General features: G+C 43.5%; 8 protein-coding genes across 16 annotated transcripts in view; 3 read left to right on the top strand and 5 right to left on the bottom strand.

The window, feature by feature from the left end:
* SLC30A4 (solute carrier family 30 member 4) overlaps positions 1-19,644 on the top strand; it is a 23,104-nt gene extending 3,460 nt beyond the window's left edge. For all 3 annotated transcript variants that reach the window (XM_035131842.2, XM_035131843.2, XM_060282924.1), the window contains exons 3-8: positions 6,971-7,117; positions 12,044-12,197; positions 13,055-13,265; positions 15,231-15,336; positions 17,862-17,996; positions 18,560-19,644. In XM_035131842.2, the coding sequence (XP_034987733.2) occupies positions 6,971-7,117; positions 12,044-12,197; positions 13,055-13,265; positions 15,231-15,336; positions 17,862-17,996; positions 18,560-18,714 (908 nt within the window). In that variant the 3' untranslated portion in view covers positions 18,715-19,644. The remainder of the gene's footprint in view (positions 1-6,970; positions 7,118-12,043; positions 12,198-13,054; positions 13,266-15,230; positions 15,337-17,861; positions 17,997-18,559) is intronic.
* Positions 19,645-40,036: 20,392 nt separating this feature from the next.
* On the bottom strand, positions 40,037-44,719 carry LOC118093308 (normal mucosa of esophagus-specific gene 1 protein). Its single transcript, XM_035132335.2, has 5 exons — positions 44,641-44,719; positions 44,440-44,504; positions 44,056-44,141; positions 43,817-43,874; positions 40,037-42,156 (listed from the first exon to the last, which is right to left on the bottom strand). Exons 2-5 carry the CDS (start codon positions 44,482-44,484, stop codon positions 42,085-42,087), a joined length of 261 nt encoding a protein of 86 aa, XP_034988226.1. The 5' UTR covers positions 44,485-44,504; positions 44,641-44,719; the 3' UTR covers positions 40,037-42,084.
* An 8,427-nt stretch (positions 44,720-53,146) lies between these two features.
* Positions 53,147-56,073, bottom strand: LOC132593189 (normal mucosa of esophagus-specific gene 1 protein-like). The gene is made up of 3 exons (XM_060282753.1): positions 56,029-56,073; positions 54,405-54,482; positions 53,147-53,753 (listed from the first exon to the last, which is right to left on the bottom strand). The coding sequence occupies exons 1-3, from the start codon at positions 56,071-56,073 to the stop codon at positions 53,682-53,684; spliced, it is 195 nt and encodes a 64-aa protein (XP_060138736.1). The 3' UTR covers positions 53,147-53,681.
* Positions 56,074-61,539: 5,466 nt separating this feature from the next.
* Positions 61,540-77,321, bottom strand: AFG2B (AFG2 AAA ATPase homolog B). 2 transcript variants are annotated; one of them, XM_035132179.2, is made up of 9 exons: positions 77,185-77,321; positions 74,121-75,241; positions 72,414-72,599; positions 71,582-71,737; positions 70,068-70,277; positions 68,126-68,353; positions 66,622-66,756; positions 65,438-65,563; positions 61,541-63,012 (listed from the first exon to the last, which is right to left on the bottom strand). In XM_035132179.2, exons 2-9 carry the CDS (start codon positions 75,192-75,194, stop codon positions 62,866-62,868), a joined length of 2,262 nt encoding a protein of 753 aa, XP_034988070.2. In that variant the 5' UTR covers positions 75,195-75,241; positions 77,185-77,321; the 3' UTR covers positions 61,541-62,865. The 2 variants fall into 2 exon arrangements, with proteins under 2 accessions (XP_034988071.2, XP_034988070.2); XM_035132180.2 differs by lacking the exon at positions 70,068-70,277 and having other exon boundaries at positions 61,540-63,012.
* Positions 77,322-90,661: 13,340 nt separating this feature from the next.
* ATP8B4 (ATPase phospholipid transporting 8B4 (putative)) lies at positions 90,662-201,943 on the top strand. 2 transcript variants are annotated; one of them, XM_035132046.2, is made up of 29 exons: positions 90,662-90,863; positions 97,063-97,165; positions 106,320-106,388; positions 110,097-110,155; positions 115,353-115,466; positions 117,710-117,808; positions 123,928-123,989; positions 133,402-133,474; positions 134,605-134,675; positions 138,368-138,450; positions 149,985-150,143; positions 151,385-151,473; positions 156,726-156,922; positions 158,426-158,634; positions 159,940-159,971; positions 163,365-163,530; positions 172,787-172,975; positions 175,704-175,819; positions 177,526-177,690; positions 180,130-180,241; positions 182,659-182,764; positions 185,407-185,548; positions 188,797-188,980; positions 191,881-192,104; positions 194,343-194,426; positions 195,807-196,052; positions 196,231-196,369; positions 199,071-199,201; positions 200,136-201,943. In XM_035132046.2, exons 3-29 carry the CDS (start codon positions 106,361-106,363, stop codon positions 200,412-200,414), a joined length of 3,558 nt encoding a protein of 1,185 aa, XP_034987937.2. In that variant the 5' UTR covers positions 90,662-90,863; positions 97,063-97,165; positions 106,320-106,360; the 3' UTR covers positions 200,415-201,943. The 2 variants fall into 2 exon arrangements, with proteins under 2 accessions (XP_034987937.2, XP_034987940.2); XM_035132049.2 differs by lacking the exons at positions 90,662-90,863; positions 97,063-97,165; positions 106,320-106,388; ... (1 more) ...; positions 115,353-115,466; positions 117,710-117,808 and adding an exon at positions 130,175-130,332 and having other exon boundaries at positions 123,937-123,989.
* Positions 98,134-100,199, bottom strand: LOC132593172 (uncharacterized protein K02A2.6-like). Its single transcript, XM_060282555.1, has one exon. It carries the CDS (start codon positions 99,983-99,985, stop codon positions 98,474-98,476), a length of 1,512 nt encoding a protein of 503 aa, XP_060138538.1. The 5' UTR covers positions 99,986-100,199; the 3' UTR covers positions 98,134-98,473.
* A 5,499-nt stretch (positions 201,944-207,442) lies between the features above and the next one.
* LOC118092866 (NAD(P) transhydrogenase, mitochondrial) lies at positions 207,443-269,937 on the top strand. The gene is made up of 22 exons (XM_035131505.2): positions 207,443-207,566; positions 210,548-210,732; positions 221,436-221,665; positions 223,603-223,820; positions 231,695-231,782; positions 233,262-233,350; positions 234,301-234,488; positions 236,784-236,917; positions 238,236-238,427; positions 239,354-239,507; positions 240,879-241,040; positions 243,657-243,767; positions 245,222-245,367; positions 249,861-250,056; positions 254,467-254,700; positions 255,331-255,491; positions 258,554-258,733; positions 260,461-260,620; positions 263,797-263,878; positions 266,636-266,754; positions 267,733-267,848; positions 268,795-269,937. Exons 2-22 carry the CDS (start codon positions 210,594-210,596, stop codon positions 268,945-268,947), a joined length of 3,252 nt encoding a protein of 1,083 aa, XP_034987396.2. The 5' UTR covers positions 207,443-207,566; positions 210,548-210,593; the 3' UTR covers positions 268,948-269,937.
* Positions 269,938-274,164: 4,227 nt separating this feature from the next.
* On the bottom strand, positions 274,165-287,636 carry DTWD1 (DTW domain containing 1). Of its 5 annotated transcripts, none has more exons than XM_035131689.2 (5): positions 287,561-287,636; positions 283,107-283,411; positions 277,041-277,184; positions 275,900-276,176; positions 274,165-274,515 (listed from the first exon to the last, which is right to left on the bottom strand). In XM_035131689.2, the coding sequence occupies exons 2-5, from the start codon at positions 283,383-283,385 to the stop codon at positions 274,289-274,291; spliced, it is 927 nt and encodes a 308-aa protein (XP_034987580.1). In that variant the 5' UTR covers positions 283,386-283,411; positions 287,561-287,636; the 3' UTR covers positions 274,165-274,288. The 5 variants fall into 5 exon arrangements, with proteins under 5 accessions (XP_034987580.1, XP_060138379.1, XP_034987576.1 ...); XM_060282396.1 differs by lacking the exon at positions 287,561-287,636 and adding an exon at positions 287,356-287,535 and having other exon boundaries at positions 283,107-287,070; XM_035131685.2 differs by lacking the exon at positions 287,561-287,636 and adding an exon at positions 287,356-287,535.
* Positions 287,637-288,358: the final 722 nt, after the last annotated feature.

The raw sequence follows: 288,358 nt of genomic DNA, 5'->3' as shown, positions 1-288,358 counted from the left end.
GACATTCATCCTGTATAAAATCGTGCGGTTATTCTGGAGCATGTGCTTTTGTTTTTGTTTCAAAACCACAATGTTTTCCCCACCAGCTACTTCTTATGTTGAATGTTCCACCCACCCCAGTTGGATTTATGCCAACTGTGAACATTAATAAGTGTTTGTTTGTGTAATACTTGCATAAATACATGTCAAGATTTAATCACATGGATAAAATCACATGGTTAGGTTAAAATCCCAGGATAAAATCACATGGTTAGGTTTTTTCATTTTGATAGAACAAATTCATCAAATCATCAAATTTACCGGCCATAATCTAGCATACATACCGTAGGCATTCTTAAACTCCATTCATATGGACGGCATTCAAAGACTGCACAATACTGCAGGTACAGATATTACAACAGCCTTAAGTAGCTGCAAATTATACTGTAATCTATAGAATTTGTTCATATAATTGTAGAGTTGGAAGGGACCGCAAGGGTCATCTAGTCCAACCCCTTGCAATGCAGGAAACTTTTTGCCCAACGTGGGACTCGGACCCATGGCCCATGAGATTAAGAGTCTCATGCTGTACCAACTGAGCTATCTCTTCAGTCAGTGCGCTCATCTCACTTTACTGGCATATAGCTTCAGTCAGTGTGATTACTTGGACGTATATAATTTGTATTCCTGGACATTCCGTTTAGATTAGATATTCTGAGTTCTCGCAGCTAGCAGCACCCTTTTTAAGGCGGCCAGTCATGGGCGTACCCAGGATCAAAACTAGGGGGGGGGCAAGGGGAGGGGCCAAGGCACGGAAGGGGAGGGGCCACAAAGTGGGCGGGAACAGTGAACTCGCGCTCCGCCGGGCTGTGCCCCTCCCTAGAAGCAGGGCTGGTGGGCGGAGGCGGAGCCCAGCCCAGCGGAGCGCGAGTTCAGCGTTCCCGCCCGCCGCGCCGCGCCGCGCTCTCTGGTTCCCCGCCGCGCTTGGCCTTGCCAGAGGGCGCGACGGGGAGCTGGAGGGAGGGCGCAGCGCGGCGGGCGGGAACGGCGAACTCGCGCTCCGCCGGGCTGTGCCCCTCCCTAGCAGCAGGGCTGGTGGGCAGAGGCGGAGCCCAGCCCAGCGGAGCGCGAGTTCGGTGTTCCTGCCCACTGCGCCGCGCTCCCTGGTTCCCCGCCGCGCTTGGCCTTGCCTGAGGGCGGGCCGGGGAGCTGGAGGGAGGGTGCGGCGCGGTGCGGCGGGAATGGCGAACTCGCGCTCCGCCGGGCTGTGCTCCGCCTCTGCCCACCAGCCCTGCTTCTAGAGTAGGGCAGCTGCCCTAACTTGCCGCATGGTGGGTACGCCCTTGCGGCCAGTAGGTATTGGTAACTAAGCAATGAAACTTTTCAGAAAAATTACAAAAAAACAAGAGGACTTATTTAAGCAGTGTTTGGATTTTTTAAAAAACTTTATTCTTTGCCCTGCAGCCCAGCGACTGGATCTGTGCTACTTTTCTCCGTATGTTTCTAAAAGTCATGTGAAAAGTTTTGTTGTATAAAGTTCCCTGTATAAAGTTGCAATTTGGTCAATGATGGCAAATGAGGGTTGTTTCCAGCCAACCCAAACTTCGTTGATGTGGTTTTGAATATGGTTTCAAAGGCCTGTGTTTCACCATGGCAGAAATTAAGAGAGACTCCGCAGTCTGGAAACCCTCAGACAGTCAAGTTAAACAAAGCAAACGCAGTTGTTGTGTTCAAAAAGATAGTTTTTATTAATTTTTTCTAATTTACATTTCAAGATAGTCATTTAGACAACCTTAAATCAATGACTCCCCTTCTTCTCTTTCCGTGGTTCATTTTGCATACAATAAAGGTAAAGGGTTAGGGACCCCTGACCGTTAGGTCCAGTCGTGAACAACTCTGGGGTTGCGTCGCTCATCTCACTTTACTGGCCGAGGGAGCCGGCATATAGCTTCCAGGTCATGTGGCCAGCATGACTAAGCCGCACGGAAACGCTGTTTATCTTCTTGCCGGAGCGGTACCTATTTATCTACTTGCATTTTGACGTGCTTTTGAACTGCTAGGTTGGTAGGAGCAGGGACTGAGCAACGGAGCTCACCCCGTCATGGGGATTCGAACCGCCGACCTTCTGATCGGCAAGCCCTAGGCTCTGTGGTTTAGACCACAGCGCCACCCGCGTCCCTATTTTGCATACTATACATCCCTGCATATTTTACATGAACTAAACCATTCAGTAATCCATTGTTACACACCAGCAAAACTTATTTACACTGCTGAATTTATCTTAATGCTACCAGTGTTTTTAAATGAACACAATTTTCACCCAAATAATCAGTAAACATATATTCTTCTTGTTCTCTTATTCTGTATGTTAAATCTGCAAGTTGTGCATATTCTATCAGTTTCAGTTGCCATTCTTCTTTGGTTGGGACCTCGCTCATTTTCCATTTTTGGGCTAGCAAAACACGGGCCGCAGTAGTAGCATACATAAATAATATTTTTGGATACCTGGGTGCAGTGGCTGACTTTTCAATCTCCACAGGAAAAATAGCCACCTGGCTTATTATTTCCCCCCACGCCGCACCAGTTTTCAGCTCTGAACCTCCTAAGCTGCTTGCACAAAGATTTGTGATCAGCCAGCCATGAGACGGGCCTTTGTCCTTCATGGCTCATTGAAGGTGGCAATGAGACATCAGGCTCATTATTGACTGGGATGTTAACATGCCCTTTTTGAAATCTCTTCTACAAAGGCGGCAATAAGGAGACTTTCTTTTTTCTTACTCTCCTATGGTGATTGGGTTGCTGCGGACACCCCTCACCCCGCCGCTTCCATTGGCAGAGAAGTGCCTCTGGGATTTTGGGCAACATCGTGCCCATCGTGCCCATTGGGGGCAAGATCTCACCCAAAATTGGCGCCGATGGCGACGGGGTGCATAGCGGTGGCAAAGTGGGCAGCGACAGGAGCAGGGAGGTAGTGGCAGGGCGGAGAGGCACTTCCCGGTGGAGGAAGGGGGGACAGGAAGAATAGTTTGTGAGCCAAGCACTTATTCAGAGCAGTGCTAAAGACCTAGAGGAGGAGGAGAAACTTTATTTTAGGATCTGTACCTCGTTTTCCTGGTACTATGCATATGCCCACACTCTTCCTCCATGCCCAGGTTTAGCCATCTAATCACAGGGACAGGAGAGGCACATTAATCCCGCACAATAGATCGGGACATGTGATTATTGTTGGTACTGGAAAAAAAGCCATGGAAAAGGTTTGTCTGTTTTTCAGTGTAGTTCAAGGCTACAATGGTTGTGTCCCCGCACTGCAAGTACAGTCATACCTCCGTTTACGACCACAATTGGTTCCGGGGAGCCAGTCGCTCCCCGAGGCACGCTTCTGTGTGTGCGCGAAGCGCCGATAGAGCGCTTCTGCGCACACACACGCTGCGCAGATCGCTTCTGTACATGCGCGAGCTGTGCAGATCGCTTCTGCGCATCCGAGCGCCGCAGAACCCAGATGTAAACACTTCCGGGTCCGCGGTGGTCGGAAACGGAAGCAGTCGCAAATGGAGGCGGTCGCAAACCGAGGTTTGACTGTAGCGCTTCTTTATTTGAAATTGTTTTTATTTGTTTTTAGAAGTATAACATTATAACAATACATACATACACACACACATTTACAGATTCCTCCGAATCTCTGGACCTCCCACCTCCCCTTCATGGGTCCTTATTATTAAACCTTTTCTACTGAGTCTTTCCCAATAATCTGAGTTTTATATAACTCCATTGTCTCCATAGTACTTGTTGCAACCCTGCTAGTGTTTTCACCTGCTTACAGCGGTCTCCAAGATAAATTATGAATTTCCCCCATGCTTTGTTAAAGTTCCGGTCTTCTTGGTTCATGAGCTTTCCAGTAAACTTTGCCATTTCGGCATAGTCCAATCAGGGGCGGAGCAAGGTGGGGGTGGGGAGGGCCGCCCTGGGTGTCATCACCAAGGGGGGCGACATTTGGCGCGCTGCCCGCCCGCGACTCCTGCCTACCCCGAGCCGTGGGGAGGGGGGGAAAGGGGGGTAGTTTCGCTGCTCTGTTTTGACACCCCCGCTCTCCCGGACTGCTGGAAGAGGCATGCAGGGAGAAGACAGGAAGGAGGCAGGCGAGCAAACAAGTGGAGGGTAGATGCAAGGAGAGCAGCAGAAGGCCTGCAACCCCCCCAAAAGCTCAACAACTCCTGGCAATGACAATGGGTAGATCACAAACAGTCTTTTTACACTGTGAGTAGATCGCAGTCTCTTGGGAGTCCAAGATTTCAATGAAATTTCAACTTGGGAGTCCAAGATTTCAATGAGTGTGGGGGTGACAAGAAATTTTCCGCACCAGGTACCACCTGACCTTGCTACGCCACTGATTCCGATAGCTTGATTTGTCATTCTTGTCTGGTAGGGACTTTTTCTTCTTTCTATCTCTGGGCTAATAGCATCCTAGACGGCTGTCGTCGAATACATAAAAAGTCTTTTCTGCTCCCTTGGAATATCGGCACCTATAATTCCTGATAAAAAAGGCCTCTGGTGGTTGTTGTTTTTAAACAAAAGTTCATTTAAACATTTTTTTATGTATCATTTCCCAGAATGCTTTTATTACCTTACAATACCACTACATATAATAAAAGGTGCCTTCTTTTTCTTTACATTTCTAACAGATGTTTGTACCTTACTGGGAGTATGTAATAATAATAATGATAATAATGATAATAATGATAATAATGATAATAATAATAATAATAATTTATACCCCGCCCATCTGGCTGGGTTTCCCCAGCCACTCTGGGCGGCTTCCAACAGAAAAATAAAACACAGTAATCTATTAAACACTAAAAGCCTCCCTGAACAGGGCTGCCTTCAGATGTCTTCTAAAAGTCTGGTAGTTGTTTTCCTCTTTGACATCTGTTGGGAGGGCATTCCGCAGGGCAGGTGCCACCACCGAGAAGGCCCTCTGCCTAGTTCCCTGCAACTTGGCTTCTTGCAACGAGGGAACCGCCAGAAGGCCCTTGGTGCTTGACCTCAGTGTCCGGGCAGAATGATGGAGGTGGAGACGCTCCTTCAGGTATACTGGACCGAGGCCATTTAGGGCTTTAAAGGTCAGCACCAACACTTTGAATTGTGCTCGGAAACGTACTGGGAGCCAATGTAGATCTTTCAGGACCGGTGTTATGTGGTCTCGGTGGCCGCTCCCAGACACCAGTCTAGCTGCCGCATTCTGGATTAATTGCAGTTTCCGAGTCACCTTCAAAGGTAGCCCCACATAGAGTGCATTGCAATAGTCCAAGCGGGAGATAACTAGAGCATGCACCACTCTGGCTAGACAGTCTGCAGGCAGGTAGGGTCTCAGCCTGCGTACCAGATGGAGCTGATAGACAGCTGCCCTGGACACAGAATTGACCTGCGCCTCCAGGACAGCTGTGAGTCCAAAATGACTCCCAGGCTGCGCACTTGGTCCTTCAGGGGCACAGTTACCCCATTCAGAACCAGGGAATCCTCCACACCTGCCCGCCTCCTGTCCCCCACGAACAGTACTTCTGTCTTGTCAGGATCCAACCTCAATCTGTTAGCCACCATCCATCCTCCAACTGCTTCCAGGCACTCACGCAGGACCTTCACCGCCTTCACTGGTTCTGATTTGAAAGAGAGGTAGAGCTGGGTACCATCCGCATACTGATGAACACCCAGCCCAAACCCCCTGATGATCTCTCCCAGCGGCTGCATGTAGATGTTAAAAAGCATGGGGGAGAGGACAGAACCCTGAGGCACCCCACAAGTGAGAGCCCAGGGGTCTGAACACTCATCCCCCCCACCACTTTCTGAACACGGCCCAGGAGGAAGGAGTGGAACCACTGTATAACAGTGCCCCCAGCTCCCAACCCCTCTAGACGGTCCAGAAGGATGTTATGGTTGATGGTGTCAAAAGCCACTGAGAGATCCAGCAGGACTAGGAAAACAGCTCTCTCAATTACTGTTTCAATTATTGGAGGTGGGGATGACATAGGAGGATGCTTGATAAAACCCACAAACCTCTTCCCCTTCTCCCAATTTTAGCAAAACATTTTGGCTTTCCAGAAACAGCGGCTAAGTGGGCTAAATTACAGATTAAGCTGTAACAATAGATAAGGATCCCTTAATTGGAGGTGAACCTGCAACGCAGAGATTGAAAACTACAGCTGCCTTAAGTTATGAAAATGGTATCAATCCTTTGAAACAGCGTTCACCAACCTGGTGGCCCCGGATACTTTGGACTCCGATTCCCATCAGTCCCCAGCCAGCAGTTGCCGCTGATGGGAGTTGTGGTTGAAAACATGGAGGGCGCCAGGTTGGGGAAGGCTGCGTTCGGAGATGGCTTATTTGAGTAAAGGTTCGCAGGCAGATGTTGCTGCCTAATACAGTGGAACCTCACTTTTCGAATGTAATCCATTCCGGAAGACCTCTGTTCGACTTCTGAAAACTGAGGATCAATGGGCGGTCAGCAAAATCCTTTTAAAAAATGGAAAAACACGCAGTGGAAGCCGTTCGATTTCCGAAAACGCGTCCGAAAACGCAAGCAATTACTTCCGGGTTTTCAGTGTTCAGATTCCGAATTGTTCGGCTTCTGAGATGCTTGAAAACCGAGGTTCCACTTGTGCTTGTTGCTACAGGTCCTTTTAAAACACACCCTAGCATATTTACACCAGGGCTATAAACCATGTTTAGTATATGTGCATTGTACGAGAAGTTTTTTTTCCCTGCTAAGGACTTAATATGCTGTAATGGCCTGGAATTATTACGACCCTGGAGCAGCTGCATTTATTCATTTGTTGATATACACTTTAAATTGTAATGTGTGAATATGGCAAATGATGTGATTGTGTGTGACTGGCAGCTGCTCCCTTTTGCGGGCACACTTGGTTTTACTTCTCTCTAGCATAGACCCCTCAGTATTATAGACCTAACATATATTTTCCCTCTAAATTTGCACGTCAAGGTGGATACGTTGCCAACAGCCTAGCAATCATGACTGATGCGCTTCATATGTTAACTGACCTCAGTGGCATTATTTTGACCCTGCTTGCTTTGTGGCTATCTGCAAAATCACCGACCAAAAAATTCACCTTCGGATTTCACCGCTTAGGTACGTAATCTTTTTTAATTATTATTGTTGTCGTTCTAATCGAGCTGCATGTACCAATATATGTAAGTGCTGAATCTCTAAACAGTGTGAACTCTTACTTCAGGGGCTTGTAGCCTGTGAGGACTATGTTTAAAAGTTGATTTAAGAAGTTAAAGTAGGCGGTATGGGTGGGGGGAGGAATATAAAGCCACTTTTACCTGTATATAGGAGACACATTTTTGCAAACACTTTGTTGTGTTCATGCATCCCCCCCTCTTCTTTTTGCTTTCCCGTATATCTTCAAAATAGAATCATAGAGTTGGAAGAGACCACAAGGGCCATCCAGTCCAACCCCCTGCCGAGCAGGAAACACCATCAAAGCATTCTTGACATATGCCTGTCAAGCCTCTGCTTAAAGACCTCCAAAGAAGGAGACTCCACCACACTCCTTGGTAGCAAATTCCACTGCCGAACAGCTCTTACTGTCAGGAAGTTCTTGCTAATGTTTAGGTGGAATATTCTTTCTTGTAGTTTGAATCCATTGCTCCGTGTCCGCCTTCTCTGGAGCAGCAGAAAACAACCTTTCACCCTCCTCTGTATGTCATCCTTTTATATATTTGAACATGGCAATCATATCACCCCTTAACCTTCTCTTCTCCAGGCTAAACATACCCAGCTCCCTAAGACGTTCCTCATAAGCTTGTCAGTATCCTTCTTGAACTGTGGTGCCCAGAACTGGACACCCAGAACTGGAAATATCTTCAGTGTTCAACGTTATTTGCATCGGGACCCTTATTGCAGTGTGAGGTTCCATAGGCAGAAGCTACTTCATCATGTGCACAAAAAAAGAGGGCAAGGTCAAGCCCTGTAGCTCAGTGGTTAGAGAATCTGCTTTGCATGCAGAAGGTCCCAGGTTCAATCCTCAGCATCTCGAGGTAGGGGACGCGGGTAGTGCTATAGTTTAAACAACTGAGCCTCTCGGGCTTGCTGATCAGAAAGTCGCCGGTTTGAATCCCTGCAACGGAGTGAGCTCCTGTTGCTCTGTCCCAGCTCCTGCCAACCTAGCAGTTCGAAAGCACGCCAGTGCAAGTAGATAAACAGGTACCGCTGCGGTGGGAAGGTAAACGGCATTTCTGTGCGCTCTCGTTTCCATCACGGTGTCCTGTTGCGCCTGAAGCAGTTTAGTCCTGCTGGCCACATGACCCGGAAAGCTGTCTGTGCACAAACACCAGCTCTCTTGGCCTGAAAGCGAGATGAGCGCCACAACCTCATAGTCGCCTTTGACTGGACTCAACCATCTAGGGGTCCTTTACTTTTTACCTTTTTTACCAGGTAGGGCTGGGAGAGAACAGTCTGATGTCCTGGAAAGCTGTTGCCAGTCATTGTTGTGGTTTAGGGCAGCTTCCCGTGCTCTGAAGATATAAGGCAGCAATCCCATATTCGCTTCCCTGTGTTTAAGGCAGGCATCCCCAAACTTTGGCCCTCCAGATGTTTTGGACTACAATTCCCATCTTCCCTGACCACTGGTCCTGTTAGCTAGGGATGATGGGAGTTGTAGGCCAAAACATCTGGAGGGCCGCAGTTTGGGGATGCCTGGTTTAAGGCATCCCTTTTAAGACAGCTGCTGTGGTGCAGTGGTTAGAGCAGGGCTGGGGAACCTGTGGTCCGTCAGCTGTTACTGGATTACAAGTCCCATTCTTCTTGAACTTCGGCCATGCTGACTCCCACATCATCTGGAGGGCCACAGGTTTCCCCCATTGCCAGGTCAGAGCATCAATCTTAGAACCATAGCTGCCAAGTCTCCTGTTTTTCGCGGGAAACCCCCGGATTTTAATCCGTTTCCCGCTGTTATCCCGAATAGAAAAAATCCCGGAAATCCCCCGGATTTCCTACCTGCCAGGGAGGCTCCATTTCGGAAATCAGGCAGCGCCGGCACCGGAAGTTGCTTCTACGCATGTTCAGACATGCGTAGAAGTGACTTCCGGTGCTGCGCTGCTGCTGATCCCACATTTTTCAGTGGGAGACTTGGCAGCTGTGTAATTTAGAACTGGATCGCACCCCCACCCAGCCTTCAAGCCCACTGGGAGATCTTGGGCCAGTCACACACAACTCCTCCTTCTGACTTGCAACCTAAGAACATAACAAAGGTCTGCCCAGTTTAGCATTCTGTTCCAGTGGCATAGCGTGGGATGCCAGAACCCTGGGCCGTATGGAGGGTGGTGGGAGGGAAATGAACAGAGTATGCATGCGTGTTCAATTGCCTAATGGTGTCTGCGTCACCCAGGAGATCACAGCCACAGATATAAGAAAAGAAGAGGTGTTAAGTTGTATGGTGCAGTCACTTCCTGGTTTGCATGGAGAAGCCGTTTTCAGATTTCCACCCCCTAACAAATCTGCGCAAGGGACCTCCTCATGCTACAGCACTGTTCTGTTTGCACAGCGACCAACCAAATACCTGTGGGAAGCCCATAATCATGTGTAGCTTTGTGCTTCTTGGTTAGAATGTCAGATTAGGACTTGAGAGACCAGGGTTCAAATCCCCGCTTGGCCATGAAGCTCACTGAGTTACCTTGGGCCAGTCACTGCCTCTTAGCTTAGCCTGTTGAGATTAAATGAGGAGGGGGAGAATCGTGTCTGCCACCACACGGAAGAAAAAAAAAGTGGGATATAAATGTAACAAATGAACAAGCAAACAATATAACTTTCTTAATAATAAATGCTGACTTAGGCCCATTGATTTCAGAGGAGCTGTGTATTGGATTGTGGGTAAATTAACAGACGTGTCTTTAGAAACTATTACAGTTTATCTCCTAAAGCCAGGGCAGCATCCACCAAAAGTTTCCAAGAACATTTACCAACTCTTAGAAAGGAAAGTTGCGAAACAAAAAAAAGTGTGTTGCAATTAAAAAATGCACAGGCTCAGCTCTGCTTCATGTCTGTGTTAGGTTAGTCTCTGATCAGATTATTCAATTCGCTGTTTATTTGACTTCTTTTTTTTAAAGCTATAATTAGATTTTTTCCCCCAGTCGTGCTTTTTGTTTTTAGTTCCAAATTGTAATGGGGGCCTCATGGGAGATGCATAATAACCCTAAGTGCTGGGGTGTATTTAAATGCCTTTGAAAACGACTCCTGGCCCTGGTGGGTTATATTTCAGTCATAAGGATACTCATGCCACAAAATTAAAAACTATTGAAAGAAAAGGTTTGTTGCTGCCAAACTCCTTATCGCTGGAGCTGGAGGAAGACTTGCTACTGTACAGTACAGTACAGTATGGCTTTATAATGAATTGATGGGCTGATACTGTAAGCCCAGTGTGCAGGAAAATGTCTCTATCTAGGAATAAAAGCTTGGCAGCCTGAGTTATGAAATCTAACCCTCCTCCTAGATGAAGTAAAAGGAGACTTTGGAAATATTTCTTCCCTCGCAGGCCTGTTAATAGTTTCTTCAATGTTTATGCTGCTTTTACATTCTGTTTGCATGTATTACATGGTTTTCTTTCTCTTTTTTCCATTTTTTGCTTTTATTGTTTTGTTTTTATTGTTTTTATTGCATTACAACAACTTTAGAAAAGTACCAGTAATTAAAACCAAATTGAAGACAAATTGCTTTGAGAATACTCAGGCATTATTATATGACAGCACCAGTTACTTTTATTCTAATGTTTCTTTTCTTTTGTATCACATGGTTTTACCACACTGTCCTGTGTATGATTACTCGGAAGTAACTCCCAAGTATTCAATAGGACTTTCCCCTGGGAAATCTACTTGGATTACTGCCTTAATATTTGTTCATTTTTATTTATTTAAAACAATTTATAAATCTCTCAGTATTGGAAATGTATTTAAGTGGTGTACAAAAATACAAAATCAGAAACAGCAAAACAATATAGCAAAATCAGAAATCGATAAATTACAGTATTATTGTATTTTTTAATGTATGCATGTCCTCTAAGTCACCCTGGTTGTTTATTTTTTAAGGTAGTAGAGAAAATAGCTTATATTGGGCTCATAAGACTGGGAAGAAGTTGAAAGTTTTTAAGTTCAGTTTCTCCTAAGAAGCTAGCCTATTGATGGTGTGTTTTTTTTTTTAAAAAAAGAACCTGTGACAGCTTTGCAGAGTAGCTGTCTTGCGGCCAGCTAATCTGTGGTGCGGTTTTTGCTAATTAAAAAAGCTTGTGATGTACGACCAGGACTTTCGAAACTGGGGGTTCCAGGGAATCTTTAGATTCCTCAAAAGCTTAAGTGGGATTGCTCCATAGTTTATCTGAGATTTCTCAATGATAAAAACAGGGTGGCCGCCCTCAAGAGCTTATTGGGGATTGCTTAAGGAGGAATGAAAGGGGTGGTAAGAAAATAGGGTTACCTATTTAATTGGTTTGTTTTAATGATTTGCACTTATTGTGTGTTTTTAATTGAATCCTGTTTCAATTTATCCCATGAGTCACTTGGTGGTCCTGCACTAGGAGAAAGGTGGGAATGTAAATAAAATGAAATAAAATAGATGGAAAAAGAAAACGGGGCTCTTGCACTTTGGGTAGCTTGTTGTGGAAGTTACAACTAAAGGTGTAAGAGCTCTGCCTTTTGCATCTGACCTCTTTCCCCTGCTGCCCTAAGCATGTGTTGTTGGGTAATCTCCCCTATGAAGAAAGGTGGCAGCATTTTTGGGTCTTTATATTTTAGGGAGATGGCGAGTAAAAAGTTACATGATTTTGTAAAATCATATGTGGAGAAGGTGGATAGAAGCGGGGGGCGGATTCCTTTCATAACACTAGAATTCATGGACAACAAAAGTTATTTTAAACATTTTTTTCAACTCCTTATATTTTATTTTCTTAACCCAGCCCGGATTCAGTGTAACGAAAAGTACCGTAGAAATAGTAAACGTTGTAGGGTATTTGTGCGCAGGTGCTCTTGTAACAGTGCTGCTGTTTTTCTTTCTCTCTTCCAGAGGTGTTGTCTGCCATGTTCAGCGTCTTGCTGATTTATATCCTCATGGTTTTCCTCTTGTACGAAGCTGTTCAAAGGACCATCCACATGGACTACGAAATCAATGGGGATATTATGCTGATTACAGCAGCCATTGGGGTAGCGGTCAACCTTATGTAAGTGTTCCGTTTCCTTCTGTCGAATGTTTGCCAGCAAGGGACTCCTGTGAAGAAAGTCCCAGAACCGCCTCACTGTTTCTCTCTCTCTTTTTAAATTTAAGCTTTTATTTGTACTTTTCAAGTTTAAACATTTCATTAGTTTTACAAGCACTTTATCAATTCAATATTTGACTTCCTTCCCCCTCTTTCTGCGGTTCCTTAATTTTTTTTGCTTTTAAAAATATCTTCTGCATATCCAAATTCATTTAATTTGCTCCTTTGCCCCATCATTTCTTTATGCCGGTCTGTCACATATCTCCTGTCAATCCTCTTCAAATGCCCCAAAGGGTACCAACTGGATCTCATTTGTCAGAAAGACCCAGAAGTCACTCCTTTCAGAAGAGAGGTTCAAAAAGCCTCAGCTGCCCTCAATGTTCCCCTGCCACCATCAGGGATTCAGAATGGACATTCTATGATGCTGACTATCCTCACGACTATGGTGTAGTCAAGAGGCTAGAATTAGTCCAGTTTGGACTAATTCTTTTACCTTTACCTGTAGTAATAGTCACGGATATATCTACAGTAATAGCTAGTGATGGAACACCATGTTCATTCTGAGGCAGCCTTAACATTTGAGACAAAAATGAATTTTCAAAAAATGTTTTAATATATATGTGTCCACGGGTCCTTTACTTTACTAGCAGCTCGCATTTGTGGTTTGCTCTCTTCATGCTTACGGAAATGGGGGTTAAAATATTGCAACCTTGGGATGAAACATGTGCTTGGGATGAAACCTTGGGATGAAACATTTTTTTGGGTCTTTCTCCTTATCTCTGTTTTATTCTCAACTTGTTTCCTTCTGCTTTCCCTTTCAGCATGGGCTTTCTGCTGAACCAGTCTGGCCACCTGCACTCCCATTCACATTCCCCTGCCTCTGTTCCTCCCTCCAATTCCTCTTCTGCCACAACTCTTGGGCACGGTCACGGTCACGGCAGCCTGGCAGTGAGAGCCGCCTTTGTTCATGCCCTGGGAGACCTGGTGCAAAGTATAGGCGTTCTTGTAGCTGCATACATCATTCGTTTCAAGGTAGGGCTTTTCACTTGCAAACAAAGACATTTCTCACCTTGGGCAGGTCAGCTCTTGAACTCCACAAGAGTATGTGCTCTCAACTTTTTTTTTCCAGCGGAGGGTGCATGCAAGGGATTTGCGTGCAAAACTGTTGTTCTGCTTAGCTCAGTGGGGAAATTATTGTGGAGCATCAATACCTTCCAGGAGCTGTAGCGTTGGACAAATTAGGATCTGGGGGCTAGGTGCTTGTGATATAATAGGCCAGGGGTCCCCAAACTAAGGCCCGTGGGCTGGATGCGGCCCAATCACCTTCTCAATCCGGCCCACGGATGGTCCGGGAATCAGCATGTTTTTACATGAGTAGAATGTGTCCTTTTATTTAAAATGTATCTCTGGGTTATTTGTGGGGCATAGGAATTCGTTCATATTTTTTTTAAAAAAATATAGTCCGGCCCCCCACATGGTCTGAGGGACAGTGGACTGGCCCCCTGCTGAAAAAGTTTGCTGACCCCTGTAATAGGCGATGCATTTCAGCAGCATGCTGTTACATATTTAATTTTGGGCGGTGGGGAGGGGGAGTGTGTCAACAACAACAACAACAACAACAACAACAACAACAACTTATTTATACCCCACCCATCTGGCTGGGTTTCCGCATCCACTCTGGGTGGTTCCCAAAAAATTACTAAAAACACGACAAAACACCAAACATTAAAAACAGGGGTCAGCAAACTTTTTCAGCAGGGGGCCGGTCCACTGTCCCTCAGACCTGGGGGAGGGGCGGACCATATTTGGAAAGCAAAAATGAATGAATTCCTATGCCCCACAAATAACCCAGAGATCCATTTTAAATAAAAGGACACATTCTACTCATGTAAAAACACCAGGCAGGCCCCACAAATAACCCAGAGGTGCATTTTAAATAAAAGGACACATACGCATGTAAAAACACACTGACCCCCGGACCGTCTGCAGACCAGAGTTAGAAGGTGATTGGGACAGATCTGCCCCCCCCTCCGGGCCTTAGTTTGCCTTCCCATGATTAAAAACTTCCCTAAACAGGGCTGCCTTCATATGTCTTCTAAAAGTCAGGTAGTTGTTTATTTCCTTGGCATCTGATGGGAGGGCATTCCACAGGGCAGGCGCCACCACCGAGAATGCCCTCTGCCTGGTTCCCTATAGGATATGGCAAATTTGGACAGCTTGCCTTGCTTAAATCAGCCTAGCGGCACAAGAAATATCAGATTCTCTGTTCTGTATACAGTATAGAATCATAGAACTGTAGAGTTGGAAGGAACCCTGTGGATCATCTAGTCCAACCCCCTGCAATGCAGGAATAAGCTGCTGTGCCATACAGGAATCGAACCTGCAACCTTGGCGTTACCAGCACCATGCTCTAACCAACTGAGCTGAGTACCCCCCACTACATTTTCTAGGCTTAGCATGGTGTATGTCCTCTGGGTGCAGTGCTCTGATGGGAGAGTGCCTAGCTTAAAAATCCTTTGCGCCATACCTGCTTACTGAAATTGGCAAGGAAAGCTCTCCCTTTTGTTTGGGAACCACAGGAAATGTCATCTGCAGGGATGAGAGGCAGGTCCTTTTTTCCTTTTGGCCCAGTTCAGTGGAGCTTTTTCCAAGGGAAGCCTGTGAATGCTCAAAACAATTGATGTGTAGAATCATTGTCAACTTACCTTTCTATGCATTGTAGTACTCGATACATATTTATATTTTAAAACCAGCGTAGATTTTTAAAATGTTATAAGCCACTTAATCAAAAATGGTTTCCATATAGATATGTTTTTTAATGTTTGATGTTTTGTTGTGTTTTATAATGTTGTAAGTTCGCCCAGAGTGGCTGGGGAAACCCAGCCAGATGGGCGGGATATAAATTAAAAATTATATTATTATTATTATTATTATTATTATTATTATTATTATTTATGCAGATGTAATCTTACCAGGCTTTAACCTCCTTTGTTTCAGCCAGAATACAAGATTGCTGACCCTATATGCACATATGTATTCTCAGTCCTGGTGGCTTTCACAACATTTCGGATTATACGGGACACCGGAATAATTGTACTTGAAGGTAATGACTCCTCGAACTTTTATATTCGAGATGCCCCTTCAAGAGCACGTAGAAGCAACGAGCAAGTGGAAGCAACAATGGCTGTATTACTTACTTTGATTTTCTAAATAACTTTCAAAATCTTGATCAATAGTTTTGAAAGATTGATACATTTCACTGTATGTGGTTGTCTTAAGGGGTGATTTGTCACTGAATCTCAGCCGGACACCTGAGGTTTACTCAAAATCTGTGTTGATCATTTCAGTTGTGCTCAGGGCTCCCCCCCTCCCCAGCCAGAACTCAGTGAAATTCAGTTCTGGCACCTCTCAGGTGGGTGCCATTGCCATGCTAAGAGAATGAGGGAGGTGTGGAAAGAAGAAAGACTCCTTACCAGAGAGGAATGGCAAACTAAGCTGTTGGATTGCGCCGAAATGGCAAAATTGACCGGAAAGCTCAGGATCCCAGAAGACAAAATCTTCAAGAAAGAATGGGGGGAAACATTATAATTTACTGTGTTTAGGAAACCACTGTAAGCAGATGAAAACATTAGCAGGATTTTAATAACACTTGTAATGTAACGAATAATATGGACAGATACAACATGTAGATTAGAAAATAATATGCAGTTGAAAATGTTGACAATAGGACCCAGGGAGGGGATGGTGGGAAGCCTCGTGATTCAGAGAAATCTCTATATATGAATATGTATTTGGTATTGTTATAACTTTATATTTGTAAAATTAAATAAAAACGATTTCAGAGAATGAGGGAGGTGTTCATGGTGAGTTCTGGCACCTCTTTTTCTAGAAAAATAGCACTGGTGGTACTTCACCCAGAGGACTTAAACTTTTTATTATGCTATCAACTGAAACATGTGTTTATCTGGGAGATTCCACAAGTTACCAGTTATCAGCCAACAGTGTCAGAAGCTGTGCTAGCTGTTGTGGACAGAAAACCCTAATAAGGCAATTCCAAATGGCTCTCCCATTCTGCTTTATTGAATGTTGGTTCCCTTTAATACTGCAGATTTACAAGAACTCACCCATCAAATTCCTAGCCACCTGCCATGAACTGTTTTCATGCAGGTCTTTTGCAATCTCAGCCCAATCCTAGATTTGCCTTCTTGTGTTTACTCAGGTGTAGGACTGTGTGATAAATCACCATATCATGGTATTGAAATCAAATCCTGATAAGTGTTTCAACAAAGCAATATACCTGTAAACAAAAGGTGGACACTTAACAAATTCCCAGGGCTTTTTTTTTTTTTAAATTAATTTTTCTGTTTTACAATTTAGAATACTCATTTAAACATCCTTAAAGTATCAGTGATCTCCCTTCTTCTCTTTCCACGCATATCATAAATCTCTGCATATTTTACAAAAACCATTCAGTATTCCATTATTGCATCCATCAAAACTTAATTACACTGTTGAATTTATCTTAATGCTGCCAATGTTTTCACGTTTGGCCTTTGGACTGATGCAGTTACCCTCCCCTAAGGTTTTATCTCATAATGGTTTTATCTTACTTGTAGATTTTTAATTTTAAAATTGAATTTTAACATTGTATTAATCTGCATTTTAACTGAATTGTTTCTTTTATACTTGTGTTGATATTTTTGTTGTTAGCTGCCCTGAGCCCGGTCTTGACTGGGAAGGGCGGGATATAAATAAAATTATTATTATTATTATTATTATTATTATTATTATTATTATTATTAAGTGTACACAATTCCCCCCCATATATTCAATAAACATTTTCTAATCTTCTCTAAACGTACCGTATTGGCCCGAATATAAGCCACAGCTGACTATAAGTCGCACCTTTAAAATTAAAGGTGGGGGAAAAAAAGACAATACCCGAATATAAGCCGCTCCCTTAAAATTCCGCAGGCACTCACACCTGTTCGTTTTACCGTATGTCTGTTTCAGCAGCGGCATCGTAAAAGCCAGTTTTTGTAAGGTCGTGAATTTAAGTTGCACTTTAACTTTTCACGGTCAGAATTTGGTAAATAAAATAAAATGAGGCTTATATTCAGGCCAATACGGTATGTTCTTCTTGTTCTTTTATTCTGTATATTAAGTCTGCAAGCTGCACATATTTTGTCAGCTTAAGTTGCCATTCTTCTTTAGTTGGGACAGCTTCCAGGGCTTGTTAAGAAAAGCCCGCTTTATAACATTATTGTAGAAGGAGTCTTGCTTCAACAAACTTTAATTAAGATTAGCCACAGTTTAGTTTTCTCATCTCCCACTAGATGGGAGGAGCAACTGTGGCTTCTTCAGTGCTAAGTGAAAACGGGGCCAATTTGTCAATGGTTCCCCAAAATTGTTGAGAACCAGTGCAGTACTATCTTCGAATAAGTGTTATCACTAGAAATGCAGAAGATGAAAATGTTTACACAAGTGTTTTCCCTTGAGGCACTTTCACAATGTGACCAAATGCCTGCTTTTCATCCTTTTTTAATACTCTACTCAAGTTTAATATAATGGTATCACATAATAATAAATAATAATTCTAAACATCTGAAACTCATGTCCTCCTTTTAGGAGTTCCAAGGCATTTGAATGTGGATCGCATTAAAGAAGAGCTAATGAAAATTGAAGATGTGTTTTCAGTGGAAAGCTTGAATATTTGGTCATTGACTGCAGGAAAAACCATTGCCGTAGTCCACTTGCAATTAGGTAAAACTGGGAATCATGCAGAGCAAACGGTTGTGTTAATGAAGCAGAGTCATGTGATTAAATTCAATCAATAATTTTTTGGGGGAGGTGTCATATTTGTGGTTTGCTAACCATAAATTAGGGATGCGGGTGGCGCTGTGGGTTAAACCACTGAGCCTAGGGCTTGCCGATCAGAAGGTCGGCGGTTCGAATCCCTGTGACGGGGTGAGCTCCCGTTGCTCGGTCCCAGCTCCTGCCAACCTAGTAGTTCAAAAACGCGTCAAAGTGCAAGTAGATAAATAGGAACCGCTACAGCGGGAAGGTAAACGGCGTTTCCATGTGCTGCTCCGGTTTCGCCAGAAGCGGCTTTGTCATGCTGTCCACATGACCTGGAAGCCGTCACTCTTGAAAGTGGCATCCCAGTGCTTTAGATGCGCGGTGTGAAAGTAGCCTCTCTTCCCACAGCTCCCTGCCCAGAAGTGCCTTGGATATCTCTGCCATTTTCCTCCCCTGTCCCCCCCCACTGATAACGATCGTTCTACTCATGTTTTGGTGGTACTTACTGTGTCTTCCTTGCTTTCCAGTTCCTGGCAGTTCATCAAAGTGGGAGGAAATCCAGTTGAAGGCCAGGCGGTTGTTGCTGAGCACATTCGGAGTCTATCAATGTTCAATCCAGCTTCAGAGTTACATGCGAGAAGAGAACAAATCGTGTGCAAACTGTCAGAATTCCAGTGCCTAATTTTTCCACGCTTTTTTTCTTTTTGGGAGGACTCGCTGCCTTATTCTTCTTAACCTTTGCAGCCAAAAGACCACGAAGCAATAAATGCAAGATTTGCAAATGGAATGGAATCCCTTAGGGCTGGACTAGTATTGGCAATCCTCTTGCAACAAGAAGGGTTTGGAACGGGGTCAGAATTACCCTTTCCATGACAACGTATTGTAACTTTCTCGCTCGCCGTTCCTTTTGGCCAGGGTTTTCATGCCAATATATATACATATCCAACAAATTGTTTACAGATCACGTTGCGGTTGGCGGATACCTCGTAGAGCACACTTCCTCGTTGCCATTTGTGACTTCCAACAGTGCTTGCCTGTTTTCCTAAAGGGCGCCAAGAATTAACTACTTGAGTTGAAAAAGAGTTGCCAAGCTGGATCATGTCTGTGATCAAAAAGGTTAATGATCCCTGAACTGGTTACACCATATTTTATCTCTCTCCAACAGCTATGTTTTTTTACTACCTTGCCTAAAACAAAAACAAAAAACGATGCTGCAGGGATAGCAGAACATTTTTTATAAGTTGTCTCTCTTCATTCAAACTTGAATACAAATTGAGAAGTATAGCTTTTGCAGTAACCAGTCCTGGAAATTTTAGCTTTAACCTACGATCCAAACCAGAAAAGGTCTTTTCCTGGGACAAGCTATCGGTTGTTTATCTGAAGACTTTGGGGCTGGACCCACTACGTTTGTAAGGAATAGTTGTCTCTTGTATCTTTCGGCGTAGGACTTTTACCATAGAAAAGCATATTTAAATTTCTTTTCAAATATATATAATTTACTTTGAGACGATTCTTATTGATCATCTTGGATATCTAACGTTTTAGCCTGCTTCAAGAGGCTGTTTGGTTAAGCATGAACCTTAATTCTAGTCAATAAACATGTCGTAGGGGACTTTTTGTGATTGATTTGCCTCTTGCAAGAGAGGGAGGCCTTATAGAAACCACATTTAAAGCAGAGATCCAATTGTTAGGTGTACTGTAGAATAGCCTGTACCAACTCTGTGCCCTGCAGATATTGTACAGCTGCCACCATCCCCAGCCAGCACAGAATTGTGGTCCTTCTGCATCTGAAGGGTACTGGGTTGGTGGAAGTTGTAGACATTCAGGAAATAAAGAGAACGAAGGCTTCAGATACACTGCAGCCCCCGAAACTTACAATTGTGAGCATATGGTTTCCATTTCACCTTTCCATTTCCTCCCAATAAATATTGATTTTGCATGGCAATGTATGCTAACGTGTGCCAGTGAAATGTTAGTGATTTGGTGAACTGTACTGCCTTTTAATCAAACGGAAGGACACCCACTGTCCATTATTTTTAGGTTGTCGTTCTTCTCCTAGCAGTCTAAAAGTAAAATGTTCAGTTGTTTTGACCTGTGTTGAATTGCAGGCCTTCAGAACTGTTTTCCAGGCACCAAATTATTACTGGATTCTTCCTAAAACTTTTGAATATAGAGAAGGTGAAATCAGGAGAAGGAACTGCAAGACAAGACATGTTGCTTCTGGAGCATAGCTAATTCAAAGCCAGATACCACGTGAATTAATGGTGTAGAAATTTATATTTTGAAAATGCCAGGGATTTGACCTCTGATTCTTTACATCTAAACAGAACTATCGGTGTGAATAAGATTGCGGTGTAACAAATACATGGTATAATCTCCTGGAAAGGTTTGATCTTCAACTCTGAAATCCGAAGCAATCAATATTTTAAAGCTTAACTTGCCACATTTTATTTTCCTCCATAGTTTTTGTATCACCTGTAAATAGGGCTAAAGAAACCAAAAAAGAAAATAAGCCCACTTAATTCCAACGAACAACAGAAATAAGTATCAACGTTAACAATTGCCAGCATGTTTTGACTAATTGGATAACTATTTCCTTGTTTGGAGCATAATAGTTTGAAATCTGTTCTTTTTCCTTCACGGAAGAGATACTTGTTATTGTTTTTAAGGACCAGTATCTTATGATGAATGGTGACTTTTAAAATTAACTTTCCATGAAAGCAATATGCATAGTTATTTAACTTTAAATTATTATTCAAATGCTTCATGTAAAGAAAGGATGACTTCAGATTTTAGTGGACTCTAGTGCCCATTGACAATTGGCTAAAACTGATGGAATCTGGAGTTCAGCAGGATCTAGAGAGCAAGCGATTCCTTGAAGAGCAAACTATCTCCAAGTATCTTAGGAGATGGCACACTGTTGGATTTATTTTTATGCCCATTTGCTGGATTTTATGTCGCTCGGGACTAGCCAACTTTCCCCCCTTCTGCTCAACCCCAAGACAAAATTTCAGTATTAGAATGAGCAAACTGCACTAAATGATATCGAAATGAAGAACTGGCATATTTGGGACCCTGTTGTTTTGATAACACGACAATAGAAACACAAAGCCATATCTCAGTTTGTGAAACTTTTTGTGTATCCCTTCTTTATGAACTTTTCGGAAGTCAGGTATTTTTGCACACAAATGGATATTCATAAAGGATATTTCATTAAACTGGGGTTTACGGTACACCTAATTGGAAACGGGGGGGGGGGGTTGTTAGATCTGTACTGTATTTGGAGTTTTTTAAAAAATTGTAATTACATACTATATATTTGTTTAATGAAAGAAATGTGTTGCTTTACTGTGGATTTATTAAATTGATTATTATACTGCCCACTTATGAGTTATTCTTACTACTCTTTTGTGAACTCTGAGCTCACTGGATTGCAGATGATTTCATTTTAAATTTTTTGCTTGCCTGGCCAAGAGCAGACTTTAAAGTGCCTGGGCAAATAGAGTTAAGTTTTGACCTGGCACCGAAACGGTTGTAGAGTCAGTGCCAGATATAGCTCCGTAGGGAGGGCATTCCAAAGGTATCGTACCGTCTCTTGGAAGAATGAGCCCTGTTTCTTCATCTCAATGGTATGTGTGCATTTGTGCAATGAGAGTTAACTGCTGTTTTCAATCTATGTACAATATTTCTATATTTTATTCAAAGGACAGGTGAGGCAATTGTGGAAAACTTTTGGGGAAAGTGTATTTCTGAGGCTTGATGGCTCAGAACACCACTTTTTTTTGGAGTAATACCATAATATTATATATCAATGGAAAGATAATTTCATGAAGAATGTAATGCAACAACGTTTGTTCAATAACTGTATTCTGTCAAAAGTTATAGCCAAATAACCAGAAAAAGGAAGCACAACTTGCTTAGGTTGATATGCAGTAGCTTTCCTTCATTTGAATGTAGCCAATGAGCATGAGTGTTTAGAGAGCCAATCAGGTGTTATGAGCCATCAAACCTCGGAAATACACTTTCTCCAAAAGGTTTCCACAATTTTGGCCACTAGTGTATAGAAGTTTGGGTTCCTCCACAGTAGCACCTTAGAGACCAACTATGGTAAGTTTGTCATTGGTATGAGCTTTTGTGTGCATGAACACTTCTTCAGAAATAGAAAAATTCCTTCCAGTAGCACCTTAGAGACCAAGTAAGTTTGTCATTGGTATGAGCTTTTGTGTGCATGCACATTTCTTCAGAATTTTAACAGTGAGTCTGTAAGTGACTGTGGAGGCCAATTCTGGATCCACATGTCCTTCCACAGTGGGGACATAGGCTTCTGGGCAGGAGTTGATCACGGCGAGAGTTTGCCAAGCGTGCCTTCCTCTTAGCGAGTTTCTCTCTTTTGTCCTGAGTTTGAGTGTCTTCAAAGCCCATGACACTTTTGGTAAAGGCTGTTCTCCAATTGGAGCGCTCGCAGGCCAGTGTTTCCCAGTTGTTGGTGTTTATAATACATTTTTAAAGATTTGCCTTGAGAGAGTCTTTAAAGCTCTTTTGTTGACCACTAGGCATTACGCTTTCCATTTTTCAGTTTGGAATAGAGTACTGTAGTTGCTTTGGAAGACGATAATCAGGCACCCGTACAACATAACCAGTCCAAAAAAGTTGAAAAATCACTGCTTTGCCACTGGTGATCTTTGCTTCTTCCAGTACACTGGTGTTAGTTTGCCAGTCTTCCCAAGTGATCTGTAAAATTCTATACAGGCATACTGCCTCTGACGATAATGTACGATGCTATTGTAATGTGTGATTGCCACTTAACGGTGGCAAAAAATATTCCTCCTTGCCTCTCTGTGCGTTTGGAGCCACCCAGAGGAAATCCTCTGCTGTTCCTGAAAATAGATAATCCACACCGTCCGAAATGGTGAATTCATTCTGTTAGGAGAGCTAAAAGGCAAAATCCTGAGGAAGTTAATAATTTCTTACGGAATTGCTGATCGCAGGAAAACAGGACTGAACTTGTTTTGCAAGTGAATTGTTTCAAAAACCACATTACAGGACGTTCTTCACACTGCATTGAGGGCTTGGTTTTTTTTGCCTACCTGGAAACGCGGCATTTGCACCGCCAAACGTTGCAGGGGGCACTTTGCAGGTGTTTGGCACAGTTTTAGAGTGAATCGGAGGATGTCAGAATTTTGGCAAAAACCGTGACTACTGTGGGGACAGCCTGAGTGCTACCGAGGGTGCCTGGCCAGCTGACCAAGGGAAGGAGGGGGGCAGAACAAGCACCCCTGCCATGCTGCCCATGTCCACGTCGCCACTAACTGCTGATGCTCGCTGCTCCTGCCTGGCTCGGAAGAAGGGGGTCAAGGGGCTGGGGCTAGACGGACCTGCTCCCCCACCCCACCCCACCAAAATAAAAACTTAGTTGGTCTTTAAGGTGCTACTGAAGGATTTTTTTTATTTTGCTTCGACTCAGACCAACACGGCTACCTACCTGTAACCCACCCCACTTGTTTCGCTCAGGTTGGCACCACAACCTCCTGGCACATGTGGGGAATGGATTCCCCGTGGAATTAACATACCACATCTTCTATGATGCCATTCTTAAACATGGCGGCCTCCCCTTCTTTCATTTGCTCGTGAAGCCACAATAGCCTCTGAGGCCTACCTGTCTTGGGAGCTAGGAGATAGAAAGGAAAATAAAAACAGAGGAAGACATTACAAATGGGAAATGTCCAGGAATCCAAAAGTCTAAACTCGAAGACCAAGGCTTAATCTCGCAGCAGGAGTCAGGATCCACCCTGGACCTCAACCTTCACGGTTGCCCCCCTGTGTCAAATTAAAGATTGTAAGCCCCTCGGGGCAGGAACCTCTTTCTCAAGGGTCACATGCAGGCTTGTTTTTAAACTTCTCAGGTTGCTGCCTGATTCTTTCTGAATTGGGTAGGAAGAGGGAAGGTGCAACATTAATGTTTAATGCTGTATTGTGTTTTTAATATTTGGTTGGGAGCTGCCCAGAGTGGCTGGAGAAGCCCAGCCAGATGGGTGGGGTATAAAGATATTATTATTATTATTATTATTATTATTATTATTATTATTATTATTATTATTAACACAATGGCACGCTCTCTCCCTGGCGCCGCTGCACCATCCCTCTGTTTCCCTCTCTCTCAGGTGAAATCTCCCAATGGAGAATAAATCATGAGCCACAGTGGGTTTTTCTTTTGCGAAAACAGATTGCAAGCAAACTTTATTATACCAGATGTAAACAAGGAGTTTTTGGTTCTTCTTCTTTCACAGAAATGTAACAAAGAGTGCTGTTGCTTATTGTTAACGTATACTGTCTCAGGTTATACGCTGTATCCTGTTCAGGTTCAAGGCTACTTTCTTTTACACAACTTTCATAGATAAGACTTCTCCACACACACTTCAGGAATTTAGGATTTCAACTGGACTGTTTCCTTACAGACCCCCAAATCCTTCTTGGCCTCGGAATCACTATTGCCCTTTCCTGTCATTCCCTCTGAGGACCCTTTTTCCTGCGAAATACCGTGTGGGACTGTGTCTTGTCTATTTTAACAGTGTTCTGCGATTCAGAACCTTAAAGCATATACTGAGAGCCCTTGGCACTCCTCTCAGCTCTACCACCTGTCAGACTAGAGATGGGAAAGCCTGGAAAAAACCCCGGGAAAATTGGGGGGAAAACAGTCCCCCCCATTTTCCCCAGGCCTGCCCATCTCTAGTCAGAACCCCCCTCACAGACCGAATGAATCTCTCACACAGTCTCTCACTCCACTCCAACTGCCTCCCTTGGAACTCTGGCCAATCAGAAGCTGTTGCTAGGTAACTGTTTGCTGGCAGGGGAAAGAAAAAAAAACACTCGGTGACTCAACAAACCTTTCTGTCACAGAAGGCAGCTGACTTCATAGCTGGACTTGCTCAAAACAAGGTTTTGCAGCCTCATTCCTAAGCTTTTTAGTTTTGCTGTCAAGGAGGGTTTTTTAAAACCCTGTTCAGCTCTGTTCAGGAGCAAATGCCAATTGAGTGCCCTATATTATAGGAATGCTTCCTTTCCATATCCCCCACCCTCATGTGCCACTAGTGCTAGCATGGCTGGGGGCCAGGCGCCTGCTGATGTCTCTGTTTTCTTTGCAAGGATGGAGCCTTTCCCCAGCGTTTAACTTGCTCTGGCCAAATCCCTGGAGAGACGTGACAACCCTCAGGTACTTGGGCGAGAGGGAAGGAAGGGGTCCTTGTGAAACGTGTTTGGGGAGTTGTAGGAACACTCTCCCCACCTGTGGCTTCCAGGGAGTGCTTTTCAGAAGCAATGCTCCCTCCAACTGTGGAAGCTGAGCATAGCGATCATGGATACAGTGGTACCTTGACTTACGAAGACGATCCGTTCCGCGGCGCTCTTCGGAAGTCGAATCCTTTGTAAGTCGAAGCGTCCATTTTGCGCGTGTGCAAAGCATGATTTTGTGCTTTGTGCATGCACAGACCGCGCGCATGGCGAAAATACTTCCAGGTTAGCGGACTTCGTAAGTCGAAACCTTCATAAGTCGAGGTACCACTGTAGTTGCCTTGGATAGGCCTCTCCTCCATGCAATTGTCTCACCCTCTTTGAAAGTCACCTCATCCAAGATGCTCTTGTAGGGCACCTATTTCTCCTTGGCTTCCTTACTCCTGCAAGGAGGCGGCTCTGCTGAGAATGGCTGTGTGTTGTTGTCCTCGCACCCTCAACACACTAGAGCAGGGACGTCCAACTCCCAAGGGACTGCGATCTATTTACAGAAAAAAATACTGCCAGTGATCTACCATTTTTTTTGGGGGGGGGGAGAGTCAAAGTTGTTCACCTTTTTTTAGGGGGGCAGGTCGAAGTTGTTGACGGCAGGGCAAAAAAGGCAGCTAAAGCTCCGTCTTCTGTTCTAGCGATCTTGCAAAAATGAAAAACACCACTAGGGGGCGGGGGGCAGATAAATTCCTTCTACAGCTCTTCTTCCCTCCACCGCAACTCAACATCTTTCATGCTATTAGTTATTTAACATTGTGCCTTGTATTAATCAATATATAATCATTTCTAATTTTGCCTTTAGTTTGAATCCTCTTTTCATACTTCTTCTATGCATATCCATATGTTATCCTTAGAACAGTGCTTTTTCATATAATCTTCAAAACATTGCCATTCCTTCCTTAAATTCTGGTTGGACTGATTTCTTATGGCTGCCGTTAATTTAGCCAGTTTTATAAATTCGCATAATTTACTTATCCAATCTTCTTTGGTGGGGATGATATCTCCTTTCCAATTTCTAGCAAGTAATAATTTGGCTGCGGCTGTGGTGTATAAAAATTCTGTAACCTTTTCTTATCCTGAATGCCCAATAAAATGCCCAATAAAAATGCCTCAGGTTTCTTTTCTATAGAAATTTTGAACATCTTTTTTATTTTTTCGTGGAGACCCCCCAAAAAAACTCTTAACTTTCTCACAGCCCCACCATGCATGAAACATTGTCCCCTCTGCTTTATTACATTTCCATCATAGATTGGATTTTAGTTTATAAAACTAAAACATTTTCATCAGGATTTCCTTGAATTACAAGTGGTAAATCTGGAGGTGAAAACACCGTGTTTCCAGGTAGGCCAAAAAATGAGCCTTAATCAACGCCGCGACCCGCGGGTCACGATTTTTCCAAAATTCCAACATTGAGATTCACTCGAAAACTGTGCCAATCACCTGCAAATTGGATATTTCTAATCTATGTTTTCATCTTTTTTTTAAAAAAAAACAACAACCTTGTATTTCATGTCAATCCTTTGGAACTTTTAAAAGTTATGATTGATATGGCTGTTCTTAAGGATCTGTCAATAAAATACCAAGGTTTTACAACAACAACAACAACAACAACAACAACAACAACAACAACAACAACAACAACCCAATAGTATGATGGGCATAGGTGCTCTTAATGTTCCGAACTGCCAATTCTTAAAAGTGTAGGGAAACAGGACCAATTCCATGTTCAGAAACAGCATGTGAATACCAGACTAGGAACCTCTAAAACTGTAGCTTCCTTCCCCTGTCTCATTTCCTCGTTTCAAGTTCAAGAAGTTGAGCAACCCTGGATTTCACCCCGCTGCAGAAATCCAAGGCTGTCACAGGAAAAAAACACCTTGCACACAAGAATCGAATTGCACAATCTATGCACTGGGCTTGACCATGTGAAACGGGTTGCGGTTTTCTTTTCCTTGTGATCAGGGCGGAGTAAAATCATTCTGTCTTAAATGACTTGAGTAGGATTGACATGTTAAATATGGCTTCTTCCACATTTGACATCATAATAGCCTTCTGAATGATCTCAAATTTCAGATCCGCCTATGTTGCAAGGCTTCCAGAAACACTTTTGTCAAAATCTAGATGCCACTAGATCCCAGAAGCCAAACCTCTGTTGTTTCATGAACTGAACTGGAACAACAACACTCCTTCTCTGCCCTAAACCCTTCCTGTTCTTTGCTTGTAGGTTATTTTCACTAATATCTACATTTTTAAATGCACCCCCCCAATATATGCATTATTGTGAACATTGTTTGGAGAGGTGTGTTGCAAAATTTGGAAAAGTGTGGATTTCAAAGGAAAGCTTTGTTTTAGTTCACATAGTGTTTCAGAAAGGGCAAAGTCAACAGATTTGGCTTCAAATGTGTACTGGACTGAATTTCTCCTCCATTTCAGTAACTATTATTTAGTCTAATAGCTGATCATTTATATATTGTGAGCTGTAAAAATGTGGTGTATTCAAAAATTGCCAATTCACTGTGTCTGTAATTTCCCCCAGGCTTCTTTTGCTGCTGTGACTGTTTTTATCAGGCAAATAATGCAATATTTTCAGAGCCATATGCTCTCTGAGAATTGGCCGTAATACTCATCTTTCTCCAATTTGTTTTTAAAAGTACAGATAACGCCACAGGATGGGGAGCGTAGTAGCAGAAAAAACAGGCACTGGACTATAAAGCTGAGAGAGTATAATAGATCTTTCAAAACGTTAAAATAAAAAGGTTCTATCAAACCTTCGGACCTCCCTCCTCCCTCTTTTACCGGTGTCTATCTGTTATATATTAATAGTTTCCAAAGTTCTTTTCACATTGCAAGTGTCATTGCATCCCTGCCAATGATTTTAACAGTTTACAGTGGTCTTTTAAGTATGTTAAAAAGTTATTCCAGTCTTTTAGAAATACTTGATCTTCCTGGTTTCTGATCTTTCCCGTCAGTCTCTCCATCATTATTCTTCTTCTTCTTCTTCTTCTTCTTCTTCTTCTTCTTCTTCTTCTTCTTCTTCTTCTTCTTCTTCTTCTTCTTCTTCTTCTTCTTCTTCTTCTTCTTCTTCTCTCTCTCTCTCTCTCTCTCTCTCTCCCCCCCTCTCTCTTAAAAATCCTACAACTCCTCTAAACATTTCCAAAATTGCCCACAGTCATTGGAAAAATACGTGGTTGCATTCTTTATCTGTCTTTGCATTCTTTATCTGTCTTTCTTTCTGTACATCAGTTGCTACCAACTTGCATTGATTGGTACAAAGAGTCATTTGGAACCAAAAACATTGTGATGGGAACATTGTATTGACCATCTGGATATGAAAATATTGCTCCATAATCATGCATTTGTTGAAATGCAGGGCGTTTCCTTATATAAGGGCTTGGTACACACTTCCATTATTTCTTCACCCAGTGTGTACTCTGACAGCTGGTTTGGGAAGAGAGCAGCATTCAAAATTCCCATTGTTCTGGGCGCATTTTGCGACGGGGAATTTCATTAGCGCAAGCCATTTCTGAGCTCTGGGCGTAGTACTGCACCTAAGATTTCTGATTAAAACTGCAGAGTAGAAGGAAAGGAGGACCTTTTTCTGCCTCCCCATTCCCAGCTACTCTCTGAAGACCCTCTTAAGCAGGCATCCCCAAATTTCGGCCCTCCAGATGTTTTGGACTACAATTCCCATCTTCCCTGACCACTGGTCCTGTTAGCTAGGGATCATGGGAGTTGTAGGCCAAAACATCTGGAGGGCCGCAGTTTGGGGGTGCCTGCTCTTAAGAATATTAGGGGGTTGGACAGGGGAAGGACTAGACCATTTGATAGATGCACCGCATAAATATCTCTGCCATTTCGATGCTTTTTGCAGATACTCTGCTGGCTCTGATGTGTGCTGTTGCTATGACAAGACTGGGTAGTATATTAGAAGCCTCTGGTTGATCGATGAACCAAACCATCTGAGAGCAGCGAGTTGGGAGGAGATGTATTTATTTAACGTCAAAGCTTTCCTGGGCATTGTCCAAGAGCCGCCAGCTGCCAGAATCAATTAATCATTTCCATAACTGCTATCGGTGTGCTGCGGCTCGTCCGAGGGCAACAAGTGTGCTTTAAAAATAGGACCAGTGGTAGCTGTGTTACCGGTATAAGGAAAACTGCTCCCTATACCTTAAGGGTTATTTCAGAGCCCATATAGGGTCGTTGAGGGTAGGAGGAAATAACAGAAGCCAACCAGAGTATATTTGAGAAGCAAAGCGGCCAGTAAGCCTGATCTTTATTCGAAGAACTGTTGCAACGGGGTCCTAATAATAATAATAATAATAATAATAATAATAATAATAATAATAATTTTTTATTTATACTCCGCCCATCTGGCTGGGTTTCTCCAGCCACTCTGGGTGGCTCCCAGCAGAATATTAAAAACACAATAAAACACCAAACTTTAAAAACATCCCTAAACAGGACTGCCTTCAGATGTCTTCTAAAAGTCAGATAGTTGTTTATTTCCTTGACATCTCATGGGAGGGCATTCCACAGGGCGGGCACCACTACCGAGAAGGCCCTCTGCCTGGTTCCCTGTAACCTCACTTCTCACAGGGAGGGAACCACCAGAAGGTCCTCAGGGCTGAATGATGGGGGTGGAGACGCTCCTTCAGGTATACTGGGTCGAGGCCGTTTGCTTTAAAGGTCAGCACCAACACTTTGAATTATGCTCAGAAACGTACTGGGAGCCAATGTAGGTCTTTAAGAGAGTGGAGCAATGGGTGTGACCCTTACCTTTGTACAGCAGGTTACCTTCCAGCCCTGAAAAAGTCAGAAGCGTCTGCAAACACACATGACCCCCCTCTCTCCATCCTCTTTCCAGGAAAGCAAAAGTATCCAGGGAGGTTGTGGTCTGTTGGAAGGGTGTATGGCTTGCAGAGAGTCCCGAGGGCCAAACAGGGTCACATTTGGCCCCCGACCCTGAGGTTCCCCACCCCTCTGATATAGATATGTATCTCAGCTACATCTTCTCTATCTCTATTCTTTTATTGAACTTCGTGTTCAGTAGAAATCTGTGTGTGTTGCTACCAACAATGTCTTATCTGTATTTTGTAGTTAATTATTGAACAAGATTTCATTTATCCTAGGTGTATTTGGTTTTACTGATGTTTTTATAGAATTATTGCCTTGGGTGGATACGCTGCTGACAACTTATGTTCTCCAGTTTAACCTTTGAAGTTCTCATTTATTTATTTTTTGGTCACGCAAAGATTTTCATTTATTTTTTATTTTTACTGAGAACACAACACGGAAGCAATCTCATTTTGGCAGGGCTCAATCACAAATCCGTCATCCACATGGAAACTTCAACTATGGAGGTACAGTGATACCTCAGGTTAAGAACTTAATTCGTTCTGGAGCTCCGTTCTTAACCTGAAACTGTTCTTAACCTGAGGTACCACTTTAGTTAATGGGACCTCCCGCTGCTGCTGCGTGGTTTCTGTTCTCATCCTGAAGCAAAGTTATTAACCCGAGGTACTATTTCTGGGTTAGCGGAGTCTGTAACCTGAAGCGTCTGTAATCTGAAGCGTCTGTAACCCGAGGTACCACTGTACTGTAAATGGCGATAGGAACCAAAGTGTTTGTTTTGAGTCCCACGGGGGGAAACAATCTGGAGAGAATCAGAGCATGAAGCTAGAACCCTAAGCAACAGCTGATATGTATGGGCTAATAATAATAATAATAATATTCTAGGCTACAGTGTTGATCATTTCCATAGTTCGCAGCAGCAAATGTTTTGAACTGATAGCAATAATAATTGAATGAAGAGAGATTAAGAGCCATTTCTACTGAACGAAATTTGGATCAGGTGAGCATGGCTTGGGGAAAATGGCTTCAAGGGTTAAATTTGAATCCGAAATGGGCAAAGTTTGGCCCATGGGCTAGAAGTACCCCACCCTTGTGCTGCCTGATCCTTTTAGCCAGAGATGACAGAATATGGGTCCATCCTCATGCAGATCATGTGTTCCACCACTGAACAATGACCCCTTTTCAGAAAGGATCAAATTCAGTGAGTTTAGATCCTAATGGATCCTATGTCCTACAGAAAGGGGAGCCATTTAAATTATTATTATTTTAAATAAATTTATTTATTTGGTTTTTCAAATTAGAATTTTACAATCCCATATACAACATACAAACAAGCTTCCAAAGAATCTCCTGGACTTCCCTCCTCCCTTTTGTGGGTCCTATTGTTAATCATTTCCTCCTGCATCTTTTATAATAATCCAAATCTTTTACATCTCCATTATATCTAAAATTCACCATTAAACTACAAGTATTATTCCAATCCTACTAACGATTTTAACTATTTGCAATGGTTTTTATGATAAATTATAATTCCCCCCATTCTTTAATAACATTTTATATTCTTCCTGATTTCTGATTCTTCCAGTCATTTTTTGCCATTTTGGCATAATCCACCAACTTAATCTGCCATTCTTCTCTGCTCAGGACTTTATATTATTTGCATCTCTGGGCCAATAACATCTGGGCAGCCGTAGTCACATACATAAATAGTCTTTTCTGCACCACTGAGATTTCGGCACCTACAATTCCTAAAAGAAACGCTTTGGATATTTTTTTTAAGAAAAAGTTATTTTAAACATTTTTTTCCAATTTTAGACCCATTTAAATTACGGAACCTAATTTAGTTAGTCGTGTCATTAACATCCATGGGTCTACTTTGAGTAGGACTAGCGCTGAATATCACCCAGAATTTCCACAGCAGAAAGGTCTCCCCACCCCACCCCAATTTAAAATAGCTTCTTCTGCTTTGCCCATTTGGACATTTCTGTTTCGAAATTAATTACCAGTGTATTTTCTCTACAGCAAAGAAGTAGAATCTATTATGCATGACTATATCTATAGCCCATCCAATTGTTAATGGAGTTGGGCAGACTTGATTCCTTTTTTTCGTAAGGTCTCTGGATGGAAAAGTACAAATGCAGCAATTAATGGCTTGCATTAGTGCCCTCCCAAGGAGACATATCAGAAGTCCTTTGAAGTTTGCCAAGGAAGCAAGCCTCGACACTTCTAAAAATGGACCCCATCTAATGTCTGGAGACAGTGTAAGATTTATCTGCAGAAGTCTGGGCACTGAGCGATTGTGGCTGCAACCCAGTTTTATCCTAGCTAATTGCACCATCATATCTGCACGAAGAAACGGAGACGGCACAGAGGCAAAAAAGCTGGTGTTTGGAGATCTGACAGTCTGCACAACTACCTTCTGCACAGATAAGCCTCTGGGGAGTTAGTTAGATCAAGACTTGAGTCCACCTCCAACAGGAAATGTGAGACTTCCTGAGTGCAACTTTTTGCTGCTTCAAGAGCTACCGTGATGCTGTACATGCACATGCAAATAGAGAGCAGATTTCACAGATGGGTGCAACCGTCCAGCAAACTAGGAAAAAGAACAAATGCAGCTTTCCAAGCATTTTTAAATTTTGTTTCGACTCAGACCAACACGGCTACCTACCTGTAACTAGAACTAGAACTATGGAAGGCACCACATTGAGCCGCATGAAATGGAAGTCCATCATCCTCACCAAGAATACATAAGGGTCTGGTGACTTCTGTTTCAGTGTATCTGATGAAGTGTGCATGCACACGAAAGCTCATACCAAAATAAAAACTTAGTTGGTCTTTAAGGTGCTACTGAAGGAATTATTTTATTTAGCTTCCCAATAGTGGGCCTCCCTCCATGATGTGAGCTCTGCTTTGCAGCTTGTGGTTTTTTTCCCATTTATTAATGTTTATGCCCAGTTTTCAGCCAATATTGCTTTCTGCAGCAGTTTACAGCAATTAAAACCATAAAAATACAGTACTGTATTAGAACCTAGGGGACCACATGGGTATGTGTGTTCACAGCCGTCTCTTTTGTTCTAGACATGTATGTCTAGACGACCATTTTTACCACTGTCATCATTTTACAAAGGTCTATGCTCAAGGCAATGCAGCCGCAAATATTCATATAACCAGGTTTTAAATCTGGCCTAACCCTGATGGACCAGAGCAAAGATCTGTTTAATACAGGATTCTGTTCCTCAGACCTTAGTTGTTGGCTGGCATCTTTCTGTCTTGCGAGAAGCCAAGAGGTTGCAGTGCCTGCTGTGGCTGCAGAGACTGTTAAGGGAGATACATGTTTTGTTGCAGCTGGGGCAGATGAAGGTGTCCGGTTGTGCAGACGTTTCTTCTTCTCTGCATTTCTCCCAGTCATTCCTCCTTTGGTCACTGCTATGGATGCACGATCAGAATGTCTGGGACCCAGGTGGCGCTGTGGTTAAACCACTGAGCCTAGGGCTTGCTGATCAGAAGGTCGGCGGTTCGAATCCCTGTGACGGGGTGAGCTCCCGTTGCTTGGTCCCAGCTCCTGCCAACCTAGCAGTTCGAAAGCACGTCAAAATGCAAGTAGATAAATAGGAACCGCTACAGCGGGAAGGTAAACGGCGTTTCCATGTGCTGCTCTGGTTTGCCAGAAGCGGCTTTGTCATGCTGGCCACATGACCTGGAAGCTATACGTCGGCTCCCTCGGCCAATAATGTGAGATGAGCGCGCAACCCCAGAGTCGGTCACGACTGGACCTAATGGTCAGGGGTCCCTTTACCTTTACCTTTATGGATGCACGATCAGAATGTCTGTCTCCCGGCACTGAAGCCGCCTGCCAGGGATTCCCGCACAGCGAGCTTAATGTTGCCATCCTTCATGTCACAATTGCAGACATGCACAGTCGGTCTGCCAACGGGCCTGGCGCCTGGACCCATCTCCTTGTACATCCTTGGGGATCCTGCCATCTTCCATTCCATTCCAAGCCAGTGTAGACATCACTGAGACAGGAGTGCAAACATGCTGGGAATGTGTTCCCCAAACCAGCCATATGCCTCTGGGAGGCTCAGAAGCAGGACATGCAAGCAACAGGTTCCCCCGGCCACTTGTCATTTGCCACCAGCATTTGTATTCAGAGATAGAACTTCTTTCTTCAGATGCAGTCCATTTAGTTTTCATGGCCAATTGTTGTACCTGCCATTAAGTTAACTTTTTTTTTTAAAAAAAATTGGAGCCAGCCACCCATCACCACATATTGTGGTAGCCAATTCTGCAAATTCATTGTGCGCTGTATAAAGGAGCACTTTCTTTTGCGTATCTAGAATCTACTGCCAATCAATTTTATTGTGTAGTCTTCAGATTGGGTGCTATGAGAGAATGAAAGAAAACCCCAGACCTCTCTCCCATTATTTTCACATGATTCATAATTTTATGGCCATGGATCATCTTCTCCTTCGCATTAGGACATAGTTTGGTTCAGATCCCACTCTTCTACAGTATATTTTTTCACAATATTTTCACCTATGGGTGAACCAACTACAGTGTTACCTCGACTTACGAACGACTCGACAACCGAATTTTTCGACTTACGGATGGGGCAAATGGCCGCACGCTTACGAATTTCTCGACATCTGAACGGAAACCATGGCGGTTTTAGATAGGGTTTTTTCGACTTACGAATTTTTCCGTTTCCAATGTATTCCTATGGGAAATCGCGTTTCCAATGGCGCTTTTCGACTTACAAATTTTTCAACCTACGAAGGTGCCTTCGGAACGGATTAAATTTGTAAGTCTGTATACCGTTCTTCTTTTAAAATGATGTTAAATATTCTAAAGAGGTTGGGGTTATGGTTAGACCAGTGGTTCCCAACCCTTCTTTTTTTTGGCCATGCCCCACCTAAGCATCTCTAATATCCTGATGCCACTCTCCCCGGTGACATATATTTTTTATTATTCAAAAAGGGAATTCCTATTCACGTGGAAGAAGCCTAAAAGGCCACTCGCTGTTAATAACTCATTCTCGAATTGCCCCCCTTAAAAATCAAATTGCCCCCTGTGGGGCGTGTGCCTCACGTTGGGAACCACGGGGTTAGACTGAATGGGCTTTGGGATCTTCTGCAATCCTGTGATTTTATAGCTGTAAAATGGAATTCTGTTGGATAAAGGGGACTGCCAAAATGGTCAAACCAGTTAGTTTGTGAAGGAAGTAGCCTCCCCAGGTTTGTGACACATCTGCTTTGTAATGTAAGCTAGGGCAAAGTGTTGCCGCAGAAACTGATTATCTTTCTGCAAGGTGAGTGGAAAGGAACATGCCTTTCTCTCCCCTACCTTCCCTAGGTGGAGGTGATGTCAGCGGGAAATCTAAAGAAGACAATAGAACTCACCTGGAGCAAGCCTCATCTTGATCTGGGAAGAGAAATACAGAGGCTTTCTTGCTATGGCCTTGATGCCCCCCCCCCTAGAAACCCTAAAATCTGTTAATGTTTGCACCCTTTCATCTTATGTTCAGCCTGCATAAATGTAAAAATATACCTTATATCAGTCTCCAGGGACCTCCATGCTAAAGAAACCAAGCCCAAGGTATGTATTGGCACCCCGAAACCTCCTAAATCAATAGATCTCCCCACACACTGTCAATTACAAAAAGTTTGTGAGGTTATTTCCTCCCCTGCAGCACGTAGGCAAACGAAACTCTCATGAGTCATTAGGCTAGCAGTGTGACAAGGGCACAGTTCCTTTAAGCACGCAGAGGAGGAAATGAAGTCTTGCTGAATTATAGTTGCTTTTACAAAAGCACACAGACATGGGGCAGCTGCAGCCTCGAACACCTGCCCCATAAAAGTGGTGCTGTGCACCCATATGATTACAAGTGTTCCTGGGGCTATTGGCCAAAGGACATTTTGCCCCATGGCTGCAGCCAGATAGGGGACGATAAGGTGCCTGTTTTTCCTGCCTCCCACATTGATCCTGTTTAATAATCCCAGGAGTGTGACAAACCACAAGCAATATGCTGCTCCAAACCATGACTTAGCTCATGGCAACATGGAAGGTTGGAGGAGAAGGGCAGCAACTGCCACCTCTTCTCCAGAAACCAGTCTGCCTGTGTATTCGCAGGGAGCCATGACTTGGCTTAGTGCGACATGCAAAACAGCCCATTGTCTCTCATATCTATTTATGTCTGTGCAACTTCTGTGACATTTATCCAGATCACCTTTATTTACAGCACCTGCATTTCAGTACAAGGAAGCTTTTCAGTCAAATTCTATGCATGGCAACATGAAATTAAGTCTGCATTCAATAGGACGCACCCCCAGGTTGCAGCAACCAGGTTGCAACCTGATATATTTCCCCAAAAAAGCCTGGAAAAAAACCTTTAGACCTTGCAGTGAGCTGCTCTTGAATTGCAGTAAGAATACTAAATTTAGAAACAATAAATCCCTTCCCAAACTACTTCTTCAGAAAGTGGTTCACTTTGAGTAGAGAAACCAATTGATTTTGGACCGAAAGGTCAACCAAGGATAATGGATAGTGTCAAGTCACATAGTTGTGATGCTCAGCTAGCTTTTAACGTTTTTCCTTTTTTATGAAAATGAAGAGTTGGTTCACCTAGCATGCTGGCAATTTAGCAATACCATAAGTGTGTTTGTCCACGTGGGAACATAAAATGTAACATATGAGACAAGATCCCATGTCTATGTCCTTACATGTGATATACCAGAGTATCAACTTGACTAAAATATTAGGGGGGGTGGGAGGTAAGCCCCACCCCACATAATTGATCACATGACACAGTGCACACACCCTATTTGAATGGCAATGCCCATTAACTGGGGGGCTGGCCCCCTCTAATATTTTATGGGGGGGGGTTGAAGACCCCTCGCCCCCTAGGACTTGGCTCCCATCACATACTCAATTCCTGTTTTAGGTCTAATTTACATTGCAAGTATAAATTATACGCCTGCATTTTCTGAGTTCCAATCGGGTATGAAACCTTGTACTCTTAGTTAAGGGAACTGTGTTCAGGTGATCTATTTTCACTTTAAATAAGCATAAAAGAAGAATCCTATTGTACCAAGCCAATGGCTTGTCTAGACTAGCATCCGGACAGTATAATGGGCTATAATGAAGCACACAAACAGGACCAGAGTGCAACAGCTATCTCCCTCCAGCAGTTTCCAGCAACTGAGATTCGGAAGCATACTGTCTCTGGCAGTGGAGGAAGAACATTGCCCTTATGGCTAGTATGCACTCATAGCCTTATCGTGCATCGTGCAGAATAATATGCTCTATTCTGATGCAGGTCTAATCTGCTCCGTCAATCCAGCTGCAAGCTGATCGTTACAACCTAATTCCCACGAAGGTGTCATCTTGTGCTGAGCAACCGCCAGGGGACTTTGGGATAACTGTCCCACTCAAACTGTTTACAACTGTGAGCTTGGACTTGCAAACTGACTTTCCAGAAATCAGAATATGAGCCTGGCCTTGTAAGCAAACTCATTCAGGGTGGTGTGTTATCTACAGCTGTGCAGTGCCTCAATTCTGTTGAGTCATGCTTGCTTTTTTTTTTAATGAACCCTAATGTTAATGCTGCAGCTGTAGACGATAAACAGATAACATGTCACCAGCAACGTTCTCTCCCCCCCCCCCGAAAATTAAAACATTGCAGTGGGGCAGGGAAGTACCTAAATAGAAGCCTGGAGGGGAAGGGAGCAGCATTGTCAGTTTGCAATTTTTAGTACAGAAAGTATTGATCTGATTTGTAGAGATCGTACCTCTTCTACTTAGCTCAAGAGTGTTCTGGAAGGTTTCTTTCTATGTGTAAGAAACTTCCCTAAACAGGGTTGCCTTCAGATGTCTTCTAAGAGTCAGATAGTTGTTTATTTCCTTGACATTTGATGGGAGGGTGTTCCACAGGGCGGGCGCCACTACCAAGAAGGCCCTCTGCCAGGTTCCCTGTAACCTCACTTCTCGCAGGGAGGGAACCACCAGAAGGTCCTCAGGGCTGAATGATGGGGGTGGAGACGCTCCTTCAGGTATACTGGGCTGAGGCTGTTGAGGGCTTTAAAGGTCAGCACCAACACTTCGAATTGTGCTCGGAACCCTACTGGGAGCCAATGTAGGTCTTTCAGGACTAGTGTTATGTGGTCTTGGCAGGAACTCTGCAACATGTTTTAAGTTTTTTCCTCCACACACATGAAAATAACCTCACCCAACCAGTCCACAGTTACCTGCCTTCTTACTGCTTGCCAGTCCAGGGGGGTAGTACTGCCTATCAGCTCCTTCTTCCTCAGTATCTGTTGCTCAGCTTGCTGCCCTTCCAGTCCCAGTGGGAACGAGTTACCACTGCAAGCCAGAGTTCTCTCTACTTCCGAATCAGAACTATTATTTAGTGCCTGCTTTGCTTGTGCTTCAGACATGCAACCTACAGCATGACACAAAGATCTAATTCTCTTAGTGACTTAGGGCTTACGTAATGGTTCTGCCAGACTTCTCCAATTTACAAGGAAGCCCCTTTCTTTTGCAAGGCAATGTTCTACCGGGTTTTTTTTTCTTTTGCAAAGCTGAATCTCCTTTGCCATTCCGTGCTAAAGTGGGAGGGTCGCACAACATGGAAAGTGGGTGGTGCTTGAAAGGTCACATTCTTCTAAAAATCATGTATATGCATGTGCAGCTTCACAGCTCTGCAGGCAGCCATCTCACCATTAACTTTCATAGGCACATATTTCCACTAATGGTGGGAATGTCAACCAGCGGCAGAATTTTAGAAGATGCCGTTCCTAGAAAGTACCATATTTTATTTTATTTTTAAGCAATTTATTAGATTTTCCAATTAAACACATTTAAACAAAAACAAACCACACATACAGTCACAAACACAACAACAACATAATAAACATAATGAACACAAAATTTCTCTTCTTAGCATCTTATCAATCATTACAATTTTCTTTGCTCTGCCGAGCTTTGACTTCCCTCCTTCCCCCCATTCAGTTTTCTTATTCACTCCTATCTCACAGTTCCTTTATTTCATCTACTTAAAGTCAGTTCGTAGGATTTATTTCAGTCCTGCAAGTGTCTTTAAATTTCTACAGTTCTCCTCCATATAGTCCACAAATTTACTCCAGTCCTTTTGGAACCTTGACTCTCCCTGGTTTCGGATCCTGTTAGTCAGTCTTGCTAATTCCGCATAGTCCATCATTTTCGTCTGCCACTCTTCAATCGTCGGTAACTCCTGAGTTTTCCATTTTTGGGCTAACAAAGTCCTAGCCGCAGTTGTCGCGTAGAAAGTACCATATTTTTCTGTGTATAAGACTCGCTCATGTATAAGACGGCGCCTATTTTTTTGAACCCAAAATTAAGAAAGCAACATTTTAAACGTCAAACAGGGCTGCGGGTGGGGTGAAACGTCAAACGGCGGCGGGTGGGGTGGGAGATCGCCAAAGTTTTTTGACTAATTATTTTAGCAAAAATACATTGTCTTATACATGGAAAAATACGGTGATTTAATAACAGAACAAGAAATTATACCAATCATTTCATTAGCATTAGTGGGTACATGGGGTGAGCCAAATGAATAAGATTTTGATTTTTTTTTTTTAAAAAAATGGCTGTGTTTAATGTCACCTGCCAGGATGGTTATCACAAGAAAACAGAAATATCCACAGGGATGGGAAAAAAAGATTATGGTATATAATTGTTTTAATTAAAAACAAATTAGGTATACCATGGTTTGCTGCTCTTGGGGCATACTGTATGTAACACAATGCTGTTTCTCCTTTGTGTATAATGTCATTCTGTGCTAAATGCCTGTGTGAGGTGCAGTAAAAAGTGGGAAGGTCACACAACACGTTATTTTTAAATTCACGTACAGCTTCCCACCTGTGACAACAGTTAAAGCACCTTAATGGAAAGGGCAAACTCTCTGCTGACTTTCATAGGTGGAGGAATAATGAAGATCGCAGGAAATGCCTGGGAGGGGGGAAATTTCACCCTGCCTGCAAGAACTCTGTTAGCCCAAGGGACTTTGTTCATGTGCATCTGTGACATTTTGCTCCCGCTGTTTTTCCTAGGAATATAGTCTTCCCCTTCTCATGCAGGTTAATGAAGGGATCGCTTTCTTCCAATGAAAGTTCATCAAAGGAGTTAGAAGAGACTGGATCCAGAGAAATGGCTGTCCCAGAACTCCTGCTGCTCTGATCAAATGGGGGCATTCCCTATATTTGCTTTGAAGCAAGACCAACACGTTAGGAGATAAGGAGCATAGATCTCCTGCACATAACCTGTAGTTTGGCTCCCAAGTGTATGACTATCCCACTAACATGCTATGAACTGGATTTAAAACAAGTGAATAGAATCAGAACGGAGAAGAATGACAAATAGACTGGGGAGATTATCACCGAAAATGAATAAAATAAAATAAAAACCAGGTGCCAATAATTACACCATTCAAAATGCTGGGTATTATTGATGCAATCAAAATATTATTATTTATTAAATTTGTACACTGCCCTTCATCCAAAGATCACAGGGCACTTCGTAACATAAAAATAAAAAATGCGAACACAAAATGCCATAATAAAACAAAAACAAAAAACCTCACTCCTACATTTAAAAAGCCATAGACCAGGCATCTCCAAACTGCAGCCCTCCAGATGTTTCGGCCTACAACTCCCATGATCCCTAGCTAACAGGACCAGCGGTCAGGGATGATGGGGATTGTAGTCCAAAACATCTGGAGGGCCGAAGTTTGGGGGTGCCTGCCATAGACTGTTAAACAGCCCAATGCCTGGTTGAAGAGAGACGTTTTCGCCTGGCACCGAATGTAAGGAAGGTGCCAAGCAAGCCTCCCAGGAGAGAGCATTTCACAAATGGGGAGCCACCACAGAAAAGGCCTGTTATTCTGTTGCCAGTTTCCAAACCTCTCTTGAAGGGCTTCAGATGATGATTGCAGGCAATGTTTTTTTCCTGGAGGGTACACATACTCCTAAACATTTTGTGAATCTTTGTACTTTTGTCCATTTACTGTTTCCCCTCCGATTTGAACTATACAATGGTGATTTTCTTGAGTCAAAATGAGAGTACCCCTAAACATTTTTGAGAGACAAAAGCACTGATTGCAGGGTCCTGGTTAGTTCAAATGCAGAGAGGCAATCTTTGAGTACAGCAGTTCCAAATATGAAGTCAAAATATGAAGGAAACATTTATGTTGTGGAACCAGTGCTTTAAAAATGTTTAGGGGGCACTCTCATTTTGACCCAAGAAAATCACCATTTTATAGTTCAAATTGGGGGAAATAAATACAGTAAATGGACAAAAGTACAAAGATGCACAAAATGTTTAGGGGTATGCGCACCCCTGCATCCCCCCAGAAAAAAAGCACTGGTTGGAACACATTTCCGGGTAAGTGTGCTTAGCTTCCTAGCTGTGTTTGCATGACCAATGGAAACAGTGTAAGAGCTATCAGAACACATCCTGAACTTAAGCATATTATGGTATGTTTGCTCAAGGTGAAAGCTATGTATACCCCTACAAACCCAAAAGGAAATTCCGTTTACTGTACTAACTTCACATTTCGATTCCAGGTTTATTGAAAATATATATTACAGTATTATTTCGGAGAAAAATAAGACAACACTTTTCAAAGTTCACATATAGATCGTCGGACACCGTGCTTCAGAGCAAACGTGGCTGTCGCAAGTGTGAGCCAACCTCTATTTTTGGACTGTGTGGATGTATGCACGGCAACTTACTAAGGCCAACAGCAAAGTCCTTAATCCAGAGTCCAAAAAATTGGAGGGAGACCCTAAAAATGTAGCAGAAGCATTTCCGCACACTGGTTTCGATAATCTAGTTTGTGCAGAAATGATTCCACTAGATTCATAGAGTGTCGCTTGGAGGGGGTGACACCTCATCGCTTCGTCATTTCTCGAACTGTCTCCAGCTCTTCGATGGGCTTCCATTGCTGGTTGATTGTTAGATGCTACCAGGCATTTTAAGACAAAAGGGGGGGGGAGAGCAAAGTGTTAAAACAAACTCAACCCAAACTCAAAGCTTATCACGTAGCAATTTCTCCCCAAATACTGGTTATGTTGTAATAATATTAAAAATTTATTATTTATACCCCGCCCATCTGGCCGGGTTTCCCCAGCCACTCTGGGCGGCTTCCAACAAAACATTAAAATACAATCTATTAAACATTAAAAGTTCCCTAATTAAAAGCTTTCATTAATAAATAACAAAATAAAATAAAAAATCTCTAAGCTGTGTACAATGTAAAACCAACCAGTATCATTAGAACCAAAACCCAGTATCATTACAACAAAAAGACAACATGAACCCAGTGAAAATGCAGCAGTATAAAAGCATGCCCTGTCATCTGGAGCTGATGGGAGTTGCAGTCCAGCAAGATCTGCATTCATAATTTTCATAATCTACATTCATAATTTTCATTACACGGGCAGCTAACTGTAGAAGCAATTGTCCTTATTATATTGTTCAGATGAGCAGTTGAGCGTTTTGTATACCGTAGTACTCCTTTAAAAATATGGATTTTAATTTATTTTACCTGTTTCTATTTTATCTTGCTGCTAAGTCACTTTGAGACTATTTTTATTAAGGGACAAATAAATGCACTTAATCGTCATCATATAAACTACATATTTACTAAATGCAAAGCTTTTTTTCAGCCATTGCCATTATAAGAGCAAGGGAGGTGTTCATGGTGAGTTCTGGCACCTGATTTTCTAGAAAAATAGCACGGGAATGTAAATCTTTGTCGTAATTATGAGCATAATTTATCGCACTTTGAAACTGCCCTTCATCAAGAACGATCACATTGCAGTACACAAACATTAAAAGTGGCATTGGGCCCAGATCTTTATTATTTAGCCAAAAGCAATCAATTGTACAAAATAAAAGAATAAATTGCTCAGAGCATGATACAAACAAAAGTGTATATTTGGCTGAAGGGTGATTTCCACCTAGGTCATACAAGTAGATCCACTGACATAAATGAATCTATTCTGAGCAGCATTAATATTAGAGAGCATTCTATCCTTGTCTATGCAGAAGTACCGGTATGTCTTATTGCATTTTAATGAGGTTTACTCTCATGTAAGAGGGATTGGGATTGCAGCCTTAATAAAATAAAAGAATGGGACAAAGGAGGAAGGAGTGGGCACCCTGGTCATTTTCTTCATGGAGAAGTGACTCAAATTTTTTGAAAGCTGATAGAATACTAAATTATATTACAAAAAAATATTATATTGCCAGAGCAGTTTAAATTTTATGAGAAAAATTGAATAAAAGCAATAAAAAACAATTCCAATCAATTTTAATGTTCTTTTTGTTTTCGGCAGGTACAAGATTCCTTTGCTCAAACAAGGCTTATGGAAAAATGATTGCAAGGGTAGTAATTTACAAATTAGCTACTCTTTCCATAACCAAAATTTCCACTTGAAATAAGTTGCAGAATTTTGAAATACAGGTGCAAATAGTGCCTAATTCTGTCAACACATTAGCAATGATGAAAAAAACAAACAAACAAACACCCTGCTAATAGTTCTGTATAAAACCCCACCATTTATTTAGGGGCTAATTATTCTATAATAATTCATTTCTTGGTCAAGTATTTTCATTACCTTCTGGGGTTTGGTAGGGTCCACATATTGCCACGGCTCTGGGTCAGACTTGCTTAAACTAAAAATGAAATGATCAGAAATGACATCCTGTAATTGTATTTTTAAAGGTTTCTTTAAATAAAAAATTTGTTCATTTCTACGAAACAGGATCTTATAGCCCCGTTTTAAAAAAAACATCTACTTGGAAATAAAACTCCCGAATAAAAAGTTCAGCTAAGCTGAAGGAAGGATGCGCTTACATCACGTCGGGTTTTCTCAGCGCGTTCCAGCAAGCGAAGGTGGCTCCGACTCCAGCAAGACTCACAAACCCGATTAGAGGAATAAGCTGGAAGACAGAAGAAAGTCAGGTTTGCTTCCCCCCCTCCCCCCTTAGCAAGGTCTGGGCGATCCATAAGCAAATCCTTAAAAGTTAAGCCCCGTCTCTGCTCTCCAAAGATGCGCTTGGAAGAGATGGCGAGGGAGGAGGGGGAGATGCCTGGCCAAAAGCCTCTTTTCCCAGCGCCTCCTTAAAGACTTCTCCGTCCATCCCAAGGATGCTCCTGCTTCTCCTTGGCTCGATGCAGAGGACAAGCCAGACTCCATCCGTCTGGCACCACCATCCCTGCGTCTGCTCTTAAACTTACTTCCTTCTTCTTCATCAGCAGCTGGAAGAATCCATTGTTCGCCATGGTGACAAGCAGGCGCACACCTGGGAGTAAAACCAAGGTCCATCATCATCAGTCAGCATCCTGGGTACCACTCAGGGGGAGAGGGACCCGCATCCCTTGGCACTCCCCCTTCCCAATTTAATTCAGTACGTCCGTTCAGGTGCCACCCATACACACCCGCAATGATAACCCGGCTGTCTGGATCCGCACTGGAGTTCAGCAGGACGCAGCTTCCCCTTTATATAGCCCGCTAACGCCCAAAGGGCTGGATGTGTCCCAAGTCACGTAGTCCGGACGCGCAGGAACCGCACCGGGATCCTGCCAATAGGTTGCGCGTTGCGCAAGGGTGGGGCGCCCCCTGCTGGATTCGCGCTGCTGCGCTACTGGAGGAGGTAGCCTGGTTCCCACCCCGGTAACCGGAGGGAGATGAAGTGTCTTTCGTTGCAGGAAGGGATGGGGCACTTAGATTACCTGCCCCTCCCTTAAATTAATAGGCACGTTGGTTTTGGTTTTGTTTATATTGTGATTTTACATTTGTGAACCAGCCTGAGATCTAGGGTTGTCAAATAATCATAATAATAAATGTGCATTACTTCAACAAGTGGGGTTGCTCTTGCTGCTTCCGCCCCCTAAGTCTTGCTATGCTGGCACCACTCGCTGCACATGATAAGGGATGCGGGTGGTGCTGTGGTCTAAACCACTGAGCCTCTTGGGCTTGCCGATCAGAAGGCTGGTGCTTCGAATCCCCGCAACAGAGTGAGCTTCCGTTGCTCTGTCCCAGCTCCTGCCAACCTAGCAGTTCGAAAGCACATCAGTGCAAGCAGATAAATAGGTACCACTGCGGAAGGAAGGTAAATGGCGTTTCCATGTGCTCTGGCTTCTATCACGGTGTCCCGTTGCGCCCGAAGGGGTTTAGTCCTGCTGGCCACATGACCAGGAAAGCTGTCTGTGGACAAACGCCGGCTCCCTCGGCCTGAAAGCGGGATGAGCGCCACAACCCCATAGTCACCTTTGACTGGACTTAACCATCCAGGGGTCCTTTACCTTTTACCTACAGAATACAATGCTATATCTCCTTTGTTTATAATGCCATTTTGTGATAAATGCCCCTGCAAGGTGCGGTAAAAGGTGTGGGGTCACACAATGTGAAAAGTGGGTGGTGCGTGCGTGAGAGCTTACATTATTTTCTAAGATCATGTACGTGCATCAGCAGCTCCACACCAGTACACAGCTAATGTACATTAATGGAGAGAGCACATTTTCCTAGGTGGAGCGAGAATGAAGCCGCCCCCCCCCCCCAGAAATGGCCAGGTGGGAAATCTCACCTTGACAGATAGGATGAGATAAACCTCTTGTGGTCAAGCGGTTGTTGCTGGAAGGGGGGGGGAGATTCCTCCCTTCTCCGATCAAATGTTGATGCCCTGTATATTTGCTTTGAGGTTGGATGGCGGCTAACAGATTGAGGTTGAATCCTGACAAGACAGAAGTACTGTTTGTGGGGGACAGGAGGCGGGCAGGTGTGGAGGATTCCCTGGTCCTGAATGGGGTAACTGTGCCCCTGAAGGACCAGGTGCGCAGCCTGGGAGTCATTTTGGACGCACAGTTGTCCATGAAGGTGCAGGTCAGTTCTGTGTCCAGGGCAGCTGTTTATCAGCTCCATCTGGTACGCAGGCTGAGACCCTATCTGCCCGCGGACTGTCTCACCAGAGTGGTGCATGCTCTGGTTATCTCTTGCTTGGACTACTGCAATGTGCTCTACGTGGGGCTACCTTTGAAGGTGACCCAGAAACTACAACTAATCCAGAATGCGGCAGCTAGACTGGTGACTGGGAGCAGCTGCCGAGACCACATAACACCGGTCTTGAAAGATCTACATTGGCTCCCAATACATTTCCGAGCACAATTCAAAGTGCTGGTGCTGACCTTTAAAACCCTAAATGGCCTCGGTCCGGTATACCTGAAGGAGCGTCTCCACCTCCATTGTTCTGCCCGGACACTGAGATCCAGCACCGAGGGACTTCTGGCGGTTCCCTCACTGCGAGAAGCAAAGTTACAGGGAACCAGGCAGAGGGCCTTTTCGGTAGTGGCACCTGCCCTGTGGAACGCCCTCCTATCAGAGGTCAGAGAGATAAACAACTACCTGACATTTAGAAAATCCCTAAAGGCAGCCCTGTTTAGGGAAGTTTTTAATCTGTGATATTTAATGTATTTTAATGTTTGTGGAAGCCGCCCAGAGTGGCAGGGGAAACCCAGCCAGATGGGAGGGGTATAAATAATAAATTATTATTATTATTATTATTATTATTATTATTATTATTATTTAAAAATCAACCTGTCAGGAGAATAGATCTCCCACAAATAACATGTCATTCTGCTCTCAAGCCTGTGACTATCCCACTAACATGCTCTGAACTGCATAAAAATATACATGAGAATAAAAACAAGAGTGCAGAAAAATGAGCAATGTATTGGGGAAATTACCACCTAGAAAGAAGACAGCGAAAAAATAAAAATAAAAACCAGGTGCCAAGAATTCCCTGATTCAAAATGTACACCTGCTGAATTTGTTGAATATTTTCTGTATGTTTGGATTACTGGTATGTTTTTTTCCTCAGCACTGACTTGATGTTGCTGTTGAATATGAGCTCTGAGCCACAAGGACATCTTTGTTTCTAATCTCAATTCAGCTATGTGCTCAATAAATAGGCTTAGGATCCATTTAAACTAAATACCAGTAGTGATGGGCAAGGCAGTTTGAGTCAAAGCAGTGATCAAGATTGGGCAGTGTGGTTGTGGTTAGGATGTTTGACTAGGACCTGGCAGACCAGGGTGTGAATCCCCATGCAGAGCTCACCCAGACTTCAGCCTTTCCCATCAATTTGCCCAGGGGAAATCGGAGCGAACATCAATCTGTGGAAAAAGCAGTCGACATTGGCTCCGATTTAGCACTAAAGAGCAGGTTTTCCTGTGGTGGGGCAAACAGAAAACCATGGGAGAAGCAGGAAATCACTTGGACTTATTATTAGAATTTATATACCGCCCTATACCCGGAGGTCTCATAGGTGGTTCACAGAATAAAATTAAAATATAAAACAAACCAATTCCCCCCCCCCCGCAAAACCCCCACACATTTAAAAAGGGCATAGGATGTCAAATCAAATCAACCAAATGCCTGGTTTAAAAGGAATATTTTTGCCTGGTTGGTTCTAAATGTGCTTCTGATGCATTTTGATTATTGTTTGAAACTAGCTTGTTTTTTTTTAAAAAAATACTTTGTATGATGCTTTAAACACTGGGAGCTGCCTTGAATCCCAATTTGGGGGAAAGGTGGGATATAAAATTATAGAATCATTGAGTTGGAAGGGACCTCGGGAGTTCATGTAGTCCAACCTCTTGCGATGCAGATATCTCAACACATGGTTCCACATCCAATCTGAAACCATACCAGACCCTGCTTAGCTTTGCTAAATAAATGAAGTGCACTTAGGACTTACAAGAAAGGGAGCGGGGTGTGCGTGAACTAATTCCATTCTGCCCATGCATCACATTTCTTTGGGCTGTTTTAATAGCTTCTGCAGGGAGGACTGAGCCAGTTTTTCTTATTAAACAGAAGGACTCCTGAAAGGCTAATTTTCCAGCTGGTTATGTGGTTTGCTTTCAAGGCATGGAACAAGTGGAACTGTGCATGAGCCATCAGCCGTACATCATCCTGGGTTGGTTGTGGTGTCTCAGCCTAGCCTACCTGGCAGGGTTGTTGTGAGGATAAAATGTGGAGAGGGAGAATTCTGAGCAACTAAGAGGAACAGCAGACCACGAAAACAACGCCTTTCCTTAGCTCTTGCAGTCCTGACAAAAGTCGTCCCTATCTTTCATTTTTTTTTTAAAATAATTTTTTATTGATTTTCCAACATACAAACATACAAGAAAAAAAAAACATTATATACATCAAGATTGACAGCACGACTTCCTTCCTTCCAGTAGATGGTAAGTTATTTCAATCTCATATCGTATTATTTAATTCATTATATATGTATCATTGTGGGAGTTATGTTATTACCACTAACGTTTTCATACCTTTATAATTAATTTTTGCATATTCAACAAATTTACTCCATTGCAATTTGAGTTTTCCTTCATCCTGATCCCGGATTCTGTTGGTGAGTACGGCCATTTCCATATATTCTAGAAGTTTCGACTGCCACTCATTAATTGATGGCATTTCGTTAATTTTCCATTTCTGGGCTATTAGAATTCTCGCCGCCGTGGTGGCGTACAAAAAGAAATTTTTATCAGTTTTTGCTATTTCTTTATCTAAAAGTCCCAACAAAAAAATCTCCGGCTTTTTGGGAAAGGTGTATCTCAGAATTTTCTTTAATTCATTGTAAACCAAATCCCAAAACTTTTTAACTTTTTTGCACTCCCACCACATGTGGTAAAATTCTCCCACCGATGTTTCGCATTTCCAGCACCACTTATTTTGATTTCTGTATATTTTAGATAATTTTACTGGTGTTAGGTACCAACGGTGTACTAACTTCATTACATTTTCTTTAAGAGAAGTACATGCCGTAAAGTTTAGGTGTTCTTTCCATAATTTGGTCCAGCTATCGGTGGGTATATTGTGCCCGAAATCTCTCGCCCATTTGATCATACAATCCTTTGTCAACTCATCCAACGTGTACCAATCCAGTAATAAGTTGTACATTTTTGATAATAATTTTTGACTATTTTCCAATAATTCGATTTGAAATTTCGACTTTTTTGCTTCAAAACCAATTTCTCTTCTATCCTTATTAAATAAATCATTAACTTGATAATATTGTAGCCAACCGGCGAATTTATCCTTAATCTGGTCATAAATTTTTAATTTAAAATCATCTTTCGTTTTTACAACAATATCCTCATACATAATTCCTTTCTTATCCATGTTCACTTTTCGTATAGCTAAAACATTTAAGGGAGCAACCCACCATGGTGTTTTCCTTTCTAATAGAGCTTTGTTGCGGTTCCATACTTCCAAAATTGGACCCCTGAATACATGACTTTTAAAGCCAGTATGGATTTTATTATAGCACAGATAGGCATGCCAGCCGAATCTATTTGTATATCCCTCAAGGTCTAACAAATCCGTATTTTGTAACATAATCCAATCCTTGATCCATACAAGGCAAGCTGCCTCATAGTATAGCTTTAACTCAGGCATGGCAAACCCTCCTCTCTCTTTTTTATCTACAAGAATTTTTTGCTTAATTCTGGGCTTCTTTCCTAGCCACACAAATTTAGATAATGCTCTTTGCCACTCCTTAAATTGGGAAGTCCCTTTTATTATAGGAATATTTTGGAATAGGAATAAGAGCCGTGGCAGAACATTCATTTTCACCGCCGCAATCCTTCCCCAGAAAGATAATTTAAGTTTCTTCCAGCATTCCATATCTTTGTTGATTTCTTTCCAGACTGCTTTGTAATTATCGTTGAACAGATTAATATTTTTCGCCGTTAGCCACACTCCTAAATATTTTATCTTTTTGGCACATGAAATTCCTAATTGTTCTTCTAATTTCTCACTTTCTTCTTTTTTTAGATTTTTCAGAATCATCTTGGTCTTTGTTTTATTGAGCTTGAAACCCGCCACCTTGCCGAATTCTTCCAAAATTTTCAAGACTTCCGGTAAGCTTGTGTCTGGTTGTTCTACAGTTACTGCGAGGTCATCGGCGAAAGCCTTGACTTTATATTCTTTTTTCCCTAATTTAATGCCCTTTACTTCTGTATCATTTCTCAAACGATTATTCAAGATTTCCATAACCATGATAAATAACAAGGGGGAGATAGGGCAGCCCTGTCTAGTCCCCTTAGAGATATCGAATTTTTCTGTCAAGTTGTTATTTATTATTAGCCTTGCGTTCTGCTCTGTGTAGATTGCTTCGATGCCTCTCCTAAATTGTTCTCCTATTTCCATCTTTTTTAGATTGTACGACATGAATTGCCAAGAGACATTGTCGAACGCCTTTTCAGCGTCGACGAATAAAAGCGCCGCTTGCTTTTCGTTTCTCACCTCAAGATAATCGATTATGTTGACAATATTTCTCACATTTTCCCGCATCTGACGACCTGGGAGGAACCCCGCCTGATCTTTATGAATTATTATGTTTAAAACTTGTTTTAATCTGTCTGCCAAAATATCTGTGAATAATTTGTAGTCATTGTTAAGTAAAGAGATTGGCCGAAAATTTTTAACATTTTGTGTGTCAGTATCTTTTTTGGGGATCAGGGTAATGTGGGCTTCCTTCCAGGTATTAGGGATTATCCCTTCTTTAAGGATGTTATTCATAACTTCACAGAGTACGGGTGTGATTTCTTTTACTAGGACCTTATAGTACTTTGCGGATATACCATCTGGCCCAGGGGCCTTGCCCAATTTCATTTTGTTAATGGCTTTCTCAATTTCCTGATTAGTGATATCTTTGTTAAGGAGGTCTTTTTGGTCTGGAGATATTTTCTGGAGGCCATATTTTTGAATGTATGTTTCGATTTTGGTCTTGTCTTCTTTTCCCTTCTTATATAACTCTCGATAGTATCTTAAGAAGACCTTCCTTATCTCTTTAGGATCTTCTATTTCTAATCCTTCATCCTTAATCTTAGTGATTGTACTCTGTTTTTGCCGTGCTTTTAGCTGCCAGGCCAAAAATCTACCCGATTTGTTTGCAAATTCAAAGTTTTTTTGTCTTAGCCATTTGATTTTCCATTCGACCTCGTAGTTTACTTGTATGGAAAGCTGTGTCTGGAGTCTTTTGATAGTTTGTTTCAGAGTTTCGTCTGTCGGTATTGATGTTAACTGTTTTTCACAATCCATTATTTGTGTCAAGATTTCTTCTTTTATTTTCCCTCTTTCTTTTCTTTTGTGACTATTTTTTTGTATGAGGAACCCCCTCATGACGGCTTTGCTAGCGTCCCATACAATATGGGTTGATGTCTCCTTATGCATATTTAAATTGAAATATTCCCGAATTGTATCTTTAGCTTTCCCAATTATCTGCTTATCATAGAAGAGATTCTCATTCATTCTCCATCTAAAATTGACTTTATCTTTTAATTTCAATTCCAAATACACTGCGTTATGATCAGAGAAAGTTCTGGGGAGGATGTCTATTTTCGCAACTCTGGGGATTAGATCATTAGAAGCCCAAATATAATCTATTCTTCCCCAGCTATTATTGGGTCCTGAGAAGAAGGTATACTGTTTAGTAGTGGGATATTTAAATCTCCATAAATCTGTAACTCCTATGTCTTCTACCAAATCGAAAAAGGATCTCGGGAGTTTGCCTTCGTTTCTATCTTTTCTTCTTTCCGATCGATCGATTTCTGGCATCACTACCCCGTTACAATCTCCCATAAGGATAATTCTAGCATCAAGGTGGTCTAGCATAATTTCTTTTAATTTAGAATAAAATTCAGCCTTTCTTTCATTAGGTGCATAAATACCTACAAGAATTATCCTTTCCCCTTGTAAAGTAACTTGTACAATCAAAATTCTACCTTCTTCATCTTTATAAATTAATTCAGATTCATACTTATTTTTAACATAGATAACCACTCCCCTTTTTTTACTCTGATCCGATGCTATAAATTCATTGCCCAATCTTTTGTTACTCAGAATTTTTTTATGTTTGTTTGCAATATGAGTTTCCTGTAAACAAATTACATCGAGATTTTTCTTTTTCAGAACATGTTCAATTTTATTTCTCTTGTTTTTGTCATTAAGGCCATTTACATTCCAGGATATTACTTTTAATGTCATTTCGGTAGTTGAGTTTAAAATCAATTTAAGATTGCGTTTCAATGTTAATGTCTATGGGTGGTTCGGTTTCTTCTTCTTGCTCTCCCTCTTCTTCGTCTGTACCTTCCTTCTTTTCCTCTTCTTGGTCTTGGTCTGTTCTTGGATTCGACGATTCTGGTTTTCCGAGGAATTTATAATATTTCCTGGCAAATTTATCTACATCATTTTCATTAGTCAACGTAAATCTTTTATTCTTGTAATAGAAGATCAGCCCTCGTGGGTACTCCCACCTATAGGAGATCCCATTTTTATTTAGCAAGCCAGCGAGTTCCTTAAACGGTTCTCTTTTTTTCAAAAATCTAGTCGGGACCTCTTTAAAAAGGATGATCGTCTTTCCCTCTATCTTAAGGTTGTTGCTGTAACTCTCTCGCATGATCCTGTTCTTAAAATCCATCGAGGTAAATGATACTAAGCAGTCCCCAGGTAATTTTTTGGCTTTTGCCTTAACTGATCTTACTTTTATCCTGAAGGCATTGCTTATTTTGCTATCTACTTCTTCCTCTTGCAAGCCAAGCCACATTGCTAGATTTGTCACTATTTTCGGCCGGATGTTTTCGTTGATCTCTTCTGGGATCCCCCTGAACTTCAAATTTAGTTGTTTTTGTCTCATTTCTAGCATAGCGATGCTATCCAGTATGTCTTCTTGTAATTTACTCATATCAGACATGTCTTCTCTCATTTTTTCCGTCTCCTTCATGATTTCTTTGAAGTCTTTTTGAGTTTTTTTAATATTGTCTTCCATTGTTTTGGACCTTACTGCTAAGTCATTTACTTCTGATACTAAGCCTTCGAGTTTTTTATCCAATGTCTCTTGGACTTCTGATAGCTTCTTGTCAATGTATCGTCCCTATCTTTCATGGCTGTTATCAAACTCCTCAAGGAAAGTTTCCATGGGTTGAAACAACAGAAAGCTCCTTCCGGGGACTAGAAGCAGTTTGGGGGTAAATCGATTTTCGTGCATTTTGTGATTGTGCATTTTCTTATCTTACGTGGAAAAAAACTGGGAGAATGGAATTTGTTCTTTTTAAGTATTTTCCAAAAATGAAAGTGTATCAGCACAAAGGCAGGTGGAAAGAAACCCAGATATTCCCCACGAAGAAAAGATTAAAGACACTCAATAAGCTGAAGTTAGAGAACTAATTTAAGAGCTCCTGCTCCACAGTATAATAATAATAGAGGATTGCAACCATGCTAGGATTTATCTTTGCCCCTATTAGCCAAAAAGGACATTCTGTTTGCTGACCTAACTTTAAACTGAAACTCCAAGTTTATTGAAAAGCTAAGTTACAGTATTATTTCAGAGAAAAACAAGCCAAGTCTTTTTAAAGTTCACAAATGGATAGAATATAGCTCACTGAACTCCATGCTTCAAAGCAATGACATCTCATCCCTTTGTTATTTTTCTTACTTTCTCCAGCTCTTCTATGGGCTTCCATTGCTGGTTCAATGTTATATGCTACCAGGCATTTCAAGACAAAGAGACAAAAAAGAGCAACATGTTAAAAAATGCAAATAACCCCCCCCCAAATCATCTAGTAGCAATTTCTCCCAAAATATTGGGTAATTTGTACATTAATGATTTTTATTACATAGGAAGCTATACCTGTATATGGAGCAAGCCATTCCTCTTCATACTGTATTGTTGGATGAGCAATTTAGGAATTTTGTAATGTATAGTTTGTTTGTTTTTTAAAAAAAGACTTTTAATACATTTTTCCTGTTTGCATTTTACCTTCTTATTAAGTCACTTGGATACTTTTTTATATACAGTATATAAAATGACCAACAAATGCAGTAATTAAAACATTATAAACTAGATCTTTACTACGTAAACCATTCAAATGATATTGGCCATGAGACAGCCAAAGTCAAGCCCTTCTTCACTTTATCACCCGAAAACCACCCGTCGTCAAGAGAGATCGCACTGCAGTTCACAAACATTAAAGGTGGCATTGTGTCCAAAGCTCTATTATTTAGCAAAAGTGCATCAGTTGTACAGCTATTAACACATTATCCTATATGAAAAGTCACTAATATTTCTGAATGAAACCCCACAATATACTTAGGAACTATAACAATTTGTTTCTTGGTCAAGTATTTTCATTACCTTCTGGGGCTTGGTAAAATCCACATCTTGCCATGGTTCTTGGTTGCCAGACTTATTAAAACTAAAAATGAAATGTATTGATGATCAGATATGCTGAAATGACATCTTGTATTTGACTGTATTATTACAGGTCTCACCCCCCCCTAATCACTTTTACAAAACTGGTTCTTATAGCCCAGTTTAAAATACATCTACTTAGAAATAAGCTCCCAACCCCAAAATGACCGTTTCCCCAACATAAAAGGGGAGGCGCATTTTTCGCAGTCGCGTGCAGCCCCCCCCCCCCCGAGATCCCTGAGGCAGCTCTGGAAGTTTGGAAGCCGGCACTGCCTACCTGAGGCTGGAGGCTGGTGTCACCGCCCACTCAGTTAGCCGACCAATCCAGCCAAGGGGAGGCGTGCCGGGGGGGGGGATTGGCCAGGTAGGAACAGGTAGCCTTACCTGCACACAGAGAAGAGGAGCCATTCTTGGGAAGCAGCCGACGGATTGGATGCAGGCCTTGGGCGGAATCCTTTAGTCATTTACATAAATGGGAGGGGCGTGGGGGGCGGTGACCCCCCGCCCCATTGCGGCGGCGATAACAGGGTTCCCGTAAATGGGGCAAAAGGGGGGGTATTTGGCAATGCCAATTGGCCGTCATTGCCCTCCCCCTCCAGCGGCTATCTGCTTGAACATATGTTCTCCAGAGTTAGCCCAACCCCCACACATGCTGGACAACCCTGAAGATCACCCCACCCCCAGCTGGGGGCTGGGAGGGATATACGCCCAATGCCTGAGCCAAGGGCTTCCTACATCTGAATTTTAATAAAGTTGTGGTCAATTTTAATCTCATAAAACGTGGTCTTGTGTCATTAATCCGCTCGGGGATGCCCGGGTTTTTTTTGGGGGGGGGGGCTTGCACAATAAAAAATCCTGTAGCTGATTTAAGATGAAAGAAGGGCTGTGTTGCTTACACTACGTCAGGTTTTCTCAGAGCGTGCACGCTCTGATAGACTGCGAAGCATCCAGCAAGTCCCGCAAATCCAATCAGAGGAATCAGCTGGAAGACAGAAGGAAGACTCTTAGCAACATCAAGATGATGTATGGGTGTTACTTAAATTAAGCGCCACCCCTCCTCTAAAGATGAGTTTGAAACGATGACAAGTGAGGAGGAGATGATGACTCTCAGAAAATCTCTCTCCCCAGTGTTTCTGTTCTCCTTGCTTGGCTCAATGAAGAACCTTAAACAGTGGTACCTTGGTTTTCAAACTTAATCCGTTCTGGAAATCCGTTCCAAAACCAAGGTGCGCTTTCCCATAGAAAGTAATGCGAAATGGGTTAATCAATTCCAGAAAATAAATAGCAAAAGCAAAAGCGCCAAACTTAATCCGTTCTGGAAGTCTGTTTGACTTCCGAAATGTTCGAAAACCAAGGCGCAGCTTCTGATTGGTGCAGGCGCTCCGGAAACAATAGCCGACAGCCGGATCTGACATTCGGCTTCTGAAAAATGTTCGCAAACCGGAACACTTACTTCTGGGTTTTCACCGTTTGGGAACCAAGGTACCACTGCTTATATGCAGAGGAACGGATGATAACCCAGACTCCATCCATCTGGCATCAGTCCTGCACCTGCTCTAAAACTTACCTCCTTCTTCTTCATCAGCAGCTCAAAGAATCCCAAGTTCGCCATGGTAACAAGCAGGGGCAGACCTGGGGAGGGGGGAAAAACCAAATTCCAGCGATACCTTTAGTAAGCATCCTTGGGTACCACCCAAGGAAGAGGGATGCACCGTTTGGCACTTCAGCTTTTTATATATATACTTCTCCTTCCCAAGAAGAATGTGTTTGGATCTGCTCTGAAATTTAGCAGGAGGCAGTTTCCCCTTTATATAGCCTGCTAACACCTGACAGCTGGCTGTGTCCCAAGTCACATAGCCTGGAGGAGACACACAGTAGAGGAACTCCACCTGGAACCTGCCAATGTGTTCTGCATTATGCAGGGGTGAGGTGCCCCCTGCTGGATTTACACAGCTTCTGGAGAAAGGAGTCCAGCCTGGATTATGAGGGGGGGGGGAATAAGTGCCTCTTGTTAGAGGAAGGGGTTGGAAACTCAGATCTGATCGCCTGGTCTAGGAAGAGGGCTTTGGAGAAAGGGTTTATACCAGGGGTCAGCAAACTTTTTCAGCAGGGGGCCTGTCCCTGGTTTAGACAGTGGTACCTCGGTTGTTGAACGTAATCCGTTCCGGAAGACCATTCGACTTCCGAAACGTTTGACAACCAAGGCGCAAATGGCAGTCTCCAAAGTCAATGGAGAAAAGTGAAAAATATGCAGCGGAAGCCGTTCGACTTTCGAGGCGCGTTCGAAAACGGAAGCAATGACACCCGGGTTTTCGACGTTCGAAAAGCAAAACGTTTGACTTCCAAGACGCTCAAAAACCGAGGTACCACTGTCTTTTTGGATGAGTACTTATGGTTTTTTTGTTTTTGTTTTTAAAGGCTCAGGTGTCACCTCTCCATCATATACTGGGAACTGTAGTTTGCCCTTCATAAAGCTAAAATTCCCAGCACTGTTAAAACTACAAAGGAAAGCCATGGACTTTAACTGTATGGTGTGGCTGTGTCATTGTTGAAGACAATCCACCTTTTGCACATTTGGGATTAGGGGGTTTGGGGGACAGTGGTGTAGTGATAAATCTGAAGTGGAAGAGAGCACCATGAGAGCCTCTATAGCAGGCATAAGCAAACTCGGCCCTCCAGATGTTTTGGGACTACAACTCCCATCACCCCTGACCACTGGTCCTGTTAGCTAGGGATGATGGGAGTTGTAGTCTCAAAACATCTGGAGGGCCGAGTTTGCCTATGCCTGCTCTATAGCCATGCCCCCAAGGAAAGTCCAAAAATGCAGGCGGCTGTGTTGATGGCTTGTTATACATAGACACAGGCACATCATAGAGCAGCAATTCATAGCAAAACACTATTAGGTGCACTATATATTGACTGATTCAGGGCTGGTATAGTTTGGGGCAGGGGTGTAATGAAGTCCAAAAGCCTTGCTCTCTGATTTCTCTCAGTTATGTAGTATTCTAAAACACCAGTTTAAGTAGACTATCACAAAAGGGGGCCTTCCATCCCTCCTGAACTTCTGCATATACCAATAATTTAAGGTACTTCTGCATAAACCGATTGCTCATGGATGACTTTTGAATTAGTCATCGATTAGACAAATTCACGAAAAATAAAGCTATCAACTTAGCCACGATGGCTGTGTTCTACTCCCATCTACTTCCTCTACCAGTTGTTGGGAATCACAAGTGAGGAGAGTGTGGGCTGGCTCAGCTGCTGCTTGCGGGCTTCCCATAGGCATCCCATAATAGACCGTTGGAAAAGGATGCTGGACCAGATGGGCATACCCTTCAACATTTCTCTGATGAAAATAGGGATGTCATATTCCTATCTATCTATCTATCTATCTATCTATCTATCTATCTATCTCTCTATCTATCTATCTATCTATCATCTATCTATCTATCTATCTATCTATCTATCTATCTATCTATCTATCTAATCTTTTTATTTATACCCCACCCATCTGACTGTGTTGCCCCAGCCACTCTGGGCGGCTTCCAACATATATAAAAACATAACCTCAAACATTAAGAAGCTTCCCTATACAGTTTCCCTGTATAGTTCCTTATCTCCTTGGCTCGGAGGGGTGTGTGTGTGTCACATAACTGCATACCCTCCAACATCTCTCTGATGAAAATAAGGATGTCCTAAGGAAAAGCGGGACATTTGGGGATCAAATCAGAAACCGGGATGGCTTCTGTTAATCCGGGACTGTTCCTGGAAAATAGGGACACTTGGAGGGTCTGGATGGGCCCTGATCCAGCAAGGCTCTTCTTCTGTCCAAGGCAATTAATTCAAAACGATATCGGGCCTTCTCTGCAGTGGCTCCCCGTTCCTTTTTAACTAGGCTTTGGTTGATCTGTTTGACATCATGTACCCTTTTAAAAGTGGCTCTTTTTTGGGGGGGTGTTATAGGGTACAGTATAGGGCAGTCAGTAAACAAACAAACAAACAAACAAACAAACAAATACAAATCAACGGGGTCTAAAATCATCTCTTCACACATCGAAGGGGAGGCAAATACACTCCCTTAAATCTCAACAACACCCCTATATGTGTGTGTGTGTGTGTGTGTGTGTGTGTGTGTGTGTACACACACACACATATAGGCCTATATGGCTGTAACGACATACAAGTTCACGGAATAGTAAATAAAGCCACGTAATTGTGAGCGTGCCTCGGGCACCGAGGACGAAAAGGTTTGCAGAAAAGGATGTTTTAGGAAGGGGAATGTAGGACAACGAGTACCCGCCCCTTCTCTTCAACAGAGGTCTCTTGGCTTAAAAACAGACCCCTCCAAGATCTGGGAGGGCAGAGCAACTACACAGCCAGACCCCAACTTAGTGCCATCCCAGCGACGCCAGGCTGCACCTTCCACTAGGCCAGTGGTTCCCAATCTTTTTTTGGGGGGTGGGGGGCATGCCCCACCTAAGCGTCTCTAAAATCCTGATGCCTCCCCCCCGCCATGACATCTAATTCTTATTAATTCAAAATTGCCCCCCGGTGGCGCGTGTGCCCAACATGGGGAACCCCAGCGCTAGGCCCAAAGCAGGCTGGAAATAACTGGCGCCCGGCGTCTCTTTGCTTCTTTAGCACTGCTTGGATGATGGCACGCCAGGCTTTTGAACCCGGATGTGTGGTGTAGGACTAGGCCAGGAGCCCTAAACAACACAGGCTGTTGTTGGTGCTTAACAGGTGCCCCCCTCTTGCCATGTTTAATCCCTGCCTCCACCCTCCCATTTTGCAGATGCCATCCACTCCACTAGGCCTGCCAGGCCGCCTTTCAATCTCAATCCCCCCCCCCCCCCCGGTTCTCCTCACTTCTCTCACTGGTGGTTTATTTTTATGACCCTTGACAACCAGGAGTGGTGGGAAATGATGGGGTGGAATGGTCCGCCTCTCTTTCCCGCCTGCAACGCAAAGAGCAATACGCAAAGGTGGGCAAGGCTGTTTGTCCCAAGGCAGGTCTCTGATGTTGCAAGCGACAACTGCAGAGGCAGCGTTCCATAGGCTGAAAGGAAGCCAACCAGTTGCTGCAGGGTGCTAGCCTGGGTTCTTCAAGATGTGGACCCTTCTATTACTCTACAGGTTGCTAAATTCCTAACAGCCGTCCTCTCGTACAAGAGACGGAATGGAATGTTAGCTGATTATTGATAGTTATAAGAATTTTTTTTAAATGACATCAGATATTGATTTTAGTTTAGCGCCTTAATTTTTAATCTTAATCTTAAACCTTCAAGATATGTTTTTTGAATTGTTAATATTTGTCCTTGTGAGCTGTGAATTGTATTATATTATCTGTGGTTTGTACAAGTCCGCGGTTTTTATTTGATTTGTTTTGTTGTGTTGTGTTTTATGATGGGCGTGAAGCCGAATAAACATCTTTACTTACTTTGCTGCAGGGGGAGGATAATATTTTAAGGGGTGGGGGCTGCAGAGTATGGGGCGCCCGTTTTCGAGTGGCTTTGAAAAAGCACGAGCTTTTTCTAATTTTATCATCATCATCATCATCATCGTTCCACTTCCTGTCCAAAAGCAATTTACAGTATAAAGAAACATAACAACAACAACAACAAACTTTTATTTGTATCCCGCCCCCGCCCCCCCCCGGCCGAAACCGGGCTCAGGGCGGCTAACATCAAATATATAACATTGGTAAAAAATCAAACAAGAATTAAATCACCTCCTAAAAACAAGTCGGGATCAAATTAAAATGAGAGCAGTTTTATATACAAATCAGCTACAAAAACGTTTTGGCATATATCAGTACACGATTTACACGTGTATATAAACATATACATGCACTACTGCCCCCCCCCCATTAAAAAAAACAGTTTTAAACAGTAGCAGCGCATACATAAAATTAATTGCGTCCTCCCCGTAGAACGCCCTCCCATCAGATGTCAAGGAAATAAAGAACTATCTGACTTTTAGAAGACATCTGAAGGCAGCCCTATTTAGGGAAGTTTTTAATGTTTGATGTTTTATCGCTTTCTTCTTCTTCTTCTTCTTCTTCTTCTTCTTCTTCGAGCCGGCCAGAGTGGCTGAGGAAACTCAGGCAGATGGGCAGGGCATAAATAATACATTGTTGTGAATAAATTGTTGTTGTTTTTGTTATTCAAATGCAATACATATGCCAGCTGAGAAAATGATCTCCCTTTATGTAGGTTTGTCTTTAGCGGGCACAGAAAATACGAGAGAGAATGTGCTTGTCTGATATGTAACGGAAGTCCCAATTCTGACCGCAGGATGCAGCAATCAGTTGGGTACATAGTGAGACAATCCTTCAGGTATTCTGGTCCCAAGCAGTACAGTATAGAGCTTTGTATCCCAGCACCAGCACTTTGCGATTCACTTTGGCCTTGGTAAAAGTCCATACACATATTGCACCAATCTTAATATTGTAAACCCAATATTTGTACCATTATATACTTTTTATTCCCAACCCACAAATCTCTGTTAGTGATAATGAAATAAATAACATTAGTTTTATTATTTATACCCTGCCCATCTGGCTGGGTTTCGCCAGCCACATAGCATATATAAAAAAATTGTAAAACTTTGGACAGTAAAAAATTCCCCATACATACCTAATGAAATCAAACCACAAACCTCCTTTCCAATTACATTTCCAGCAAAAGGGATTATAATTGTTTCCTTTGTTCAAAATAAATGGAGAAAGTTCTCCAACATCAAATTGAAGAACGCCCCCAGAAATCCACCCCAAACTGATAAAGTCCTATTTCTCCTATGTGCTAAGTGCACCTTATCATATACTGGTACTGTACTCCTTTACACAAAAGTCCAATATAATCTTATAAATCTTATAGAACAGTTATCAGAGACAAGGGGAAATTATATCAGATTAATTCATGGTTGTTCTTTCAAAGTTTTTAGTTATACTTTTCAAATTTATACATTTCATTAATTTTACAATCATTTTAACATTTCAAAGTTAGACTTCCTTCCTCTTTCTGCAGTTCCTTAATTTTTTTTTATCTTCTGCATATCCAAATTTATTTAATTTGCTCATTTAATTATCCACTTTAAACGTAAACTCTTATGAAACTGCAGGTTATTAAAATAATCCTGCCAATGTTTTTATCTGTTTGCAATTTATCTGTAAATATTCAATAAACCATTTCCATTCTTTTATATAAAAAAATGTTATCTTGATTTCTTATTCTTCCACTGAATTTCACCATTTCTGCATATTCCGTAAGTTTTCGTATCCATTCTTCCTTTGCTGGGACAGGCTAATTAATGGTTTAAGATAGGGGACCGTATCAGAGTGGCACAGCCAATAAGCAGTGAAATAATGAAAAAGGAAATATCCACACTTCATTACAAAATTGGATACCTTTATTGAATATTACGATACAAATCAGCTATATTCAGTTATAAATCACATTTCACCTTATTATGAGATGATTAAATTGTTTATGTAAAAAAAGAGCAGACATGTGACTGTAATTGACTCTTGGAAGAATTTTTCATTTTATAAATATGTAGGATTTAACAGCACGGTGGTACGTATTCCAGAGCAGTTCAACAGCACTTCAAATTCTGGGCACCACTCAGCATTAAGTCACTCAGCATTAAGCCAATCTCCATGGCTACAGTCTTTATTGGAACCGGAAAAGCTGATCGAATAGGCACAAGGTAGGCACATTAAAAAAACAAATTTTCAGACCACTCTGAAAATATACTCACAGCATTTTCTTTATACGCACAAGGGGGAAACTGGTCCCGCCAGTTTGCTTGGCTGTTGTCAATAATCTCACCAAGAAACCTCTCCCCACAGCATAGGATCTATTTTTTTTTTTAATTCAGTTTCACTTCCCTGAATCCTTGGACTCCCCCCCATGGATTCTATTATTAATCCGTTTTGCCCTGCATCTCATATTATCCTCCCATTTTTTCTTAAAATTCTCATTATACCCTAGTTCTTACTACATTACAAGCCTTATTCCAATCCTGTCAAGGTTTTTAATTGTTTGCAGTGTTCTCCTAAGTAGCTTATAAATTTCCCCTGCTCTGTATTAAAGCTTTTGTCTTCTTGGTTTCTAATTCTCCCGGTCATTTTCCCCATTTTGGCATAGTCCAACAACTTTATCAGCCAATCTTCTCTGGTAGGGACTTTGTCTTCCTTCCATCGCTGTAAGCCCAAGAGAAACCCCTGTGATGCATATGCCTTGAAAAAGTTTGATGAGGCGATGAGAAATTTACACTCTAAATAAATGAACAAACAGCCACATCCCCTCTGTTCTCTTTAGAGATGTGCTGAATTCATTACTAAGAGTTGTTGGTTATGTCAATGTGGATAACAGTCCCCCCGCCACTGTTTTCACAAGAATCATTCTCGATTTCTAAATGTTTTTTCATAAAATTCCAGCTCTTCATTGGTTAGTGATGGTTTGACGATCTCCAAGGATTTTTCAAAATGTTTCTGCTTCACGGGTGTTGCTTCAACTTTGTTCTCTTGCAATGCCAATAAAGCGGCCTAAGGGGAAGGGGAGGAGAAACCAACATGAACGAAACTTAATTAATGAACACGACTAAGTTAGGGCCAATCACTTCCATAAGCCGACTCTGAGAATAAAACTTAATTGACTACCATCCATTATTTCTACTCCAGGTGTGGGATACCTCCAGCTCATGGACCTACTCAGGGTTTCAATTTGGCCTATGAGGCTGTTTGCCCCAAACCAGACCCACCTGCCCTGCACCTGATGCCATGTGTGAAATCAGATGTGGGAGAGATAAACCTGCAGTTGATAATAATAAATAAATAAATAAATAAATAATAATAATAATAATAATTTATTTATACCCCTGCCACTCTGGGCGGCTCCCAACAGAATATTAAAAATACAATAAAGCATCAAACATTAAAAACTTCCCTAAACAGGGCTGCCTTGTCTTCTAAAAGTCAGATAGTTGTTTATTTCCTTGGCATCTGATGGGAGGGCATTCCACAGGGCAGGTGCCACCACCGAGAAGGCCCTCTGCCTGGTTCCCTATGGGATATGGCAAATTTGGACAGCTTGCCTTGCTTAAATCAGCCTAGCAGCACAAGAAATATCATATTCTCTGTTCTGTATATAGAATCATAGAACTGTAGAGTTGGAAGCGACCCTGTGGATCATCTAGTCCAACCCCCTGCAATGCAGGAATATGCGGTTGTCCCATACAGGAATCGAACCTGCAACCTTGGCGTTACCAGCACCATGCTCTAACCCACTGAGCTGAGCACCCCCCGCTACATTTTCTAGGCTTAGCATGATGTATGTCCTCTGGGTGCAGTGCTCTGAAGGGAGAGTGTCTAGCTTAAAAATGCTGGTCCTTCAGGGGCACAGTTACCCCAACTCATGGACCTACTTAGGGTTTCAATTTGGCCCATGAGGCTGTTTCCCCCAAACCACACCCACCTGCCCTGCACCTGATTCCACGGGTGAAATCAGACATGGGAGAGACAGGCCTACGGTTGCCAATGCACAATTGGGAGCCTTAAAATGTGCTTCTGATTGTGCATTGGCAAAGGAGCCTTGCTTTCCCCGGGGATCAGCTGACTGGTGGTCAGAGCAAGCCTGCTGGGATCTGCCAGGATACTGCGTTCAGAGGGAACTCAGTAGTGCAGATGACCTCTGTCCAAAGCGGGGCATGGAGAAGTCCAGCAGGTTTGAATTACAGTGCTACCTCAGTTTACAAACACAACTGGTTCCGGAAGTCTGTACTTAACCTGAAGCGTACTTAACCTGAAGCGAACTTTCCCATTGAAAGTAATGGAAAGTGGATTAATCCGTTCCACACGGTCCGTGGAGTACTTAACCTGAAGCGAACTTTCCCATTGAAAGTAATGGAAAGTGGATTAATCTGTTCCAGACGGGTCCGCGGAGTACTCAACCTGAAGCGTACTCAACCCGAGGTATGAGTGTAATTGGTTCCGGAAGTCCGTACTTAACCTGAAGCGAACTTCCCCATTGAAAGTAATGGAAAGTGGATTAATCCGTTCCAGACAGGTCCGTGGAGTACTTAAACTGAAAATACTCAAACCGAGGCGTACTTAAACCGAGGTATGACTGTACCTTCTATCAGCCAATAGGTGATGACTCCAAGCCTGCTGGATTGGCAGTGTGACCTATTTGCCTGAGGGAATATCCCTCTGGTTAGGTGGTAACTCCAGGCCTTGCTTGACTTTTCTTTTGGCCATGCTGCGAAGGGAAAACTGGTCGCCTGATGTCAGTAAGACAGGTGGCAAAGTGGGGGATCCATTTACCCACTCCTGACCCAAGTAATCTTACCATCGGGGGCTTTAATGACCATTGACATGATCCTGTAAGATCTTCTTAGATTAGGAATGGAACACCAGAACGATCTGGGAGCCATTTCAATATACATTGCCCGTGTATATCCTCATGGAAAGCAGCGGCCCTCATGCTCTTCAAAGTGCCATGGAATGCCAAGAATGCCCAACCTCCACAAGGTTGTTATGAGAATAAAGTGCGTGTTGGGGAAGGAGACCCATGCGGTAGACTGAACTTCTTGGTGGAAGAACGCAACCAAAATGTAGACGAGTCCAACACAAATGGGCCTACTCCGAATACAATCCAGTTGGATTTCACCACTGTATCTGCCCCTTTTGAGTTTGCTGATATACTGTATTCTTAATTTGTACCAGATACTAAATTAAATTAAGAAGCCATTTGCATTTCCCAGTTGAGATCTTCCAAGGCAAAAACAATCAAATAGCATGCAAGTATTTGCAATGCTAGATTTTGTCTCTTCTTTACAAACGCAAACTTGATTTCAAGTTGAGATTTTACTTCTCTCTCAAGCTTACATGAAGCCTTTCCCCCTTAATTAGGAAAAATTAGAACATTTCAGAAAACTCTCCCAAGACTAATTAGGAAAATTAAAAGCCTTACCTCCTTGCAAAGATTCTCAAGGTCAGCTCCAGAGAACAGATTAGCACGAGCTGCTATATCCTCTAGAGAAACACCAGGATCAATGGGAATTTTTCCAGTGCAGATTTTCAAAATAGAAAGCTTTCCCTAATACAAAATAGAAAAGAAAGGATCAGAGTTATTTGTAAGTAAGAAGGCAGTCAGTTGGGGAGGCTAGCTGAGAGCAGAATGTTTTCCTTAATGGATCATTACACATCAGATTTCAGGAACGGCATAAAATAAATACACCCTCCCAAAGCAGATAAACCATTTACTCATTTTAGACAGCTTCCCAAATTCCCTTATAGTGGCACACTGCTGGGCAAAAAGAGCAATGGCAAACAAACTTCCTATAAGGCAGGCATCCCCAAACTGTGGCCCTCCAGATGTTTTGGCCTACAACTCCCATGATCCCTAGCTAACAGGACCAGTGGTCGGGGAAGATGGGAATTATAGTCCAAAACATCTGGAGGGCTGAAGTTTGGGGATGCCTGCTATAAGGGACATTTAATCCCTGTTATTGATCTTTTCACCATGACACCTCTGAAAAGTTTCTAAGCAACCCCAGACCTCCCTGGAACACAGTTTGAAAGCCAGTATTCTGGAGCACTGTACAAGTCCACAGTCCACTCTGAAACAAGTTTAACAATTTTTTTTAAAAAAAAGAACAATTATGATATACACTGTTGCGTTCAGACATAGCACCGAACCATGGACTGGCATTATATCTAAACCTAGGTCAACTTTCAAACTATGGTTTGCAAAGGGCTGCCAAACTGGGAACTCACAGCTATTATTTTATTATTTATTTCAGAAAATTTATGCACCACTTAATTGATTATTATTTTTTTACAAAGTAGCATGCTAACTGCAGCCTGCAGTTGTGTGTCTCAATTTATAAGCCATTGACAAACCAGGGCCACAGAAATGCCTTAAAAGGGAGAGATGCATTAATAGAATGGCACAAACTTAGGAAGCTAAGTTCTAAGCAGATGGAATACAAAAGCAGACAATCAGCTCTAAACCATGGCTTGCCTGCTATATAACTGGAAGTTTAAACCAAAGTCTCAACTGGCTTCATATACCCCTCTTTGCAAACAAACCCCGGAATGTTTGTAATTACCGATCTCTGCGGTTTAAAATTCACCTCTGGATTTGTGCCCTACCTTCTGATCTGGAGGTGGAATATAGATGATCTTGTCAAACCGTCCAGGACGCAACAAGGCATCGTCCAACATGTCTGGTCTGTTGGTTGCAGCAACGACGATGACATCTTTATTAAAAACCTCCTGAAATTCCAGCTAGAAAGTTGGCAAAAATTAAACGCTTGAAAAATAAGCATTTGCACATTAACTGTCTGTCTGTCTGTCTGTCTACCGTATCTATCATCTATCTAAATAATTTTTATTAAATTTTCTGTTTTACAATTTAAAATATTCATTTTACACCCTTAAGATATCAATGACTTCCGTTCTCTTTCCATGGTTCCTTTTACATATCATAAATCCCTGCATATTTTACAAAAACTATACCATTCAGTATTCCATTATTGCATCCATCAAAACTTATTTACACTGTTGAATTTATCTAAATGCTGCCAACATTTCCAGCTGTACACAATTATTTCCAATATATTCAATAAACGTTTTCCAATCTTCTCTAAACGTATGTTCTTCTTGTTCTCTTAGTCTATATGTTAAGTCTGCAAGCTTCACATATTCTGTCAACTTAACTGCCATTCTTTGGTTGGGACCTCACTCGTTTTCCATTTTTGGGCTAACAAAACGCGGGCTGCAGTAGTAGCATACATAAATAACCTTTATTAATTCAATCATTCTGGAAGACATCCATGCAAGAAATTTGTAACATAACTAAGCAAGTGCTAGAAATTACCCCAGAATTGGTTTTACTAAATATCTTTCAAGATAACAACGCTCACGCAAATCATAAAGAACTTATAATCCATCTGTTGTCAGCAACCAGAAACATCATAGCCAGGCACTGGAGGGACCTATCGGGAGTGGGCATGGACCAATGGTACCAAGTTGTATGGGAAACAGCCCTACTACAACCTTTGTAGACATAAAATGCAAAGTAAGCAAACTTATGGAAAAGGTTTCAAAGAAACCCATTTGTAATATTTTCTCCGTGCGTCCTTCTATTTATCTGTTTATATCTAACATATTTCATTTTGCCAGTGGTGGTATTTATGAATTTAAGGGAAAATGCATTCAAGGATAACCATGCAGAAAACAAATTTAATAGAGTAGCTGGGGAAACCCAGAAAGATGGGTGGGGTATAAATTATTATTATTATTATTATTATTATTATTAATAATAATAACAACAACAACAACTTAAGAACTGACTACTGACAGAGTTCCCTGGGGAAATGGACTGATTATTAAACCACTCTGGGAATGGTATCTCTGTTGTCTCCTAACAACTCTCAGGACCCTTAGCAAACTACAGTTCCCAGAATTCCTTGCAAGAAGCCATGACTGTTTAAAGTGGTATGATACTGCTTTAATTACACAGTGCGTAAGGGGCCTGGGCCCGTTGTTGCAACCTAAGTTTCTGTGTTTATGCCATAACAGATTCAGCAGATAGAAATGAACTCATCTATGAAAGCAAAAGGATTGGAAACATCTCGTTATGAGAATTAGATACCTCTCTATCATTTTCTGTTTGTTCTCGACTGTCGTTTTCCAGCTCGGCTTTATTTCCTCTCCTCTCTGTTAACTTCAACCCAACACCATCCAATTCATTAAGGAGGACAGAAAGAACTCTCTCCTGGACGCCATGTCCTGTTTTACTGACTGACCGAGATCCCAGGATAGAGTCGATCTCATCAAGGAACACAATTGCAGGCGTATTGGCTCTTGCTTGACGAAATACCTTGAATAATTAAAATTAAGTGGGGGGGAGGGGGAGATAGGTAGAAATCATATATCTGTGCAGAACGCATAATTTAAGACCAATAGGGGGAAAGACATGCATTTTTTCTATGTTCAAATGAAGTGTAAATTCTACTTTGTACAGGGATACCTTGGTTCTCAAACAACGTGGAACCCAAACACTGCAAACATGGAAATAAGTGTTCCGGGTTGCAAACTTTTTTTGGAAGCCGAACGCGCTCCGTTTTGAGTGCTACGCTTCCGATTGGAGTGTTACGCTGAGGCCTGTCTGTTTTTCCTATTTATTTTGAATTTTTGCGGCTTTTTTGTTTTGTTTCTGTGACTGTGTAGAACCCAGTTCAGCTACTGATTGATTGTGTGACTGCAGTACATTGTTTATTGCTTTCGTTTTATGGATCAACGGTCTCGTTAGGTAGTAAAATTCATGTTAAATTTCTGTTTTAGGGTTTAGGTTGTTTTTATAAGTCTGGAACGGATTAATCCATTTTGGATTACTTTTTATGGGAAAGTGCGCCTTGGTTTTGGAATGCTTTGGTTTCGGAACTTAATCCAGAATGGATTAAGTTTGAGAACCAAGGTACCACTATACTTGCTGAAGCCAACTATATACCCAGCAGATCACTCTGATTTGTAGGAGAGCTTCTTTTGCATGATACAAAGATCTTAGAAGCTTGCTCCGCAGTAACTCAGAGCAGGGCTTTTGGTGTGGCTGTCTCTTGTTTCTGTTGACTTTCAACAGGCAACCACAATCTGCACTTTCACAAAACAACTGAAGAATTTATGTTTCTGACAGGCTTTCCCTGCTGGATAAATAGGCATTTACCATGAGCGTCTATTTTGTTATGGCTTTATTTATTTAGCTTTTTATTTGTTCTTTTCAAATTTATACATTTCATTAGTTTTACGATCAATTTCACGTTTCAAAATTTGATTTCCTCCCCCCTCTTCCTGCAGTTCCTTAAATTTATTTTTTGATATCTTCTGCATACCCAAATTCATTTGACTTGCTCATATAATTACCTACTGTAAATATATACTCTTGTTAGACTGCAGGTTATTACAACAATCCTGCTCATGTTTTTATCTGTTTATGTTTAACTGTTTTTAATTCTCTTACGTGCAAATCGCCTTGAGGTAGTTGTTTGGAAGGCGATTAATAAACTACCACCACTACCAACAACAACTATTATTATTATTATTAATAATAATAAAAGATAAAACATTAAAATTTTTCGTAAACAGGGCTGCCTTCAGGTATCTTCTAAAATTCAGACAGTTGTTTATTTCCTTGACATCTGATTTGAGGGCGTTCCACATGGTGGGTGCCACTACTGAAAAGGCCCTCTGCCTGGTTTTTATGTTTAACTGTTTTCAATTATCTTAAATTATCTTATTCTATGGACATACTGTCACCTCAGATGCAATAAAGTTGACATAATAAAATGAGTTTTGTGCCTGTGTGCTCTTTCCTCCCTTCTCTAGCACACCGTAACAGAAAACTGTAACCATTTCTGAAACCACCATTTCTTCTTGTACCAAAACCAGGAAACAATAGTTTAATCTCAGTCTACCAGCCAACAATATAAAACTAGAATCTAGCTATAGGTTATTAAAGCAGGATGGCTAGGTCTGAACCGGCCAACTATTTAACGTGGTCTATTTTCACCCAAGGACTACGGGAATAAAAGACAAACCTGAGACAAAATCTTCTCCGAATCTCCAACGTAAGGTGAGAAAAGGTCGGCGCCACTCACAGACAGAAACGAACAGTGACAGCTTGTGGCTGCTGCTTTTACAAGCGTAGTTTTGGCGCAACCTGACGGTCCGTACAAAAGGATGCCCTTTGGGCGGGCAAGCCCCATTCTCACAAAGGCCTCTGGGAATTTTATAGGCCATTCAATGCTCTGCAAATACAAAAAAGCCATAGAAACTTCCATTAATTCCTTATAGCATTAGATCATGCAAGGCAACACATGGACTCATGGCTCTTCATGGAGGCGCAGGTCAATTCTGTGTCCGGGGTAGCTGTCTACCAGCTCCATCTGGTATGCAGACTGAGACCCCACCTGCCTGCGAACTGCCTCGCCAGAGTCAGTTCTAGTTACCTCCCGCTTGGACTACTGCAATGCGCTCTACGTGGGGCTACCTTTGAAGGTAACCCAGAAACTGCAATTCATCCAGAATGCGACAGCTAGACTGGTGACTGGGAGTGGCCACCGAGACTGTATAACAGCAGTCCTGAAAGACCTACATTGGCTCCCAGTACATTTCCGAGCAAAATTCAAAGTGTTGGTGCTGACCTTTAAAGCCCTAAACGTACTCGGCCCAGCCAGATGGGTGGGGTAGAAAGAATAAATTATTATTATAACTGAAGGAGCGTCTCCACTCCCATTGTTGAGTCTGGACACTGAGGTCCAGCTCCAAGGGCCTTCTGGCGGTTCCCTCCCTGCGAGAAGTGAGGTTACAGGGAACCAGGCAGAGGGCCTTCTCGGTAGTGGCACCCGCCCTGTGGAACGCCCTCCCATCAGATGTCAAGGAAATAAAGAACTGACTTTTAGAAGACACCTGAAGGCAGCCCTGTTTTTAGGGATGTTTTTAATATTTGATGTTTGTTTCTGCTAAACAAACATCATTCCTGGTTTTGAGTTTCCTTTAAGACTTTGAGTTGATAAGTTTCTCTGCATTCAACACTCAACTGCACTGAGCGTAGGGGCCTTCTCTGCAGTGGCTCCCCATTTGCGGAATGGCCTCCTCAGGGAAGTTCGCCTGGTGCCTTCATTATATACACCTTTAGGCGCCAGGCAAAAACGTTTCTCTTTAACCAGGCCATTGGCTGATTGATATCTGGTGCCCTTTTAAAATGTGTTCGAGGGTGTTAATTGGTTTGTTTTTGTTTTTATTACACATTTTGTGTTTTTATATTGTGGTTTTATGTTGTAACCACCCCGAGACCTGTGCATATAGGGCAGTGTACAAAAATTTAATAAATAATAATAATAATAATAATAATTGCTCCTTATGACATTTCTATTCTGCTGCCATCTTACATGTTATGTTGTCTCATGGGGCTAGCATCAGCAGTGCTATAAACATCTCCCCAAGCTCCATACGGGGAGAGAGCTGAAAATGTGATAAATAAAGTAATAATTGCAGAATCCAAGAGCTGTGAGAGCACAGCCGCCCTTGAAATTCGTCTCTGTGACCCTACCTGTTTTAACTTGAGTTTCACATCTTCAAGGCCCCCAATCTGATCCCAGGCGACGGGCCTGAAGTCTGCCAGCCCAACTCCACTTCGAACAGAGGACGGCTGAATCTTTTTCAACGCTTCACGGAAGTCCGACATGTGCACTGTGTCAATTGAATCCTGAAGAAATGTATGTACAAGCAGAGAAAAAAAAAGGTCTGTTTGCTTTTAATCTCCCAAACCCTGAAGTCACTCACTCGTGAGAAGTCTTAGCAGTCCTGCCAATGAACAATCAGTTCGTATATCTGGGTCTACAAATCACATTTATATACTGCTTTCTGACATGCCACCCAGAGCAGTTTACAGTGGCAAAACACTAAAGCAAATAAATGATATAAATTGTAGGTAAAGAGGTAAAGGTAAAGGACCTCTGGACGGTTAAGTCGAGTCAAAGGTGACTATGGGCTTGCGGCGCTCATCTTGTTTTCAGGCTGTGGGAGCCGGAATTTGTCCGCAGACAGCTTTCCGGGTCATGTGGCCAGCAAATTGCTTTGGCGCAACGGGACACCGTGACAGAAGCAAGAGCGCACAGAAACGCTGATTACCTTTTGCATCCCAGGTGTGTGAATCATTGCTATCTAGTCAATGTGGGTAACACACTGACACAGACACTCAATTGCACCTATATAACAGACACAAGTCCCCCCAAGCTATGTCTATTTGCAGCCACAATGTCACACAGGATAAAGCTGCTGAGCATTTAACACAAAGCGGGGGCAGGAGAAAGAGTGCAAGGGGGGAGGACCCCCCCCATGCACAAAAATATTCTGCGCTGACATCTGAAATAGTTCCTTACCGAAGAGGCACGAAACACAGCCTTCGTTGCAGCCTCTCTGCAGAGCGCCGTGAGGTCAGCTCCAACATAACCGACTGTTATTTCTGCAAGTTCAAACAAATTGACATCGTTTGACACAGGCATGCCAGCAGTAATCAGCTGTAGAATAGACCTCCTTTGCTTCACGGTCGGCGTCCCAATTATAACCTAAGAAAAAGAGCAAATGTAAAGAAACGTCTTGCTTTCTTGGTGTATCCTGGCAATTCTCAACCGGCTGTATTAACCGTAGGGCAACACAGGGCTGATCCGAAGCAAATCTCATGCCAATTTCGAGTGCAAAGGTTTTGATCAGGAATGGACAATCTCTAGCCTGACAGCTGCTGTGGGACTCCAACTCCCATCACCCCTCCTCGCTGCACAGACTGACTGGGGCAGATGGGAATTGTAGTCCAGGAAAATATGGAGGACCGACAGTTCTGCCACCCTGCGCTAGATGGGCTGAACTAAACCCCAGTCCTGAGCTTCTTCAGAATGTTCTTCTCCAACCAACTCGGATGGCTTTAAAAGGGAATTGGACATATTCATTGTCCCACCCTCCAATGTCCACATGATGAACAAATTCTACAAAGGAACCCTGATGTGTGAGCGTCAGCGTAAAATTATGTATTGCCCTGTTTTCCATCATTCCAACTATCAGGGCCGGAGTGGAACTGCCCATTTCTAAATATTACCACTTAGAACAAAAGAAGTCTGCGAAATGTACTTCTGCAAATGAGCCAGGTGATAAAAGAGTTCTCTTGCCGGAACTACAACTCTATAGTCCTTTGAGGAGAGTCATGGCACCCCAAGGTCATTGACAGGGCTCCCCCTCCCCCCCCTATAATTCTAATCAAATTTTCTGTTTTACATTTTAGAATACAGTGGTACCTTGGTTTTCAAGCATCTCGGAAGCCGAACGTTTCAGTTTCCGCACGCTGAAAACCCGGAAGGAAATGCTCCCGTTTTCGAACGCTCCTTGGAAGTCAAACGGCTTCCGCTGAGTTCCCCCCCCCCAATTTTCTTCACTGAATTTGTAGGCCGCCCTTTGCGCCTCGGTTTTCAAACATTTCAGCAGTCAAACGGTCTTCTGGAATGGATTACGTTCAAAAACCGAGGTACCACTGTATTCATTTAAACAACCTTAAAATATCAATGACTTCCCTTTCTCTCTTTGCATGGTTTATTTTGCCTAACATAAATCCCTGCATATTTTACATAAACTAAACCACTCATATTTTACATAAACTAAACCTGGCGTGCTCTGGTCCATGGGGTCACGAAGAGTCGGACACGACTAAATGATTAAACAACAACAACAAACCACTCAGTATTCCATTATTACCTCCATCAAAACTTATTTTCACAGTTGAATTTATCCTAACGCTGCCAACGTTTTCAAGTGTACACATTTCCCCCCCCCCATATAATCAACAAACGTTTTCCAGTCTTCTTTAAACCTATGTTCTTTTTGTTCTCTTATTCTACATGTTAGGTCCAGAAGCTGCGCATATTCCATCGGTTAAAGTTGTCATTCTTCTTTAGTTGGGACCTCGCTCGTTTTCCATTTTTGGGCTCAGAAAACAAGGACCGCAGTAGTAGCAAAAAATAAAAATAAAAGGGGCTCCCCCTTCCTAAATGAAGCAGTAAGCAGCAATCAGAAGTAACAAATAAGATATAATTTACAATCACCTCTCGGTCCAGTCTGCCTGGCCTCCTAAGTGCAGGGTCCAGGGCATCGGGTCTATTTGTCGCTGCCACAATCACTACGTGATTTTCTCCCCCGAAGCCATCTAGAAGAGTTAGCAATTGAGCCACCAGACGATTTTCCGGGGCATTACTCGAACTTCCCCGTTTAGGACACAACGAGTCGATCTCGTCAATAAAAAGAACAACCGGTCCTTCGCGGGACAATTCTCTAGCTTGTTCAAAAACTCGCCGCAAGTTCTCCTCGCTTTCGCCGGGCCTTGAACCGTAGATAATAGGGCCGTCGATGCAAAGCAGGCTGGCACCAATTCCCCTGGCGACCGATTTCACCAGAAGAGTTTTGCCCACTCCTGGAGGCCCCACCAAAAGCACTCCTCTAGGGACAGAAAGGCCCAGCTTCTGGAAGGTTTTCGGAAAGCGCAAGGGCAAGTCGATCATCTCTTTTAAGGAGGTGCTGACGTCGTTCATGCCCGCCACCAAGATTTTGGTGCCACCCTCCGTCGAACGGTTGTGCCAGTCTAGTGTGACTGCCTCTTTAACAGTTACACCAGTTTTGAGGGTTACCAAACCGGCTTCTTCTGCGGTGGCAGGCTCCATGGACAATATTTCAACACATGCCAATGGATTGCCCGGAATTGGCGCAAAGGTAACGACGTAATGGGGAGAAACGTAGGCCTTTCTCAGAAGTTCCTTGACCATGTCCTGCACTGTGGTTTTCGGAGTGGATTTTTTCAAGGCACGGTTCTTAAAGATGACTTTGACTGTCACTCTCTTGAGCTTGCAAGAAGGCAGCAGCTTCAAGTGGTTCATGCTCACGGTGAGATTTTGGGACAGGCACTCCTTCAAACCCCACGTTCTGCACTTGAGATCGACCTGCAAATAGCCGTCAGTCAAATCATGCCTTGGCCAGGCGGTACAGAGACAGCTGCCCGCAGGGAGGGTGATCTTCACTGGGGAGCCCAGTGTGGCACCCAGGGTAGAGAATACAGCAGGCCCCAGCCGGCACCTTTGGGTACCTTCATCTTCGGGAACCTGCGGCAACAGCTTTAACAAAGCCATCTTCACGATGAGCCGCTGGGTTGCAAATCATACACGCAGATGTTTCTCTGAACAGTTTAGAATGGAGAGGAAAAAAAGAAAAGAAAATTAGCTGATTTTATTTAACAATAGTGTGTGCAGGTTTTAGGAAGGGGGGGGGAGTAGATTTCAGGGAGAGGTGCAAGTTTCATAGAAAGGTTCAAAGTTCTCAGATGCGTTCAAGAGTAAATTACAAGACAGCCGTATATCTGAAGAGCCTTTCTGTTATCATTCCATACATAAAATTTGCCTGAAAAAGAAATACTTTTCTGAATCACAGGCTGTGGAGGGGTCTGCCTTCTCTGAATAGTTTATCTAACACATGGATGGAGAAACTCAAACTGAGAGGACCAACATGCCCCCCCTCCAAGCCTCTTTATATGGCCCTCAGACAATTCCCCCTAGCCCTACTCCTTCTCCCCAGGCCACATCCTTCACCTGCTTTGCAGCCTCCCCAAGTTCTTTTGCCTGGCTAGAATGTATCCTTGACCTCAAGTATATTTTTTGCTTTCCTGGACGCAGGATAAAGAGGAAACTAAGAATGTATGTAGAAACAGGCCTACTGTAACAACAACAATTTAATTTATATCCCGCCCATCTGGCTGGGTCTCACCAGCCATTCTGGGTGGCTTGCAACATACAAAACACAAAACATCAAACATTAAAAAAAACAAGATATCTTATACAAGCAACATGCAAACCAATAAATCAATAAAAGTCAGTAATAATAATAATAACAACCAGTTTACAGTTATACCCAAATTAAAGTAACCGCCAACCCCAACTAAACATTTAACCAACACCAACCGGACAAAAATGAAACAGAGGAACCAAAATTACCTTTTATAAATGTAAAAATTATATACTGCACTTTTCCTCTACCAACATAACCAACGTACTGTAAGAGGCGCTCAGTTTGAATCTGCCCTCTGCCCTGAAACCCTTTTAAACTACCAATTCACAATTCACAAACAAGAAAAGCTGGTCCTTGGATACATGCATTGTATGTTGTTATAGGCAGCCAGCTGCCACAATATGGGGAGCAAGAGGCCACCATTTCTAGGTAGCCTTGAGCATCAGCAGACCTTTTGTTGACTAGCTCTCAACCCAACAAGTAGTTGTAGGAAGCCCATAAAAAGCCCATTGCTAGAGCCTAGGCTTTTCATACAGAAGGTTACAAGTTCAATCCCAACTAAAAGCATCAAGCAGCTGGAGAAGCATCAGATGAAGCTGCTGCCAGTCAGAGTAGGCAATGCTGTCCTAGATGGAGCAATAGCCTGACAATGGCTTAAGCGGCTTCCTGTACCCTGTCTTCCCAACACACAAACTCAATTCTGAAAGCAAAATGCTCAAGGACAGGTACGCAATTATTTCATCCAATTTATATCCTGCTTTATTGTTGTTGTTGTTTTTAAAACCCAGTAAACACAAAGGAATAAACACAAAAGAAACCATTCCCAGAGACAGGCATTCCAAGCCATACATGAAACACATAGCCACAATAAGCCACATTTCTCAGTTTAATTTCTAAAAGCATGAGCATCTGCAGGATTTCTCCCCAGGTGGGAGATAAACACACACACACCCGTAACTGAACTAAGACTTTCTTTAAAAAAATTATTATGCATTTTATATTCTCATTTTGCTTTTTTTTCTTCCTGTCGTGAGCTGCCCTGGGCTCTTCGGATGAAGGGCAGTATACAAACTTAATACCTAATTAAGATACGACCATTGCTCTAGCCGGCATTTTAGGGCAACATTCGGATTAATGATAATTATTTTCCATTTTCTTGCTGCCCCATTTATCTGATGGGATTTATGGATGCGGCTGAGAAATGTGAATAATTAAGCATTATTTCAGAAAGAATAAAATAAAGATGAAAGGCATGCAAGTTTCTGATGAAACAAATGAGAAAAGCGCCTGCATATCTCAGGTACGCAGGTATAATAAGACAGCAGCCTAAACACTCACCAGCGATTTTTTCTTGCATGCAAAAGCATTTTCTCCTTCTTTGCAAGCAAGCAAAGCGAAAAGGGGGGGGGGATGGTACAGTGCAGCCCGCTAATTGGCTAACAGGCCTGCCAATCAATTCTCCCCGCAAAAGAAGGCAATCAGACGAACCCTTGGAGCGAGTCGCTTTTCCTCCTGTCCCATCGAAAGCGGATGTGAAGTGAAAGGTTCCAATCAGAGAACGGGGTGGTGGTAGTGGGTGGGACAAAGGAAAGACGAACAGGCTTCTGGTTGGACGCTAGGTGGAGCATGTTGCAAAAAGGGAGGTCTCTATTTTATTCAGAGAGGCGTGGGAGCAGCTGTGTTAGGAAGCTGTGTGAGGTTTGCTTCTGAAGCTTACAAGAGAGTGTCATTTTTTTGGGGGGGGGGTAATGCTTAATTTTTGCAACTTTATTCAGTGAAAATATGTTTTTGGGTGTGAGAAATTCAAATTTGCTATTATTTTCCTGATTGCACAGCATTTAGCTTGGTAAACCTAGGTCGGATTAAAAAGCACGTAAACCAAATAATTTTAATTTTACCTTGTGAAAATGTCAGGTAATGCTTAATAATAAGAAGACATACTCTTATGGAAGTGCAGGTTATTACAATAATCCTGCCAATGTTCTTACCTGTTTATAATTTATCTGTAAATATTAAACAAATCATTTCCATTCTTTTTTTTTTAAAGTTATATTGATTTCTTATTATTCCGGTAAGTTTCACCATTTCTGCATACTCCATAGGTTTTCATATCCATTCTTCCTTTGCTGGGACTTCTGCTTCTTTCCATTTTTGGGCTAGTGACATTCTTGCCGCTGTAGCATATAAGAATATATATTTAAAGTAGATGAATAAATGAGCAAATTAAGTTAATTTGGATATGCAGACGGTATTAAAAAGAAATTTAAGGAACCACAGAAAGAGTGGGAAGGAAGTCAAGTTTTTAAATGTTAAAATGATTGTAAATTCAGTGAAATGTATAGACCTGAAATGTAGAAAAAATTTAAAATAATAATATAAAAAACTGCAAGTACTTGGCAATAATTTTTAATGATTTCTATGCAATTTTTGCATAGATTTTACATACTAAGCAAAATAAATTATATTAATTATAATATATTAATTAATTAATTGCACCAAAATATCTTTTGAATTCCCAAGTCATGTTAAAACGTTTAAGTACCCTTCATTTTTGGCATTTGAAAAATTCAACATGCCCTATCAAGGGAGCAAGTCCTGTTGGTCTCAGTAGGACTTTAAATAAATGTCATTAAGATTTTTATACACACAAGTTAATTTATTTTACAGTGCAATGCTAACCGGACCTGTTCAGAAGTGAGTAAATTCATGGGAGCTTACTCCAGGTATGCTCAAGTTAGGATTTTAGCTTTATAAATAGAAAAATACTCACCTTTTTCTCCAAGGAGCTCAAGGTGACATGCATACGGTAGTTCTCTTCCTTCTCATTTAATCCCCACTCTAACCACTACACCACACAGGAGCTCCTAATAATATGTTATCTCATCTGTCTCTTAGATTATAAAGGGAAGTTATATTGATTTATTATTATCACAGAATATAATGGAAGGGACTGCGAGGGAGATCTAGTCCAACCCTCTGCAATGCAGGAATCTTTTGCCCCACGTGGGTCTTGAACTCACAACCCTGAGATTAAGAGTCTCATGCTTTATCATCCCAGCTACTCACAAAGACCCAAAGACTTTAATAAAGCATGGGGGGGGGGAATTCATTTGAGAGACCACTGTAAGCAGGTGGGAATATTAGCAGGATTGCAACAACACTGGTAATATAGAAACTACTATGGAGCAAATGGAGAGACATAAAACTTGTTGGATGATGAAGTAATATGCAGTTGCAAAGGTTGATAATAGGATTCATGGAGGGGAATGTGGAAAGTCTAGTGATTCAGAGAAATCTCTAAATATGGATAATGTATTTGGTATTGTTATAATCTTAAAGGTAAAGATAAAGGGACCCCTGACCATTAGGCCCAGTCGTGACCGACTCTGGGGTTGCGCGCTCATCTTGCATTATTGGCCGAGGGAGCCGGCGTATAGCTTCCAGGTCATGTGTCCAGCATGACAAAGCCGCTTCTGGCAAACCAGAGCAGCACATGGAAACGCCGTTTACCTTCCCGCTGTAGCAGTTCCTATTTATCTACTTGCACTTTGATGTGCTTTCGAACTGCTAGGTTGGCAGGAGCTGGGACCAAGCAACGGGAGCTCACCCCGTCACAGGGATTCGAACCGCCGACCTTCTGATCAGCAAGCCCTAGGCTCAGTGGTTTAACCACAGCGCCACCTGGGTCCTTACACTTGTAAAATCAAAAATTATCTCCCCCCCCCCCAAAGCAATCCCAGCTACAGTACAGTACTTTTATTATTAAGGATGGAGAGGCGTAGCAAAGTGGCTGTTGGCTGGTAATGGTTTTGAGGCACACTTTGCTCTCACACTCATGCAGAGTAAAACGACAGGGCTAGATCCGTGAGGAACAGTACAGGAAAAGAGAGCAGAGAGGGTGTTTTTTGTTCTGCTTAAGATACTTCTAGGGTCCCAACCAGAGAGGAATGGCAAACTTAGCTGATGGACTATGCTGAAATGGCAAAACTGACCGGAAAGCTCAGGAACCAAGAAGACAAAAACTTTAAGAAATAATGGGAAAAATTTAAAATATACAGTGGTACCTTGGAAGTCTGATGGAATCTGTTCCGGAAGTCTGTTCGACTTCCAAAACGTTCGGGAATCAAGGCGCGGCTTCTGATTGGCTGCAGGAGCTTCCTGACATTCGGGTTCCAAAGAACATTAGAAAACTGGAACACTCACTTCCGGTTTTTGATCGCCCGGGAGCCAAAACGTTTGACTCCCAAGGCGTTTGAAAACCAAGGTACAACTGTACTTAGGAGACCACTGTAAGCAGATGAAAACATTAGCAGGATTTTAATAACACTTGTAATGTAACAGTTACAGTCAAACCTTGGTTCCCAAACGCTTCTGTTTTGGAACGTTTCGGCTCCGGAACACCAAAAACCCGGAAGTAAGTGTTCTGATTTTTGAACGTTTTTCGGAAGCTGAACATCGGACGCAGTTTCTGCTTGAGTGCAGGAAGCTTCTGCAGCCAATCAGAAGCCGTGCCTCAGTTGTCGAACATTTCGGAAGCCAAATGGGCTTCTGGAATGGATTACGTTGGACAGCCGAGGTTTGACTGTACAGTGGTACCTCTGGTTGCAAGTGGGATCTATTCCGGAGGCCCATTCACAATGTGAAAAGGCTGCAACCTGAATGCCGTATCTGCGCAGGTGCGTGGCGCAATTTGGCGCTTGTGCGCATGCGTGAAGCGCAATTTAGCGCTACTGCACATGCGCGGTACTTCCGGGTCGCCACGGGACGCAATCTGAAAAAACATAACATGAAGCAAACGTAACATGAGGTATGACTGTACTATGGACAATATGGACAGATGCAAAACATAGATTACGAAACAATATGCAGTTGAAAACATTGTCAATAAGACCCAAGGAGGGGATGGGGGGAAGTCAGGAGATTCAGAGAAATCTCAGTGTGTGGATATTTCTTTGGTATTGTTATAACTTTACCCTTGTAAAACCAAATAACAATTATTTTCAAAAAGAGAGAGAAAAGACACTTCTAGGAGCCACAGCCAGTGCTGCAGTTGGGAAATGAAATAATAACTTCTGGCTTTGGCTGCCAGAGGTCAGGCGTGAGCTTGCCTCATATTCCAAATGCACAAGTCTGGCTGCAGACAGTCTCTGCGATCTTTCCGTTGAGCTGAGCTTCAGCGACATGGCACATATTTGCATGCATAAGGTGTGGCTTTCACTTAAAAGGATTTCAAGGAGCAAACCTTAGAAAGACCTCACTGTGAGCCCTTGGAGAGCCAGCATGGTATAGTGGTTAAGAGCGGTAGACTCCTAATCTGGGGAACCCGGTAATCTGGGGAACTGGGTTCGCGTCTCCGCTCCTCCACATGCAGCTGCTGGGTGACCTTGGGCTAGTCACACTTCTCTGAAGTCTCTCAGCCCCACTCACCTCACAGAGTGTTTGTTGTGGGAGAGGGAGGGAAAGGAGAATGTTAGCCGCTTTGAGACTCCTTAGGGTAGTGATAAAGTGGGAAATCAAATCCAAACTCTTCTTCTTCTTCTGTTAGACGGATCAGACAACATGAGGCAAATGGGCCTCTGTGTGATTAAATGGAAACAATTTTTACTCATCATGTGCTACCAGGCGAGTGGCTATTTGCAAGCCTGCTCTTGTATACAGTACATGCAATATCCTTATTCTCATGCTTCCGCCCTGTTATTGCACATTGTTGAAAGGTCTTGGCATAGCCCAATGCTTCCTAACAATTTGGGATAACAGCACAAAATATTGCACAAGGACTACCAAAAAGATTTCAGCTACTGGGCGCATGAAATTATGAGATGTACCTAAGCTCTGCTCAGAGTAGACACAATGAAATTAATGGACCTACGTTAGACACAATCTGCACTGTGTATTTATAGCAGTACTGTACCACTTTTAAACAGCCACAGCTTCCCTCAAGGAATCCTGGGAAGTGTAGTTTGTGATGGGTGCTGACAGTGGTTTTTTTTTAAAGTTTACCCTTAAACATTTTGTGAATCTTTGTACTTTTGTCCATTTACTGTATTTATTTCCCCCGATTTGAACTATAAAATGGTGATTTTCTTGCGTCAAAATGAGATTATCCCAAAACATTTTTTAAGGAAAAAAAAGCACTGGGTGCCGAGAGTTGTTATGAGATTCCACCTTGGGGCGTTAGTCATGACCACCAATTTCAAGGGGTCTACTTTGAGTAGGACTCACACTGGATACAGCCCCAAGTTTCTATGCACATTCGCAAAAAGGTTTCATACTGCATATCTGTTTTGATTAGAAAGCCTATCGTAGGAAGAAAATCCCATCATTAAATGCTGACATTGTTCTGGGCTTCATGTGTGACAGAAGGATTTGCTTTTCCTGCTCTTCTTTGAGTGACTCCTCAGTCTGGATCTTTCCAGCCTGTCGCTTTGTATTTACACATCACACGTATTTATGCTGCAATCCTACACACACTTACCTGGCAGACTCATGCAACTCAAAATGGGCCTTATTTCTGAGTAGACATGCATAGGATTATGTGGTCGTGCTGGTGGGCATTATCTTTCATAAAGAAAAAAATATTTATTTTGGTGTTTTTAATATCCACTAGATGGCAGAGAAACATCAGTGATGAATACTTCTCTCCTCAGAGAAGAGTGGTTTTAAGGGGAGTAGTTTTAAAGGGAGAATAATCAAAATATGATCCAGTATTTCTCTTTGGAGTAGATTGTTCCTCAAATCCACCTATATAATTTGGCAAATGTTTTGATAGTATTCAGGAGCTGCACCACTAAACCAGCTCTGCTTCTTCATAACTTTTTTTTTTAGCAGAATACTGCAAAATGCAGTGCCGTTCCAGACCAATCCTATACTCATATTTTGAAAAGAGCAGAGCTATAGCACCACTATGCCAGCAAAATGTTCACTGTATCCGGTACAATAACCAGCCTGGGAAGGAAAGGGGAAAACACGCAAGCAGTAGAAAATACAAAAGCTGCAGAAAAATGATGATCATTATTTGTTAAATTTGTATACCACCCTTCACGCGTGGATCTCAGGGTGGTTCAAACCATAAAATTGCACTTAAAAAACCTGAAAATACATAATAAAAATCAGAACACAAACCGATAATCCCCCCCTCCCACAACACATTTAAAAGGGCATCAGATATCAATCAGCCTAAGGCCTGGTTGAAGAGGAATCTTTTTGCCTGGTGCCTGAAGGTGTATATAATGAAGGCACCAGGCGAACTTCCCTGGGGAGAGCATTCTACAAATGGGGAGCCACTGCAGATATCCCCACAAGATATCAGGAGTGCCTGGCAACAATGCCCACATGCCGACCACACACAGAGTTACCAGCTGCATCTGGTATGCCGACTGAGACCCTACCTGCCTGCAGACTGTCCCAACAGAGGGGCGCATGCTCTGGTTATCTCCTGCTTGGACTACTGCAATGCGCGCTCTACATGGGACTACCTTTGAAGGTGACTCGGAAACCACAACTCATCGAGAATGTGGCAGCTAGACTGGTGACTGGGAGTGGCCGCCGAGACCACATAATACCAGTCCTGAAAGACCCACATTGGCTTACAGTACGTTTCCGGGCACAATTCAAAGTGTTGGTGCTGACCGTTAAAGCCCTCAATGGCCTCGGCCCGGTATACCTGAGGGAGCGTCTCCGTCCCCATCATTCAGCCCGGACACTGAGGTCCAGCGCTGAGGGCCTTCTGGCAGTTCCCTCACTGCGAGAAGCGAAGTTTCAGGGAACCAGACAGAGGGCCTTCTCGGTAGTGGCGTCCACCCTGTGGAACGCCCTCCCACCAGATGCCAGGGAAATAAACAACTATCTGACTTTGAGAAGACATCTGAAGGCAACCCTGTTTAGGGAAGTTTTTAATGTTTGATGTTTTATTGTATTTGTAATATTTTGTTGGGAGCCACCCAGAGTGGCTGGGGAGGCCTGGCCAGATGGGCGCGGTATAAGTAATAAATAGTAATAATTATTATTAATCAATTAACTCACCATGATGGAACATGTTCCGAGCACATATTCCTGCATCGTGCATGCAATGATGCCACAGTGTCTCTATGGGATCAATACATTTAATAGGTCTATGGGCCAGGGCATTATGTTCTATTGATTTAAAATGGAGGCAGCCATTGCATATGGGAGCTCCTCTGAATGCCACCCCCCCCGCTGCTGTACAGCATATGGGGGCCTGAGAGGGGGGGGCAGTGAATGGCAGTCTGGTAAAGGTAAAGGGGCCCCTGACCATCAGGTCCAGTCGTGTCCGACTCTGGGGTTGCGGCGCTCATCTCGCTCTATAGGCTGAGGGAGCCGGCGTTTGTCCGCAGACAGCTTCCGGGTCATGTGGCCAGCATGACAAAGCTGCTTCTGGAGAACCAGAGCAGCGCACGGAAACGCCGTTTACCTTCCTGCCGGAGCGGTCCCTGTTTATCTGCTTGCACTATGATGTGCTTTCGAACTGCTAGGTTGGCAGGAGCTGGGACCGAGCAACGGGAGCTCACCCCGTTGCAGGGATTCAAACCGCCGACCTCCTGATCAGCAAGCCCTAGACTCTGTAGTTTAACCCACAGCGCCACCTGGGTCCCTAATGGCAGTCTGACCGCTTGCCAAATTGTGTCCCTTCTGCATGGCTCCCTCCTATGGGCTTCAAACTCCCCCCCCTTTTTTTTACTTGTTGACTGACTTAACTACCATGCTTGCCAGGAAAGAGGGTGGCAGCCTTAGCAATAACTGCTTTTCTCTCTCTCCCTTTTGTAATTTATTATACTGAGTGCCAGACACATGGTTTCTATAAGCACTACTGTAAAAGCAGAGGGGGTGGTCCTATTTACTTAAACTCAAAGAATGAGCATGCATGGTTAGCATCATAATAATCAGGACAATGTGAAAAAATTCCAGACTGGATTATTTTATAGTTTGTGTAGGTATTGTGCTTGTGCGAAGCGTGCACCGGGGGGGGGGGGGGAAGCATGGGTGAAAAAAAAGCATGCCTTCCTGGTCTGTAGAAACAGTAATCTTCAGAATGGAAATGAATATCCTGATTTTTTGAAACTGGGAGATCTTAATCTCGACACCCTGCTTGCACGGCTGCCAAACTTGCTTATTGCCTTGGTGTTTTGTCACTGGGGGTACCCTGTTACTCTTAGAGTGGGCTCTCTTACTAGCTTGTCCTAAATTTATAGACCCCCCCCCCCGGCTGCCGAAGCCAATTAAATCGGTTCCTTCCATTCACGCAGAAATCCAGCAGGAAAAATCTTCAACTGTAATAGGAGCTGCAAACCCAACAGCACGCTTGTGGCACAAAAATGTCGTTTCCTCTCAGTCCAGAATCATTCATGCTTATCCTCAACATGCTGCTTTCAATCTAGATTGATTGCATTTATTATTATTAAAAGTTTTATTCATTTTCCATTTATTTGTTAACATTCTCACCAAACATAAATAAGAAAACAAACAACAAACAAAAAAACCCAAAACCCAGATACAAGATTCTTTCGAATCTTTGGACCTCCCTCCACCTTTCCATGGGTTCCATGTTTATCATTTTCTGCTGCATATTTTATGTCCTCCATTTATCATAATTATCTTAAGTCTCTGTTAACTCACAAGTGCTACTTAAGTCCTATTAAAGAGCTCAGTTGTTTACAGTGGTCTTCTAAGTACAATATAAATTTCCTCCAGTCTTTATTAAAGTCTTGGTCTTCCTGGTTTCTGATTTTCCCAGTCATTTTCGCCTCAATCTAGATTGATTCTAGATTACTTGATGCTCATTTGAAATCCTTCCACCTTGATCAGGTTGGCCGTGCCTTTTCCTCCCTGTAGATGCCCCAGGTGAAAGAGGAAGAAAGTGGTGGTTGCGATCTTGGCATATGCCCACCCACAATGTCATTGGGCAGGGGTGGATACAGCCCGCCCGCCCCCACCAATTGCCTGGATTTATTTTCAGCCATTTTCAAACGGACACACTGTGGCGTAATTAATGCAGTATCAATCACCATTGACCTTTTATTTCTCAAGAAGTGCTTTCCCGGGCCCAAAAATATGCAATAGATGTAGATTGTGTGTGGGCTATGCAGAAAAAGACAAGTAAGGTAAAGGTAAAGGGACCCCTGACCATTAGGTCCAGTCGTGACCGACTCTGGGTTTGCGTGCTCATCTCACATTATTGGCCGAGGGAGCCGGCGTATAGCTTCCAGGTCATGTGGCCAGCATGACAAAGCCGCTTCTGGCAAACCAGAGCAGCACATGGAAATGCCGTTTACCTTCCTGCTGTAGCGGTTCCTATTTATCTACTTGCATTTTGACGTGCTCACGAACTGCTAGGTTGGCAGGAGCTGGGACCAAGCAACAGGAGCTCACCCTGTCACAGGGATTCGAACTGCCGACCTTCTGATCAGCAAGCCCTAGGCTCAGTGGTTTAACCACAGCGCCACCTGGGTCCCTACTCTCAATTCTGGAATAAAATGTTGGATGTATGCAGCCAGAAGCAGCCCAGAAATACAACTTCTTCTATTAGTGAATACTGTCCTTCTACTGATAGGAGAAATTTGGGGAAAGATGCTCTGGATTCAGATGGTCTCTGCTAAGAGGGTCCTCATCTTGTTGGCGGGTCTCTGTCTTAGTGCCTTTGTAATACATAAGTTTGTCATTGCACACGAAAGCTCATACCAATGACAAACTTAGTTGGTCTCTAAGGTGCTACTGGAAGGAATTTTTTTGTTTCGTTTCAACTACGCCAGACCAACACGGCTACCTCCCTGTAACTTGTAATACGTAAGTTTTACATACCTGGAAGTGAAAGGGAAAGGTTTATTTATCTATATAGCTCAGCTTTCAAAAGTGTGAGAAGCAGAGCCTCTTCTAGGTTACTTTGGTTTGCACCAAATTCCATAAACATCACCCAAAAGCAAGAGAGTTTCGAAGCCTCCCCCCCTCCTCCTCCTCCTTCTTCCTCTTCCTCTCCCTTCTCCCTTCTCCTTTCTCCCTTCTCCTTCCTTCCTCCCCCTAAAAACAACAACAGTCCCCTGTATCACTTCTCCCTTCAACACTTATTGGATGCTCAGCCAAAACATACATTTTAGCAGATTTGACTCCCTTCGGCTAATAAATCATTCCCTTTCACCACAAAAGGCATCGCTCCTCTCTGAATGGGGTCCAGTTTTTCCATCTCTGATGCTGAATACAATGCAGAGTTCTGACCATGAGGCCCTTGCCAAAACCACATTTCTTAACAGCAAAAGCAGCCGCCTCCCAGATTTGCGTTCGCAAACCCAAGCTGCACTAGCTTGTGCCGCCCTAAATAAATACCATTTTGGAACCCCCTAGCTAATTTGCAGTCTACCGTTAACCTCAAAAATTATTGGCACTGTACTTCCCCCCCCCCTCCTGTCCTTTCAGTACCCCTATTATTTTGCATAGGTAGAGGTATTTTTTTAATAAAAAAATGAGGGGTAGATTATTAGGAAAATAATGTTTGCTGTGTAGACAAGTAACAGCTGCAAAATGGAAGGAAGAGAAAAGTATTGCCCCATGCTGGGTGAGTTGAACATTGTATGGTTCTCAAACTTAATCCGTTTCGGAAGTCAGTTCCAAAACCAAAGTGTTCCAAAACCAAGGCACGCTTTCCTATAGAAAGTAATGCAAAACGGGTCAATCCGTTCCAGGCTTATAAAAATAACTCCTAAAACAGACATTTAACATGAATTTTACTATTTAACGAGACCATTGATCCATAAAATGAAAGCAATAAATAATGTACTGCAGTCACACAACCAACCAACCAACCAATCAATCAATAGCTGAACTGGGTTCCACAGAGTCACAAAAACAAAACAAAAAAGCCGCAAAACCACAAAATAAATAGCAAAAACAGACCTCAGTGTAACAATCAAAATGGAGCATGTTCGGCTTCTGGAAAAAGTTCGCAGACCGGAACACTGTTTGGAGTGTTTGGGTTCCAAGTTGTTTTGAGTACCAAGGCGTTTGAGAACCAAGGTAGCACTGTAGTCACATTGACACATTGGAGCCATACCGCAACAAACATTGATACTGCTCTTATAAGCAGTCATGGTTCCCCCCAAAGAATCCTGGGAAATCTTTTTTCATGGTGGAATGGGAATTTGGACATTGGTCTCGCAGGTCCAACCCTGACACTCTCACTAGTACACTTGTTTACAAGAAAAATAATGTAAAAATGAGTAATGAACGAAATGCTTGAGCATCTCTTGTGAGTGCATGAATGTGTTTGCGTTTAAAGTTATGCTTTCTCATTTCACATTTTGGATTCTATCCTTTTCAGAAAGAAACCTATATCTGTGGTTTACATCAGGCAGTTTGCATTCACCCATCTAGCGCATATAGTGGTCTTGCTCTTCGGTATGGCCTTTGTTCTACAAAACTGGGACCTACGTACAATTGCTGCCAGATGTAAATACTCGGATTATTACCTCATTCTATTGGCATAGGCAAAGCCTCATTCCTTCTGCAGTCCATAAAAGTCGCATTAGAATATTGCCATTATTAAATCTTAATAATAGGAAATTTCAGAAAGCGTTTAGCAAAGCTGCTCAAATGGTCTCTGCCCTTTTCATTTTGGGAAGGGAGAGGACCGTGGCTCGGAGGCTGAGCACCTGCTTTACATGAAAAAGGTTGCAGGTTAAATTCCCCAGCATCTCCAGACTCTTGCCTGAAACCCTAGACAGTTGCTGCTGATCAGTGTCTACAATATGGAGCTAGACCAGGCATCCCCAAACTGCGGCCCTCCAGATGTTTTGGACTACAATTCCCATCTTCCCCAACCACTGGTCCTGTTAGCTAGGGATCATGGGAGTTGTAGGCCAAAACATCTGGAGGGCCGCAGTTTGGGGATGCCTGAGCTAGACGAACCAGTGGTTTTAGTAGAAGGCAGCTTCCTATATTCCTACGTCAGGAGGTTAGGTTCAGATGCTTTTTGGCACAGTGTCCTGGCTCCCTCCTTTCGACACTGGACTCCCCAGTTGAGGAAACCTGAAAGTTTTACTGAAGATGTTGGCACATGGTCTAAGCATTAGGACGCAGGTTACAGGTAAAGCAGGTGGTGCTGTGATCTAAACCACTGAGTTTCTTGAGCTTGCCGATCGGAAGGTCTGTGGTTTGTATTCCCATGACAGAGTGAGCTCCCATTGCTCTTTCTCAGCTCCTGCCAACCTAGCATTGGAAAGCACACCAGTGCAAGCAGATAAATAGGTACCACTGTGGTGGGAAGGTAAATAGCGTTTCCGTGCACTCTAGTTTCCGTCACGGTGTCCTGTTGCGCCAGAAGCGGTTTAGTCATGCTGGCCACATGACCCGGAAAGCTGTCTGTGGACAAACGCTGGTTCTCTCGGCCAGAAAGCGAGATGAGCGCTGCAACCCCATAGTCGCCTTTGACTGGACTTAACTGTGCAGGGATCCTTTACCTTTACCTTTTACAGGTAACACAATTCACAAGTCTAAGGCAGAGCATGCCTTGAGTACTCCCAGAATAAAATACTGGTTAAGACATTGTCCCAAAACCTACCATGTCCCCCACTCTGCTTTTACAGAGCGGGATGAGGCCAGTCATTTGTATGGTTCCTGACCCAAGAGAGAAGTAGAAGTCTCTCCAAGTACTACCTGGATGTGCCAGGGATTGAACCTGGAACTTTCTGCATGCAAAACCGATACTTCACCACTGCACCACACCCCTCCCTCTGTGTCTAGGACATTATTATTATTATTATTATTATTATTATTATTATTATTATTATTATACTGCCCTATAGCCGGGGGTCTCAGGGTGGTTCACAGAATCAAATCAAGGTATAAAACCACAAAATACCCAATGAAAACAAAAACAACCCAATAGCTCCCTCCCCACAAAAAAACACATTTTAAAGGGGCATAGGATGCAAATCGGATCAACCAAAGGTCTGGTTAAAAAGGAACGTTTTTGCCTGCCATGTAAAGGTGTATAATGAAGGCGCCTGGCAAACTTCCCCGGGGAGAGCATTCCACAGATGGGGAGCTGCTGCAGAGAAGGCCTGTTCTTGTGTTGCCACCCTCTGGACCTCTCGAGGACGTGGCCTCAGAAGATGATCCAGCACTTTGGATTGGGCCCGGAAACTAATTGGTAGCCAGTGCAGTCGGACCAGGATCAGTGTAATATGCTCAAACTGTCTTGCTCCAGTGAGCAACCTGCCTGCTGAATTCTGCACCAGCTGAAGTTTCCAAACCGTCATCAGAGGCAGCCCTACGTATAACGCATTGCAGTGATCTTTTAGCAGTGAATGAGCCGGGCTGTGGACAGAAAGAGGGCTTATTATTATCACTGACTTGGTGGGCCCAGGCGGACGGCTCTTCTACACTCAAAGCAGGCAGCAATTCCTTAATATTTCAGTTCAGTTCAGCGGTCTCCTTATTGAATGGCTTTCAGCAGAATAAACAGGACTGATAAATCCAGGTCTGAGAGTATTGCTGAAAATGGTGCCAGAGAAAAGGATTAATGCCTCCCTCTGCGAGAGTTGGCGTAATTCAATTAGTTTGCTGCACATCATTATTGCCTTTGTTCCTGGTTGCAATTTCTCCGTTTGCTCTGGTGAACACTTTCTTTGGATGGGAGAAAATAGGGTTGACGTCCCCACCCATCTGCATCCCTAGCTTCTTATCTTTCGGCTGAGTTTCTTCCGGATTCTGTGCAGAAAAGCTGTGCTGTGGGCGATATACCGAGCGCTTGGCATCGGAACAAAAGAAACTCCCAGGGCATGCTTCCTGAAACACTCTGTGGGTTGTTAGCAGCAGGTGAGGCACTACGAGCAACAGCCGAGTGCCAACCGCAGCTGCGTGGGAAACAGCAGCCGCTCCAGGCTCGGCACATCTGCCCTTTTCTAATCTCACATCCAGCATTGTACTGTCCTGTTGTTGTTGCTCTCTTGCAATCAAATCCATTGGTCTGTTGATAGGTGAGGATGCTTCCTGCACACGCTTCTCCAGTGGTAAGTGGCAAAAACAACCCACACATCTCTTATAAGGGTTATTTTAAAGTTATTTATGCCTTCCAGACTCAGAATTTGTGGGAGAGAGACAGAAAGACAGAGAGAGAGAGAGAGATGTTTTCTTTTTATTTTATGAAGCCACTTTGATGTGCCCATATATCTATATATTAAAACTGACCCCCATACTTCTTGATAGCAATTTAGACTGATTGTGTAGGAGACTGCCTCATTCCATACCAGATTTGGCCATCTTCTGGACAAATACGGCCAGTCTTGTGGTCTTCAATCGGCAGTCTCAGGCAAAGGGTCTTTCTTGTAACTTGCGACGTGATCTTTTAATTGGAGATGCCAGCGTTTCCCCTGGATAGATGCCACGGACCAGGAGATGCCAAGGATCTTCTGGATCGAGGGCATGAGCTTTCCTACCAAGTTACAATATCTCTTCTTATTAAGTTTCCGGAGGAATTGCTACATTGTCCTCCACCCAGCTTGGTTTTGATTACAGTTTAAGGGGAAGGGCTAAAACTCAGTGGGAAACCAACCGCTTCCACATGTAGAAAATCCCATGTTTTGATCCCTGGCAGCTCCAAGTAGAGATTGGAGAGAACCCTGTCTAAAGGCCTAAAGGGAGAGCTGCTGCCAGTCAAAGTTGACAATATTGAAATCGTTGGGCCAGTGGTCGAAGGCAACTTCCTTTGTTTGTCCTATGCTCCCAGTTTTTAAATGTTATTTTAAGGTGTAGAAAGGTAATTTAAGGTGGGCTAAGAATAAAAGTGGAGAAACAGATATTTGCAGCACACACTTTTACTTTGAAAGCACCTTTTCTCCCTCAAAGAAATCTGGCACTGTAAAGGTAAAAAGGTAAAGGACCCCTGGACAGTTAAGTCCAGCCAAAGGCGATTATGGGGTTGCAGCGCTCATCTCGCTTTTCAGGCCGAGGGAGCCGGTATTTGTCCTCAGACAGCTTTCCGGGTCATGTGGCCAACATGACAAAACTGCTTCTGGCGCAACGGGACACCGTGATGGAAGCCAGAGCGCACGGAAACACTGTTTACCTTCCCATCGCAGCATTATCTATTTATCTACTTGCACTAGCGTGCTTTTGAACTGCTAGGTTGGCAGGAGCTGGGACAGAGCAATGGGAGCTCACCCTGTCGCGAGGATTCGAACTGCCGACCTTCTGATCAGCAAGCCCAAGAGGCCCAGTGGTTTAGACCACAGTGCTACCTGCGTCTCGGAGCTGGGCACTGTAGTTTGCTTGGAATGGTAACTCTGTGAACTGCATTGCCCAGAATTCTTAAAGGGGGTACATGTGCTTTAGAGACACAGTGCGTACACAGCCATTGCCCTAGTGGGAACTCTCAGTAGGGATGAGCAGGGTAGGTTTTCGAAACCCTAAAGAGCAGCTGCGAGTCTGTGTGGATAAAACCTGAGCTAGATGGTGCACGGGGCAGTTTCCTGTACATTCACAAACCACTACCAATCCTGGTTTTCATCATGAAATATTTTTTGATAGGGGGAGAAATGAAGCCCATGTGTTGCTGCAATCGACCACGCCTCTGTTTACTTATTCCAGCTCTTCTAGAAACCATGGTCTGTAGGTATATCTACCCTACAGGCAGAAACAATTTAATAGTCACCAGGGCAACATGGGAACAGTGCTTCTGTAAATAGGGCTTGAAATGTCATGGAAAGGTCTTGACATGATTATTGCTGTCTAAACTACAATTCCCAAGATGTTAGGTAAAGGTAAAGGGACCCCTGACCATTAGGTCCAGTCATGACCGACTGGGGTTGCAGCGCTCATCTCGCTTTATTGGCTGAGGGAGCCGGCGTACAGCTTCCAGGTCATGTGGCCAGCATGACAAAGCCACTTCTGGCGAACCAGAGCAGCAAACGGAAACACCATTTACCTTCCCGCTGTAGCGGTACCTATTTATCTACTTGCACTTTGACATGCTTTCGAACTGCTAGGTTGGCAAGATGTTACCTGATGTTAAAGTGGAATGAATCTGATAAAAGGTTCTAAGTGAGGTTACAGGGGACCAGGCAGAGGTTCTTGGTAGTGGCACCCACCCTTCTTGGTAGTGGCACCCGCCCTGTGAAACACCCTCCCATCACAACTATCTGACTTTTAGAAGACATCTGAAGGCAGCCCTGTTTAGGGAAGTTTTTAATGTTTTACTGTGTTTTTAATATTCTGTTGGGAGCCGCCCAGAGTGGCTGGGTTAGAAATAATAAATTAAATATAATTAAATTATTATTATTATTATTATTATTATTATTATTATTATTATTATAGATGATCACATCATCACCATACATTTTAATCCCATTTAAAGCACTTGGCTTCCCCCAGTGAATCCTGGGATCTGTAGTTTGTCCCTGCAAAGCTACAATTCCTAGCACCCTTAACAAACCACTGTGGCTGGGTGACATAGTCATACTCAATAAAAAAGCAATTATTACTCAGGGACACCTGTAGTTCTGGTTAGTAAAAGGTGTGAAAAAAGATAAGAAAGATAAGAAAAAAGTAACCAATCTGAGTTGGAGGCAGGTGTGTGTGTGTGTGGAAAAGGTGGGTGGATGTGATTTAATCTCAGATATATACAGGAACAGGACTTTGAATCTTGCTTGGGATTCTTCCCTTCCACTTGCTTCCGGAAATCTCTTTGTTTTTTGTTTTTCTGAAATATTTTTTATTTGCTTTCACAAATACAACTTTTTATCAAAATTGTTTATACATTCATTTACTGAGGTTCTCTCAATCTCCAGACTCCGCCCCCCCCTTACATGCGTCCTAAGGACAGTGTTTGCAACTTCATACCAGTCCACTATCCACATTTTTTATCCTTCTAGATTACCCATAATTTTTGTTACCATACAAGTGAGGTTACAGTCCAGCTAAAGTTTTAATTGGCTTACAATGGTCTCCTAAGTAAATTATAATTTCCCCGCATTCTTTTTCAAAGCTCTTGTCTTCTTGGTCCCTGAGTCTCCCAGTTAGTTTTGCCATTTCGGCAGAATCTAGCCCAGGGGTCAGCAAACTTTTTCAGCAGGGGGCCAGTCCACTGTCCCTCAGACCTTGTGGGGGGCCGGACTATATTTGGAAAAAAAATATATGAACGAATTCCTATGCCCCACAAATAACCCAGAGATGCATTTTAAATAAAAGCACACATTCTACTCATGTAAAAAACCACGTTGATTCCTGGACCGTCTGTGGGCCGGATTCAGAAGGTGATTGGGCCTTAGGTTGCCTACCCATGATCTAGCATTTTAGCTTGCTATTCTTCCCTGGTTGGAATTGTTTCTTACTTCCTGAAATCTCTTTGTTGCCCCCCTCCCCAAACCCTGAAATGAGACCTCTGGGTCTAACACCTGCTGCCTTGTAGTCAATTCAAGTTAATTGCTCTGCCTCCAATCCCCATGGCAGCCTAGCTTACAGCTGCTCCTTCTCACCTGTAATTACTTGACTGTATTTGCACAGGACTGTGTCGTCCAGATTGGGTTGATTAATTCTCGGTGAGTTATAATTGTAACGGGCAGCCTTTGTTGGCGTAGGCTGCAGTCCTAGCCCTGTTTACCTGGGAGTAATCCCTAATGTATTCAGTGGGACATCCTTATGAGTAGGCATGGTTAAGGTCGCGCTGTTAGTCACCTGTTGAAAAACAGAAGAGATGTGGGAGTTGGAAAACTCTTGCAAAGGGCAGCAACGGAGCTCAGCATATTGCAGGATTATTGTAATAACCTGCAGCTTCATAAAAGTTAATAATAATAATAATAATAATTTATTTATACCCCGCCCATGGTTTCCCCAGCTACTCTGGGGGGCGTCCAACAGAGAAATGAAATAAAATAATCTATTAAACATTAAAAGCCTCCCTAAACAGGGCTGCCTTCAGATGTCTTCTAAGAATCTGGTAGCTGTTTTTTCTCTTTGACGTCTGATGGGAGGGCGTATTTAAAGTAGATAATTAAATGAGCAAATTGAATGAATTTGGATATGCAGAAAGTATTAAAAAATAAATTTAAGGATCCCACAGAAAGAGGGGGAAGGAAGTCAAACTTTGAAATGTTAAAATGATGGTAAAATTGATGAAATGTATAAATTTGAAAAGTATAAATAAAAACTTAAACAAACAAACAAACAAACAAACAATGGAGCTTGGTGTAGCTTGTCCGTGAAGCTGATGGCAGACTGAGCAGGTGAAAAAGTTTGAGAGTTGTCTCACAGTCAAAATACAGCACGTGTTATCTCAGGTGTGTGCATGCAGGGAACCCTCATTTCATCAAATGTATATATTCCACTTATTCTGTCACATGTAAGCAGGGATGTCTTATGCATATGCGGTGCCGGGGTGCAAAGATCTGCCCAGGGCCCCCCGCCTAGGTTGACCAGTCCCAGGTGCGCAGGAGGGTGGAGCCAGCCGCCCACCTCAGCGTCTCGCTGGCTCGGTCGCTCCCAAACTTGTGACGCAGAGCCGCCCGCAGCAGAAGAGCCCGCCGCGGTGCTCCAACCAACAGGCTGGCTCTTCGCCGGACTCAACTCTTGGGCTCCAGACTCTCGGCCTGGCGCCCCTGAGAGCCCAGCGCCCGGGTGACCCGCACCCCTAGCGCCTATGGGTAAGATGGCCCTGCATGTAAGCCCTGTTGGGTTCAACAAGACTTGCTCCCAGGGAAATGTCTATAGGATGGCACTTGTGCGGAGCAATCCTGTAGAGGTGGTGGGGAGAGATTCACTGGCAGAGAAACTGACAATTGCCCCCAGCTCTTGTTCAGATTGGAAGGTACAGGAATAGCTTGCCCCCCCCCCCTACTGACAAGTGTCTCCCAATTTTCTTCCCACCGACTGCAGTGGTGTGTGGGGAATTTGCTGTGTTAGCTCTACGGCTGGTATAGTTGTTCAGCCATTGGAGTGGGGGCTTTGGTTCCTAGGTCCCCACGCCTAGGCCATTCTGTGACCTGACCATGACAGGTCCCATTTCAGTGACCCATGGCAGAGAACCAATGGCAGAGTCGCCATGTTGACTTGCTGCCACACACAGCAAGGAGGCTTCTTCTGACTGAGTGCAGGGCCGGCTCTACGGCCAGGCTGGGTGGCTCAGGGCACCACGGCACCAGCCCGCCAGGGGGGGGGGCGCCACCAGCCGCGCCTGCCTGCCTGCCCGCCCGCCGGCCGCTCTGCCACGCAGCAAGCCCGCCTGCCCGTCGCGCAGCAGCACCCGCCCGCCCGCCGCGCTGGAAAATGGGGCGGCGGGATCCGTCGCACCAGGGCGCCAATGGTGCTTAAGACGGCCCTGACTAAGTGCCTCCTCCAACCACAGAAAGGGAGTTCTGAAACATCATACAGACCTTAGTCGTTCTCTTAGGAAACATGATGGCATCCAAATTTTTGAAAAGTGAAAAGAAAAGGGAAGGGAAGGGAAGGGAAGGGAAGGGAAGGAAGAAAGCAAATGTGGAACGGCACATTTAAACTTTGTCAGGGATCAAAGTAAAATTAACAAACAGTTTTGAGTTCTATCCCAATTGGTATTGTCAGTGCTTTTTTTCTGGGGAGACGCATGGGTACGCATACCCCTAAACATTTTGTGAATCTAAGTTTGGCCTTATGGAAGGGCAGTATGTCAATATGAGTAGGAGAAGGAGAGTACCCCTACACACACACACACACACACACACACACACACACACACACACACACAGAGTATATATATATATATATAAAGAAAAAAGCACTGGGTAATGTCATTTGAAAAAATATGGTTGATCATTTAAAAACTAGTGGCCAAGGCAATCTCTCGATGAAAAGGCACCGCAGGCAGAGAGCATCCTTTGTACCACATATGTATATTAAACTTCTGAATATCAAAAGTCAACTGCAATCCTGGTCTATCTTGAAGTATTGCTTTGTGGTTTATTGAGATAAAAATATGCAAAGTGTTCTGGACACAGAAGGGTGGCATAGAGATGCTGAATTGTGTGTGTTTAAGCCTTAATGCCATTTTTTGTGTGTGCATTTTGTGGAAGGACAATTCAGAAATGATTTATTTTGGAGCAGGGCACCACAACATGCTTTGCGCTCTCTCTCTCCCTCTCCAGTAGCACTTTCAGTTTTAATACTGCAGAAATGTAAGAAGTAGAAGCAGGGCTTTTACTGAACAGATAGTACTAACTTTGCTTCTCACTCCTTGTTTAGGGTGGACCTTTTGGAAACGAGAAGATCTCTGAAAAGTAAAAAACGATGTCCTCATGGCATGGCATTGGAGAGCTTTCTCTACAGAGCCATCTAGATTGCTTTGGTAAGCTGTTTATTTATTATTTGTTTACTTATTTATTTTAAATGCCTGTTGTCTTTGTCCATGGAGTTTTCTTGGCAGGGATACTGGAGTGGCTTGCCAGTTCCTTCTCCAGGTGGATCACATTTAGTCAAAACTCTCCACTCTGACCTGTCCATCTTGGGTGGCCCTGCATGGCATAGCTCATAGCTTCTCTGAGTTATTCAAGCCCCTTCGCCACGGCAAGGCATTGATCCATGAAGGATCCGCCGAAGAATTGATGCTTTTGAATTATGGTGCTGGAGGAGACTCTTGAGAGTCCCATGGACTGCAAGAAGATCAAACCTATCCATTCTGAAGGAAATCAGCCCTGAGTGCTCATTGGAAGGACAGATCCAGAAGCTGAGGCTCCAATACTTTGGCCACCTCATGAGAAGAGAAGACCCTGATGTTGGGAAAGATGGAGGGCACTAGGAGAAGGGGACGACAGAGGACGAGATGGTTGGACAGTGTTCTCGAAGCTACCAACATGAGTCTGACCAAACTGCGGGAGGCAGTGGAAGACAGGAGTGCCTAGTCTTAACCGTTATGCCACACTGGCTCTATTCACAGAAATTGAAGCATTCTGCCTCGATCCAAAGAGTTCGTGCTGAAAATGAGTTTGCCTCTATGCCACTCAGGAACATAAGAAAAGCTCTGCTGGATCAGAACAAAAGCCCACTCAGCCTAGCTAGCATCCTCTTCTCACGGTGGCCAACCAGATGTAGTTGGTGAATAATTGGAATGATCAATATATACCGGTATAAATATTTTGCTATCCTGGAGGAGTAACAGTGTGTGTGTGGTGTTATGAGATGGGTTAAGTTAGCCTGGTGTATATCTAAATGCTAAGTGCTTTGCAGCAAATGAACTTATTATCTGGATTGAGGTTTGAATAGAAGCTAACTGAAATGTACTCGGAGTCGAGAGTGAATTTCATGCTCTTTATTCAGCTCATAGTCATCAAGGAGAAGAGGAGAAGAAGAATGGCTCTTTTCCCAAAACCATCTGCTTATATACATTATTTACACAATGGGCCTTGCGTGATTGGCTACTTCAGGGCTACACCTGTGGGCCAATTATATTGTGGATTGACTTCTGCCTGCAGCCTGATTGGCTGCTCCTACAGGCCAATCAGGTAGCAGATTCACTTCTGCCCGCCGCCTGATTGGCTGCTCCAGCAGGCCAATCAGGTTGCGGATTCACTTCCACCTGGAGTTGGATTGGGTAGCTCCCGCTGTTTCTGAATCCTATTGTTCTAGGATTCAGCTCAGTACATAACACCCCTCCCCTCTAAGTTCCAGTCCTGCCCGGGAAGTTGCATTCGTAGTCCCCAAGGTCTGCTGGCCGCCTCCGTGTGCGTTGTGGCCTGGGGTGTTCCTTGGTCAGGGGTTCTGGTTCTGGCTCGTGTTCCGAGGCTGCTGGCTGTGCCGGGGCTGTCTGGTCTGGCGCCACTGAACCACTAGGTTGTGGCTCTGGTTCCGGTGTCCTTCCAGCCTCGGGGCGCCCCTCTGTGCCTACTGCTTCTGCTTCTGCTTCCCCTGCCCACCCCTCTCGCTCTACAGGCCTCACTGCCCTGCTGTCCCCTTGGGACCCCTCTGTCCCGCTCTCCTCCCGGGTTCCTCCTGGGAATCGTCGCCGTAGCTGGTCGCAGTGGCGGCGCCAACATTGCCCCCCTTCCGTTAGTACCTCGTACGACACGGGACCGGTCACCTTGGTGACTGTGGCGGGTACCCATGCTGGGCCTGCCCCAAAATTCTTTGCGTACACTGCGTCCTGGGCCACAAATGTCCGGGGGTTCCTGCCTTTCCCCACCACTACCTCATCCTGAGCTCTGTCGGGGTGAAGTCGGTCCAGTCTAGTTGCAAGGCGCCGGCCCATTAGTAGTTCAGCTGGGCTCCGGCCCGTCGTTGTGCTTGGGGTGCTGTGCTGTGCTAGAAGAAATGCGGCAAGGCGGTATTCCCAGTCCCCTTGTGTCATGCGGCGGAGGCTGTCCTTGGTGGTCCGCACCATGCGCTCCGCTTGGCCATTGGTGGCAGGGTGGAATGGTGCTGAGCGGATGTGGCGGATGGCGTTCTGTGCTGTGAAGGTCTGGAACTCCTCTGACGTGAATGCGGTTCCATTGTCCGAGACGAGGGTGTCAGGGAGCCCGTGGGTTGCAAAAAGCTTACGTAGTACCCGGATGGCTGCCGCCGTAGAAGTAGACGGTACCAGTGCGACCTCCAGCCATTTGGTGTAGGAATCCACCACTATGAAGAATGTTTTTCCCTGGAAGGGTCCAGCGAAGTCCACGTGCAAGCGTGACCATGGATGTCGGGCGGACTCCCAGGGCTGGACTGGGGCCCTTGGGGGATCCGGGCGGGATTCTTGGCAGGTCTGGCAGTGTTGGACCCAGGCCTCTATCTCTCTGTCAATCCCCGGCCACCACACATAACTCCTGGCAAGGGCCTTCATCCTCACTACCCCTGGGTGTGTCTCGTGTAGGGCTGTGAGGACCCTTTTGCGGAGGGGCTGGGGAACAACAACCCTGCTTCCCCATAACAAGCACCCCTTGTGGGCCGACAGTTCATGTTTGCGGTTTGTGTAGCCAGCGAATTCTGGCCCGGGGCTGCTGCTGGGCCATCCTCGCCACACCCAGTCCAGGACCCGGGAGATGACCCTATCTTTTGTGGAATGGTGCGCAACTTCTTGTGCCTGAATGGGTCGGTCGGGAAGCAGCTCCAGGGTCATAACCTCTTGCGCAGGCGCTGGGTCGGGGCCTGTTTCTGGTAGTGGTAGCCTGCTGAGGGCGTCTGCGTGGCCCATCGCCTTCCCAGGGCGGTGGATTAGTGCATACTGGTAGCCGGCAAGGAAAATTGACCACCTGAGGACACGTGGAGACAACACTTGGGGGGTCTGCTTCTCGGGGGCAAACAGGCCAAGCAACGGCTTGTGGTCAGTCACTATGGTAAAGGGCCGCCCGTACAAGAAATCATGGAATTTTTTTACGCCCTTCACGATTGCCAGACCCTCCTTGTCAATCTGTGAGTAGTTTCGTCCGGCTGCAGCAAGCGTCTGGGAGAAGTATGCCACCGGCACCTCTCTTCCATCTGGGAGTTGGTGTCCCAGGACAGCGCCGATGCCATAGGGAGAGGCGTCGCATGCCAGCACCACTGGCAGCCTCTCGTCGAAGTGTGCCAAGACCGAGTTCGAGACGAGCAAGTCCTTGACTGCCTGGAATGCGGCCCTTTGTCGCTGGCCCCACACCCAAGGGGCCCTTTTATCTAGGAGTCTGTGTAGGGGCTCCGCTACCGCTGCCTTATGCGGAAGAAAGGCATGGTAAAAGTTCAATAGTCCCAAGAATGACTGAAGTTCGGGCTTGCTCTTGGGCGCTGGGGCCTCACAAATGGCCCGTACCTTGTCACCGGTTGGATGGACCCCTTCTGCGTCCACCTTAAATCCCAGAAAGTCCACCTGCGGCACTCCCAGTAAACACTTTTCCCGCTTCACCTTGAGGCCCGCCGTCTGGAAACGGTGCAGGACGGAGCGGAGGCGGTCCTCAAATTCCTCTGGTGTGGGCCCGGCGATCAGTACATCATCGAAGAAGGGGGTGACGCCAGGAATCCCTTTAAGGAGAGAGTCCATTAGATTCTGGAATATGCCTGGTGCCACGCTAACGCCAAATTGCAGCCGCTTTACTCTGAATGCCCCTCTGTGCGTCACAATCGTCTGAGCCTCTGCTGTGGCTTCGTCCACAGGCAACTGTTGATACGCTTGGGCCAAGTCCAGTTTGCCAAAGATTTTTGACCCAGCCAGGGTGGCGAGGACATGGCTGACCACTGGCACTGGGTATGCATGGGCCGTGAGAGCCTTGTTTATGGTGCATTTGTAGTCTGCACAGATGCGGACCGAACCGTTAGGCTTGACGGGTGTGACAATTGGAGTTTCCCAGGGGGCGTTGGGCACCGGCTCCAGCACTCCTTGCTCCACGAGTCGGTCCAATTCCTCGTCTATGCGGGGTTTCAGGGCGAACGGGACCCGGCGGGCCTTGTGCCTGATGGGTCGTACAGCGGGGTCTAGCTGTAGGGCAATGGGGGGTCCTGTATATCGTCCCAATGCCCCATCGAAAACCCCTGGAAACTCTTTGCATATGGCGTCCACGTCCACTTGTAAGCTAGTGCGGTTCACCCCGGTAACGGCTAGCCCCAGAGGTCCAAACCATGCCAGTCCCAGTAAGCTAACGTAGGGGCCCTTAACTACCAGCAAGTCCAATTGTTGCTTTCGCCCTCGATATTGCACCCTGAAGGTCCCCACCCCCATTGTAGGGACCTTACGTTTCTGGAAGTCCCGGAGGGTGAATGGGGCCGGCCTTAGTTTGGGACCCCCATTAGGGCACAGTTCCCTTAATGTTCGGGCCGAGATTATGGATAGAGTTGAACCCGTGTCCAGCTCCATGCGGCATGGGGCTCCCTCTATCTGTACCTCTATATAAATTTTCTCTGTGCTGGGATGGGGCAACTGGAATACCTGGTAGTCCGTGATCTCCGTCGAGTTGCCTTGGTGCATGGTGCCATGTGACCTGGGGCTCCTGGGTCGGTCATCTGATGCTTGTCGACGGGTGAGTCGAGCCCGACACACCCGGGCGATGTGTCCCAATTTTCTGCACTGCCTGCACTCTGCGTTGCGGAAACGACAGGTCCTCCTCTCGTGGTTCTCCCCGCAGCTTGCACAGTTCCCTCCTTCTCGTCGAGGCTGCTGTGGTGTGTGTGCTGCTTGAGTGCGCCGCTGTACTCGGTGTACTTCCTCCCTGTCAGATTCGGATTCGTCGGTGAGGTCTTCGTGGTAGACCCTCGGTTGGGATGGCGGGGCCGGTCGTGCCTCTTGCGTTGACCTCTCGGCGGCTTCGGTTGCCAGGGCTTCCTCCAGAGCAATCTGGAACGTGAGGTCTTTTTTGGCGTAGAGGCGTCGTTGCAACATCTCGTCCCTCAGGCCACCGACGAGGCGGTCACGAAGCATGTTCTCCAACTCTGAGAAGTTGCATAGCCGGGCGGCTTGGCGGAGGGAGGTCACAAACCCAGTTATGGTTTCCCCCGGGGCTTGTCGCTTTGCGTAGAAGGCATTTCGGCAAGCTACCACCGAGGGCTGTGGTGAGAAGTGCTCCTTCAGCCGTTCCATTATTGTTTTGTACGAGACGGTAGCGACATCTCTAGGTGCAAGGAGAGCCCGGGCGATTTCAAACGTCTCCTCTCCACAGACGCTGAAGAATGTCGCCCTCTTCATGGCATCGTTGGTGACTTCTTTCGCTTGCAGGAGGAAGTTGAAACGGGCAGCGTACCCTTCCCAGTCTCCTGATGCTGGTTTGAATGGCGAGAAGCTGCTGTCGGTTGCCATTCTGGGTTCCTTGGGTCCTGGAGCTGAAGCCTGGATGCACGGTGCGATGCAGCGGTGCAGCAGGTGGCGGTGCTGCGGTGCAGTGCGTGGTGGCGGTCAGCTCAGCAGGATCCCATCCTCGTCGCCAGTGAAATGTACTCGGAGTCGAGAGTGAATTTCATGCTCTTTATTCAGCTCATAGTCATCAAGGAGAAGAGGAGAAGAAGAATGGCTCTTTTCCCAAAACCATCTGCTTATATACATTATTTACACAATGGGCCTTGCGTGATTGGCTACTTCAGGGCTACACCTGTGGGCCAATTATATTGTGGATTGACTTCTGCCTGCAGCCTGATTGGCTGCTCCTACAGGCCAATCAGGTAGCAGATTCACTTCTGCCCGCCGCCTGATTGGCTGCTCCAGCAGGCCAATCAGGTTGCGGATTCACTTCCACCTGGAGTTGGATTGGGTAGCTCCCGCTGTTTCTGAATCCTATTGTTCTAGGATTCAGCTCAGTACATAACACCAACTTTGATCTCGCAGCCAGAAAATTATATTATAAATGTTTCCTAAGAAATAAACTTATTACATGCTAGCTGACCATGATTAAACGCCTAAATGTTGAAGGTTTGGGGAAAAGCTCTCAATAAAAACCCTCACTAATAACCATGAACTGTTAAAAAAATGTTTCAAAGAGGAGTCAAGCTGAACTGTGAAAAATCGGATGAGGTCACCCACAGACCAGAACTGTTTCTTTACCACAATTCTGAATATCTTCTGATGGAATGACCCATCTTGAAAACACATTGGCTTGCTCTATTAAAAGGATCTCACTGCACACACACTGAACACTTTTGGTCATTTCTGGTTATTTTCTATTAAAAAAACAAAACAAGCCAAGCAGTTCATAAATAGTGAGGAACTTTCTTTAGCGCGGTGGCTAAACACGGGTGGCGCTGTGGTCTAAACCACAGAGCCTAGGGCTTGCCGATCAGAAGGTTGGCGGTTCAAATCCCTACAACGGGGTGAGCTCCCGTTGCTTGGTCCCAGCTCCTGTCAACCTAGCAGTTCTAAAGCATGAAGTGCAAGTAGATAAATAGGTACTGCTCCGGCGGGAAGGTAAATGGCGTTTCCGTGCGCTGCTCTGGTTCGCCAGAAGCGGCTTAGTCATGCTGGCCACATGACCCAGAAGCTGTACACTGGCTCCCTTGGCCAGTAAAGTGAGATGAAAGTCGCAACCCCAGAGTCATCCACGACTGGACCTAACGGTCAGGGGTCCCTTTACCTTTACCTTCTTTAGCCCAATGGGCTAATGATTGCAGATTTTACCATTGTACCATTGTACAGTAGGCTAGTTTACACACACACACACAGAGACACACACACACACAGACACACACACACACAGGTACATAACCCCCACTGCCCTCCTAACACGCAAGATGGTGGTGATGATGATGAAGAAGATGGTGATGATAATTTATCATTTATACCCCACCCATCTGGCTGGGTTTCCCCAGCTACTCTGGGCAGTTCCCAACAGAATATTTAAATCATGGCAAAACATTAAAACATTAAAAACTTCAGGGCTGCCTTCAGATGTCATCTAAAAGTTAGATAGTTGTTTATTTCCTTGATATCTGATGGGAGGGCGTTCCACAGGGAGGGCGCCACTACCGAGAAGGCCCTCTGCCTGGTTCCCTGTGACCTCACTTCTCACAGGGAGGGAACCGCCAGAAGGCACTTGGTGCTGGACCTCAGCGTCCGGGCAGAATGATGGAGGTGGAGATGCTCCTTCAGGTATACATACTCAGAGTTCCAGGGTGCATTTCAACCAGGCAAAAACACCCAAGGAGGGTGCGGTAGAGAGGGTACAGCAGGGCCACTTGGGAGTGTGGCTGGGCAGGGTGTCTGGCTTGGGGAGAGTCCCAGGGGCCAGGTAAAGTGGCTCTGAGGGCCACATTTGGGAGTGTTGTTCGTTGATCCTCAAGTTGGTGAGGCTCATTTGACATCAGCACGAAACAGAGCCTTTAAGGTCATCAGCCCAGTCCTGTGGAATGCTCTACCAACAGAGTGGCACCCAATTTTCGTCTTACACCCCTTCTTCATGCACTGATATTAACACTTGTCAATAGGATTGATTGGTAAAGCGGGTTCCCCTTCATGGAGAGCCCGAGTTGTGGTGGGGGCTATCAGGACACCCTCCCTCCTGTTGGGTGGGATCGTTTAGATGACCAGGGCTGCAATTGGTGGATGCGAGTTGTTGGGAAGATTTGTTTGTTGCAATATTGGGGACAGCCCACTGGCTTTATATTCCGTGGGCTTTCTCTTTCCCTTCTGCTGCAAGGTTCGGATCACCCACCCACCCTCCCTTTAATTAGGCTGTTGCGTTTGACCTTGCTATGCCTGTCATGGGGTCGTCTGCTTTTGGGGCAGGGGGCCTGGTAGGAATTTTGCCATTTGGCTGATTGGCTGGTGCCACTTAGTTTTCGCCTACTGCGTAGCAATTCGTCACAACTTGTAAGGCTGCGGTTAGGCATAGGTTCATAAATTGGTTGGTGGAGGGATCACGATTGGTTGTGCTGGCCCCTCCAATGCTGTTGCTGCATGGGTGAATTCCGTTAAAGGAATCCAGGGGCTCGACATGCTTTCGTCCGTACCCCCGACAAGGGGCTAGGGCCACGCAAGAGCCCCTGGGAGCATTTGGCGGAGAGGCGAAGGGTCAGACCTCCAGCTCCACTCTCTCCCCAAAATGCTTTCCCCACACTGACTTCAGGAAGCGGGGAAGTCAGTTAGTTCTGTCTTAGAGACAGATGTCTCTATGGAACCAATGCCTAAGCAACCACTCACATTTTGTATTTAAATAAATTTGTGGCCAAAATTATGCCAAAAACCTTAAACTTAATTTCTGTGTGAAGTGTGATTTATTGGGGGGTGGGTGTATTGGGGGCCTCTACATGCAACTGATTTACCAGTTAACTTCTTGGGTAACTGCTCCCAGACTTTGGAATTCCCTTCCTAGAGAAGCTAAGTTCCTTCCTTTCCCTTCCTAGAACTGATTGTTTATATGGAAAGGGCTGGGAGTTTTTTTTGTGTGTGTGTTACTTGTATTTTTAATATATTGCTTTAATTATAGTGGTATTTAATAACTTTTTAATTATTATCCTTTCTATGACTTTAGCTTTTCTATTTTATCTGTAAGCCGCCTTGAGTCCCAGTCTGGGAAAAAGGCAGGATATAAATAAATATAATTATTATTAATATAATTATAATTATAAACCCATGCAGGCTGTCTCTTGCCACTGATTCACTGCTTGTAGGATTGTGTCCAATTCTAGCCATCCTTGGCTGTTAAGAAACCCTGCGAAAGATCCAGCAGTTACTCTATGCATGCCAAGATAACCACTAAAAGAACAATTAAAAAGTTCTTTCAGTAGCACCTTAAAGACCAACTAAGTTTTTATATTTGCATGCACACGAAAGCTCATACCAAAAGAAAAACTTAGTTGGTCTTTAAGGTGCTACTGAAGGAACTTTTTTATTTTGCTTCGACTCAGACCAACACAGCTACCTACCTGTCACTAAAAGAACAAAAGCTGGAGATTTTGGAATCCATGTTAATGGTGCCCATTTAAGAAAACAGGCAAAATTCAAAGTAGCTAATGTGCTAGTTTTGATTCTCAAAAAGCAAATAACTTTTCAAGGTAGTCTCATTGAACAGAACTCCGGCGTTATAGTCCCCCCCCCCCCGGAATACTGCCAGCCTCTGAAATTTTCCTGTTTTCTTCAGGGCAGGTACTGGGACCCTGTGGAAACTAAGCTGGTGTTATAATGCTCTGTAGAAAGAAGAAGTTTGTAGGTATGTAATTTGTTCAATATGTTTGTGCGTGTGGTATATGAAACTGTATAGCTGTCGGCAGAAGAACTGTGACTTAAATGACATATTGCCAGTGCTTTTGTCCATTTACTGTTTTTATTTCCCCCGATTTGAACTATAAAATGGCAATTTCCCTGAGTCAAAATGAGAGTACCCCTAAACATTGAGATTGACTGCATAAATGTGGTTAACATGTAACTTTGAGGTTATGCAAGTATTATTATTTTTATTGAATTTATATAGCGCCCTATACCCGGGGGGTCCCAGGGCGGCTCACACAATAAAATCAAGATATAAAATCACAAAATACACAATAAAAATAAAAGCAACAACCCAACAGACCCCCCATTTATATATTTTTTAAAAAAGGGTATCAGATGTAAATTGGATCAACCAAAGGCCTGGTTAAAAAATGAACGTTTTTGCCTGGCGCCTAAAGCTGTATAGTGAAGGCGCCTGGCAAACTTCCCCTGGAGAGCATTCCCCAGGGAGCCACTGCAGAGAAGGCCCATTCTTGTGTTGCCACCCTCTGGGCCTCTTGAGAAAGGAGGAACACAAAGAAGGGCCTAAGAAGATGATCTCAGAGTCTGAGTTGGTTCATAGGGAAAGAGGCGGTCCTTGAGGTATTGCAGTCCTGAGCCGTTTAAGGCTTTATAGGTCAATACCAGCACTTTGAATTGGGCCCATAAACTAATTGGTAGCTAGTGCGGTCTGACCAGGATCAGTGCAATATGCTCAAACCATCTTGCTCCGGTGAGCAACCTGGCCACTGAATTTTGCACCAATTGAAGTTTCCAAACCCTCTTCAGAGTAGCAGCCAAGGGGAGCCCAAGCTTATCTTAAAATGCAAATGGAAACTTCTGGGCCCATGGCAAGGAGAGGGAGAGTTCAAGCCCCCCTCCCCAAAGGCCAATGGTTGATTAGGCTTCTTCCAGTTGTTCTCTACACAACAAAAATTACAATGTTCATTGCATTAGCACAATTTGGCACAGGATCCCTGTCCGTTCAGCACCTCCTACGGGCATGTTGTATTATATAGTCTTATGCTAGAGGGAAGTGAGATCTTTTGTCTCAAGAAGACACAGCAGTGCTTAAGGAGGTAAGCAGTCCTGTGTAGGAAACTCCAGATACACAAACACAAGTAAAATGAGTGGCTCTAATAATGTCAGTTTAAAATGGAAGGCGTTTGGATAAGTAAGTGCAGAATGTTGCAGCTGAGAAGAATTTCCTACCATGAGCATGCAACAATGTTCTTACCAAACTGCCATTGGAGCCAGTTTGGAACTGGACTGGGTTTAGGGTTTTGGTATCAAACTGCAAAGTCCTAAACGTCTTGGGACCAGGTTATCTGAAGGAACACCTTCTCCTGTATAGATCTGCCCAGTCACTAATATCTCCTACCAAGGTCCTCCTGTTTGCACTGCAGCTTGTGAAAACCCTGTGAAAATTCAGGGCCGTCTTAAGCATGCCTGGCGCCCTGGCGCCGTGGTGCGACAGATCCCTCCGGCGCCCCCGCCCCATTTCCCAGCACGGCAGGCAGGTGCAGCGCGGCTGCCGCCTGCAGGGGCGGAGCCCTGCGCAACCCAGCCTGGCCGTAGGGCCGGCCCTGGGCCAGGGGGCGCTGCCCGCCCCCTGTTGCGACGCCCCTGCGCACGGCGGAGGCGGCCCCAGACCCGCGCGCCTCCGGAGAGCGGCCTGAAGCCGCTGAACAGCTGAGAGGTGCGCCTGGGGCGGCCTCCGCTGCGCCTCTCAGTGGGCGCAGCGGCGCTCCTGGTGGCCTGGCGCCCCGCGCCACCAGACCCGGGCCTAGAGACGGCCCTGTGAAAATTCTTTCATTTATATTTTATGCATTTATTTACATTTTATACATTTTTTATTTGGACAAACTAATAAGAATAAATAAATAAGAATAAAAATGTGCACTCCACCACCCAGACCATTCCATTGTAACTATCCAACCTCCCAAAATTTCAACACCTCTCGCGATGGTTTGACTCCTTTCTGTTTTAACAGTACAAATTCTCCTCAAAATCATTTCTCCTGCATATTCCCCGTCTTACCTTAATAGCACATGTTAATTTATCGGGTGGTGCTGTGGTCTAAATCACTGAGCCTAGGGCTTGCCAATCGGAAGGTCAGCGGTTCGAATCCCCATGATGGGGTGAGCTCCCATTGCTCTGTCCCAGCTCCTGCCAACCTAGCAGTTCAAAAGCACGTCAAAGTGCAAGTAGATTACCGGCAGGAAGGTAAACGGCGTTTCCGTGTGCTGCTCTGGTTTTGCCAGAAGCGGCTTAGTCATGCTGGCCACATGACCCGGAAAAACTGTCTGTGGACCAACGTCAGCTCCCTCGGCCAGTAAAGCGAGATGAGTGCCGCAACCCCAGAGTCGTTCGCAACTGGACTTAACCGTCAGGGGCCTTTACCTTTACCTTTAATTTATCATTAATCATTAATCGTTTATCATTAATAGCTATGTCCCACACCTCTTTATACCATTCTTCCATTTTGTATTCTGCTTGCCCCTTCCACTTCCTAGCTATAATAATTCGTGCTGTCAATAAATTTGTGAGCAAGTCCTTCATAGCCTGCAAACCTTCCACCCCATCAAAACTCCACTTCTGGGGACAAGGAGAAGGGCCATTTCTGTAGTGGTGTCCAGTCTGTAGGATGCTCTCCCACATCCCATAATAAGGGAGGTGCTGACAGTGATGTTGTCTCAGTGCCAACTAAAAACATGGAGGCAACATCATTGTCAGCACCTGCCTTCTAGCGAGACCATCAGTCCTGAGCATTGGGGCTGATAGGAACTGTAGACTGATTAATATAAAGGGCCCCAGGTTCCCAACTCCACTTCTGTCTCTATGACAATGGAAGGCAGGAATGGAGGGCAAAACTACAAGTAAAGAAACACTGACCAGGGTTGATGGTACCACATGGCTCCCTTGGGCAACAGCCTATTAGAGCCCAAGGCTAATGCTTTCTTTTGGCCTCAAAGCACGTTGAAGCCAGAACATCTTAAACATGGGAAAAGGTAGTGCTCAGGGTTGATGGGAGTTTTAGTCCAACCACATCTGGAGGGCGCACAGGTTAAAAGCGGTGATCATTTTGTTATAAAATTCAATATTTATTATAACATCTAAGACAATTAAATGTTTCAAAAATTATATAACTACCACTACAGTATTTATATATTCTGGCTGCGCTGAAATTATCAGCCACAAACCCAGTCCCTCGGAGGTTATTTCATCTAGACATTCATTTTCAACTTGTGAAATTATCTCCCATGTCCTTCAGACCTTTCACCGCAATGTTTCTTCCCACAAGTTTGGCAAGATGTGTGTGGTTTTTTCTTCTTCTTCCCCCACTCATAGTTTTAGCTTTCATTTCTTTACATTTCCCTTTATCGTCTCCTGGTGCACATGAGAAATGAAAACCGAAACCATTTTTGCAGAGCAATTTGAGCTTTTAAATCAGCCTTCCCAAACCAGGTGCCCTTCAGTCGCAGTGGACTACAACTCCCATCAGCGCCAGCCAGCATGGAACTGGCTGAGGTTGATGGAAGTGGCAGCCCAGCAACCGACAAAGTTATTTAAAAGGAAGGAAGAATAGGAAACAATAAAGAAAGCTGGTCTTTACAGAAACTGTAATCTGGTTTGCCTTCTTATGCTTTCATGGGTTTTAATTTTTCAGAGGAGAAGCGGAGAGTGAAAGCCAATAATCGTGAATATAATGAGAAATTTCAGTACGCAGTGAGTACAGTGTGTTTTGATAGTGGAAACATCCACCAATCAGTGGTTTCCAATTAGCTAAGTATTGCAGACCCCCCGTTTTTCAAGCTACTTTTGAAAATGTTGATATCTTTATGGGAGCTTATGTTATGTGCAGTGCTTTTTTCTTGGAGGTACGCAGGGGTATGCATACCCCTAAACATTTTGTGAGCCTTTGTACTTTTGTCCATTTGCTGTATTTATTTTCCCCAATTTGAACTATAAAATGGTGATTTTATTGAGTCAAAATGAGAGTACCCCTAAACAATTTTTTTCCCCGGAAAAAAGCACTGGTTATGTGCATGGTGCCACGGACCTTCTGAGTGGGTTACCAAGATCTCCTAGGGTCCGTGGACCACCAGTTGGGAACTGCTGCATTAATGGTTCTCTTTTTATTGGGTTTTGTAAGTGGACTGGCAAGACATTTTAAGAGTCAAGGCGTTTTTTAGATTTATTCTAATGTTATCTTATTGAAAGTCTTGTAGACCGAAGGTGAACTGCTAAGGTCAGCTAGCTTTTCTACCGAAAAAACGTTCCCCTCTTGCTGATCAAAAGCATCATAGAATTGCAGAGGTGGAAGGGACCCTGAGGATCATCTAGAACCATGGTTCCCCACGTGGGACAATTTCATTTTTAAGGGGGGGGGAGTTCAAGATTGAGTTTTTAACAGTTACATTGGTACCTCTACTTACGAACACGATCCATCCAGGGTGCCGTTCGCACCCCGAAAAGTCCATAAGTAGAGTGTCGCTACTGCGCGTGCGCGAAGCACACAGATCACTTCTGCGCATGTGTGAAACACTTCCGGGTTTGTTGCGTTCGTAACTGAAAGTTACGTAACCAGAGCAGTACATAACTAGAGGTATGACTGTAATGGCCTTTTAGGCTTCCTGCACATGAATAGGAGTTCACTTTTGAAATAATAAGAATTATATGCCATTGGGGGGGGGCACACCAGGATTTTAGAGATGCTTAGGTGGGGCATGGCCAAAAAAAGGTTGGGAACCACTGATCTAGAATAACAGGAATATGCATCTGTCCCATACGGGGATTGAAGCTGCAATCAGCGGGAGATAACCAGGGCATGTACCACTTTCTCCAAGCCATGAATAAACTTATAAACTTCTGTCATCTCACCTCTTGCTCACTTTTTCTCTGAAGCCCCAAGTGCTGCAACATCTTTTCAAAGGGAAGTCGCTTCAAGTTTAGTAAGGCGAATGTTCACAACACTTCGGGGGGAAACCACAAACCTGGCCTCTTGGAAGTTATTTCATCTAGACGTTCATTCTCTAGATGAGAATCCTGAAAAAACGGAATCTATTCCCAGTCACAGTGTATTTTATTTATTCGCTTCTCTCTTTAAAAGTCATGTTGGCTGCCTGTGCCTGTTCCCATCAGGGGTGTGCAGTCATACTGAGCGAGAGGATGAGTGCATGAGTTAAATCCTGCTCTGTTCATCAGGATTCGATGCAGACCCCTCCTAATTCAGGAAGAGATTTTCCTTGGAATCCCCTGCTAAAATGAAGGTGGAAGGAACTTTTATCTTAGCAGCACCTTGCAAGCCCTGAAGTCCTGGCTTTGGGACCTGAAACTACTTTGCCTCTTATGTAGGGATGTGGGTGGTGCTGAAGTCTAAACCACTGAGCCTCTTGGGCTTGCTGATCGGAAGGTCAGTGGTTTGAATACCCACGATGGGGAGAGCTCCTGTTGCTTTGTCCCAGCTCCTGCCAGCCTAGCTGTTTGAAAGCACATCAGGGCAAGTAGATAAATAGGTACCACTGTGGCGGGAAGGTAAACAGCATTTCCGTGCGCTCTGGCTTCCATCGTGGTGTCCTGTTGCATCAGAAGCAGTTTAGTCATGCTGGCCACATGACCCGGAAAGCAGTCTGTGGACAAATGCCGGCTCCCTCGGCCTGAAAGCGAGATGAGCACTGCACTCATAGTCGCCTTTGACTGGACTTAACTGTCCAGGGGTCCTTTACCTATTCATTACATTTGCAGCAACCCAATATGTACAGCCCCCTCCTGCCCCACTACATGACATAGTTTGTGGCTGAGAGACACCAATGTACCCAGTAAGCTTCATCGCTGAGCGAGGATTGGAACCAAGTCCATAGAGTCTGAAGTCTGTTATGCAACACACCATACTAGGCAGCTTGTAAAAACAGTTCATGCAACATCACTACATTCCCATTAAAAGACCAGATGTCCAAAAGGAAATTAAATCACTGTGCTGACTCTGGAGACAGGGGCTACCCTGAGCACGTATAACATGTGCAGATTTCTTTGTACTATCGCTTGAGCCAATGCCAGATTTCAGTGTTTGTTCCTGACAAATCCCGAAGTGAGTCTGTAAGGCCAATTATCTGTGTACTTTGCTAGGTCTAGACATTTATTTCAGCTGCGGAAGCTTTGCGTAACTGTAAGTCCGATATAGTCTGATATATGGATATAGTCTTTTTAATTTGCTAAAAGTGCTTTTGATTATTTAGATGAGAAACAGCATCAAGATAGTATAGTCTGAAAATAGTGGTTGGGTGGATTTATTATGAGCTACCAGGGAGTAGATTTGGCTTCGGGATATATTTTCCTAATAAAATCTGTTATTGGTTACCTTTATATTCCCTTCATCTTTGACAGGTAAAGGTAAAGGTACCCCTGACCGTTAGGTCCAGTCGCGGACGACTCTGGGGTTGTGCGCTCATCTCGCTCTATAGGCCGAGGGAGCCGGAGTTTGTCCGCAGACAGCTTCCGGGTCTTGTGGCCAGCAGGACTAAGCCGCTTCTGGCGAACCAGAGCAGCGCACGGAAACGCCGTTTACCTTACCGCCGGAGCGGTACCTATTTATCTACTTGCACTGGAGTCCTTTCGAATTGCTAGGTTGGCAGGAGCTGGGACCAAACAATGGGCCACAGCGCTCGCCCAGCAGGGGTGCAGAAGGGGCGCTGAATATTGTCAGCTGCGTCCCTCCTGCCCACCTGCCTGCCTGGGCTGGGCTGCAGTGGGGAGAGAAGCGCTTCGCACTGCCAGCGAGGCCAGGCCTGAGGGAGGAGGTGGATCATGGCCGCCTCCATGATGGGCGCCCGGGAGGCGGCGGCGAAGCAGCTGCTAGGCTGGGGCTGTGCGGAGCAGAGCGCCGCTGCCAAGCTGAGCAGGGCTCGGTCTCCCCCTGCTCGCCACGCCCGTGGAGGGACAGAGCGAGGGAGACAGGCAGGCAGAGACGGGGGCAGGGGCAGGGAGGGAAGGTCACCAGCCGCCCCACCGACAGGCCTCCGGGGCAGAGCTAGCAGGGAGAACGGGAGGGCGCTGGGTGCGGGGCAGGGGATGCTGGGTGCGGGGTCCTTCCACGGCCCCGTGGGGAAGGCAGGGGTATTGCTGCAATGCGCCCTTCAGTCCATGGGGGAAGCCGGTCAATGTGGTGGTGTCATGTATATATAAGTGCATTGTTATATATGCACTTATATATACGGGGGGCGCCGGAGGGATCTTTGCACCACGGCGCCAGGTATGCTTAAGACGGCCCTGAATGGGAGCTCACCCCGTCACAGGGATTCGAACCGCCGACCTTCCGATTGGCAAGCCCTAGGCTCAGTGGTTTAGACCACAGCGCCACCTGTGTACCTCATCTTTGACAATCAGTGCAGCACATAGGCAAGGCAAGGGATAAAAGGGACAGCAGGTGGAATGTGTTTGGCTAGGATTGCTAAGATGCTGGTGCGACAAGCAATGTGCCTCTGGCCTCTTGGGACTCAGTTTTAGCACATCAAAAGCGAGAGGAATCCCTGGACTGGGCAAACAAACAGCCACTCATCCAAGGGGTTTGGGTCTAAGCGGTCTGTGCTGGCTCAACACACACAAACCCTCCAAGTGTTCCTACTTTCTTTTCTTCTTCTTCTTAAAATAATTTTTATTTGATTTTAAAAAGAAATAAATATACACAAATTCAACTGCAAATCCATAGAAAGAGACTGCTCTGAATCGCAAGACTTCTCCCCCCCATCTCTTTCGTGGGTCCTAATATCGACATTTACAACTGCATATCTTTGCGTTAGCCACGGGTTTTTTTTATCCATCTCAGTTATCCACAATTTTTGTTACCTTACAAGTGAGATTAAAATCCTGCTAATGCTTTCATCTGCTTACAGTGGTCTCCTAAATAAATTATAATTTTCCCCATTCTTTTTTTAAAAGTTCTTTTCTTCTTGGTTCCTGAGCTTTCCAGTTAACTTTGAGATTTCGGCATAGTCCATCAACTTGGTTTGCCATTCTTCCTGGGTCGGGTTTGTTTATTCTTTCCATTTCTGGGCTATTTTCCAGAGACAGTCCCAGATTTACAGAAGCCGTCCCGGTTTCTGATTTGATCCTGGGATGTCCCGCTTTTCCTTAGGATGGCCCTATTTTCATCGGAGAAATGTTGGGGGGGTCTGTGCACGGCTTGTTGTCCGGTGCCTTCTCTGAGAGCAGAGGCTTGCCAACAGGAGGAAAAGGAGGCAGCTTTAGTAAGGAAGGGTCCATCGGGAAGGGTCTGGTGATACAGGAATCAGGTTTTCTTCTGACAATTGACCTCTGGTATCTGGGGGAATGGTGCTGGACTCGTAATTAGGGATGTTGGAGAGCTCTGTCGGAAACCGAAGCAGAAATTGCCACAAATCACATGTTTGTCTGAGGTCCGGGATGGAAATCACACAAGAGAATACAAGCAGTTTCTGCTACTGTTCCTCCCCCCCCACATTTTTTAATCAAAACCACAGCAGGAGGGGGACATTTAACCCTTCCCTATCTTGCTGCAGTCTTGATACCAGCACCCTGCACTGAATTTACACCTTGGAAAAAAAGCTCTTGACCTTTATATTTAGCTGTTAAGGGGCTTTATAAATGATGATAATGATGATGATTAATGTTTATATATTATATATTTTGTAAATTTTGCATAGCTCAGTGCTTTGGCTTTTTATATGCAAAACAGTATTAAGAATAAATGAAGAATCACATTTTTATTATGTTTATCGTTAAGTCTATAGCCATTAGCCAGTTGCCAAACTTTGGTGCAGAATCATAAAAATGGTAGAGTCAGATGAGGGTCAATTTTCCGGCTTTTCTGTTTAATGTATACATTTTTTGCTCTCCCATGTTAATGCGTTTTAAATCTCCCCCACCCCCATTCTTGTGTATTTTTCAGAACAATCGCATCCAAACATCCAAGTACAACATTCTGACCTTTTTGCCCATCAACTTGTTTGAGCAGTTCAAGCGGGTTGCCAATGCCTACTTCGTGTTCCTCCTGATTTTACAGGTTATTTTCAATATCTGTTTTTATTTTAAAGGCAAATTGAATGGAAATGGTTATAAAAGAAAAAACTGTGTACAGTCGTACCTCGGCTCCCAAACGCCTTGGGTGTCGAATGTTCTGGCTCCTGAACGATTGAAAACCGGAAGTGAGTGTTCCGGTTTTCTAATGTTCTTTTGGAAGCTGAACATCCGACAGGGTTTCCGTGGCTTCCGATTGGCTGCAGGAGCTTCTTGCAGCCAATCAGAAGCTGCGCTTTGGAAGTCGAAAGTTTCAGAAGTCAAATGGACTACCGGAACGGATTCTGTTCGACTTCCAAGGTACGACTGTATATTGTTACGCGCCACCCTGATCTCTGAGTGATGAGACTCAAGAGCAGGGGTCCCCAAACTTGGGTCTCCCGCTGTTTTCGGACTACAACTCCCATCATTCCTAGCTAGTAGGACCAGTGGCCAGGGATGATGGGAATTGTAGTCCAAAAACAGCGGGAGACCCAAGTTTGGGAAACACTGCTTCAGAGGTTCCAGTTCCTTATCCAGGGTTCAGTTTGCTTGGAATGAAGGTCAGCAAAGACTGGTGTCTTCAGTACATACGGTTTTATTTACAACCTGAGGGTGGAGTGGCTTACAACATTAATACCCCAAAAGATATTGCATCTCCATTAGTCACAGCTTAGGATCCAGCACAGAACAAGACATATCTCTCTGTCCCCAGCTTCCAGCTTGCCTCTTCCATCCCACTCCCACCTCTCCCTACGCCAAGCTTTGGCCTATTGCTCTCCATCACTTACCTGTGGCTATTGCAACCTAGCTCACTCTTTTAGATGCTGATGATCCCCCAAAGGACCCGGGTATTGTAGTTTGTTAAGGGTGATGGGAATTGTAGCTCTGTGAGGGGTCAATTGTGTTCCAAGGCACCCGAGCCACAAAGTTCCCAGGAGAACAATAAATCACACTGACAGTGTATTTTGGTTTGTGGGTTCAAATAGGCCACAACTTCATTGGTTACAGATGTGAGCGGTTTGGTTTGGGCATTGGGGTGAAGACGGGCTATATCTTGACTCCTGCCCGTCTACAGGGAGTCCACTTAAGGGTAAACCACTAATAAGGGGTGCCCTATGAGTTACATCAAATAGGGGCATCCCGAGGGGTCCCCGTAGGGGCTGTGATATGGCCCTAGCTCAAAGTTGTGACGACTGCTACTAGGTAGGCGATAACCAAATGGCCGGTGACAATTTGCCAAGTGGAAAAAATTCCTACCTGGCACCAACAACATGGCAACTGACTATTGCCATAGCGAGGTCCTATCAGAGCAGGCATCCCCAACCTGCGGCCCTCCAGATGTTTTGGCCGACAACTCCCACCATCCCTAGCTAACAGGACCATGTGTCGGGGAAGATGGAAATTGTAGTCCAAAACATCTGGAGGGCCGAACTTTGGGAATGCCTGTATCAGAGTAAAGCATGAAAAGAGGGTGGGTGAGTAGGGCGATCCGGCGAAGGGGCGAGAAAGAGGGTGCCGGCTGACCATGCCACCATTAAGTGGCCCGCAGCCAAACTCACCCTGGCAGCAGATTGGCTGGGGCTGTCCCCAGCACAGATGACATGGCTGGCTGTGACGTGGGGCGGAGGGAGGCAGCGTACCTCCACCCCTACGCTGGAAAACTGTTGAGGCTCGACTGACTGGGCGCAATGCCACCCACCGGATAAAAAGTGAGCAGACCTAAAGTAACCATTATTCTTTTGGGTGTGTGGCGTGCTTTAAATGTACAGTGTGTGCTCAGGCTCACACTCTAGGTGAAACTTGACATTTCACGTGGGATTTCTATGAAACTATAGGAGGCTTTCTTAATATTACTTGCATACCTGCCAAGTTCCGGCCTGAGAAATAAGGGACTGGACCGGAAGTAGCAGACCGGAAGTAGCGCTGTCGCCATTTTGGAACTGGGCGGAGCATGCTCAGAAGCGACTTTTGATGCTGCTCTGCCCTGTTCCAAAATGGCCACCGCACCAGAAGTCACGCTGCAGCCATTTTGGAACTGGGCAAAGCAGCATCAAAAGTCGCTTCTGAGCATGCTCCGCCCAGTTCCAAAATGGCTGCCACGCCAGAATAAACCGGGGAAAAACAAAAAAATCCGTTTTTTTTGCTGGGAACAGCTGGAAAAACGGGGGTTTCCTGGGGAATACGGGAGACTTGGCAGCTATGATTACTTGTCCTCACCAAAAAAATCCTTTACTCGTTCTCTTACAGTTGATTCCAGATGTATCCTCTTTATCATGGTTTGCTACCATTGTTCCTTTAGCGCTGGTTTTAACCATTACAGCTGCCAAAGATGCCACAGACGACTACGTAAGTCTTTGCAGTAATTTACTGGTGCCCCCCTTTTTTGGTACACTATCACAAGATGGCTGCCTAAAAGATATAGCACCTCTGTATCTGTACCCTAACCATTTTATACAGATTTTGGCAGTGGGATTCACAGCAAGGTTTTGGTTTGCAATGTTATGCAGTCTTTCCCCCCTCTGTATATTTTTATTTTATTTTAAGAAGAGTTAAACATCTCAAAAACTTTCTGCTTTTGCACAAAAAATGATACTGATGAAAAAATGGTTATGACGTATCATAGAGTATGTTTCCCTCTTGACATCTTTTTAATTGTGCAGTTGTGATTATTTGTGCACCTGATGCTATCAGGGTGGTCACACACAAGCCTACTTTCAATATTGTTTCTGCAAATGTTTTGGGGCAGTCAGACTGCTTCACTTTTAGTCAGTAGATCTCTTGTAACTTCCTGCTGAAATCCTGTGTGCGTGTGTTTCAAATTACAGTTTTACAATCCCATATCCAACATACAACCTTTGTGGGTCCTATTGTTAGTCATTTCCTCCTGCATCTTTTACAATAATCCAAATCTTTTACAGCTCCATTATGTCCAAAGATTCACCATTAAACTACAAGTGTTTAATGTAACTTCTTATGCCGTAAATGTTGTGGTTTATTTTGGGCCGGCTTTTGTTGTGCTATAGCACCTCCAGGCAACACTAACATTGCAGAACAAAGTGAAGCAGAATAAATCTACCACAAAGGTACTACTGTTGTGTAAAGAACATATTGCAGAATATACCCACAATGAAATACCAGCCTGGTCCTTCCTTCCTTTTTACACAAACCCCCCACCGTGTGTGTGTGGGGGGGGGGGGCTGTGTTGGTCTTTAAAAAAAAGCGGAATACGGTAGGTTATTTGTCTCACTTCAAGGAAGGCAGTCTGTAAGGGCTTGTTCAGATAAATTCAACCGTTTTGATGGATGTAATAATGGAATAATAATAATAATAATAATAATAATAATAATAATAATAATAATAATATATTATTTATACCCCGCCCATCTGGCTGGATTTCCCCAGCCACTCTGGGCGGCTTCCAACAGAAAAATAAAACACAGTGATCTATTAAACATTAAAAGCCTCCCTAAACAGGGCTGCCTTCAGATGTCTTCTAATGGAATACTGAATGGTAAAGTTTTTATAAAATATGCAGGGATTTATGATATGTAAAATGAACCATGGAAAGAGAAGAAGGGAAGTCATTGATATCTTAAGGATGTAAAATGAATATTTTAAATCATAAAACAGAAAGTTAAATAAACATTATATATATAAACTGAATCTCGCAACTCAGGAAAGCAACTTAGGGTTCAACCCCTATACATTAAACCTTTAGTGGTGCTTTCATCTCAGTGAAATGAGTATTAAAGACTGTTGCTTATTCCAACAAAACACCCAGGGAGTCTTGTGGCATCTTTGAGACGAACACATTTACTGTGGCATAAGCTTTGTAGACTCAAACCACCTTTGTCAGATGCGTGAAGTGAAATCTTAGTTGGGAAAGGTATAAGGGAAAAATTATAAGGGGGCAGTAGAATGGCAAGCAGGTGCAGAATTACAGCCAGTGAAAATTGGAGTTTAAAGATGTTAATCCTTTTACCGGAGCAGGCTGGTCATAATTATGGTGATTATATATAAACTGATTATGGATCAATTAAACTTGTGGCTCCTCCATCTACTACAATAGCATGAAAGCAGACTACAGGGAAGACGCTCCCATTGTAGGGAAAGGCCATGGTTTAGTGGGGGAGCAGATGCTTTGCATGCAGAAGAAAATCCTGGGTTTGATCCTCAGCATCTCCAGACAGGGTTGCTGGAAAGTGCCTTTCTGAATACCTAGAAATACCAAAGGATAATAATAATAATAATAATAATAATAATAATAATAATAATAAATTCACTTATACCCTACCCATCTGGCTGGGTTTCCCCAGCCACCCTGGGCGGCTCCCAACAGAATATAAAAACACGATAAAGCATCAAACATTAAAAACTTCCTGAAACAGGGCTGCCTTCAGATGCCTTCTAAAAATCAGATAGTTGTTTATTTCCTTGACATCTGATGAGAGGGAGTTCCACAGGGTGGGCACCACTACCGAGAAGGCCCTCTGCCTGGTTCCCTGTAACCTCATTTCTCGCAGGGAGGGAACCGCCAGAAGGCCCTCGGCGCTGGACCTCAGTGTCCGGGCTGAATGATGGGGGTGGAGACGCTCCTTCAGGTATACTGGGTCGAGGCCGTTTGCTTTAAAGGTCAGCACCAACACTTTGAATTGTGCTCGAAAGCATACTGGGAGCCAATGTAGGTCTTTCAGGACCAGTGTTATTTGGTCCTGGTGGCCACTCCCAGTGGCCAGTCTAGCTGCCGCATTCTGGATTAGTTGCAGTTTCTGGGTCACCTTCAAAGGTAGCCCCACATAGAGCACATTGCAGTAGTCCAAGCGGGAGATAACCAGAGCATGCACTACTATGCCTAGACAGTCTGCGGGCAGGTAGGGTCTCAGCCTGGACCATATTAAGCTCAGATGGACTTATAGTCTCTAGCAGGTGTGGGTAACCTTTGGTCTTCCAGTTGTTGCTGAATTACAACTCTTAAGCCATTGGCCAAGCTTGCTGGGGCTGGTGGGAGCTGTAGTTCAGGAAGTTTCTGGGTTTGTTTGGTTTTTTGCACCAGGGTAGGAGTTCTGGGGAGATTTCTCTGGGAGTTTTTGAATGTTGTGAAACAGTTCAATGGGAGATGAAGAAACTTGAATTCTTCAGTGAATCCTCCCCGGGGCTTTGAGGATTCCATTAATAAACATACGTTACATCAAATTGAAGTGAGTTAGAGGAAACCATTAAAAGTAAAAAAATAATTGAGGACGGGGGAAAATCCTTGGTCTTTTTCTTTGCCAGAGCTTTTCCAGACAACAGTGGGTAGTGGAAGAAACACATGTTTGGTATGGTTTTTAAGAAAATTCTTAAATGTCTTTCTTTTAAAAAAGATCTTGCATCATATTCTGATCATATTTAGTGAGGTTCTAGTGCAGATGAGCAACGTGGAGCTAAAACTGAGGAAGGTGGGGTTATTTTTCTTTCACATCCACTGGCTTGACTCCAGTGGGAAACAGTTCTGTGGTTTTGCGAAATATTCTCTGGCATTGCAACAGGGCAAACCTTTGATCTTGCAAAGCAATAGAAATGAAGGCCTTGCAGTCAACAACTAAACTGGCGGCTGCTTGAGTGATTAGTGTCTCAATGGCTCATCAGCCTGCATCTGTCCATCAATTCTTACTTCTAAGAAGACTTTACATTGTGCCTGAGCAATTCTTGGTTACCTTGTGGGTCCTTTCCCCCCATTATTTCTGGAGAGGGTACATATCAGGCACCCACTAAAGGAGTCTTCTTCAGAAGAGGACCTCATCCTTCCTGAAGAGAACCATATGGAACTGGTACAGGTAAACTTTGGTCCTTCAGATCAAAGTTGGTGAGCGTTTTTTAGGATTGAAGATTAGGCCCCCGAAACAGACTACTTGCACTGGCATGTTTTTGAACTGCTAGGCTGGCAGACAACTTCCACAATCTTTGGGCCTTGGCCATGCTTGCTGAAGTTAATGGGAGCTGTAGTTAAGCAATATCTGGAGGGCCAAAAATTCCCTACACATGATACAGAGGGACAGGTGAGGTTAGGCAACAAGCCCAAGAGAGCACTGGAACATGAAGGTTTAGCATCAGGCTGTAGAGTGTTTGAGGACCAGGACATTCACAAGGAAACCAAAATACTTGTTTACCTATTGTACTACCTATGGTGCCTTAATGTATGCTTGTGAAATGTGGACCACTTATAAACGCCATCTGCAATTCCTCAAAAGATTCAATCAACAGTGTCTCCGAATAATTTTGCACATCGCTTGGGAAGACAGGCGAACTAATGCCAGTGTACTGGAAGAAGCAAAGATCACGAGTGTTGAGTGCTGATGTTCTTCAACATCAACTTCATTGGACTGGCCATGTTGTGCGGATGCCTGATTATCGCCTTCCAAAGTAACTACTCTATTCCGAACTTAAAAATGAAAAGCGTAATGCTGGTGGTCAACAAAAGAGGTTTAAAGACTCTCTCAAGGCAAATCTAAAAAAAAAAGTAGTATAAACACTGACAACTTGGAAACACTGGCCTGCGAGCGCTCCAATTGGAGAACAGCCTTCACTGTTCTTTTTTTAAAGGGATTTTCCCTTATGCTGAATAGGCTTCCTCATGAGAAAAGGGAAAACTTGGCAGCTATGACCAAAGGTGTCATGGGCTGTGAAGACGCTCGAACTCAAGACAAAAGGGAGAAACATGCTAAGAGGAAGGCACACTTGGCAAACCCTCACTGTGATCAGCTCCTGCCTGGAAACCCATGCCCCCACTGTGGAAGGACGTGTGGATCCAGAACTGGCCTCCACAGTCACTTACGGACTCACTGTTAAAACCGTGTTTATGGAAGACAATCTTATTCGGCTGCGAGGGATCGCCAAAGAAGATTCTTCTTCTTCTTCTTCTTCTTCTTCTTCTTCTTCTTCTTCTTCTTCTTCTTCTTCTTCTTCTTCTTCTTCTTCTTCTTCTTCTTCTTCCTCCTCCTCCTCCTCCTCCTCCTCCTCCTCCTCCTCCTGTAGTTAGGTACTAGAGTGCCTGTCCAAAAGCTAAGACTTCATTCAGAGTAACAAACTACACATGAGGAATCACACACACCGGGTTCTGCCCAACTTGGGGGGTGGGGCGGTGTGTGTGTGTATGACATCTCATGGCAGGAGGAGGTCCGATGGGACCCTCCACAGCCATGGGGAGGCCTGAGGGGGCCTGCTGTGACTGTGGGTAGGCCCAGTGGGTCTGTCACAGCTACAGGAGGGCCCCCAACGGGGCCGGTCACAGCTGTGGGTAGGTCCAATGGAGCCTGCCATGGCTCTGGGATATTGAGAGGTCCCGTCTCCCTCCTTGAATTTTTTTTGGGGGACCTCGTGTCCCCACCTGTTAGATGGTGCCCTTGTGAGGAGTAGTGTCCTCATGAGTAGACCTTACTCCATAGCTAGCAAAGATGCCTGGTTATAATTGTTTTCTGCATTAGGTGCCCAAATACCTTGACCTACTTTGGGTACCATGCTCCATGATAGAGGAGGCTGCCAATTTTTGCCTGGCCTCAGGCAGCAAAAAGCCTTGAACTGGCCCTGAGGATTATTGTTGCTGACGGTTGACCACAAGCTGGCCAGTTTGACCTGGCTGTATATGCAATTGTTTTAGCTGTTTTTAACATTTGTAAGTGTTTTGTATGTGTTTTTGTTATATTGCAAATTGCTTTGGGATGCCTCATGGGAAGTGATTCATAGATGAAATAAATGTGTCTAAAAGTTCAAGTTTAGAAAAGGGAAGCCGCTAGAGTTTGCCCACTCTGGAAACAGCACTTTGGGGAACAATTTTCTCCCCGATCTTTTCCCATTTAACTTCTTAAAGCTTTAAGTAGCAGCTCTGCAATATATCACGAGGGCAAAAGCCTCTAATTTTCAGGATGGTCCCTAAATTGCGGGACTCCTTTACCACAGAAGTGCATCTGCCATCTTCCTTGTACAAATTCTGCCATATGCTGAAGACATACCTTTTTTGGGTATGGGGAAGAATTTACAGTATATTGTTCTGCTTCGTTTGGAAAGGGTATATGCATTTTAGAATTGTAATGCTGTTATCTGTGTTTTTAACCCTGTTTTCTATTCCTTTATCCGACCCTGGTATCTTATGGTGAAGTGTGGATAAGAGATATTGTAGATAAATAAACAGATAAAGAAATATGCCGTGCAGCTCCTAATTTTGTGCTCCTGAGCTATGGGCTTTCCCGGCATTCTTTCCTTGATGTCGCTTCCTCACTTCAACCCTCAGTCTCGCTCATCAAAACAGCAATGTGGAAATCTGCAAATGGAACCCCTAGCTAAGTCCATTTTACTTTCCTGTTCCAAGCAACTTGTTTACATTCTGGCTGGAACCGAATTGCAGAGTACTGTGTGTGTGTGTGTGTACCACACTTACCTGGGCATTTACAGGCCTGTTTTTTCTTCTTCCTCCTTTTAACCCTTTGCAGTTTCGCCACAAAAGTGACAACCAGGTGAACAACCGGCAGGCTGAAGTACTCATTGATGGCAAGTAAGAAGCACGCCTTTATAATTTTCTGCATGCAATATACAGTATACAGTTACGGAAATCACTAGGCATTTGCCAAAATGCAGAATCCTGACGCTGAAGTATTAAAACGGGGGGGGGGGGGGAGCTGCACATTGCCTTCCAGTCTTTTCTGCCCTCAGCCGCAACTTCTTTCCCTAGGCACGTACCAACCTGTTATAAGAAAAACTGCTCCCTTTCCCTTATGGGGTATTCCAGAGCCCATATAGAGTCCTTAAGTGGGTTCCCTGTTGGTAGAAGAAAGTAACAGAGGCCAACCAGAGTAGAAGCAAAGCTGCTAGTAAGCCTGATCTTTATTCAAGGAACTGTTGCAACAGGGTCCCCACTCACCACACACAGGAGGGAGGAGAACCCTGAACAATGGTGCACAAGCACCAAGACTTTTGAAATTGCCCACCCTCTAGCCCAAGACCACCACCCCAAAACAGCATACAAACACGACAGAGGGAGGTGGTCTACAGCAGAAATCCTGCCTGCCAGGATACCTGATAATGGTCACTGATTACATTACCTGGGCAGTCTGGCTATTCTTTTGTGATGGTAAATACTTTAGTTCCTGAATGCAGGTCACAGGGTCACCCTATTCAAGAGCTTCCTGCAGCCAATTGGAAGCCACGGAAGCCCCACCGGACTTCCGGCTTCCAAAAATAGTTTGCAAACTGGAACACTCACTTCTGGGGTTGCAGTGGTTCAGGAGCCAAAACATTCGACTGCTAAGGCGTTTGTCAACCAAGGTACAACTGTATACCCATGGCTAAATTGGATGATGGTCTGTAGTGATAGAATTCTGGATTATACCAGTACAAAATGCAGGGCTTACCTATGTAAAAACAAACACAGATCCCTAAAAGCCAAAGATAAAAATTAGAACATCACTGTGGAGGATATGCTAGAACTTTTTCCCTGATATGCTAGCTTTCTACATGCATGGAGCTTTTGCTATATGGTAGCATTCTAATATGTGACTCTACCCCAGTGATACAGTGACATCACTTTCAGCCTTTTAGCTTTCAACAAAGACACATTCTCACAGTTCAGTTGAATGTTGGAATACAATGTTGAGTGTTGAAATCATGAGCGATATACATACACATGTTAATCAGCCTAAAGAATATTAACACCAAATGTGTGGGTAAATGACAAACCGAGGGGCGGCCAAAGATTCCCTTTCAGAACTCTACTCAAGAACGCCTTGGCAATTGGTGCCACAGTAAATATCATCATGTTTTTATTAGTGACACATGCAAGTCACACATGGAGCAATAATGAGAAGCAGTCCGTTCGTAACTTTTTAATGTTGTCATAACTGCAATTATATCTTATGCATCATACAAGTGAAATTTGAAGTAAATGGGATGCATGCTGGGGAGATCATTATGAACAATCTTCTTTCTTGTACTTTTCCTTCTTTGGGAATAGAAAATATCTCCCTGCAAGTTGACAAATGACATTATGCACAACTTTTTTTATGAGCAATGGGCAACTTTATTAGCCTGAGAAATCTGTGAAAGGCAAGCGGCTTGACCCACTTTTATTCTGTAGTGAGCTATGAGGATTATTTCCTATTTAGCTTAGCCATGGCGTAGCCTGGCTGGTTCTGTACGTCCACAACAGGTGTGGGGCATCCGTGGCTCTCTGCCTTGTTGAACTACAACTCCCATCATCCCTGGCCATGCTTGCTGTGGTTGATGGGAGTTGTAGTTCAGAGACCTCTGGAGGACCAAAGATTCCCCACACCTGATCTACAGGCGTGTAAATCTCTGTGCATTTGTACGGTGCTAACGGGTCTCCTTTGCAGTGTGTCTGCTTGTAGCTGGTGACACCAAAATTTCTGCACATTTTTTCTGCTCCTCTATGCTTTGTGAAGCTAACATAGAAGTGAGGAATGTTGATCCCAGAGATGATCTTTCTTTAAACTGAACTCTAAGCTTCTATTTTAGGTTGTTTTGAATAGAATGTTTAGCAATAAACATCATTTTCTGAGATTTCATTTGTTTGAAATGGGATTTAAGATTGTAAATATAGCATTAACATACTGCAGCTGTAACAAACACAGATTCTTTTTTTTATTTTTAAGAATCTGTTAATGGCTGTGATGATCCACTATATCCACTATACTTCATTGTGCAATGTCTAATATGCTTTCTGGCAGCAAAGTTTTTCAAAGATCGTCAGAGTATGGGTGAATTAAGGCACGGCCTTTTTTAGGTGTACACTTAATTTTGTGTTGATAGTACACTTAAAGATGTCATGTGTGAATGAGAACATTATGAATGTGAAATCCCTATATGAGTTTGACCAAACTACGGGAGGCAGTGGAAGACAGGAGTGCCTGGCGTGCTCTGGTCCATGGGGTCACGAAGAGTCGGACACGACTAAACGACTACACAACAACAACAATGCTCATAAATGCAGCCATGATTGGCTACACTCCCCTGTCAACTGTCAACTCAGCTGCAAATCTGTAATTCCTGCCATGAAATGTGAAAAGTTTTCAGATTACACAAGCCCCCGCCCCCCAAAAGGAACTTATTGGAGCTTTCCTGGGTATAGAAAATGGCCCTGTTTTCTTGGTCACTTTTGGCACAGCAAGGTAAATAGCAAGGAGAATTGACTCATTGGCATTTTTTCAGACATTCATTTTCTTTTATTTATGTATTACGATACTACCCTCTCAATCATATTCTCAAGATGGTTTGCAAAATGAATAAAACAATTAACATCATTATTAAAAAATTAAGCTAAAAGCCACAAAATTATAAAAGCAGCAAGAAGCAAACATAACAATCTTGTTCTATTAGACTATTATGTTGCTGTGCTCCCTGTCTGTCTGTTGCCATAACATTAAATCACAGTTTCCTGCTATATCTGAACTGGGAAACCATGGTTTGGTATTTTACCACAAACCCGTATATCAATCAAACCAGGATGTGATTTTCGTTTCATAGTCAGCAGTTTATTAGGCAGATATCACTATTCTCCCCCCCCCCCACACTTTTAAAACATCTTTATTGAAAGTTCAAAAAGTACAAAATTATATGTGCACTAAAAATGGTGAAGCGTAAATAAAAGAGAGAAAAAGAGAAACAGAACCCATGCAGAAGGGAAAATAAAGGGGGAGGGGGAGGACACACAAAACTGTGTATTTTACAAGGTTGTTATTGTACTTCACCAGATTTTAACCTATTACAGTATTTGTAAGAAAGGATTCCAAATGTCATTGAATTTGTCCATGGCAAGTCTGCATTTATATGCAAGTTGTTCATATGTTGTGAGTTTGTATAAGTCTTCAATCCAATTGTGGAAGCATAGCTGCCAAGTTTTCCCTTTTCTTGTGAGGAAGCCTATTCAGCATAAGGGAAAATCCCTTAAAAAAAGGGATAACTTGGCAGCTATGTGTGGAAGGGAGCCACATTTTTATTTTTCCAATTCATCAGTATCAGTCTTTTTGCTGTGGTAAGGGCACGGAGGGTCCACTTGTATTGTCCTTTGGTAAGGTTCTGTTGTGACGTGGGGTTTGTGATTTCAGCTCTCTTGACATAACATGCTGGAGACAGTTCTCTAGTAACAGCTCTTTATTAAAGTGAACAAGACTGACTCTGAGGGCAGGAAGGCTACATTTATAGGGACAGGGAACTAGCTAGAAAGGGATACATTTTGAAGGGAACAATATCGGGCAATCACAGTGCTGCCTTTTGGAGGAAACCAATAAGACAGAGGATCCAAATACAGCAGCTTAAATGAACCAATAGTAGCTGTACCCTCTGGAACCAAAAGGCAGTTACTTTATCCTAATGCAAATACAGACAACAATAATACAGATATAAAATCCTTTGACTCAATACACAACAGGTTCCATGTGCTGGGCATATCCTGGTAATTCAAGAGGATAGTTTGCTCTGTAAATATAGGGTTGTTCTGTACAGTTCTGTTGATAGTTTCAGTTACCTTCTGCCAAAACTCTTTAAATATAGGCAGAGATCATCACTCTTTGCAATAGGATGAAATATTCTTGTGATAGCATCATTGGCAGGTAAGACTAATAAACAAAACAACCTCAAAGTACTCATGGCCCAAGAGTCACTAGAAAACAAGAGTCCTCTAGCTCAAGACGTGTTTTCAAGAATTCAGGACTTCAAAAACACTAGCACAGAACAATATTACTCCCTACGGAAGGGAATTCTCTGACCAGGCCTGGTACCAATACACAAGGCTACATTAGTTTAGCCTTCAGAAGTCCCAGGTGAACCTTTTACCCAATCATCCTGGGCTAGAGAAGGTCAAGAGAGAGCACACTGTTTGTAGAGTCTCTAAAAAACAACAGCCCTACTGCAGCACACCAATATCATGTTGAGTGTTACTACAAAACAAACTCACTGTACTTCCAAACATCACTGGAACTTTTATTTGTTTTATATGCACTTGGTATGCATCCTACGTTTGGGGGTGTGTGGAGGGGTGATTATTGATGTTTTGAGCTGATTCCTCCATACACTTGCTTTCCCTCCTTGAAGCACTTCCCCAACGGGAAAGAAACTTATCACCAAACGAATGAATGAATTGATTTATTACGGTAACAGACCAGAGATGTTACCACCAAGTTTCTTCACAGGCTGTATTTGGAGAGCCCAGTTTCTTGTATCCAAGCGTAAGATGAAAACCTGTTCCTTGATCTCGGAAACCATCGTGCAAAATTTGGTTGCAATAAGTTTCGGAAGAAGTGTCAAAATGCAATTAGAAATCAAAGAACTTTCCACAATCTATAGTAGATTTAAGCTGCAGTACAGCTAAAAGTTTACCTTGGAGCAAAGATCATTGACTGTTTCCTCTCTACCTGTATGTCATTAACCTTTTTCCTTCTATGAAAATGGTTAAGCCTGCTGCTGTCCTCCTTCAGAGCCTGGCTACCATAGCCATGGGGTTTTCACTGTTTTAAGTTTGTATGAAATAATGTGTTTGATCTACTGTACACCATACATTTTGATATCTGGGAATTGTAGTCTACTGAACTTACAGAGCTACAGTTCTAACGCCCTTAACAAATTACTGTTTCCAGGATTCGTTTGGGGAGCAGTGGGAGCAGAGATGTGCTTTAAATGTGCTTTGAAAGTATGTTGTGTGCATAGTCATAATCAATCCTGGATGCCTATTTTCTTTAAACTGTTTGCTTCGTGTTGCACACACAGCTGTTTAGATGCCAGGAACTAGGCTATGTGTCTGCTGCCACTAATACCGTTTTCTGCACTGGGTGAGATAAAATGCAGAAGAGAATAGGCATGGAAGAATAGGGGCATTCTGGCTCTAGATGAAAATGCTGCCGTTGAAAACTTTCCAGGACAACATGTACTTGGATTGAAATAAAAGCGAAAGTCTGATGTATAAGCCAAATGACCGGGCCAATCGCCTTCTAAATCTGGCCTACAGAATGTGTCCTTTTATTTAAAATGTATCCCTGGGTTATTTGTGGGGCATAGGAATTCGTTTGCCCCCCCCTATAGTCCGGTCCCCCACAAGGTCTGAGGGACGGTGGACCGGCCCACGGCTGAAAAAGGTTGCTGACCCCTGGTGTCATGGAGCATTTCGCATGGTTGTATAAATATGTACCGGTAAGCTGCTTTTCTAGCTGCTTTTCTATAGAACAAGTGGATTAAAAGAACAAACAAACTAAAAATAAATGACCCTGATCACCTTTTTATAGAGTAACCCACATCATGAAATTTATTGTAGTCACTTACCAATACAGTAGTACCTCCGGTTACGTAACCCTCTGGCAGGGCCAGCTCTAAGGCAAGGCTGGGTGGTGCAATGCGCCAGGCCGCTGGGCCGCCAGGGGGCGCCACGTTGCTGTGCCCGCGGCAGCCGTGCTGCACCCGCCAGACAACCGCGCTGTGAAGCGGGGGGGGGGCCTGCCGGAGGGATCTGCGCACCACGGTGCCAGGGCGCCAGATACGCTTAAGACGGCCCTGCCCTCTGGTTACGTAAACTCTGGGATCCAAGGTACAGAGGTACCACTGTATACAGGTGCCAAGATGCATGCTATTTAATGCTATATCATCTTAATTAAAAAGAAAATTCAATAGGCTGATGATATAAGGTGGCTTGGTTTTTTTCATGTAGTACTTTTGTATCCTGCCTTTCCCCCATCACAGGAACATGGGAAGCTCCCTAATACCAAGTCAGACACTGGTGCACCTAGCTCAATATTGCACCTGTCCAGGGTTTCAGACAGGGGCCTTTCACAGCCTTAGCTGGAGATGTCGGGGATTGAAACTGGGACCTTTTGTATGCAGAGCACCCGCTCAAGTCAGTAAGTGTCAGGCTTCCTCCCCCCTTTAGCAGTAGATAAGGATAACAAAGCAAAAGGAGCCTCTTACCAGTTAGAAATTTAAACGATCACAGCGAGAGAACAAAGAATCCGTTCCTGGGAATGAAGATGCTCCCAATTAAGGGTTCTGCCCACTTCCTCCCTACTGCATCTTGCAACCTGATCTCGCTACCACTGTGCTTTCTGTGCTGCCACCTTATCTGTTTTCCTTGACCTTGGCCTGAGTGGATGGACGCTTTCTCTCTCCCGGTGTTTCTTCTCCTAGCTGCTCCCCATCCAGTATTTCCTAGCTTCTGCCTTCTGAACTATGTCCCTCTGCAAACCACTGTTCCAAATCTATACAGTGGTACCTCTAGATAAGTACCTGATCCGTTCTGGGGTGCCATTCGCGCCCTGAAAAGTATGTATCGTGTGGTGCTTCCGTGCACGCGTGAAGCGCACAGGACGCTTCTGTGCGTGGGGGGGAGGGCGGAACCTGGAAGTAAACACTTCCGGGTCTGCCGCATACTTAACCTGAAAGTAGACAACCTGAAGCATACATAACTAGAGGTATGACTGTACTGTCCTGCGAAGATTCAGGATCCTGATCAGGGGAAGGGGGAGGCTCCCACCATTCCTCCTCAGAGCAGCCCTCCTCAGCACGGTCCCTGACAGTAAGCGACTGCCCTCAAGGCAAAGCTCATGGACTTCCAGGTTGCCTTGCAGACCCAGGATAGTTGAGCTTAGCAAAACGATTTGGCCATTGCCCTCCGACAGTGCTGTTCGGGCCAATCTTTCTGTGCCAATCTACAGCTTTGGAGAGGTCTCTCAGAAGCATTGACGGGATCCCATTAGAGTTTTGTACGTTACACTTAAGGCTGTGTGCCTTTTGCTTTCTTGAAAATTGTGGTGTTATGGCCATGAGAAGAAAGGGGCACAAGCAAAATGAGCCAAACTAACCCTTCCTCCTTCCTAAGCTCACTGCAGCCAAATTTATCTCTTTCTCTGGCTGTCTCCACGAAGCAGACCCGCAGAGTTAGTGACTTGCTTAAGCTCACTTGGCAGGGCCCTGACAGAGATGAGATTTGAACCCAGGATGTTTCGCCACTATGCTGTCCCAGCTCTGTCATAACTTTACTATTCAAACTTTCCCTCTACTAAACTTCTAGGCCTGTGTAGCTGCTTTATAAATAGCTTGCTTGCAATACTGGAACAATGTGCCCACTTGCCTCATCATAAATATTTATTCCCTAGCTTATTTTTATCCTCCATTCCCATCTGAAGTAATAAACCATTTCTTAAATCATAAAACAATGTTATGTCCTTTTCTTTTCCCATTTTTATTTGAGTGGCCCAACAGCAGACCCCCCTCTCCCGTAGCCGGACCTCAGATCAAGGAAAACACATGGCAACCTATTTGAGATTAAAATGGCCACAACTTTTTAAAATTTGAAATGTAGGGAACCTTGGTTTAGGCATTGGGTGTATATCCCTCTTGGCACCCAGCTGGGAGTCTGAGGCAAGACAGGGTCCTGCAGGAATATGGGGACACTGCAAAACATAGAGGGAAGCTCTATGGCCCACTGCCGAGCTCTCCCCTCAGGACCCCTCTAATGGGAAACCCTGATATCTCTGCCGCAGAAAGGAGTGAGCCACCACAACACCCCTTCCTCGATTGTTGGACTAAAGGATTCCGCCCAAGGTCCAAAACCACCAAAGTTGTGACCAATTGCTATGGGGAAGGCAAAACTTGCAGGGCAGGGGGAATTCCTTCCCGGCTGTGAAAAACAGCAACCATCATCTGACCGTAGCAATGCCCATGAACCTGGAAAGGAAAAGGTTGGCCTGGAAGAAAAGATACATCTTCTTCTTCTCTGGTGATCACTTGTAGCCAAGTAAGATTGTCTTCCATAAACATGGTCTTAACAGTGAGTCCGTAAGTGACTGTGGAGGCCAATTCTGGACCCACATGTCCTTCCACAGTGGGGACATAGGTTTCCAGGTGGGAGTTGGTCACGGTGAGGGTTTGCCAAGCATGCCCTCCTATTAGCATGTTTCTCTCTTTCGTCCTGAGTTCGAGTGTATTCAAAGCCCATGACACCTTTGGTAAAGGCTGTCCTCCAACTGGAGCGCTCGCAGGCCAGTGTTTCCCAGTTGTCTGTGTTTATCCTACATTTTTAAAGATTTGCCTTGAGAGAGTCTTTAAACCTCTTTTATTGACCACCAGCATTATGCTTCCCATTTTTAAGTTTGGAATAGACACAACATGACCAGTCCAATGAAGTTGATGTTGAAGAACCATCACTTCAACACATGTGATCTTTGCTTCTTCCAGTACCCTGGCATTAGTCTGCCTGTCTTCCCAAGTGATGTGCAACATTTTCCAGAGACAACGTTGATGGAGTCTTTTGAGGAGTTGGAGATGATACAATTAGAGGGAGGGCTAGCTGGGTGACGCTCTGGGGCCAACTGCGCCGCTGGCATCAGCGCAGGCCCCTTTTTTATCCTTTAGGAGCAGACCGGAGTGAAGACTGCAGATTCCCGGTCCTCTACTCTTGCCCCACCCCACAGGCCACTGGGGATAGGGTGATTTGAACAAGGGGGGTTGGCAGGGAACCCAAAACAACTCCGCTGCAATCATTGGGGGGGGGCAGAGCCAATGGTCAGTGGAGCGGAGTGGCTGCTGGAGGACGATGGGGCCGCACACCGGGCCATAAACCTTGCCCACCGCCAGACCCGGTGAGCGGTTATTTCCCCCCATTATTTAATTTCTCTACAAATTAATCTAGAATCAGTGGAGGCCAGTCCATTAAGGGAAATGGGCCACTGCCCACCTCCCAGCTTCAGCCTGCTCTCTTTCTTGCAACCAGTCAGGGAGCGGCTCTGAATATCATTGGCTATGGCTCTACTCTTCAGTTCCACCAGCCCCAAAGAACACAGCCACCAATGTCGATAAGATACCGCTACTTATTAATAAAGGATTATGTTTCAGTAAGGAATTTCGAGAGACCCCCCCTCTCCCACAACAGATAAATGTTAAAAACGTATAATGCATATTCTACTTCACTGTAGATTGCAGAAAGAAAAATGGATGAATGTGAGAGCTGGAGACATCATTAAATTGGAAAATGACCAGTTTGTGGTGGTAAGTGCCTATAACTTTACTTCTTTAGAATATGTATCACTGAGAATGATATCTTGTCCTAAACATGGTTAGGAAATAGGAAGCAGGTCATCCCTATTTCTTGCCTAAATCGCCTCTCCTTTGGTTAGCTTTAATTATGTCTGCATGGGTGTTGAGCAGGGTGTGCGAAACAGCTTCTACCCTGATTTCAAACTATTCTTCTAAAGGTGAACATGGTTCGTTCATGATTGACACTGCATCATTATTAATTAGCTGAATATGAGCTCTGGATAAGTCGGTGGAAAGCATTATTAGAAATAAAATGATCAAATATAGGTGTCCTAGGTTTTTTTTTTGGGGGGGGGTGTCCTCTAGGTGTTGTTGGACTCCAACTCCCATCGCTGGTGGCCATTATAGCCTGTTAAGGGACGATGGGAGCTGCAGTTCAAAAACATCACCACCACACTACTCTTGAAAGAGAAGAATGCGTCTTGCTGAAGAAGGCTCAGCATGGCTCCTGGAATGGTTAGTCTGGTTTCAATGAGCTTCAAGAGTTCTTTGTGAGTCTTATCAAGCATGTGGATAGGGCTTATCTGAGCAGGTATTATTTACTTGAACTTTCGGAAAGCTTTATATTCCTTCACCAAAAACTCACGAGAAAGCTTAGCGGTCACAGAAGAAATAGATGGTTCCTTATTACTGAATGGCTAAAGAACATGGCAATTCACCAGCTTTTTACTGTGAATTTCACCATTATTGAACGCTGTGCGATATATACATTTTTGGAAGCAATTTCCCCTATTAAAATGCATTTTTGTATGTTATCGTCACTAATATATGCATCTGGTGCACCTGTCCCGCTAATATATGCATTTTTGTACAAACCTTTGGGTTGGATAACTTCATTGCAGAGAAGTGTGAAGGACAGCAGTGCTTTGGTTCATATATTTTGTGCCAAAAACTACAGATTAGGTGGTTTTTCACAGAAATGCAAACAAAATTCAGTTTCTCCCCTGGCCTTAACCTGCAACCCACCCCCTATGTCCTAATCATAGGTGTTTGCTAACATTTCAAAGATGATAGGAATATGCAAATAAAATACGGTTGTGCAGTTACTTTAACAGTGCTGAAAATGTTCCTTCCCTTTATAGGCTGATCTGTTACTCCTTTCTAGCAGTGAACCACATGGACTATGTTACATCGAGACCGCAGAGCTTGATGGGTATGCATGTTTTCAATCTATTTTGCCTTTAACATAGTAAAGTGCTGGTCCATCCAGCAGTAATTATAATAATAAAGGTAAAGGTAAAGGGACCCCTGACCATTAGGTCCAGTCGTGACTGACTCTGGGGTTGCGCGCTCATCTCGCATTATTGGCCGAGGGAGCCGGCGTATAGCTTCCAGGTCATGTGGCCAGCATGACAAAGCCGCTTCTGGCAAACCAGAGCAGCACATGGAAACGGCGTTTACCTTCCCACTGTAGCGGTTCCTATTTATCTACTTGCATTTTGACGTGCTTTCGAACTGCTAGGTTGGCAGGAGCTGGGACCAAGCAACGGGAGCTCACCCCGTCACAGGGATTCGAACTGCCGACCTTCTGATCAGCAAGCCCTAGGCTCAGTGGTTTAACCACAGCGCCACCTGGGTCCCAATAATAATAATAATAATAATAATAGTTTATTATTTATACCCCACCCATCTGGCTGGGTGGCTCCCAACAAAATATTAAAAAAAAAATACGATAAAACATGAGACATTAAAAACTTCCCTAAACAGGGCTGCCTTCAGATGCCTTCTAAAAGTCAGATAGTTGTTTATTTCCTAGACATCTGATGGGAGGGCGTTCCACAGGGCGGGCGCCACTACCGAGAAGGCTCTCTGCCTGGTTCCCTGTAACCACACTTCTCGCAGGGAGGGGACCACCAGAAGGCCTTTAAAGGTCACCACCAACACTTTGAATTGTGCTCGGAAACGTACTGGGAGCCAATGTAGGTCTTTCAGGAGTGGTGTTATATGGTCTCGGCGGTCACTCCCAGTCACCAGTCTAGCTGCCGCATTCTGGATTAATTGCAGTTTCCGGGTCACCTTCAAAAGTAGCCCCACATAGAGCGCATTGCAGTAGTCCAAGCGGGAGATAACTAGAGCATGCACCACTCTGGCGAGATAGTCTGCAGGCCTGCCATTTTCCTAGGTAATCACAATAGCCACATCATGCATGTTTTGTGGAGATGAATACCAAGTTTGAACTAAGGAATCCCTGTTTTTTCAAGTAGTCCTCCACAATGTGAAGTTGCAGGAGGTCTTTCTGTAGCTCTTCGTTCTTTTGCATGTCATTTCTTCTGGCACCTTCGCAGAAGTTATTTTCCAGTGAGACTTTTCTGTGGGCTTTTCTTGCTAAAGAGCAATGAAGTGACCGGGGGACCCTGTTGTCTGAATCCACTCTGTGCCTACAAATCTGCACCACGAATGCTTTCAAACGTTAAAAAACATGGCAACATGCACTAAACACGTACTTACTTTTTAAGACAGACATTTGATATTTGGCGCTAAAGAGTTCTTTCAAGGGCCTCTTGGCGGGGGGAATAACTATTTCAAATTCCCTGTTTCACAGTTTGGTTGCTGCTACTGTAAAATGATATTAATTTCCCTCCGAAGTACAAAAAACAACAACAACCTCAGCATGAACATCTGTGTTTGTTGTGAACTCCTTTCCGATGGCAGTGGTTTTGCCCTTCCCGTTATACTTAGTAACCTGTGTGTGGGATGTCTAGATGTGGCCTGACTAAATCATATTTGTTGTTTTCTTTCTTCAGAGTCTCAAAACAAATAATTGCTGTGCAGATGTTCAACCTTTACAATGCCAGCTTTTTAATCGAAACAAAACCAAAGCCTATAGCTCTTTCATTATAGTGCAATTCCAGTTAGTCCGGTGGGAAGTGAGTTTGCATCCTGCCGGGGGGGGGGGGAGCCTGTCCAGCAGACTTGGCCCCTTTTCACTGGTCATTAGCGGCCACAGTTCTCACTGGGCTGATGAGTTAATTAGTTTTTCTGCGACTGAAACCAAGGGCATACACGTAAACACTGTGCTACTACAGTACATTAAACAATCTGCTGGATCTCTGCACCACCTGTGGGTGGAAGAAGGTAAAAAAGGTAAAGGACCTTTCAGGCCGAGGGAGCCAGAGTTTGTCCACAGACCGCTTTCCGGGTCATGTGGCCAGCAGGACCAAACCGCTTCTGGCGCAATCCATCCAGATGGATGGAAACCAGAGCGCACAGAAACACTGTTTACCTTCCCACTGCAGTGGTACCTACAGTTGTACCTCGAGTTACAAACGTCTCAGGTTGCAAACTTCACTATCCTGGAAGAGTTACCTCGAGTTGAGAACTTTGCCCCAGAATGAGAACGGAAATTATGTGCCGGTGGAGCAGCGGCAGCAAGAGGCTCCATTAGTGAAAACATGCCTCTGGTTAAGAACAGTTTCAGGTTAAGAACGGACCTCCGGAACAAATTAGGTTTGTAACTAGAGGTACCACTGTATTTATCTACTTGCACTGGCATGCTTTCGAACCAGCAGGAGCTGGGACAGAGCAACGGGAGCTCACTCCGTTGCGGGGATTCAAACCGCCGAGCTTACGATCGGCAAGCCCAAGAGGCTAAGTGGTTTAGACCACAGCGAAGCCTCTGGTCGCAAACTGCAAGTTAAGATCCAAACAAGTGTTCCTAAAATGAGCACTCCGAGTAATTGTCAGAGAAACCTACGTTTCAAGGGTTTGAACACCTAGCCCCTTATAACTGCACACTGTTGTTTGCAGAGTAAGATGCAGCAATCCAATGCAAAATGTCTGATGTGATGTCATTGCATTGCACAGACATGCCATGCAGTGACATCACATCCTGTTTTGCTGATTGTTACCAGGGAAGAGGGGAAGAGATGCAGCTACAAGTGTGTCATTATGGGTGGTATTCAACTAGTCTATTTTTAAAAAAATTATATTTATGCTTTTCAGGTTTATACATTTCACTAATTTTACAGTCAGTTTAACATTTCAAAACTTCCTTCCTCCTCTTTCTGCGGTTCCTTAAATTTATTTTTAATATCTTCTGCATATCCAAATTAACTTAATTTGCTCATTTATTCATCTACTTTAAATATATACTCCTATAAAACTGCAGGTTATTACAACAATCTTGCCAATCTTGTCTGTTTACAGTTTATCTATAAATATTCAATAAACCATTTCCATTCTTTTATAAAAAAAGTTTGTTATCTTGATTTCTTATTGTTCCAGTAAGTTTCGCCATTTCTGCATATTCTATAAGTTTTTGTATCCATTTTTCTTTTGCTGGGACTTCAGCTTCTTTCCATTTTTGAGCGAGTAACATTCTTGCTGCTGTAGTAGCATACGTGAATAAGTTTCTATAATTCGACTAGTCTAGGGACTCAGCTATACAGCTGCAAATGTAACGTTTTAAGAGTGTTTTAAGTTCATTATACAAATGTGACACTAGATGGCGATGGTGAGCTAATACCAAATTCAATATATATTTTAAAACTTTTTGTAAAAAAAGCATTTTCACAGTGGTCACCACTGATCTAGTTCAAGCCTGGGTTACTTAAACTAGGGAACCTCCTGTAATTTTTAAGAGTGGTTGAAGGTGGTAAGCTGGAGACATCATGTGCACATTAATTTCTTTTGCTGTTCTATAACTTTTTTGCTCCGCTATTGCAAAAACAATTTCACCAGGAGTTACAACAGAGCAGGGGAGAAAATACATATCTGTGTTGGCACTCTTTTGTTTCTTGCGGGGGGACACACCTTTATTGTCTACTTCCAGTCAATATGCAAGATCATGGGATTTAGTTCCAGAGAGATGTGTGATGTGTAAATAGTATACTACAAATTTTACAGCGAAACCAACCTAAAAGTGCGACAGGCTTTACCCGTGACCTCAGAACTTGGAGATGACATTACCAGGCTTGCAGAATTTGATGGTAAGTAACTGAAGCAATAGCCAAAGTTTAAGTTTTGGAAACTTAATCGGTTAACTTTTATTTTAACTTTTATTTTGCTGTGTCAGAAATTCCCGGTGGAAATTCCTGTGTATGAAATCAGGTACTACCTGAAAAGTAACTGTGTTATTGTCGTCATGCCATATGATTCATGTTTTCATACATTACCAGACTAGTCTGTCGGACTAGATCACAAAAAAAAATCAGCTGCTGTCATGCTTACTGTTTGATCCTGATGTCTCTTTGATCCTTATTCTTGGCTTGTTCTCTGGTCCCAATTGCTCATTAGTCTTGACTTGGGGCTTGATCTCCAATCCTGCCTTTGGGTTGCCTTCAGATCCTGATTTACCTTGATCTAGGCTCCCGGTTCCTGCTTCTCTCCAGACTGCTGTTTGAGGCCCAGCCCTAACACAGAGCAAGAGGCATCCAGCTCCCAATTCAGGAAAGTCAGATTATTTCCCAGGCAAATGAATTGCTGTGTGCCACCCTGATTTTTGAGATTGCTGTAATGGGATGCAATCTCAAAAATGACAGAATGATCTCGATACGAATCCAAGGCAGACCTTTTAACATCACAGTAATCCAAGTTTATGCACCAACTACCGGTGCTGAAGAAAGTGAAATTGACCAATTCTATGAAGACCTACAACACCTTCTAGAAATGACACCAAAGAAGGATGTTCTTCTCATTACAGGGGATTGGAATGCTAAAGTAGGGAATCAAGAGATAAAAGGAATAACTGGCAAGTTTGGCCTTGGAGTTCAAAATGAAGCAGGGCAAAGGCTAATAGAGTTCTGTCAAGAGAACAAGCTGGTCATCACAAACACTCTCTTCCAACAACACAAGAGACGACTCTACACATGGATATCACCAAATGGGCAGCATCGAAATCAGATTGATTATATTCTCTGCAGCCAAAGATGGAGAAGCTCTATACAGTCAGCAAAAACAAGACCTGGAGCTGACTGTAACTCAGATCATCAGCTTCTTATAGCAAAATTCCAGCTTAAACTGAAGAAAGTAGGAAAAACCACTGGGCCAGTAAGATACAATCTGAATCAAATCCCTTATGAATACACAGTGGAAGTGAGGAACAGGTTTAAGGATTTAGATTTGGTGGACAGAGTGCCTGAAGAACTATGGATGGAGGCTCGTAACATTATACAGGAGGCAGCAACGAAAACCATCCCAAGGAAAAGGAAATGCAAGAAAGCAAAATGGCTATCCAACGAGGCCTTACAAATAGCGGAGGAGAGGAGGCAAGCAAAATGCAAGGGAGATAGGGAAAGATACAGGAAACTGAATGCAGATTTCCAAAAAGCAGCAAGGAGAGACAAGAGGGTCTTCTTAAATGAGCAATGCAAAGAAATAGAGGAAAACAATAGAATGGGGAAAACCAGAGATCTGTTCAAGAAAATTGGAGATATGAAAGGAACATTTCGTACAAAGATTACCATAATCAAGGACAAAAGTGGTAAGGACCTAACAGAAGCAGAAGACATCAAGAAGAGGTGGCAAGAATACACAGAGGAATTATACCAGAAAGATATGGAGGTCTCGTACACCCCAGGTAGTGTGGTTGCTGACCTTGAGCCAGACATCTTGGAGAGTGAAGTCAAATGGGCCTTAGAAAGCACTGCTAATAACAAGGCCAGTGGAAGTGATGATATTCCAGCTGAACTATTTAAAATTTTAAAAGATGATGCTGTTAAGGTGCTACACCCAATATGCCAGCAAGTTTGGAAAACTCAGCAATGGCCAGAGGATTGGAGAAGATCAGTCTACATCCCAATTCCAAAGAAGGGCAGTGCCAAAGAATGCTCCAACTACCGCACAATTGCGCTCATTTCACACGCTAGCAAGGTTATGCTCAAAATTCTACAAGGCAGGCTTAGGCAGTATGTGGACCGAGAACTCCCAGAAGTGCAAGCTGGATTTCGAAAGGGCAGAGGAACCAGAGACCAAATAGCAAACATGTGCTGGATTATGGAGAAAGCTAGAGAGTTCCAGAAAAACGTCTACTTCTGCTTCATTGACTATGCAAAAGCCTTTGACTGTGTCGACCACAGCAAACTATGGCAAGTTCTTAAAGAAATGGGAGTGCCTGATCACCTCATCTGTCTCCTGAGAAATCTCTATGTGGGACAAGAAGCTACAGTTAGAACTGGATATGGAACAACTGATTGGTTCAAAATTGGGAAAGGAGTACGACAAGGTTGTATATTGTCTCCCTGCTTATTTAACTTATATGCAGAATTCATCATGCGAAAGGCTGGACTATATGAATCCCAAGCCGGAATTAAGATTGCCGGAAGAAATATCAACAACCTCAGATATGCAGATGACACAACCTTGATGGCAGAAAGCGAGGAGGAATTAAAGAACCTTTTAATGAGGGTGAAAGAGGAGAGCGCAAAATATGGTCTGAAGCTCAACATCAAAAAAACCAAGATCATGGCCACCGGTCCCATCACCTCCTGGCAAATACAAGGGGAAGAAATGGAGGCAGTGAGAGATTTTACTTTCTTGGGCTCCTTGATCACTGCAGATGGTGACAGCAGTCACGAAATTAAAAGACGCCTGCTTCTTGGGAGAAAAGCAATGACAAACCTAGACAGCATCTTAAAAAGCAGAGACATCACCTTGCCTACAAAGGTCCGTATAGTTAAAGCTATGGTTTTCCCAGTAGTGATGTATGGAAGTGAGAGCTGGACCATAAAGAAGGCTGATCGCCGAAGAATTGATGCTTTTGAATTATGGTGCTGGAGGAGACTCTTGAGAGTCCCATGGACTGCTAGAAGATCAAACCTATCCATTCTTAAGGAAATCAGCCCTGAGTGCTCCCTGGAAGGACAGATCGTGAAGCTGAGGCTCCAATACTTTGGCCACCTCATGAGAAGAGAAGAATCCTTGGAAAAGACCCTGATGTTGGGAAAGATTGAGGGCACTAGGAGAAGGGGACAACAGAGGACAAGATGGTTGGACAGTGTTCTCGAAGCTACGAACATGAGTTTGACCAAACTGCGGGAGGCAGTGGAAGACAGGAGTGCCTGGCGTGCTATGGTCCATGGGGTCACGAAGAGTCGGACACGACTAAATGACTAAACAACAACAACCCTGATATTTTGTGGGAGAGTGGTATATAAAAATTTGAATACAGTTTTATATGTATAGTCATACATTGGAAGTCAAACAGAATCCGTTCCGGAAGTCCGTTCAATTTCCAAAACGTTTGGCATGAAGCTCTGAAATTGACTTCCGGAACAAATTCAGTTCATAACCAGAGGTACCACTGTACAAAAGTAGGGCCACAAGGAGCCTGGGTTTCACTTCTCTCTCTCTCTCTCTCTCTCTCTCTCTCTCTCTCTCTCTCTCTCTCTCTCTCTCTCTCCCTCCCTCCCTCCCTCCCTCCCTCCCTCCCTTCTGTTGTGGTGTTCTGTATATAGTGTTAAGGTTTAGTTTTATTATAAGCTATTGTAAGTTTAAGTTAAGTCTGCTGCAACTGGATTTCTTATAGGCAGTGTCAATCCTGAATGTATTGGATTTGCGACCATTATGCTCATTTGCCTTCAGTAGCAGTAAAGCTCTGCTGGTCTATTTTTGGAGAATCCTGCAACGTGTTTAAGTTTTTGCTCCGCTAACTATCCATCAGAGTTCTCCTCTGGCTCAATATTGAGTAGAATCTCAATGACAATCATCACTATCTCCCCCACATATCAGCAACCTGCTCCCTCTTCTGCCCAGTGCATGCTTAATGCTGACCGAATTCCTCCCTCTGATACCTTTGGCCAGACCTTTATGTCATAACAGCAGATTTGTTTCATCAGTGGACAAACCAAAATGCTTGTTTACAAAGCTATTGTACTACCAACCTTACTGTATGCTTGTGAAACGTGGACCACATATAAATGCCATCTCCAACTCCTGGAAAGATTCCATCAACGGTGTCTCCGAAAATTTTTGCACATCGCTTGGGAAGACAGGCGAACTAATGTCAGTGTACTGGAAGTGTACTGGAAGAAGCAAAGATCACCAGTCTCAAAGTGATGATTCTTCAACATCAACTTCGTTGAAGTGGTCATGTTGTGCGGATGCCTGATTATCATCTTCCAAAAGAACTACTCTATTCCGAACTTAAAAACGGAAAGCGTAATGCTAATGCTGGGGCAAAAACAGAAGAGGTTTAAAGACTCTCTCAAGGCAAATCTTTAAAAATGTAGTATAAACACTGACAACTGGGAAACACTGGCCTGCGAGCACTCCAGTTGGAGAACAGCCTTTACCAAAGGTGTCATGGGCTTTGAAGAAACTCGATCTCAGGACGCAAGGGAGAAACGTGCCAAGAGGAAGGCACACTTGGCAAATCCACACAGTGATCAACTCCCGCCTGGAAACCTATGTCCCCCATTGGGGAGGGACGTGTGGATCCAGAATTGGCCTCCACAGTTACTTATGGACTCACTGTTAAAACTGTGTTCATGGAAGACAATCTTACCGGGCTAGGAGTGATCGAAGAAGAAGAAGAAGAAGAAGAAGAAGAAGAAGAAGAAGAAGAAGAAGAAGACAAGTAGGACATGAGCACAACAGCACTTTCCCCACTTGCAATTCCTAGCAACTGACATTTGGAGGTGAATCATAGCCTTCATGCCTCCTGAGATTTCTAAAAACCTCCAAGGATACCGCATAGACTTCAGCAACGCAAGAAAAAGAGCAAATTTTCTTGGCTGTTCTCAATATTCCAATCGGGCTGGTGTGCAAATTTTCGTTGTTGACCAGGTTTGTGTGTTATAGTTCTAGTTTCATTTGTCTTTCTAGAACCTGTTAATATTTTTGGTACTTTTTGTTAACAGAAATACTTAATACAGCTAGCGTTCATGTTCAGAAATTGAATTCTTCCAGATTGAGAAGGATTAGGTTGTTTAGGCCGGAGGAATAGCCAGGAAACTTTAAATGGATGGGCCAAGTGATATTTTGGTTTGGCCGCGACAAACGGCATTTTTTCCACACAATGTAGTTTATATATATATATATATATATATATATATATATATATATATGCACATAAATTATCGTTTGTAAGTAAATAGCATATGAAGCCAGCAAATGTTTGTTTAAAATAAAGAGTGGAATATTTATAGCGCCAATTTTCCACATGTAATAGAATGGAATGATGAGAACGCATCAAAGGATTTTGATGTTATTTGCAGTTCACTGCGCCATTTGAATATATTCTGCACATCTTTCCCCATCAGGATATCTTTGGTTTTAAAGGTCACAAGGCAGCATTATGAGGAGGTAACATAAGCTGAACTGCTCAATTGTTCAATACAATGGGAAAAGGGCATAGTCTTCTGTAGACACAAAATGAAGCATAAAACTAAGCAGGCCTGGGTTCTTGTCAGTGTTGGGATAGAAAACCACCTTTGAAAATGTGTGTATACAGCCTTGAGTCCCCTGATGGAGGAAAAGAGAGATTTAAATGCTTTTTAGACCAGCAGGTGATGCCTTATGTATGTGGGGTGGGGGCTTTTTAGTGGTGGCTCCTCGCATGATGAACTACTTCACTACTTAGATGCACCTGGCCTCTTATTTTCTTTTAGGTTAGGAGGGAGGAACATGGGGCCAGTCTTGGCTTTCCAGGGGGTCCAATTCAGCCTGTGAGGCCGTTTTCCCCAAACTATAGACACCTGTCAATCAGCTGATGTCACCGGATTATGTCAGCAGATAGGGTTCAGACCTGCTGGGTGCTGCTTTACCAGTGTGTTTCCTTGCCTTCATAGTTTGGCTTAGCATTACTTGTGAATAAAGCCATAGCATTCAGTGCCTTCTCCTCTGTTGCATCACGACACATCGCTAGCTTGGACACAGAGTCTTCTCTCTTGCATTTATTTATTGCAGCTTCTTGGGCTAGGAATGGATTAATGTCAATTTCGGTTTGTTATTTTTCCAGTCTTACATTCAGTTCTCAACATTTCTGCAGCAATTTGCTTTAAACACACACACACACACACACACACACCTCTCATTGGCATTTTACTGCATATTCCACCCCCACCCCCCAAACATACATTTTTTGTTTGACTAATACACGCATTTACAACAAGCAATTATAACATTTTGCAGCATAACAACTTAAGTTCTTAATACCACATGCACCTTTTAAGTTTCCCTGCCATTTTTAGGTGAGGATGTGTTTATTAACTTTCAGTAATTGTCAAAATAAGTCAACTTATAGACCTTGATCTTTGTCCCCCACCCCCTCAGAAAGGGCTGACCCGATTAAAGAGTTTGAGATTTTATATAGGAATTGCTAGCATTGCTTAACTCCTGCAACTCTATATTTGCAACCTGTTTAAGATTTAGCTTGCAGTTGTTTTAAATTTGTTATTTAGCCTTCTTAGACATAAAAATGTTTTCCAGAGGGGATATATATATCTATAATCAGCCAGGCAACTCAATCAGCTGCAATTCCAATTATAGTTGATGAAAAAATTGCAGTCTATTTTTTCATATTTAATACTAGGTTATTTTTTTATTGTTGTTGTATCTTCAGTTTTTGACTGTTGCGGTGGTCTGGTTCTTGCTACTTCTGACAAGTTTACATATTTTGCATGACTGTTAATCCTCAGGGTGGCACAGCGTTTAGTAACAGGAGTCCTTATAGGAAACATCCCATATCTTGTGGTCATCCTGACAGAACATCTTGCAACTGAAAAGCAGAAATATAAAACATGAATGGTTGTGTGGCAAGTTCCCGACCCACCCCCTTAGGTGGGTGACACAATCATTTAAGGTTAATGGGCTGGAAAAGGCCACAACTTTATTGATTACAGGTGATAACCGGTATTGGCTTAGGCATTGGATCTAACCGGCTATATCTGACTCCAGCCCATCTGCTGGGAGTCCGGGAAGGGTTAACCACCAGTAGGGGGAGCCCTGCTGATGCACATCAATTAGGAGCTCCCCCGGGGGTCACCGCTAGGGGCGTGCATTAGGCCCTAGCCTCCCCAGGCTTCGGACAGGGCCACGCCCCCCAGGAATCCTTTAACGCAGGCATGTCAAACCTGCGGCCCTCCAGATGTTTTGGCCTACAACTCCCATGATCCCTAGCTAGCAGGACCAGTGGTTGGGGAAGATGGGAATTGTAGTCCAAAACATCTGGAGGGCCGCATGTTTGACATGCCTGCTTTAACGGAATACCCTTCAAGGAGAAAAACACCTGCCAGACTTTTAGAAGACACCTGAATTTTAATATTGTATTTTAATATCTTGTTGGAAGCTACCCAGAGTAGCTGGGGGAACCCAGCCAGATGGGCGGGGTATAAATAATAAATTATTATTATTATTATTATTATTATTATTATTATTATTATTATTATTATTATTAGAAAAAACCCACAGCTCCAGCATGATCACCATTGGAGGCAATGTTGCCGTCCCACAACAGGGTAAGCCAAAAACAGTCACTGTTTGGGCGGTAAGCCAAAAACAGATGAAACACGTACAAATGGTTTTTCAAAATGTCATTCTTTTTTATGCTTCCACCCACCCTCCCACCCTGTTTTTAACACTCTCAATTGCACCTGAGCATCCTACCACCCCCCTGGATCGTTCCAGCTCACCCCCAGGGGGCAGTATCGCCCACTTTGGGAAACATAGTCCAAAACTCAAGATACAGCAGCAGCAAAAATGAACCTAGTATTAAATATGAAAAAATGGTCTGTAATTTTTCATCGACTATAATTGGAATGGCAGCTGATTGAGTTACCTGGCTGATTATATATATAGACATATATACCCCCCTGGAAAACACTTTTCATGTCTAAAAATGCCAAATAACAAATCCAAAAGAACTGCAAGTTAAATCTAAACAGGTTGCAAATATACAGTTGCAGGAGTTAAGTTATGCTACCGTAGCAATTCCTATATAAAATATGAAACTCTTTAATCGGGTCAGTCATTTCTTGGTTGGGGGGGGCAGAGATCAAGGTCTATAACAGGGTTAGGCAACCTAAGGCCCGTGGGCCGGATGCGGCCCAATCGCCTTCTCAATCCAGCCCACGGATGGTCCAGGAATCGGCGTGTTTTTTACATGAGTAGAATGTGTCCTTTTATTTATAGTGCATCTCTGGGTTATTTGTGGGGCACAGGAATTTGTTCATTCCCTCCCCCCAAAAATATAGTCTGTCCCACCACATGGTCTGAGGGATAGTGGACCGGCCCATGGCTGAAAAAGGTTGCTGACCCCTGGTCTATAAGTTGATTGACTTATTTTGATAAATACTGAAAGTTAATAAGTACACCATTACCTAAAAACGGCAGGGAAACTTAAAAGGTGCATATGGTATTAAGAACTTGTTTTTATTCAACACTCCCAGTTGCACCCAAGCATATTACCACCCCCCTGGATAGTTCCAGCGCCTCCATCGTCCACTTTGGGAAACCCTGATCTAGGTCATTTTCAGCAATCTTATGCTTTATTCCGGTGGCAGTGGTCTTTAAAATTGCAGTGGTGCCCTTTGCGAAATTCGGTGCCCCCTTGTCCCTCGCCTTCCGCTCTGCTCAATTCACTACTCTATGGTTGCAAAACCCTGCAGTGCCCTCTAGTGTTGGCACCCAGTGGGGCTGAACTGGTTTCACTGGCTGTCTCCGTTTATTCCAGCTTCAGTAACAGTGATCAGTAAACACGGAGCAATTCTTCCCCCCCCCCCCATAGGTTTGATCGGTCTTGGAAAATGCACCTATTTAAAGGGTCCCTGTGTGTCCAACAAAAGCATTTAAAACATAGTGCGCAACGCTGAACATGTGATCTCTATTAATGGCATTTCGTACATCGGGATAAAGCAAAACAAGTCCCATTGCAGCCAACTGAGATCAGTGTGTTTAGATTAAAAACAGGAATGGCATCCTATAGACGCAGACACAAAAGGGATGCAGAGGAGGCCACATATATTCAAAAGTAGCACACGCGCCCCTGGTTTTGGCCATGTCTTTTAAATCTGTAGTCCATCTGTGCTTAATCTGCATGACCTCAGGGTTGAAAGCTTGGCTGAGCTCAAGTTGCAGAAGCTGAACTCCACAAGACAATGTTAAGATTGCTAAACTTTAGCAAGGTTAACACATAAAGAAAGCAGTTCTACCTTGCTGCATTATATACTGAGTGCATTTCGCTCCCCCCCCCCCCCACAGTTGTAGATAGTGCAGAGCCATTTGACGCCCAAGTTTTTTTCCTTGACAGTTTCTAGCATTACTTGAACAAAAGTCATACCATAAAACCTTCTCAACAAACAAAAATGGAAAGCGAGCGAGGTCCCAGCTAAAGAAGAATGGCAACTTCAACTGATGTAATATGCACAGCTTGCGGAACTGACATATAGAATAAGAGAATAATAATAATACACAATGGAAGAAGATTGGGAAATGTTTATTGGATATATGGGGGGGGGATTGTGTACACTTGAAAACGTTGGCAGCATTAAGATACTGTAAATTCAACAGTGTAAATAAGTTTTGATGGATGTAATAATGACCGTTCCCCACATAAAAGGGAGGCGCATTTTGCGCGGTCGTGCGCAGCCCCCTGGGATCCCTGAGGCATCCCTGGAAGTTCAGAGGCTGGCGCTGCCTTCCTGGGCTGGATACTGGTGGACTCCGCCCACACAGTTACCTGTCCAATCCAGCTCGGGGAGGCGTTGCCGGGGGGATTGGCCAGGGAGGAGGAGGTAACCTTACCGTGCACACGGCTGAAGCAGAGTCATTCCTGGGAAGCAGTTGACAGCTCCAGAGCTTCCCCACCCTCTACTCCCCCCCCCAAAAATAATGATTGCATTACAGGTTATTTTCTTCCACAGGCGTACACGCATGCAGGCGCTGCTACAACAAGGCTGCTGTTGAAGGGCCGGAAAGGAATTTCCCTGCATTGGCAGGTTTCGCCTTTCCCGTAGCAATTCGTCACAACTTTGGCGTATGCAGGCCTTGGGCGGAATCCTTTAGTCATCTACATAAATGGGGGCATGGGGCAGTGACCCCCCGCCCCCATTGCGGTGGTGATAACAGGGTTCCTGTAAATGGGACTAAGGGGGAGGCATTGACCATACACAATAGGCTGTCATTGCCCTCCCCCTCCAGTGGCTGCAATCGAGGGGGGCAGGCTATCTGCTTGAACATATGTTCTCCAGAGCTAGCCCAACCCCCACACATGCTGGATAACCCTGAAATTACCCAGATCCCCAGCTGGGGGCTGGGAAGGATATACACCCAATGCCTGAGCCAAGGTCTCCCTACATCTGAATTCTTAATAAAGTTGTGGCCAATTTTAATCCCATAGAACGTGGTCTTGTGTCATCATTCTGCTCGGGGCTGCCTGACGCTTTGGGGGACTCCGCCTGACTGCGCAATGGAATACTGAATGGTTTGGTTTCCAGTATATAAAATATGCAGGGATTTATGTTATGCAAAATGAACCATGGAAGGAGAAGAAGGGAAGTCATTGATATGTGAAGGTTGTTTAAATGAGTATTCTAAATTGTAAAACAGAAAAATTAATAAAAATTATATATATTTATATAAAACAAACAAACAAAAATAGGTATTACAACTGGGACTCACAAGATAATGTTGAAGTGTATCCTCATTGCCTAGCAATTGCCAAACAAACTACGAATAGCATTGATTTGGGCATACAGTGGTAGCTTGGCTTCCGAACAGCTTAATTGCCGAACAAATCGGCTCCTGAACGGCTCAAACCTGGAGGTAAGTGTTTCAGTTTGAGAACGTTTTTCGGAAGCCGAACATCCGATGTGGCTTCTGATTGAGTGCAGGAAGCTCCTGCAGCCAATTGGAAGCTGCTCCTTGGTTTTCGAACGGTTCTGGGAATCAAACGGACTTCCTGAACGGATTAAGTTTGACAAGCAAGGTACCACTGTATGGCTCATATTATTATTATTATTTTCAGATGACTTGGCAATCTGGATTGTGGCTTATTGTTTTCGCAATGTGGCAGGAGCAGGGGAGGAGTCCGGTGGGAACTAAGAGCATGCACCAGCAACCTTCATTTAAAACAAGCTATGGTTTAATAGGAACAAGCAGACTGCTGGTAACGATCATCACATTGAACCACAGTTTGTTTTAAGCTATGGTTTAATGTGACGTGAACTGCACCCAAGCATCACAGCCATGTTTTACCACATCAAATTAAAACAACAATGAATAATCATGTGAATCGAGGCTTCAGACAGTATCTATAGTATGTCTAAGCAATATTAGGGCCTTAGAGGGTTGAATATGCTGTTTTTAAAAAGAAGGTCATTTTATGACACTGTGTCACATTGAACTGAACTGTTAATGTATGTAGACATTTAATGTTGCTTGTTGTACAAGGCGTTTTTCCCTCCAGTGCAGGGGTGGGGTGGGGAATCAGTCCTAGGAAGTCCTTGTTAAAATGTGGAACACTTGAGATGCTTGCAGATAGTATCTAAAACACAATAAAGCAACCTATTTGATTTTCATTTCATAGGAGAAGTTGAGTGTGAACCTCCTAATGGAAAACTGAATAGATACGCAGGAGTTCTTTCCTGGGATGTGAACAAATACTGCCTTAATAATGAAATGCTGCTGTTACGAGGTTGTATGTTGAGAAACACTGAGTGGTGCTTCGGAATGGTTATTTTTGCAGGTAAATATGAACTTTTTATGATGTCTAAGCTTACTAACAAAAACAGGACGCGGGTGGCACTGTGGGTTAAACCAGAGAGCCTAGGGCTTGCCGATCAGAAGATTGGCGGTTTGAATCCCCGCGACGGGGTGAACTCCCGTTGTTCAGTCCCAGCTCCTGCCAACCTAGCAGCTCAAAAGCACATCAGAGTGCAAGTAGGTAAATAGGAACCGCTATAGCGGGAAGGTAAACGGCGTTTCCGTGTGCTGCTCTGGTTCGCCAGAAGCGGCTTTGTCATGCTGGCCACATGACCTGGAAGCTGTACGCCGGCTCCCTCGGCCAATAATGCGAGATGAGCGCGCAACCCCAGAGTCGGTCACAACTGGACCTAATGGTCAGGGGTCCCTTTACCTTTACCTTAAGCTTACCAACAAAAACAGTTGCCCCCAGGCCTTATATGCAGTACTTAATATTGATAGTACTGCATATAAGGCTGAGGGACGTGGGTGGCGCTGTGGGTTAAACCACAGAGCCTAGGCCTAGGGCTTGCTGATCAGAAGGTCATTGGTTCAAATCCCCGCAATGGGGTGAGCTCCTGTTGCTCAGTCCCTGCTCCTGCCAACCTAGCAGTTCGAAAGCACGTCAAAGTACAAGTAGATAAATAGGTACCGCTACAGCGGGAAGGTAAATGGCGTTTCCGTGTGCTGCTCTGGTTTGCCAGAAGCGGCTTTGTCATGCTGGCCACATGACCTGGAAGCTGTACGCCGGCTCCCTCGGCCAATAACGCGAGATGAGCGCCGCAACCCCAGAGTTGGTTAAGACTGGACCTAATGGTCAGGGGTCCCTTTACCTTTAATATTGATACTATGTAAAATCAACTAATAATAGTGAATGCTAATAACTAAAATGGCTAATCTACTATATATTTTGGAGAATTGTCTGTCGGCTTTGTATTTGGATGCCTTAAGATATTGTAATCAAATTTTGCATGGTGGCTCCTCTGATCAAGAAACATATCTTGCATCCAGAGGGGTGGACCCAACTTTTGAAAGCTGCACTGATTCTTTTGGTTTCCTGTAGTTCGGTATGAGATTGCAAGTAATATACAGCCTAAAATATGATAAAAACAGGAGAACTGAGTAAAAATAAGATATTGATGGATAGAAAAGTTTGAACCTGATGGGTGAAATCAGTGGCAAAGTAATCTACATATATAGTGTGCTGGAGGTTTAAAAAGAATATTAATTCCTTTTTTTATATAGGCCCTGACACCAAGTTAATGCAGAACAGTGGCAAAACTGAATTGAAACGAACAAGCATTGATCGCCTGATGAATACTTTGGTATTGTGGGTAAGTGACTACAGTAGGACCACAAGACTTAATCTGGCATCTCAAATACAGTTTCCGTGAGCATTATGTATAAAGGTATAATTCCTTAAAATAAGATGAGGGATGCCTGTACTTTCATCAGCATCAGTAGGGATGTTGGATAATTCTGACAGAAAGGGAAACGGAAGTGGAAGTTGTTGATGTTGACTTATTTGTCCCATGTCTGGATTGAAGATCAATCCATTGCTTTTTTCAGTCTGCAAAGGATACGTAATTGAATACCCCCCCTTGAGTATAGCATCTAGATCAAGGGAAGTAATAGTACCACTGTATTCTGCTCTGGTCAGACCTCACCTGGAGTATTGTGTCCAGTTCTGGGCACCACAGTTCAAGAAGGATACTGATAAGCTGGAACGTGTCCAGAAGAGGGCAACCAAAATGGTCAAAGGCCTGGAAACGATGCCTTATGAGGAACGGCTTAGGGAGCTGGGTATGTTTAGCCTGGAGAAGAGAAGGTTAAGGGGTGATATGATAACCATGTTCAAATATATAAAAGGATGTCATATAGAGGAGGGAGAAAGGTTGTTTTCTGCTGCTCCAGAGAAGCGGACACGGAGCAACGGATTCAAACTACAAGAAAGAAAATTCCACCTAAACATTAGGAAGAACTTCCTGACAGTAAGAGCTGTTCGGCAGTGGAATTTGCTGCCAAGGAGTGTGGTGGAGTCTCCTTCTTTGGAGGTCTTTAAGCAGAGGCTTGACAGCCATCTGTCAGGAATGCTTTGATGGTGTTTCCTGCTTGGCAGGGGGTTGGACTGGATGGCCCTTGTGGTCTCTTCCAACTCTATGATTCTATGATTCTATGATTCTATGAATTTGTGTTTCCTATGCACTGGAACAAAGGATGTGGAAATAATTGTGTTATGAATTATGTTAAGTTCATAACTTACCTAAGTAGTTATAAGTCAACTACATTAAACAGCAGGCAGCGAAGAAAATAACTTAGTATTTGGTGGAACCTGAACTGCAGCAGAACAGAAACAGTGCCAACTGAGAGCCAATGGGGTATAGTGGTTAAAGTGTTAGACTAGGACCTGGGAGACCAGGGTTTGAATCCCCACTCAGCCATGAAACTCACTGGGTAGCCTCGGGGTAGTCACTCAATCTCAGCCTAACCCACCTCACAGGGCTGTTGTAAGGAACCTCCTGGACCCAATCGGAAGCTGCAGAAGCCACATTGGATGTTCGGCTTCTGAAAAACATTCGCAAACCGGAACACTTACTTCTGGGTTTGCAGCGTTCGGGAGCCGATTTCTTTGATAACTAAGCCGTTCGGGAACCAAGGTACCACTGTACTTCTCTTCAATTTTGAAAGCCGTCCCTTGCATGCTTTTGCGGGGGCAGGATGGTGGGAGTGGGGTGAAATGAGACCATGGAGCATTGCAACCTTTCACGCGAATCGAATTGAGAAATAGGGCATTGTATGTAGAGAGAGGTCCTAATGAGAGGGAAAGCAAACTATGTCCTGCTTGGGCAAAAATAAATTCAACTTGCATTTTCAGAGCTATCTGAAGACTTTCCAGACCATTAGTCCAATCAATAAAGATAGAAAAATGCAACTTGAACCAGACATTGGTAAGAATATTTGCAATAAGTACTGGCTGTGGTTTTTAATTAGCTACTAAAACAATAGAAAGTTGGGTGGTGTGCGGTCGTTGTTTTGTCAGCATTTGACTTATTTGCTTAATATAGGATTACACTGATGTTGGGCCAAATTCTGAAATCTGTGCCATGGATTGAGATCTGCCACAAGGCCCGTGCCTTTAGTAGGTGGCTACAAGGCGTTGCATCACCCCAGAGGGAATTTAAGGAGACAGTTTGTCTTAGGAATGTATCCCAGAACATTCTGGCAAGCACAGCGAATATGTAGTGCCAATCCCATATAAGGAACCAGTAGAGAAAGAGTGGGAAAGCTTCTATTCAGAGCAAAGAACACAGTGACTTTTTAATTCTCCTGCCTGGCCTTTGAACACTGTGCAAAAAATGGCGAGGGGAGGCTCCTTCTTTAGACCCTCCAGATATTTTGGAGCACAGCTGGAGGGCGCCAGGTTGACGAAGGCTTTTGTAGGGTCCGTAAGCAGGCAGTGGGAACACCAGGTGGGGGGGGGCACTAACAGGCAAGCGGCAGCACAGGAGGTGTAAACAAATGTCTTTGAAAAGCTGGTATCACCAGATTGAGTTCATCAGTGTTGTTTTAATTGGATCTTAAATAAATGGTTACTGTTTTAAAATTTTATTGCACTGTTATATTTCATAGTGGGTTCTGCAAAGCATGATTTTGAATAATGCTTTTTATAGGGTAAGGGTCACTGGGGATGCCTTCATGGTGGCCCAATAAGGTTTTGCAACTAATGTTTTTGCAATGTTTTATTACGTTTTTATATATGTTAGAAGCCGCCCGGAGGGGATGGGGCAACCCAGTAAGATGTGCGGGGTACAATTATTATTATTATTATTATTATTATTATTATTATTATTATTTAGGATCCATAAAATACTCCCAATATTCACAGTGCATTTTGTGAATTTCAAATACAGACATACCTTGGTTTTCGAACAGCTTAGTTCTCAAACGTTTTGGCTCCTGAACGCCGCAAACCCGGAAGTGACTGTTCTGGTTTGCAAACTATTTTTGTAAACGGAACGTCTGATGGGGCTTCCACGGCTTCTGGGGACCCTGTTGCAACAGTTCCTTGAATAAAGATCAGACTTAATAGCTGCTTTGCTTCTCAATATTCTCTGGTTGGCCTCTGTTATTTTCTCCTACCGATAGGGAACCCACTTAACAACTCTGTTGTCTCTTGGATACCCCATAAGGCAGGGGTCTGCAACCTTTAAGACAAAAAGAGCCACTTGGACCCGTTTCCGAAGGAAAAAAATAAACTGGGAGCCGCAAAACAGGGATGTAATTAGAAATCAGAGGGCCCCATAGCAAAATTTGCTATGCCCAATAATCAATGCCCCAAAATGCCATAGAAAATTAATCAGGGCCCCAGTGTACCATAAATCATAATCAGTGCCTGATGTAAATAATAATTAATAATGAGGGCCCAATGTCATCCTCGTCATTATAAAAATAACTTTGAGTTTGGGCTGCCTTGATTACTGGGAATAGGCACCAGCAACCACTGCCTTATGAGTTTGGGCTGCCTTGATTACTGGGAACATAGCTGCCAAGTTCTCCCTTTTCTTAAGAGAAATTCCCTTATGCTGAATAGGCTTCCTCGTGAGAAAAGGGAAAACTTGGCAGCTATGACTGGGAATGGGCACCAGCAACCACTGCCTTATGAGTTTGGGCTGCCTTGATTACTGGGAACATAGCTGCCAAGTTCTCCCTTTTCTTAAGAGAAATTCCCTTATGCTGAATAGGCTTCCTCGTGAGAAAAGGGAAAACTTGGCAGCTATGACTGGGAATGGGCACCAGCAACCACTGCCTTATGAGTTTGGGCTGCCTTGATTACAGTGGTACCTCGGTTTATGAACACAATTGGTTCCGGAAGTCTGTTCATAAACTGAAGCGTTCATAAACTGAAGCGAACTTTCCCATTGAAAGTAATGGAAAGTGGATTAATCCGTTCCAGACGTGTCCGCGGAGTACTTAAACTGAAAACTGAAGCATGGGTGTAATTGGTTCCGGAAGTCTGTTCATAAACTGAAGCGTTCATAAACTGAAGCAAACTTTCCCATTGAAAGTAATGGAAAATGAATTAATCCGTTCCAGATGGGTCTGCGGCATTCGTAAACCGAAAATTCATAAACCGAGGTGTTCATAAACCGAGGTTCCACTGTACTGGGAATGGGCACCAGCAACCACTGCCTTATGAGTTTGGGCTGCCTTGATTACTGGGAATGGGCAGAACTCTGACTCCCTTATTAGGACACCTGTATGGTTTCATGTGTGTTGCTCCCATCAAGTGAACTTAGGCGGGTGCCGCCGCATGGCTCAGGCAGCGCATGGCTCGGACGCCTCCTCCCCTCGTATCCGCTCCGGAGCCGCAGCAAAGGTGTAAAAGAGCCACATGCGGCTCCGGAGCCGCAGGTTGCAGACCCCTGCCATAAGGGAAAAGGAGCCGTTTTTTCTTATAACACTTATACCTCTACCTCTCTTTCAAATCAGAGCCAGTGAAGGCAGTGAATGTCCTGTGTGAGTGTCTGGAGGCGGTTGGAGGATGGATGGCGGCTAACAGATTGAGGTTGAATCCTGACAAGACAGAAGTACTGTTTCTGGGGGACAGGGGGCGGGCGGATGTGGGGGACTCCCTGGTCCTGAATGGGATAACTGTGCCCTTGAAGGACCAGGTGGGCAGCCTGGGAGTCATTTTGGACTCACAGCTGTCCATGGAGGCACAGGTCAATTCTGTGTCCAGGGCGGCTGTCTACCAGCTCCATCTGGTACACAGGCTGAGACCCTACCTGCCCGCAGACTGTCTCGCCAGAGTGGTGCATGCTCTAGTTATCTCCTGCTTGGACTACTGCAATGCGCTCTACGTGGGGCTACCTTTGAAGGTGATCCGGAAACTGCAATTAATCCAGAATGCGGCAGCTAGACTGGTGACTGGGAGCGGCCGCCGAGACCACATAACACCGGTCCTGAGAGATCTACATTGGCTCCCAGTACTTTTCTGAGCACAATTCAAAGTGTTGCTGCTGACCTTTAAAGCCCTAAACGGCCTCTGTCCTGTATACCTGAAGGAGCGTTTCCACCCCCATTGTTCAGCCCGGACACTGAGATCCAGCGCCGAGGGCCTTCTGGCGGTTCCCTCATTGCGAGTAGTGAGATTACAGGGAACCAGACAGAGGGCCTTCTTGGTAGTGGCACCCGCCCTGTGGAACACCCTTCCATCGGAGGTCAGGGAGATGAACAACTACCTGACATTTAGAAAACACCTAAAGGCAGCCCTGTTTAAGGAAGTTTTTAATCTGTGATTTTAAAGTTTTTTTGTATTTGTTGGAAGCCGCCCAGGGTGGCGGGGGAAACCCAGCCAGATGGGCGGGGTATAAATAATAAATAATAATAAAAGAATGTTTATAATGCAATCATAATGTTCTGAAGCTCTGTTAAGCTTAGACAATAGCTCTATTCATAGTCATGCATACACAATGTAGAAAGGTGAGTTTGTATCCAAGTACTGCACATAAACATTCAAGGCAAAACAGTAGTGTTGAGAGATGAAGAGGAACTACTCTAACCTCCTCTCATGCTCTGATTTCAGATCTTTGGACTATTAGTATTCATGGGAATCATTCTGGCAATAGGAAATTCAATTTGGGAGCATCAGATTGGAATCCATTTCAGAATTTACCTGTCTTGGAGTGCAGTGGTGAAAAGTCCTATATTTTCAGGATTTCTGACGTTTTGGTCATACGTTATCATACTAAATTCGGTTGTACCCATTTCCTTATATGTAAGGTAAGGTGTCAGATTCTGTTGCATGATGTATAGCAGGGGTCAGCAAACTTTTTCAGCAGGGGGCCGGTCCACTGTCCCTCAGACCTTGTGGGGGGCTGGACTGTATTTTTGGGGGGGAGGGGATGAACAAATTTCTATGCCCCACAAATAACCCATGTAAAAACATGCTCATTCCCGGACTGTCTGCGGGCTGGATTTAGAAGGCGATTGGGCCGGATCTGGCCCCTGGGCCTTAGTTTGCCTACCCATGATGTATAAAAAGGTAAAGGTAAAGGTAAAGGTACCCCCTAAAGGTAAAGGTAAAGGTAAAGGCCAAGGGAGCCGGCGTTTGTCCACAGACAGCTTCTGGGTCATGTGGCCAGCATGACTAAGCCGCTTCTGGCGAACCAGAGCAACGCACAGAAACGCCACTTACCTTCCCGCTACTTACCTTTAAATTGTTAAGTTAGAATTGCCAGATTATAATATCTAGCACAATGTTATATTTGTTTTATATTAGATTTGACTTTTAAAATCAGCTGCATGGCAGAATAAACCCCGTATAAGTTTCTCCCCTTTTATGCCTGTTCAAACTCTGAAAATGTCAAACAGTGAATAATGCTGCTTCCTGCAACGGTGTTTGGCATCAGTAATCCCCACCACAAATTGCTATGGGTGTGGCAAGAATAGGCTATTTTGAAGCAACTATGTGGATATAGGAGGATCTGGAGCAAAAGGAAGGGTGTTGCCAGTTAACATGGCATATTAAGTGCTACACTGAACCTCCCTATTTTATTCCATTTCTGGCTAGTTGAAACATAATGCCTCGGCAGTGCTTAAGGGCTTATGCGGGAAGGTAAACGGCATTTCTGTGCGCTGCTCTGGTTTCACCAGAAGCGGCTTAGTCATGCTGGCCACATGACCCGGAAAAACTGTCTGCGGACAAATGTCGGCTCCCTCGGCCTGAAAAGCAAGATGAGCACTGCAACCCCATAGTCATTCGTGACTGGACTTAACTGTCAGGGGTACTTTACCTTTACCTTTTAGCAGTCCTATACCTGATGTTGCTCAGAAATTTAAAAAAGAATCCAAAAAAGTCGGTGCAGATTTTAATAAGTGGTTAAAAGGGGTGCAGTTTTGAATGGTCCAGTCCACCAACTTGATTCAAAATGATACCCCGTTGTATCTAAACATAGGCAAAAGCTGCTAGGTCTCAGCAATGAGGTGTTCAAATTGCATAATAAGCAGACAAACAACTTTCTAAAACACATAGTAGATTCTTTTTCCCCTGCTTTTTTATTTAGATGTTCAGGGCCGCTAACAAGCAATAAACCACAGGATTACAATAAAATAACATCTGTCCAACAACCAAAGAGATAAAATAGCTGTCAGTTAAAAGCTCCCCACGAAAAGCACTTCAAATATTAGCAATGATGGAAATCAACTGCTTGCTTGACCTTTTTTGTGTTTGCGTAAGTTTTATAACCTCCTGAACAGCACTTTCTGTCTGCATTGCTTTCAAAGTGTGGAAGTGATTCGGCTTGGACATAGCTACTTCGTCAACTGGGATAATAAAATGTATTATTCCAAAGAAAACACACCCGCTGAAGTTCGGACCACAACTCTCAGCGAAGAACTGGGGCAGATTGAATACATTTTTTCAGACAAAACAGGGACCCTCACTCAAAACATAATGACTTTTAATAAGTGCTCTATCAATGGGAAAGTATATGGTAAGTTAGTGTTTCCTGATTCTGGCAACTTTTTTGTTTTAATGGCATTTCTATCAAATTCAGGCTCATATTATTGAGATGACTTTGAGTTTGACCCAAAGACCACAAGTGGAAAGGAAAATAATCACAAACATTTGTGCAAAGGGTTCATATGGTGTAACAGTAATAAGACAGTGATGATGTTATAATAAAATTTAAAGGTTGAAATATAAAATGTCCTAATACCCAATGCAGGGTCAGTATATATATACCGTATATACACAGTGGTGCCTCGCTAGACGAATTTAATTCGTTCCACGGGTCTTTTCTTATAACGAAAAATTCGTCTAGTGAATCCCATAGGAATGCATTGATTTTTTTTTTGCCCATAGGAACGCATTAATTGAATTTCAATGCATTCCTATGGGAAACCGCGATTCGCTAGACGAATTTTTCATAAAAACGAATTCGTCTAGCAAGACAACCTCCACTAGAAAAAACCTTTCGTTAAGCGGAAATTTCGTTAAGCAGGGCATTCGTTAAGCAAGGCACCACTGGAGAGAGAGAGAGAGAGAGATGAGAGAGAGAGAGAGAGAGAGAGAGAGAGAGAGAGAGAGAGAGAGAGTGAGAGTAGTTCACAACAGGGACAGTTTTTTCAGTTACCAAAAGGGGGACAAGACCATCAAAGTATTGACAGGTGCCTCTTTATTGGGGATTTATCAATAATCTAGTACAGTGGTACCTCAGGTTACAGACACTTCAGGTTACAGACTCCGCTAAACTGGAAGTAGTACTTCGGGTTAAGAACTTTACCTCAGGACGAGAACAGAAATCGCACAGCGGCAGCGGGAGGCCCCATTAGCTGAAGTGGTACCTCAGGTTAAGAACAGTTTCAGGTTAAGAATGGACCTCCGGAACGAATTAAGTTCTTAATCAGAGGTACCACTGTACTAGTCTGAGGGCATTTTTTTTGAATGTGCAACTTTGATCTTGAAGCTCTGTGTGTGATGAGGTGCTTAAGCCTGTCTCGTAGGAACCCTCCTGAACCCCCCCCCCTTTCAGGAAAGCTATTCACAGTGCAATCCTATACATGTATACTCAGAAATAAGTCCCATTTGGTTTAATGGTCCTCACCTCCAAATAAGTAGACACAGGATTGCAGCCTTAGGTGCAACCCTAACCTCATCTACCTGAGAGCAGACCCTGTTGAATTAAATGAGACTTACTTCTCAGTAGACGTGACTAGGGTTGGGCTTTTAGTTGGGACACTTTGAAATTAAATTGAATGTTCTCTGGCTTTTGCTAATTTAATTTGGGGTTTTTCAGGTGCAGTCGGCCAGAAAACACTAATCGATGAGGTACAGTGTACAATATTTTATTTGCCTTATTTGTGAAAATTTTGCTGATATGTGAAAAGAGCAAGAAAAATATTATTTTGCTAGCTACTTAAATAATATAGTAAAAATGAACTTTCATTTCTATCTCAGCAACACCAGAAACAGTTGCCCTAATGTTGATGATGATAACAACAACAACAACAACAACAACAACAATTTGTACCCTGCCCATCTGGCTGAGTCTCCCCAGCCACTCTGGGCGGCTCCCAATCAAATATTAAAACAATACAGCATTAAATATTAAAAAAAAAACTTCCCTAAACAGGGCTGCCTTCAGATGTCGTTTAAAAATAGGATAGCTGCTTATTTTCTTGACATCTGTTGGAAGGGCATTCCACAGGGCGGGTGCCACTACCGAGAAGGTCCTCTGTCTGGTTCCCTGTAACCTCACTTCTCGCAATGAGGGAACCGCCAGAAGGCCCTCAGTGCTGGATCTCAGTGTCCGGGCTGAATGATGGGGGTGGAGACGCTCCTTCAGGTATACAGATATGGAAAGGCTTTGTATTTTTGTTTCCTAAAGCACCAACTTCCGTTTCTCTCCCTGTTGCCCCTGCCGCATCTCAATATGATTTTAAAACCCTCTCTTTTTGTATGCAATTTCACTTAATGTACACATTTTTGCACAGCAAATTCCCCTAAAATAATGCATCTTTGTATGTTCTTTTCACAAATACAATGCATTTTTATGGACACTTTGCCCTAGTATTTTGCACATATTACTTGACTGGCGAATTGCATTGCAAAACTTGGAGAAGTGCAAATTTCGAATGGTGCCTGTGTTTCGGTCCTCATATTGTTTCAGAAACTGTAAATTAGGTAGATTTGCCCTCAATTCTGAACTCGGTCAGATTTCTCCCTTATCCCTAGGTAGAACTCACCACCTTCCCAGCTAATTTGTTCCAGTGTCAAACTACTCTTACCATCACGATGTTTCTCTTAATGTTCAGTGGAAATCTACCTTCTCATAAGTCCATTATATCTAGTTGTACCCTCTGGACCAACAGAAAAGAAATATTTGGTCTTTTCTATGCATGACCCCTCCAGGGACTTGAAGAGTGCTTGAATCAATCTCCTTATCTTCTTCCCGGTCAAACATACCCAGTTCCTTCAACCTTCCCACATAGGTGTGGGAATGTTGAGGATAGTAGGATGAAACTTACTGTAAAAGATATGCTCCCAGGGCACCCTTTCCCCCTCAAAATCCAGGGTGAAAACTGCCAAGTAAAAGAGACTTGTATACTTCTAGGGCTAATGGAATAAGTTGTCACTGCTGATGCAATTTGTACAGGCTTTCAGGCTAAATGTTAAAAGGCAAGACAATAACAAACACTTGATCTTTTTCATCAAGTGAAGTGCACCGACACGCATGCCAAGACTCTGCAGCCGGCCACATCACCAATGATTAGTTTTCCTGGATTTGTAGACACAGAGGAAAGAAAAACTCCCAAGTCTTGTTTGCTTTTTGCAAAATTACTGTAATTTTTCAGTTGCTTACTCAGTCATTCCCAAACTGTGTGCTGGGAAAGAACTGCTGGTGCTCCATGTTACCCAGGCACAGCATGTATGAGGCCTCCTGCTGCATCTCTGTATGATTTACTGTTCTTCTTTTTATTACTAATTTTTATTACTTTTCCAGATTTTAACAAATCAATCCAAATTATTTAAATTTAATACATTTTTAAAATTAAAAAAAAAGTAATTAGGTTTCCCACTCCTGTTACAAACATATGTCCATCTCTTCCTGGTGGTGTTGTTACTTCATTCTTCTTCTTTAATCACCTTCTCATCCTTCTATTGATTTTAATCCGTTTTCATTGCTAGCCTTTGTTCTCTGTATGTTTAACTATTCTGACCTGGTCACCCTCTAATCATCCCCTGCCAGGGCAGGTTATTCTTCTGTGCAGGCCCAGTAGCAAAAACCATCTTTCTCCGTTTATTTTATTTGTTTATTTAATGTTTAGTTTTGGTTTTAAAAACCACTTTAATAAAATATGGTGAGGTGGTTTATAACCTGCAAAATGTAATAAAACCAATCCATAAATATCCATTTAAAATAATTGAAAACAACAGTAAATATTGGTTGGTTAAACAGATAATTTCATCTTGTGGCCTGTCTAAACAGTACAGTTTTCTGAAGACTTCTGAAAGAAGGAAGGGGTGGTTCATGTGGAAGGGCTTTCCACATGAAAGTACCCAGTGAAGGGCAAATTAACCTTGGGGGAAAGTGGGGGGGAACCACGAGAAATGCCCCTTCTCCATTATTGAGGTGGACGTGGGTGGCGCTGTGGTCTAAATGACTGAGTCTCTTGATCGGAAGGTCAGCGATTCGAATCCCCGTGACAGGGTGAGCTCCCGTTGCTCTGTCCAAGCTCCTGCCAACCTAGCAGTTTGAAAGCACGCTAGTGCAAGTAGATAAATAGGTACCACTCCGGCGGGAAGGTAAACGGCATTTCCGTGCACTCTGGCTTCTGTCACGGTGTTCTGTTGCACCAGAAGCGTTGCTGGCCACAACACCCAGAAAGCTGTCTGTGGACAAACACCGGCTCCCTTGGCCTGAAAAGCGAGATGAGCGCCACACCCCATAGTTGCCTTTGACTGGACTCAACCATCCAGGGGTCCTTTACCTTTTTTAACCTACACCCAATGTCATTGTAGTATCAATTAACTGCCGCTGTCCAATTTGGTTGATTCTTATAAGGATCTGGCCTGCAGAACCAAAAAGGTTCCTCGCCCTTTCTTTAGAGGATTGCTAAGGACTCTTGGTGAATCAAAATTCGACTCAATTGTCTGTGGACAAACACTGGCTCCCTCTGCCTGGAAGCGAGATGAGTGCCACAACCCTATAGTCACCTTTGACTGGACTTAGCCATCCGGGGGTCCTTTACTTTTACCTTTTTACCTATTGAGGTGGAGCACAAGGAATCAGGCGCTCCTTAAGGTACCCTGGGCACAGGACCTTGTGAATTAACACAAGGACATTGAACCCAACCTAATAGCAAATGGGCAACTAGTGCTGCTCTCTCGGCAGTGGAGTGACATGTTACTAGTAATGCGCTCCTTTGAGCAGTCTGGCCTCATTCTGCACTTATTGCAGCTTCCTGACCAGATACAATGGGCAGCTCCACATAAATTGTTTTACAGTTGCTGGGAGTCCTGCTTGCTTGCATGCCCCATCAGTGGCACCTGCCAAAAAGGTAGGTTTAGTCTGATCAGGACTTAGTTGATCAGAATCCCTAGATATTTTATATCTTTCTGTGCAACTTCCACTGTATTGCTGAGATATTTCAATTTCCGGCAAGAAAGATCCCCAACCTTGCTTTCTTATCGTTTTTGCATGTGCTTTTTCATTTACAGAAGAAAACGCCTGTGGATTTCTCGTTCAATCGGCTAGCCGACAGAAAATTTCACTTTTATGACCACAGCCTAGTTGAATCCATTACAATGGGAGACCCAGAAGTCCATGAATTCTTTAGGCTGCTTTCTCTCTGCCATACAGTCATGTCTGAAGAGAAAACCCCAGGTAACCTGAATAAATATTCATGCTTTAATTTATTTAGGAAAATTGTATATCACTTGGTGATTCAGATTTTGAAGCGGTGTTATGTAAAGACAACCCACAGAAAATGGAATGAAACAATAAATGTTTATCATGAAAACTGAACATTGAAAGAGCCAGCTGGATCAGGGTAATGACCCATCATGTCCTACAACGTCTTCTCGCAATGTCAATCTTGCAAGCTGAACTGGGGCACAATGACATTCCACTTGTGATCCCCGCACCTGCTATTCAGAGGTATACTACCCCTTGATCAGGCACCCCCAAACTTCGGCCCTCCAGATGTTTTGGACTACAATTCCCATCTTCCCCGACCACTGGTCCTGTTAGCTAGGGATCATGGGAGTTGTAGGCCAAAACATCTGGAGGGCCGCAGTTTGGGGATGCCTGCCCTTGATTATGGAGGCAGGCCATAGTTATTGTGGCTTGTAATGACTGATAGCCTTGTCCTCCAAGATTCTTAATTCTTCTTAATTCTTAATTAAATTTGTATGCCGCCCTTAATCAGCAGATCTCAGGGCGGTTCACAGCATAAAATACAACATAAAAACACAAAATACGTAATAAAAGCAAGAACAAAACAAAACAAAAATCACCCCTTCCTCCTCTCTCACAAACATATTAATCAGCCAAAGGCTTGGTTGAAGAGGAACCTTTTCACCTGTTGTCTAAAGGTGTATAATGAAGGCGTCAGTCCATCCTCCCTGGGGAGAGCATTCCATAAATGGGGAGCTGCTGCTGAAAAGGCCCACCCACCTCTTATAGAGAAGGTACACAAAGAGCAGCCTCAAATAAGGGGTTTGCTCAGATCTTTGGAGTCTGGCTCACGGGAGCAAATGAGGACTATATCACCAAACTCAGTCTGCCATCAGTCAGCCTCCACCTGTCTTCCACCTTACTTACATCCCGTCCAGGTGTTGGTGTTGGCTGTCAGTCACCATCTCCTCCTGCGTTACCTTTTGGACAGAAATTTTATTAGTTTTCAATGACAATAATTCAATGGTAGCCTCATTATAACAATGCCAGATTAGAATACACTTACTAATCCCAATCATTCGGATGCTAAATTATATAATATAGGTGGCCTCCCGCGTGCTAGAATTGATGGTTTGATGATTTACTTTGTTTCTGTGTCCCAAAATCTCTCAATTACATTCCATTCAAAATAACAATCCTTTATACAACAACTGCAATATCAACGGCATCCATTCGTCTTGACACATTAAATGATTTATAAAGCTATAGGTGAAGCATTCAAACCATATCCTTATTCCTCTTGCGTGTGACAACTATTCTGTCCATGGTGTTCCTTCCTGTCCTTGTAAAATATTATGTCTATCTATTCCCAGTTGTTGCTGCTCTCCATCATGCCTTGGGCGGAGCTAATATCCTATTGTTGTTTCAGAAGTTCTCCATTGCTCAGTCCCATGGTTCATTGTTTTGCAACTTCAACAGCAGCTGCAAAAATCACACTGTTCCAGTAAATATCGCTGTGTTACCTTTGTAGAGCTCAGCTAGGAGAAGAATGGAACGAAACCAGAATTAGTTGGCTCTCTGGTGCCACCTAATGTTCACTTCCTAGCCTTCTGCTCCAATAGCCTCAAAGGGCCCCAGCCTCTGCTGGCTTAGATGATGCTCCTAGGATTCTGTTGTGGGTCCCCCTCAGCTTCTTGGCTTACTCCATACCTATCCTACTCCATTCATCATGGAGAGAAGGTACCAAGTGAATGTGGGGAAGCCTGTGCTTGAATGAACACCATATTTCACAGCCCTGCTAGAAAGTAGGCTTCCTCCAGCAGGTCCAGAGAACCTCTGAGCTCAAATGAAAAACGAGAAGGGTGTTGAAGAGGCAGTATGAAAACCCCGAATCTGCTCTTAACCTGTAACCACTGTACAAGTGGCCCAAAAGCATTTCAGAGAAAGAAGGGGGAAGAGAACGAGACTCTCAAAAGGGGGGGGGAATACTATAATATAAGATGGTTACGGATTTTTGTATTCTTTTCGGAACCCACACAATGTCTGCATTACTAATAATTATAAATTGTCATTAAATTTATAGACCTTCATTAGAGGATCACAGGGCAGTTCACAGTATAAAAACACAAAAAATGCATAACATAATAACAAAGAAAACACACACACACACACACCAGTTTAAAAGGTCATAGATTGTTTAATTAGCCAAAGGCCTGCAAGAAGATGAAGTCATTAGCTAAATGCAAAACCTAACATAGTTTGGTGCTTGAATATGGCGGATATATTTCCATGCGTTGTGGGATTGTTGCTGGCGATGGTGATTGAAGCTTGCCTACAAAGGAATATTTTGCTTTTGCTGGATCATATTGTGCAGTTCGCTGCTATGACGAGATTTGACAATAAATAAATGGGCCATACTCTAGTGATTAACTCAGATACAACACGTCTTGGCTTGCCCTTGCCCATATCTCTTTTGAGACATGATCTCATAATGTGTAATTGTCTTGCTTTGGTTTGTATGGATGCAGATTTTTAAACTTCAAACAGCGCAAAGTCTTCCACTCATGGTTAAAAGCCTTCTTGCCGATTTGAAGTTGATTGAAGTTGATGAATATGTTTGGCTACAACAAAAGTCAGGGTCTTTGAGTTTGAAAAAACTGAGCCATTATAAATGAGCTGTGCTGGCAAGTAGTAGTTCTTTGGTGTTATATCTCTTTTTAAAACACTCATTGGAGATCAGACTTTTTGGAGATCAGACTCATATTCTTTGTCCGTGGAAGGTTGGTGCAAATTTCTTCTCTATAGTCACTCTTCAAAATACAGCATGGTCAATATGGTGTAGAGCTTAGACCAGACATGGCCAAACTTGGCCCTCCAGATGTTTTGGAACTACAATTCCCATCATCCCTGACCACTGGTCCTGTTAGCTAGGGATGATGGGCTTTGTCCCAAAACATCTGGAGGGCCAAGTTTGGCCACGCCTGGCTTGACCATGGGTAGGCAAACTAAGGCCCCGGGGCTGGATCTGGCCCAATCACCTTCTAAATCTGGCCTGCAGACCGTCCGGGAATCTGTGTGTTTTTACAGGACTAGAATGTGTCCTTTTATTTAAAATGCATCTCTGGGTTATTTGTGGGGCATAGGAATTTGTTCACACACCCACCCCCAAATAGTCTGGCCCCCCACAAGGTCTGAGGGACAATGGACCAGCCCCCTGCTGAAAAAGTTTGCTGACCCCTGGCTTAGACCAAGGAAACCTGCATTCAAATGTCTACACATTCATGATGCTCAAAGGGGTAAATTGAGACATTTCCCTGTAACCAGTCTTGGGCATTTTGGATATAAAGGTAACAAAATAATGGTAATAATTACCAAAAATCATTGAGCCTCCATGTCAGTTGGTAACAATAAGATACCTATTCTTTAGAAGGAGAAACAGTACTTACATGGGATTCATCCTGACTCGTTTGCAGAGAGAGTTTAGGCAAAGTCAGCTATTTAGTCAGCTATTTAGTGAGCATTCATTTTTCTTTGTTTGGGGGGAGTTAGATGATTTTGTGTCAAAGTGTGTGGTCTCACACTTTCCAGTGTATTTTCCTCAGCATTTTGGGGGCACGGGTGGTGCTGTGGTCTAAACCACTGAACCTCTTGTGCTTGCCGATCGGAAGGTTGGTGGTTCAAATCCCCATGATGGAGTGAGTTCCCGTTGCTCTGTCCCAGCTCCTGCCAGCCTAGCAGTTCGAAAACACTCCAGTGCAAGTAGATAAATAGGTACTGCTGTGGCAGGTAGGTAAAATGGCGTTTCCATGTGCTCTGGTTTCCGTCACGATGTTCTGTTGTGCCAGAAGCAGTTTAGTCCTGCTGGCCACATGACCCGGAAAGCTGTCTGTGGACAAATGCCAGCTCCCTCGGCCTGAAAGCGAGATGAGCGACACAACCCCATAGTCACCTTTGACTGGACTTAACCGTCCAGGGGCCCTTTACCTTTACCTCAGCATTTTCCTTCTTGCAAAAACTCTCACCTTTTGGAGAAGTTGGTCTGTTGCACAAGAGCTCCCAATCAAGTGTAATAGTGCAACCTGAATTTGCTGCTATGGTCAGTTCCTTTTTGAAACTGTCCATAGTCTGGAAGCACCTATGCGACTGTATTGCCCGTTACTGCCAGGGCTTGCTGGGAGCAGTTCTTGCAACCTCAGCACGGCCATGGCGGAGCTTCCTCTCTCGGCTTTGGCACTTCCAGCTCCTCTCACCTTGCTGACTGTCAATGTCACACCTGCAAGGCTCACCAGATAATTGCATGTGGGCAAGGAGGCTTGGCTTGGAAGTGGACCTGAGTGAGAACCTATTCCATCTGGTTATTTAAAGCCGGCCACACTGGGGCCTCGGCATTTAGCCAGCACTGGGTTACTCACCTTCCCTCTCTTGATTCTATTGTTTGGGGCTGCCTGATGGTCACTGGGCATGCCCTGCTTGACCTTGCTACAGAAAACATTGCTTGCTGTGTTTGGGGCCAGGGTGGAATTTTCCTTGCAGACTAACTGGGCCTGTCTGCGGGTTTTGCCTACCTCATCGCAATCGTGGGCAGAATAGGCATTGAGCTGGATCCTTAGTCCAGGCGAGTAGGACACACACACACACACACACACCCCGCTTCATTGTGATGGAATATCCCCTTCAGGGAGCCTGGGGGGATGCTTCATGTCCAGATGTCCAGCTCAGGGGTTGATGGGCCTTACCTGAAGGTGCATATCCACCACCATCGTTTAGCCCAGACACTGAGGTCCAGCTCCAAAGGCCTTCTGGTGGTTCCCTCACTGCGAGAATTGAAGTGACAGGGAACCAGGCAGAGGGCCTTCTCGGTGGTGGCCCCCGCCCTATGGAATGCCCTCCCATCAGATGTCAAGGAGATAAACAACTATCTGACTTTAGAAGACATCTGTTTAGGGAAGTTTTTAATGTATGCTGTTTTATCGTGTTTTTAATATTCTGTTGGAAGCCACCCAAAGTGGCTGGGGAAACCCAGCCAGATCATGTCACAAGGTGACCCTTAACCTTGGTCAACCCCATTCAACCAACAACCAGCAGTCAGGCTAATTGATTTCAGAATACACACCTGATGCCTACGCCCAAACCATCTGACATCTGTAGTCAATGAAGTTGTGACTTTAAATCAGTAATACAATGGTTCAGGAGGCAGTTGTCTTTCCCTGCTCTGTCTGCCTCTACTGTTAGTGCTCCTTCCATTCCAGTAGCCCATTGAGACTTGGAAAGAAAGGGGAATCCAGCTGTGGGTGCATGCCCTTGTCTCAGTGTTGCCAGCATCGCCATGCATCACATCCATACATGCCTTTGCTTCTCTCGCCCTGTCTTTTAGCTGGAAGAGTGCAGGTGCCATTTGCTGCTTGAGTGCTCGCCTGGGCAACGTGTCCTTCTCACCCTAGGCGAGCTGTATGAAACAAAAACTCATTTATATTTCATTTGACATGTACCGAGGTTAAATTAAGCCCTGGCAACAAAATAAGTTTCAGGGTTGAGCCCTGCCGAGCCCATCACATGAATGTGCTTGAGAACGACATTTTATATTACTATGACTAAACTTTGATACTGAGGAAATTACTCATTTTTATCTGTTTATTGGCGAGATCTCATACGAAATCTCCTGACCTTTCAACAGATGCAGTTTCTCAGCCGTAAAAGGATATCTTTTTACGCTTATTTACTGAATCACTTCAGTAGAACCAGAGTGCGTGGTTTCAAAAATCTTGCTCTGCCTCTTGCAGCAACACATGCCTGGTTTATTGCCACATTGCAAGACGCCCACATGTGGGGTTTGGAACTGTCCTAGTTCCCGCACATTGAATATCAGCCAGATACTCTTTTTGTGCTTTGTACTCTTAAGCAGCTAAATTTAAATTAAAAGACCACGACTTTGGTCACATATGCACCATGCGTTTAGAACACTATTGTACAACATTAACAGTCATTTCTTCCTCCAACCTTTGTGCAAACAGATCAGGACGAATGCTTAATGAACAGGTCCTCTGGTCATTTCCAGTCATTTCCCTCAAAGCCTCTGGCTGGAAGCAACTGCAGTTCTCTCATAGTGACATGCCCTTGAAGTGATTGTAACATGTGGAAATGTCACCATTTGTTGTTGTTTAGTCGTTTCGTCGCGTCCGACCCTTTGTGACCCCATGGACCAGAGCACGCCAGGCACTCCTGTCTTCCACTGCTTCCCGCAGTTTGGTCCAACTTTATGTGACCATAAAGGTGGACTTTAGCCGACTGAAGCCCCATCTCCATCAACACTATTATTATTTTAATGTATATCCTGCCTTTTCTCCTGGAGGGACTCTAAGGTGGCACTTCAAACAGTCACAGCTTCCCTCAAAGAATCCTGGGAACTGTCATTTGTGAAGGGTGCTGAAAGTTGTGAGGAGACCCCCCCCTATTCCCCTTGCAGGGCTACAATTCCCAGAGTGCTTTAATAACCAGTCCCTCACCCCAGGTAACTCTGCCAGTAGTAGGTTCTTAAGTCCATTTTTTATCTATTAAATAGTTTGGAGGTTTGGGGGGAAAATGTTTCATTTCTTGAATGCATTTTCCCTTAACCAATAAATACCACCACTGGCAAAATGAAATCTGTTAGATATAAACAGATAAATAGAACAATACAGTGGTACCTCTGGTTACGAACTTAATTCATTTCAGAGGTCCGTTCTTAACCTGAAACTGTTCTTAACCTGAGGTCCCACTTTAGCTAATGGGGCCTCCCGCTGCTGGTGCCGCGCTGCCACCGCATGATTTCTGTTCTCATCCTGAGGTAAAGTTCTTAACCTGGTTAGCGGAGTCTGTAACCTGAAGTGTTTGTAACCCAAGGCATTTGTAACCTGAGGTACCACTGTACATGGGGGGAAAAGGTCTGCAAAAGGATGTCCTTGGAACCTGGCAACTATCATTTGTGAAGGGTGCAGAGAGGACCACTCACCTTCTGTGGTGGACGGCTTTGTGGCTGGGCATCTGGGCCCGGATGGTGACCCAGCTCAGGGGAGGGGAATTGATGCCCCCGCCGTGCCTACCCTGGCCGTGTCAACTCTGCCCGGTCAATCTGCAGCCGGGGGTATTTTAAACCATGGCACAGCCTTCTCTCACCTCCTTGCTGGTGAAGGGTGCAGAGAGTTGTTAGGAAACCCCCCTATTCCCCTCGCAAAGTGTCATGGACATGGTTGAATTGAATGCCTGGGAAGAGTCTGACTCTGGAGATGAAGGAATGCCAGTACAGAGGGAGCCAGAGTCTGACTCTGGAGACAAGGGAATGCAGCCACAGACAGGGCAGGAGTGGATTAACTTTGCCCCCCTTCACCAAGAGTTCTCAGATTCAGACAGAGCAGTAGACTCAGACTCAGACAGTGAGCAGGCAGGCAGGGAGAGGAGAGGAGATAGATGGCATTGAGGGGGTTGCTATGCAACCAGGAGAGAAACAGCATTTAGAGGGCTCTTCTTTTGACGTGGGGGGGGATTCCACCCACCTTCTCCCTAAACCAGAAGAGCTGAAAGGGTTAAAACGCAAAGGAAGTGCAAGAGAGGAAAGACTGGACTTTGGCGCTCTTCGTGCTGTGACGGGGCAGAGACTCAGAGTGACCAACTCGTAGCTAAGGGCAGAAGGCTTGGAGCCACTCTCTGTATGTTAGTTGTAAAAAAATGTCCATAAAACTGCCAGAAACTCGTTAATTCTTATCAGAGCTTGCTTGCCTGCCTGAGAGCATTACACAGAGCTACAATTCCCAGGGTTCGGTGGGAAGAAGGATTGACTGTTAAACACTCTGGGAATTGTAGCTCTGTGAGGGAAGCAGCGTTCTCCTAAGAAGCCCCAGAGTCACTAGCTAAGGAGACATAGCACAGGGCCTGTAAATTCAGGATGCTCACAGGTAGCTTCTTCGAAGCCTGAGGAACCAAACACCTTCCACTGTACTTCACTGGTCCAGCAGTGCATGGAGCTCACCAGGCCAGAGATCATGGGAAGTATAAGGAACGTCTCTCTTCAGGCCAGAGGTTTGACCCTTTAAGCTTAAGTTATCCAGAAGGGGGCAGAGCCTGGGACAGGTGGTCTAGGGGCAGAGGCTTTGAAAGGCCCAGCTTGCATTTGACTTTTGTTGGAGCATGTGGCTCACTGGGAGCTTTCCATGGTCCTGCAACTCCTGACACAACAACAACAACAACAACAACAACAACAACAACAACAACAACAACAACAATTTATTTATACCCAACCCATCTGGCTGGGTTTCCCCATCCACTCTGGGCGGCTTCCAACAAAAAATTAAAATACAACGGCCTGTTAAACATTAAAAGCCTTCCGATGTCTTCTAAAAGTCTGATAGATGTTTTTCTCTTTTACATCTGTTGGGAGGGCGTTCCACAGGGCAGGTGCCACTACCAAGAAGGCCCTCTGCCTGGTTCCCTGTAACTTGGCTTCTCGCAGCGAGGGAACCGCCAGAAGGCCCTCGGCGCTGGACCTCAGTGTCCAGGCAGAACGATGGGGGGTGGAGACGCTACTTCAGGTATACTGAGCTGAGGCCGTTTAGGGCTTTAAAGGTCAGCACCAACACTTTGAATTGTGTTGAATAGCATACTGTTGCTATTTAGTTGTTTCGTTAATTAATAGCTTCCCATGAGGCATCCTCAAGCAATTTAGGATATTTTATCATTTATTACAACTCTGTAAAGTAGGTTAGGCCGAGAGACATAGCTGCCAAGTTTTCCCTTTTCTCGCGAGGAAGCCTACTCAGCATAAGGGAATTTCCCTTAAAAAAAGGGAGAACTTGGCAGCTATGCCGAGAGATGGTGGCTGGCCCAGTGAGTTTCATGGCTGTCTGGTCTCCCAGGTCATAGTCCAACACTCTAACCACTATACCATACTGGCTGTCCTATGTTAAACATATCTTAATAACAGTTGCATATGTCAAAACAGTTACATAATTGCATATATAAAAAACAGTTTAAAACATCAGCACATGCCTAAAATCAATTCTGTTACAAGATAGATACCAACTGGGATACATTTTTTACAAGGCAGTTTGAAAGGAATGTCAGCGAAACAGCAAAACAGCAATAGAGAAGATGCCATGTTGATATTTAACGATATAGCAGTATATAAATAATTTTTAAAATTTATTTTTTTAAAAAACACACACGTCTTTTGTGTTCTTTAACAGTGTCTGGGTTTTCTTTCTATTTCTTTTAGATGAATTGATTTACCAAGCACAATCGCCAGACGAAGGCGCTCTGGTGACGGCTGCCAGGAACTTTGGCTTCATCTTCAAGTCTCGAACGCCTAAGACCATCACAGTGGAAGAAATGGGCAAAGTTGTCACTTACCAGCTGCTGGCAATTTTGGATTTCAATAACACCAGGAAAAGGATGTCTGTGATAGGTACCGAATGCAAATCCCCCTTCCCCCTTGTTTTATATTTGTATTTCGAAAGCATCTTGGCAAAAACAGAGCATTGGCTTCCCCGGGATTGATTCCCCCGCTCATGAGAGCTGTGTGATCCTAGTTTGTATGAAAGAGGTTGGGAAGGGCTTGACTTGGTTGGGAACTGTTGGTATCCGTCTGTCTCGAGAGACAAAGGAGCGGGGCTGCCATGATTGGAGTAGCATTACTTGGTGGCAGCAGAGGCAGGAACAAGACAGGGCCGTGTTGTTGTTATTATAGATCACTCTCCAACAAGTGTTCTCATAGTAGTCAGCATTTGAATATGAAATAGGGCCATGGGTCTTACCTTCCAAGTTCCGGACTGCGGAATCCGGGACCGGCAGCCATTTTACACTGGAAGTTGCGTCGATGTAACTTCCGGTGTTGCTTTGCCCTTCTATGGGCACCCAAAATGGCCGCCGCCAGCTTCAAAAGTCGCTTGTACGCATGTCAGGAAGTGTGCCGACGCAACTTCCTGTGTCGCTTCGCCCATCTATGGGCACCAAAATGGCCGTCGCCAACACCGGAAGTCACGTCTATGCACTTCCGGACATCCGTAGATGCGACTTTTGAAGCTGGCGGTGGCCATTTTTGGTGCCCATAGAAGGGCAAATCGGAAAGAAAAAAATGGCCGCCGGCAGGAGAAAATAATGGAGAAAAACGGGAGACGAAGTGATACGGGGGACCACCGGGAAAAGGTAAGAAAAAAGGGGTTTTCCCGGGGAAAACGGGAGACTTGGCAGCTATGCCATGGGTGGCGCTGTGGTCTAAACTGTGGTCTAAACTCTTAGGCTTGCCGATCAGAAGGTCTATGGTTTGAATCCCCACAACGGGGCGAGCTCCTGTTGCTTTGTCCCAGCTCCTGCCAACCTAGCAGTTTGAAAGCATGCCAATGCAAGTAGATAAATAGGTACCACTGCGACGGGAAGGTAAATGGTGTTTTCGTGCGCTCTGGTTTCTGTCACAGTGTTCCGTTGTGCCAGAAGCGGTTTAGTCCTGCTGGGCCATAGCTGCCAAGTACCCCGTATTCCCGGGGAAACCCCCATTTTTCCTTACCATTTCCTGGCGGTCTCCTGTTTGAGCTCCTCTCCCGTAAATCTCCCTTAAATCTGCTCCTGCCGGCAGCCATTTTTCTGGTGCCGGTTTGCCCATCTATGGGCACCAGAAAATGGCCCCCACTGGCACCGGAAATAGCTTCTACACATGCCCGGTGGCCATCTTAGGGGTGGCCACATGGCGACAGCCATTTTGGAGGTGGCCGCCGGACGACTTCCAGTGCAACTTCCGGTGCCGCTGCTGCTGCTGATCCCGTATTTTTCTGCAGGAGACTTGGCAGGTATGTGCTGGGCACATCACCTGGAAGCCATTTGTGGACAAACACTAGCTCCCTCAGCCTGAAAAGCGAGATGAGCGCCACAACCCCATAGTCACTTTTGACTGGACATAACTGTCCTGGGGTCCTTTGCCTTTTTTTTACCTTATAAAATACAAAATAAAGCCTCAGGAATTAAACCATGTAGTTGCTGTTTCTGGAGAAGGCCTAGCCAATTGCCATGGACCTCCATTTTAAATATTTTGATCCCTTTTAATAATATAAGCCATAGTTGGACCCAAAGACGCTCTTGAGGTGCCCTCGATTTTTACTGCTTTCCCTTTAACTGCACAACAGATTGTTGCACATTAGGCATCACAAAGTTACCAGAAACCTGCTTATGGATTCTCTTGCGCAACAATGTTTGGCTGGTGCAAATAGTTTGTATACAATTAAATGACTTTAATTTAGCATTACACTGAATAAAACCCAACGACTTTTTGGCTACAAAAAGGCGACACATCAGATGTTTCTTATCCCACCATTGGGATCATGGAACCCTTTGAACATCAGCATGGCAAACATCATTCACATGAGTTAAATAATAATACAGTATAAGACATTTTACTTTCTTTAGCAATATGCTGGAAGCTTTTATCGGCTAGCCAAATTGTGATAGCAAAGAAGTGACAGGCATCTCTTATGGATAATAAATACACAATAAAACCTCTCACAGTTGTTGTCGTTGTTTCCATTAAAAAAAAGAGAGAGAAAGTTTGGATAAGGGCAAGTTTGGATAAGGACAAGGGAACTGTCATGGCTGAGAAATCTTCCTTTCAAATTGATGGCTGATGGTGTTTAAAGAACAAAGTGTAAAAATAGCCTATAGAGTGAAAACTGCCGTACTGAGCCAGGCTCTGACTCTTCTGTATAAACCAACCGCTGCTTTGTTTATCCTGACAAGGGGGAAGCATCCTTGTACACTGGCCTGGCTCAAAATATACCCCCCCCCTTTCTTCGTGTCTTCTCTTCGCCCGACGTCAAGAAAGTTCCGTTAACAGCAGTAAATTAGCACCGCGTAAAACTACAACATTGCACAACATTGCACCATATCAAACTACAATGGTGCAGTTAGGTAATTTTAGTTTCTGAACTGAACTTTCTTTTTGGGGGGGGGTTTGTTCCTTTAGATAGTAGCGTACCCACCCCTGCCTTACAGTAACCCCTTGTGGGAATTGATTACTGTTCTTAGAAGGAAAATTAAGAATAGAAGATGGTGAGTTTTTAAGTCGTCTTTATGAACTGATCAATGCAATATTCTGCACACCGCGGTAATAATAAAGTTATTTTTGTTGTCCTCTCTTCATTTTCCAGTTCAAAACCCTGATGGACAGATAAAGCTTTACTCAAAGGGAGCAGATACTATTTTATATGAAAGGCTTCATCCATCTAGCAAAGCTCTCATGTCTTTAATGTCAGACCATCTTGCGGTAGGTCCATATTGTTTAAAAGCCAATGCAAGGGATTTATTAAGTATAAATGAAAGAGACTTTGGCATGCTTCACCCAAACTGATGGTAAAATATTTTTGAGTTGTATTACTTCTGAACAAGGTGAGAAGGCACTTGATTGAATGATGTCCCCTTCAGTCCTACCCTGCCTGTAAAACCTAGCATAGTATGGAGAAGGCTAGCCTAGAATTCTTCTCCCAGAAATCCTTCCTAGATGCATGATTCCTTTGTGGGAGAACATTAAATCATACAATTATTTGCCTTCAGCTCAAAGTGGCATAGACCAGACTTAGTTTCGCTGCATTCTCAGGTAAAGTAGAGTAAGCCATAAGCACAGTTTTGAATATTTTCTGGAGTAGGAATTTTTCATTTGTAATTATTGCTTTTCAGTATTCTCTTAAAGGAAAAATGATTCTTTTTTTTAAAAAAAGTGTCTACATTTAACATGAACCATTCTACAATTCTATAACCAAAATAAGCATTTGACATTTAGTATACAATATGTGGATTTAGTAATATTGGTTACAAACAGAACCATTTTTTCCTTTGTAATGGAGCTCTTTTGGCTTTATTTTAATCTTCTCCAGGATTTTTTTAAATGAAGGTTAAAATCACAAACATTTGGAATCTTGCATTTAAAATGTAGAGACCTTGAATTTTGTTACACTGACCCAGCAAAGTTTATGGAATAGATTTATGTGAAAACATAACAACTCTTCCAGACATCTCATGTTTTCATAGTCAGCTACATTGATTCTGTGGCTTTTATATTTTACCTTGTTCAGATTCCTCTTTTCTTATAATTATTAATTTTGAATACTACAAGAAGAAATGCTAAAAATGTTAATAGAGTGTTATGAACCATTCACATTTTCAGCTCGGCAAGGTCAAAATCCAATGTGTTTGCAATTTTCATAGCAAAAGCCAAATTTGCTGGGTTTTGAAAGAAATTCATACTGTTTATATCTAAATTAGCCAAAATATATTTTGGATAATAAAACAAAATGACTTGCTATTTGCAGTTTATAAGATGGCTCCAAGTGAAATTACTGTTGTCAGAACAATAAACCTCAGCGTTCGAGAAATAAGGAATGGGTGTTTATGGGAATTCATAATTTTATAATGGAAATACAATAGAAGGAGGTCTAAATTAGCTGGCATGCATCTCTGAGCATTTAGTGCACCAGATGTTCAGATTTTTGACATTTGTTTGCATGACTTTGCTTTGTGTGTGCGTGTGTTTTGCTTCGTGTAGTCTTCGCATACTATTTGTCAAGCTCAGAGTAAGTTTCTTCTTACGTTTAGGAAATAGTAATAGTAATAATGATAATGATAAGTGGTATTCAATACCACCATTCTGTTAACACAAGGGTTTATGCTTGCACAATGGAGACTTTACCCTCTCTCATTGCCCTGCATGCACTGTGGACCCTCCCCAAATCTGCTCCCAAGGCTTTGCTGATACCAGATTTAGGGGGCAAAGAGAGGGAGGAGAGGTGGAGGAAGGGGGCGGGTCTTTGCAGTTTCACGTCAAAATAACTTAAACCAGGGTATTGCATTGAAATTTAGCATCTTTTGTGACTTCATAACTTAAAAGGAGGGTATGGCAGAGTGTGGAATAAAAGGCTGTTTTTATTAGCACACATCTTACAACATGTTTGTATTTTTGTTCTGGACAAATAATAGGAGTTTGCTGGAGAAGGCCTTCGGACTTTAGTTCTGGCTTACAAAAATGTGGAAGAAGAGCAATTTCAGGAGTGGCTTGAAGTTTATCAGAAGGCCAGCAGTTTGCAAGATAATAGGGATGAACTGCTCACTTCGGCATATGAAAGCATTGAGAGAGACCTGAAGGTATGCAAATCAGCTTGGAGGGGAAAATATTTTGTGTATTTACTTGAGTTAACTATTCTATTCGCCTGATGCCTTTCCATTAGAAAAATTGATCGATCGAGGTGACATTTCTTTTAGATAAATGAAACAACTAAAATACATTTTTTTAAAAATCAAACAACAATAAATATCCAAAACACTGAACTATCACTTTAAAGTCCTCAATGGGCATGACCTATTAGCATAGCTGCCAAGTTTTCCCTTTTCTTGCGAGGAAGCCTATTCAGCATAAGGGAAAATCCCTTTTAAAAAGGGATAATTTGGCAGCTATGCCTATTAGGCAAACCTTGGACTGGAAAATATTTAACAAATAAAAAGGACACCAGATTTACATAGGGCATCACAGGTTATTTCCAAGTTGGGTTAAGAAAGTAAGAAGGTATGGGTAAAAAAAAAAGGTAAATGACCCCTGGATGGTTAAGTCCAGTCAAAGGTGACTATTGGGTTGTGGCGCTCATCTTGCTTTTCAGGCCGAGGGATGAGAACAGAAATCGCGCGGCGGCAGCGGGAGGCCCCATTAGCTAAAGTGGTACCTCAGGTTAAGAACAGTTTCAGGTTAAGAACGGACCTCCAAAATGAATTAAGTTCTTAACCCGAGGTACCACTGTATAGGGTTTTAAAACCCAAGACGAGCAGTCTGGCACTTTCTGCTAGGGATGGGAAAATCTGTCCATTTTGGGTTATTTTGTTTTTACAACCTTAAAGTTCAACCCTCCATATTTCTACATCAGTTTGCGAAATATCTTTTTAAAAGTCCTTGAAAAGATTCATCAGTTGACCCTCAGGGGCCCTTCCAACTCTACGGTTTTCTGATTCAATAATAAATAAATAAATAAATAAATAAATAAATATATAATAATGATATGATATGATATGATATGATATCATTATTTATACCCTGCCCATCTGGCTGGGTTTCCCCAGCCACTCTGGCCGGCTCCCAACAGAATTAAAAGCACAATACAACATCAAACATTAAAACTTCCTGAAACAGGGCTGCCTTCAGATGTCTTCTAAAAGTCAGATAGTTGTTTATTTCCTTGACATCTGGTGGGAGGGCATTCCACAGGGTGGACACCACTACCAAAAAGGCCCTCTGCCTGGTTCCCTGTAACCTCACACTGAGGGAACCGTCAGAAGGCCCTTGGAGCTGGACCTCAGTGTCTGGGCTGAACGATGGGGGTGGAGACACTCCTTCAGGTATACTGGGCCGAGGCAGTTGAGGGCTTTAAAGGTCAGCACCAACACTTTGAAATGTGCTCGGAAACGTACTAGGAGCCAATGTAGATCTTTAAGGACCAGGGTTATATGGTCTCGTCGGCCGCTTCCAGTCACCAGTCTAGCTGCCGCATTCTGGATTAGTTGTAGTTTCCGGGTCACCTTCAAAGGTAGCCCCACGCAGAGTGCGTTGCAGTAGTCCAAGCGGGAGATAACTAGAGCATGCACCACTCTGGCGAGATAGTCTGCGAGAAGGTAGGGTCTCAGGCTGCGTACCAGATGGAGCTGATAAACAGTGCCCTGGACACAGAATTGACCTGTGCCTCCATGAACTCCAAAATGACTCCCAGGCTGCACACCCTGTCCTCCATTGAGGACTAAAAGCACTGAGTGGGCAACATTTCCCTTTCTTCAACCCCCATCCCTAATCATCTTAAATGAATAGAGAAGGGGTATTATTTTGGTAGTTTACCAAAGAATCTTAGAAAGCAGCAGCAACCATATAGCAGGGATTGTCCAACCAGTTGATCAAGGGCTCTTTTGTCCAACCAGTTGATCAAGGGATCCGGCCCCGGCCCCTCGCCCTGCCCTCCATTCGTGCATGATCGCTAGAACGGAAGACTGAGTTTCCGTTGTGAAACTGTGACCTAAACCACTGCCAGTTTTTTATTCTGTGAATAGATCGCAGTCTCTTGTGCAGGCATCCCCAAACTTTGGCCCTCCAGATGTTTTGGACTACAATCCCCATCATCCCTGACCACTGGTCCTGTTAGCTAGGGATCATGGGAGGCCAAAACATCTGGAGGGCCGCAGTTTGGGGATGCCTGCTCTTGTGAGTTGGACGTTCCTGGTGTATAGGAAGCTTTCTTGTACTGAGTCGAACCTTTGCTCCATCTAGCTCAGAATTATCTAAACCAGGAGGTGCCAACCTTCTTAGGCCCATCGACATATTTGGATTTTTGAGTGAGTGCCATAGGTGTCACCTCCTCTGATCATTTCCCCCACCGCATATAGAGACAAGGGACTTGGGTAAAATGTCCCTGTAAGACTCAAGGTGTTGTTATGGGAGTTTACATTATGCTGAGAAGTTTGAAATTATATCAGGAATGAAAGACATGTCGCCCAGAGCTCATGCTTGTCTGTTAACATTTTTCAACTGATCTATTCTGCTTCCTCACGAAGCTATTGGGAGCCACAGCTATAGAAGATAAATTGCAAGAAGGAGTTTCAGAAACCATTGAACGCTTATCGCTAGCAAACATTAAGATCTGGGTACTAACAGGAGACAAACAAGGTAGGTTTTCAGTTTTATGTATCAACTGATTCTCTATGGAAGGATATCAGAAGGGCTTCAATCCAGTGAACATGGTTATTTTCCAATGTGGTGCAATGGTTAGAGTCCCAACCTTTTTTTGGCCATGCCCCACCTAAGCATCTCTAAAATCCTGATGCCCTACCCCACCCTGTGACATATAATTCTTATTATTCAAAAAGTGAACTCCTATTCACGTGGATGAAGCCTAAAAGGCCATTAACTGTGAATAGCTCATTCTTGAATTGCCCCCCCCAAAATAAAATTGCCCCCCTGTGGGGCGTGTGCCCCCACATTGGGAATCACAGGGTTAAGTGTATCTTAATTCGTTCCAGGGGGTCTGTACTCAACCTGAAAAGTCTGTAACTGGAGGTGCTGCTTCTGTGCATGCGCACAGCGCAATAGAGCACTTCTTTGCATGCACATGATGCATAGAGCGCTTCTGCACATGCGCGCACGGTTTGCCGCGTTCACAACCTGAAAGTTACGTATCCAGAACAGTACGTAACTCAAGGGTACGTAACTAATACTTTTTATGAGTTTTCAATTACAATACTCCAATAATAGCCTCATTATAACAATGCCAAATTATAATGCAATTACTAATACAAATCATTCAAATGCCAAATGATAGAATTTAGGTGGCCTCCCACATGCTAGAATTGATGGTTTGATGATTTACTTTATTTCTGCTTTCCAAAATCTTACTAATTTCAATTACCAGTACACTCCAGTCAAAATACCGGTAACAATCCCTTTTACAACAACTTCCTGCTTGGCAGGGGGTTGGACTGGATGGCCCTTGTGGTCTCTTCCAACTCTATGATTCTATGAACTGAAATATTAACGCCTTCCATTTGTATTGACACATTAAATGATTGATAAAACTACAGGTGAAGTATTCAGACTATATCTTTGTTCTTGCTGTGTGTGGCAATTATTCTGTCCATGATGTTTCTTCCTGTCCTTGCAAAATATTATGTCTATCTCTTCCCGGTTGTAGCTGCTCTCCATCATTCCTTGGGCGGAGCTAATATCCCATTGTTGTTTCAAAAGTTCTCCATTGCTCCATCCTGTGCTTCATTGTTTTGCAACTTCAACAGCAGCTGCAAAAATCATCCTGTTCTTGTCATTTCTCCTCCATTTCTCTTTTAAGTGCATCTAGACTGCAAACTTAAACTAGTTAGTTCTACTCAGCGGTAGACCCACCAAAATGAATGGACTGATGTTACGTCATGGACATTCATTTCACTGGGTCAACTTTGAGTAAACCTTAGTTGGCTACCACCTTCTGTGAGTACTGTGCTCAAACAACAACATGGAAGGATCTTTGGTAAATCTGGGCATCCATAGCCCACTCTGGCAAAAGAATTTGAGATATTTGAACCCAAAATAATATGTGAACCAGTCCTTCAACCATTTATTATGGCACTCACGGGCATGATTTATTAGGGACTACTAAGATTGGTTTGAGATAGCCAAATATTTTTGTCATTTTTAAACCTGTCTTAACACTTGCTCCTCTTCCTTCCCTTGTCTCATTCTGTTAATCATCACAGCGGAAAGGGAGAGAGGCTGGCGGTTGGAATTTCACTTTGCAACCCTCTCCTATGTTCCATTGTATTATTTATGGGCTGGCATACAGAGTCCCGCCGCATAAATGGTCCCATTTGGCAGCCTTTTGGTTTACACATCCCTTGGAATTTACACTTTCCATTAGTTCACAAGAGGGGGGAGATTGACACATATAACTGGTGGAATTTTTTCCTTGCTCCGTTTCACAGTCATAAAAACAGAAAGATGGTTCTGTTCATCCCGTGTAAATTATTAGGCTGCAGATCAGCACTCTTTGCGTTGCCTGGGGGTGAATAAGAATTTCCTCCAGTCAGTCAGACAGTGAAGTCCTGTTGTATTGTTCCTCCTACTGTGATATCCGCCGCCATTTTATTAATCCAATTTTACAAACTATATCAGGAAGATCTGAAGTGTTTTATATTGATTATCTTTTGGCATACCAGTTTCCAGAGATCACTACCAAGGTAACTAGGTAGTTTTTGTGTGGCAGCAATAGCTTGTTGGCGCAGGCTCTTGTTTTAATTTTAGAATTATCAACACCTTACCTTGATTTTAACCATTTTAATATAATTATTTTATATTTCTCATTTAAAAAAAATATCTTACATTGTTTTTAACTCCACATTTAGTAGTATACTTAACGTGTTTTGTTGTGATGTACTTTGTTTTCTTCTTATCTTCTCTACTGGTCATTGACTGAAATTTTGTATATGAAATAACACCCATCAAGATAAACACATGCACAGGTTCGTATGTTGTCCAATACCAAGTTCTTCTTGCTTCTTCCTTCATGAGATCTTGCCCATCTCTCTTGCTTTTTTTAGAAACGGCCATGAACATTGGTTATTCCTGCAACATGCTTACTGATGCCATGGATGAGATTTTCATAGTAGAGGGTCACACAAAAGCAGAAGTATGTGAAGAACTAAGGTAAACCTATTATAAAGCAATTATTGGGTTGTACTCAAAATATCTTATTTGTTTCTTCGTTCTCTCGTTCCTCACTAGAAAATCCTAAATGTTCGAGGTGGTGTCAGGTGTTACAATACCTTCAGCTGAAAAGGGAAAATGCATGTCGTCGTCTTCTTTGGCGATCACTTGTAGCAGAGTAAGATTGTCTTCTTCCTGACTGTGGAAGCCAGTTCTGGATGCACATGTTCTTCCACAGTGGGGACATAGGTTTCCGGGCAAGAGTTGATCCTGGTGAGGGGTTTTCCAAGCGTGCCTTCCTCTTAGACATTTCTCCCTTTCGTCCTAATTTCAAGCATCTTCAAAGCCCATGACCTTTGGTAAAGGCTGTTCTCCAATTGGAGCACTCGCAGGCCAGTGTTTCCCAGTTGTCAGTGTTTATACTACATTTTCTTATATTTACCTTGAGAAAGTCTTTAAACGTCTTTTGTTGACCACCAGCATTATGCTTTCCATTTTTAAGTTCAGAATAGAGCAGTTGCTTTGGAAGATGATAATCAGGCATCCGCACAACATGACCAGTCCAATGACGTTGATGTTGAAGAACCATTGCTTGATCATTGAATGTATCATTACATGCATCCTTTATGGGGAGATATGCAGGCTTCAGACATTTAGAGAGCCTACACATTTCTCCGTGTGCAAAATGCACAAATTCCTTGTTTGGAAAGAACAACATTGGTGGAAACTGGAAGTGTGAATCCACATGCAGTAATATCTGAAACTACCCTCTCCTTGTGCCAGCAATTGCTGACTTGCTGGTTTCCGGAAAACAGACTTGGGCTTTGGTTGGGGCTGCAAGCAAAAAAGAGTTTAGCTTCGCTTTTACTTTGATATACTCAAGATATTGAGTTTCAATAGTTTAATGGTGGATTTTTCAAACTAAATCTATGATATTTGATGAAGTTGGCTATAGTTGCAAATGTTGAGGCTGTGGCCAACATTTTTTTTATCATACCATGTTTTTCTTTGTGTATGCCTTGAGAAAAAAATGCAGTGGAGTAGGACATCTGGGCAGGGTGCTTGTGTTCCTAATTGGTGTTCCACTTCCAGTTTTGCCGGAAATGGGTTTCTGGTTCCAGAGGAACTCAAACTCAATTTCTCATAATTATCCGCAACAGTGTAAGAAAAGCAGTTTCATTTTCAAAAGGAGTCAGCTCCAATTCACCCCCAGTTCAATTGACAGTTTAGTTCACGATTCATTCACGTGATCCGTGGCATTTTGTCCCCTTCCCTCCACCTTTCGAATTTTACAAGCTGGTTTGCTAAGTACATATAAAATAAACTTAAGAAGGCGGCGGCGGCGGGGGGGGGGGACACTCAACACATACACAGAGAGAACCACAGTGTAAGGTGTAATGAGGCTGGGTTGCTTTCTCATGAGTAACGCGCTCCAAACTCCGTATCTGGTTTTTACAGAGTTTTATTATATACATATGTACAGAACAGAGCATTAATGTCCATGACCGTTCAGTCCGAGTCAGAATCCGGAAGTGCCGCTTGTGGGGCACCCTTGGCGCCCCAAATCTCCTCCTCTCCCCTCTACGCTTTTCCTCCCTACGTTGTTGAGGGGGTGGGGGTTGTGACCCCCTCCCCTCCGGAGCTGGACAACTGTTGGGCAGGTGCTTTGGTGACTGGCACCTCCCCTTCCGCAGCACTCTGGTCCGACCCTCCGGACCTTCCCTGTTGGCTCCTTGCACCCCCAGCACCCCCAAGCTCCTCTGCCTCCTTCCCTGGCTCTGCACCACCTTCCTAGTGATGCTGCGAACCGTCAGCATCCTGAGGTTCCTCCAGCGGAGAGAGCCCTGGTGCCACCCTTCCGGGCTCTCTGCTGACCCCTGGAGGTCCCCTGACATAAGGCGACCATTTTTCAGACAAGTAAAAATGGTAAAATGCAGCGACCAAAATCAAACACAGAGTTAAATACGATGAAATCCGTGTGTATGCGTGCACAATTGAATTAAAATTAAATTTGAATCAAAATCCCCAAAGTTCCAACGTAAAATAAACTTTATTCATGTTCAGTGCACCTGGAAATTATGGAAACTGCTTTCAGGTGTAACTGAGATATAATTGATTTAAAGTAGTTAATCTGAATTAGTTCATTTCAAGCCCTGTGTTAGAGACATTGGAACAAACAGTGAATGTGCTCATGGAGGATATAAGTAATATAAGAATCTAATGAGTGTAAATATTGTGGGATGTTGATCACGAGTACTGTAGATCCATTGGCAGGCAGGACCTCCACCTGCCATTTGACACAAAACCCACCCCCTTCAGTAGATCTGTTCGTGTCATTAGAGTGCTTACTTGCATGTATTCCTCTACTGTTTTCGCTTTGAGGACTTTGACCTTGACTAGATTTATTTTTTAAAAAAGTGAGTTTGGGAGAAAGTGGTCTATCTAGATGTTTGCTAGCTCTTTCTCTCACCACAGTTCCTAGTGCTAAAAAGGCAAGCCATTTTTAAACTGAGCAAAGGCTTGTCTCTTCCACAATGGAGACTGGTGTGACAAAAATATCAAGCAAATCTCTGGCTGTCTTCAAGGTTCTCCCATACAACTGAATATCTGTTTGTTGTTTGATGTTTTTTCTTTTTCTTAAGGAAAGCACAAGATCTTATTTTGGGGCTGAGCAAGGACATTTCTGATGGACGTGCTTATGATGAAAAGCTCCAAGAATCAACACAAAACTTGGAAGGAACTGTCGCTTCTGATTATGCCTTAGTAATAAATGGACATAGCCTTGTAAGTGAATCGTTTCTGGACTTTTCCACTTTCTTTCCCGCTGCTAATAATCATGTGCTTTTGGTGTTCTAACCATGACAGATTCCTCTCCAAACTCCAAAATTATTTCACAAGAAAGTTAAACACAAGGGCTGACTGAGTTGTAAGGACCAATTAGATATGACATCTTAACTTTTGGATGGCTTTGTGATGGAAATCAAATTAGTAACTCGGTGCAGCTTCCCCCCCTTTTTTTTAATGGTCTTGATTAGAAATTGACCCACTGGTATTGTTTAAGTACTTCTATGAAGAGAATATCACAAGTCATTGCAAATTACATTTTAAAAAAAGCAATAGGGAGAGGCAAAGGGCGTAAGGATGAATATATTCCTGATGTCTGCTATTTGAGAGCACAGGCTGACCTGAAAGTCATTACTGTACCAAATTAATGTCATTAAGATGCCTCAAGTGGTTTCTCTAAATATCAGCTTTTACAGGGATACCAAAACACTTGGCTTTGATTAAGAAACCTGGTTCTTGTCATAACACAAGAAAAGCTTACTTTTATAGCTGTTCTTGTACGCTGGTAAGCTTCCAGATCTTGGAACAAATATCTGAAATGCTCTTCTGAATTGCAAAGACCATTAAAAGCTGCAGTTGAACTTTGAATGTAACTTGTTGTATAGGCACATACGGGGAGGGGGGGAGGGGGCTTGCTACAAGCACTTTGATCTTTTTGCCCTCCCTTTTACACTTAAAAGAAATTATAAAAGAAGCATCTCTTTAAGCACTTTTGAATAACAGAATATGAGAAGGTCTCAACCCAACGAGAAGCACCAAAAAGGAGGAGTTATTACAAAGACATGGGAGGTGGGAGCCCCAAATATAACTTACATTCCTGCATCCCAGATGTTGTTAGACTCCATCTCCCAGCAGCCGCAGCCATCATGGCCAAAATCCGGAGGCCGTTACATTGGCTACCTCTGGCTTAGAAGTCTGGTATGTGTTTGTGGTAGGCAAACTGAAGGCCAAACCACACCTGATGAAGGAAATCCGTATCTCAAAATCCTGTTTTGTTTTTAAATTTAAAAAGGATGGGGAGGGGTGTTATTTGCTCATTCTCTCATGCAATTTCCACAATCTGAATCTGCCCCAAGCCTGCCTGTGCACTCCTTTTAAAAATGAAAGTGCACCACTGTATAAGCAGATGAAAACATTAGTAGGATTTTAATAACACCTGTAATGTAACAAACACTATGGACAATATGGAGGGATACAACATACGGATTATGAAATAATATGTGATTGAAAAGGTTGACAATAAGGACCCATGGAGGAGAGGGTGGGAAGTCTGGAGATTCAGAGAACTCTCTAAATATGGATATGTATTTGGTATTGTTATAACTTTATACTTGGAAAAAATCAAAGAAAAAATATCTCCAAAAAAATTATAAATTAAAGTGAAAAGTGTGTACAATACACACCAGGTATGCCTTGGCCAATTGTTACCAATATTTTGCTACCTGAAGAAGAACATTGGCTTGAAACGTGTAGGTTGGCTATTTTATAAACCAAACAGAGTTGTCATTTTTCTCCCCTCTCTGTGTGTGCTTCTAATGGCCACTTACTTGGTCAGGAGGTGAGTGGCAGTTGTGGCACAGTGCAACAGTGCAGCAAACCCAGGGGGCGAAATGACTTTGCCATGGTGACTTCGCCTCCCTAGCCGGCCACCAATCTGATGTTTGAACTTGCCCTATCAGTGACAAGCAGGGTGTGTGTGGACTGGAGTGGAGAAGTCTTTGCTGTGTGCGTGTGTTTTGTTATATTTTCCATGGATATGCTCAGTATCTAACTTCATATGCTTAGAATATTGATTGTAATGTTCACTTTGAGAATGTTCTATTGCATGTTCTATGCTAAAGGTCCTCGGCTCTGAAATGTTTTTCTTGGATTTTACTTGGAGAGACATTGCAAGGAATGTGTGTCTGCTAGAGGCTTATAACTCCCCCAAGAGGCTCAGTGGTTTAGACCACAGAGCCACCCATGTCCCAGAAGGTCGGCGGTACGAATCCTCATGACGAGGTGAGCTCCCGTTGCTCTGTCCCAGCTCTTGCCAACCTAGCAGTTTGAAAGCATGCCAGTACAAGTAGATAAATAGGCACCGCTGCAGCAGGAAGGTAAATGGCGTTTCCGTGCGCTCTGGTTTCCGTCATGGTCTTCTGTTGCGCCAGAAGCGGTTTAGTCCTGCTGGCCACATGACCCGGAAAGCTGTCTGTGGACAAACGCCAGCTCCCTCGGCCTGAAAGCAAGATGAGCGCCCCAACCCCATAGTCGCCTTTGACTGGACTTAACCGTCCAGGGGTTCTTTACCTTTTTATATCTCCCCCACATAGCCCCAGCAACATATAGTAAAAAACCCAAAGCAACAAAAAATATATGGGATGGAGTGTCATCAAACCAGTGCTGGAATACCTAATAAACAGAGAAAGCATGTGCTTAGAGCAGGGGCACAACACACACACACACACAGAGAGAGAGGGAGGGAGAGGGAGAGGGAGAGGGAGAGAGAGAGATTTTCCTGTGTTCTTTTTATACCGTATTGGCCGAAATATAAGCCGCACCCAAATATAAGCCACACCTTTAAATTCAAAGGGGGGGGGGAATACCCAAATATTAGCTGCTCCCTTAAAATTATGCAGGCACTAACACCCGTTCCGTTTTACCGTATGTCTGTTTCAGCAGTGATATCGTAAAAGCCAATTTTTGGAAGGTTGCGAATTTAAGCCGCACTTTAACTTTCCACAGTCAGAATTTGAAAACAAAGTGAGGCTTATATTCAGGCCAATACGGTAACTTATCCCTTTGTGAACCTGGCAACGTCCTACTAATGTAGATCAAAATAATGTAAGGAAATCAGACCCTGTCATGTGTTGTATTTTATTTTTATTTGTTAGAATTTTAGGGTTTAGTATTTTAAATTATGCATGTGAGAGATGCCATAATCTTTTCAGTGTGCGGGGCCTCTAAAGGTCTTAATATGACCCAGCAACAAACCCATCATTTCTGTATCTGCACAAAGTGGCCCCCAATGACTTTGACCAGAAGCAATATATTACCATGGAAATATGTGGGGAGATGCAGGTCAATGATGATGATCATGTCGGACAACAACAACAACAACAACAACAACAACAACAACAAATGGTGTGGCAGCACTCATTGGGCTCTTGATTTGCAGCTGTTTAATGGATAACCCTTTCTGTTCGCAGGCTCATGCACTTGAGGCTGATCTGGAAAATGAGTTCGTGGAAGTTGCGTGTGCTTGTAAAACTGTGATCTGCTGCAGAGTCACTCCCTTGCAGAAAGCGCAGGTTGTGGAGCTGGTTAAAAAGCACAAGAAAGCCATCACCTTGGCCATAGGAGATGGAGCCAACGATATTGGCATGATAAAAAGTAAGATGATATTCTATACCCTGGCTGGGAATGGTGAGAAAGTTCAGCTATTTATCACAACAAACTTCTTAAGTATCCCTTCATGTGAAGAATAATGAAACTCTGGGGGAGAAAATCCCTTTTGCTTTGCTTTCAAGGGGAGTGATGCACAGGAGGACTTGGGTCAATATGCATCCATTAGGGATGTGAGATCCCCATAATCGCCTTTGACTGGACTTAACCGTCCAGGGGTCCTTTACCTTTACCTATTAGGCCTAGAGGGACCCAGGTGGAGCTGTAGTTAAACCACTGAGCCTAGGGCTTGCTGATCAGAAGGTCGGTGGTTCGAATCCCTGTGACGGGGTGAGCTCCCGTTGCTTGGTCCCAGCTCCTGCCAACCTGGCAGTTCGAAAGCACATCAAAATGCAAGTAGATAAATAGGAACCGCTATAGCGGGAAGGTAAACGGTGTTTCCACGTGCTGCTCTGGTTTGCCAGAAGCGGCTTTGTCATGCTGGCCACATGACCTGGAAGCTATACGCCGGCTCCCTTGGCCAATAATGCGAGATGAGCGCGCAACCCCAGAGTCGGTCACGGCTGGACCTAATGGTCAGGGGTCCTTTTTTAGTAGGCCCTAGGAGGATATGCATTTGGGATTGGTGTGCCAGGTGTTAGAAAGGATATGGCAGACTGAGATACATATTGTGTAGGGAATAAAGGAAGTAGTGTTGCATGTTTATAGTTTGCTAGAGTCGACAATTTGAAATGCATTTCAATGGGGTTTGTCAACCGAGAAATTCTGATGAAACCAAATAAGAATAGCCATTTTGTGCAAATGAAGGTATCAAGCAGCCAATTGCAGGGCTCATTTGTAGGACACCCTCAGGATTATTTTCTGTTTATTATTATATGTTTGGCTGGATGTATAGGACTTGGGAGCAGGGCCGTCTTACCCATAGGCGCTAGGGTACGGGGCACCCAAGCGCTGGGCTTTCAGGGGCGCCAGGCCGAGAGTTGTGTCTGGGGATGAGCCTGTCCGTCAGTCGGAGTGCCACGGCGGACTCTTCTGCTGCGGACGGCTGCGCCGTGAGTTTGGGAGCGACCAAGCCAGCGAGACGCTGAGGTGGCCGGCCGACTCTGCCCTCCTGCACGCCTGGGACTGGGCAACTGGGGGGAGGGGGACTGGGTGGATTTTTGCACCCCAGCACCGCATATGCTTAGGACAACCCTGCTTGGGATTGTGCCCATTCAGAATGTCCCTCCATGTCAAATGAGTCTTATATATATGGGAAGTTAACACCTCAAGGAGAAGACTAAGAACCTCTTAAATTTAGATTTCAGGGTGGATTTGAATGGAGAGGTTGCCACAGGGTATTCTTCTTCTACATGATCTTTCCATTGAATTATCTGTCATATTAGAATGCTCAGAAAGAAGGTTCTTTAAATTCTTGGGCCTCTAAAACAACATTGGCAAGAACTAAAGGAATGTTAGTGAACTATAGGACTTCAAACATTACAAATATGATCTCTAGCCTCTTGAGTATCATCTAATTGTACACAGGCAATCCAAATTAAACAGGGTTAATGTTCCAGTTGGTGAAGTATTCCAAAGTATAATGAGGTACCATGGGAAGTAATCATCATTAGAATAACCCCTAATATGCAGCACTGATAATGCTCCTGAAATATGGTTTGTTCTCTTGCTAAAAAAGAGAGCACCACTTTGCAGTTTTTTGTTTTTAAGTCCTCAGGAAAACCCATCAGCGATGTAATACAAAATTTGTCCCAATATGCACATTTGTGTGCAGTTTTTGCAAAGCAATTTTCCTTATGGCATTTTGTATGTTATTTTCACACAAAAAAACCATGCATTTTTATGTACTCTTTTCCTCAGTGTATACATTTCCTTGCACATTACTTGGCTAGAGAATCGCATAGCAAAATTCAGAGAAGTGCAAATTTTGGATATCTGTATTTCAGTCCTTGTATTGTTTCAGAAAGTGCAAATTAGGGAGCTTCACCTTTAAATGTGAACTGAATAGAATTTATCCTCCTTCCCTAAGTGAGTATAAGTTTGCAGGCTGAATTGCTGCTGGTACAAAGATAGGAACATAGAAAGCTGTATTATACTTATACTTATCAAGACCGCTAGCTCAGTGTTGATTCCTAAATTGACTGACAACTGTTCTCCATGGTTTCAGATAGGAAGTCTTTGCCCACCTGGAGGTAAGGATGCTAGGATCTGTCAGTTTCTCATTTTTCTGATCTTAAATTCAGGTCTCCACATTTTTGTAGCAATCTTATTTCTTATTTCAGAATCTCCATGAAGATTCATAATCATTGTAGCATGAACATATTTTTGCATGCATATTCGAATTAATATCCACCTTTTTTGCAAGCAATTTCCCCTAATAAAATACATTTTTGATAAGTTATCTTCCCATATATATTCATTTTTATTCACACTTCCTTCTAATATCTGCATTTCTTGTAAACAACGGTTGAGTGGCTAAACAAAAATGAGTGTGAATTCTGAAGGATAACTGTGCTTCGGTTTGCAAGTATGAATTTGGTAAGCTCACATGTAAATTCAAACTGAATCACATTTCTCCCCCCTCCCCTACCTGGAGATGCTGGGAACTGAAGTGGAGATCTTCTGCAGGAAAAGCAGATGCTGATCTACCCTCTGAGATATGTTCAGTGGCCTTTGTTTAACTTCTCGATTGTTTTTTTTTAAAATTATATTGATTTGTTAACCAAAATAAGTGCCAACCTAAGATAAAAAGAAAGAAAGAAAACAGAATTTAAGACACCACAGCCTGGAAGGACAAAAATAGAAAGAGAGAGCATATCAGGTTGTTGGGTTTTTTTAATGCTACACATTTTCATTTATTTCCCTGTTGTTTGTTTGTTTGCTTGCAGGTGCCCATATAGGTGTTGGCATCAGTGGCCAGGAAGGCAGTCAGGCCATTCTGAACAGTGATTATTCTTTTGCTCAGTTCAGATACCTTCAAAGACTCTTGCTTGTTCATGGCAGGTGGTCATACTTCCGGATGTGCAAGTTCTTGTGTTACTTCTTCTACAAAAACGTTGCCTTCACTCTGGTCCATTTCTGGTTTGGCTTCTTCTGTGGCTTTTCAGCCCAGGTAGGTTCTCGGCGCTTAGCTTCACAAAGCAGAAAACAAAACGTTTGAACCTATGCGTTTAATAGGACTAGTTTCTTAAAGCCTGTTTCTGGTTTTTTAGTAGATGACAGAAAACAAACACACTTAATTGTTCAGATGCTTCAGTGAAACCCATATAACATTGTAATGTTAAGATAAATAATTCTGCGTGTGTTGACCCCCCCCCTTACAATTTTCTCCAAAATGGAGGTTATTTCGTCTACTGAAAAGTGAATTTTACCTAAAGTTTGTGGAAGTATCATCAACTATTTGTTTTTTAATAAACAAATACAGTAGATCAAAATAAATCAGGGTATAAATTTTTGACTGTTGCTCCCCATACTGTCTCCTAAACCTGGGAGGGGAGTTGAGGTACATTGGGGACTGCTACAGGAAAGAGAGGGTTAAATAGAAGGAAGAGGAAGGCTTGGATGGGTGAGGAAAGATAGCAACAATATACAATGGTATCTTGGTTCTCAAACTTAATCCGTTCCAGAAGTCCGTTCCAAAACCAAGGCTCGCTTTCCCATAGAAAGTAATGCAAAACGGATTAATCCATTCCAGACTTTTTAAAAACAACCCCTAAAACAGTAATTTAACATGGATTTTACTATCTAATGAGACCATTGATCCACAAAATGAAAGCAATAATCAACATACTGTACTATAAAAGAAATAAGACAGTATTGTAGATGATAAAATTAAAATTATTTTTTTTCTTACCTGCACTGATGATAGTCATTGTTTGGATGGGGGGCTTTTATCCATTTCCGCAGTCACACAATCAATCAATCAATCAATCAATCAGTAGCTGAACTGGGTTCCACACAGTCACAAAAACAAATGAACTGAAAAAGCCTCAAAAACTCAAAATAAATAGCAAAAACAAAAGCGCCAAACTTAATCCGTTGCGGAAGTCCGTTTGACTTCCAATATGTTCGAAAGGCACCCTGGAAGCAATAGCCCAGAGCTGCATCAGACATTCAGCTTCTGAAAAATGTTCCGAAACCGGAACACTTACTTCCAGGTTTTTGGCGTTTGGGAACCAAGGCGTTTGATTACCAAGGTGTTTGAGAACCAAGGTACCTCTGTAATAGTAATGACCTGAGTCTGCTTGTTGCTCAGACTAGGAACATAGGGAGCTTATCTCACTTGGTGTTGCCTACACGGGCTGGTAGCAGTTCTCATACAGGGGTCTCCTAGCTTTACCTAGAGATGCTGAGAGTACGCATGTCACTGAAGAAGCTGTGATGAGTTAAAACCAGTCAAAAACCAGTATACATGTGTCGGGTCAATATGCTCCTGCCTGCCTCCAATGTTCTTAAACTTAACGAGAGTTTATCAGTTGCCTTGTCCCATACACTTGTCTGCATCTTCAGAAAGTAAGGTCTCAAGCCAATTACAAGTATTTTGTCTCCTAGCTTTATTTATCTTATTTATGACAATATGCCATTGTGAAACAGGGCTTCAAGGAAAAGTTTCCTTAACAAAATGTGGAAACAATTATCCTGTCCACGAATATATTTTTAATTTAATTTAATTGCATATAAAAACTCATGGTGAAAAGCTTTTTTTTATTTTATTTTAATAGCATGGGAGTTCTTGTCTACTCTCAGAGGTTTGTGATAACCTTCTAGATCATGATTATCTGCGAAAGAGTCATTTACTCCACCCAGTGTTATTCCCCAAAGCCATTGGTTAATGCAGTGGCTGGCTAATGTTTCAGAAAGAATACTCGCTGTTCAACTCTGTTCATTTCTCCAGTGCATTTTTTTTTGCTAATTGTCCAAATGGGAAACAGATGATTAGGGCAACTTCCCATTTATATTGAAATGCTGCTTCTTATGTGTTTATAAATCCCATTACAAGTTCAGGAATGTCAAAGATATGAGTAACTGTGACTTTTACGAGACCGGTTCCTAGGAGGTCCGTCTCGCAGAGTGGAATGTCTAAAGTAGAGAATATCACAAATTTGCTATTTGTACAACTTTATCCGCTAGGCTCCCTGCTTACCAAAACGCTAAGAAGACCTAGGCATAAGCCTACGCCGAACTTTGTAGGAGAATTCAAAGCCTGGGGATCTGGGCTCCCTTCTGCTTCTGTGCCCGCAAGAAAAAGAATAAATTATGAAAGGGGGCAGTACTATTTATTTATTTATTTATTTTGAAAGGTGACACCTCTGAGCATACTTTTAACTTGCTATTTGTGTTATCTTTCCAGACTGTTTATGACCAGTGGTTTATCACCCTCTTCAACATTGTATATACTTCTCTGCCTGTACTAGCAATGGGATTGTTTGATCAGGTACACATTTTGGCATATTCTAGATTATTCTGCCTTCAGCACAGTCCATCCAGCAACTTCTCTGCCCAGGAAAATATAAAGAGCAATCCCTCTGGAAGGGGAAGAAGCCAGATTTGGTTTGAATCTGGAGTCAACACTCAGGTGTTATGGTCCCAGTTTATGCCTAACCTTAAGATCTGAGATTACAAACTAAATCTGCCATGGTGGAAGGCTTCAAATATTAAGGATACAGCATGCAGCCAGTTTGTTAAAGGTGTCTGGGATCCAGAGGAACAGAAGGTTCTTGGCACCTGGCAATTGCAAGTCTAATTGCAAGAATTTGTGCCTCATAAGATCTGTATTGCACAGTCTCCCTTTCAGTTATGAAATCGGTTGTGCTCCCCTAAATCCGTCTCTGCTGACGGCAACTGCTTTGGGTAGCATCAGATATATACTCCGAGCCAAGTAATGATTTCATGCTCTTTATTTCAGCTCATAGGAACAGTGATTAAATCTCCCCCCCCCCAAAAAAAAACCATCTGGCTTTATATACACTATTTTCACAATGAGTCCCACGTGATTGGTTGATTCTGCTCTCCTCCTGGAGCCTGATTGGGCTGTTCCTGCAGGCCAATTGGATACAGCATTCTAGTATCCTCCCTGCCTATTGTTCTAGTGATAGACTGATTCACTTCCTCTTGTGGCCTGATTGGGCTGCTCCTGCAGGCCAATCAGGTTGCTGCCTTCTAGGCTCCTACTAGCCTATTATTCTAGGACCCAGGCTCAGTACATAACACACACATTTAATGTAATCTCTAGTTTGACCATTGGATATTAAAAAGACATTGATATTAAAAAGAGTATGCTGAGATGGCTAAAATGGAAAAATCGGGAACAAGGATAATAAAAACTTTAACAAGGACTGGGGGGGGAATTGTAATTTACTTGAGGGAACACTGTGAACAGTTAAAAACATTAGCAGGATTGAAATAACGCTTGCAATGTGAAAAGAACTATGGATTTAAATCGAATTTTATGGACAAATAGAGGATGATATGATCTGCAGTGGGAAATGGTTATTAGCGGACTCCATGGAGGGGAGGAAGGAAGTCTGAGAATTTGGAGAATTCTACACTTTTTTTATTCTATTATATGTGTGAATGTAAAATTAGATTGTAAATCCAATAAAAAATTATAGATAGATGATAGATAGGTAGATGATAGGTAGGTAGGTAGATATTAAAAAGAGTAAATAAAAAGGTATTGGGGTTTGCTTCTGGGGCCATGCTGAAAATGAAAGTCCTTTTGCCTCCGACATGCCCATAAACTACTGAATTTAACAACACACCAGTGTTGGACGTCATGATGCTGTTAAAACTCAAGTGAATGCATATTTTGCAGGATGTCGATGAGCAGAGCTGCCTCCATTTCCCAAAGCTGTATGAACCTGGGCAATTAAATCTCTTGTTCAACAAGCGCAGATTTTTCATCTGCATAGCACATGGAATCTACACGTCGGTTGTTCTTTTCTTCATCCCCTATGGTGCTTTTTATGATGCAGTTGGAGAAGATGGGAACCATATTGCCGACTACCAGTCTTTCGCAGTCACAGTCGCAACCTCTTTGATCATAGTGGTCAGTGTTCAGGTAAAAAGAAGAAAAAAGAGAGAGCTGATAATCATTTAATTACTGAGACTCCCCCTCCCTTCAAATTTTTATGTGGTAATACAGTGTTGAGAGAAATATGTACGACTGATGTCCTCTCATAACCGTATGTGTTAATACTGTTACCTCCATGCCTAAATGCATACTATTTCTTTTGCAGATTGCACTCGATACCAGCTATTGGACAGGAATCAATCACTTCTTCATCTGGGGTAGCATCGCTGTGTATTTTGCCATTTTGTTTGCAATGCACAGTGATGGCATTTTTTATTTATTTCCCAACCACTTCCCTTTTGTAGGTGAGTAAAGAAGCACTGAGTGAAAAAAAAATACTCGTGTGGGTAGCCATATAAAGGTAAAAGGTAAAGGATCCCTGGACGGTTAAGTCCAGTCAAAGGAGACTATGGGGTTGGGGCACTCATCTCGCTTTTAGGCTGAGGGAGCCGCCGTTTGTCCACAGACAGCTTTCCAGGTCATGTGGCCAGCAGGAAACTAAACCGCTTCTGGTGCAAAGGGACACCGTGACGGAAGCCAGAGTGCACAAAAACACTGTTTCCCTTCGTGCCGCAGTGGTACCTATTTATCTACTTGCACTGGTGTGCTTTTGAACTGCTAAGTTGGCAGGAACTGGGATAGAGCAATGGGGGTCCACCCTGTCACATGGATTCGAACCGCCGACCTTCCGATTGGCAAGCCCAAGAGGCTCAGTGGTTTAGTCTCTAGCATATCCTTGGGTGTTGGCACCAGTTTATTTAAATAAATAAATAAAAATTCCTGGGCTTGTATTTTGGCCTGTCCCTGAGGAAGGATAATTTTTCCAGCACTGAGAGGCAGCCACTGATGAGACTTCTCCAGAGGCCCAGTAAGACTGCATACTGTTGGAGAATGTCATTCACCCGAAAGCTTTATTGCAAAAGGCACTGCCAGGAATCGCTAAGCCCCAGATGGAGTAGGCTGATGTTAGAGGGTGACTCTGTTGTTTCACAAAGTAGCTCTGGTAGCCAAAAGTGAGTAACAGGAAGCAAAGATGCTTCCCTTAAAATGAGGGTGCCTGGAACTGTCTCCTACCATTTGAAGCCCTTGAGATAAACAAGTTTATGTCGCTGAGAACAGCTGGGGCTTGCTGGACACCCTCCAGAACAGGGATACCTGTCATTATCTAAACCTTGGACGAAGCTCCCTTAAACAACTTCCAGTCCATCTTGGCTGATGTGTTCTGCCTTTCCCCTTGGACTTTGATCACCAAGGAGGCTAGGAAGTGTGTATCTACCACATCCCAACACAAATATAAATAGGCTGATGGTCCAGACATGTGTCCAAACAGCTTTATTTTCATTGTGCGCTGAAGCCATGGTAAAGAGAGGTCACTGTTGGATGGCGTACCCAGTTCTGTCAAACGGGGGTGCGGGGGGGGGGGCAAAGCCAAGGTGAGGCAGGGCAAGAGAGAGGTGGGGAAGTGAGGGGCAACGGAAACAAAGGTGGAGCTAGAGGTGAGTGCAGTGCCAGAGTCTACATTAGCCAACTCCTAGGGGCTCCGTGGGACCCAGGTGGCGCTGTGGTTAAACCACTGAGCCTAGGGCTTGCTGATCAGAAGGTCGGCGGTTCGAATCCCTGTGACGGGGTGAGCTCCCGTTGCTTGGTCCCAGCTCCTGCCAACCTAGCAGTTCGAAAGCACGTCAAAATGCAAGTAGATAAATAGGAACCGCTACAGCGGGAAGGTAAACGGCGTTTCCATGTGCTGCTCTTTTTCACCAGAAGCGGCTTTGTCATGCTGGCCACATGACCTGGAAGCTATACGCCGGCTCCCTCGGCCAATAATGCGAGATGAGCGCGCAACCCCAGAGTCGGTCACGACTGGACCTAATGGTCAGGGGTCCCTTTACCTTTACCTTTTAGGGGCTGTGGGGACTTCAGCCGTCATAATAAAAAAAATTGAGGGGGCCAGGCCCCCCCAAACTTGTTGGCCATTCCCATTCAAATGGTGTGTGTGTGATGTGTTATGTTACAATATTTTATTCAGGTTGGCACCTCTGTCAAGAGTCCCAGTGGCCACATCTGCCCTATGCATTTAAAGCAGTACAGTCGTACCTTGGAAGTCAAACGGAATCCATTCCGGAAGTCCATTCGACTTCCAAAACGTTGGAAACCAAAGCACGGCTTCTGATTGACTGCAGGAAGCTTCTGCAGCCAACGGGAAGCCCTGTCGGATGTTTGGGTTTCAAAGAACGTTTGCAAACTGGAACACTCACGTCCGGGTTTGCGGCTTTCAGGAGCTGAAATGTCCGAGTACCAAGGCGTTTGGGATCCAAGGTACGGCTGTATTGTATCATTTTAAACAGTTATGGCTTCCCTCAAAGAATCCTGGAATTGTAGTTACTTATGAAGTAAAAAAAAAACCAGAGTTCCCTTTGAAGAGGGATTGACTCTTAAACCACTCGGGGAATTTATTTCTGTGAGGGAGACCTCTTAAGAGAGAATTTAAGAGACAATTCTAAGCCCGGTAATATTCGCACCATAAATTCCCAGGATTCATTGAAGGAAGCTGTGAAAGGTAAACTGGCAAAAACACCACCACCACCCCGATATAAATTTGTAGCCATCTTATATGTGTCTTCATAAGTTTTAAAAGAAACACAGATGAAATCTGTCCGTTCCTACAGAAATGGAACTGGCAGTGAGTTGCAAGCAAGCTGATGACATAGTAGTAGACATCATTTTCCCTGTCCTACATATTTCACAATGCCAACTCTAAATCTATATTATCCTCTGAAATATGTGTGGAATTTTGTATGATGTCACGTTTTTCAATGTTGCAAAAACATGTTCTTTTATTCTCCCCCCCCCCTCTCTCTCTGCATTTTTGTATAGCTCGCGTAATCTAAGCACTTTAGAATCAGAATCATGTGTTAACCTAAGGAATTAAAGATTGCTTAGCATGTCCTATTGTCCCACCCAACTGGTATTCCTACCAAAATATTTATTTCTCCTGTATTGATACAGGAAATGCTTGGAACTCCTTGGAGCAGATAAATGTTTGGCTCATCATTCTCTTGACCACTGTAGCTTCCGTTGCACCTGTGATAGCGTTTCGTTTTCTGAAGGTGGATTTGAACCCAACATTGAGTGATCAGGTATGCCACAGCAGTGAAACATTTAAAGCAATTCCAATCCCTCTTATGTATACCTTTTGGGTTCAAGTTGGCAAATGTTGCATGAAATCAGGCATCCCCAAACTCGGCCCTCCAGATGTTTTCAGACTACAACTCCCATCATCCCGAGCTAACAGACCCATTGGTTAGGGATGGGAACTATAGTCCCAAAACATATGGGGGGCTGAGTTTGGGGATGCCTGCATTAAATGATCACACAGTACTTTTTTAAAAAGTTCCAATCCATTTTTAATCAGAAAAACTGTTCCAGGAAAATTAGGAAAAGTGCTTTGTGACATCATAGATGCCCAGGCCCTTCTGCTTCAAACTGGGAGAACTTGTCCCCTTTTGAGCCTGATGCCCAAGAGAAGATTGCTTTCATGTCAACAGTGTGGCGGACATATTTTCCAGCATGGAGTGGTTCCCACTTTATGCATGTCCAAGCTCTCCCTTTAATGTCAGTCTGGGGATGTTCCTAAAATAGTTTTGAGAACCCTGATTATATTACAGCGGTGATTTTATCTGTGCACCAGGTCCTCTATTATTTTGGACCATACATATATAACAGAGTGGTGAAAATGCTGCAGAGAATATGCCAACGGCTTTAATAAAAAATATCCTTTCGCATTTCAAAAGCGTTGTGAAAGCAGTGTAACTGGGGAAAGGAATCCTTGCAGTAGCGGCAACAACATACATTTAAATTTAGGAATTGTGGTTTGGCAAAGGTGTGGCTGAAATCGGAAGTTGTGCTTCCTATGCCTTTCCTCAAACAACAGGGTGCTGGCCTTTCCACTGGAAACTGATCTGTCAAGGATTTGTCAATATAATTCAGATCTGAAAACTATCCAGTGTTTACAAAAGGAAGATAATTTTCCATATCATTGTAAACTGTTCCCCCCCCCCCTCCTTCCTAAAGGTACATATTTTGAACAGGGCTCAGAAGAAACAGAGTCCATTACCGGTCCAGATTCACCAAACGCACAGAGCTAGCTCGCGGAGATCGGCTTATGCCTTTTCTCACCAAGAAGGCTTTGGGGAACTTATAACATCTGGAAAGAATATGCGTGTCAATAATATACATTCAGTATTTGGGATAGGAAAAACTATGCAGAATAGCTGGATTGAGAACTTGCGCAAGAGAACATCGGAGTGTGAAATTCAGCTGAGAAAGAACTGTAAGACTATAAATCATTGAGTATGTGGAACAAAAGAGTGTGCTATTGTTGCACAGAATACTTACACTCTATTTATCTACTTGCATTGGCGTGCTTTCAGACAGCTAGGTTGACAGGAGCTGGGACAGAGCAACAGGAGCTCACTCCGTTGTGGGATTTGAACCACTGACCTTCTGATCAGCAAGCCCAAGAGGCTCAGTGGTTTAGACGACAGCGCCACCCACGTCCCTACATAAGAGGCAAAATGGTTTCAGGTCCCGAAGCCTGCTTGCAAGGTGTTGCTAAGATAAAAGTTCCTTCCACCTTCATTTTAGCAGGGGATTCCAAGGAAAATCTCTTCCTGAATTAGGAGGGGTCTGCATCGAATCCTGATGAACAGAGCAGGATTTAACTCATGCACTCATCCTCTCACTCAGTTTGACTGTACACCCCTGATGGTGTAACAGGCACAGGCAGCCAACATGGCTTTTAAAGAGAGAGGTGAATAAATAAATAAAATATACTGTGACTGGGAATAGATTCCGTTTTCAGCATCCCATTTGAAGTTGAGACCTTCTGCTGGCAAGGCGGGTGCTGTGCCACTGACCTAATACTTTGGTGTGGTGTTTTTTTTCCCCAGAGGGTTGGTGGGGATATGAGAGAGGTACCATATATGGGGATCTACACCCATATTCCTATTACTTCTGATTACTAAATATTGCAAGTTTTCATTATGCTTCAAAAACCTGCCAAATCTATTCCACCACAATATGCACATACATTTTCCTTCTTTTGCTGTTGCATCTGCCTATCCGTACCAGATTCAACTTGCTTTAAAACAACCCTCTGTCTCTAACCCTTGGCTGTAAACAAGCTACAGCACAGATTGAAGGCGGTGAATGTCCTGTGTGAGTGTCTGGAGGTGGTTGGAGGATGGATGGCGGCTAACGGATTGAGGTTGAATCCTGAGAAGACAGAAGTACTCTTTTGGGGGGACAGGGGGAAGGCAGGTGGGGGGCATGCCCTGGTCCTGAATGGAGCAACTGTGCCCCTGAAGGACCAGGTGTGCAGCCTGGGCGTCATTTTGGACTCACAGCTGTCTATGGAGGTGCAGGTCAATTCTGTGTCCAGGGCAGCTGTTTACCAGCTCCATCTGGTACGCAGGCTGAGATCCTACCTGCCCACAGACTGTCTCGCCAGAGTGGTGCATGCTCTAGTTATCTCCCGCTTAGACTACTGCAGTAGTCTACATGGGACTACCTTTGAAGGTGACCCGAAAACTACAACTAATTCAGAGTGCGGCAGCTAGACTGGTGACTGGGAGTGGCCGCTCAGACCATATAACACCGGTCCTGAAAGACCTACATTGGCTCCCAGTACGTTTCCGAGCACAATTCAAAGCGTTGGTGCTGACCTTTAAAGCCCTAAACCAGGGGTCCCCAGACTACGGCCCCCAGGCCGGATGCGGCCCAATTGGCCTCCCAATCCGGCCCGCGACGACCCCCGCCGCCCGCTCTTACGGCGCGCGGCGCGGCGGCGATCTTCAAAGTCAGCAAAAAATCGCCGAAAATCCTTTGTGCACATGCGTATGGGCCTCTCCCGACCCAGAAGAGGTCATTTCCGATGCACTTCCGGGTCGGGGGAGGCCCATACGCATGCGCACAAGCGATTTTCGGCTATTTTTTCCCGACCGTGTGCGTATGCGCACGGGCGCGCACTCCCCCGCCCTCCGGCCCGCTGCGCGCGCACTTCCCTGCCCTCCGGCCCGCCGCGCAGTCGGCGCGGCGGGCACCGGCCCGAAGCCCGGTAAGTCTGGGGACCCCTGCCCTAAACGGCTTCAGCCCAGTATACCTGAAGGAGTGTCTCCACCCCCATCGTTCAGCCCGCACATTGAGGTCCAGCTCTGAGGGCCTTCTGGCGGTTCCCTCCCTGCGAGAAGTGAGGTTACAGGGAACCAGGCAGAGGGCCTTCTCAGTAGTGGCGCCCACCCTGTGGAACGCCCTCCCATCAGATGTCAAGGAAATAAACAACTATCTGACTTTTAGAGGACTTCTGAAGGCAACCCTGTTTAGGGAAGTTTTTAATGTTTGAGGTTTCATTGTGTTTTTAATATTCTGTTGGGAGCTGCCCAGAGTGGCTGGGGAAACCCAGCCAAATGGGCAGGGTATAAATTATTATTATTATTATTATTATTAATATTAATATTAATTTTTGAACCCAGTTTGTCTTCGCTGAAATAGGCAGAATTAACTGCCTTTAGGAAATGTGGGAAGCTGCATTGTGCCTGGTCAGCCTCTGTTTTTCCATCTAGACTAGTAATGTCTGCTCTGACTGACAGCAGCTCTCCAAAGAAGGGTTTTACTTTCTGAGCCTGCTACCTGGCTCTTTAATCTGGAGAACAGTGGGATTGAACCCAGGCTCTTCTAGAGACATAAATATACATAATTTTATTTGTATGCAGCCTTTCCACAGTTCAAACCATGCTCATGCTTTGACTCTATTCTAAACACGTTTATCTATGAAGAATTTGTATATATTGTTAAATTTCTACTGCAGTCATGTACAGTATATACTCAATATTTTCTACAAATAAATTATTTTAAACATACAAGCAATCTATGTGTGTATTCTTTTGGTGTTCTGCTTCGTCTACCGTGCCCCCCTTCCCTACCCTATAATTTTTTTTATACAGAATCGTGGTTTGCATGACCCACTAAGGAAAATAAAATACAGTTTCAAGACTGTAATAATAAATTGCACAATTATTCAGCATGCACTTAAATATTACACAGTTGATTAACTTGACCCAGTGAGGCCACCTTCTCAAAGTCCTGATAGTCTTAGTTACAGGTAGGTAGCCGTGTTGGTCTGAGTCGAAGCAAAATAAAAAAATTCCTTCAGTAGCACCTTAAAGACCAACTAAGTTTATATTTTGGTATGAGCTTTCGTGTGCATGCACACTTCTTCAGATACACAGATACACTGAAACAGAATATACATAAGGGTCTGGTTACTTCTGTTTCAGTGTATCTGTGTATCTGAAGAAGTGTGCATGCACACGAAAGCTCATACCAAAATATAAACTTAGTTGGTCTTTAAGGTGCTACTGAAGGAATTTTTTTATCCTGATAGTCTGTTACGCATCCTGTGGCCCCTGCCAACCCCTTGCCTTTTAGTACTCCCCCCCAGGTAATCCTACTGCCCCCTGGGAACCACTGGTTTAGTGGCTCTCTAACTGTGCTCTAAAGACTCCTGGAGTTCTTTAGAAACTTTTCAAGGGATTCTCAGTATAAAAAAATGCTGCCTAGGACCCTTGTACCTACGGGACCGCCTCTCCTGGTATGCCCCGAGGAGGACCTTAAGGTCCATAAATAACAACACTTTGGAGGTCCTGAGCCTCAAGGAGGTTAGATTGGTCTCAACTAGGGCCAGGGCCTTTTCAGCACTGGCCCCAACTTGGTGGAATGCTCTGTCACAAGAGACCAGGGCCCTGCAGGATTTGACATCTTTCCGCAGGGCCTGCAAGATGGAGCTGTTCTGCATGGCCTTTGGCTTGGACTCACTCTGACCCCTTATATGGGATTTGGTATATAAATTTCCCCTTGGCTTTTCTGCTGGCCCATGTAGGACCAGCATGGATAGCTGACTCGGGTGAATATCTGATGTTTCCTCCCTTTATGGTCTTGATTTATGGGCTACTACTAAAATGAGGATGCATTTTAACCTGAATTTTAAGCCGTATTTTAATTAACTGTTTTTTCCTCTTTTTTCTACTACGTTTTCTTGCAATTTATATTCAGTGTTAGCCACCCTCAGCCTGGCCCTGGCCGGGGAGGCCGGGGTATAAATAAAAAATTATTATTACATTATTTATTTATTTAAAAACAATGTTTTGAATGCATTATAAACACGCAACACCAGATGGTGCTGGAGAGCAAAATAAAATTGTATGTGATTTTCCATTGCATTTTTTCTTTCGTTATAACAATTTAATTTCTGATCGCTAGAATGGAAGATGGAGTTTTTGCTGTCAGGCTGTTTGTTCCCTGATTGATCTTTTGCGGAGCGACTCCCCCCCCCTAAAGAAAGCTCAACATTATTGACATGCCCCTCTAAAAAAAAGGTCAACAACTTTGTCTTTCCTCTCTGAAAAAAGCTAATCAACTTTGACCTGAACCCCCCCCCCAAAAAAGGTCAAGATACCTCCCTAAATAAAGCTCAACAACTTTGATCTTGACCCTCCCCCCAAAAAGGGGTAGATCATTGCCAGTTTTTTATTCTGTGAGTAGATCGCTGCCTCTTGGGAGTTGGACGTCCCTGAGCTTGCTGAACTAATAATCTGACTCAGCAGAAGGCAATTTTATTTGAGGATTATTATTTTTTTGTAGCACAGTGGCAGAGCATCGAATAATTTACAAACTCGATCCCCAGCATCTCCAGATAGGGTTTGGAAAGACCACCTAGTTGGAATCCTAGAAAGCTGCTGCCAGTCAGAGTAGATAACACTGAGTTAGATGGACTGATGATCTTACTCAGTATAAGGCAGCTTCAAATGCTCTTCTGAATTTCAGTATGGGTATTCAAAGCTGGAAACCAGGCAGAGAGCCTTCTCGGTAGTGGTGTCCGCCCTGTGGAACGCCTTCCCATCGGATGTCAAGGAAATAAACAACTCTCTGACTTTTAGAAGACATCTGAAGCAGAGGCATAGCTAAGTGATCTTGCACCCCTGGCAGAACCATCCAGATTGCATCCCCTAGCCACAGACAAATTAGTTCTTTCCGCCTCTCCTCCAGCACCAACCCCCTTCCTTCCACCCATTCAATTCACCCTCTATTTAAATCCTTTTCTTATGAGGCAATAAGCTATATTTTTATTTATGGATATTTTTTAGCCTATCCCCCCACCCCGCATACGCCCCTGGCGGGGGCCCACTTCACCAACCCCTAGCTACAGCCCTGATCTTAAGGCAGCCCTGTTTAGAAAAGTTTTTAATGTTTGAAGTTTTATTCTGTTTTTAGTGTTCTGTTGGGAGCCGCCCAGAGTGGCTGGGGAAAGGGTATAAATAATAAAATTATTAATAAAAGTAGTAGTATAGCCAACAGTAAGGCCGCTAGCACATGGGTAGGGAAACTAAGGCCTGGGGGGCCAGATCCGGCTCAATTGCCTTCTTAATCTGGCCCGTGGACGGTCCGGGAATCAGCGTGTGCATAATGTGTCCTTTTATTTAAAAAGTATCTCTGGGTTATTTGTGGGGCATAGGAATTTGTTCATCCCCCCTCCCCCCAAAAAAAATATAGTCCGGCCTCCCACAAGGTCTAAAGGACAGTGGACTGGCCCCCTGCTGAGTTTGCTGTCCCCTAGGCTAGCATCTATGTTACATTACGGAATAAATGTTGTGAAAGTGTCCAGATGGAACCTGGGTGAGATTCATAAACAACTTCACTGTCAACTCATCAAGGCGAGTTAAAAGGATGCAAGTTGCCAGGTTGAAACCTGTTGAGGACACTCTATGCAGGCTGGCGGTACAGCGTGTTACTCCTTACGCAATTAAATCGCATGATGCAAGGAAAGCCAACCGATAATTGCATTGCTGAACACCCCAGAGACAAAGTGACCACAACTTCAAGAAGAGCACGGCAAATGTTATTTGTACTTTAGCCTTTTGTTCACTGATGTTTTGAATGTACCTGGAAAGGTTTTACTATATTAACGAATATGTTGCCCAGCAATTTTTAGCTCTCCACGCTTCTGCATCAGTTTACTTTGTAAAAACAATTATCATGAAAATTCGTCAGCGGCCAAACACTACCCTGGAACCACTTCTGCCAGAGGAGAGTCCCTGTGCATTTAGTAAAGAGATTATGGATCTTATGTATTTATGAAGGCATAACCGCATAAAAGATTTGTGTCCATAACAGGGTTTTAGCAAACATTTTTGCATCCAAATTTATCTACTGCTTGTTTGCTTTAGCTAGTATCAAATAAAGATGGCTAAACTGAAAAACCTTGCAATAAAGAGAATTATACAGGCATCCCCATCTACCTTCTCCAGGCTGCTTGTATTAATATTTCTATGGCCAATTGTTATAGGAAATACTTGATCTGAGCATTAATCACTATAAGGAAAAGTCTAGCCTTGCTAAGTGTGTTACAGATGTTCTTTTAATACACAAACAATGTTGGTTTCATCCATTTATTATTTTAGAATAAAGTTAATCATCTTGTAAAATTCCATCCTCGAAGCACATAAAAATAAAATTATATTTCTATCGTGAGTTTGTATGGCGTTATATTCGGGATGCGGTTGTAGTAAATGGATTATTCATTTGTCCTTGGCAAAGCCTGCAAGCAAGCCCTTTGGCAGAATGTTAGAAGACGTAATAAAAAAACCTGGTGTTTGTCTTTTACCCACAAAGGTCAGCTTTTCAATTTCCTTTGGTGGCCAGAGTTCTTCATCCTCCTTCTCCAAACACCAGGATAGGGGTTTGTTTGCTATAAGGGATCAAGAGATGCAGGAGATTTTAAGCGAGAATTGGTGTTGTGGTGAGACCAGTACATAGGAAATACTATTTTTTTATTGCATTGTAAACCACTTTGATATTTTTACGACACTGCAGTGAATAATAATAATAATTTCATAAGAATATAAATAAAACAGAGACATGGCACAAAGCACCACCTTGAGTGAGACCATTGGCCCGTCTACCACAGCAATATTGGCACTGGCTGGCAGCAGCTCTCAGTTCATATAATCATAAAATCACAGAATTGTAGAGTTGGAAAGCACCACGAGGGTCATCTAGTCCAACCCCCTGCAATGCAGGAATCAGAAGATGCCGGGGATTGAACCTGGGACCTTCTGCACTGAATGCATGTGTGCTCTGCCCACTTTGCCCAGATGATTGTACTTCCCGGTCGTGACAAGGAGACTTGGAAATACAAGTCCTGTGGGCAGGCTTCCAGCATGCTCCTGGTGTGTGTTGCTTTGAGAGCCTCCATGCCGTCAGTGCCAAGTGGAATGTGCCTTTGGGGTCACATGGCGCCTATTTATAGACCACACAGATGCCCTCCCTTCCTCAGCAAGCAAGGCACTGATGTGAAGGTCACTAAACAGGCAGTCCCCCGGGGCTGCCCTTTTGTGTGCCATGGGGGACAAGCACAGAGCGAGCTCCTAAGGACACCAATAATTGCAGGTTAGTCTCTCGCTAGCTTTTCTTCAGCCTGTGTGCCATGCACCTTAGCTGTCCCTCTAACAGTCCCGAAACCCCTTGGCTTAAGCATACAGAGGAATTTTCTCCCTTGGCTCATTCCCACTGCCCTTGCAGTCAGGAGGCTGGCAGGCCGCTGCAGGGGGGGGGGGAGACGAAGGCCAAAGTCATATCTCATTCAAAGTAAGCAGCACAACACCCCTTCCCCACTTTGGAGGAAAGCTAAAGGGGCTCTTACCTAGGGGAAACTGAAGAAGAGAAAAATCTTCTTGGCCTTACAGGTTGAAACCAGGGCTTAATTTGACTTGGGGACCTGAATGTAATGGCAGGAAAAGGCTCGCCTCTGAAATATGCAGGTATTTGCAATGAAGTGCCTTGCAAAAAGGTAATCTCCCAGTCCCAGTAGGTTTGTGTGTGGTGCGTTCAGCATCGTGGAAATTTCATCTTTCTTTCTTATGGAAAAAGCAGTTTCCACCCCTTATTGCTGTGAACGTTAACTTGAAAGGGCATGGTCACTCGAAGTTTCAAAACCCAGATGGGGGCTGAATGGGATTTCTAGTGAGAGGTGAGCCTAGTTTTTTGGTGTTCCTTATAATTAACAGAAACAAACTGAGCCTGCAATCCTATGCTCCTTACCTGAGAGCAAGTCCCATTGAATTCCCTAGGGCACATGTATGGTAGTATCTCAATAGGAATTAGGAAACCTGTGATAAATTTATTTGCAGCTATTTTAGAATTCAGCCTTTCCTGATGCAGAATTTTAGGCACCTTGGCAACATTATTCTATACTTCGCAGGGGCTTAAAGGGTCCATGCCCACATTCTCTCTCTGTATATAAGGTCTGGATAATTGTATGATTATCACATACAACTTGCTTGTAAGCCTGGATTTTTTTGTTTTATGACTTGTCAAAATAGGCGATACATAATATTTGTATCTGTGCCTATACCTGCCGTTAAAAAAACAACAACCAGAAATTGGCAAGTTGCCTGTGTGAGTGAGATATAGTTTGGAACCCTGTCTCCACTATGGTCCTGATCTGGGTATCTCTTTCTTCCCTCCCCTCGTGGAGCTACAATTCCCAGAGTCATTTAACAATCAATCCCTCTTCACAGGGAGGGGCATCGGTGGCGTAGTGGTCTAAACCACTGAGCCTATTGGGCTTGCCGATCGAAGGTTGATGGTTCAAATCCGTGCCAAGGAGTGAGCTCCTGTTGCTCTGTCCCAGCTCCTGCCAACCTAGCAGTTCGAAAGCACACCAGTGCAAGTAGATAAATAAGTACTGCTGAGGCAGGAAGGTAAACGGCGTTTCCGTGCACTGGCTTCCATCACGTTGTTCCTTTGTGCCAGAAGCGGTTTAACCCCATAGTCACCTTTGACTGAACTTAACCATCCAGGGGTTACCTTCACAGGGAACTCTGAAAATTGTAGCTCTGTGAGGGGTTTAGGGGGGGTCTCCTAACAACTTTCAGCACCCTTAACAAACTACAGTTCCCATAATTCTTTAGGGCAAGCCATGACTGTTTAAAGTGGTTTATCAGCACCTTAAATGCATGCTGTGGGTGTGGCTTTTGTTAGTTAGTCTGATGTCATTGCTCCTGTTCTGAAAACTGTGCTTCCCCACATTCCCCCTCTATTACATTACTAGATGAGTTTCAGTCTGGTCCTTTGACTCCTGAGCACAATTCTTGGCTTTTGTCTCCTTCCGAAGCTTCCTATGAGTCAGCTGTGACACAAACATGAGTTTAAAAAAAACCCTTTGCACAATGTGCATGAGAAAATGTTTCTGGTGTGCTCCCCCCCCCAAAAAGCTCTCAGAGATTGCTAAATTCTGTACTCAAAGCCAAGCCAAGCCCTAATCTCCAGACAGTTAGCCAGAAGAGCATCTTGCCACACAACCTGAATGGGCCTTGTGGAACACGCAATAATTAAGTTCATGCATCTCATGTCTAAATCAATTTGGATCAAAGATTAAGGACAGGAGCAAGGGAGCTTCAGAGTGGGCATTTCAACAATTTATTTTCATTTTGACCTGAAGCAAAAACAAACTCCTCTAAAATTTATGTAAGGCTAGCATGATCTTCAGTTTGTCAGATCTGGCTTCTTGCCCAGCTCAACTGTTCTTCAGCAAAGTTTGCTGACCTCTTTGAATCACACGTTTCTGTTGTAAAGGCATACACCTGGCGTGTGTCTTCCCTCATGACAGATCCTGAGAAATAAAATGGAGGTTCTTAGGAGCAGCTGAAAATGGCCTCTGTAGAAATGTCATTGTCCAGAGGGTGAACATGTGCCTCTGTGTGTAATCTGTTTCCGTGACATCGGTACAATTTAAAGTTTCTATTAAAAATAATTTCTCTTCACGGGAACTCACGGGATCATTTCACTCATGTATCTGCTTGAGAATTAAGACATTTGTCCAAGGACACAGGCAAAGAGTGGAAAGAATAAACCACAAAACTCTTGTTTGGTATGATTGGATAATTCCTTTTGTATACTAGGGTTTTATTCAGTAAGAGTTTCCACATTTTGATAGCCTAAAGAAAATCCAATAACTTTGCTGACCTTTAAAATTTAAATCATGGCCTGTTTAACTGTAATCCATGTGCCCAATTTGTTTGTAATTAGGAATATATCTCAATTCAGGCTGCATCTCTGGCCTGGAAGAGACTATGAAACTTGCTAGCTTGTAGTTTTGCATTAATTGCCCTTTTCAGGCAAATTGCTGTAGGAAACTCCTGGGTATCTTTCCCCAGCCTAGTAGACAGTTGAGGTAAGTTGATTACGTGTCGCCAACATGTCTGTAGCCTCTGCTTTTAGAATAAAAAAAAATTGGTTTAGCAGCTGATAATTTCACAGATACACATATTTCCAGAATGACTTTCAAGCATTCGCGACTTTGCGGTTCTGCCTCACTGAGGGATAGCATGAACTAAGTTCAAGGTAATTAAAACCTTTTATACCTGCAGAGCAACTGGACCAACATCGGAGTGCTTTGTTTCTGGAACTGCCAAGATGGCAGGCTTGGTGCGATGTGCTAGCAACTCTTCATTGCCCTTCCTGCTGACATTAAACACAAGGACGTTCCAGCCCTCAAATGGACAACGCTCTTTCAAAACTTTCCCTACTTTATGGAGTGACCAGTCAGCAAAAGGTACAGTGTGTCCTTGAGTGGCCAAAAACACTTTTCTCATACTGATAATATGAAAACGAAAGCCTCTTTTTCTTCTTCCTCATCTTCCTTCGATGGCATCTATAATGAAAAATATTGCCATATTTCCAAAACTGATAGCATCACACAGGCCATTGACAGGGACCATGAAAAGCATTGGGAAATTCTTTTCTTGAGGGCCTAATATAACATTTGACATTCAACAGTGGCTTTTAGCCCAGACACCGAGGTCCACTTCCAAGGGTCTTCTGTCAGTTCCCTCACTGCGAGAAGTAAAAGTTACAGGGAACCAGGCAGAGGGTCTTCTTGGCGGTGGCACCTGCCCTGTGGAACACCCTCCGATCAGATGTCAAGGAGATAAAGAATTACACAATTTTTAGAAAACATCTGAAGGCAGCCCTGTTCAGGAAAAGTTTTTCATGCCTGACATTTTATTATTTTTCATATTTTGCTGGAAGCCGCCCAGAGTGGCTGGGGAACAAGGAAGGCACAAAGGTCGACATTGGTGGGTAGGTAAATGGTGTTTCCGTGCGTTCTGGCTTCCATCACACAGCGATTCCTATTTATACACTTTCACTGGAGTGCTTTCGAACTGCTAGGTTGGCAGGAGCTGGGACAGAGCAACGGGAGCTCACTCCGTTGCGGGGATTCGAACCACCGACCTTCTGATCAGCAAACCCAAGAGCAGGCATCCCCAAACTTCAGCCCTCCAGATGTTTTGGACTATAATTCCCATCATCCCTGACCACTGGTCCTGTTAGCTAGGGATCATGGGATTTGTAGGCCAAAGCATCTGGAGGGCCGCAGTTTGGGGATGCCTGCCCAAGAGACTCAGGGGTTTAGACCACAGCACCACTTGCGTCCCATACCCATGACCTGCTTCTGTCATGGTGTTCTGTTGCACCAGAAGTGGTTTAGTCATGCTGGCCACATGACCCAGAAAGCTAATGCCGGCTCCCTTGGCCTTGAAAAGCGAGATGAATGCCTCAACACCATAGTCACCTCTGACTGGACTTAGCTGTCCAGGGGTCCATCTTTACCTAGTGTCCCATTAGCCCTTAGGGGCTAGCCTCCAGTGTCCCCTACAATCTTTAAGCCTAGTTATCTTTTCTTTCCTCAAAGAGTTTAAAACTGACAAAGATGAAGCCACCTCAGTCCATTTTCCCAGCTGGGGTTTAATCCAGCTTCAGTTTCCCCCCTCCATGTTCTTTGGGTCTCCCTCAGGGAGGTGAACATGACCTGTACAAAATGCCAACCGCAAGAAATATTTCCTACCTAGGCAAATAGGTCAAGCCTGTACTACCTTGTGAAAGGACTGCCTTTAACCCAAAGGAGATGTTTGGAAAGGGGGGGGGGGTGATGTAAGGGATCCTTTGAGGATTGGATAAAGTATGAGTTGCTAACCTTTGGGGGCTCATTTGGAAAGCTGAAAACTGTTGTCAGCACCAACACAAAATGGCCGTCATGGGGCCATGGCTAGTTATGAAATGGCTGCTGTTTGCTAGTTACAAAGAACAAACGACTTTCTCAAGAAACAAGGTGGAACTGGGGCCTAAAGCCCAGAACACAAAGCCACTGTACTGTACCTCACAAACAAAACATGCATTAAATAATTGGTCTTCGGCAGGCAGGTCAGGACTGACTACTGAGTTGCAGCCTGATCTATGGTGGGTCACAACACCAGCACTACTACTCCACAAAAAATATGGTTTAAAAAGCAAGAAACGGTTCCTCAAATGCATGTTGAAGGCAGGTCCTGGGTCTTAAAAGTTTGAAAGGAGCTGCATTACATACTGTACTATTAGAGAGGCAACTGGAATTTCCCCCCATTATTTATTGGAGAATGTAGGATATAACATACATCTCAGTCATCAGGGTTTCAGTAACATTACTCCGTGATTCAGCCAAACTTTGTTCAAAGACACATGACATTTAACAGTTCTCCAGTGTAATCTGAGTTGGGTTTCTTTGCAACATAATAATCAGGTTCGTTTCTGAACTCCACATTCTTCAAATAGCTTCCTAAGTTGTGTTTTTGGTCGTGGTTACTTACTTGGTAGTCATAATTAAAAAAAAGAAAACAGATGAAAACAGTTCTGCAATGGCAGATAAGGCATTTGTTTTCTGACAGGGAGGGTATTGATTAATGGCTAAGAATGGAATTCTCATGCTTTAGAAACAAGGGGGGAAAGTCTTCACAGAGTTCAATGGTCAATAGTGATTAATAGATTATGACAGTTGCACTATTTATAAGGCTATCCTACTTTCTGAGTGCTGATATTAAATTTATGCCCTTTTTTATTACCAATACGTATCCCTCATTCTGTATCCTGGGAGGGCTCTCCAGATATTGCTGGACTCCACCCCATCAGTCCCAAGCAGTATGGTCAGGGATGATGGAAGTTGTAGTCCAACATTGTGTGGGTTAGGGATGTCAGGGAATTCTGAGGAAAACAGAAATGGGAGCAGAAATTGCCAATGTTTACTTATTCGCCTCATGTCTAGAATGGAAATCAATCCAGCGAATACAATTCATATTCCCTGTTGCTGCTCTCAGTCCGCAAACAATATGTAATTGATTATGCTTCCCGGCAGTTTGCATTGTGTTTCCTTTGCATTTAAGGTAATGGGATAGAATAACACAGTGACATTGTAATTTCACTACAGCGCATAGCAAAGTGAATAATGTAGTTTTTGGCAGAATCCCAACTGTAGCAGAACAGAAACAGTGTTGCACATGATGTGTGCAATGTGGAATGGAAACTATTGTAATGCATTCTTACGGCTCTAATCTAGATAAGTCCATAGTACTGAACAGCAAAATTCTCCCACAATATTGCTGAATCCAGAGGCTCAACCATGTTCGACTTCCGAAATGTTAAAAAACCGAAAATAAAAGGGCTGTCGGCAAAGTGAATGGTGAAAATGTAAAAACGTGCTGCGGAAGCCGTTCGACTCCCGAAAATGATTCAAAAATGGAAACATTCACTTCCGGGTTGTCGGTGTTTGGGTTCTGAATTGTTCGACTTCTGAAGTGTTCAACAACTGAGGTTCCACTGTATATTTAAAGTTACTTAGCATAGTTTTGTAACATATCTAAATAATAGATACGTTACAAAAGACCTGGGGTATAATCACTATTTTTCTAGAAAAGGAGGTGCTGGAACTCTCCATGATCACCTCCCTTGTTCTCTTATAATGAAAATGGTGGCTACCAGAGAGTTCCAGCAAGTTCCAGACGAAAAAAAAAAGCCCTGCTTTTAGCATTATAAAACTGAATCGGCAAGGAATGAAGCCAGCAGTCAGCCGCCTCTGGACATTGTACAGGTTATCAGCCCTGGCTCTCGTTCAGATGGCATGATGTGCAATGAAACATACAAGAGACTCATTGCCAAGGTTTACATCAAAGGAGGAATTCATAAGGTTTACTGAAAAGCCGTGCTCTGAGTGTTCTGCTGCCAACTGATACACCAACTTCATGTGAATGGTGTTTTTTTTCTATAGAAGGAAGGTGAACCTGAGGGGGGGGGCCTCTCATCTGTTCAGTGTGGGGCAGAATGTGTAGAAAAGTAGGCATATTTGTTTCTTATGGCGAAAGCTGTGTATTCTCTAGGATTTTATTTATTTTATTTTTTAAAAAAACACCCTTAAACGTCCAAGAAGAGCTGAATTCTGCGACCAGTGTAAAATTAGGCAAATTTGCACAATTTCTCTTTTTGAGTGTGCTTTATTTACTATGCAATTTCCCCCCAGTTTGCATCACTTATTCCAGTTTTCAGGACATTGAAATCCTTTCTTCCAGCCATTGGTCAGCTGCCCCTAGTCTGACTTCTGAGATTTCAGCAGACCTTGCTTACATACTTTCAGGTGTATATTTTGCAAGCTTTAGAGCTAAGTACTTGCTCATCTTTAAAAAACAACAACAACTAATGTCACTGTGAAATGTTGGAAGGTATGTTGGTTTGAAAAAAGGGTCTCTGCAACATGAAAAATTCCATCACAGTTAGATCAATAGCATTGATAGTAACGCCAATATTATTGTGGATCCTGTCACTTTACTGTGTACAGTTCAGAAAATGTTTAAGAGAAGTACCATCCACTAACAGCTTGAAGAATTGCTTTCCATTTCCTGAAGTTATCCTTAGCCAAAAATCTCATAGCATTTTGCACTTATTGCATACAGAGAGGTCCTGGTCTTTGGGCAGTTGATGCAGCTCAGCCTCACAGTTCATTCCTCCCTCATGCCAAGGATGGAAAGATCTGTCATTTTCAGTTTCCCCCCATCTTAAATTCAGTTCCCCACATTTTGCAGTGATTTGCAAAACATCTTTAAAAAAAGAAAAGCAAACCTTAAAATGTAAACATTTTTGCAAGCAATTTCTCCTAATATAATGTATTTGCCAAACTGTTTTCACCAATACCTTCATTTTTATGCACAATTTCCCCTAAAATATGCATTTTTGTAAACATGCTTACCGGAAAGAATGAATCACTAAATTCGCAGAAGTGTGACTTTTGAAGGATAGCTATGTTTGGGTTTGCATATTGCATCGGAAAGGTTGTTAAATGCATACTACTATAGATCAAAATTCTCCCTCGCACCTTTTTTGCTGCAGTTTTTGCTTATTTCAGAAAATCATTATTATTATCCTACACTTGGCCATGGCCAGAAATCAGAAGTTGCTCGTCGGCCAATTCAGGTAGCTCATATAAAATTGCAAGGAGCCTTTCTTTAAGGTCCAGGGATTGTTCTTCACCTGTAGCCTGCTACAGAGATTAATGCTTTTTTTATAGTCACTCTTCTCTGTTTCTTATTAGCATCCAGTTTACATATCTTGTGTCAAGCGCTGGAAGCCATTACCTTTCAAGGTCAGACCCAAGGGCGTGCCTGCAGATTTTTCAAATTATATTTGCGTCTCAAAAGAAATCAGTTTGCTTCGAGGGAAAGTGAAACAAAATAATGTGATCAAGGTAGTGTTTTAAGGATTCCTTTCTTCATTGTAGGGGGTCTCCCAGGTCCGGTTTAGGACTGTACTGCATTTGCTTGTTTTTCACACCGGAGGGCCTGTGTGCTGGAGTTGTCGGACTTAGACCCACATTCAAAGTCCTGCTTGGCCACAAAGCTTATTAAGCATAACCTCATTCACGTGGGGTTGCGGTAATGAAATTATGAATGGGTCTGTCAGGAGTCAGCCAGCAATAAATCACACGGAGTAAGGGAAGTTAGCTCTTTATTAGAAGAAACAAAGTCTGCTCACGAGTGCCAGGCCTAATGAGTCCAGCAACTCTTCTTGGTAGGTCTTACACCTGTGAGGCAGTTGTAGAGCCTGCCCACAGCTGCCTAAGTCTCCCCCAAGTCCTTCCCAATCAATCTGAGACTGTGCCAGTGTGCCTGCCTTTGCTCCTTTTGCTTCATACCTCTCATGGTCCTGGAAGACCAGGGGAGAGGGGAGCTGGTCGCAGCAGAAGTGGGAGACATGCCTGCTGAATGCCTTCTATACCATGAAGCTAGTGCCGGAAATTTAGAAAAAAATCTTTCTGTAAAAGTTAGTTGATTATCTCTGATTGTAATGTTTCTATTTGGTTTTTTATTGTATACAGGATCCCAGGATTCTTTGGCTTCAAATATATTGTGAGTGCATACCTTTAGCCATAGCCTTTCAGGAGTTCTCACCTATGCTGACTTCCCTAGTATGCTAGTGGAAGTCAGTTCTGTCCCAGGCGGGGGACAGCTTGCCGGAACCAATGGCTAAGCAACCACTCACATTTGTTGTTGTTGTTGTTTAGTCGTTTAGTCGTGTCCGACTCTTCGTGACCCCATGGACCAGAGCATGCCAGGCACACTTAAAACACTCACATTAGTTGTATGTAAATAAAGCTGTGGCCAAAATAATGCCAAAAACCTTAAACTTAAATTCCTGTGTGATGTGTGAGTTATTGGGGAGATTGTCTTGGTACCTCGACACACAACAGCTTCATCCTGCAATTTACTTGCTACAATCGGGTAAAGAATAAGGAAACAATGGCATACGAAATATTCTTTAGTTTATGCTTACAAGAACAGTAGTTTAGCTTTTTTTTTAGCATGTTCCAGAACATGATTTCCCAATGAGATAAAGTAAGCAAAGAAAAAGTCAATTTAAAACAAGAGTTTAATGACTAAGAAGCAGGGTTTGGAAATGTGCAGTGATGGCTTTGTAGTAGAGAAATATTGGACAACACTATGTATACACTAACTGATTTCAGACTTGCAGAAAATGTTACCCCAAATGTCACACTGACATCGTAATTATACAGAGAAGGGAGAGAGTTGTAAGAAAATAAGCACGTTGCTGGTTGGTAAGGGAAGATGATAGAGCAGAGGTCGATATGCCAAAGCTCTGAGAGCTGCTTTATGTTTTTACTAAGGCTTAATGCACACAACATGGGACGCAGGTGGCGCTGTGGGTTAAACCACAGAGCCTAGGGCTTGCTGATCAGAAGGTCGGCGGTTCAAATCCCCACGACGGGGCGAGCTCCTGTTGCTCGGTCCCAGCTCCTGCCCACCCAGCGGGAAGGTAAACAGCGTTTCCGTGTGCTGCTCTGGTTCACCAGAAGCGGCTTTGTCATGCTGGCCACATGATCTGGAAGCTGTACGCCGGCTCCCTCAGCCAATAATGTGAGATGAGCGCCGCAACCCCAGAGTCGGTCATGACTGGACCTAATGGTCAGGGGTCCCTTTACCTTTTTAATGCACACCATACATTTAAAGCATATTGCTTCCCCCAAAGATTCCTGAGAACTATAGTTTATACCTTACAGAGTTGTCAGCATCATCATCAGTGCTATTTTTCAAGAAAAAGAGGTGCTGGAACTCACCATGAATGCCTCCCTTGTTCTCTTAGAACAGCAATGGCACCCACCATTTGCGGAACTGAGTTCCGGATGTGCTGGAACCGAGTTCCGGTGAGTTCCGGCTGTTAAAAAAGCCCCAATTCTTCTTCTTCTTAGATTGCTTTCTTTACGAAAATGACCCAAAGCGACATACAAACAAAATGTACACACTAAATCTAAATGCACAACCAATAAAAAAAACCTTTCAAAAAAGCCCTCATCCATACAAATAAAAAAATAGGTCTCACAGATCCTGCCCCACTAAAAGAGGCTACAAGTATTTGAAACCCTTCAAACTAAAGGCCCAAGTAAAAAAAGAAAGTTTTTGCCAGGCACCTAAAAATAGATAAAAATGGCAACAGGTGAACCCCAGCGAGGAAAGCATTCCATAAGAAGGGAGGCACTCAAAACAGACTTCTCCACAGTGGCACCTTATTTGAAGAATCCCTTTCCCTTCGATTTATGACTGGTGCTGGTACTGCTATCATAAACACACCTGCTTGCCTTGGTGTTTAAAGATTTTTAAGCTGTTTCATCAGCTTGCCCTGTTGTTTTAACCGCTTTAATTCTATTTTGTTGCATTTTTATTATGTGTTTTATAGCTGTATGGTGTTTTGGGGGCTGTATGGCTGTTTGTTATATTTATGCACCCTAGATGAAGGGCACATTCTTAACATGTTTTCAATAAATAATGAAAGGTGGGAACTAGCAAGGAAACCGCCCTTTGGAAATGGCTGTTCACAGCTGTGTTTCTTGAGGGTTTAAGTGAGCTTCAGTGGGTCTGAAAATATCTTTAAATGTGCTATGGCTAGCAAATGAATTTGCATCTGAAACCCCCTGTTCTGTTTTCCTGCAATTTATGTAATAGTGACTGGTATCGATATAGAATTTTGACATGAAGCCCTAAATGACTTAGCCCCAGATAATTTACAGATTCTCTGAGGTCAAGGCCATCTTACCCTTAGGTGCTAGGAGTGCGGGGCATCTGGGCGCCGGGCTCTCAGGGGTGCCAGGCCGAAAGTCCGGGGCTCGAGAGTTGAGTCCGGGGAAGAGACTGCCCTTCGGTCAGAGAGCCACGGCGGGCTCTTCTGCTGGCGGCTCTGTGCCATGAATTCAGGGTCAACCAAGCCAGCGAGACGCTGAGACGGCCGGCCAGCTCCGCCCTCCTGAGCGCCTGGGACTGGGCAACCTGGGGGGGGGGCGCCGAGCTGATCTTTGCACCCTGGCGCAGCATATGCTTAAGACAGCCCTGTCTCAGGTGTTAAGATCTGCAGAGGAGAGGCCCTTGTGGTAATTCCTGGGGTGGCCCAGGAGAGGACCTTCTCTATAGCAGCCTCTAAATGTGGAAATCCCTCCCCAGAGAGGCACATCTGGCACCTTCATAATAAAGTGCCATGACACTTGAGGTCTACATTTTTAGGACCTACTCTATTCTTATGATTGTAATTTATTTTACACTGGTGAGTAATAAATAAAATTGTTGCTGCTGCTGCTGTTGTTGTCATTATAATTATCACCACCATCATCATTATTATGTTACTCAAAAGGTAGGATGTGGCCGTGTTTAATCTTTAAATCCTGCCCCTGGTCTTATGTTTCCATCTTCAACCTGCATGTTGGGCAGACTCTCCAAGTGTCCCTATTTTCCAGAGATGGTCCTGGATTTTCAGAAGCCGTCCGAGTTTCTGATAGGATCCCAGAATGTCCCACATTCTCTTAGAACATCCCTATTTTTGCTGGAGAAATGTTGGATGGTATGGAGTTATGAGACCCCCTGAACCAAGGAGATAAGTAACTATACAACTTTTAGAGGATATCTGCAGGCAGCCCTGTATTGGGAAGTTTTTTAAATACTGTATTTAATTTTCTATATTTCTATGTAAGTTGGAAGCTGCTCAGAGTGCCTGGGGCAACCTAATTAGATGGGTGTGGTAACAACAACAACAACAACAACAACAACAACAACAACAACAACAACAACAGACTAGGACGTCCCAGTTTTCATTGGAGAAATTTGGAGGGTGGGTTGTCTGCAAAGAAACTCCCAAGGCTTCTTTGCATACAATTGTTACAAATAATTGCAGTTAACGCAAACCAGGGGGTGAGGGTGGGGAAAACTCTTCTTGACATCACTGTCTTTTAATTTTTTTATCTCTTCCCCACCCCCACCCCCACTTCAGGAGTCTGAATCCTAGACTTGTAGAGTTAAGGTTGTCTCGTCATTCCTTGTGGCCTCCTCTCCCACACCTTTTCCCCGCTCGGAGTAAACAGCATGAAAACCTTTGTAAGCAGCATCCCAGCCAAGCCTTTTATAAACTAAACTTTAATTTGTTATTCTTTTGGCATCCACCAGAGTGTTCGTGTGACTGTGTGGGTTGGCTGTGGAACTGAGCACTGCAAAAACTTTCAGCGGCGGAATGTCTCATTTGGCGGTGCTCTGTGTCACTAACCAAACACACACAACCCCACCACATGCATGTAACCCCGTGGAGGGCAATCAGTGGAAATGTTTGGTGTGAGTAAAGAGGGCTCATTGTGAGTGAGGTCTTACAGAGTCGGCCACTCAATATTAGTAAAGCTTTGGAGGAAGAGAGAAGATCCACTTAGTTTTTTCACTATAACTGGGACAGTTACTGAAAGCAATAGGAAATGGGGGGGGGGGGAAGATATTTTTCTAGCTTTTTCTTCCTAGTACGCTAGAGAGAACAGAGAAATGAGGGGTACTTGTTACAGTAAATACAAACCTAGAACCATGGGACATCAGTGTCCTACCTTTATGCAGATTTGTCTGTCCACCCAGATTCTCCCCACCTGAAACTGTTTTCCTGGCAGGGGAAGGAAGGATGCTGAAAGATATCTGGAATAGATGAGACGATATATGACTGGAAAAAACTGTAACATTTCACTTGTGCGTATGAAAGAGCCAGTAAGACAGACAGCTGCTTCTCACTAAACACAACTTTCTCTCCTTGGAATTGTGTAGAGGTATCACAATTTCCCTCTTCTCTAGGGGGGCATGAGTATGGACATAAGAAGTGACCTGATAGATCAGAAGAAAGGGCTGTCTATTCCAGCATTCTCTGAATGACTAACCAGATGCTGACATGAAGGCCACAAGCCTTCACACAATAGCACTCTCTCGCTTGTGCTTCCCTACAACTGGTATTCAGAGGCTTAGTGTTTATAATACTTGAAGGAACACAAAGCCATTGTAAGTAGCAATCGTTGATAGCCTTATCCTCCACAAATTAGTATAATCCCCTTCTAAAAACATCTACATTAGTGGGCACTACTTCATATTGTGGTACTGGATTCCATCGTTTAACTGTTATATGAAGTAGTCATATCTATTTTGTAACATCTGGATTGCCTTCTAGTTAGCTTCTGACTCAGTGCAAAGTGCTGGTTTCAACCTTTGAATCCATAAACGACCCAGGACCCTGATATTTGCCAACTTCTCAAATATTTCTGTGGTCATTCAGATCCTCCATGAAGACTCTGTTTTGGGTACCTCACCTCTGAGGTGTCACAGTATGCTTCTGAGGCAGTGTGTTTCCGAATACCGTTTGCTTGAAACTGCAGGATGGGAGAGTGTTCGTGTCCTGCTTTTGGGCTTCCTGTAGGCATCTTGGTTCCACTAGTACACCTGTTGCATTGGATTTCCCTATTGCACCACCTCTATTCTCACTAGCACACAACAGCCCCTTACACTACTGGCACAACAGCCCTTCTGTTGGTGGCCAAAGAATGTTGTTTCTGGGCCTTTAACTTCCCTTTTATGTATGTTGTGTTTCTACGTTTGTTTTATTCAGGAATTCGCTACAAGGATCTTATTGTTGGCGTGCCCAAGGAAATATACAAAAACGAGAAGAGAGTAGCTCTTTCTCCCGCTGGCGTCCAAGCTTTAGTGAAGCAAGGCTTTAATGTGCAAGTGGAACATGGAGCTGGTGAAGAAGCAAAGTTCTCCGATGATCTATACAAACACGCTGGAGCAAAAATTGGGGACTTGAAAACGGTGTTTGGATCTGATCTTGTGTTAAAGGCAAGCTTGCTAGTGAAATATATAGACTTACATTTGTGGGAGTATGACATGGCAGCTTCATCTATCCATCTCCAAACCCAAATCTCTTGGGCAACCTTATTCAATGCGCCGGCTAGGGTTGCCATGTGTCCTCTTTTTCCAGGACACATCCTCTTTTTCAGGGGTAAAATTTCTGTCAAGGTGGATTTTTTTTGAATTTGCCAAAATGTCTCTGGCTATACGTTCTGGATGTGTCATAGACATAGCTGGTGGTTGAAGACTTGCTTTCCTCTTCTCTTCTTCTGCCCCCCCCCCAAAGCAATATATCACAGCTGCTATAGATGTCCAGTCTTTCTTGAGCATTCTTTCTGATATGTTTACAGGGTGGTTATACAAATTTGCTCATGGTGTGGTTATGGCTTCCCATTAATAACTTCTTCATCTTACACTGAAATTTCCCTGTCCCTAGCTGTAACAAGTCCTTTTTTAAAAAGTGGATTTGTGGCACTAGGGTGTGCTACAATTCACTTTAGGGTGTGCTTTAATTCACTTTAATTGAATGTTAATTGAACAAACAGAAACTTCCATCATGCGCTTAAAACTCTCCTTCCAAACACCCTAGGGCAGGCATCCCCAAACTTCAGCCCTCCAGATGTTTTGGACTACAATTCCCATCATCCCTGACCACTGGTCCTGTTAGCTAGGGATCATGGGAGTTCTGGCCAAAACATCTGGAGGGCCGCAGTTTGGGGATGCCTGCCCTAGGGTCTTAGAAGGCACCCTTTGTTTTCTCACTGTTTAGAGGACTAACACCCCCTGAAGTTGCTTGCTATAAGTCATCGATGTGTGGAGGGGGTGTAGAATGCAGGTATAATAAGAGCAAAGAAGGAAACAAACAAATATCATCTTTGACTGAATTCACATTTACAATAAATGTAAATGTTTTGCTGGGAGCCATTGTCATAACCTATGCCCTAATCCTGCTTCACTAGGGTTGCCATATTTCATATTTCAAAAAGTAAAAATCAGGACACCCCAAAAGTGTTTCAACATGAACAGAGATGAGTTAAGCCCAGTAGGACTGCAATTGAACATCATCATCATTGTGCGATACATTTTCATGACACTTTACAGAAGTCAACAAAATCAGTATCAGTATCAAACTTTATTTGGGTCACGGACCAGCATAAGACCAGCATATACTCTGGTTTCTCTTCAGATCATATAAAAAGACATAGCCTTTGCCCAAGAAGCTTACAACCTACTTTTCAGCACAGGGGAAGACAAGGAGAGAAGTGGAAAGAAGGGGTGAATGTGATTTGTTTCAGTTGTTGTGGGATAGGAACTAAAGGGTTCATGGAAAAGGTGAGTTTGGGGGAGGGATTTGGTTGAAGAGGTGGCATTCTATAAGTCAGCCTTCGCCAGCTTGGTTCCCTCCTGTTGTATTGGACTATGACTCCCATCAATCCTCGTCAGCACAGCTGAGTTGGTTGAGCTGCATGAAACATGTAGCCCAAAACATCTGGAAGACACTGAAGTGTAGGTGGGTTCCCATGAGGCAAGACACAGTGAAAACAGCAAGAACCTTTATTGAACTAACAGAATTGGACAACAGGGCCAAGGCAACTGCTTATATACATTTCTGAAGACCAGGGCCACTCCCAACGTGATTGGCTGTCTAAACTTCCAAGCTGCAAATCACATCTCAGAGTTTATGGGCCAATGGCAGAGGCCCAAATCCTGAAATGCTCTGTGATTGGATATCATGTATCGAATCAGAACACAGGGGCTCAGAATCCTTAGTCCAGACTCAAGTTCAGGCAAACACAGACCACTGAATACATAACAGACACCATGTTGGAGAAGGTGTTCTGGAGGGTATTTAATTTAGGTACGCGGAAATATATTTTGGATATGGATTAATATTTTGGATTAAACAAAGCATTTCTTTTTTTCAGGTCAGAGCTCCAGTCTTCAATGAAGTGTTGGGAGTGCATGAGACAGACCTACTGAAGGAGAAGGCGACACTTGTCAGCTTCATCTATCCAGCTCAGAACCCAGATCTGCTGGATAAACTTGCTCGGCGCAAGGCCACCGTCTTGGCAATGGACCAAGTTCCTCGAGTCACTATCGCTCAAGGATATGATGCCTTAAGTTCAATGGCCAACATTGCAGGGTGAGGATCCACAATATTCTCTCTACTAATGCTATTTTTTGTAGGGCTGAATTTTCTGTTTCAGCTGTTGTCATATATCCCACTTGGACAGTTCTCAATTGCGGCCAGTTTTGCAATAGTGAAGGACCAGGGCTATCATTTCAGATTAATCAGTACAATTCCAGCCTCAGCCCCACTACAAATATTTGCAGCCTCTCCCACTTTAGTGCCAGAAGGACAGTCATGATGCTCAGAGGTGCCTGGATCAGTCTAAATCATAAAGGTGGGGGAACGGTGGTCTCTGGGAGGAGACTTTTGTCGCAGGAAGAACCCATGGCTTGGGGCACCGAACGACTGTTAGATTGCATTTATTCTGCCCTCACGGAGCTGCAATTCTCAAGACTGGTTTACCAGTCGATCTCTCATCTGAGGGAACTTGGGGAATTGCAGCTCTATGAGGAGCAACAGCTCCCAGGAGTCTTTGGGGGGAGCCATGGATGTTTAAAGTGGTTTGATACTGCTTTAAATGTATAGTACAGATGAGACTACAGTATAGTTCTGCAGCAGCCAGGGGCGTAGGAAGGAAGGGGCGATATGGGCGCTCCGCCACCGGGCAGCGCAATCCCGAGGGCGCCATCACGGCTGCCACCCCGCCTGCGTGCGATGCGCCATGCCCCCAGAACACATGCCAGCCACGCCCCCACCTGCTCTCCACCCCCGGTGCCAGAGCATGAAGCTCCACCATTGGCAGCAGCTACTGCTTTTTCTATCCACTGCAACTATTTCTTCCTAGCTGCTGCTGGGCAAACCAAGAGCCCTGATTGCTCCAGGAGGCTGAGGAGCACGAAGGAGCAGAGAAACAGAACTAAGAAAACCACGGTATATTAAAAAGCCACGTTTGGATGGTAGGCCACGACTGACTTAGAAGGAGTCATTCTACCCCACAACTCAGTGGTGGCTGTAAACCATCTGTGGCTGGCTTTGTTTCAGTTTGATACCAGAAGTGTTGATTAAACTGCACCGGGAATGGGGCTCCTTAAAGGGATAGGGATGACCTCCAAATTGCAACCTGGGGATTACCATCATCATTCCTTTTAACAACAAATTCAAGTGGCTGAGCACTTGAGTTAGGAAGCAAAACAGGACCACGCAAAAATAAGGAAGTGGTTTCCTTATAGTCAAGGGATTTCCTAGGTACACAGAAGAATATATAACAAATAATGTCTTTAAAACACACACACACACACACACAAACATACACACACACACACAAAAACAACAACAAGGAAACCCAAAACTGTGTGCGGACGACTCTGGTGTTGCAGCGTTGACCTCGCCGACGTACAGTTTCCAGGTTATGTGGCCAGCATGACTAAGCCGCTTCTGGCGAACCAGAGCAGCACACGGAAATGCCGTTTACCTTCCCGCCGGAGCAGTACCTATTTATCTACTTGCACTTTGACGTGCTTTCGAACTGCTAGGTTGGCAGGAGCAGGGACCGAGCAACAGGAGCTCACCCCGTCGTGGGGATTCGATCCGCCGACCTTCTGATCGGCAAGCCCTAGGCTCTGTGGTTTAGACCACAGTGCCACCTGTGTTCCAAAGTACCCAAAAGTTAATTAATTCAGTGGTTTTATTATTATATTATAGTATTTATTATACTATGATGATGATGATGATGATGATACGCATAAGAGAGGAAAGCTGTTATGGGAAGAAGGTGAGTTGAAAGAAACTAGCAGTTTGGAGCGGAGAATAAAGCATAAGTTGCATGTGAAAGGATAATGGGAAAAGAAACTACTGGGGATGAATAAATACATTTTGAGAGGAATGTTGGCGTGAGAAGCAGAAAACATAAATGAAAAGGCCTTCTTCTCCTAAGGCTTCTGGATCAGCAAATTTTGTCCTAAATGTAGAGAGTGATTCACGCTACCGGTACTTCCAGAATAAATGTCTTGAGGAAATATGAGCTATGTACTATGGCAAACAATTTAGCAAATTCCAAAAATGAATTAGGTATCAGTAGAAAGTGAAGTCGGTAACTGCTAGTTGATTAAAACAAACTTGGCTTCTATTGATCACTGTTTGGTGACTGTGGGCCTTCAGTAATGATCAGCCTTCTCAAATGGGCCCTGGTAATAGAAAGTTTGAGGACTCCTGTCTTAGATGGGGAGAATATACAGCAACAGGGCCGGCTCTAGGGGTAGTCTGGGTGGCGCGGGGCGTCAGGGCGCCGGCCCGGTAGGGGGGCGCCACGTGGCAGAGTCGCGCGTAAACTGTACTGCGTGCTGCGCCCGCCCACCAGCCGTGGCAAAAAACAGAGCGGGGCGGGGGCGCCGGAGCGATCTCCGCACCGCGGCGCCAGGGCGGCCGACGTGCTTGAGACGGCCCTGTACAGCAACAGTGTGCATGCCCTATTATACGTGAATATAGAGAAGATGTGTAGAATCTTCTAGGAGATATTGTGTTGTGTGGGAACGCTAATGACACTTAACCTCTCAGTCTTCTGTTCTGGGAGAGATTATAATTTTAGGCCTCTTCAGTGGCCATTTATGACACCTCATTTGGGCAGAAGGAAAGTATGTGGGATGTTATTAGATGCCAGCACTTAGGAAGCAAGTAAGTGTTTAGGAAAATAGCCTGGAAAAATAGTGTTGTCAGGTTTAAATCACAGCGTAAAGAGTGTGTAATGGCCCTGTAGCTGGAGAGATTACACCTGACTTAACATCTCCCAGATGCACGGTTCTTAAAAGACGCAAGCGTTTTCTCTGAATACAGCAATGGCAAGTCTGGCTTAGTGTCTTGACCAAAATGAGTCCAATTGAGATGAAGTGGTTTTAATTCTGAACCATTTCAAGATGCAGCATGTGTACATAATTGGTATAGCATTTAAACCAGTTTGTTGGGTTGAAAGAAAGAAAGAAATCCAGCAGCTTTGAAATCAGTTCCAAATGTGAATTGATTCAAAATGTGTTTATTCCTGAATGGCAATGAGTGGCCCCAAAGGTTTTGGCTCATAGTACAGTCAATGTGATATGAAAGGCTTCAAACTCAAGCATACTCAGTTGGAAATATGGGACTTGCTTCTGAATAAATGTGGCTAGGACTGGGTCTCCGCTACTACCTGGTCATTCAAAAACACCTTGGATGTAAAATCTGATCTGGAGGCAATTTGGATTGACTTTCAAGTTTATCAACTGAAAAGGCCTTGTTCTTTCACATGCTCTGCTTTTGTTGTGTTAATAGCAGAGTAAGGGCTCCCACATATTTCTGGGGCTGCAGCTGTTTCTGCAATTGGTTCCAGAACATCTTTGTTTTTGAGCACTTCTAGAAGACAAATTAGGTGTCAGTAGCATATTCTGGACCTGCTTACCTGGATACAATCTCCTGAGAAAACAGTGCCTTGATATATTCAATGTATTGCTTATACAATGGTTTTCTGGAAAGCAATGGTGGCGGCTCGTTTGATGTTCCTTTTCTGGCATAAGATGGCAACTTTTGCCATTTGTCAAATCCAAAGATTGCTTGAAGAGGGCTGAGTGCTGTCCTCCTTTGCACAAAACACCCAAGAAGGGCAAAAATGAGTCCATCTAGACGTGACAGGAATTGTGTGAATGCCAATAACCTGCATGGTTTTTGTCATGCAAATAGCTGCCCAAAGAGAAGCCTATGTAGCCTCAGAATTTGAGAAGTGGAGAGGAGAAGGTTAACTCCTTCTCTTCCTGACTGTAGTAATGGGTAATGATAAGAGTTAAACACTGTGGCCAGTTATTATTACTGTTATTATGATATATTTATTAATACCCACCCTTTTCCCTGATGGGATTCAAGGAAGCTTACAGATAAAAAAGAACTGCAGAGAAAAAAACAGGGGGGGAAACTATACAATAATTAAAAACAATCAAACACTGATAGAATTATAACGATATACACATATATAACATATATTAAAAGCATATCAATAATTACAATTAAAAACAGCATGGCACCAGCCCTTTTGTTAAAAGCAGTCGGTTCCCAAATGCCTGTCGGAACAAGAAAGGAAAAAGCCAGTCTAGCTTTTCTAGGGATGGAATTCTAAAGTCTGGGAGTTGCCACCGAGAACGCTCTCCCCAAAGTTATTATGGGCTGGAGCTAAGACTCGTTTAGCTTTTTCTAGTGGCTACTTTCATTTTCCTGTCCAGTTGTATGTTAACTTGTTCATCAACAAACAGCCTCTTGCTCTGGTCTTACAAAATGAATAACCCGATATCTTAAATAAGAACTTGACACTGATGTCTGTCCCCTGCAAAACAGTCTATCTGAAGCAGTGATTTGCATTTCAAGGAAAACTCCCATTAGCATCAACGGGGTGCTTGAAACGCAACTGGTAGCTTCTGAGGGGTGAGAAATGGGAGAGAAAGCGTTAAGTTCCCCTTCCCTAGCCCTGCAGTCCTGAGGCTGCTCAAGCATCCCTTTCGCTGCTATTGACATAACTAAAGATGGCGGCCTGCTGGACAGAGTCAATTCTGCACCTCTTCCTTAAATACAGATGTATTGACACATCAACATTCGTGTACTGGAGTACTCTTTATCTGTTCCATCCTCCTTCCATCTTCAGTGGTAGCACTGCAGTGCAGGTGAGATCATGCCAGTAGCTCCTTTGACCTGCAAAATGGCTATGGTGTTGTATGGCATAAAGCATGCAGGCCTCCCTGCTAGCATCTCAGTTTCAGTAGCCCAACAATCCTAGTTTGAGGTCAATGGAGCTAGCACACAACCAAGGGAGATCAAGTATGCACAATGATTTCGAGGGGTGCCCTGTGTGCTATGACAGCAGGTCTATGAGTCGACCTCCTGTTGGATCATCTTGTAGGCAGAGTGAATGCAGGCATGGATGCAATTATTCCTCTTTACATATACAACAGAGGGATTCCCTTGTTAATCAGCAATAGTGTAAACCCTGCATGAAGTGAAAAAATAAGGCAAACATTGCTGCGACTTTCCAAAGAACGTTTATGTTGGAAGCATTATGTTGGGTAGCATCCATGGATGTGGATTTCCTTAACATGCTTTCAAAATGAATCCCCCCTGCAAAAACAAAACAAAACAAAACCCAGTTCCTTAAAAAAGAAAGAAATAATATAAACATCTTGTTTTCTTCTTCAGAGAACTAGAGTGAACCCAGAATAAAGGTTGCCTTTAGCTCTAATTGTTTGGAAGTTCTGCACCCCTAATGAACCTTAGGCATGCCTGGGGCTTTTTACCTGGGGGGGGGATGCAGGAGTACGCATACCCCTGAACATTTTGTGAATCTTTGTATTTATTTTTCCTGATTTGAACTATAAAATTGTGATTTTCTTGAGTCAAAATGAGAGCACCCCTAAACATTTTTTTAAAAGAAAAAAAAGCACTACTAAACATCCACCAAGATAATAATGCCCACTCACACCACAAAGAGTTCATAACACACCTACTCTTAGCAGCCAGGAACATCATAGCCAGACACGGGAAAGACCTGTCAGGAGTAAGCATGAACCAATGGTATCAAATAGTATGGGAAACAGCCTTATTAAAAAAAACCTAACCAATCAACTACAGGGACAAATAGAAGAAGACGCCTTCACCCCAGTAGGCTATGGTTTCCCTTTATCCACAGCCCAACAAGACAACAACAAGAATCCCCTGACAGCATACTAATCAATCTGGCCAACCTGATTCAAAAATACACACTCACACTCTACTCACACACAATTCTCACTACAACCAACCAAAGAAAACCAACCATACCCTAAGCCACACCCAACCTCTCGTGCCTGCAACCAAGGAAATACAACAAACGAATAGTAAGAGAACCATTACAAGTAATGCTGACACAACCCCTCACACACACATTATGTAGAATAATAGAAGCCCATCCCACTTGCCACTCCCCCTTCCCCCTTTTTCCTTCTTCTTCCTAATTGTTTAAACCAATTCATAAACCAAGAACCACTAATTGACCACTAATAATGAAACATACGGTGTGTTGTAGAGACTTTCCCACATTTATTATGCTATTTTTTGTGATACACAAATGACATGAGAAAACTTGGCATACTTATTTGTATAACATTATTCTTGTTTATTAAAAAACCCAATTAAAAAAGAAAAGAAAACAGCACTGGACATGCCTCTACTTAATGTGCAACTGGGCCCTATCCCCATAGCATCAGTGAACCATAGCATCAGGCTGTATAAGAGACAGAGGGGGAAACAATCCCCATTGCCAGCCAAAGTAACTCGGTGCCGGATTTACGTATAAGCTAAACAAGCTATAGCTTAGGGCCCCACTCTCTTGGAGGCCCCCAGAAAATTTAAAGGGAAAAAACCTGGATGTACATGTCCAAAATATCAGATAAAAAACAAATAAAATAAAACCTACATACAGCAACAGTGTTTTATGTTGCGTAGGCTCCTATGATGTAAGTAATGCTAACCTGCTCCCTAAAATGTCACTGCTTTGCTCTCATATATATATATATATATATATATATATATATATATATATATACTAAGATCATGGCCACTGGTCCCATCACCTCCTGGCAAATAAGGGGAAGAAATGGAAGCAGTGAGAGATTTTACTTTCTTGGGTTCCATGATCACTGCAGATGGTGACAGCAGTCACGAAATTAAAAGACGCCTGCTTCTTGGGAGAAAAGCAATGACAAACCTAGACAGCATCTTAAAAAGCAGAGACATCACCTTGCCGACAAAGGTCCGTATAGTTAAAGCTATGGTTTTCCCAGTAGTGATGTATGGAAGTGAGAGCTGGACCATAAAGAAGGCTGATCGCCGAAAAATTGGTGCTTTTGAAGTATGGTGCTGGAGGAGACTCTTGAGCAGGCATCCCCAAACTCGGCCCTCCAGATGTTTTGAGACTACAACTCCCATCCCTAGCCAACAGGACCAGTGGTCAGGGACGATGGGAATTGTAGTCCCAAAACATCTGGAGGGCCGAGTTTGGGGGTGCCTGCTCTTGAGAGTCCTATGGACTGCAAGATGATTAAACCTATCCATTCTGAAGGAAATCAGCCCTGAGTGCTCACTGGAAGAACAGATCCTGAAGCTGAGGTTCCAATACTTTGGCCACCTCATGAGAAGAGAAGACTCCCTGGAAAAGACCCTGATGCTGGGAAAGATTGAGGGCACAAGGAGAAGGAGACGACAGAGGATGAGATGGTTGGACAGTGTTTTCGAAGCTACCAACATGAGTCTGACCAAACTGCGGGAGGCAGTGGAAGACAGGAGTGCCTGGCGTGCTCTGGTCCATGGGGTCACGGAGAGTCGGACATGACTAAACGACAACAACAACAATATATAGGGTGCCTACATTCTTCATGGACTGGTTGCATACCAACATGTGCAAATGGCTTTAGATACCTATTAGGCCCATAAATCACCATATAGCATATATTCAGCACAAGAAACAGCGACCATTTGTGTGTTGACAAAGGACAGCTGGACATATAAAAGGGCCCCATTACCTTCGGGAGCTTAGGGCCTCATCAAACCTAAATCCGGCCCTGATATGGGGTGATAAAACATTTCACTCTCCACTAGGTGCCTCTCCCAAAGTATTCATGGCTCCCTCCAAAGCAATATTCCTTTGTTGGGCACTTGAAAGCATGTAACAAGCACTGATATAATTTGTTATGACAGTCAAATGTATTTTTTCACTTAGACAATTTATATCTTGGAGATGCTCTCGAGCATTTGTTTGTTTTCTTGGGTGGCTTTTATTAATTCTCCTTTTGGTTGCTTTCTGTATATTTGTTAAGTCTGTTGCAATTTATTCACAAAGCCTACTGAAGAGCCAAGGAATATTTTCACCATTTTCTTCTATCTCTCTCTCTTGCTTTCTTTCTCTCTAGGTACAAGGCTGTAGTCCTGGCAGCCAATCATTTTGGAAGATTTTTTACTGGGCAAATTACCGCAGCTGGAAAAGTTCCTCCGGCAAAGGTGCGAACAGGATCTGCTTCAGGGTTTGGGGCCCTTGGCTAACACTCTTCCCCTGCATGAGCCCCCTCTCACTCCCGTTATTATTACATATTGCTTCTCCTGCTCCTCCTCCTACTCATCATTTGCACCTCCTGCTTCTGCAGTGGGCAATTCAATTCAGTTGGCATTTAAAGGCAAATCTATGAAACTCACACTGCCCCAAACAATTTGAGAAAGGAACCATGGCCATCCTTTGAAACCCACACTCATGTGAATTTTGTGGCGCAGTTCTCCAACCAGGCAATGTTGACAATAATGCCTATGTTAGGGGAAAGTGTGCATTAAAATGAACGTGTTGGTGAAATCGCATACAAAAATGCATTAAATTGTGGGGGGAATTGCTTGCGAAAATAGGTACATTCATCAAAACTATGTACAAAGAATGTCTTTATTAGGAGGCATTCTCTTGATGAATTTTCTTTTTATATATATATAATAATTTTTATTAATTTTCAATTGCAATAATCCAATAAAAGCCACATTATCACAGTACCAAATTACAATACAATTTAAAAAGCCAATTATTCCAATACCAAATTAAACAATTTTAGGTGACTTCCCGTGTGCTGGATTTCACAGTGCAAAGTTCTTATTTCTTTCTCCTGCCATAATCTTGATTAATCCAATTACAACAATTCTGATCTTGCTCCTTTGTTTAACAGCCGCTGATTTCTTGACTTCTGTTCGGGATTGCCTACCCAATAAATTTTATTCCTGCAAGAGGAGTTTGTGTCCTACAAATTTCCTGTGTGGCATGTTCTCTTGATGAATTTTCATGAGGATTTGAAAATAAAAAAATTACAAATTGCTGCAGAAATGTGGATAACTCAATTTAATGAGAAATTGAGAGGACCGTAATTGACAGATCCTTCCATTTCTACCTGCTTCCTTGCTAGGCCAATGAGCAATCAAGCAAGCAGTGGCATCTATGGCTGCACCACCACTGTTGCCTGAGCCAGAGCAAAAGGCAAGTGAACAAGCAGGCTGCAGTGGTGAAGAGGAGAAGCAGGTGCAGGGGGCCCTTGTCAATGGGCCCCCTTGTGGAGTGTGGGCCCTTGACCCTAACCCAACCATGCTGAACTTCAATGCCAAGCCTGGATTAGGTATCACACCATGGTTTTCTGTCTTGTAAAAGTTTGCAGGGAGGGTTGAGACTAATAAGCAGACAGTGGCCTCATATCCAACAACAACAACAACAACAATTTTATTTATACCCTGTCCATCTGGCTGGGTTTCCCCAGTCACTCTGGGCGGCTTACAGAATATATAAACCATAATTAAGCATAAAACATTAAAAAAAAAACTTTCCAAAACAGGGCTGCCTTCTGGGTCATCACTTTCTTCCTTTATTTTAAACCATTTTATCCTGCTTAAGTGATGTGTGCTTTGTTCCAATAGTGCATCTTTTTTGCTATTTATTGCTGTTGTTTTCCTTTCTAGATCTTAATCATTGGTGGTGGTGTAGCTGGCTTAGCTGCAGCCGGAGCTGCTAAATCCATGGGAGCCATTGTTAGGGGATTTGATACCAGGTATAGTAATGATGATGATGATGATGATGATGATGATAACAACAACTATTTATATGCCGCCATCTGGCTGGGTTTCCCCAGCCACTCTGGGTGGCTCCCAAAAGACATTAAAAATATGATAAAAGATCAAACATTAAAAACTTCCCTAAACAGGGCTGCCTTCAGATGTCTTCTAAAAGTCAGGTAGTTCTTTATTTCCTTGTCATCTGATGGGAGGGCGTTCCACGGGGTGGGTGCCACTACCGAGAAGGCCCTCTGCCTGGTTCCCTGTAACCTTACTTCTCACAGGGAGGGAACCGCCAGAAGGCCCTCAGAGCTGGACCTCAGTGTCCGGGCTAAACAATGGGGGTTGAGACACTCCTTCAGGTATACTGGGTCGAGGCCGTTTAGGGCTTTAAGGGTCAGCACCAACACTTTTTATTTTCAAATTGGAAACGTACTGGGAGCCAATGTAGTTCTTTCGGGACCGGTGTTATAGTAATTCAAATCCTCAAACCGTAAGCTGTTGTGAATCTTACAGAAACGCAAGGACTTTAAAGATGTCTTACAGTGTGGACATATTCCTTTCCTGCTTGCTGCCTATGGTCTTTCCAGTGTACCTAAATCTCTTTGCAAATAAACCAGTAACTGAGCTTGACTTGATAAAAAGCAAAGATGAAACTCTGAAATCCACTGTTGGGTTGCAAAAACGTGGCAAGCTTTTGAGATCTTCCAGAAGTCTTCATCTGGCAAGATGTTTCACACAGCAGGGTGTGAGTTCTAGAGAACTTGTCAGCTTACCACATTTGGTTGGTATTGCCCAAATGTGGACTTGGGAGTTCTTCCTTGATGGACACTCTGCATTGGCATGGACAACTACCTGTCTTTAGTTCATATTAGGTTAACTACCTGTGGCTTGAAAAAGATCTGACTTGGCAGTTCCTATGAAATGTTTCCCCCTTTGCTTGCAGGCCTCCAGCTCTGGAGCAGTTCAAATCTCTTGGTGCGGAAACATTAGAAGTGAGCATTGCTGAAGCAGGAGAAGGCGTCGGAGGGTATGCGAAAGAGATGTCCAAAGAATTTATCGAGGCGGAATTGGCATTATTTGCCAAACAGTGCAAAGAGGTGGATATTGTTATTAGCACTGCCCTTATTCCAGGTACTGTACAACTTTATAATGATTCCAGATGCCCTTGGCAGAGTGTGCTCCTAATTAGGAGCCTGCAGATCCAGTCACGAAGGAGGCAGCCTAGAGCATAGCTGCCAAGTCTCCCGTATTCCCCGGGAAACCCCTGTTTTTCCAGCTGTTCCCAGCCGAAAAAACGATTTTTTTTTGTTTTTTCCGGGTTTATTCTGGCGCGGCGGCCATTTTGGAACTGGGCGGAGCATGCTCAGGAGCGACTTTTGATGCTGCTTTGCCCAGTTCCAAAATGGCTGCAGCGCGACTTCTGGTGCGGCGGCCATTTTGGAACAGGGCAGAGCAGCATCAAAAGTCGCTTCTGAGCATGCTCCACCCAGTTCCAAAATGGCGGCAGCACTACTTCTGGTCTGCTACGTCCGGTCCAGTCCCTTATTTCTCAGGCCGGAACTTAGCAGGTATGGCCTAGAGGAGGGTCCGTAGCTCAGTGGTAGAGCATCCCGCTGGTCGGTTTAATCTGGCCCCTGTAGCAGTTTATGTCCTTGAGTAAAATCCTTAAAAACCCTCCACAACTTCAACCCTAAAAAAAGGTCAGCAACTTTGGTTGGCCTTTTGGTCGGCCCTCACAGCCCTTCGTTTCATCAAATCTGGCCCTCTTTGAAAGAGGTTTGGATACCACTGGCCTAAACCAATACTGCTCACATTCTGTAACCAACAAAGTTGTGGCCTAAATTTGCCCATTAACATTCACCTGAATTCTGTGTCCTTGTCTCTTTATTTCTCCTGGGGGGTGGCTTGGGGGTCTTGAAGCGCAACTGAGTTCCAGCTGAAAAAAAGCCCTGGACTTAAGAGCTGAACTATACATCCAGAAATATCACATAATACAGTTCTCCCTGGACTGTACAGTGGTGCCTCGCTAGACGAAATTAATTCGTTCCACGGGTCTTTTCTTATAGCGAAAAATTTGTCTAGCGAATCCCGTAGGAATGCATTGATTTTTTAAAAAAATTTGCCCATAGGAACGCATTAATTGAATTTCAATGCATTCCTATGGGAAACCGCGATTCGCTAGATGAATTTTTCGTACAACGCATTCGTCTAGCGAGGCAGCCTCCGCTCGAAAAATCCTTTCGTTAAGCAGAAATTTCGTTAAGCAGGGCATTCGTTAAGCGAGGCACCACTGTATTTCTTCTGGCTACAGTTGGGGAGAATTGGATAATTGAATGGACCACCGTCTTGACAATTATTTAACTGTGGATATTATTATTATAATTATTCATTTCATTTCTATATTGCTTTATATTTTTAAAAGCAGTTTACAGCCTACATTAAAACAGCAAATAAAATAATTCAGAATAAAACATTACTAAAGAAAGTCGAATATAAATAATACATTTAAATACAATTAACATTCATTCAAACATAATTAACAGGAAATTAAAATATTGTCCTAAACATTTTTAAAAACAACAACAACAACACTACAGAGGAGGGCAGCTGTAGAATGCACATTTAGCAGAGTAAAGTTAACAAAAAAAATCTGAAACATTTCAAAGGAAAGCATTACTAAGTGAAGTCAAATATAAAAGGCACATTTGAAACAGCATAGCTAACAAGAGAATAAAATATTCTCATAAGCATAGAACATATCTGCCGCTGTAGCTGCAAATCCTGCCAATGGTCGTTCATGGTGGGGGCTGTGGATGCTCATGTTCAATGAGCTGGCTCTGCACAAAAAGGTAACTAAGAGAGCCTCTGGCCTCTTCAGCAGCCTCAGCTTTTGTAGCTGGAGTCAGTCAGGGCTCTACCCGCCCAGGCCAGGTAGGAAAAGGTCTGCAAGGCAGGAGCAGGTCTTCCAGGACTCACAGCCAACTTAGATGAGCAGAAGCACTTTCCAGGGAAAGCCATCATTGGATACAACCATTGTATCCCATGCAAGGACAGCTATCAACTCAGGGAGATGGGTTAGTTTCTGGTCTATGGAAAAGCTCAGGCTGCAAGAACTACAGATGAATCCTCTTTTCATGCATGGGTGAGACTGTTAAGGGTTTAGACAGGAGGGTTATGTGTGTTGTGACCTGGAAACCATGTGCAAATGTACAGAGCCCTGCTTTGATCTTCACACTAACTCTACCCCCATAAAATGCAGGAACAGGCAGAAATGGTATCAGACCAAAGCATTCCATTATTGCTTTATTGTATGTGGTTTTGTTGGTACCTGCTCAGGCTTTTTTTAAAAAAAAAATTGTTATGCACCGTGTATTAAAACTGATGAGAATTCCCATATTTCATTTCTTCTCTTGCAAATTGCAACAGGGAAAAAAGCTCCTACCCTGATTACGAAGAATATGGTGGAGTCCATGAAGGATGGCTCTGTGATTGTAGATCTTGCAGCTGAGGCTGGTGGCAATGTGGAAACCACCCAACCTGGAGAGCTTCACATTCACAAGGTTTGTAGGGGCCCTGTTTAGGGCACTTTGTCCTTGTTTTGTTACATATGGATCCTGCCCTTCCTCCAAGGTGTCCACAGCATTGTACCTAGGGTTCTCAGGTGGCCCCACATCCAGACTACATGCTAAGACCAGATCTTCTTGACATATTAGATACTTTCAGGGTTCCTGCTCCTTCAAGAATATAGCTAGGGGAAACTAGACTTGTACTACAGATCTTCCAAGGAAATAAGTTGGCCCTGGTGAATTTTAAGGAGGGCTCCCTTTTTTAAAAGTGGTGTTGTATCCCAATAAGTCCCACTCAGAGCAGACCCACTGAAGAAGTCAGTCATGCCCATTAATTTAAATAGGTCTACTCTGAGTAGGACTAGCACTGGAAACAACCTATCCACGAGAGTGCATTGCTCTTCAGAGGACCACATATTCACAGTGACCCATAATTAATAGGCTTACATTCCCTACTTCCATGTCTGACTACCAATCCAAACCCAGCAGGCAGAACCATAAAGGGCTAAAGGATACCAATCAATACCCAGATTTTCAAACCAAACAAGGTATTTCATGGGCGGGAGATTTGCAGCCTTAGTATGTACCCAGCCCAGTCTACAATGTATGGGCATTTATTTCACAGTACCATACCCAACCTAACTGGTGTTTTGCTAGTGAATAAAAGGCTCTGAACTCACTATGCACTTAAAGTCAAAACTTGCACACTCCTTAAAAAACCTAGAATCAGAATGTTCAGGTTTTCTTTTTTCATTTCTTTTTTTTCTGAAACAATGGCAAGGGGATAGTTACGATATTTTCTCACTAAATGTATTTGCTTACAAACTTCTCAGGACTAATTGGAGTGCAATTAATCTGCAAAGTACATCTTGCAACCATGATAGCATCAGGCGACTAAGAGGTGTTTTCAAACCTTTAAAATGCATTTTGCTTCTTCATTCTTGAAATAAGCACCATATGACTGTATAGCTCATTCCCCGAATGGCCTCCCAGCTTGTTCAGTCATTGGCTCCCTGTCAAAAGTAAAGCCTTTCCTTTCCCCTAAGCATCAACACAAGCCGTTCGTTTTAAAAAGGAGAAACCACTTAACTTGTAAAATGAAGTGTCAGAATATCCACAGACATGTGCAAGGTTTGATTTAAACCATTCAAGAAGGCATTTGGGCATATAAGTGGTAGATAAATAAATAAATTTGCTGTTGGTTCTGAAAGGTGCACCAGGTCTGGGCAAACCGCATGAGGAAAGTTTCGAGACAATGGATGAAAAACACTTTTGGAAAAATAATAATGTTTGTTTGTTTCGTTTCCCCCAGGGCGTGGTGCATATTGGTTACACGGACTTGCCAAGTCGCATGGCTACTCAGGCCAGTAGCCTTTATTCAAACAACATCTTGAAGTTATTAAAAGCTATTTCTCCCGACAAAGAATACTTTTACTTTGAGCCAAAGGATGACTTTGATTATGGGACTATTGATCATGTAATTAGAGGGACTATGGTAATGAAGGTGAGATTCTCCCTGCCCCACCCCCCCTTCCCAAAATACTTCAATTAACAGCTTAACACAGGCATCCCCAAACTGCGGCCCTCCAGATGTTTTCGCCTACAACTCCCATGATCCCTAGCTAACAGGACCAGTGGTCAGGGATGATGGGAATTGTAGTCCAAAACATCTGGAGGGCCGAAGTTTGGGGATGCCTGGTTTGACAAATGCATGCAGAAACCCAGTGAAACCCAGACACTTAAAGAATAAAGGGGGCATATGCAAATGCATTTAATGGAACACAATATAAAGATAAGAGTTGTCACTGTTGATTCTTTGCTTGAGGCATGAGCCTGGCTTTGCACCTGTAAGAACAGCCAATATTGAACCCTCCAGGTGTGGTTGGGCTACAGTCCCCATCAGACCCAGCCTGCAGCACCAGTGGTCTAGGATGATGGGAGTTGTAGTTTAACAACATTCTGTAGGGCACCACTTTGGGACGCAAGTGGCGCTGCGGTCTAAACCACTGAGCCTCTTGGACTTGCCAATCGGAAGGTCAGCGGTTCGAATCCCCATGACGGAGTGAGCTCCCGTTGCTCTGTCCCAACTCCTGCCAACTTAGCAGTTCGAAAGCACACCAATGCAAGTATAGATAAATAGGTATCGCTGTGGCGGGAAGGTAAACGGCATTTCCGTGCACTCTGATTTCCGTCACGGTGTCCTGTTGCACCAGAAGCGGTTTAGTCATGCTGCCCACATGGCCTGGAAAGCTGTCTGTGGACAAACGCCGGCTTCCTCTGCCTAAAAGCAAGATGAGCGCCAAAACCCAATAATCGCCTTTGACTAGACTTAACTGTCCAGGGGTCCTTTACCTTTACCTTACCTGTGCGACAGAGATTCCACCCGTTATCTTATGACTGTAACCTAATGAGAATCTTTCCCTACTACAGGAAGGGGAAAAAATATTTCCTGCGCCTTTGCCCAAAACCGTACCACCTGCTGCCCCAGCTAAGCAAAAATCCGTCCAGGAGCTAGAAGCAGAAAAACAAGCTTCCATCTCTCCATTTAGAAAGACCATGACATCAGCAGGAGTTTATACGACAGGTATTTCGTCTTTTAAAAAAAGTCGCATTCCCTACACACGTTGGGGAAAGTAGTGTTCCACCTGCCTTTTCTACCAACTGTGGGTAAAGCTGTAATATCAGAAACTGGATATAATATTTGCACAGGGTTTCCACCTGTAGGCCCAGAGCAGAGGGCAATTTCCCAGATTTTATGTGGTTTCAATGTGTGCCAGCCTCTCCATTAAGCGGAGTGTAGCAGCCGGCTTCAGGCAGATGACTTTGGTTGGCATGCAGCGGCAGCAAACTATTCATTGATTTATTATTATCATTAGTTGATTTAGTGCCAGGGAGGGGAAGAGGGGATTGGGTAGTATGTACCTTGACTGTGGGGTGCCCTTTGCTGTTCCCCCTCCCCAACAAGGAAGCAATATTTATTGGTCTGGTCCTCCTGGTAGCAACTTATGCACGTAGTGCCTATGTAAAAGTTGCACAGGGCACCTTAATCCCAGAGTGCATTTACTAAACAGCTGGGGTGGGAAGCTGTGCGGAGTTTTGCTGCCATATATGAGGACAGTGTGTCCGGGTTTTCCTCGGACTGGAATTTATCAGGTTGCATATGCAGCTCTGTTCGTTTCCCAGTTTCCTCCATGGGGAGGGGAAAAACCCACACATTGATGAGCATAGAAAAGTAATGTGTTAAGGAGATGAGTTCTTCCTTCTTCCTGAGATGTGCAGGGACTATTTTAACGGACAGCATTCAGATGTGCAACTCGTTGCTTGCAGTGGTTACAGGCCCCGAAAAGCTTTACCATTTTGTCATAAGTTACGCAATCCCAGTGCTTCTTTGCCCTGAATAACCAGACTATTCCCTTAGAATTGGAGAACAGACAATTGGTTGGTTGGCCAGGTGTCAGGTTTCCATCATCAGCAAAGGATAAAACAGACATAGAAGGTCGACACAGTTTCTCTCATCAGGTAATGCTGAAGAGCCTGTGTGGTCCATATTTTAATCATTTTCAGATGCCCCAATAGAAACTTTTCTTACGAAGCGAGAAAAGAAGTCAATGGAGAAATTAGTGCCATTTTTTCATTCCCCTCTTCTGGGCGCTCTATCATTTGATGATATGTTCAAACAAAATACTTAGCATCTCAAAATATTTGATTTGTTGGCATTTCCGCGTCTGGATGCCAGGCAATTTGGCAAAGTGAACTCTCTATCACAGGCAGGTCTCCTTTTCTGGCAAAAGCAGAGAATGCAAGGTATGCCTATAAAACCCTATCTCAGAAGACTGCTCCTGATCCCGTTCTTATTGTTGTCAAGGTCAAAATGTCAATGAATATGGGTGTGGGCTGATGATCTGGGTTTATTTGAAAGGAAAATGCATTTTTGATTTGATGCCTTTCTGTTTAGGCCTAACAACAGTTTTAGGGCTGGGCCTCATTTCTCCTAATGCTGCTTTTACGCAAATGGTTACCACCTTTGGGCTTGCTGGAATCGTTGGCTACCATACTGTTTGGGGTGTGACGCCTGCTCTTCACTCACCCCTCATGTCAGTAACGAATGCAATTTCTGGTAAGTCTTGACTCTTGTACATTTTGCTTTGTTTTGTGTGGTGATAACCGTAGAGCAAGCTCACTTATAAGAAAATTCAGAATGAACGCGCTTATTCAGATTTGAGGAATGGCCGTCCCAAAGTAAGTGGCAGCCATGGTGGATTGGCTTCCATATTTTCTCTCATTGTTGGGAAATTACTTAATACAATAGCAAAGATACTCAAAGTTTGGTTCATTGGTTGAAGTTATCAAAAAGATTGGCTCATTGGTTGAAGTTATCAAATGCAGCCATCATTTGGGGAAACCCAACCAGATGGGTGGGGTATAAATAGTGTATTACTACTACTACTACTACTACTACTACTACTACTACTACTACTAAAGGTAAAGGGACCCCTGACCATTAGGTCCAGTCGTGACCGACTCTGGGGTTGCGTGCTCATCTCACATTATTGGCCGAGGGAGCCGGCGTATAGCTTCCAGGTCATGTGGCCAGCATGACAAAGCCACTTCTGGCGAACCAGAGCAGCACACGGAAACACCGTTTACCTTCCCGCTGTAGTGGTTCCTATTTATCTACTTGCATTTTAACGTGCTTTCGAACTGCTAGGTTGGCAGGAGCTGGGACCGAGCAATGGGAGCTCACCCCGTCACAGGGATTCAAACCGCTGACCTTCTGATCAGCAAGCCCTAGGCTCAGTGGTTTAACCCACAGCACCACCTGGGTACTATTATTATTATTATAGAACACTGTAATGTAGGATTTCATCAGAAGCTATAGGACTTGATTGTCCACGCATTACGTCAATCCAAGCAGCCAATCCAAGTGTGGCTTAATCTTTCTATGGAAAGCCAGCAATGTCCATCAAGTGAAGTACACATGTTCTAAATGCTCTTTGAAAACAGTTTCTGCTTGTTCCAGATAGCAGCACATACTGAAGACCTTTTTTCCTCCCGTTCTGCCTTAAGATCTGCAACTGAGGCCCTACTCATGAGTGTGATAGGGCCTTCTCTGCAGTAGCACCCCATCTCCGGAATGACCCTCCACACCTTGGAAATGCACCTAGCACTGACATTGTTGACATTTGTCATTATGCATCTCTTTGCTCAGGCCGTTTGAAACCATTGCTCTGTGTCCGCTTCTCTGGAGTAGCAGAAAACAACCTTTCTCCCTCCTCTATATGGCATCCTTTTATATATTTGAACATGGCTATCATATCACCCCTTAACCTTCTCTTCTCCAGGCTAAACATACCCAGCTCCCTAAGCCGTTCCTCATAAGGCATCGTTTCTAGGCCTTTGACCATTTTGGTTTTCCTCCTCTGGACACATTCCAGCTTGTCAGTATCCTCCTTGAACTGTGGTGCCCAGAACTGGACACAGTACTCCAGGTGAGGTCTGACCAGAGCAGAATGCAGTGTTACTATTATTTCCCTTGATCTAGATGCTATACTCCTATTGATGCAGCCCAGAATTGCATTGGCTTTTTTAGCTGCTGCATCACACTGTTGACTCGTGTCAAGTTTGTGGTCTACCAAGACTCCTAGATCCTTTTCACATGTACTGCTCTCAAGCCAGGTGTCACCCATCCTGTATTTGTGCCTTTCATTTTTTTTGCCCAAGTGTAGTACTTTACATTTCTCCTTGTTAAAATTCATCTTATTGGCTTTGGCCCAGTTGTCTAATCTGTTAAGGTCATTTTGAAGTGTGATCCTGTCCTCTGGGAGGGGTATTAGCCACCCCTCCCAATTTGGTGTCACCTGCAAACTTGATCAGGATGCCCTCAAGCCCATCATCCAAGTCATTGATAAAGATGTTGAATAAGACTGGGCCCAAGACAGAACCCTGTGGCACCCCACTAGTTACTTCTCTCCAGGATGAAGAGGAGCCATTGATGAGCACCCTTTGGGTTCGGTCAGTCAGCAAGTTTTCCCTGGACTGTGTTATTTCAGTCTGCAGAGTGAAAAGTTTGAATGCCCTTTTCCAAATGAAGAAGAACAAGACTCCCTTCACAGAGAAAACTAGCACATCAGAAAGATTTGTGTGAACCATTCTTCCAGCTAGTTTTCTAGCAGAAAGATTTTTCTCATCTCTGGTCAAGTATTAAAATATGTCATCCCTCACCTGCAGATTTATGGCAAGGGATCATGGGAAAATGATGCCATTTGAATTTGGACGTGTCTCTTTACTTTGGCATAGCAATCTCTTTATGGTCCAGAAACTGAACTTGGCCTGGAAGCCAGTGCAGGTGCTGTTGAATCTGATCCTACTTTGGGATAGTAACTTTACAATCTTTGCCGTTTTACTCCTCTGTAAGAAGCCAGCCCTTGATGAGCAATTTCTGATAATAATTAACAATGGGCAGTGTGGATTTAGCAATTTTTGTAGCTTGACAAGCTCTGGCGTCCTTGCACTGTCAGTAGAAGCTTCTGTCCCTGCCCTTGAAGTGGCTTTTTTTTTAAGTCTGCTTGCTCAGTAGATGAGCAGAATGATGTTGACATTTTGAATAATCACCATATTCAGCCACAACAGGAAACATCTGCTGTACAATTCAAAGATTCTGGAAAAAAAGTATACTAATTACACATTCCTTAGTTATGTTATAAAGTCTAAACCTGTTCTGTTTTTCCTTTAGGACTCACTGCTGTTGGCGGTTTGGTGCTGATGGGGGGCTCGTATGTTCCTTCCAGCGTACCACAGACATTAGCTTTGCTGGCTGCATTTGTTTCTTCTGTCAATATCGCAGGTACAAATTTACTGATGTAATTAATATTTGTATTATTATTATTTATCATTTATACCCCACCCATCTGGCTGGGTTTCCCCAGCCACTCTGGGTGGCTCCCAACAGAATATTAAAAACACAATAAAACATCAAACATTAAAAACTTCCCTAAACAGGGATGCCTTCAGATGTCTTCTAAAAGTCAGATAGTTGTTTATTTCATCAACATCTGGTGGTAGGGCCCTCTGAGAAGGCCCTCTGCCTGGTTCCCTGTAGCCTCACTTCTCACAGGGAGGGAACCGCCAGAAGGGGGTGGAGACGCTCCTTCAGGTATACTGGGCCGAGGCCGTTTAGGGCTTTAAAGGTCAGCACCAACACTTTGAATTGTGCTTGGAAACGTACTGGGAGCCAATGTAGGCGTTCAGGACCGGTGTCATGTGGTCTCGGCGGCCACTCTCAGTCAATAATTCAAAACCTACTCATTTAACAGCTCTCAAGACTGCCCCCAAATAGAAACTTACCCCTTCCTCCGAGTGGGTGGCTGTTGTGGATCCTTGCGCTCAGTCGCCATTCCCGGGAATGCACTTTGGGGGATTCCCCTGGCTCCCTGGGTAGCTGGCTGGAGTTCCCATCAGCTCCTGCACTTTAGACTGGCCAATGAGAGGCCTGTTCTGGAGGATGTGCCTAGCTGGCTGAAAGGGCATTGGCTGCCAATGAGGCATAATAGGCTGCATCCCCTTCCACCCTCAGTGCAGTTGGCGGCAGAGCACTGCCTACTTATTTAACAGCTCTCAGGACTGCCCCAATTTTTTTTCTGCCTGAAGCAAAGCAGAAAAAGTTACCCACACAAAAAGCCGCAGAATACCCAGTTATTTTGGCACCTGAGGTAGAGGATCCCACAAGCACCTGCCCCACTCCTTGGCAGTAAAAATGTAATAATTATAAGTTAAATGACTTAAAATTTGATGCAGTCTTAGTCCTTAATCTGGGTAACTTTATCACAGCTAGGGATGGAGGAGAAGTCCAATTCGTATTTCAGCATGAAGCTACCCACTTTCTGAAACTATCAGAACTAAAACCCAACCAGCCTTCAAAATTTGCCCTTCCCTGAATTTTGCAATGTGGTTCTTCAGCCAAGTAAGGTGTACAAAAATGTATATACTAGGGTAAAGTGTGCATCAAAATGCATATATTAATGAAAACTCCATACAAGAATGCATTATATTGTGAAAAACTGCTTTGCAAAAGTGAGTATATTAGACAAAATTGCATAAAAACGTATGTGTATTAGGAGAAATGTACACGAAGATGCTAATGAATTTTCACAGGAGTTTTTTTTAATGAAAACTAGTGTGGAAATGTAGTCAATTGAATTTAAGACTGGAAAATTGAGAAACAGAGAAAAATGAAATATTGGCCTTTTGCTGTTTCTTTGTTTTCATTCTAAAAATCCATGTTCCTTTTTCCCCCAACAGGTGGCTTCTTAATTACTCAGCGAATGCTAGATATGTTTAAACGACCAACAGATCCACCAGAATATAATTATCTTTATCTCCTCCCTGGAGGGGTGTTTGTTGGAGGATACGGTGCGTCTCTTCTCAGTGGACACAGCATTGAGCAGGTCAGAAATCATTTCTAATTTTTACCAACCGTTTGCATAGATTGTCTTAGCAGTGATGGTAAACAAGCCAAATCAGTACTTACAAGCTACTCTTAAGCAAAGCCAGATCTAGATTAAGGGGATGAGAAGCATGCACTGCATATTGTAAGAACAAAAATATACCATAAAGTCATCAAAGAAATTAACTAAAATTAAATTAATAAATGCATTGAAATCAAAGAGGAAATATTCACACACAAATCATTCACTACAGTCATTTTTTCAAACATATATATTTTTCTTTTCCTGGTTTTAACAGTGATGACACCTACAATGTCTTACCTCTAAGGGACTCAGGGTGGCAATAATAATAATAATAATAGTAATAATAATAATAATAATAATAATAATAATAATAATAATAATATATAACACCAGTACCGAAAGACCTACATTAGCTCCCAGTAAGTTTCAGAGCACAATTCAAAGTGTTGGTGCTGACCTTGAAAGCCCTCAATGTCCTTGGCCCAGTATACCTGAAGGAGCGTCTCCACCCCCATCATTCAGCAAGGACAATGAGGTCCAGCTCTGAAGTCCTCTGGCTGTTCCCTCCCTGCGAGAAGTGAGGTTACAGGGAACCAGGCAGAGGGCCTTCTCGGTGGTGGTACCCACCCTCTGGAATGCCCTCCCATCAGATGTCAAGGAAATGAACAACAATCTCACTTTTAGAAGACATCTGAAGGCAGTCCTGTTTAGGGAATATTTTAATGTTTGATTCTATTTTTAATATACTGTTGGGAGCCGCCCAGAGTGGCTGGGGAAACCCAGCCAGATTTGAGGTGTATTAATAACAACAACAACAACAACAACAACAACAACAACAACAACAACAACAACAACAATTCATTATTTATACCGCGCCCATCTGGCCCATCCCCAGCCATAGAATATTAAAAACACGATAAAACATCAAAAATTAAATAACTTCCCTAACCAGGGCTGCCTTCAGATGTCTTCTAAAAGTCAGACAGTTGTTTATTTCCTTGACATCTGATAGGAAGGCATTTCATAGGGCGGGCGCCACCACCAAGAAGGTCCTCTGCCTGGTTTTCCCTCTCCCTTGCCTGTACAAGGTGGTTTGCCATTTCCCAGAGGAACAAGAACAGGAAAAAAATAAACATGGTGTCAGTTTTCAGCCTGCGTTTTCATTTACTTTAAACAAGAATGGAGGGAAATGGGGTGATATGTTTTATTTTTTGGACTGCCTACATTCAAAATGAAGCAGGTGAACAAAATCATATTTGAAAAGAAATCTGACAAATGCTCTGGAACATTGGTCACACAACAGGTATAAAACATTGGGTTTTTTTTTTTACCAACAGCTGTATAGGGGGAATCCATTATTTGATATTGCTTAAGAAAATACCTATACCTGTTGCTTAGATTATGTGGGGTGGTCCATTGTTCTTTCCATTAAATAAAAGACAAAACAGAACTGTTCAATAAAAAGTCTATTCTTTTATTAAATCTCCAGAAGTGTCTACTGAGCCAAAGCTTAATTGTAGACTAGAACAGATGTCGGCAAATTATTTTCAAGATTCAGAGCAGCGAATTGGCATGCATTGTACCTTGCAACAAATACTGGGGAGAAATGTTCAGAATTGCATCTACACTTTACGCTAATATTCTACTGCCAAATTAATATATATCTTATGAATTGTCTTACTTCATATGTATGCTGCTGTTCCTCTAAAGAGGTCGGTGCAGATTTAAAGATGTTTTGAAAACAAATACTAGGAAAGATCAAGGGAATAGAAATAAAAATAGAAATACTGTTTGATCCTATTTGAATGTCAGATGTGAAGGAGATAAAGAACTATCCAACTTTTTAGAAGACACCTGAAGGCAGCCCTGTATAAGGAAGCTTTTAATGTTTGAAGTTTTATCATGTTTTTAATATTCTGTTCGGAGCTGTCCAGAGTGGCTGGGGAAACCCAGACACTTTGTTGTTGTTGTTTAGTCGTTTAGTCGTGTCCGACTCTTCATGACCCCATGGACCAGAGCATGCCAGGCTCTCCTGTCTTCCACTGCCTCCCGCAGTTTGGTCAAACTCATTATTATTATTATTATTATTACTACTACTACTACTACTACTACTTCCAGAAAAATGAGAACAGGAGAACTTTGCTAGATCAGTCCAAAAGATCACATGGTCCACCATACTCTTCTCATAAAAAGGAAAAACAGTTAATATATTTTTTCATGATAGCAGCAAAGGTCCTGGTGGCCTGGCATTGAAAAACAGAGGAATTTACCAACAGTAAGAGAATGGGAGTCAAAATGCTGGACTTAAACTCAACCTGCAAGATTAAGTTAAATCTGCAAAATTAACCAAATTGGAGAGAATAGAATAAGAGCAGATTTTAACTACATTAAATTAATGAATAATTCCATTAAACCAGGGCCGTCTTAAGCATATCAGGTGCCCTGGTGCCATAGTGCGATGATCGCTTCTCACCGCGGCGGGCGGCACAGCGCCGCTGCAGTGGGCGCAGCCGCGCAGCACCCCCCTGGCGGCCAGGCGCCCTGGCGCTCTGCGCCACCCGGGCTTGCCTTAGAGCCGGCCCTGCATTAAGCATATTATTAAACTGAAAGTACAGACTGAAAGTACAGTTGGTTACAAAAGTAAGTTAAAATTGGGCAGAGGTGTAGTGTTTTGTATTTTGGCTCGTCTATTTCATACAGTTTGTATAGTTTGATCAGAAATTTAAAAAATCAACATCTTAATCGCTATATACCAAAAGATAAAACATTTACATTATTCCTATTGTAGAATCATAGAATTGTAGAATCGAAAAGGGTCAACACATTGCATTGCACGAATCACAGTTTATAGTTATCATTACTATTCTTAGACTTCTTAGATGTTTGTTACTCAAAGCTCTCAAAGCAACTTACAGCACATTTGAAAACATAAGCATAAATACATTATAACTTTTTTAAAAAGTATACATCAGCTATTTATTTTAGCTTTTCCTTTTAGGCAGAAGAAAGGCATATGCTGTACACTATGAGCTAGTCATCTGTTTTTATGATGACACAAAAAACACCTTTCATATTTCTGGAAATGGAGAAAGAATTAAAGGAGTCTGTGTTAGCCTTGGTTAAATAAGGGTGGAATGACTAGATTATTCTAATTGGGTTCTGCTGCGTGACTTTAATGAACATTGTTGGGGAAGGGAAAATTTGGTAACACATTTTTTTTTCTTCCCTAAAAATTACATTGAACATTTGTGATCAGGAGGGCATATGCTTTTCAAACATAAGGAGAACACCACATGTTCTATATAAATGCATTGTCATTCAGGGATTTCAAAGCATTTTGGTGTATCAAAACACTAAAAAATCAAAGTGAGAGGAAAATCTGACGGAATGATCTCACAAAGCTGGCATCTTTAAAATGTGTTTGAACTAGTAATCTGTAACTCTTCCACACATAAGAACAATGGCTGAAACTTTAAAAAAGGAAAAACTTGGCATAGAAGAAACTGAATAAATCTAGCAAGGATGGTTATACCAATAAACCATAATCTTGAGCTACTCAGGTCTTCACTTGTTATACACCTCTGGAAGAATGTGATAAGAGCTAAGGGTTGTATTCAACGCCAGTCCTACTCAGTGCAGAGCCACTAGAGTTAATGATCATGGCAAATACATGGAGGGTATGGCTATGTTCTATCACAGTCAGAGGCAGAATGCCTCCAGTTGGTGGGAATTGTGAGAGCCAAGAGTGCTGTCACACCAGGGTCCTGCTTGCAAACTTCCCAAAGATTGGACCCTTTGCGAAGAGTATGGTGGACCACGTGGCCTTTTTGCCTGATCTAGCAAAGTTCTCCTGTTCTCATTTTTCTGGAAGTAATAATAAAATAGTAATAATTTATTATTTACACCCCACCTATCTGGCTGGGTTTCCCCAGCCACTCTGGGCTGCTCCCAACGGAATATTAAAAACTTGATAAAACATCATACAATAAAAACCTCCCTAAACAGGGCTGCCTTCAGATGTCTTCTAAATGTCAGATAGTTGTTTATTTCCTTGACATCTGTTGGGAGGGCGTTCCACAAGGTGGGCGCCACCACCGAGAAGGCCCTCTGCCTGGTTCCCTGTAACCTCACTTCTCACAGGGAGGGAACCGCCAGAAGGCCCTCAGAGCTGGACCTCAGTGTCCGGGCTGAACAATGGGGGTGGAGACACTCCTTCAGATAAGTTTTCCTGTTCTCATTTTTCTGGAAGTAAAGACCAACCTCATTCCTGATGCTCCTTTAGTTAAAAAGTAATATCATACTACAGCTACCTTTCATTTTGCTCACACCAAACAGGTCACATACTGTGTGACAAGTCACAGGCTGTGTGACAAGTGAGATGTCAATCCCAGACTTCAGAACTTTTGTGGATTTCTTTCGTAACATATATGCACACTGCTTTGGGTGTTCTCTGCTTTTGTCTCTCTCAGATGATGTATCTGGGCTCAGGTCTTTGCTGTGTAGGTGCACTCGCAGGACTGTCCAGTCAGAGCACCTCTAGACTTGGCAATGCTCTAGGAATGATTGGGGTTGCTGGCGGCTTAGCAGCTACTCTGGGTGCTCTGAAACCATCCCCGGAAGTGCTGGCCCAGATGTCGATGGCGATGGCTATGGGTGGAACCATGGGTGAGTACTGTTTGTTGTACTAAATAAACCATTGAACTTCAGCAGGAAACACCTGGTCTCCTTGGAAGGGCTGCTGCAATGAAAAAGTCATTTGCAGTAAACAAGCTACCAAAGAACAGCTTTCTAGCCACTGCTGTTCTTCCCCTCCAATGTGAAGATACAAGGAAATATCGGTTTACTATTTGCTGTGTTTTCTAGGTAAAGGTAAAGGAACTCTGGACAGTTAAGTCCAATCAAAGGCGACTATGGGGTGCAGAACCGCCGAACTTCTGATTGGCAAGCCCAAGAAGCTCATTGGTTTAGACCACAGCCCAGTGTTCTAGGACATGTTTTCATTTAATTCAGGGTATTTGCAAGCCCCAACAGGCTGACCTTAATTATGTGCTTCTTAAATCATTCTTGGATGGATGGAGTAGAACGATATTTGCACCAGCCATTGGAATTTATTTACAAAGCAGTAGATGTTGGTCCATTAGGGTGAATTGGACACTGCCCCACAAATTTCATACCTCTTCCCCAGTGGTCTTTCCTCTGCACCTTTCTGAACACACCCATTATTCTGTTTAAAAGTGCTGTTGGGCTGCCATAATAATACACATCTGTATGGAACAAGTATTTGGGGACTGTGGTTCCTTACTCTGCAACCATCAGCTGCCCAGGACCCACAGGGACTTTGTTGACTTATTTATCCCAGAGATTTCTCTACTGCCCTTTATCAAAGCATCACAGGGCAGTTTACAAAATTTAAATATCACAAATGCCTAGTGCATGGGCAGGCAAACTAAGGCCCGGGGGCCAGATCTGGCCCAATAGCCTTCTAAATCTAGCCCGCGGATGGTCTGGGAATCAGCATGTTTTTACATGAGTAGAATGTGTCCTTTTATTTAAAATGCAACTCTGGGTTATTTGTGGGGCATAGGAATTCATTCATTATTATTTTATCCAAAATACAGTCTGGCCCCCCACAAGGTCTGAGGGACAGTGGACCGGCCCCCTGCTGAATGCAGTGGGACTTAACTTCAGGATTCATGGTAAAACATGAAAACACTTTGTGCGCAAAGGAACAATATCTTTGGCCCTGCACATCTGAATAGACTGAAGCTACAGAGTTTCTTCCTCACCACTATAGCAGCATTCATATTGTCCCAAATGAACTGACCGATGCTATATATATTTTGAACTAGTTGACAAAAAATGACTAAGTGCGATTATTTCCAAAGAAAAATCCACGAGTTGATTCTTGTTATTGGTTTATGGGGCCCCTGTATGCTGCTCTGACCTACTGTACCGGAAGACAATGCCTTTATGAGAATTTGAACCATTGCTACTGCAGGTATTATGAAGACCTCACTGCCAAGGCATCAGTGATCCATCGGTCCGTGGATTGTTAAGCTTCTTTGGGGACTTAAGATGTATATTTAACTCCAAAAGGTGGCAGTCTTGACTAAGAGGAAACATGACAAAATAGGGAAGCAAGATATGTATGTTTTAAACATAGGGAGCATCTCCTCTGGAGCCAAATTTGCAGCCAGTTGCTGTGAAACAAAGTAGTTTTCGTGACACTGGTGTTTATGAACTTTTGTTATGCTACTTCCCCAAAGTCTGTTTGTCCCCCACAAGGCCAGGCATCACCCAAGCATATCCATTCTAAATTGTGATATCAGCTTGCATGGTTGATGGTTTTAAAAAAAAAATAGTTGTGTGAATTATCCCTCAGTGAACATAAGTGGAGGACAGAATAATGAGAACCTATTCTGTACTCACAAAACCCAAGTTCTTGGAAATGTCCTCTGGAATTTTTTGGGTGGAGTTTTGTTCTGTGTTTTGCTCTCTACGAGGACTGAAATCCCTTTCCAACAAATACTGATATATCTTGTGCCATTTTCAAAGGCTGGCTAATAATAGTTTAGAAATCCATCTCAGTCCAGTTTTTATGGGTCCTCTAAGAAGCATATACTGTAGAGCATACAAAGCTCACTGCCACCCCCCACTCTGTCCAGTATCAAGATTTCAGGAGGTTCTGGGTGTTCACCCAGGGTTTGCATTCCTTTGGAGAATTGAAGACACAGCAGAGACTGTCATAGCTTTAAGAAAAATAAAAAAATTCCTTCAGTAGCACCTTAAAGACCAACTAAGTTTTTATTTTGGTATGAGCTTTCGTGTGCATGCACACTTCTTCCTCTGAAGAAGTGTGCATGCACACGAAAGCTCATACCAAAATAAAAACTTAGTTGGTCTTTAAGGTGCTACTGAAGGAATTTTTTTATTTTACTTCGATCCAGACCAACACGGCTACCTACCTGTAACCATAGCTTTAAGAAACATTATTTATTCACATGATTACACCTTCAGTCTGCATGGAGGGAGTCCAGATCTTACAGCATGGTCATTTTAAGAGGGGTTTGTGCAACACTGGAGTGCAAGGCCTCTCTCCCAGCCAGTCTTCAGCCGTCCTGCCCAAGATAGATCTCCCCCTTTGTTCTCCCATTCTTCTTCCCAACACACCTTGCTCTAAAGACTCTCTTTTCCTGTCATCTCAAGCACACACCCCATCATCAAAGCAACCTCTATCTGCCCAGGCCCAATATTCCTCTTAGATGGGCCATCAACACCTTTTGTCAGGGATGCGGGTGGCACTGTGGTCTAAACCACTGAGCCTCTTGGCCTTGCCGATCGAAAAGTTGGCGGTTCGAATCCCCACGGCAGAGTGAGCTCCCGTTGCTCTGTCCCATCTCCTGCCAACCTAGCAGTTTGAAAGCACACCAGTGCAAGTAAATAAATAGGTACCGCTCCGGCGGGAAGGTAAATGGTGTTTCTGTGCACTCTGGCTTCCATCATGGTGTCCCGTTGCTCCAGAAGCGGTTTAGTCATGCTGGCCACATAATCCGGAAAGCTGTCTGTGGACAAACACCGGCTCCCTCAGCCTGAAAGCGAGATGAGCGCCACAACCCCATAGCCGCCTTTGACTGGACTTAACCTCCAGGGGGTCCTTTACCTTTAGGTTTTTTTTAGTACAAGAAGATCAAGAGTAAGGAACCCAGCACTGTGGTTCTCAGTCCCAGAGTATTACATAAGAAGAGCTCCAGTTTCACCCCAGGATTCCATGATACATTTTCCAAACAACAGTGTCCCGTGTCTATTCCAAGCTTTAAATCATAGTTAGGTCCCTGTAGGAACAGGCATTCATTGTAGAAACAGACAATACCGGTAGGAAGTGGTTATGGTTATTTATGTCGGTGGTTTTCAGAATTTCTACCTCCAGAGAGTTCTGTCGATGTAGGCATGTCTGCCAAGAAACCCTGGCACGTCGCAGAGGATTCTGGGTGTTCTTCCAAGGCAACCTCTCTCTTTGTAGATCCCTTCTGGCTAGGTCTGTTAGATCTCCACATCACCCTGCATGGACTGAGGGTGCCCCAAGACCATAGCTGCCAAGTTTTCCCTTTTCTCGCGAGGAAGCCTATTCAGCATAAGGGAAAATCCCTTTAAAAAAGGGATAACTTGGCAGCTATGCCCAAGACACACCCAACCCTCTATTGCTGAGCATTGCCAGGATATAGTGGACATACTGTCTCTCGGGGTTGTTTGTTTGCCATTATTTATCTGCTCCATGACGATCCCCTGTTATGCTTCCAAGGTAGCCCAGGACACCCCAGGAAACTGCTTGAAAATTACTATTTTATGCCATAGTTTGATCTTCCAGCTACTCTTCTGACAGCAGCTACCCTTCTATTTAATGCAGTCTGTCAAATACAGCTCTCTCTCTCTCCCATGCTCCTTCCCCTGATGGGGTTGTGGCTCTGACATCCTATTTTTGCTCTACGTTCTTTAGATGCTGTTGCCTTGAGAGAGGTCCTTGCGATTACCTTCTTTTGGGAGAGGGCTTAAAATAAGGTTAAAGGTAAAGGTAAAGGGACCCCTGACCATTAGGTCCAGTCGTGACCGACTCTGGGGTTGCGCGCTCATCTCGCATTATTGGCCGAGGGAGCCGGCGTATAGCTTCCAGGTCATGTGGCCAGCATGACAAAGCCGCTTCTGGCAAACCAGAGCAGCACACGGAAACGCTGTTTACCTTCCCGCTGTAGCGGTTCCTATTTATCTACTTGCATTTTGACGTGCTTTCGAACTGCTAGGTTGGCAGGAGCTGGGACCAAGCAACGGGAGCTCACCCCGTCACAGGGATTCGGACCGCCGACCTTCTGATCAGCAAGCCCTAGGCTCAGTGGTTGCGATTTCCTATTATTTTGTCTTTGCACACAAAAATAGGGGGAATAACTTAAGGAAGTAAAGTAAACAGCCCTTTTGTTACTTAACTGGCTGTTTATGCTTTTAAGATGGCATGAAATACAATACAACGTTTTCTTTAACGACAACAACAAAAATATCTTGGATCTAAATTGTTTCCTTTTGCAGGTCTCACCATTGCGAAACGGATTGAAATTTCCGACCTTCCACAGCTTGTTGCTGCATTTCACAGTCTGGTTGGCTTGGCAGCAGTTCTGACGTGCATTGCAGAGTACATGATCGAATATCCACACCTTGATGTGCACCCTTCTGCTAATGTTCTCAAAACAGTGGCCTATTTGGGCACCTATATTGGGGGTGTAACATTCAGTGGTTCTTTAGTGGCATATGGAAAACTACAAGGTACGCTGAATTATTTTAATTTTTATTCCCTGCGGTTTAGACACCCAAAGTTATGGCGTACAGACTTCTGCTAGGATTCCCAAAGGCTCTTAGAGTTAGGAACTCTGTTCACGCTGAATTTCCATAAGGATTGGTGCCAGCCTTTAAAAAGAAAGAAAGAAACCTTTGAAAATTTTGTGGCTTGGTCCCAAGATTTGCTGAACAAGTAAATAGTTGCTTCGGACACAGCAATTTATTTGCAGAGTAGCTGTGGTGTCATAATATTACAAACTGGCATTGTGTGAGTTATGCAGTCACAACAAGGGCCAGTAAAGAATAGCAGACCAAGTGCTGCACTTAGGCTCGAAAAGACCTGGGTTCAAATCCCTGATTTCCAAACGGCTTTCTCCTTGCAGAAGAGACCAGCCATTGAAAGAAATCTCCTTGACAAAAAGCAGGATAGTGAACCCAGCAAAAACATATCCAGCAGATTCTATTAACCCTCTGCTGACCAAACCTCAGTCTTAAAACTTAGGATCACAGGAATGGAAAGAGCCCTTCGGACGACATCCAGATTAAAAAACCCCGAATTGCAATAAAATATCAACATGCCAAAAGATTAAGCCTCAATATTGGTTTTCCCCTCCCTAGGTATATTAAACTCTGCTCCGCTTCTTCTGCCTGGTCGCCATTACCTGAACGCTGGGCTGTTGGCAGCTTCAATTGGTGGCATGATTCCTTTTATGCTAGACCCCAGCTATACGACCGGCATGGGCTGCCTCCTAGGAGTTTCAGGACTCTCCTCGATCATGGTATGAATAGTCTTGGAAGCTTTGGGTTTGAAGAAGGGAAAAGGTGGGCAAGTCAGGAACCAGAGGTAAAGGGCAGAATTGGGTCAAGAGGGAACATGGTGGGTCAGGGCAGAATCTTCTAGAACAGGTTGGTAATGGTAGGAGGATTGAAATATACTCGGAGTCAAGAGTGAATTTCATGCTCTTTATTCAGCTCGTGGTCGTCAAAGGAGAAGAAGAGAAGAATCCCTCTTTTCCCAAAAACATCTGCTTATATACATTATTTACACAATGGGCCTTGCGTGATTGGCTACTTCAGGGCTACACCTGTGGGCCAATCAGGTTGCAGATTCACTTCTGCCAGCAGCCTGATTGGCTGCTCCTGCAGGCCAATCAGGTTGCGGATTCACTTCTGCCAGCAGCCTGATTGGCTGCTCCTGCAGGCCAATCAGGTTGCTGATTCACTTCCACCTGGAGTTGGATTGGGTGGCTCCTGCAGACCAATCAGACTGCTGATTCTGGATCCTATTGTTCTAGGATTCGCTCAGTACATAACAAGGATGGAGTCAGGTACACTGGACTGTGAAACAGATATATTATGGAGTGAGGCTGGCACAAGTCTAGTGAGCTGATAATGTGCAGTTCAAAAAATGGGAGGGGGATCAGATACATTAGGCATATTAATTAAGCACTTAAAGATGAAGCAATGTCAGGGACAGCATGTACACAAATTATATATACAAGGGTAAGATGTGCTCAGCCTCCGTACTGAAAACAAACTGCCCAAACCATATTTTTAAAACCCTTCTTCTTTTTGACTCGAATCTCCTCTTCTTCACCTTCATCTTCAGGGAGGTAACATCCTTGTAAAGTAGCCATTTTGTGTGTGCCTATTACAGTTACTGTACGAAGGCAGAGTAATAAATGAATCATTGCCGTATAGTAGATAAGAACCACAGACTCCTAAGAAGAAACCACCACTGGTATGGGATGTAAGCAAGGAGTTTGTATTCGTTCATCTTCCTCCAACTCCTTTCTATAGTGTGGGTTGTCAAAGAGGGGAATTTGTTTAGTTGGGAAATCTGCTTTTAAAAAAACAATCCTCTTGTCATGCTCCTTGGCAGTCAGACAATGGGGTTGGTAGTAGGTTGGGTTTTTTGTTTGTTTGTTTGTTTGTTTGTTTGTTAGTAAGGCCAGCACTGAAATATACTGGGTATTTTAGACCCCAGTATGTATTAACTTGCCAGAATGTGGTTTGACTGGTTAGCAGAGTGCAGTCATGGAACGTCAGCTACCCTTGGCATGCAAAGATATTCCAGACAAAAAGGCTGGGTATAAATTTAGTAAACAAATAAATAGCAGTGACATAGTCTGTACTGTTGATCACAAACAAGATAATTTAGGGTATACAATTGCTCCTGGACCCCAGGGTGGGATGGAGAAGCAACTATTTTGATGTTGATGTTGTTCAGTCCAATATATCATATTGTTTTCCCTATTGCGTGTGTAAGAAATATAAAATAAGTAAGACTGCTTTTTTTGGTGTGGTGGTTGGGCCGCCAGCAAAGGCTGTGCTGTGGTGGCTATTTTGAATTTTAAGCAAGGTAGCAGAAACTTCTCCCACGAATATTCAGCGTCTGCTGAGCAATACAAGATGCAGCTGCGGCTGGAAGGGGGCAGGGAGGGGCTGGCGATGTTTCGAGGCCTCTTCAAAATAGTTGTGCGGCTCTATAGAAATTCCATTAAAAAATCCCGTGCAACCCCTTCAGGATCCCACAAACCACATCTGCCGGGTTCCAAAAACTTCTTAGCTGCGGGCTTTATGGTGAAATAAGCTACTGGTTTAATCAGTCAGATGTTATTGTAATCCTAGATTGGAGAGAGAAAGAAAGAAAGAGAACAGTACGAGCCAAGAACGGGCTTGGGAAAGATATGATGTAGGGTTCCCAAATGTCTGTTTGACATAACCAAGATCTTTAGGTAGGTGCTTGCATTTTTTTGGGGGGGGGTTAATAATTAATGCCCTTCTTTTGTACCATGCAGACTACTGTGGCTGTAGTACACTAGGAAATATAGGGAGCATTGTAGTAACACTGTCATGTGAAGGAGTCAATGGGTTTTTGGGAAGGGCAGTAAGATGGGCAGATCAGAAGAGTCCTTATTGGCACTTGTAGGTATTTATGGTAATCGAACTGTGTTCCATTCCAGTTGCCAATGCAAGGCATATATGGCTTTCGCCATAGAAATGGAACAAAGCACCTGTAGAGTGGACTGTCCATAGTCAACCTTCACTTTAATTACTTAAACTTCTTCCTCCTCCTCCTCCTCCTCCTCCTCTTCTTCTTCTTCTTCTTCTTCTTCTTCTTCTTCTTCTTCTTCTTCTTCCTCCTCCTCCTCCTCCTCCTCCTCCTCCTCTTCTTCTTTGAGTAAGATTGTTTTCCATAAACACGGTCTTAACAGTGAGTCTGTAAGTGACTGTGGAGGCCAATTCTGGATCCACACGTCCTTCCACAGTGGGGACATAGGTTTCCAGGCAGGAGTTTGCCAAGCATGCCTTCCTCTTAGCACATTTCCCAAAATTCGAGCGTCTTCAAAGCCCATGACACCTTTGGTAAAGGCTGTTCTCCAATTGGAGTGCTCACAGGCCAGTGTTTCCCAGTTGTTGGTGTTTAGACTACATTTCTTTAGATTTGCCTTGAGAAATCTTTAAACCTCTTTTGTTGACCACCAGCATTACGCTTTCCATTTTTAAGTTTGGAATAGAGTAGTTGCTTTGGAAGACGATAATCAGGCATCTGCACAACATGACCAGTCCAATGAAGTTGATGTTGAAGAATCATTGCTTTGACACTGGTGATCTTTGCTTCTTCCAGTACACTGGCATTAATTTTACTTAAAGTGCAGGCCATGTATGACAGCAGTCTTTGTTTAATCTCTATGCCGCACACATCCTGCTGATTAAATTCCCATGTCTTTCCTCCCCTCTCCTTTTCTTTCTAATGCGGACCTTATACACTCTTGCTGTTACTTAAACCTGACCTACGTTGGGCTTGCCTTCCCTTTTTGGCACGTGAATATGGCAGGGAGTAACCCTGACGGCAGCTATTGGTGGAGCGGATATGCCTGTGGTGATCACTGTACTCAACAGCTACTCTGGGTGGGCCTTGTGCGCAGAGGGATTTCTTCTGGACAACAACCTGATGACCATTGTTGGAGCCTTGATTGGTTCTTCCGGAGCTATCCTGTCTTACATCATGTGTGTGGTAAGTAGGAGCGGGGGAGAAATTTGATTCAGTTCACCTTTGGAGGTGAACGTATCAAATTTGTGCTTTCCAACCGGAGAACTGAAGCACAGCCAACCTGTGAAACTCACACTTCTCCAAATTTTGCCACGCAGTTCTCCAGCCAAGTACAAAAATGCATATCTACTAGGATGAAATGTGCATAAGAATGCACATCATGATAAATAATAATATTAATAATAAAATATAATATATATAATAATAAAAACATAATATATATAAATATGCATTACAGTAGGGGAATTTGCTCTGTGAAACTTTGTATATTGGGCAAAATTACATACGAATGTGTATATTAGAGAAATCTGCAGTGAAATGCTGGCGAATTTTCATGACAATGTCTTTTAAAAAAAAAAGTTTGAATTATTTTCCTTCAAAAAGGCAAACTGATTTGGGAATGCAGAGAACTGAACTTAAGATTGGAAAAGTGAGAAACTGAGAGGAACCAAAATGTACAAGATTCACTGATCCCCAGTATAAGATGAGTATAGGCACCCTGTGGTTGGTGTGTTTTCATTTTTCATTTAGCAAGGCAATCATTTAATGACTACCCCACTTTCTCTAGCAGCTGGAGCAAACTTGCGAGATGGGCAGGGTATAAATAATAAAATTATCACCATCACCACCATCATTAAGTCACTAGGTGTCAGCTGCTACATCATCAATGTCCTTGTGCGGAAAGAGTACTGGAGATATATGCTGGGTTTGTTTGTCTATTGTTTTGCAATTTTTTTAAAAAATCATTTACAAATATATACGTTGAGGAGAGAAAACAGGCCAACCTCTCTCCCTGTCATATACACATACAACCTGACAGGACCCTTGTCTCAGCCTCCACCTTGGATGATAAAGATGTCTCTAGCCTTGCTAGCTCTACAATGTCAATCAGTCACCATTAAAGGAAAAATGGGGAATCTGTGGCCCTCTGAATGTTGCTGTACTACAACTCTCCTCATCCCTCACAACTGGCCATGCTGGCTGAGCTTGATGGGAATTGGAGTCCAACAAAACAGGCTTCCCACCCCTACATTATAGGAACAGGTTTAGGCAGTGCTTTTTTTCTTAAAAAATGTTTAGGGGAACTCTCATTTTCCTACTCATATTAAAAAATATTTAGGGGAACTCTCATTTTCCTACTCATTTTGAAATGTTTAGGGGAACTCTCATTTTCCTACTCATATTGAAATACTCATATTGATTTCCTACTCAAGGAGGAAAAACTTAGATTCACAAAATGTTTAGGGGTATGCGTACCCCTGCATCCCCCCCAGAAAAAAAATGCACTGGGTTTAGGTGTTAACAAAACAGGCTGTGTGCAGTCGTAGTGTTTAACAGTGGTTTGCTTTCCTTATTTATGAATAAGCATTATGACTAAATACCTAACCATGGTTAATCACAAACCAGGATATGAAACCATGAGTTTGAAAGCAGTGGGTTGTAGCCAACTAAATTCTACTCAAGAGTAGACCCATTAAAATTAATAGACCTCAGTTAGTCCTGTCCATACTCTGAGTACGACTAATGCGGATCCAATCTAGTGGCCTTAATTAACCATGTTTAAGCATTCAGTAAAGCAATGGTAAAAGTAGTTTTCCTGCCTCTCCGTTCACCCCAGGTGGCAAGCAGATATCCCAAGTGGTTTTGGTTAGACCTGACGTTTGTTAATATATGTCTAATGGTTTGTCCAGGCCATGAACCGATCTTTGCCAAATGTCATTTTGGGTGGATTCGGTACAACATCTACGGCTGGAGGAAAGCCCATGGAAATAGTTGGAACACACACTGAAGTTGGAATCGATCAAACTGTTGACATGATCAAGGAAGCTAATTCGATCATCATTACACCTGGTAAGAGTTCAACAATGCTTTATTAAATTGATTAGTAGTTATGCACACGGGCTATGAAAATGTTATTGCCCAGGTTCTTGTTCTACTGTTATCTGTACAGTTCCCAAATATCCAAATTTATTTTCCCAATTAACAAATAACTTTTCACTATATGGAATGCAAAGGTAACCAATCTCTAATTACCTACTTGTTAAGTCAAATGCTGTTAGTCACATCAGGCTCTGCTGACATGATAGAAGACCATATGAGGTGAGGTTGGTTGGGCCACTTAGTGGTCAAGGCTGAGAACTGAACTTCAGTTGTGTGCTGAGACAAACAACCAATTTGACCTGGAATGAGTCTGGACCTCAGAAAAGTGCATAATGTCACTGACCGGAAATGTCCTTTTCTAAAACAGTGGGAAGGAGACTTGGAGAAATTTCTGAAACTGAAAGCTGATTCAGGATGTAAGAAGGCTTCATTTTCCTTTCTACCCTTTGTTCATTGCATGCAGCACTGCTTCCATTCCACCGCAGTTCATCTTCTGCTAAAACTGCATTACTTGTCTTGCTGTCTGCTCTGGCAAAATTATTTAACTTACGTAATTTACGTAATAAATTACGTTGTCATTATATTATTCCACTGTATTCGTTTCACCGCAAAGAAAAAATAATGCAATTTGGGGGACATGGATGTAATCAATTATGTATAAGCCAACATTGGCAATTTTCAGAATTCTCTGGGATCCCTAGAGCTAACTGACAGTTTTACCAGTTTATAGATTGAGAAGACTCAAACAGGTGTGGAGGAAGGGGGGTGCGGTGGGTGCAGGCTGCCCCGCTGGGCGACAAAATGCTGGGCGGCACTCACCGTGGGGCCTGCAGCATGCCCAAGCCACATGTCTCTTGGTGGCTTGGGCATGCACAGGCTCCGTGTTGCCCAAACGGTCTGCCCGCTGCCTCCCCCCCCCCCAGCTGTAGGGAGGCTGAGTGGGAGGAGGCAGGCAGACACCCCAGGCCCCCAAGTGGCTTCCTCTGCCTCTGGGTTCAGAAGCAAACCAGAGTTGAGCTTCTCTTCTTTCTCCAGCTTAGCAAAAAAAACAGGAATAAAGGCCCTGCCTTACCAAGTCCTCAGGAGGGTGGTCTCTCTTCCTTGAACAAAGTTCAGGAGCTTGAAGAGGAGAATGGGTTTTTCTATTTTGTCTTCAAGAGGCCATCTGTCCCCTGGACAAGACAGAGTGGGTGAGGAAAAACGGGGATGGTGCCAAAGTCATATTATTGCACTCTTCTGATGCCTGCTTCTTTTCTGTGTGACAGAGCTTGAAGGGCATAAATGACACCTGGAGCTAGCTTCATTTTGTGACTTCCTCTTCATTATTACAGGGCTGGGAAGCATAATGACTCCAGGGGGTTTGATGCTATTCTAATTTTTTTTGTCTATTTCCAAGCTACATTATTTGACCATGAGACACTGTATCACATGGTCTTTGAATTCTCCAGAAAAGCATTCCTCCTCTTATTTTTATAGGAAACCAGAAAAATATGTCCTACTGGATGAGCCCGAGTTCATAGCACACAAAAAAACAAAAAACCAACAACCCAAAAAGGAGATGCAAGTCACTGATCTCATTGACAGGGAAAATTCCCCTGCTAGGTGCATTGAGTTGTTTGCAGGACCAGTCAATTAAACCAGCTGGTGGTCTTGGCAGGACAACTTCAAGCCAGGCCTATCTCTTCTTGGGCTCTGATAGTTCATACCTCTTGCCCCTTGCAATGTGCTTGGGCAGCCCCATTCATCTGGCATGGGAGTGTGTCTGGCTGGCCCTGCAAGCCAGAAATTTCACTTAGCAAGAGTCTCCAAAGGAAGGGGTAGCAGGAACGGAAAATGAACATGTCTAAGTCCATTATTCCCCATCTAAACATACTACTTTTGAGGGAGGTAGGATGAGAGAGAATGAATTTAATACTTCAGAGATGTTTTTTCAGTAATGCTTTAAAATATATATTTTACATGCTTGGAGTGCTCAGATATTTCCTCCTGGACATAATTCCTCTCCCTCAAGAGATGGGAGAACTTTGTGCAATGAAAGTTTGTAGGGGAAAACTTCATCTGGAACGAAAGACTGAGTTCTGAATTCAACACTGCAGAGTGTTTGGAGGGTTGGGAATCCTCTGGTTGTTTCCTAGTAGGATTTTAGCAGTGGGTTGTATTGGTTTTCTTTATGCTACCCCCACCTCCATTTTCTCCTAAATATCTGTCTTAATTTTCATACCGTTGGGTTGATGTTCTACGATATACTCTGGTAAGACTTTTTGCTTATTTGTGGTCCGCTGTGGACCCTTGGTATATATTTGCAGCCAGATAAAAGGGCCCCAGGATCTTTGTTTAAATCTAGGGCTGGCGATGGTGGTCAGAGTAGCTGGGGGCCTGGAACCACCTAGCACTGTTGCTGCCACTGCTGGCTTCTCTGAGCATGCAAACAGCGACCAGAATGACTAGAGATGGAGCAGCATTTTTCCATTTCCCCCCCAAAAGGGGACCCAGACTTGGCCCCGTGTCAGTGGGAGCAGGCCCAGCTTTTGCCCAAGGATGGCATGGTCTGGTGCTTGGCCTGCCAGGGGATGAGGGAACACACTGAAACGATATTGCCTAGAGTGTTCCAAACCGAAAGCTTTCCACTACTTATTGGGACAGTGCGCAGTTAAATTTACTGTCCCTGAATTTGGCACAGACTGTGCAAGACATGCCAGCTACTCTATTTGACAAAATAGCATCAGCAAACAAAAAACAGAAAGAAAAAAACGGGACCAGTTTTTTAATCCCATGAATTTTTAAATCGAAAGTTGCACCACAGGAAAAGACAACAAATGAAGAGGAGTTATTGGAGAGATGAGTGTTAAAGGGATGGATGTGAGCACATGTGGTACATGCACTTTGAGATGTGCTGCAGACACAAACCATACGTTTAAAGCACATCTATTTTCCCCAAAGAATCCTGGAACTGTAGTTTATTAAGGGTGCTAGGAACTACAGCTCTGTGGGGGGGGGGCTAAACTACAGTTCCCTGGATTCTTTGTGGGGAAGCCATATGCTTTGAATGTCGGTGTGTATGCAGCCTTAGATTTGGTTGGGAATTAAGACACGGGAGATATTAAGCAAGTGCTTAAACTCTGATTTCTTCTCTCTCGTCATTATAGGTTGGGGCCTTTGTGCAGCCAAAGCTCAGTATCCTATTGCTGACATGGTAAAGATGCTTAATGAACAAGGGAAGAAAGTCAGGCAAGTGTGGTCAATGTGCTGGTATAATAAACAGGTTACACATTACTAATAAGAAAATTTGCTTTAGTCCCTGGAGATCTGGTGTGATCCGCAACCATTTACTCTACAGTAACAGTTTGGATGGCACTCTTATGGACTGAGATAATTCTTTAAAAAGATGACCTTGCTATGTGGAGGCATATCATAAGAACTGTTTGTATCTACCCTTCATCCATGAGAAGTGGTTGGCCACTTCTTTTCCTTCTGTCTTCATTCCCCTCCTTTCATCTCTCTCCTCAATTACTGGGTCCTGTAACGCGAAACATCATAAAACAAAGTCATAGTTGACAGCAGTGGGTTTTTTGTGTGTTGGGGAACGAGTTGCTTGATGTCGTGGGTGCCAGCACAAAATTACTGCCCCCCAAAAGTGTACTCTGTGAGTACCACAACAAAAGAGCTCACTAGTTAACAGAACTAAAATATATTCGGAATACTCGGAGTCGAGAGTGAATTTCATGCTCTTTATTCAGCTCATAGTCATCAAGGAGAAGAAGAGAAGAATGGCTCTTTCCCCAAAACCATCTGCTTATATACATTATTTACACAATGGGCCTTGCGTGATTGGCTACTTCAGGGCTACACCTGTGGGCCAATCAGGTTGTGGATTGACTTCTGCCTGCAGCCTGATTGGCTGCTCCTACAGGCCAATCAGGTTGCAGTTTCACTTCTGCCAGCCGCCTGATTGGCTGCTCCTGCAGGCCAATCAGGTTGCGGATTCACTTCCACCTGGAGTTGGATTGGATAGCTCCTGCTGATTCTGAATCCTATTGTTCTAGGATTCAGCTCAGTACATAACAAGAACAGAACAAACTGCTTTGCTGGTTCAAAAGCTTATAAAAAGTCAGTCCAGTGTATTGCAGAGCTGTTTTATGATGAGCTACATCCACTGAAAACCCTGTCTTCTTTTGCAATGGGCCACTCTGGCAATGTAGCCAAGAATGGCATGGAGCATCTACACATTAAAAAAAAAAGGTGACAACTTTTGCACATTTTCTTCTCTGCACCATATTGTGCTCTGCCACCACAATAAATAGCAATATGCTCCTTGTTTATTTTTTATTAATCACCTTTATAGAATGCCTTTCTGCCCAAGGCATTTTATGCTTCCTAGGCTGCCGGAAGTCTACATTTCCCTCCATCTCAGAACACTGCCATTTCTCCATTAGGAATACAGGAAGCTGCCTTAAACAGAGTCAGACCAGGTTTCATGATTGTTATCACATATAGTTTGTCTGTTTGAGTTCTGGAAATGGATGAGGGACATGTGGATATGGAACTCTGCTTAGCTATGAATCTTGGTAGGAGTGATTGAGCTAATAATAATAATAATAATAATAATAATAATAATAATAATAATAATAATAATTTTATTGTTTATACCCCTCCCATCTGGCTGGGTTTCCCCAGCCACTCTGGACAGCTCCCAACAGAATATTAAAACATGATAAAACATCAAACATTAAAAACTTCCCCAAACAGGGCTGCCATCAGATGTCTTCTAAAAGTCAGATTAATTTCCTTGACATCTGATGGGAGGGCATTCCACAGGGCGGGCACCACTGCCAAAAAGGCCCTCTGCCTGGTTCCTTGCAGCAAGGGAACTGCCAGAAGGCCCTTGGTGCTAGACCTCAGTGTCCGGGCTGAACAATGGGGGTAGAGACGCTCCTTCAGGTATGCTGGGGCCAAGGCCGTTGAGAGCTTTAAAGGTCAGCACCAACACTTTGAATTGTGCTTGGAAACGTACTGGGAGCCAATGTAGGTCTTTCAGGACCAGTGCTACATGGTCTCGGCAGCCACTCCCAGTCACCAGTCTAGCTGCCGCATTCTGGATTAGTTGTAGTTTCCGGCTCACCTTCAAAGGTAGCCCCACATAGAGTGCATTGCAGTAGTCCAAGTGGGAGATAACCAAAGCATGCACCACTCTGGCGAGACAGTCTGTGGGCAGGTAAGGTCTCAGGCTGCGTACCAAATGGAACTGGTAGGCAGCTGCCCTGGACACAGAATTTGCTTGCACCTCCATGGAGAGCTGTGAGTCCAAAATGACTCCCAGGCTGCACACCTGGTCCTTTAGGGGTGCATTTACCCCATTCAGGACCAGGGACCAATTACACCCTCTTGGTCTAGCATACCTCACAGATGTTAGCAGAGTGGCTGAAACAGATCAGACCAGAGTCCAGAGAGAAAATAAACTGATCCTAATTTACTCAGTGTGAGCTGAATAAAAGCAGCACATAATATGAGGATAAATAGAGAACTTATTTATTTCATACGGTACATAAGGTAAAAACTGATTAAGAACTACTTTTCCCTCCTACACTTGCAATTGTGAAAACTCAGCCAACACTTTCTTACTGACACTTAACTCCCAATTAACTAGAGCCTCCAGCCAACCAGAGTTTGCTGTCATTCAGACCAATAACAGACCTAACCCCTTAAGACTCTCGCTGAATAGTCCCTGCTATTGCACTTCTCGCAATAGGTTCCGACCATCTGTTTCAAGCTGAGAACTGTGCTCACCCATTGAAATTGCCTTTCACGAATGCTGGCTGACCTTGGATTCCCATCACTCTCATCTTAGTGGTTCAATCAGGAGGTAGGCAAGCCTGGAACTGGCCTGCCGCCGCCTGCGTAGCATTGCTAACATTTATCAGTTTCTTTTTATTAGTTCAGCATGTCTTGGATGCAATGTGGCCATTCCTTTTCTCTCTTGGTTTCCAGGTTTGGCATCCATCCGGTGGCAGGCCGTATGCCAGGGCAGCTGAACGTTCTGTTGGCAGAAGCCGGTGTCCCTTATGACGTTGTGTTGGAAATGGACGAGATAAACGAAGATTTCCCAGGTAAGGAATGAGGGTGGAGAGAGAGAGAAAGAAATAACAGCTTATGTTTTATTTAAACCATGCTGAGAAAGTTAGTTGTATTGTGTGCTTTTGCAGTTAGGGCCAAAGAATAATCATGCTGCCTCAAGTGGTATTTGCCCCTTGTCTCCCATCCTCTTCTGACTTCTCCCATAGAAGCTCTCCAGGTACCAACTTCAGCTGAGCCCCATATCAATCTGCATCAGCTGCACACCTGAAACCAACACCCTAGGTGTACTACTATTTGTTCAAACCTATCTTAGTGGCGTCGGGCCATATTGCGAGCATCAGATTTTCAGAGGGCTTATTCTGGAAAGCAGTTCTGCTTGTGTAGCATACTTTCTCAGCTGACTTCAGAGGTGGTCTGCTTCCCCAGACTTTCTATTATAGAATGAGCTGAGAGATGCGAGAGCCTTTTGATGTTTCATTGGGGAGGTCAAGTTTTATAGCGTGATGCTGCTGGACAAGAATTAAATGATCGAGCTAACAATGCATCTATGAATCAGCAGCTTACAGCTGTCAAGCTGGTGCTCCAGCGAGTCTCCTGCGTAAAATCTCTTTAAGCAAGGAAAGAAGCAGAACGCTTGTGGGAATCAGAAGGCAGCCAAAAAGAGAATGGAAAAGGAATTTCAAAAAGGAGCTTGAAAGTAATCTCAATCCACCGTCTTAAAAAGCTGTGCTTTGAAAGGAAAGTCTCCCCCCACCCCCCACCCCCCCAAAAATTCCAGGTGCTCATAAATTATTTAATGTTTCCCCTATATAAATTAATCTTACCCTTCCTATTTCATTAAAAGGCTGCTACTTTCCTATTGCAAAACTGATCAAGAGAAACCATCTGGGCCACCGGCATCATGATTATTTATGAAAAGTAACCTTTTGAATAGAGTTGTGAATATTGAATCTCAACACTTCTTAACACCATTGAGAAGAAGTGTTGATGAGTTTTCTTCTGCCTCTCAGACACAGATCTGACTTTGGTAATCGGTGCCAACGACACTGTGAACTCTGCAGCACAAGAAGATCCAAATTCAATTATAGCTGGTATGCCTGTATTGGAGGTCTGGAAATCTAAGCAGGTAAGTAATGGCAAGGGATTGACTCTCCAACAGAATTCCCTTTGCTTCTCAATCCATGAGAATCTGGCCAGGGGTGGGGCACAGGTTCCTCATTCTTGATGGATTCTTGGCCTGTTCTGACAAGGCTAGTCTTACGTTGTGAAGAATATGCCTTTAACAAAGGAGGAGGATTTATAAGACTGTATTATGGCATGTGTACCTAAATGGCACTTCTGTCTACTTCGCTTAGTTACAAGTACTTACGCCCAGTTAAAAATGGAAAGGTTTCCACCAAAGTTTAGGGTTGCCATATTTCAAAGAGTAAAAACCAGGACACCCCGAAAGTTGTTGAGCTTTTTTACGGAAAACCCAAAAAACATGATTTTTCAATTGACTTAGTTCCCTCCAGGCATCAGTTCTGCCTTTGGAATTGTCTAGACCGGGCATCCCCAAACTTCGGCCGTCCAGATGTTTTGGACTACAATTCCCATCTTCCCCGACCACTGGTCCTGTTAGCTAGGGATCATGGGAGTTGTAGGCCAAAACATCTGGACGGCCGCAGTTTGGGGATGCCTGGTCTAGATGTATGGCAGCCCTACCAAAGTTATCTTCCTTAACATTTCCATGTCTAAAGCTTTAAGGCACTTCAATTCACAGCTGTATGCGGTAATATTCCAAGGTCTCTTTAAGTGCTTGAATACTCACTTTTATGGAGTTGGGCCATGTTGAATTGATATTTCAACCATAGAATAATTAAATAATCCATGACCTTTTAAATTGGGGTGGTGGTATTGTTTTTGTTTGTCATTATGGTATGTATTTTTGTATTGTGAACCGCCCTGTGATCTTCGGATGAAGAGCAGTATAGAAATTTAAGAAATAATGATAATAATATGGTTTCAGAGTAGGTACACTAGGATTGCTTGAGTATCTCTCTAATCATGCCGCCATTTTGTTTCTCCACCAGGTCATTGTTATGAAGCGCACCCTGGGAGTTGGGTATGCTGCAGTTGACAACCCCATTTTTTACAAGCCCAATACCTCAATGCTGCTTGGTGATGCCAAGAAAACCTGTGATGCTTTACAAGCCAAAATTAGGGAATCTATTCCTACCCATTAGTATTCCCAGATTTGTGTAAAAACATAGGGCACCAGCCACCCAACAATAAACCTTGTTTAGTACCATTCATTTCATTGGTTGAGTTTATTGGTGTTAGCCACCCTGAGCCCAGTTTTGAATGGGGAGGGCGGGGTATAAATAAACATTTATTATTATTATTATTAATTATAACTTATTTAATAGATTTGTACTTTGCTCTTCAGCCACAGAAGGGCTCCTGGGGCATTTTGAAATCAAGGGAACTAAAAAGAGGGCAACTTTGACTGGATTGTGTCCATAATTTGGTATTGTTTAGAAAATAAGTTTGGTGGTGGGTGCAGTCTCTTTTTATATAATTTGGTATTGTTTAGAAAATAAGTTTGGTGGTGGGTGCAGTTTCTTTTTTATATACAGCTGTGTCTGACAGACAGCTAGAAGAACCTGAGGTATTGGATCATGTTAGTAATTTGTGGCTTCTGTAAAGGTAAAGGACCCCTGGGCGGTTAAGTCCAGTCCAAGGCAACTATGAGGTTGCGGCGCTCATCTCGCTTTCAGGCCGAGGGAGCCGGTGTTCATCCGCAGACAGCTTTCCAGGTCATGTGGCCACCATGACTAAACTGCTTCTGGCGCAACAGAACACCGTGACGAATGCCAGAGTGCACGTGACGGGGTGAGCTCCTGTTGCTCTGTCCCAGCTCCTGCCAACCTAGCCGTTCAAAAGTACGCCAGTGCAAGTAGATAAATAGGTACCGCTGCGGCAGGAAGGCAAACGGTGTCTCCATGTGCTCTGGCTTCCATCACGATGTTCTGTTGCGCCAGAAGCAGTTTAGTCCTGCTGGCCATGACCCGGAAAGCTGTCTGTGGACAAACGTCAGCTCCCTCGGCCTGAAAGCGAGATGAGCGCCACAACTTAACTGTCCAGGGGTCCTTTACCTTTTACCTTTACCTTTCTGGCTTCTGTGCCTTTGTGGATGGAAATGTAAATCTCTGTAATTAAAAATCCAAATGACATCATTTGCAGCTTATTTCTCAAACTTTGCAATTGTAGTTACGGCACTTTAAGTAATCAGAGGCAGGTGAAAGGGATGGGCCAATTTGGGTCTGGAGAAGTGCCATCAGCTGCCAGACCAAGGACAGGGTAGAGAAGGAATGGCAGATAGGCGTTGCTGGAGCAGTCCATTTCAAGGGAGTGATGGCTTGGTTTGCCACCTACCAACTGCTCCTCAAAGTTACTGGCTATGATGAAATGGACATCTCATATACTGGAAATCATGCCGCCTGTGTTTCTTCCAGTGATCCCTCCCCTTCTCATTAGCCTCATTTTTTAAAAAAAGTTAGGGAATGCCTCTAAAGCAGGCATCCCCAAACCTCGGCCCTCCAGATGTTTTGGACTACAATTCCCATCATCCCTGACCACTGGTCCTCTTAGCTAGGGATCATGGGAGTTGTAGGCCAAAACATCTGGAGGGCCGCAGTTTGGGGATGCCTGCTCTAAAGCATCAGTTGCAGTGCAAGAGGTTGCAGCTGGTGGAGAAAATGGTTAGACCTCTTTTATGCATAGAAGTACTTTTAAGTGTCCACTAGAGGATCTTTGACTCCTGAAACTCGCAGAGGAGTAAATTGAATTGTAACACGCTCTAAAAGTAAACCAAGACTTGTTTATATAAGGTTTTATCGGTCTCTAATTTTACCCTAAAAATGTTTTCAAAGTTACGTGATTTGGAAGAAAACGAATTATTTTTTTGCCTCTTCTGACTGATTGTTAAGAATACATTGGGTCAGGGGGTCGCTTTGATGTGGATTTCCAGTGGGCGGATTCCTTTCCCTTTCCATTATAGCCCAGTAATCTTCCACAAAGCTGTTTTAGAGACTTTCCTGGGGAAAGTTCAAAGGAGTCCTTGTTTAACAAGACACACAGAGATGAAAATGTCAGAGAGACAATCAAAAGTCATTCACTGGAAACAGTATTAATCACTGTGCAAAGCCAAGTTGCCCTTTTCTTGACAGCAATAAAAAAAAAACAACACATGGATGGCGAAAGCATTTGCTGTTGCAATTTATTAGAGAGATGACTGTTGAAGATATTTCTTGCTGTAAAAACATGGCACAGTTTTGTATAACATTAGTGGTTTTAGCAACATAGGCTACCATCCAGTGAGCCTTAAGGACGATTCTTCACTATGCACTGGACTGCAGACTACATGTCTAAATAGGGGTTATTCTACCCTGAGCCTGTATTCTGCTATATCACCATTAGATGAATATGTTAACACCAGCTGGTCAGCTCTACACATCCATTTTTGAGTGTGCAAATGAAACTAATGATAGGTTTTGCCCATACTGGGAAAATAAACCATCTTCCTACTCTGCCCTCCCCAAACACCTGAATTTTGGGCTCTCCCTACAAAACTGATTCGCGATACATATAGGATAAATAGAAGTACTTCTTTGCACCATGCACAATTATTTTCATAGGCTAACTACCATAAATTGCTGTGAGGAGGGCCTTCAGTCCAATCTAGCAGGCCTCTCCTTACCTGCTATTTCAACAACACATTTCAGCAGGGTTCCTTTTACCAAACACCAATACCATAGAAATACTATCCCTTTTCAGAATTATAAGGCTCTAGTGCAAGCCCTATCAGTGCATGGTAGATCATAGCAAGAACTAGGAGTAAGATGCCTTGTATAGCCTGATTATCATCTTCCAAAGCAACTATTCTATTCCGAACTTCAAAATAGAAAGCGTAATGCTGGTGGTAAACAAAAGAAGTTTAAAGATCTCTCAAGGCAAATCTAAAAAAATGTAGTATAAACACCCACCACTGGGAAACACTGGCCTGCGAGCGCTCCAATTGGAGAACAGCCTTTACCAAAGGGGTCATGGGATGTGAAGACACTCAAACTCAGGACAAAAGGGAGAAACGTGCTAAGAGGAAGGTACGCTTGGCAAAACCTCACCGTGATCATCTCCCGCCCGGAAACCTATGTCCCCACTGTGGAAGGACGTGTGGATCCAGAATTACAGACTCATTGTTAAGACCGTGTTTATGGAAGACAATCTCACTGGACTACGAATGATCACCAAAGATGAAGAGGTTCAAGGATAATGGAAGTTGGAGTCCAACAACATTGGGAGGGCCCCCGGTTCCCCACCCCATCATAAAATGCAAGCATGACTTAAGCAATGGGCAAGGGCTTTAGTTCAGTGATACATCGCCTGATTTGCATGTCAGAGGTGCCAGGATGAATCCCTGGCACCTCCAGTTAAAAGGATCTCAGCTGACTTCTGATCTTGGAGAGCAGCTGGCAGTTGAAGGAAACTGTACTGTGCTAGATGGATCAATATGACCAAAATAGTTTCAATGGGAAAGAGGGGAAGATTTTGCCCAGGGGTAGCTTATTTCCTTGGAAGATCAGTAGCACAATTCTAGTTTCCCCTAGCTATATTCTTGAAGGAGCAGGAACCCTGAAAGTATCTAATATGGTCAATCTTATTCAGCTACAAGTGATCGCCAAAGAAGAAGAAGAAGATGACAGCCTAAATAATCAAAAGAAGAAATTAATGTGTAAGTAAAATCAAAATCAAATGTTCAATGACTTCATTTATTTCACTATAGTAATTTAGAAACTTTGCTCTGTTTTTCTCCCCACCTGCCTATGGTTTCTGAACCTCATTGTGAACCTTAAGAAAAAGAGTTAAAGGGCAAAGGAAATGGAAATAATTGTAGGCACTCTCACTGAATGAAACTTAGGCATACTTCTAAACATCACCACTCCTCAGGAACAAACTCACTGGAATTGCTTCTGGAATCATATATTTTGCTTTTAGTGAAAAATCAGATTTTTTTAGTATCCCTTTGTATCCATTGATCAATGATATCTACTGAAACGAGTTAAGTAACTAGCTGTCAATATGGTTAAGGGTGTGTGCCTTTAAATCACAACCGGTACTTGGATTAAATGAGTTGTTCCGAAGAGGAGAACACAGCTGGTCCTTTGGTAACTGCGAATCTGGCACATCCCCTTTAAACAGATTGTTAGGCCAATAGTAACATCTCCTGTGCGAAATGTATTGTGTAGCAAGCCTGCAAGCTTCTTAATAAACAAGGGCTTTGGGTAGAAGTTAGGAAGCACTTGTAACATGTGTACTTCAGTTTTAATGCACCCTTTGTTGGGGAGTGGGGGGAAACCATTTAAAGGAGTGAATGTCTGTCCCGCAGAACACTTACTTCTGGGTTTGTTGTGTTCGGGAGCCAAAACATACACATACCAAGGCATTCGAGAACCAAGGTACAACTGTCTAATAATTTGCTTCATTTGCAATGTAAAGTGCAGAGCTCAGGTGTGCTGAAAGGAGTGGGCAGAGGACCCTTAATTCCTTTGCAAGCCTTCTAACTTCAGTTGGAAGGAAATGCAACTTTCTCTGCAAATTTGTATTTCTCCTGGTAAATTTATTTCCGAATCCAGCAGGAAACTTTTGTTTGGCAGTACCAAAGCTGTCAACCTGAAATGGACATAGGAGTAGTCATTCTAGTAAACCTGCTATTATAATATTACCAAAGCAATTTTATAGCTTAATTTAGACCCAAACATGTTTACCGTTGGCATCCTGCTGAATACATTAGCCTGGATTTTTGTTATTTATTTATTTTGGTCTACTGAAATATTGTTCCAGTCATTTTTTAGTAAACAGTTACATCACCAGGATTAAGTCATCCCTGACGGTGAAGGGTGCATTCCTATAGAGTGAAACAGCTGAACTCAGTTTTACTATGTTTAAGAAAAGAGACTCCATGTTGGCATTTTCCCTGCTTATTACAGTCTGAAAACATTTCTATTTAGAGGCAACAGGCTCAGTTTTATTTCAGGCAACATTCCCATAACAGTCCAGCTTTTTTTAAAGTGTCAAATTTAGCAAAGAAGGGGGGGAGACAGAAAATCCCCCCCAACAAAACAATATACACTGTCAGTTCACGTTGAAAACATAACAGCCACCAGTACTTCTCTCTAAAATATGTAAGTTGATATAAACCCTCCAAACATCCAAATTGGTGCTTATTAAAAAATATGTTCAAATGTAGCAAGAGCAGTAAAGTCCCCAGACCATTTGGAGTCTCTTGGCAACCATAAGAGAGATTTGACTCAGATGATAAGCCGTGGGTTTGGATTTAGGATTGAACTAAAAAGGACAGGAACATTTTGCATTCTTACAAACAAACAAACAAAAAAACCGTCTAGCCAACTGTGCAATTTATTTAATTCAATTGTTACCAATAAGTTTAAAAGAATAAAGTACAATGGATCGTAAGGAATATTTTAGGGGGTTGTTTTTTGTTATTCACATGAAAAAGATATTGCCTTAGTCTTTTCCTGCTGACTTGGCATTCTTTATCAATTTGTACATAAACGAGAAGAAGAAAAGGAGGTTGTCATACTGTCCTTCATATTTTTCTTTCAAGAATTCCTTATGATAGTCGACTAGGAAATAATAAATTGCTTCGATGGTAGACAGGTACGTCTCTGGCTTTCCTTTCTGATGACGCCAAAAGCAGGTTTTCCGCGACTTCAGTTCAATTTGCAGCAATCCTGCATTAAGAGAGGTAACAAAACAGAACGTGTATATGCTAAATTGTACATATGACTCAAATCAGCTACTGGTAAAAGGCTGATAACAGAGACACTACAGACGCTCTCAGGCAGAGGGGAGCTCTGGTTATAGGACGCGTGCGACTCCCTTGTTACAACAGCTCCGATGGCTACTGGTCTGTTTCCGGGCACAATCTCAAGTGTTGGTTATGGCCAAGGCTATCTGAAGGAACCTGCCCAGACTTTTAAGATCTTTGGTCCCACCACCCTCACAGGCATGGCTGGTGGGAACACGGAGAGGACCTGGTTGGTGACTGCTCACAGACTTTGAAACCCCCTTTCTAGAAAAGTAAGACAGGCTCCCTTCTAATTGCTTTTCCACTAGCACAGACATAAGCAAACTCGGCCCTCCAGATGGTTTGGGACTACAACTCCCATTATCCCTAGCTAACAGGACCAGTGGGAATTGTAGTCTCAAACAGCTGGAGGGCTGAGTTTGCCTATGGCTGCACTAGCAGGTAGAAGCTTTTTAGTGTTCAATGTTTTATTTAGGTTGGAAACCGCCCAGAGTGGCTGGGGCAACCCAGTCAGATGGGTGGGGTACAAATATTAAGAATATAAAATAAAATAATAATAATAATAATATATTTATACCCCACCCATCTGGATGGGTTTCCCTAGCCACTCTGGAAGGCTCCCAATATTAATAATAATTTTAAAAAGCAACAAAACATCAAACATTAAAAACTTCCCTAAACAGGGCTGCCTTCAGGTGTCTTCTAAAAGTCAGAGAGTTGTTTATTTCCTTGACATCTGATAGGAGGGCATTCCACAGGGCGGGTGCCACTACCAAGAAGGCCCTCTGCCCTCTGATCATTAATTCCAACCAGCCTTTGAGAACTGACTGTTTTTTAAGGAAAGGGTTTTAATAGTGCTGTTCTATTTTATTACCCATATTTCAATAGATTTGTTTCTTATATTTTTAAAATTCTACTAGAGTTTAATTAATTTTTAACATTAATCTTTTATCCTTTTTTTATCCTTTTGTGTTTTATCTGTGTTGTTTTGATTTGTGGAAGCTGCCTTGAGTCCCAATACAGGAAAAGGGCAGGATATAAATAAATATAACAATTTTCTCTAATCAGGAAACCAGTCCACTTAGGGGCTGGATGCAACGGACTGTACCTGGTGTTGGACCACAAGGCATTTAATTGCGACCAGAACCATGCCCATGTACAGCTATGGGGATCCATTGCTCCATCTGTATGGATTGTTCAATTTCTTCATGCCTAGCAGTAATGAGACTGATGTGTCAAGCACATCCCTTCGATTTGCACTTTTATTAATCTGCAGCACTGGCCTTTAGAATTTGGTGTTAACATACCTTGGAGCCGCTCATCTGTGATTATTTTGTTCGTTTGATTCCAGGTGCTATCAATAAATACAATTTTCTTCAACGGAGCATTTTCGCTCATGCTGTGAAACTGGTGTTTGCCCAAGTCGTTTTCACTGCCTGACTCTGTTTTCGCACATTTGAGGACTGGTTCTGCTGATGGGTCCTCGTCCTCGCCACAGTCAACCTTCTTCTTAGATTTGTTTTGCAAACACAGGGGGATGTCATTTATTGAGACTGAATTAGGCCCAGGAAAGATAAGTGCAATCTAGAAGAAAAACAGACACAATGTTGGAGCTATTGGGATGGGAGGGATCCGTGCAAGGTACCACAGCTACTAAAAAAACCAGAACTACCTCTCAGCACAGCATCTTCATAAACACTAATGTCAACAGGAACCAACAAAAGAGCAAGTGACATGATCCTCCCTCTCATAAAACATGCAGGAAAAAATGGATAGAATGCAGGACAGACTCTTTGCCTGCTCACAAGCTGGACTAACCAATTTCTCTGACACCCAGAAGCAAAAACTGCTGGTGGGCAGGGGTGTGGGTGGGTATCACATCCTACCCACCCCAACAACAACAACAACAACAACAACAATTTATTTATACCCCGCCCATCTGGCTGGGTTTCCCCAGCCACTCTGGCTGGCTTCCAACAGAAAAATAAAACACAGTAATCCATTAAACATTAAAAGCCTCCCTGAACAGGGCTGACTTCAGATGTCTTCTAAAAGTATGGTAGTTGTTTTCCTCTTTGACATCTGTTGGGAGGGCTTTCCACAGGGCAGGCGCCACCACCGAGAAGGCCCTCTGCCTAGTTCCCTGCAACTTGGCTTCTCGCAACGAGGGAACCGCCAGAAGGCCCTCGGTGCTGGACCTCAAGTGAAAGTGAACTTGTCGCAGTAAGTTCAACTTTCTATTTCCTTGCACATTCAGCCTATAGGTAAAGGTTAAAGGTAAAGCACCCCTGGACGGTTAGGTCCAAGTCAAAGGCGACTATGGGGTGAGCCCTTATATTCTCTTTGTGGAGATTTGGAACACTAGCAGCATTGTGGATTTCAGCAAGAAGGAAAGAGGAAGGAAAAGAAGAAGAATCTCCCCCATGCTACTTCTAGACAACCCCTTACTTCGTCTCTCATTCCTTCGTAGTCTGGAATACAAGGGTATGTGTAAATGGTAACTTCTTCGGGCGCCAGGAGCTTGGCATGTACAGCTGTGCTTTTGCCATCCGTTTCATTGGGATGCTTAATGATGTCAATTTTCAATGGAAGCTGCAACCAAGAGCACAGCACATTCATTGGAGAAAATTCCATTTCATAAGAAAAATAAGTAATTGGCTAAACATTTTGCATTTGGGTACAGGCAGCAGTGTACAAGATACACACACTTTGCATCGGTGCATATTAAAAGTCACTGTTTTCCTCAGCAGATCTGCTTAAAGCAGTGGGAACGCACAATGACCAGACAACTTCCAGCAAAATAAATTGTTAGCAAAATACTAAACATTGTGAAGTGTAGAGAGAAGCACTAGGAACTGTATGCTGCTGCTGTTGCTGCTGCTGTTGAAATTGTGAATTTTTTTACCCATCTTTCACCAGCAGGTCCTCGGGCAGGTTACAAGAGTTTAAAATTCATATTAAAAACATATATTAAAAACATATATTAAACACACACACACACACACACACACACACACACACACACACACACGTCCAGTAGCACCTTAGAGACAAACTAAGTTTGTTCTTGGTATAAGCTATACCTTTGTGTATATAACATTAATGTATGCCATCTAATGCCAGCAGTACCCTTCAGCTCTAAATATTGGACAAATAGGCCAAACCCTACACCAAAGGATAAATGGACATAAATCTGACATCAGGAATCACAAGACAGAGAAGCCAGTAGGAGAACACTTCAATCTCCCAGGACATTCAATACAGGATCTCAAAGCAGCTGTCTTATTACAAAAGAATTTCAGAAATAGGCTTGAAAGAGAAGTTGCTGAATTACAACTTATCACTAAACTGAAAACTATGGAGAGACCTGGTCTTAATAGAGATACTGGATTCCTGTCTTATTACATCTGCATACTATCCCTTGTTTTTTCCTGTAGGACTAATTGCAGTCGTTAACAGTCAACAGCCCCTTCATGGATCAATGCCTTGTCGTGGCGAAGGGGCTTGAATAACTCAGAGAAGCTATGAGCTATGCCATGCAGGGCCACCCAAGATGGACAGGTCATAGTGGAGAGTTTTGACTAAACGTGATCCACCTGGAGAAGGAACTGGCAAGCCACTCCAGTATCCCTGCCAAGAAAACTCCATGGACAAAGACAACAGGCATATAAAAGTTATGACGCTGGAAGATGAGCCCCTCAGGTCGGAAGGCGTCCAACATGCTACTGAGGAAGAGCGGAGGACAAGTACAAGTAGATTCAGAGCTGATGAAGCGGCTGGGCCAAAGCCGAAAGGACGCTCAGTTGCGGATATGCCTGGAAGCGAAAGGAAAGTCCGATGCTGTAAAGAAAAATATTGCATAGGAACCTGGAATGTAAGAACCATGAGTGGAGGTAAGCTGGATGTGGTCAAAAATGAGATGGCAAGAATAAATATCGACATCCTGGGCATCAGTGAACTAAAATGGAAGGGAATGGGCGAATTCAGTTCGGGTGACTATCATATCTACTACTGTGGGCAAGAATCCCGTAGTAGAAATGGAGTGGCCCTCATAGTCAACAAAAGAGTGGCAAAAGCTGTAATGGGATGCAATCTCAAAAATGACAGAATGATCTCGATACGAATCCAAGGCAGACCTTTTAACATCACAGTAATCCAAGTTTATGCACCAACTACCGGTGCTGAAGAAAGTGAAATTGACCAATTCTATGAAGACCTACAACACCTTCTAGAAATGACACCAAAGAAGGATGTTCTTCTCATTACAGGGGATTGGAATGCTAAAGTAGGGAATCAAGAGATAAAAGGAACAACTGGCAAGTTTGGCCTGGGAGTTCAAAATGAAGCAGGGCACAGGCTAATAGAGTTCTGTCAAGAGAACAAGCTGGTCATCACAAACACTCTCTTCCAACAACACAAGAGAAGACTCTACACATGGATATCACCAAATGGGCAGCATCGAAATCAGATTGATTATATTCTCTGCAGCCAAAGATGGAGAAGCTCTATACAGTCAGCAAAAACAAGACCTGGAGCTGACTGTAACTCAGATCATCAGCTTCTTATAGCAAAATTCCAGCTTAAACTGAAGAAAGTAGGAAAAACCACTGGGCCAGTAAGATACAATCTGGATCAAATCCCTTATGAATACACAGTGGAAGTGAGGAACAGGTTTAAGGATTTAGATTTGGTGGACAGAGTGCCTGAAGAACTATGGATGGAGGCTCGTAACATTATACAGGAGGCAGCAACGAAAACCATCCCAAGGAAAAGGAAATGCAAGAAAGCAAAATGGCTATCCAACGAGGCCTTACAAATAGCGGAGGAGAGGAGGCAAGCAAAATGCAAGGGAGATAGGGAAAGATACAGGAAACTGAATGCAGATTTCCAAAAAACAGCAAGGAGAGACAAGAGGGTCTTCTTAAATGAGCAATGCAAAGAAATAGAGGAAAACAATAGAATGGGGAAAACCAGAGATCTGTTCAAGAAAATTGGAGATATGAAAGGAGCATTTCGTACAAAGATTACCATAATCAAGGACAAAAGTGGTAAGGACCTAACAGAAGCAGAAGACATCAAGAAGAGGTGGCAAGAATACACAGAGGAATTATACCAGAAAGATATGGAGGTCTCGTACACCCCAGGTAGTGTGGTTGCTGACCTTGAGCCAGACATCTTGGAGAGTGAAGTCAAATGGGCCTTAGAAAGCACTGCTAATAACAAGGCCAGTGGAAGTGATGATATTCCAGCTGAACTATTTAAAATCTTAAAAGATGATGCTGTTAAGGTGCTACACCCAATATGCCAGCAAGTTTGGAAAACTCAGCAATGGCCAGAGGATTGGAGAAGATCAGTCTACATCCCAATTCCAAAGAAGGGCAGTGCCAAAGAATGCTCCAACTACCGCACAATTGTGCTCATTTCACACGCTAGCAAGGTTATGCTTAAAGTTCTACAAGGCAGGCTTAGGCAGTATGTGGATCGAGAACTCCCAGAAGTGCAAGCTGGATTTCGAAAGGGCAGAGGAACCAGAGACCAAATAGCAAACATGCGCTGGATTATGGAGAAAGCTAGAGAGTTCCAGAAAAACGTCTACTTCTGCTTCATTGACTATGCAAAAGCCTTTGACTGTGTCGACCACAGCAAACTATGGCAAGTTCTTAAAGAAATGGGAGTGCCTGATCACCTCATCTGTCTCCTGAGAAATCTCTATGTGGGACAAGAAGCTACAGTTAGAACTGGATATGGAACAACTGATTGGTTCAAAATTGGGAAAGGAGTACGACAAGGTTGTATATTGTCTCCCTGCTTATTTAACTTATATGCAGAATTCATCATGCGAAAGGCTGGACTAGATGAATCCCAAGCCGGAATTAAGATTGCCGGAAGAAATATCAACAACCTCAGATATGCAGATGACACAACCTTGATGGCAGAAAGTGAGGTGGAATTAAAGAACCTTTTAATGAGGGTGAAAGAGGAGAGCGCAAAATATGGTCTGAAGCTCAACATCAAAAAAACCAAGATCATGGCCACTGGTCCCATCACCTCCTGGCAAATAGAAGGGGAAGAAATGGAGGCAGTGAGAGATTTTACTTTCTTGGGCTCCTTGATCACTGCAGATGGTGACAGCAGTCACGAAATTAAAAGACGCCTGCTTCTTGGGAGAAAAGCAATGACAAACCTAGACAGCATCTTAAAAAGCAGAGACATCACCTTGCCGACAAAGGTCCGTATAGTTAAAGCTATGGTTTTCCCAGTAGTGATATATGGAAGTGAGAGCTGGACCATAAAGAAGGCTGATCGCCGAAGAATTGATGCTTTTGAATTATGGTGCTGGAGGAGACTCTTGAGAGTCCCATGGACTGCTAGAAGATCAAACCTCTCCATTCTTAAGGAAATCAGCCCTGAGTGCTCCCTGGAAGGACAGATCGTGAAGCTGAGGCTCCAATACTTTGGCCACCTCATGAGAAGAGAAGAATCCTTGGAAAAGACCTTGATGCTGGGAAAGATGGAGGGCACAAGGAGAAGGGGACGACAGAGGACAAGATGGTTGGACAGTGTTCTCGAAGCTACGAACATGAGTTTGACCAAACTGCGGGAGGCAGTGCAAGACAGGAGTGCCTGGCGTGCTATGGTCCATGGGGTCACGAAGAGTCGGACACGACTAAACGACTAAACAACAACAACAACAACAACAGTCAACAGGTTTACCATACCCACTGAGTCAATCACCTATCTCCTACTACCCTCCTGAGAAAAAACCCCACTCCACCCTCCCACTATATATAAGGGTCTGGTGACTTCTGTTTCAGTGTATCTGAAGAAGTGTGCATGCACACAATAGCTTATACAGTGGAACCTCGGTTTATGAACACCTCGGTTTATGAATTTTCGGTTTATGAACGCCACGGACCCATCTGGAACGGATTAATTCATTTTCCATTACTTTCAATGGGAAAGTTTGCTTCAGTTTATGAACGCTTCAGTTTATGAACAGACTTCCGGAACCAATTACACCCATGCTTCAGTTTATGAACGCTTCAGTTTAAGTACTCCGCGGACCCGTCTGAAACGGATTAATCCACTTTCCATTACTTTCAATGGGAAAGTTTGCTTCAGTTTATGAACGCTTACTCCGCGGACCGTCTGGAACGGATTAATTCACTTTCCATTACTTTCAATGGGAAAGTTCGCTTCAGTTTATGAACGCTTCAGTTTATGAACAGACTTCCGGAACCAATTGTGTTCATAAACCGAGGTACCACTGTACCAAGAACAAACTTACCGTAGTTGGTCTTTAAGGTGCTACTGGACAATTATATATATATATATATATATATATATATATATATATATATATATATATATATATCGAATGCGTCAGACCAACACAGCTACCTACCTGAATCTACTATTAAAAACAATTCAAACAAATTAGTCACAATAATAGGTGGGTTCTGAAAACACACACCTCAGGAGTCAAAGACCAAGGTTAATAGTTGTCTTCACCAAAGGTGTACAGCAAAGGTGCTGGTCACACCTCTGTGGGAGAAAATTCCACAATTTAGGGTCTCCCACAGAGAATGCCTTCTTCTGCGCCAACAGCCCCCCCTCCCGCCCAATGTCTGAGGTCAGCAGAACTACTGAGAGAGCCCCCTCTGCTTATCTTGACAGCTGAAAGGGTCTGTAGTGAAGGAAGCTGTCTCTCAGAAATTTGAAACCTAAATCAATTAGGACTTTAAACAGAGGAGAAAGAGGGGACGTTAGGGTGGAGGCAAAGGATGGCACAGTATGGAATGCTTCTTCTTTTGCTCAATTTGAAGGTGCCACTAGCATGAGACCTCTGGGTATAAGGTGGTATATAAATTCAGTAAATAATAATAATAATAATAATAATAATAATAATAATAATAATAATAATAATAAATAAGACTGATAGCTACCAGCGTCAGTCCTTCCACTATTACTATTATTATTTATTAGAAGGCCCTGCCAAGAAAGACTCAGTAGATCTGCTCCATTGGTCTTTTAGGAAGGTTATTTAAAAAGAGAGATGCTTTTAAATGATGTAAGATCATGTAAAAATTAAAAACCTGCTTTTAAGTATATTCTGAGCCCTATGGCTCAAAGCAGCAGGGTGCAGACTGACTGAATGAAAGATGTTACTGCCTTTTACACAACCTACTCTAACTGGAAGTCATCTCCAAGGTATCAGAAAGACGTCTTTCCTATTAAAAAGGACCTTGGATAGCAACTGATTTGCAGTACTAGGGATTCCATCTGGAATCAGGGCCCCCTCTTCTTCTTGTACCACTAGAGTTTGGCAAGCCTGTAGCAAGCTCTGAAGAAAAACAGAGTTTTGGGTTGCCGCAGCTTGTTTTCAAAACTATATTGCAAAAACACAAGTCTCACTTCATTCTTCCCCAGTTTGTTTATTAGAATGATTCACTGCGACTAAAATTTGCTAAAATTGACAAATTAGATCAAAAATAAGATATATCTTGCACTAACCTTCACAACAGGAATTTCTCCGGTGGGAACAGTTTCAACTGGAACATAGCATGTGTAACAATAGAACATCCTTGAACTATTACATCTGGGACATTTTGATCTCCCTTGTTTTGGGGCTCTTTCAAGAACAGTCTGAGGCGCTAGATGCAGGTTTTCAAGTGGTGTTTCCTGCAACATCGACGTATTCTGTGAATCTAAACTATTCAGGCCTTCAAAATTTCTTTTTATTCCCTGGTGGTTCTTTTGGTCTTCTGAAATCACAGATGAATTTAAAGACATCTTACTTTCATGCAATATCCTTGGACCTGTTACAGGGAGAATAAAAATCACAACAGCTTTCAACAATGACCAATTTCCACAGAAACATTTTGTTAGTCACAGCAAAACTTTTATGATTTTAGATCAACTTAAGTCAATGGCTATTTTGATTTAAAAAACAGAAACAAAAAACTAGGGATGCTTTTGAAGATCTTCTATTTTGAAAACTCTTTATGGTGGGACATATCTTTTGACGACTGGGTACAAGATTGCAGTCTTAATGTCTTCCTGATGGCTGCAAGTTTCACATACACGTTTACCCATAAATAAGACCCACTGAGTTCAGTGGGGTGGCTTAAAGGAAAAGGTAAAGGGACCCCTGACCATTAGGTCTAGTCGCAGATGACTCTAGGGTTGCAGTGCTCATCTCGCTTTACTGGCCAAGGGACTAAGCCACTTCTGGCGAACCAGAGCAGCGCACGGAAACGCTGTTTACCTTCCCACCGGAGCGGTACCTATTTATCTACTTGCACTTTGGCATGCTTTCGAACAGCTAGGTTGACAGAAGCAGGGACCCAACAATGGGAGCTCACGCCGTCGCAGGGATTTGAACTGCCGACCCTCTGATCAGCAAGCCCTAGGCTCAGTGGGGTGGCTTAGCTCCAGGTAAATGCATGTATAACCACAACCCAAACCTTTGGAAAAGTCAAGTAGCCCTACAAATGCAAAAACAAAGCAATTATAACATTTTCTCTGTAAACATTGTCCACGGAACATTGCTAGTTTATATATTTTGCCAACCGTCTGGAGTTAACATTTGTAACGGCTGTTTATGTAGTGGTACTTTTTAAAGAAATTGATAACTTTCCAGCTTCACAAAACTTGGAACCGTCACTTTTCATGGTGCAAGAACACAGCAAAGGTTCTAAATTTGCTTTTGTTGTTTTCATGTAACAAACCTCACTTCCAATTTGCAGTTTTAGTGCTTTCTCCTCCTGAATGGGGGAAAAAATTGAGTCAGTTTACTCTGGAAAGCTCGCGAAGTGAGTGAAGAAAGAATCTCAGGTTTGGGCTAAAACCTTCTAACCACACAGATTCCTCAGCAAGAGAGCAGGAAGTTATTCAATTTGTTATGCATTCCCAGCCTACAAACAGATTCGCTTTACTATAATGTCTCATGGCAGATTGGTGTTTAAATCTGAAGCCCCAAAGAGCTGTCATTGAGACTGTACGGGTGAATGCTACTAGCAAAGGAAAGGCAAAAACTTCCATAGTCTCCTGAAAATGTACCTGCAAAAGTTGTCACTCTGAATTTACATTGCTTGAGACAAGTTAAAATATGCAGCACCTATGCCACACATTACATGGAGGGAGGGGGGGGTATGTGCACAGGATTATGAAACTAGGACCGTGCAGGTTTCTTCCCATGAACCATCTCAGTTGTGTTCAAGCTAGTTCTTTTTTCACTCAGAGCACAGAGGTTCTGGCACAATGTATTGTACCTAGGGTGGTCAGATGCAAAAAACACAGGCCTCCTGCACCTTTAATAGTTAGGTCATGTCCTACATATAACTTCTGAAGGTACAGGAGCCTTTTTGGATTTTTGCAACAAGCCACCCAGATTCTAATGTACTCCATTAATTGTAGTTTTTATCATCTACAATACTGTCTTATTTTATAGTACAGCACATTGATTATTGCTTTCATTTTATGGCTCAATGGTCTCGTTAGATAATTCATGATAAATTGCTGTTTTGGGGGTTGTTTTTAAAAGTCTGGAATGGATTAATCCGTTTTGCATTACTTTCTATGGGAAAGCACACCTTGGTTTTTGGAAAGCTTTGCTTTTGGAACGGACTTCCGGAACGGATTAAGTTTGAGAACCAAGGTACCACTGTACCTGCAAAGTTGACCAAATAAATTACATCTTTCACATTTTGTCAGTGGAACTCAGGCACATATTGTATTAATGAATGCTTCGTTCCAACTGCTGATCAGAGTCGCATATTTCTGTCCAAGAACCATAAGGCCAAGTTGGATCACTGTTACTTGGACTGCATGCACACTATACTTTTAAAGCACACTCAAAGCACATTTCTCCCCTCAAATAATTCTTGGTGCTGTAGTTTGTCAACAAGTTGCTGGGAATTGTAAGAATGTATGGGTAAATACAGTGCCCCAAATTCCCTTTTTTTTGGGGGGGGGGTTTATTGAGATGCACTTCAAATGTGTTTTAAAGGTGCAGTGTGTATGCAGGCTCACAGTCATTACTAAGATTTCTTAGCTGATATTTAAAATGACAGATTCCACTTCTAAGTCTCCCTCCCCCAATTCAACACCAGCCCAACTTGTGGATTGCACTAATACCACACACAGGAAATGTAAGATCATGTCATTCTCACAACTAGGAAAGCACAACTGAGGATCATTCTACAACATTTTGAGAATATGCGGGCAGGGGAAGAAATGACTTCCACATATTCAGGAACCACACTGGTAATTCACTGGAGTAGTACAATAACTGGCATACGGGGTGTTGTTTGCAACCAAGGAGATCCAAGCAGTTGGAGAACTCCGATTTCCCCCAGTCCTTTGCTGTATCTTATTGCCAACTCAAATCATCCCTGATCACTGGTTGTGCTAGCTAGGAATGATGGGAGTTGTAGTCCAACAACAGATGAGGACCTGAAGTTGAGAAAGGTTGCTCTAGTCTAGCCAATGTGTGCTCTGTTGATACAAACACAGCCTTAAGTGACTGGATAGTAAGCAAATATTCTTGCACTTGAGGAGACTCCAGGTTTTCATTTTGCCTCATAACAAAGTTTAGGCATCACATCAACTATATGCCCAACGTCAAGGTGTCTGAAAACCTGTGCCCAAACTGCTTTAAACTCCAAAACACATTTTTGCTTAACTTTATTAAGAACTAAGGCCTATGTGAATTTCCTTGAGGGTAGATCCTACAGGGTGATCAACACTCTAAAATCAAACTGTAAACCTGCAAGCCCAGGACAGGTACATTGTTCTTCACCAAAATTACTGGGACTTGCTTGCTCTAAAAACACCATTTTAATTTTAAGGCCGCAATCCTATGCATACTTATCTTAGAATAAACCTCAGTGAAAACAATGGGTAAACACATGCTTGCTTGAAAGTAAGTTCCATATTGGATCCATCAGAACTTTCAAATATATGTATTCTATATTTTGCGTCATAGCTCTCTTTTTATTAAGTTTTCTGCTTTACAATTTAAAATACCCCTTTTACATCCTTAAGATATCAATGACTTCCCTTCTTCTCTTTCCATGGTTCATTTTACATATCATAAATCCCTGCATACAAGAAGTGAGGTTACAGGGAGCCAGTCAGAGGGCCTTCTCGGTAGTGGCACCCACCCTGTGGAAATAAACAACTATCTGGGTTTCAGAAGACATCTGAAGGGAAGTTTTTAATGTTTGATATATTATCGTGTTTTTAATATTCTGTTGGGAGCCGCCCAGAGTGGCTGGGGAAACCCAGTCTGATGGGTGGAGTACTAATAATAATAATAATTACAGAAACTATACTGTTCAGTATTCCATTATTAGATCCATCAAATCTTGTTTACACTGTGGATTTCTTCAGCTCTTAAGCTGATCACTCGCACTGCGTTTTTATGATGATGATGATGATGATGATGATGATTGCTGTCCGTTCCTGTTGTAAACTGGTGCGAATACAAAAATAAAAAATAAAACTGTAACGACCTCACGCATTACTATTGCTATTATTAAACCATGCACAGGATCGGGCAAAGAAGCAACTTGGGAGAGGGTCTGAGGAAGCACCTTGGGGGACAATGAAAACCTCCATTCCCCTCCCATTCTTAATGGGAGACCTTCGGGGCCTCCAACCCCCCACCCCCACCCCGATCCCGAAATAAATAGAGAGCAGCACTTCGGTCTCGTTACAGCGGGCACCCCTTTCCCGAAGAAAAGGGAAACCAACCTACTTTTTGCAAAGCCTATGGGTTTTTCCTTCCGCCTCCTCAGGGTTGTGGGGAGGGGGGGGGTCAGTCACAGCCACTGCACCATAGAAAACGGCGTTTGTCCTCCGCTACCACCTTGTTGCAGCAGCAGCCGCACAAACACCCACACCCGGAAACGTGCGTGTATATATATTTGCATAGAGAGAGAAATATATATTTGTCGAGATACCTCTGCCTCGAGGTCGGAACTCAAGTGCCGGGGCCGGCGGGGAAGGCCGGAAGGATTTGAGGTGGAGGACGGAGGGCGACGGGGGGACGGTTGCTAAGGCGCCTTAGCAACGCCGATAACGGACTTCCGCTACGGGCGGCGGAAAGAGGCGCTGACTGGAAAAAGTGGGCCGAGCGCAAAGGGCTCCATGGCTGTCCCAGAGAGCAGTCTGGTGCCTATAAAGGTTGGGGCGGGGGATTAATATAAGCCTTCCTTTGAATTGAAGTTGCCTCCTGAAAGACTTAGCAGCGCGCATGTTTACTCAAAAAGTCCCCCTCTCTCTGTTCCATGGGACTTGCTCCGGGTAAATGCGCACATCTAACTTCTTTAGGACCAAGCGTCCATTGAAAGTGAGAATAGTGTAGGAACATGCTTAGGATTGGGCCATGGACCTAGTCAAGGGTGGGGCAGATGCCGTCCTAAATCCTCAAAAAATATTATCATTATTATTATTATTATTAGTTTTCAGTTACAATCCAATATTATCCTCATTATAACAATGCCAATTTATAATACAATGACTAATAACAATCATTGAAATACCGAATTATATAATTTAGATACCCTGCATGGTAGAATTGATGGTTTGATTGTTTTCTTTATTTTTGCGTTCCAAAATCTTACTAATCTAAAGTACATTCCAGTCATAATAATGACATGACTGGGGAAGGGGGGCAGAACCTCAATTAATAAATCCTCAAAAATTATTAGCTGAGGTTCTGCCCCCCTGCAATGTCATCTCCCTAAAAAAAAGCTCAA

Source organism: Zootoca vivipara, chromosome 14, assembly GCF_963506605.1.
Source record: "Zootoca vivipara chromosome 14, rZooViv1.1, whole genome shotgun sequence".
Taxonomy (NCBI): Eukaryota; Metazoa; Chordata; class Lepidosauria; order Squamata; family Lacertidae; genus Zootoca; species Zootoca vivipara.
The sequence above is the reverse complement of the archived record's forward strand: the minus strand, read 5'-3'. Positions and strand labels throughout refer to the sequence as shown.

What these genes read in the sequence shown, in the direction of transcription:
- LOC132593172 (XM_060282555.1), bottom strand. Translation starts at nt 99,985, where the DNA reads ATGGGCCACGCAGACGCCCTCAGCAGGCTACCACTACCAGAAACAGGC.
- AFG2B (XM_035132179.2), bottom strand. Translation starts at nt 75,194, where the DNA reads ATGGCTTTGTTAAAGCTGTTGCCGCAGGTTCCCGAAGATGAAGGTACC. An exon ending in TGAAACTCAAGTTAAAACAG is followed by an intron (nt 70,278 to 71,581) that starts GTAGGGTCACAG and finishes TTGTATTTGCAG; the next exon opens with AGCATTGAATGGCCTATAAA. An exon ending in AAACAGAAAATGATAGAGAG is followed by an intron (nt 66,757 to 68,125) that starts GTATCTAATTCT and finishes CCAACTTTCTAG; the next exon opens with CTGGAATTTCAGGAGGTTTT.
- LOC118093308 (XM_035132335.2), bottom strand. Translation starts at nt 44,484, where the DNA reads ATGGCGAACAATGGATTCTTCCAGCTGCTGATGAAGAAGAAGGAA. An exon ending in TGCTGATGAAGAAGAAGGAA is followed by an intron (nt 44,142 to 44,439) that starts GTAAGTTTAAGA and finishes TCTGTCTTCCAG; the next exon opens with CTTATTCCTCTAATCGGGTT. An exon ending in CTGAGAAAACCCGACGTGAT is followed by an intron (nt 43,875 to 44,055) that starts GTAAGCGCATCC and finishes TTTCATTTTTAG; the next exon opens with TTTAAGCAAGTCTGACCCAG.
- LOC118092866 (XM_035131505.2), top strand. Translation starts at nt 210,594, where the DNA reads ATGGCAGGCTTGGTGCGATGTGCTAGCAACTCTTCATTGCCCTTCCTG. An exon ending in TCAATGGCCAACATTGCAGG is followed by an intron (nt 223,821 to 231,694) that starts GTGAGGATCCAC and finishes CTTTCTCTCTAG; the next exon opens with GTACAAGGCTGTAGTCCTGG. An exon ending in TGTCTTACATCATGTGTGTG is followed by an intron (nt 258,734 to 260,460) that starts GTAAGTAGGAGC and finishes TGGTTTGTCCAG; the next exon opens with GCCATGAACCGATCTTTGCC.
- LOC132593189 (XM_060282753.1), bottom strand. Translation starts at nt 56,073, where the DNA reads ATGGCGAACTTGGGATTCTTTGAGCTGCTGATGAAGAAGAAGGAG. An exon ending in TGCTGATGAAGAAGAAGGAG is followed by an intron (nt 54,483 to 56,028) that starts GTAAGTTTTAGA and finishes ATCTGATCATCA; the next exon opens with ATACATTTCATTTTTAGTTT. An exon ending in ATTTTACCAAGCCCCAGAAG is followed by an intron (nt 53,754 to 54,404) that starts GTAATGAAAATA and finishes AATGCCTGGTAG; the next exon opens with CATATAACATTGAACCAGCA.
- ATP8B4 (XM_035132046.2), top strand. Translation starts at nt 106,361, where the DNA reads ATGCTCTGTAGAAAGAAGAAGTTTGTAG. An exon ending in AAGATGCCACAGACGACTAC is followed by an intron (nt 117,809 to 123,927) that starts GTAAGTCTTTGC and finishes AACCCTTTGCAG; the next exon opens with TTTCGCCACAAAAGTGACAA. An exon ending in CGGAATGGTTATTTTTGCAG is followed by an intron (nt 150,144 to 151,384) that starts GTAAATATGAAC and finishes TTTTTTATATAG; the next exon opens with GCCCTGACACCAAGTTAATG.
- DTWD1 (XM_035131689.2), bottom strand. Translation starts at nt 283,385, where the DNA reads ATGTCTTTAAATTCATCTGTGATTTCAGAAGACCAAAAGAACCACCAG. An exon ending in GAGAAATTCCTGTTGTGAAG is followed by an intron (nt 277,185 to 283,106) that starts GTTAGTGCAAGA and finishes TCTTGGTTGCAG; the next exon opens with CTTCCATTGAAAATTGACAT. An exon ending in ACGAAGGAATGAGAGACGAA is followed by an intron (nt 276,177 to 277,040) that starts GTAAGGGGTTGT and finishes TTTTTCTTCTAG; the next exon opens with ATTGCACTTATCTTTCCTGG.